General features: G+C 40.7%; 1 protein-coding gene and 1 long non-coding RNA gene across 2 annotated transcripts; both read right to left on the bottom strand.

Annotated features, from left to right (window-relative positions):
- Positions 1–5,006: 5,006 nt before the first annotated feature.
- On the bottom strand, positions 5,007–234,453 carry SPOCK1 (SPARC (osteonectin), cwcv and kazal like domains proteoglycan 1). The gene is made up of 11 exons (XM_027682817.1): positions 234,328–234,453; positions 195,139–195,147; positions 192,098–192,143; positions 122,750–122,864; positions 94,648–94,780; positions 62,966–63,080; positions 22,740–22,856; positions 16,096–16,317; positions 15,452–15,514; positions 10,276–10,413; positions 5,007–9,266 (listed from the first exon to the last, which is right to left on the bottom strand). The coding sequence occupies exons 1-11, from the start codon at positions 234,451–234,453 to the stop codon at positions 9,076–9,078; spliced, it is 1,275 nt and encodes a 424-aa protein (XP_027538618.1). The 3' UTR covers positions 5,007–9,075.
- On the bottom strand, positions 107,169–110,910 carry LOC113967147. The gene is made up of 3 exons (XR_003534104.1): positions 110,899–110,910; positions 107,975–107,977; positions 107,169–107,289 (listed from the first exon to the last, which is right to left on the bottom strand). It is a non-coding gene; the product is annotated as an uncharacterized LOC113967147 (long non-coding RNA).
- Positions 234,454–273,984: the final 39,531 nt, after the last annotated feature.

Raw genomic sequence — 273,984 nt, forward strand, 5'->3', positions numbered from 1 at the left:
AATAAGAAAAGAAATGACATTAAAATGCAAACTATTGTCAGTGGTTATTTCCATGGAAAGTCCATTTCCATTTAATAGCGCAGAATCCATCATGCTATGCCCTATTTCAGCTGTGTTGGCTCCCCAGAAAAGATGTAGGTCACACGGGGTCGAAGGCAGTGCCTTTGAGAAGAGCTCACGGTGCAGTTTTCAGGTGGTGGGAGGAGGGTTGCTTTGCCACTTTATTTTATAGCCATGCTGGCACTCACCCTTGGCCAAAAGAGGGAGAAAATGTCACTACCTAAATTTGGCTGTGGGGCTGTACCACTTGGTGCAGGTGGAGTAAAGCAAGAGAGTGGCAGCCCTGGAAAGAGCTGCTGTGAGGGTGGTAGAAGGGAAAAATGGGGGGAAGTTTTGAAGTGCTGGGGTACAGGTGAAGCAAGGTTCACCCAGTAATCCTGCATCTCTCCAGCAGCCCAGGAGCCCTGTTACATTGATGCTGTGCTGTGAGCTGCACCAGAGCCTGGAGGAGATGAAGCAGCCAAAATGTCCTGATTTTAATATAACCCTACAAGCAATGGTTTGGGACACAGCCTTGCTCCACTTTAACAAAGGATTTCATGAGACTCAATTAGCAAGGTTATTAATTAATCAATTATGTAAAACAGATGAGCAATCCGATATCCTGCTCTACAGTGATAGAGCTCTTTGTTAAAACTTAATTAACACACAGGCTTGGGGACAAAATAAAAAAAAAAGATAAATAAAAAAAAATAAAAATCCTACAGAAGAATCAGTTGGAGAGAGTCACTCCAACAGAGGATGGAAACTGGGCTGGAGACCAGACAGGATGACAGCCCTGCTCTGAGAGGATAGCAGAGTTATTTTGGGTAGTTTAACAACCAGCCTCATGTTTGTCTCCACCACTACAGCCAGCTGAGCCAAATTGGGCTCTCCTGCCTGCCAAAATAAATCTGTGGTAATTCCTTCTGTGCAACTGCTCAGTGCCCACCTTTCCAAGCTGGCTGGTGCTGTACATGACGAGGGAGGCGTTTAGCAGATGTGTTTATGTGCATCCCATCTCCTCCTGCCACGCCAGCAGCTCTTGCAGGAGGGGTGCAGGGCTGAGCTGCAGCTTTAGTGCCTCTGACAGCCACCAAAGCTCACTGCAGGTGTTGGGTTCTTTACGTGACTTGTACCAAAAGCAATGGGAATATTGATCTTGTGTAACAGCCCCTTGTAACCCAAAGTATTTCAATGGCCTGCATTAATCTGTGAAAACCCACATCTCGTCATAGTCTCAGTTTTATTTAATTTTACTTTAGGCTACTAGTTATTTAGGTCAATTCTTTGCTGGTTGTGATAAATTGATACATCATCTGTGATGGAGCAAAGCTGTGGCTGTGCTCCTACTTGTACAGACTCTTACCTGAATATATTTGCATTAACCCGGGTTTGAGGTATTCAACACGCAAAAATCAGTGTCAAACCTGCAAGGCTCTCGAAGCCTGCAAATAATTTTAGAGGTAATATGTTTCCAAAGCTTAAACCAATGTGCTTAAGGACCTTTCCTTTAGCAATATGCTCTGGGGTCGATTTTCCCGTGTTTAAGGGCCAGATGGCAAATGTATTGGCTGGGAATGGAAGTAGAGTCATGCTCCAGCAATGATTTTTATTGAGTAACTATAGATGAGAAAAGGCAGTTACTACCTGGCAAAGACCCTGCATTTTAAGTTTTCTTCACAAACTCTCCCTCTGCCCAAGCCTTTAGTGTGGAATTGCAGGAGTTTATAGCAATATGTGAAAGAAGCTGACACTCAAGACCAGTGGCTGTATTTCTTTCCAAGTCTGCTGTCAGAGAGGGGGGTTCTTGCACAGCTGCAGCTGGGAAGGTGGCTGCAGAGCCATTGGATGCTCACCTGAGAGCTTTTACACACCTCTGCCTCGTTGCTGGGCTGATGGACTGCTGGCAACATCAGAACTTGCTTCTGGCCTTGCTTTTCCCTCCCTCCCGCTGTGCCACTGTGTGGTTTGTGTGGTTTTAAGCCTTGTTTTCAGGGATTCATTTCAAGCAGTTACTGGATATTGCACACAGGGGACAGGACCAGCTCAGCCTGTAGCAGAAACCTGCCTCTTCAGTTTGTGGGTTGCCATGGGCTGATCCTGAGCTCCTCGAGTCTCTGGGAAGGGGTGGGTAGGACTGCTCTGCCCATGCTTGAGGGGTCTGTCCCTCTCATTCCCAGCTTACCTAAATCTATTTGTTTCACCATTATTTTTTTCCCAAGACTGCTCCTCACTCTGCCTTCCCCATCCCCTCCAAAAGAGCTGGTCTGGTTCCAAAAATGGGAGTGCTCAGAAAGTCAAAAGCTTATTAATAGCACTCTGCCTCTTTTTAATCTATTCAAAAAGCTGTACAGTGAGCAAAGCTGTTGTGACATGATTTTTCTTTTTTAACATCTCACCCTTTGACTGTCAGTATATTTAGGGGAAAATGAAACTAATCATCAGTGAAGGCTGTAATGCTACTGCTTTACAGCTGGTGGGGAGCTCGACAGACAATTTTGTAAGAGAGGAAATAAAGAGAAAGAGAGAGTGGGGTGTGTGTGTAAGTGTATACATGTATCTTACATCAGAGGTTTCACAGAACATGCTAAGAAGAGAATATTCATTTGCAAAATATTATCAGTAAGATAGGGAAAATATTTATATATTAGAAAATGAAGGAAAAAAGGCCATTTTTTTTAAACTTTGTCCTGTGTGTCCCTTTCCACGCAGAGGTATCACCCCCCAGTGTGGAACTGCCTGGTCTGGCAGATTTTACTGAGGATGCAAAGCACAACATTTGGGTGTGGATGGACCCCACTGTCCTCCAGGTAAGAGCCACCCCTGCTATCATTTTAGCTTAAGCCCAAACTGATCTTTTACTACTGCTGGAGCAACATTTCAGCCACAGACACTCTTCAGTATCAGCACAGAAGCAAAGCCTGTATCCCCTGGCAGGGAGGTCATGGAAACCAGTCCCAAGATTCTCGTTGGAAATGGCAGGACAGAATCATGGAAAAGCTAAATATAAATCAGTGCAGCTTATCAGGACATGACAGGTGGGATGTAATGATCCACTACGGGTATTTTAATGTATTAAACCAAAGTACCAATTCACAGCATTAAGCCCAGTACGAACTGTTCCAGGAGAGAATAGCAAAGTACAGGTCTTAAAACACCAGGTGAGGCATGGAAAGAATTCCCAAAGGTGGATATCCTGAAACCAGGGGAGTCTAAAGAGCAAGGACTAAGGCAGGAAAGTGGTAATGGGGGGACCAGTTTCGGGCACAGCAGCTCCTTGGAGCTGTTGGGATGTGGCTCAGTGGGGATCCAGTCCCTTGAGCCCTCCCTCACTCCCCCAAAACTGAGATCCCCAGTTAAGTATTTTCAGTCTTTTTTTTTTTCTGAGGCAGAGCATATTCTGCTACTAAAAAGGTGAGTGGCAGAAGCAAATTTATGGGTGATTTTTGAGATGTTTAGGAACTGCATATGCTTACAGGGAGAACCTATTTAATAACAGGGTCAGTTATGTCAACCCACCTCATGCAACTTTTTGAAGAGTAAGCATCTAAAAGTGAGGAAGAAATTCAACCTCGCTGATATTTACGGGAAGAAGAGTAACAAAATAACTTTAAGAGGAAAAAATCCACTGGCCAAAAGGTGTGAGAACCATTAGAATTGATGGTTGCTTTTTGACCGTGACCAACACTTCTAAGGGCAGGTGATCACACCAGAGTGTGTCTATATAAACATAAATACTGTATATATATATATATATATATATATATATATATATATGTATATATGCACACACATATATTTTATATATCTATAAATACATATATTAGGTATACACATGCATTTGTAAATAGAAGGGAGGCGTGTGTGTAATACCAAACAAAGTTTTCAAGACGTCTCCAATTGAAAACTAGGAGGGATATTAAAAAAAAAAAAAAATCTGCAATCATCAACCCTTTCTGACAACTAAAATCTCATTTGCAGCTCACACACCTTCAAGCTTTGGGTTTGGTTTGCTCTCCTCCCAGTCCTCAGTGCCACACACGGCACCCGATGTCTGGAACCCTTCAGCGTGGAAGATCAAACACTTCAAAGAGTCTCAGAGTGGTTTTGGAAAGGGAAAAACCCGTTTGTTTGCAGAGTCAGGTAAGGAAAGACACTGGAAGTGGTGTGTGGTACCCACAGTAAAAATAAAGTAATGAATGCAGGCAGTGGAACAGAAATTCCAGGCAGGTTCTGACCTTTGATGTCACAACTCACCAATGGTGTATGGACAGATAGGTTATAAATGTATTACCTGATGAGATGATAATTGCACAAATGTCTGAAAATAGGTCATGCTTTCATGTGGTACTTTTAATGTTCCCCATACACATCACAAAAGGGGATGAAATAACATTTTAAGCTCTGTAATTAGCGCTGCAATAATGTTAGTTGTTTAAATTGCTTAATAATATAATAGAGGAGCTCTAATTTAGTAATAGAGACACAAACCCAGGTATTTCTAAATGAGGATGGCTTTCCACCAATTGTATTTAAAACAATTTTGCCTTCATTTGTTGTGTAGATAATGGCCACTGTAGAGTGTGGCTGTGTTAATGGAATTGCCCCGGATACCATCAGAAGAGACAGAAAAACATGAAAATTTGCAAACTTGGGAGGAAATAAAAATGAAAGCTTCCCTCTCTGCCCTTGCTAGTTCCTTAAAAATCAATCTTAATATAATTTGTAAAGTTCTGATTTTGGTACAGTTATTCTATCCAGTTTGATTTAATTTCTGCTTCTAAAATAGAGGTTTCTGGAGACCTTACATTAACTTCACAGATTACAGCTGACATTGAACACAGGTATAAGTTATAAAGCAAACACAAGGGACCATCCATTTCAATGTGTGATTAAATGCTGAGTCAAGGTAGTGTGGTATTTTTGATCCCCAAAGTTTAATAAAATTCAGGACTGACAATGAGGAATCGCAGACAAATTAAAATTTATTGAGACAGACAAAAATGCAACTATTTCAGACTACAGTTAAGCATTTACAGTTAACCAAAGGTAGCAAAATGCTCACATTCCATTAAACTCCTTATGGAAAAAGCATTCAGAATTTACTATGCAGTTCTACTTACTATGATAGTTCTACATCCATCTACAGTAGGGACATCGAACTGAAACACGGAATATTTGGATCTCTCCTTACAGATCTACACATTGAACAGTAACAGACATCAACAGCATTGAGAAAAGTATAAAAAGACCAAAACCCACCTACTGTAGAAAGGGCTTTTTGATGTATAGTAACTGTACAAAGCAGTCTGTGGATGAAAGGAACCCGAATGACACACAGGAGGGACCGCAGGAAAAGCCAACAAATGTGGGAAGCTAAGCTTGAGAGATCTGCTGGTCTGGATCAAGTAGTGACCTTAGATCTGTGTCAGTTGCTGCTTGAGGGGAAAAAAGGCTACAAAACTTCTAATATCAAAATATTCCCATGCCAGAAATGTACACTGAGACTAACAGACTAGGCTGGAGAGGCAAAGAGAAGCATTCACTAACAAACAGTGTTGTTTTAAATATAAACTTTACATTTTCGATATAAACTGTAGAATAAATATTAAATAAACACTTTGAATGGTTTAAAATAATAGCACAGAATAGCTTAAGAAAAAAAAAGGCAAAGAAAAGGAAAAGGATTCTTTGTGTTCACAGCAAAGGCCAGTAATGACCCCAAAAAATCCAACTGTGCTGAAATCTGAACTCAACATTTTGGTTTAACCACAGTAGTTAAAAGAAACACAGAGCAACACCTAACAGTATCTCATAGTCTCTAATATGGAAAGAAAATGAGATTAAGAAATTGGTTTGTGTCTCTAAAAGAATGGGAGAACTCTGATTCCATTTTTCACAATGAGAAAATGTTTGAAAGATCGATGACTTGATTCAGATGGGAAGTCCTGCTTTGCAAAAAAAAAAAAAAAAAGAAAAAAGAAAAAGAAAAGAGAAAAAAAAGGCATTAAATTAAGTTGGAAGCAAATTAAATCCCTTACAAAGCATGAAGAATGGAAGGGGCTCGATCTGGAAGAGCACTGGTTCTTGGTAGAGTCGCTGGTTTCTTTTAAAGAAATAGAAGATTTTTCTCACTGCATCTTCCCAAACTGGACACACACACATACATATGCACACACATACATGTGCATAAATGTATATACACAGACACACAGAGATATACATATGTATATATAGAGGCTGCAGATCCCCCACCACTGGAGGATGCCAGTGGATCTCAAAAGGGCTTTGCTAAACACCTTTGCAATAACTGGGAACTTGCTCTCAAAGCAATCCATGGTCTGAGCTGCCCTTCCAAGCACAACAGCCTGTCCTGCCGAGGCTGGAACATCTGGGATTGGACACCACTCCCTTGTAGCTGTACCCAGCTGGAGACAGTAATTGGTTTATAGTTAAAGGTATAAACCCTGCCAGCTCTGACTTGGAAGTGTTGCGTGTGAAAGATCACAGGTAGGAGACTATCAGTGGTTCTGAAAAATGGGTGGTGGGGCCATGTCTGCTCATGGAAGCTGAAAGGTGGCCATATTAACTTTTAAAGACTTATTTAACAACTTTAGTTTAGCCATCTTGCACGTTTATATGTGATACAAAGGGCTGCAGCCTTGGCCTCTGGTACTGCCTGCAAGGACTTGGTTTGACCCTGCTGGGCAGGAGAAGGGATTTGCTCTGTGACCTTGATGTAAGGCATAGTCCAGGATCAGCTGTTGCAAAGGGGCACCAGGACTGCCCAAAACCCCCACAGTTTGTGTGGAAAATGAGGCCAGGCAGGAGGATGAGCATAACCCTGCTGATTGTGGAGCTCAGGTTTGTGTCAGGGTGAAGTGGCAGCTCTGTGCCTCAGGCAGGTCCTGCACAGCACAGCAGAGCCAGACCTAAGCAGTGAGGGGTTAAGTAAGAAAATAGCAAAAGAAAATGAAACAGGACATTTGGGAAGAAACCTTCTGACAATGTTCAATTGCTTCTCACAAAAATCATACTGTTTAGGGAAACAGAAATGCTGGTTTATCTGTTCCTCTTGCAAGTCAGCAGGATTTCCTATGAAAGGCAAGTAGAAAAGTGTATATATGTGTGTGTATGTGCTGTGCAGTTCGTGGACAATGATTTTTAAATATATTATCCTACAGCTACAGAAAAGCCAAAGGGATTTGAGGCAGGGCAGATTGCAGGCCTTCTGCAAATGACTGTGATGGCAGATTTTTGGGAGGATGCAGGGGCGTGAAACAACAGATTCCTCCTTGTTTTACACATCCTTCTGCATTAATAATGATTATGCACGTTTTTATTTTGTTCTCAGGCCATTGATCTAGATAAATGGGAAATGAGAGAGGGGAAAACAACTGAGCCCCTGCAGCACATAGTGCCTGAAAGGAGTTCCTCTTTTGATCATGACTGAAAGCAGAGGTCCTACCCAGAGCCCTGCCAGGTGGGCACTGACTTTGGGAGGGCTGAGGACCAAAGGCCTTGGGCCAATGTACCTAAAAAACTGACTTCTGCCAACCAGCATGGTATTTTCCTGCTTCCAAGTGACTATGTAACCAACCATGTCTCCATCTCTATGTTCACCGTTAACTCAGAATTAAAAAGAAACAACAACTACCTAATTAGTTTTTGGTGTAATAAGCACACTTTTCATTCTGCAAAATAATTCACTGGCAAACCACAGGCACTGCTAAAATACTTACACCTGCATTCTAATGCAAGCGTGGGGTTAAGGTCCCTCTTACTGCTTCTGAAAACAGCAAAAATAATAAAAGGTCACCACAGCATCAGAGAACTGCCGTGGGAAAGGGCACTGCAAAAAATTTCATGTCAATATGCTGTGATACAAGACCTTTTAATACACGGGAGATGTCGAGGGAATCACAGATTGGATTTTAACACTATTCTTTTTTAGGAGTGTGTATTACAAGCGTGCAGTGCAAAGGGGTTATGCTTTTGAAATATGAGCCCCCTAAAGTTGCTTTTTTAAACAGGCCAAATAAATATTAACTCCTTAAATTAAAGAAACGACAGCTTATTACTTCTGATGGCTAGTGTGCCTGACAGTGTTACAACTTTGGGATGAGGGGTTGCTAAATGAGGAACAGGCAGCTCCACATGAGCTGCAAGCAGAGGCTGCCTGTGTGACACTGGGGAAACTCTGAGTGCAAATGAGTTCAGGCAGAAGCTGAGGGGCAGCTGTGGAGGTGCTCATGATGCTACAAACAAACAAAACTCTCCTTAAGCACTCTGAAAGGCAGGTGGACTCTGTTCCCTGCCTGTAGGGCTTGGTCCATGATAGCTGCAGGTTCTCAGCATCTCTTTAACATCCAGACCACGTTTCTTTGTCAAATAAACAGTGTCAGTGATCTGTGCTCAGGGGGGGAGCTTTGCCTTCAGCGTGAGCTGGACTAAGCCTGTTGGACTCAGAGTATGTAAGAAAGAGAAAATCCTGCCAGGGGGTTTCTCTCTGGATGAAACCCTTGGTACCAGGCAGCCACTGTCTGAAGAGACTTTACTGGAACATCACAAATATGGACTAGAAAATGAGGCACCTACTTTTCCTTCTTCATGAAAGAAAAAGCTGTTTCTGATACGATCCAGGTGACAATTTATGACACAAATTCTCTCACATGAGAAGGGCTTCTAAGCCTTGTATTGGTTTGTTGAGCCCCTTCTGGGATTCTCCTTTCACAGGATGTATTTCGTAAGTGGTGCAAGTGAGGATTAAGACACAAAATGGTTTTGAAACAAAACTCATTGCCCCTGTGAATAGAACAAAAATCCCCCAAACCAACCGAACAAAAGCTGTATTCCAAACAGTCCTTGCTGGGGAAAAAACTAAAAAAAATTGTCATCCAAATTAAATAGACTATACAAAAATTAAACTCAGTAGAGAGGGAATATTTGTGCCAGGTACTCTCAGATACAATTGCAGAGATATGATGTGACTTGCAATATTGTGCAAAATGTGAGTCCTCATCATGGTGGGCACTACCATATATAACCAATCTCATCATCCTTGTCATCATCTTCATCTTCATCATCTTCATTAGCTGCTCTTACATGAATCTTCAGTTTCCCTTCTTTGTCTTTTTTTGTCGCTTCAGGTTCCTCATCCAAATCATCCAACAACACAACAGATCCACCACTGCCGAAATCCCCTGAGGTTTCTTGCTCTTCCTCTGAAACAGGAGAGCAGGAAAGGTCATTCCCTCCCAGGACACCAAATCCCTCGTTCACCACTACCCTTGTCATGCAAGCCAGCGTCATTTGCAATGTTACTTTTTAAATTAATTGGTTCAGCTCTTCATGCTACACCCTTTAAATTTCAATTTTCATTCTGAACTGGGATAAATATGTGTCAATTCACTCTGAAAAATTTACTTGCATAAGCAACCTCTCTGCCTCCTCCTTCTCCTGAAAACATGACTGGAGACTTCCAGCTCATGTGCATGCAGGCCAGGAAATCATTACTCTTTTGTAAATACTTCAATTCCACCATGGCTCTGTAAACCAGGCTAAAAATATTCCACAAATTGATTTTATTTGAGTGCATAAACCTCACTCTGCAAATGAAGCTGTTGAATGTAACATCTGTGATGTGATTCTGGGCATCTTGGACCTTCTGGGTCTCTGTTCCTTCTCAAAAGAGAAAGCTGCACTCAACCACCACTGAAGCCCTCTGAAGGAATGCAGGTGAAATCTTGCATGTTTAGGTACAACAGCTAACTGGGGATTTCACTTATCTACATAATATTGTCCTGTCAGCAATTTTTTTGGATGTAGTTGCTGATGTACACAATTTTACACATTTAGGCTTTCCTTTGCCTGGAAAGCCATTATTCATGGAGTCCCAGTAAATGTGAATTCCAGAGCACACAGAACAATATATTTAATAACCACGCAGAGCAAGCCCAGACCCTGAATTTTAATATCAATGACTACATTTTCCAGGCTGGCAGCAAAAATATCTGAACAGTGGTTATTATTGCCTGCTAACTTCTGCTGTGCCCCTGCAGTCCAGAGGACCAATAAGGGCCCCATTTGTAGTGTGGATGGGAAAAAACAGAAGCAGTTTAAACTCTGGTGCTCATGTTTCACTTTTGTTATCCCACCTGGTCCTACAGCAATGGCAGGGCTTACAACAGTGGTAATTCCTGTGTTGTCTGAGGAAAGCACATCATTACTCACCACAGCTGACTGTCCCTTGCTTCCTGGAGCCAGCTATCTCATTCCCATACTTATCAACACACCAGCACTGCCCTGTGCTGCCGTGGCACTGAGTGGCTTTGTAATAACCTTCTTCATTGCACCGGGGGATGAAAGTACCTGAATAAAATATAAGGTGTGCTCAGTAAGGCAAGTCCCTGCTGGAACAAACAGCTATAGAGAGTATCATGAACTTATCACTTATTTACAGGGAGATCTTTGCAATGTTGACAAGAAAATACATGTGATTATCCGCTGCCTAAAAGGGGGAAGAAATTACATGTGGTTAACTCTTCTCAGACACCCCGGTCACGGCACAGGGTGTAAATGTTTGTGCACGTACAGCACACGGAGGGGGGTGGCAACACAGCACTAGAGACGGGTTCAGTCTGTCCCTGAATGATTAATATTCCCACAGAGCCTTTTCAGATTTAACTCCTGGTTTTAAACTTTTCTTCCCAACTGGATTATTACCCCAACTTCATTAATTCTGCATTTCCCTTCCATTTGCACTCCTTCAGTGTTTATCATATAAGTCCTTCCACAACACTGTAATTATCCCTGGAAGGTATCTGCCATCTGCTTGCTATTCATACTAATCTCAGGCACATCCTCTGACTTACTGAGAGTTCCCATGTATAAAAGGAGAAAAAATACATGAGCTTTACAGAGAGGGACAACAGGATTTGAGTCAGTAAGTCTTTGGATTTGAAGCCCAAGATTTGTTTCACAATAAAACCAATATAGTTCAGCCTTGTATGGTTTGTTCTGGCTTCTGCAGGCAGGAAAACTCTCAGGAGAAACCTGTGTTATTGTTCCCACCATTTTTGGCAGATACAGCAAATGTACTTCAATATGAAGAGCCCTCTTGTCCTTCAAGATGAATTAGCTTTATTCCCACGGGAGGTCACCACATTCATTTTTCCCTTCTTTGTCAATTGCTTCAATTTGAAACATGGCATAAACACACCCTTGCCCCCAAATTTCTTGTTGCAAGTGATTTTTGAGAAAGGATTTTTCTTCTTTGTCAGAGATACCAGTGATTTAGTGGTGATGCAGTAAGTTTTTTAACTACTTCCAAGGGTACAGCATCTATTCAGTCAGTTCAGGTGTTAGAGGAGCCACTTCCACTACATTTCTCAGAGAAAAAAATGAATGAGGAGATGCTGCCCAAATGTCATGAGATTTCCTATGTAAAAGACACAAAAGTGGAGATCAGTCAGTCTCATACACACAGAGTGTGTATATGAAGTGAATCTTGGAATTTCCAGACTCATTGCTCTGTAATGTTTGAGTGCTGCTAATGTGGGTCTGGAAGGTGAGAACAGAAACCTTTGAACACCTGCAGAAATCTCTGCATATCAGATCAGTTTTGGAGAGCACTTCACATCCATTAGTGAGAGTATTTTAAATAACTTCAGAGCATGATCTTATAGAAGGTTTACTTATAGGTACCACAATTAAGTTCATGTACAAATGAAAGCACACTAAAGGCTATCAAAGACTCATTTTCACTATTTATAAGAGAATAGTTCTAACAATCAGATACATGTATTTGCCTTTGCAGGTTTTTGTAAGATAACGCTCAGTGTTCAAACCTTTATTTCAATATTGATTAGGAAAGGTATTTTTTTCATCCTTATGCTCATGTCCCCTCTCCCATAAGCATTCCAGGTGTTTATCAGACTGTACACAACCTTGGGAAAAGTGCTGTGCCCATGTCACTAGAGCTCCCCTGTTATATCTGATGAACATCTGGCTCCAGGGAAGGATCAGAGGGGGAACCTCAGTGGCATTCTGGGGTGAGCAGAGAACAGCCTCTGCATTTCAAACTGTCTCACGCTTTCTCTTTTCCTCGGGCAACACAACCTTTCCCTTCCCCGAAACAGCCCTCCTTGCATAGTTTCAGTGTTTCTTGTAAGGTATGAAAATGTTCCACGCTGCCTATAAAAGCTGCAGATTCAAAAATAAATTATGGCCCAGGCTCAGTGCCAGCATAACTGTGTGTGGAATAGATTCACACTTTGGGTCACAGCGAGGAGTAGAAGGTACTTTTCCTTCTGCGTGGGAAGTTGGTGCCAACTCGTATGTAACACCAGAGCTTTAAATATTTAGCTGTGCATACCAATGTCACAGTATTTGCCAACCATCACAGGGGAGATACAGCCTGTCCTCTCCAACCTGTCGGGTGCAGGTGATAATTTGGAGAGGACAGAGAGCCACTGGGAGCAAGTGATGATTCGTCCTGTAAACTGGGCACAAATCACCCCGTGTTCACTGGAAATAAGCTCTGCTATCCTGGAGCAGGGCACCCAGACAGCCCATTTTCTGGGAATATTTCACCCTGTAATCTGGTTTGGCGTCAGAGAACATCTGCAGACTCTGGAAGGAGAAAGGAGTTTTCCTCTCCAGAGGTTCTTACACAGGCAGTGCTTCCACACCAGCGTGGGGAGGGCTGGTGGACCAGCTGAACTAAGTACTCCCCACCAAACTCCTCAGGCTGGTGAATCCTCCCTCCCCATCTCTCTTTGTCCTGTAAAGTATTTAATTATATTCCATACAAACTCAAACAGCACTATTGCATCTGTAGCCTCTTTATGGACCCAGAAATATATATTTTTTTTTTTTTGCATCATTTCCTTATCTATATAATACTCCCCTCCCTCAGAGAACATGGAGAGAATAATTATATGCTAAAGATAGTGAAGCACACAGGTAAAAGCCTGACAGAAATAAGTGCTACCCAGCACACAGCTCCTTGTATTAGCTCTTATATTTGCTGGATCCACAGGGCTAATACAGGAGAAAATAGTGACAGGAGCAGAAATTTATTACTTTAGTGATGTGGGAGAAGCATTATCAGGCTGCACAGTTGTATGCTCTAAAAGTACAGTCTCTGCAGTTAATTGTACTCTAGATAAATCGGGTAGGAAAAGATGAATAGTGCTGTTTACTTTTTAATTCAGTCTCCTGGGATGCTAGACTCTATTTGAAAGCCTCCAAATTCAACACATCTAATGGCAATGGCTTTGAAGTTCTTTGTTGCAAGTGTCATGTGTTTTGAAAAATATATAGAGAGAACACAATATCAAAAGTCATCATTTTTATCAATGGATACAAGTTAACAGAAACCTTCTCCGTGCTCCTGCCCAGACTGTAAGTGCTGTGCTCTCTGTGTCAGGGTCAGAGGAGGAAAGAGAATAATTAAAGATTAGTTTCTCTGAAAATATTCATCTCTCTTTTCCATCTTTACTGCTGCTACATTTGGTTTCCATTTGCATGATTTTCCAGTCTGTGAAAAGACAATGTTTTCTGCTGTATAAATAGCTCTGATATCAGATTAAAAGCTCCCAGACAGGTGTCATTATGCAGGCAGACTTTCAAGGTAGGTGAAGCAAAGAGTTCCTCTCTATATTATAATTTTCTAGCTTGTGGAACAACCTGTGCCTGACACCTTGATTTGTTGAGCTTAGCCACTTTCATCCTTCTTTTTCTTTTTTTTTTTATTTAATACAGTTGACTAGAAGTTATTTGTGCTGAGGGACCATTCTTACTGCTTTTACTTTGTCATTTTGCTCCTGCCATTGTGATCAGATCCCAGTGACATGTGCTACAACTACCTGCATGTTCCACTACCTGCAACACGGGCATCATTCTTCCCACACACCACAACAAACCACTTATGTTTCAACTCAGATGACATTTACTGCACACAGTAAATAACAGCAAAGCATAAAATAAATATGGGATAGTCAAAGCTATCTATTAAGAACTGGGCTTCTTGTTCTTTTAGGTGGCTTTGGAAATCATGACACCCATGAGACACAGAACACCATGACTTCCTCTGACACAACATCCACTTGAACACAAATGCAAAATATTTACTGAGTGGAGCACACAGACCCTGAGTTATCAATCCTCTCAGCTACAAACAGCAGGAGCTGCAACTCTGAAACATCTTAATTTTTTAAACTTGCTAGGAAAGGATGATGGATCTAAACCACAGCCCCTGTAGCCTTTGAGAATGTTTATTCTTCATTTAAACCAATGAATCCAGGTTGGGGTTGCTCATAAGGTACCTGAACCTTGAGTCCAAATGGCAGTGGCACCTGGGAATGGCAGGATTTGGAAAAGATGAGCTTTGCAGCAGCTCTGTTTGCAGGGTATCTGGAAACATCAGGCTGGACTCTGAGAGCCACCTGAGCAGCAGAGCTGATGAGCACGTTCTGTGCTGCAGCTGGGGATGCTCTGAGAACCTGACACATATCCTTGAGGAAGGGCCTGACAGCCTAGTCTGAGGTCAGCCAGGCTCCTCAGGGTGAAATGCAGGGCTTGCTGTAAACGTGATCTGTCCTGTACACCTCAGGGATTTGGCTCTGTGCACACAAACACACAGAGGTTTCAATAAGATACCAGCACATAAACATCAGCCTGCCCACCTCTGGGTGATTTTAGGGTAGGGAATTAGTCACCTTAAATTTACTTGGTTCAACAACCTGATTTTTCAGCAATTAAATGGGAGAATGCCAGATGGGGATTTATTTAACCTAATTTCAGGTATCCATCAGAGCAGTGTAAGTTATGAATCGAGTCAGGCTTGCAATAGTCACTAGAGAGAGGGACAGGCACAATCCCATCTTACAGCACAGAGCATCCAGCACAGGGCTGCCTACAATGAGATGACATGAATTCCTGTTTTCATTTACACAGAATCTACTGAAATATTTTAGAGAGTAATTAGGCAAAACTGAACCCCAAGGAGTGCCTGCACTGCACCACGACTGGAAGGAGACAAGAACCCATTGGATGTGCACCTTCAGTCACCCTTCAAAAATGGGAGGCTTGAGTGTCCAGCAGCCTCTGTGCTTACCCTGCCCTGTGAGGTGATGAAGGCAGCATTAAGCTCTGTGCAGACAGGGCTTTGCATTTCTGGAGAGCTGTAAATTAGTTCTGACCCCGTTGCCACGCTGACACCTGTTCTGTGTGTTGCTATCTCATTATTTGTTTAATTTCATAGTGTCAGGCCTACACTCAGTGCTGCATATTCCCGACTCAAAACATTAGTCTCTAATTGAAAAACCATTACTGCATATAAAGTTACAATAATCACAGAAGCTTTAATTAGTTGAGTAAATGAATAGCAAGTAATCGAACTTACCCAACAGACTCTTCCCTCTACTTAGCTTTTGAATTCTATTCATTTCATTCTGGCAAGGAAGACCTAAAATATAACGTATAAGAATCAGTTTCCAGATGGTACAGGACAGACTCTGTAATGACTGGCTTCACTGCTGACATGAAATGTAGACTGCTGTACACCTGGGAATGAGAGCAGCCCATATGCTGGTACTGTACCACAAAACAGATTTATGTCATTAGCTCCACTAATTAAAAAAAAAAAATAAAACCAACACACTGTAGTTGAGAGCAGTGTTTGGGGGCCATTTTAATTGTTAAACCATTCTACCTCTCTTTTCACCAAACTGACATCATGCCAGCTCTCTGATTGATGACTTGCTAATTGACTAATTTCTCCATTAATAAAAGGGCAAGTTCTTGAGCTCTCTATCAGCCACAGAGCTTATTTCTAGATTGTGTGCACTGGCACTTACTGCTTTGTTTTCATGGTGAAGGGATGTTCATACAGTTCATCTGTGACATTAAACATGGCCCCTCAATGCCCTTTCACACCAGTGATGGGGAAAAGAGCTTTTTCCCACACCTGCCTGGCAGTGACCAGTCTCTGTGAAACACAGGGAGACCCAAACACCTCCTCTCTGTGCTGTACACTGCACAACTCACCTCCTGGCTTCTGGAAGCAGTAGCACCACTCGTTGTTGGAAAGCTTTCCGTCCTTGAAGGAGTCGCAGGAGTTGAAGAGCGGTTTGACACAGGGCTCGTACTTGTCCAGGTAAATGGCACTGATCTCCGAGGGATCCAGCAGCAGGTCATAGTTCATGTCAAGCTTGTTGAACATCCAGCCTAAGGAATCCTTACAGATTGGCAGTATGCTGGTGTCAAACCCTGTAAGAAGACAGGCAGACATTCTCCTGCTGAACCCCAGCACATCCCCGGCACAGGAGCCCCTGCTGAGGTGAAGCCTTGCTGATTTTGTTTGGCTGGACTCTGGACATTAGACTGACTTGCCCAAAGCAGAACAAAATTCTAAGACTGATCTGTATAAAGCTTAAAACCCAAGCACAGCTACAAACTAGAGCACTACTCACACTCTGTAGGAACTGTGGGGTGGGGAGGGCTGAGATTCAGAGCTGATTTCTGTAATTCAAAGTTATTTCTACTCACAAAATTCTTGCTTATTTTTTTTTCCATCCTCAGTCCAACTGGGCTGGCTTGGGTCCAGGAAACTGAAATGTTATGAGAAGAGGCTGCATCCACCACATTTTCATACTAGTCTGAGTTTGAATGCAATTTAAATCCTGTTTCCCATACTCGTTTCTAGTTGCCTGATCAAATTCTTTCCTGCTGTGCTCTCACCTTCTACCTCTCATCCTTCCTTTCCACTCTTCAAAGCCCTGTCTGTGTGGCAGACAACAAAATGCTTTGATCTGGACTGTGAGCTGCCTGGGGGAGGCAGGGGGAGAGAAGGGGCGAAGTGTCTCTGTTTCTTCCACCTCTCTGAGGAAGGGCTCTGCTTCAGCTGGGAGCTCCACAGGGCTGCCTGTGCTCTCCCACCCTGTACCAGCCCCACTCCTTCCTCCAGCCTCCAGGATTCTGCAGCAATACAGGAGTCTGCTCCTCCAGTGCTTTGGAAACCATCATCATAATTCATTTTAATAGCCCAGATTCTTCAAAGGCTGCAGCAGCAGCAGTGGTCATCACAGAGAGCCCAAATTGTGCACACAGATACCCACAGTGTCCATGAGACACATATTCCAGTGTTCTGCAGGCTCCACAAAAACAGTGGCAATGCCTCTTTCACAAACAAGACAGGGCATCCATTATAAATCTACACTGTCGTGATATTTTTTTCAATGCTTGGAACTAAATTCCAAGTTATCTACAAGTATATTTATAACACAGAGATAACAAATCTGACAATATTGGTTTGAACCAGGAACATGAATACATTGGCTGGAGATGTGCAGGGACAGAGGGTTCCTGACCCCCCCGGGCACCTCATGCTCCCACTGCCCCAGCTGTGAGTGATAACCTGCCTGTGCTCTGCTCAGTCTTTGGGCCACGTGGAGAAATAAGCCTGATGAGCTTTTTCCTTTGGCTGCACCTTTCACTGAAGGAGGTCAAGCTTAGCTTTATGTGCTGTGTGTGTCCCTTTCAGGGCATTGCTTTGTTAAAGTGAAGCCTGAGCTGTTGCTGGAATCACGCTGTCAGTTTGTCCAAGCTCTGCAGCCTACCTGCTATTTTAAGCATTAATCCAAAGGAGAGCAGGGCTTTTTGCTGGAAGCTGTGCTTTTTTTTTCCAGTGCAACTGTGGCTGAAGGTTGTCAGTGCCACAGAGGGACAATCAGAAGGGTTAACTAATGGGAAGGTTTGTGTCATTCATAATACATGTTTCTCTGAGGGAGGAAGAAGGTAACGCCATTTCCTCGGGGCTCGAGGCAGCTCAGGCAGGGAAGAGAGAAATCATGCTGAACATTTCATCACATTTTTGTGCTGTTATCTCCTATAGCATTATCTAATCACATTTGAGCACAGTGAAAAAGAAAAAGGCTGTGTGAATAGATGTAGGGGGAAGCCTGCTTGCCTTGCTGAAGCAATTAGGAATATTGACTTCAATTATTTTAGTCATCTGAAGAAGGCAAGGAGGATTTGATCACTGTGCAATCTCTCGTTGAGTGAAAGGATTTAAGATTCCTTGACTTTGCCTTTATAAAGCAAGAGAAGCAGGACATGCAGTCCTGCCTCGTGTGGGTGTATGCTGTGCCAAATTTCCCACCATGGGGCAGGTTAAAACTAGTCACACAGGCAGGGGTGGGTCATTCAGCTGCAGGGTGGAGTACAGGTGGGATCAGTACACGCTTCAGCCATCCCAGTTTTAACAGTTTTCAGGGGAAAAAGAGCTGGGCTCTGTTGTCTGCTCTTTTTCTGCACAGATACCCTCCCTGGTAATGGCCTTTGCACCCTGTTGTGGCACTTGCTGCTGCAAAGAGGAGTAACTACAAGGTCTGTTGTATAATCAGTGGTGTGTGTGTTGCTCAGCCCTGGTGGCTCTCTAAAGGTCATCTCTTAACTGCCAAGGAACAACACAGGGAGGAGGAGATCTTGCCATGAACTTGCTCCTGACAGTGTCTGGTGATTATTTCTGAGTCTTGTTTTCCTCCCTGCTGGGAAGTCTCTACCTCTGTGTCCAACAGGGATACAACCCCAGCACTGACCTGTCTGAGCACATCACGAGACAGTGACTGCTGGGAGTGCAGAGATCTCTGTGACATCCCAGCAGGGCTTGGATGTGAGATACAATCATGGAAGATCACTCATGAACACAGTTAATTACAGAGGTTTTGATTGTAATTTCTTATAAACAAGGGAGCTTCCACTGTTGTGACAAGAGTTCCAGATCAGGTTTATTAAAAGGCTGGATTATCAAACAGCACTGGATTATTAGACAATGTGGCCTGGAAGTCTTTAACTACTGAGATGGTAGGTGTGATGGAAAGTTTAATTGTCCCTCAACATGTAGTTGAAGGTAAATAGTAGCATCTCCCTCCACTCCACACTGTCTGCTGGTAAAAAATACTGCCCACCTTTTGCAACATTGCATCAGCAGCCCAAATCCAACAATCCTGAATGCTCCCAGCACCCAGCAACAGGAATGAAAGCCAAGTGTGTCCTGAATGTCCAGCACAGGCTCTGGCTCCCTGCATAACCAGGGCAGGTGATGGAAAATGGCTTTTGGATCTCACTTACTTACCTTCACTGGGAGGTCACTGTGCTCCCATCAGCTTGGTGAGGCCAAGTGATGTTGAATGAATTAGCTCCTTAGTAGAGTCTTTTGATATACTTACTTAAAATAATGGTGCTATTTACTGGATGAGATAAACCATATACTGTAATTCTGTAACGAATTCAGTGCTTGGTTAAGAGGCACAACAGACCCAGAACAAGAGTAACCTCAATGAGAACTTTTCTGCATCTTTCTGTCCATCAGCTTAGTGCTGCAGTGCCTTTGGTGAGAAGCAGGAGAACGGTGCAGACTCCACATCCCTCTTGCTCTTGGCTCCTTGGCAGAGGCTGCCAACACAGATGCCAATTAATGTCAGTTGAGGTGGTGGCTGGTCTCATTTGGACACCTGCTCACAAGGACCTGGATTGAGAGCATCGTGTTTCTTCTCCCGACTGACAGCTGTTCAGCATCCTAACAACTCTCACTCACTACAGAGCTGGAAGGAAATCAAACTGGTGACCTACATGTAAAAGTCTCACATCCCACTGACACATAAAAATGCTCCACCTCCTCTGAATTAAAATGGAATTAAATTTAAAAAAAGTCTGTGAGTGAAAATCCTAATTAAAAATAAACACACCTTCTGGCATGAAAAAATTATTTTTCCCCTTCAAGAGTTGACTCACATGAGCCAGTTTTATTTTATTAAAGTATACTACAATTAAATTAACGGGGGAATAATTAACCTAATTTCCCCTATCACTTAAAATAAAGGAAGGAGGAGAAGAAATGTTCCCCAGAAAAAAATCCTATTGGATAGATCTCTAGTAAAAGGAAAATAACTCCCACTCCAGCCAGGGAGACCATCTAGATACAATAAGGGGATGTTATGAGGGGATGTTATGAATTATCATTAGGCTCAGGAGCAATTTGAATCTGATCTTGCTACCTAATTAGTTTTATTATTTCCTTATGCCAAAGCATGTCCCTGAGTTTCTTATATCATTTCTTGAGGAGATTTTAATTGTACAAAACCTGCAAAGACAAGGTTGTCATGGTAGAGATAGATATAGAGTTAAGATTGTTTGTAATGTATTATAGTATTTATTTATGTGTATAGTCTTTGTAATATATTCCTTCCCCCATATTGAGTCTCGTGTTTTTGTCTGGAAAACCCATCTCACATGGGGTTGAGATGTGGGTGGGGGGCTAGGAATCAGAATTGGATTTTGGGCCTTGCTAAAACCATGACACTGCCCCATAGTGCCTTGCTGGGATCAGAGAGCTCACTGGATGAAGGCTTGAGATTTAAACACAACGAGCGCCCTCATCCCTTTTTTATCTTTTTAGAGAGTTAAAAAGAAAACAAAAAGGAGTGTACATCTTTCCTTCACCTGGGGGTGAACTTAATACACTCAAAATGCTTATTTACACTCACACTAACATCTTAAAAAATTAATGTAGCACAGAGAAATCTCTGCTGGAACACCTTCTGTAGACAGCCCATGTGTCCGAGGCATCGCAGGCATCGCATCCCACCATCTGTTCCTTTTGCTGCCACAGGGGCACATCCAGAATGGATTACTTTGAGGATGTTCATGCCTTTTAAGACTCTACAGGCATAACCAAACCAGGTTAATGAAGTGATCTGTCTGGTGAGGAGGGCAACACATGCAGAGCAGTAAAAAAAGGGCAACACGAACATCAGAGCGTGTTTCCAGAGCTGTGCGTGTCCTGTTTGCCAGGATTCACATAAATCCTTTTCTACAGCTTGGGTATGTGAACTTTGCTTTGAATTCTGAGCCCTGTTTAAGATGTCTTTCATTTTTACAAATGTCTGAAGTTAGAGGGAGCTGCTGTCCTCACTCTGTGAGTATTTTCAGTGCTACCAGAGAGAACTGGAGCTGCAGAATTTGGCACATGCAGATTAATTCATGAATGCTGCTGCAAACCCTCAAAAAGAAAAATAAGACCAAGTTTTGTGGCATTCAAAAATGATTTAGGCATCTAAACTCATAAAGTTTCTTTCTTTTTTTTTTTAACTGATATATAAGAAAATAAGAAAATGTGCCAAACTAAGTCAACAGTCTAAAAATGAACATTGTTGAGATCAAGTGTTTAAGATCATCAAGGCAGCCTTTCAAATAAAAGCTGCCAGAAATCAAACTAAACTAAAAAGAGATAACAGCTCCTCTGTGAATCAGAGCAAACACTGCAGAATTACCAGGGATGTTTTTCTCACTGAAATGTCTTCAGAAAGAAAAAAAAAAAAAAGACTCAACACCTTTAGGATTGTATTGAGACTTTGGCCTCTGGCAAGGTCCTCATGAGGATCTCACAGGTTTTGCATGAAAAACATCCTTTTGGGGAATCTGATAAAATGAGATTTCATGTGACTCTGGGCCTACAGGACTTCAAACGAAGTTTAAAGTCTCTGAAGCTTTCTGTCATGGGGTCTGAAACGAATTCACATCTGGAAGCCATTATTAGCTGTACACCCAGTTGCTTTTTGCACTATGTTTCAGCTTCCTCTGCATGAGAATATCCTTTTTTGGAGCACTGTTTGAGAAATAAGTAGGACATATGGTGTTAAAAATACTGACTTTGTTGTAAATACTATGGAAAATCAGTGAAGGTGAGTTACAAACCCAGATAAAACTTGTGCATCCTACTTTGCAACACATAACGTGTTTTGGGACACACTGTTTAAAAGAATTAATGAGTCCTTACAGAAAATAAAGTTGCATCTGCTCTCTGATGAACATGACCTCTTTTGAGGCTGTTATGTGAATCTTTACCTTCCCTGGTGGGTAAATGACATCAAAATCAGTCATGTTGGCTTAACCCACAGAGAGTAAATGTCCTCTTAACTGTTCACTTTCTTCCTTTCTTGGAAAAAGAAAAAAAGCATCAAAGGAAGTAACGATGGTGTTATTAAATACCTAGGACACAACAGATTTATGGCTTTCCAGACCATTTAACTCTTCCAGCTCCATGGTTCGGGTGTGGATGTTTTAATTATTTTTTTTCTCTTATATATAAGCTGTTAGCAGGAAATTGCAAAGTAAAACCTGAGTTTTTCCCAACATTGAAATAATTTTTTACACTTGTATGCCACACTTTTGGCTTATCCCACTGAGCTAGGGACAGAAAATGCTTGGCCACAAACCTGGTGGGTAAGGAAACACCACAGTCCAACCCCAAAGGGTGATTCCATGGAGGGTCATGGAATTTAATTGTACAGACACAAACTCTGCCATGTTAGTTCACCTAAGAAAAGTCCCTGAGCAGTTTCCTTTACTGGTATAGAGGTCACCTCCATGGCCTTCAAAGGGATTTGCCTGATTAACTTGTGGAGGCCATTCTGTCTCTAACTGCCTGTTTTTAGAGCAGTTTGGGCCAGAGGGGGGAACAGAGGGACTGCAGCTCCTTCAGAAAATGGAATTTATTTGCAGGATCAGGTCTCCTGTGTGCCTGCTGGCTCCCTGGCACCTGCCTGACACGACACTGCAGCACTGAGAGCTGAGCAGATTGGGAAGTGCCCCCAGCACTCAAAGTTCACCAAGGAAAGGGGTTTTCTTACTGCCTTGCGCTGTCTCCGAGCTCGTGGGTTTGATGACACGATTGGCATCCTCGTGGAGAGCACCAAACCAGTCCTTTAGCCTCGAAGCCAGGCTCCTCAGCTCCTTGTCTGTGCAAGCTGGAAAAAGAACAAAGCACCAGACTGAGTCAGGAGCACCAGGGATAAAAAAACCTTCCCCCAGAGAGTCCATTAGAAAAGTCGTGTTGGTGGTGGTGAAGTTCTCCTCATTAAGAGCTCTGAAGGAAAAGAAAAGGATGCAAGTTAAAGAGAAAATGTAAGTCATCATGAATTATAAGTTGGGCTGAAGTATTTCCTACAAAGGTGACATGATTTGTGATGGAAGAAGTGCCACGCAGAGCTACCCACCGGTTTGAAATTGGAGCTGTGTGACTGTTTAACTTAAATGTTTTCACCTTTTAGGGTTTCAGAGAAAAATATCAGTCAAACAGATGGGGAGGAGGGACATACTTGCCTAGACATGCTACTCGAACAAGATGCTGGGAATAATTTATAGCCACATTTGGCTTAGTGTAAGGCTATTATCACAGTAATAGGAAATATATATACTTATTTATATACAGAAAAAATTGTCATGTTGCTCTAGTTCTACTGCAAGTAAGGCTCTGCCACCTCTGAAGGCTGTCAATTCCATTTTGTTAGCGAGGTAAAACATTTATTTTCTTATAAATTTTTACTGAGAAATATCTAATTTTCTTTTTTTTCTTTTTCAGAAATTTCTGCCAAGAGATTAACATCCAGCTGAAGCAAATATTTTTAAGGAAGAAAGCTGCATTAGTCACCAGTTTCTGTCAGAAAAAATATTCTTGTTTCTGTATCATGTTTAGTGCTTAAAATTCACACGCTCAGGCAATTTTATTATTCCTGCTGTGCGCTCATTCTACATTTTAAATGACATTTCTTGGAATACAGAGGAGGATTTTATGCTGTAGAGGCAGGCATCCTTCACAGGCACAATATGGCTTCTCCATCTCACTGCACATTATAATGCTCCTCCTTCCACCTTATGGAAGAACAATTGAGCCCCACAGCTCTCCCAAGTTAAACTCACTGCTCCAGTGACTGCAAGGAACTTGCAGAGATCTCATGGCTGTGCTGAGTCTTTGTTTGTTCTCCCACTTTATTCTGGGACAGGAATAACTCTTAAGTTAAAAATAGAAATTATAGCCTTTTTTAAGTGGGAACTATTTTGGCATTTGAGAGGGGAGAAGAAGAAAGATTTCCCCGTTTTTTTTCCCTGTAATGCTGGAAGAATTTGATGAATTTTCCTACTGAAGATAAAAATATGAAGATCACTGTGCCTCCTTACTGAGTACAGGTATGGAAATATCAGGTCTTGGAGAAAAAAACCCCAACAATTAATGTAAAATAAATGAAAGACAATGCAATGCTAACTCTAAAGTAGCTTACCTTAATGAAAAACCTTACCACTTATTTTCTCACTTAAATTAACATTATATTTTACTCATAGTAAACGATCTTATCTTTGAAAGTTAAAACCAAAGCCAAGATAGGATTTTTGAGCCCACCATGCCATCTCTTCTCTAAGGAACACCTCACGTTTCTCTTTCTTCCTTGGCTATTACTCACAAAGTCTTTTGTCAGAGAAAAATCACAACAGAAGCAATAGCAGAACAAATTCCATCATCCTGCCTGTAATGAGGCCCCATCAGGAGTGTCTGAAGGGGGGAAGGTAGGAAGAAAACTGATGTTATCATTAACAATTATTCAGCTATGAACTAGGTCTAGACAGGCACAAATGATTTCTTATTTTATGAGTTTAGATCCAAAAAGATAGAGAAATTTCCACCATGCAACTGGTAATTTCAACAGGAGTTGGGCACTTAAATACATGTTAGTAGTGATGCAGATGCTTCTTTTATGAGGCTGTTCCTGCATTCCCTAATGAACTGCCAGCAACTGGTTCTCATCAGACATAATTTTTGTCAAAATATTATGAGGCCACTATGGCACCACGAGAGACCCTAAAAACCTTCTTTCCAATAACCTGTCTCACAAATGTTTCCTGAGGAAGGTACTGATAATAATTCATCTTTCCCAATTAAAAGAAGGCAGTGTCTTTTCTTTCCTTCTGCCTTGTCCTTCAAAAATCAGTTTTGCAAAGGAAAAAATAAAGAGAAATACAGTGCACAAGTGTTGTTTAGCCAATACCTCCTGCACATGACAGGTTATCCATATGTTCAGAGTATTTCACAAGTGTATCCCCAGTCAAACTGCTCACACAAACACAGCTTTGACTCCTGATTATGTCAGGTGGGTGAAAAAAAAAAAAAAGAGGATTCATTTGTCCAAGAAATGAGTAATGTAATTTTATTGTGCAGGTCTGATGCTTTTATTGTGGCACGTGTCACCTTTAGGAAGACAAAGCTGGGACTCTGGACCACAAAGATCCATTCCTGTGCCTTCCTGACCCCTTATCATGCCTTGGGGACAGGTACACTGAGCTTCACAGGCAACCAAGGCCCAGAAAAAAAGAAAATAACAAATAAAACACCCTCTAGAGCAATTTTCCTTATTCAGATCTGTGTACTTCCAAATACAAAGCCAACCGTAGAGACCACAGCAACCCACAGCTTCGAGGGATCCGGCGTTTGCTCCTGAACTCAGAGTGTGGGAGAAGCTCCTGCTCCACCTCTCCCAGCCTCAGCACCCTGCAGGATTCCCAGGCATTCCCAGGGCCAGACTGAGGGCTCTAAAACAAATCCCACAAAGTGGGCATTTGCTGTAAACTGCATTGACTGAGGTAATTGGAATCCGTGCTTTTAAATTGCAGCTGAGGCCAGGACTGAACGCACAGTGTAGGTGGGACAGAAGCAATTAATTAATGGTAAACAGAAGTAATTAATTAGTGGCAAATCAGACTTGAAACAACTCCTCTGTACAGTCGAAGCACACAAACACAACAGGATCTGTAAAATGCCATTTGTAATGAATTGTTACATGTTTTTCCACGTCTGTAACTCTAACCATGTCGAGATTTTCCATGCCCATGGACATTCCTACTTACACCAGTCCTGTGCCTTTACCCAACAGCTGCAATCCCTGAGCTACATCAGCTGGGTTATACCTACAGCTGCTCAGACAGAGGACCTTATATCCTCCTGTCCTGACATTCCCTTGATTCTGATGGAGCCAGAACAGGCTTGGATCCTCCTCTGTGCTGCATCTTTCTCCAGGACTGCCCCCCTCACTCCCTCCGAGGACAGTCTTTGAGGGTGGACCCTGGATGATTTATTTCTCTTGTTTTCACTGACCCCAAACCCTGCAGATTTCCCTTGGAATTCAGTCTGAGGCACAACTTGACAAGAAGCCCAGAACTGGAGTTTTCTGCATTCTGGATAGTTCTTTTGTGAATAACTGAGATACTCCTTAAGTATGCTGCTTAAAGATGATTCCACAGTGGATAAGATGTTGAGGTTCTCTCTTAGGACTGCAGTCTTTCTTCACAAGGATAAATGCTGTTTCATGAGTCAAACAGGAACCAACTTTGCTGTTAATATGGAGTGAATAATAAATTCCTGGACGAGACTTCAAAAATTTTATGCAAAGTTCAGCTAAATTTCTATTCAAGTATTTAACGCCCTCAATCTTACTTTCCCCTGCACATTAAAATGGAGGAAGCATTATTTTACATTTTCTTGTGTTAAATTTTATCTTAACGCCACTGTGCCTGGTTAAAAATATCCTGCCTCTCTACCTGATGGAACTGCATTCTATTTCATTTATTTAAACATTATCAGCAGTCTATAATCATTCTGAATTTGTTTGTTTTGGGACACTTCAAAGTGGATTGACGTTCAGAGGGCACAAATTTCATACAAAGTCAGGCCCAGCCTCCAGCTGGGTTCCAGGAACCAGAGCACTTCATGTTTTACTTCTGGTGGTAGGACCCATTACGTTACATATCAAACAATTAGAAAGCATAGCTCTGAGGACCCTCAGATCTAAGATCCTCATATATAAATTTCCATTAGTATAAGTTTTAAAGCATTTTTAAGAACCCTCTTCATAAAAAATGCGCTGCAAATGTACCTCTTTGCTATTAATAGAAGTTTCAAGTCCCATTCCTCAGACGACAAGAACAGGGCTGTAGGAGGAGTGGATGTGATAATGGGTCTCTTGCTATTTGGAGATTTATAAAGAGAGAACACTGGGGCTGCAAACAATATGGATGTTGACATGGCTTGAAGCACTGATTAAAAAAATCCGGGATGAAGAGAATCACCAAGGGAGGAATCTCTCCATAGTCCCTCTCTAACAACCCAAATCTGTCCTGTCAACTGTCAGCAGCCATTTAAAGCTGTGACACAGCCCAAGTCTCAACACGTGCAAAGAGGCATTTTCACTTTGGTGTGTGTCTTCTTCAAGATCAGAGACTCTGCCTTCAGGTCATTTCCTACACCTTTTAAAAAGAGAACAACCCACAGGGCTTTGTACTTGCTATTTTATCCACGTCACCAAAAGTTCTGCCTCAGAGCCACATGACATCAGATCCTTGTGGAACATTAATTCCTGGACCCCTCACTGCTGATGCTCTTCCGTGACACCTACGACTTCCCGGCGTGTCTGCTGCTCCAGCTGGGGATGGAGAGGCAGGATTTAAACATCCAGCTCTCCTACCTGATCCCAGAGCCAGTGCCCTGCACCTGCCATGGCAGTGGGACCAGGAACAGTGGCAGAACCTGTCCCTTCTCTGAGTCATGGAAGATCTATGTGCTGCTGGACCCAACCCGCACCCTCAGATCTGAATCTGCAGATGTGAGGAATTATCCTGCAGAACTGATTTATTAGCAAGCACTGAAAGTGCAGATTTATTCCCAAGGGTGAGGGAATTGGTCCAGCAGTTATTTATTCCTAACAAACTGAAAGCACTTTTGCTAAATACCTATTTTCACTAAGCAGAAAACATTAATCTGACCTAATGGAAAGCCATTAGCATGCTCTAAAGGCTCAGGTTTTTATAGGCCTTGGACCTTTTCAGCTCTACAGACACTATTTACATAGGTGGTGAAAATTAGCAGGATAATATTTAATTTCACTCTTTCAGATAGGGACTTTCAGTAGTACTTGGTGATAGAAGTCAACATTAAAACTGAACTTACCTGTAGATGTATAAGATTAAATCAATACTGGGTCACATCCCATTTTTATTCCAGCCTAGCAAAGCAATATTGTAAAATCTTCATCCACTAACAAAATAACAAAACAAGCCTTGTAACTCCTACTGCAGTGAACTCTAAACAAAACCTAGAAAGTACATTGATGCAGCACTGTATTAGTGTCTCACTTGCTGCCAGAATGTTCTGGCACTATGTGGCAAGCAAGAAGTCCATGTTGTCCAGAAAAAAGTTACAGTGATACATTACATTATTTCCCAATAAGCAAACCATGCAAACAGATTCACAGTATGTGTGTAACAGCTTTTGTATCATTTGACTTCCCTGTCATCTCTCTGTCATCTGTCTCTTGCCTTCTTGCTACTATTGTCATTATTCTAATAACAATTTTTACAAATAGTGCTAAATTACTGCCAATTACATTACCAGAGACTGGTTTTTTGGATTGACATTATTGTTATATAAATAGGCTAAATAGTCTCTTAGGTAGAGGCTGAGGAACAGATTCCCTATTCCCTGAATGCCAAAATGGAGCATGTGAACATTCCCTGAGAGCTGGGATAGCTTCAACTTTTCTATACTGTAGAGGAAAGGAAACTGCAAATGCATATATAAGAATGCAAATAATAATAATAATTAAAAAAAAAAGTAAAAAGTAGAAGCTTTAAAAAAATACATATTTAGTTACTCAGATTTGTGTCCTTTCCACCCAAACTAAATCTGCCATGACAGAATTCAGCTTAGGAACATGCCACTAGTTTTTGAATCACCTGCTTAAAGATGCAAATGTCCTGCCACGGAGCAGAACCAAGGGGTTGTGGTTGAGGTGACCAGCCACATAGTGAAAATAAGAAATGGAAAACTTTGCAAGAGAGCCCATCTCAACCCAGGGGCTGAAATTTCAGCCTTGGTATTCCCTGAGCAACAAGATTCTGGCCCTGTTTGCTGCTTGGCTCACAAGCAGAAACCAGCTGTTGGTATTATTATGTTACCAGCTCTTATTATTATGATGTTACCGTGTATTGGTAACACGTGTCAGTGGTAACAAACGGGCCAAGCATTTGTCCTGTGAGTCTGGAGGACAAGTCCATTTAGTTTTGATTTAAATGTGATATAGCACGAACTTACATGACATTGCCCAATTCCTCCAGCTAGAAATAGGACAGAAATTATTTCAGCTGTTCAAAAAGGAAAAAGAAAACCTCTCATTTTTGTATTTTTGAAGACTAACACAACAAAATTATATGGTAAAACACATACTTAAGAACAATGTAATAACACTTTAAAAAGTTTGACAGAAATGTCTGATAGCATGGAGGTTGACAGGAGATAACACTTATCCTTTGTACTATATTTTATATTGCTCTTCACATTTTATATTATTCTTTACATTCTATATACTTTATAAAAAGAAAATGCAGCAATTTCAACCACTCTCTGGCAAACATCACCACCTTCATTTTCTCTCTTGTAGGTAAGTCAACAACTCCTTTCACCCTGCTATAATTGTGTCCACATGTGTGTTGATTATCTAAACAGGCTTTAAGGATAAAGTTAAAAAAATTGTAGCATCTTTCAGGCTAAGGGGGGGTGTGAGTCTGCTTCCAGTCATGGAAAATAATGTTCAAAACACCTCTGGAGCTGATTTGAAACTAAGCACTGAGATGAACTCAGTGCTGTGCTAACCCTCCACTTCCAATTCCACCCCACGCAGATGCAGCTAAACATACACACCTCTGTGTGACTTGTGTATGACTCCCTGGTGTTTTATAGGTGACATTTTGGTGATGCAACTCTGGGGATAATTACCTTCACAATTATTGCACCGCTCGTGGCTGGAAGGAGTGATGCCCTCATTTGCTCTTCTCATTGAGGCCTCAGGCAACTTCTTCTAACAATAAGAAGTGAGGTATTATGCCAATAATTTCACGAAGTAGAAAGGAATGGATTGTTTACTATTACTAGAAGGAAAGGTTCTGTGTTCCAAACACACCTTGCTGGTTCGGTCACCGCACGACTTCCATCTCAAATCCCTCCTGCAGTCACCAACATTCCATGACAAAATTCTGCATGGATATATCTGTCTTGCTGCATTTTTGGCATTCCCTGGCTATTCTTCCCCAGGGTTGACACCTATGCCTATAACCACCTCTGATCCTTCTGTCACTTGTTTTTGCCTTGTCTTATAAATACAGCAGCAGATGCCAAGATCCTGTAGTTCTGACTTTCAGATGATTGCAGGAGCAGCCAAGCTACTGGGAAGACGAAATAGGCTTTGATCTGAAGCTTCTTTAAAATGGGACATATAAAACACAAAGCTCAGCCAGACCTGTGCAAACAGAGATTGAGAGCTGCAAAGCTCCCTGTTAATGCTGCAGGCAAAGTGTACATCTGCTTTCACGGTGCTTAACTGCTGGTTCCTTTTGTGCTCACAGTAATTGGGAAAACCCTGCAAAGTTCGTCTTTGCCAGGTGATTAAGAAGCCTGGAGTTTTATTTTAAATACATCCCAACTATAAGATGGTGGGGGACTGTCAAACTGAGGAAAATTGTGGGAGCAATGTCCCTTGTGGCATTCTGGCCGTGTCAGGTACTAATTAAAATGTTATCTCCTGCATGATTCTAAGCCTCCCAAAATTCACTTGCCAGCTGATGTTTTCATTCAAATTCTGTCATATCACCTGAAGGGCGGAATAGAGAGAGTTACATCAACTGAAAACTAAAGCAGAGCAAATAAAAACGTCTGACTGAATGGACTTTTCCAGCAGTTCATGCAGTTCTCTGGATGAAAAAAGGCTTTATGGAGTCATCATGTCCCTCTTGCCTTCCTTCCTTCCTTTCTCCCTCCCTCTTCCTTCCTCTCCGTTTTTACACTCTGAACAGATGTCCTTGACTTGGCATCCAGTGTCTTCTGCACCAGCCTCAGAGAAGACATTCCAGTTGGCTTTAGCCTTGGCTTGTTGAGCATTGGCTGGTCTTTGCAAGAGGGATGATTTCTTAGAAAAAAATGAACCCTGGTTTGAGTTTAAAGCAGTGCTAAAAAAGCAGCTCACAGCCCATGGGAGGTTTTCACAGATACCTGACTTTGCTGCCAACAGCTCAGCAGATATTGCACTCTGAGGCATTGGGGATAATAAATAAGAAAAGCTGGAAGAATAATTATGAGCACAAACAAAACTCACTGGGGTTAAAATGAGGGAACTGAGGGACAGTTATTTTTAGACAAGCAGTATCATAGTGTGTATATTTGAGTATTAAATGGAATTGTTTCCTACAGACCTTCCAAAGCCATAACTGAAAACGTTAAGACAACCTGCTGAACTTCTCCACATCCAAGAGGTTGTTTTGCTCCACTTGCTGAACAGAGAGAAATTTTAAATTCTGATATTCAGTAAAAATGTTCTGAGTTACAGTAGTTGGAAATAACTTGAGCTGCTGATGCTAAGGGCAGCTGCTGCCTTCCATAATGGAAATGGCCCTGAGCTGGAAAGAGCAAAATTCAGGAAGTAAAATTAGTAATTTGACAGCATTTGAGAAGAAATGGGCAGATCTATTTATGTTCAATTGGAGTAGGAAAGCAACAGCCAAGAGTATAAATGAAAAGATTATATGCAGGGAAAAATAAAAGCACAAGATGATTTCACAGAATGCCTATGGAGAAGCATAAGCACATGCAACACTTCTCCAAAAGAAGTTGAAAATATGGTTATATATGAAATGAGCTGTAAGAGGTCTCTAGTTTTTACAGTTCTTTGTGCAATCACAGATGGATCCAAAGTGAATTAAGAAAAAAAATGCACTGGCAGTAGATAATTTTTGTAAAGTGTCATAGTAAACAGAGATATTTGTTATTATTTGATAACATTCTTTTAAAATACATGAAGTTTTGGTGGTTCATAGGATAAACCTGCTACTTTTACACAATTCTGTTCTTCTGACACTACTCCATCTCGTTAAGTTTGTTCAAATCTAAAATTAATGAGCTCCCAGTTGGTTATTGGGGTTTTTTTTGGTCTGTTTTAATGAGAAAAGGTATTATTTTTATGGGTAGCAAGATCCAAATGGCAGTGTGTGCTGGAGATGCCTATTCTGGAGGTAAGGTCTGGGCTGTCCACTCTCATGATAGATGATCACAGCTGCTACCTGGGGAAAATCAGCACAGAACATTGTACAGGAGTGAAAAACAGGACTCTCACTGTGCAGCCTGTGTGGGTCTAGCACAGGGCATCCCAGAGGGACACTCAACACTAGGACTGAGCTGCTCTCCCACAGAAAAAAAATCACCCCACATTCTTCTCACAGTCCCTGCTGGGATTTCAGACACTGCCTAAAAGCAGCAAGAGGCACCCAGGAATTTATTAGAAAGGCTCCTTCTTCCAGGAACTGGTACTCCATGAAACAGAAAAAAGAGGGAAACAATTGAGTAGATTCACTTAATTTTTAGCAGAGCCCACCATCTTTATTCTCCTCCTCAGGGACCCTTGAAAAGTGACAGATAAATCCAATTTGCCCACGCTTGAGCAGGATGGAGAGGGAGATACTCGTGAGTCAGCATATGCCAGCAGAAACTGTTTTTCCCCCTCATTAACTTTTTTGCACATCAGTTGATTTTTATTTTATACTGTGTATATCCCTGTGCTTATTTTCTGTGTTCCCTACTGAATGTCATCACAACTGATACCACCAGGGCTTCATTAATGTAAAATGTTGTCATGTGGTGAATTATTCTTAAATGAGAAAACACAGGCGACCCTGGAAGAGAAAATGAGGAGCTGTCGGACAGCATGGGGCTGGGAGCATTTGAAGAAGTCCCACGGGAATTCCTCCAGCAAATTGTTGGGAAAACTGATTGAAATTCAATAAGAAAGTGCAAATGAGACAACATAGCTCCCCTGTGGATTGCAAAGATCCCCTGACAAGAAATCAGGACTATTTCTGCACTACTGCACCTTCCAAACCCAGAAATGCACAAATACCAGGAGGAAATACAGCACAGCAACACAGCAATCAGGGCAACAGGGAACAGCCAAGGGATGGAGTAATCTTGGTAAGGGAATACAATGCTCTCAAATATTGAGAACCAAATTTGAGTGGATTTATGGCTGGAATAGGATTTGACTGGAGCCATTTGTACACCAGAGCAGTGCCATCACCTTCACAGGAGTGAGCAGTGATTGCTTCCCGAGCCAAAACACTTGTCTGGGATGGCTCATCAGTGCTCAAATGCATCCCATTAACAAAGACATTAGAAAATACTTCTCTCTGTAGGTGAAGGAGGTGCATCACAAGCAGGGGTTTGGCTTCTTGGGAGATAACACCCTCCTGGGGTGTGGGAATGATGGCTCCCCAAATGATGGGAGCCCAGCTGGGGGTGAAATGAAGAAGAGCCTCCTCCCTCACAGAACTGATGCTCAGGACTTTGCCTGGGTGTTCCCTGGCAAAGTGAGGGGGTGGCTCAATTTTTAACAAATTTTGGTGCTTTTGACTGAGGGGGCCAATGATGCTCCAGCTGTTCTGGTCTCTCTGTTTCTGGACTGAGGGGCTGGGGTGCTGCTAAAGCACAAAACAAACTTCTCCGGGATTAAAAAGAGGATAAGCTGAGCTGAACTGAGTATCAGAGAAGGCTGTAGATAAAAAAAAGCTCAAAATACACACTGCCTGTTATTTTCCTAGTATAATGTACCTCCTATACCTACAAAACTTCATTTAAGAGTACAAAGAAAAATATGAGATGGCCATACTCAGATGCTGTGGGAATTGGTAACTTCAAAAAAATATGGAATGTAGCTGCAAAAAAATCTCTGGCTAGTGCATGTTTCGAAGAATCATTTAAAGAACTGTCAATTCTTTTCTCAACCCTTCATGTGCATTTGTGTATTTTTAAAGTCTTTCAGATGGAGGACTGAGTTTTGTGTATTCAGGGATATGGTTTATTAAAATGTCCCTATTTTTTAAAATGTTTGCACTATTAAAATATTTAACATCTGAAATAAAAAAAAAAGAAGCAGCAAGTGAGATGAAAACTATCCTATGGCATTGTGAAAAGAGATAAAAATGGCTCATATGAAAGGAATTTGTTTGGTAAAAAAAAAAAAAAGACAGATTTGGAACTGTGGCTGAGGAAGCTTTAAAAGAGGCCAGGCTGACAGGGCCAGATTTTAGTACATGTAGACCATACCATTAATTTTAGACTGTGGACCTGATTCTGGCTTTTCCAAGGGTCTGAATTGACTTGGATAACTAAAAGTTGAGCCTGATTCCTTCAGGTGTCATATACTGAAACGCTTTTGGAATATATTACTCAGTCTCCCTCCAAAAGTTGCCTTGTGCCTTTTATATTTCTTTATTCCTTTGATGCTCCTTAAGGAGGCAGGGATACCATTTCACACTCTGGCCCTTTTAATGTTTTGATTTTTAATTCACTATAGAGTTGGAATGTACTTTTCCCATTCTGACACAAGTTCCTGGATATTAAACTATTTGTAGGTTACAGGCCTTTAGTACAATATTTACCATCCCTGTCACTGTCAGGAAAAGCAGTTCCCATTAAAGGAACAAAGTCCCATTATTTTATTGTGAGCTAATAACCACAGGATTAAAAATAATTTCCTACTACATTTGCTATGACTGATAACAGAAATGCACTTCTAATGTTGAGAAAATCTTGGAGAAGAAGTCACTTGGAATTTTTTTCTTTTCCTCTGCCCAAAACCTTCACTGACAGCAAAAGGAGACTGGATTTAAGTATCTCTGTAACAACAGGTGAAGGGCACACACATTCACTCTCTTGCATAGCAGGGAGACTCACAGGGTCTTTTACTTTATCCCCATAAAGCAATAATGCAAGAGGAGCCTCCTTTGGTTGTCATAAAGGCAGCCAGTAAAGAGAAAAAATCGCCCTTGGATTCATACCCACCTGTCTGTACAAAGCACTGCTGAAAGCCCAATTATTTTGATGGATACTGAGGAGAGCCAAAAAAATAAGGACTTATGTAAATTACAATGAAAGAACTCAATGTGTTTTGAAAACTATCTCAGGAATTTACAGTAAATAATGCTTTCAAAGGAAATGGTAATCTTTCTGCATTGAAAGCTTCTGATCTTGCCATCTTTACTTCAGATCATATTAGTACCGTGCATCATTACAAGAATGTGTTCTGTGAAGCATGTGTACTCTATCTTGCTTCTATTCATCATAAATACTCTCCCTGTGAAAGCACACTTTGCCACTGTGCACACATTTTTCTTTCTAAGATTTAATTCATTTCCTGAAGAAACGTCATGCAAAAATCAATCTTGGCAGTACAAGTTCACAAGGCCTGATTCATTTAGCAGATGATTTATTGACAGCAGCGAGATAGAAAATAAAGAGAATGTTCTTACTAAGAGCAACATCACACATTCCCAGCGGTGTATATAGAGATGGTATGTACAGGGGATGGAAATGTTCCTTTGTGGATAAGTGATACATTGTAAGAAGCAAAAAGAGCTTGCCCTGCTTCATGGTTGGCTTCCAGCTTCTATTCCAGCTCCCTCTTTGTACTCCCAGTTCATGTTATTGCACAAATCCTGACCTTTGCTGTTGTTGTTTTCGTTGAAAAACAATAGCTTGTAGAAAGAGAGATAAGGAAACAAGTGTCCTGTTACAGAATGTGTAATTTTGATTGGTGTCCAAACATAAATCAGCTCTTCAGAGAAAATGTGAAAGTTCAACCAAACTGCATATGTAGGAGCAGACCACAACTGAGTGTAGTAGTTAATGGTCTGACAGCTAATCTGGGAAGTATTTATCTAAGTAGTGTCACACAGGAGGATTAAACACTTCTCTTCTCTCTCTCTTTCCTTCCTGTCCTTTTTTCACACAGTGACAAAGAAAGGGGTTTTGCAGCTCTCCAGGCTGAATACACCTTGGATTTCTTCATATCCTTAATTTTGTTTCCTACTAAACAACACATGGAGAAAAGAACCATCTCCCTGCACCACCCATTTACCCATATATTCCACAAGAATGGTGGGATCCTGGAGTGTCTCATAAAAATAAAGATTTCCCCCGAGCTGCCTCATCCTCTCATATTCATCATGACCAGAGTGATCAAGTGTGACCTTCAGTGTGATAACTACTTTGGTGTCCCCAAGTCGGGTGTTAAATCATCCAAATTTTAGTTCAGTGGCTCTTGGAAAAGAGTCCAAGCCCTGATGTCAGGTGCTCACGCTGCTGAGCTGAAGCACCCGCACACACCCCGGGCAGAGAGCTCCGGGTGCCAGGCACAGAAATGGGCTTGAAATCCTGCTTGTTCCTGAGGAATGAGGAGCTGAGGCTGAGCTGGCAGGGAAAAGCCCTCTGTGCCCCAGATCTGATGTCCAGAAACCTCACGGGGAGCTCAGCAAAGAGACCATTGAACTCCCAGAAAGCAGCAGCGAAACATCGCTGGGCTGAATCCGACAGCAAACAGTTCTGAGCACAGCCTGTCCCACCAGTCTGCTCCCCTGGAGATCTGAGACTTTGCCAAACTTCTACATCCCAGCACTGCATAGCTGAGAAGCTGGTATCTCCAACTAACCCATCATGCTAAATGCTAGACAAACACAGGAAAAAAATTGCTCGTGTATGAGAGATTGCACGCTCAGGTTTTCTTTTGGAAAAAGTAAAACAAATCCTTCATCCTTCCCACTGACAAATAGCAGGAAAGGAAATGATTTCTACAGATTTCTAAAGTGCAAAAAGTGAGGAACATTTGACATGCCTCATTAAACAGGCAAAAATAGAAAACATTTTGAAAACAGAGTTGAATAAGATATAATATATCCACGGGACTCCATAGAAAAAAGAAGGAAAGATTAAAATCTGCTCCCAGCAAGATAATTTAAACCCAGAGTGATACATTCCCTCCCTAGCAATCAGTCTGCAAATAGGATGATTTAACTGAGACCCTCAAAATCCCTGTAACAGAAACACAGAAAAACCTGATTAATTCAATTGTACTATATTGCACTGTCAGAATTATAAAGTGAAAATGTTAACTGAACCTACAAGGCCTTTTCACTGTGTAACAGAATTCAGAAGTAATTAAAAAGAATCCCAAGCACCAACATATCACGAAAACAAGTCTATATATTTTCCTGTGTCAGAGGAGCTGTGAGTGTGAAATCCAGCAGACAGGAGCTCTGCATGGGTGTATTTACAGCCAGCAGTCACAAGGTAGCAGCACAAAGCATCGGTCTAAAGGATTTCTTAAGGATCCTCCAGAGGTGGAGGTGATGTGTCATCAGGACACTGCTCCAAGTGTGGAGGCAGCACAACTCCCTGCAATTAAGTGCTTAGTGGGGAGTAAGTTCAGTGCTGGGGTGGCCTGTGCCAAGCTCTGGGAGCCAGCCAGGAAAAGCCCAGTAAAAGAACAGCCCTTTTTTGGATTTGCTGTAGATGTGAGAGATGTGTTACGTGACCTGACACCAGGGCACAACGAGACCAGGGAGGGCAGAAGGTCTGGCGGGGTCACAGAGGGAAACCTTACATCTGGTGGTGTCTCACAGCTCACAAATTGGTTGCTCAGCTCCTGAGCCGAACTGCTTTCGAACAAGAAATGATTATTTTCTCCCTTCAGTACCCTCTATGTGCACTTTTTAAAAGGAAAAAGTATATGTGTCCATTCTCTACGTGTTACATTGTGTATATACTATGGTGGGACATTGTATGCATGCACAGTAGCTTGGAATTTTCAAAAGTAAATCTATATTCTAGGACATAAACGTAAAGGTCAATAGGTCAATAAAGATGAATAAATTCACTCTTTAGCTTCTGTAAGGGGTAGAAGCACTCACAGAGAGGAACTGCCATCTGCAGCAGAGTTGTAACTGAATATTCACAGATTTCTCAAGAGCTGGATTTTTTGGGCTATTGATCTGCCAATCACTTCTTCTGTCGGAGGAAATTCAGTTATCCACGTCTCACTGGGCCTCTCTCACCTAGTTGCTTTTGTGGGAGGTGTGTTTGTTGTACATCCGCATCTTTTATGGGATCTCAGGATGAAAAATTCAATAGCTGCTGCGCTGAATTCTAAAGATCATTATTCTACTTGTTTAGAAAATGAAAATGACACCAGCTTTTCTCTCCTCTCGCTCCCACTATCAGTTCACTTTCAAACAGTTTGGTATATTTTACTAAATGAAAAAGAAAAGTATCTTTTGTTAACTGGTGTTGCCTGGGCAAATGCTACAGATGTTCCCAATTATGGCATTGTCCCTGCTATCAGAATGCATTTGTAAAACTCTGTGGAATAAAAGCTCTCTAGCACAGTAATAACTATGGCTTCTTGCTTTAAGAATGTGGAATAATTCCTCATTACTTACTACAGTTCCACCATAAATCCCAGTGACCTCCCCATTGTCTGGAAACTCCCTCAGCTCCTTGTTTTGTGCCTTGGGTCCCAAAGCATCAAACAGGATTTCTCTTCCAGCTCAGCATCCACTTTCTGCACATCAGTAAAGGCAGATTCATTCATTTCAAATGGACCCTGTCCAGCTAACACTGATGCCAACTTGACTTCTTCAGCTCCCAGCTACTTTCAATGCAGTTTTCTCAAGAATCCTGTACTCTCATGTTTTTCTGCCTGTCTTCTACGTGTCCCATTCGTGCTCTCTGCAGCAATCTGGGAGGGGTGCTCTGTCCTCACCCTCTTTTTGCCCTCCATGAACACAAACCCAGTTCAGTTTCCAAGACACGTGTGTGAAGGACTGATGGATTGACTTCTGCCCGTCACATTGAAATTTTTGTCTATATTTCAGACACCTCACAAATGCCAGCTTGTCATCTGAAGATCCCCACAGGCAGAACTGATCTCATTTTTCCTCTCTAGCTTTCAAACCCCTTCACTGGACATCTTCTGTCACCTTCCAGTGGGGCTGTAACCTTCCCTGAGACTATCTCAAAATTAGTTCTGCTTAAATTTTGTGCAAAGGCAGTAAATGATGCTTTAAAACACAGCATTTCCAACCCATTCTCCCACGTAGGCACCTTTTATCAGTTCTCCTCCTGCGTATTCTCATGCCCTTTCCTCTGGCCTTAACTGAGTCTCACCATTACCAGGCAACTCTCACCAAGACAAGAGGGCAGGGTCTCAAGTTGTGCTGGGGGAGGTTTAGGTTGGATATTAGAAAGAATTTCTTTACGTAGAGGGTGATCAGACATTGGAATGGGCTGCCCAGGGAAGTGGTGGATTCTCTGTCCCTGGAGATATTTAAAAAGAGACTGGATGTGGCATCAGTGCCATGATCTGGGAACCACGGCGGGTTTGGATCAAGGGTTGGACTTGATGATCTCAGAGGTCCCTTCCAACCCAGCTGATTCTGTGATTCTATCATCTCTTCGTATCCTCCCAAAAAGCTTCTGCAAAGACAATTTTGCAAAGATAACACAGCCCAGCTCCTGGGGTTGACCATTCCATCCTCTGCTGCCTGCATTTTCCCACTGGCCTCCCAGTCCCCACTGCAGAGCACATCAGCTGCAAGACTCTGTTTGAGACCCTTTCCAGGTTCTGTTTCCCTTCCAGTCACCCCTGTACTGAGCCATCAGCGACTCCTCTGTGTTAACCATGACAGCCTTTATTACCCAGTTGCTAAACTTTAAAACAAGTACCTTCAGCTTTTCTTGTCACACCTGTCAGAGACTCTCTGTAAACACTTGCAGAGTCGTGTTCAGACACTTCTAAAACTCAGCTCTAACATGATGCCTACACAAAGCCAGACAAATGCACGATAATTCATCTCTGAGGCACTGACTGTAAGACTGCACATGCTGCTGACCTGTGCTGTCACATTTGTAACTGGCAATACCAGTGTTGTTTCTTCCCTTTACTTTATTTAGCTTGTAAACTTTTTGCTTAGAAACCATCTTTTTTTCCCCCCCATTTACACGAAATGGGCATAACAAATATCTGACTCCCTTATTAGCTAAGCAAGTAAATTGTTAAAAGAAAGGTGTCTTAAAAAAGGAGAACTGTATAACCTCTTCCAGGTGTACAAAATGTATTTTGCAAAGGATAAGAAGATGAATGTAACAATTTGGTACCGTGTCAGAAAGAAGACCCACTAATTGGGATGGATGATGATAAAGAGAAAATCAAAAATTCACAGCCTGATTTAGTTCAATGTAAATCTGAAAAAAAAAAAAAACCAACCCAGCAGTGCCAGGGAAATTATTCTATATTTGTTTAAGCGAGAGGCTGTACAGGATGCAATACAGCCATCTGTGCTTGGCCCATCTGTACTTTGAAAATACTGTAGGACTGTATTGCACCACTTCTGCTGTCAGACTTTGGAGATGTTACAAGATATGCCAAGGAGCAGGAACGGGAGATGACAGCACATGGATTAAGATCTCTGCCTCAAATTGTCTTCTCTCTAGTCACTTACAGATGCACTTCAAATCCAAATCACTAAGTCTTCCCAAGAACTCCTTGGAATTAGTTTCTCTTTCCTATATTTTACAGCTATTTCTACTCTTCCAATGGAAAGACAAACTACCACCATCAGTTAATGGTTATAAATATAAATAAAATAAACAGTGCACTAAGCAGCAGAACTAACAAAGCCTGCTTTGCTTCAGATTTGTTTCCTGTGTCCCAACAGTTTTAAGCCCATAGAACTCTCCAAAGCCACATGTGCCAAAGCTATCCCCAAACTCCTATTAAATATTTCCCTTCCCACAAAACTCAATCTCCAAGGAGCAGCTGTGGGGATTTCCCTGGTGTCTGCACGACTGGTGTCAGACTGTGCAGCCCAGGGAACTGCTGAGCCTCCCCCTTGGGACTCTCTTTCCAGCCCATCTCTCAGTTTTGTCCCAGACCAGAGAGGAATTGTGACCTCTACTCCTCTGCTCGAGCTCATTTACAGGTTCAACAGGTATGAAGGGGAATTCAGCAAACAGCCTTTGTTAAAAACACCTCACACATATTTCAAGGCTATAAAGGGAAATAGTTCTCGACACGGATCATTCCTGTCTGAGGGTTTATTTTAAAATTGGGAAAAATCACGTTGAAGTCATTAAAGAATCAGTGTTGTAGCCTTTTCCCTGCTCAGTGACTGCTGTGAGGAAGCAGCACTGCTGTACCTGACAGGGACACAGGGACAGCACGTGCAGAAGCACTCGCAGGTCTCTGCCATTGGATGTGATCTCCTTTCCCTCTGTAGTTTCCTTGCCTCTTAAATACAACAAAGGCAGCTGCAATGAATTCATATCTGTGTAGTCAGAAAACACTGCAGTTAAGTGTGAGTGGGCTGACACAAAGCCTTACTAGCAGAGAACTATAACTGTGCTGCAAAGAAAGCAGTAAAACCTACTTAGCCGTGAATTAATACATAATGAACAACTGACAATAATTATTTCAGTAGAGTGCTCCTGACCTGCTTTAACACTTCCTTCCTTTTCCTCTAATCATATTTTTTAGATAGTTTTGCACTTAACCACAGAGGCACTCAGTAGTTTGTATTTTCCATTAATTCTCTATATAATAGTAAGTATTGCTTCCCCCTGAGAGAGAAGTGTAAATGACTGGCTCTTTTATTTTTTTATTTAATGATGAGAATGCAAAGCTTGTGACTTCGGGCTCAGCAGAGCTCAACACATCTCATGGACCTTTACTCTGATAAGGCTTTGCTACAGAATGAGAGAATTCAGTGAAGTGTGGTAGGTGTAATTAAAATTGTGTTATGCTGCTGATCCACAGGCAGATAAATTCTATAAGCATTAAATTGCATTGGTTTGTTAAAAAAAAATTGGCTGTTCCTTTCCTTGTAAAAAACAACATCAATTTAAAGATGGTGAAACTATAAATCTGAAATGAATTACAGCAGTTCACAAGTTTCTCAGAATAAACAGAGGTCTGTGTACTCCCCTACCAAGAGACTTGATGCTTTATGGAGAGTGCAGTGAACCAGTTTAATAACAATTACAAGCCAAAGGGATCTACATGCACAGATTGCTGACTGGTGGCATATTAATCTACTTTCTCCATCCACAGTATAAACTTCTTAATGGAAAATACAGGGATTTTTCTGGGAACAAAGGTCACAGGTTTAAATCAAAGTGTTCTGTTTGTAATGTTTTTATGTGCCATTCATTGACACAAATCTGATTAGGTGAAAATCAGCCTGGCATCAAATGTCACAATGTGGGCAGATCTCCTGTTTGCTCTGAGTTGAAATAAAATTTCTGGCTATTTTCCTTGTGTATTAATAGCAATATTTCATCATTGTTAAGAGTCTAATCACAGTATGTTCTATGTGGAATATCATAAATCAGGAGCCCTGTTTACTCGTTACATGGACCTGCAAGTTCAAAGAGATTGGCCTTTTTGGAAAAGTTATTCTTTTTCACGTTTATCAGCCCGCAAAAATCAGAGTAAAAAGTCACCTGTTACAATCTTGTCTAAGAAAATATTAATGTGTACTCTCTCTGAGGCAGCAGCAGTTACTCACAGGGCTGTAGAGATAATGGGAAGAAACTAATGGAAATGACTTCACACACACAAGCAAATTCTTGAATTAAAATCAGGTGAAAGGCAAATAAAATTGCAGCAGGTTTGAAGCTGAAGCCATGCAATAGGTTTTTAGTTAAGGGGCATGCCTTTGTTCTGAAAAGAACATTAGCTCATACTGGAGAGTATCCTTTGCAGGTTTACCTGGGAATATTTATAATAAAGTGAATAATATTTATTATCTGCTCTTTTGCTCAAGTTATTTATGTAGTTAAGATGAAGACAATGTACAATGAAGATCATACAAACAGGATGAAAGATCAGGGTTGAAGAGCTGGAGTAGCTCACATGTAGAAGAGAAGCAGATGGACATTTTCTGTAGAGAATCCTTTTCAAAATTCTTGCGCTTATGAGAAGAGAGGATCAAACAAATGAATTTTTGCCAGGTGGCTCTGGAGCTGGGATAGCAGCCTATGAGCTGGGAAAGAGGACAGAGCAGGATGCTGACACACAGAGCATCTCTGAGCCAGCCAAGGAGTGAGAGAGAGGGAAAAGAAAGAGACTGAGATGTGTTGGAAGGCAGGAACACAGCTTGGGAAGGCGGATGGAATAAGAGGGATGAGGGGACACAGACCTTCCTTCTGTTGCTGTCTCATTGCCATGCCACACATTGCCTCAAATCTTCCCATTTTCTCATTGATTTTCCACCTAAATTAATCAGTGACATCTTTATGTATAATGTCAATAGTTCTTGACAGAGTTAACTGAAGTCCTCTATTTCCTCTTTAATTTAGACTCCCAAAGTTTCAGTAGCTTACAGAGGAAAAAAAAGAAAAATCAAAGATGAGACACTTGATTTGGTTATATCAAGGGATTACATTTTTCACTTCCAAAAGTGACTCTGGCAATGTTTTCTTCCTTTCACCCCTAAATAGGTACTTACTGCTGAAATCTGAATGCCTACTTTGTCCTTTTTTCATACTGTGAGTTTTTCATACAGGCAGCAAATCTCAGAGGAAGCTTCTATTCACTGTTAGCTGTTGCCATTTATTTGTCCTGTAGCAGATATCTGTCAGTTCCTTAAGTGTGTCATTTGTTACTGGGCTTTTAGAAATCTTGTCTGCAAATCTGTGTTTTGATTTTACTACATATTCTCAGAATACTTGTAGAGTGTCAGGAAGGCTTATTTATGTATGAGGTTATTTATGGACAGGAAACAACACATCTGCTTCCTTCAAGAATGATTCCATGGGCAGATAAACCCACTACTGTTTTCTCAAGGAATTCACAGAAAGTTAGCAGAATGAGTGGTTAGAAAGTGCTTTAGGGAAAAGCATCTTGATATCTTGTTTAGAATTAGGCTACACTGATATTAATCTTTTCCTTCTTATCAAAGTACCTATTAGACATCTGAAACACTGGTGAGCCATTTCTGGAAAAGATGTTTCAATACTAATTTGAGAAGGATATAGAAGGGATAAAATCCAGATCATTAGCAGTTTTAAATCAGGAATTAGTTGCTTTGAACTCCACCCTACTCTACTAATCTGTGTTTCAAAACTGTTGACCACTAAAGTATCACTCAGATACCATAAGGCCACTTGTGAAAGTGATCTTGTGCTTATTCTGCTGAAATTAATACCTTCTAGAAGTGAAAACACAGCTCTATCACTGTACCTGCCTGACTTGTCCACCTGAAACTCATCCAATTCTCCTGGGTCAGTGAGGTCCTTTCAGCTCATGCCCATTCTATTCTCATCCCCACAATAATGGAAGGAGAAGGCCAGCACTCAGTCCCCCCTTCTCCCAGAAGTGAACAGAGTACAGAATAAGCAAAGCAGGTAATAAAAGCACACAAATAATGCAGGCCTGCACCCAAACTGCACACATCCACATTTTATTCTAAAGCATGGCCTAAGCTAAACTCAAAGTTGTGTTTTCTCCAACTGTAAGACTGGATGGACACCAAGATAGAGAGCTCATCAACAGAGGAAACGGAAACGAACATTGAAGTCACCCAGGGAGCCCAATTTGGGCTTGATTTGCTTGTTTTTCACCTCTAAGTCCAACTAGGAGGAGCTGTGCTGGCGATGCTGATCAGGCTCCCAGTGTTCCTACTGGCTTGGCTTCCTTAAACTTACACATTCAGGAGGCTCTTTGTTCCTCCCTGTAACTGCAGGTGTGCCAAGCACAAGGTGAGCTGAGTGCCAGCTCCTACATGGGGAGGGTCCAGTCCTCAGCCTGAGCCTGAACATGCCATGAATGCTGAACACACAGAGCAGCACAACACTGCAGAGCTGCAGCTGCAGGTTTAGTGGAAAAAGTTGTATTTGAATAATTTCTCCTCCTTGCTACAATCATTAACATAAAACCAATTTATGTTGTGACATTTTCAGTTGTCGTTATGATCTCTGTCACAAGAGGGAGGTTTTTAATTCCCCCATCAAGTCTTTAAGAGACAGCAGAATAATATGCACTAAGTGCATTATACAGTTTCTAATATGACCTTTTCACGGTTCTGCAGTTTGACTGCCTGGTCACTCCTGTTCCTGGGCAGCCTTGGAAATCTGAGAGGAACAGGTGGAATGGGAAATAATCAAAATACTAAATCTTTAAGAGGTTAACTTCATACTGCAAGTGACTTACAGGTTATATATACTTTGTGCTCCTATTGTGCAACCCAGAAAAAAATCTAGGAAGGAAAGGAAATGGCAGACAATGACTGTTCTCATGACAGTAGCAAAAAGTATTTAGGGCAAGAGTAAGATTGGTGTGTGATAGCTACAGATTTTATTCTGCCAATAGTTCACATGTGTTCATGCTGTGTGAAATAATCTACTCTTCATGGAGATATAGGAGCTCTAATCACCCTTCACCCTTAAAAGGTCTGAGACTCTCAAATGGTTTCTATGACCCAATGCTAACCCTCTTCCTGCTATTGTGGGTTTGGGTTTTGCTTGCTTGCTTTTTGTATGAAACTTAAAGAGTAATCAAAAGTGAACCTAGCACTGAGTAAAATAAGTTGCTGTTTTAAGTTGTGGCATTTACTGCAAAGGGACCCAAGGTCATGCAAGAAATGAGGGGATTGCAAGTGCTAAAAGAAAGTGGGGAGAAGCCAATATATCCACCCAAATGTGGATGATGTGACCCATCATCTGAGTGTATTGCATTAAACTAGAGCATCTCCTTTTGAGTCCTTGATCCTGCCCTGAGTTACCTTCCCACAGCAAAGCACAAGAATTCACCCAGGAAAAGGGAATGAGGAGACAGGCTGAGATAGTAGGTCAGTTCCTGGAATAATTCTGTGTCAGTAGTAAAAAAAAAATAAAAATTAAGGGCTGGACAAAGGGTGCAAAACATCACATGGAGTGATAATGTATCCCCACAATACACTCATGGGTGCACAGGAGGAAGGGAATGACAGCGTAGCTGTCAAATGAATTTATAAAAAATATGAAGGCCACTATATCACAAAGATATAAAACTTTATATAGTGTGCTTTCCTTACAGGAAAATGCTTAGAAATGAATGATAACAACAACAACAACAACAAACTAAAAGGGAGAAAACTCTTCTTTAATGGGATTTTAGAAAGAATCCTATTATACAGAAGAAGAGAAAAGTACAGCTCTGGCTGGAAGGGGTCTTTGTGAGGGCAGGGGAGAGGTCACCTCATGAGGCACTGCTGAGTTTGGCTTCAAAGCTTCTATGAAGCTCTAACTCTATGTCCTAGTTATCCTAAGAAAGGAGGGACAGGGTTTTTGAAGCATTTGAAACTCATAAGCGAGTTAACTCTCTGCTCATGTGTCTGGGAAGACTTTCAGAAGGGGGAAAAAGCCACAACCAACACTCAGAGAAGCTCCTCTCTATTCCCTACTAAAGTGGCAATAATCTCTATTGCTTTGTAGCCTACAGAGCAATAAAGAGCTGCTAGGATTAATTAAAGTCTGAAGGGAGGCTGAAGTGTTTAATCAATCACCAGTGCTGTTGGCTGCCACCATACCATTCACAGAGATTATTATATAGCAATTTGAATTACAAAGCAAAGCCAGTTGTAATATAAGAAGGGTATTGCCCATCAATGTTTGGATCTCTCATTCCAGATATTAAGGACTTGCTTTTTCACAGTGTATGAAAACTGCTAACAAGTTCACAGTGACCATTCCCTTCAGCTGTGGGTGCAAATCAGCCCTCAGAGTTTCAAACCAGGAACCTGGACAATGAGAAGGCACAGCCTGTGGCCCTTGGTGAAAAATCTGCTTTAGCAAGATGGGCAGCATTGCAGAGGAAATCAGTGCCAGGAGCTGCACCAGAATTAATTTCTCCAGGAGAGCACACATCAACTGCTCTGCCTGTGTGACTTTGTTTTTTTCCCCCCTCTGTTCTTCACCCTTTTTTTGCTGCCTCTTGTGCTCTGCAGCTCTGGAGAAATGTGATGGAACTGTTGTCTCCTCTACTCTGCAGCCTGACATATGCCAAAGCAGGAACACTCTGTACTGAGTGAGGAAATGATGCCATGGACTAAGTGGTAGACAAACATGTAATAAAAACCATATCGTGTTGCACACAGAAAAAGAGTTGAATTAATCCTACCTAATAGGTGGCTTTGGCAACCTTTCCCAATTTCAGGTGTACTTTGAAAACTAAACAATTATTTGACAACGAATTTGAAAAGGTATTTTAGAACACATTCAGGAAGCTTCGAAGACACTTCTCTCAAAAGAAAGTGCAAACGTGATCTTGCATAATTCCCAGGCTGGTGACATTCAGGGGTGAGATAAGAAGAGAAACACACTAATAGACCTTTGAATTCATGCACAAATCCTGCATTTGTTAATAGCACTTTTGCTCTTACTTTCCATTCTAACAATGGTTAACATCTTCAGGGCAGCTACAGGAACATACCACCAAATTATACATAACTCTAATTTTCTAAGGAGACTATTCAGAGTAGCCTGAATATATAGGAATAGCAATGCAAAGGGTCACACTCCCCATGAATTGGTATGAACTGAACTGCTCTAACACTTGCTCTTTCAGAGCTGGCTTTATTTCTGTTGAAAGGAGGAGGACATTAAAGCTCCAGGATGGGTCCTCCACTGACACAAATCAGCCCTGACTTTAATGGAACCATGTGGATTTGCAGCGGGCAGAGATCTCGACTGGCTGATTGTCCAAATGACAACTCTACCACATGGAGACTCCACTGAAAGACCTGTGTGTAAAAGTGGTACAGGTCACTAATACTGAGAGATTTAAAGTCTAGTTGAAGTAAGAAAATTATGAAAAGACAGGGGAAAAAAAAGAGTTTTCTGTAACAATTACACCACTTACTGTGTGCTATATATGTTAAGTACTCAAACCACTTTAGTGAAAAAATGCATTCATTTCCTTTCATAATGTGGTCAAGTGTAATTTCTGGCACACAGAAGTGAGAATCATCACTGCAGCTTTGTGGAAGTGATTACCAAGTAATTCAACAGAGAGCAGCAAGTGCTATTTCAGGAGCCATTTGAATCACTGTAGTGATGATGCAGGAGCTGGTTATGTCTCCTTGATGTGGAAGGATAAGCTGCCACAACACTGACAATGCACAGATCAACTATAAACCACCCTGAGATTACTCCAGTGCAGAAGAGAAAAGGAAGTTTGTTTTCGTGTCCTTTTTGGCCGAGGGACATGAACCTCTGAACACCATCTGAGCACATTCACACTGAGCAGAACCAGAGAGGATTAGTGGGCATCTTCTGAGACCCAGGGAGACAAACAAATGCCTGAGGCACAGGATTTGAAAGATTAAAAGAATATGGGATGGTCACACCAGGTTCATTTAGCCCCATGCTCTGTGATGGTGGCCAATGCCCAGGGCCCTCTAGGAGAGTGTTCTGTTGTAACTCTCCAGAAAGTTCTTTCAAATTCCTGTGATTTTTTTCACTATCTATAACAAAGATAGATCAAAAAGGTAAACAGGAGGCTAAAATATCAATGCAAAGACAAAGTGTCTTTGAAGGATGCCAGGAACTCAAAAGTTTACAGAAGCAAGTGGAGTTACAAGCAAAATCATCACTAAAAGAAAATAACTAATATCATGGGAAGTTACTGCACTCCTGGAGAGAAAAGGATGTCTATTATTATTATTATTATCATGAATACAGTTTCTGTGTTGCAGAAAATGGAGTTTCGAGACAATCAAAATAATTTACAAATTGGGATTGACAAGCTGAATCATTGAAATGTTGAAATTTAGCTCATTCATTTCAAAGTGATGTTTCTGCTTCCAAAACTGTCAGATTTCATTTTTTAAAGAGTTTTTTAAAAGGCTTTTTACTTTACCATGAACAATTACCCCCTCAAATCCTGACTCGCCAGTCCAGTCAGTAAACTGAAAAATCAATTATTTGCACAGTTCTGGTTTTGGGGAAGAAGGCAAGCACATACAAAATTCAGTGAGGAATCAAATGGAGAGTGAGAGAGAATAAACATGGAATTTATCCATAGGGCTGACAGAGCCTTACAAAAAAACTGTTTGCTATTCCTAATTTATATTTAGAAATGTATGGGGAAAGACAGGAGAAGAAACTTTGCTGTAAGTGGAAAAGTTGGCAAGAGTCACAACCACATACAGAACCCAAGTACTCCAACTTGGCAAGGGGGCAGATGGTCTCTGCAAACTATTTTAACACCTCTCAGCAGAAGACAGCCATTAAAAAAAAAAATTTCAAAATCTAAAAAGAAACCAAAAGCATGTGCATGACACAACAGTCCCTGGAGCAAGGTAAGTGTCTACTAAAAAAAAATTGCAAAAGAGCCCTCTGGCAATCCAACTGAAACTCTTTCTGTGGAGGAGAGTAAATCTTGTTTTGGAAGGAAGATGAGTCCAGTAATTAAAGCAGCAGCTTTAAACCTCTGCTAGAGGTTTCCTGATGTGTGTTGTGTGGGTCATAGAAACTGTGTGTGCATTGTTTACCTGGGCAGAAAAGTGAATCCTCAAGGCAATGAGAGGTTGATCCACGAACATTAAGAAAGTACCCAAAGAACTCAAATAAAGGGTTTCAATGGCACAAAGTTTTAAAATGCCCTCAACAGGAATGCTGGCATTTAACAGTAGCAAGAACTGAATTCAGAACCTATCCAAACACCTAGACTGTGTTTACTTATATTAAGATTATACAGGTTATCTGAGGAGAGTAAAGTGAAGGAGCAAGCACAGCACAATAAATGCAATTTGTTTAGGACTTTCTGTAGCTAGGCCACGTGGCATCTTTCCAATCCAGTTCCTTTATGCAAAACAAATAATTTTGCATAGATTTGCATGTTACTAACATGAGAAGGGACTTATTAACAATCAATTACATCTCACTTCCATTTAATTAATTTTCCTGAATTAGCTGGTGAGTGACTGTCCTCGTGCCTCCTCTCTCAGTGCTGGCATTTGACATCAGTGCCACTCTCCAGCCTGAATACAATGCCTGGGATAAGTACTCAAAACAGTCATCTGTGAAATAAAGCAAGTTAAGTTTAGCTTTGCATCTGGGTATTCTGAAGGAGGCTGATAAGTCATTTGCAGAAGCCCAGGGCATTCTGTTCTATTAAAATAAATTTCCTGAAAGCATCCAATACTGTAACTGCTTTGCCCCAGAGCATTAATACAAGTATTTCCAATAGAGTGTGTGCACCCAGCTGCTTTGTAAGCACCAGCCTAAATCTGAAACCAGTCCTTTACAGCCAGGCTAAGAATCTACCCATGAAACCAGGCTGGCTGGATCTCTTCTGGCTACTTTCTTCTCCTCTTATTCATTGTGACCTCCAGCTAAGGATGTTTTTCACACTGCAGACCCATGGAAAAGATTCTCATAATCTTGTTAAGGGCTGGCATACTTGACTTGCTGTACAGAACCCTGCATTTGTCTCCCCAGGGAAATAAACACTTTTAAGGAGTCTTTGGACTTCAAAAATGACTTAAACACAATGGCCACACTAGTAATAAGTGAATCAGTTTTCTGCTTCTCACAAAAATGTCTACATTTGGAATGGAATTTGGATTTTATGTGCCCTTATACAAACTCATCTAAAAAGTTGGGGTTTTTTTATTTTATTGCTCACATATTCTCAAGGGAAACCAATTTCTCTTTCAAGCAGCAGTGACTTTCCTAAAGTCAAAGCATCCAATTGCTAGAGGAGGGTTTACTTTACCTCTCATCACTGAAACCCTGCTGTGGAATACAATCTGCTTTCAGAAGAGCAAAGAGGTGAAGGACAAAAACAAATGGCAATTACTCAAAGCCTGTGAAGAGCTTGGAGACTGGTATTCTCTTGCATCTGAATTAGGGCAAGAAAATACACTGGTCAAAATGCTGCCAAGGAAAATGCTCTGCCCCTGAGCAAGCTGGGATTTGTCTTGCTGTCATTGAGAATATTAAGGTGTAATAGAATAGTATATGTAACATTTGCATTTATGACTGCTTTTTAAGAAATATTGCACCAATCTGTTAACTCTCCTTCAGGACAGACATAGGGCAAGGACATGATAATATATTCAGTTTGCACTGATAACATTCCATTATTTCACAACTAAAAACTTTCTTGCTACTCTCAGTCCCTTGCCATAGCAGTGAAATAAGCTTCTGAACTTCCCCCTTGACCATCTACTTGAAAAATAACCACTTTTCAGTCTAAGTTCATGTAACACCTTTCTTAGGGATTCCACCAGTGGAAAATACAACACATTAAATCCATATTCATGTATTTGAAGCACCAGGAAAAATAAACCTCAGTATTTTTCACTACCAAAGTTGCCAGAGAAGCACTGTCTTTAGAATTAGCAAAAGAGTTGGCCTTATAATACTTTTACATACACACTTTACCACAAAGGACCTCAAACTTATGCATTTCTGCAAAATTTCCATTTATGGAAATTGGAACACCACCAACAACTGAAATATTATTGGGAATTACTTACAAACTTAAGGTGGAAGCATTTGCAAATATAACCACTCCCTGTGATATAATCTGATAAAAGTTATCTCCAAGCAAACAGAAACGTGTTTGAAACCTGGTGGCTTTTTGCCCTAAACTAAGAAAATAATCTCTATGTTTATTAATTTATTAATTCTTCACTAATTCTTAGAGTGTGACACTCAAGTCCAGGTTTGTTTAGAACACAAGCTGCATTCATGTAATTCAGTTCCCCAAGGTCAGAAAGGAGGAGTTTATTTCCAAACCCTTGTTCTTAACGGTGCTGTCACACAACATGAAATAACAACCACCACATATCAGCTGGTCCTGAATTCCTTTTGAGATGCAAGGACCTGCCAATGAATCTGCTTCTCAAAAGCTTAATATATAGTTTTCACTTGCATCTTCTTTATTGTAGCTCCTTTATACCTGTACTTCAGCTGCACGCAGCATCTTTCCTTTGTTGAGGGCTGCAGTTAATCAGCTGCTCCCATAAAGCACCACATAAATTCTGGTTTATGAATTCCTTGTCACAGGAATGCGGCCACATGCCTCGTGTCCCCAAGACTCAGCAGTAACACATCACCTTTGCACAGTCTTGCAAAAAAAACGTGTGGAAATCACAGCAGCCCAAGAACAGGAACCCCTCAATCACCTTTACTGTGGTAGGGCTGGGAAAGAGAAACTAGAATCTAGTGAAGTTTAACAGACATGTCTTGAAAAAAAGACAGAAATAGAGAGCAAACCAGCCTGGGTGCCTTTGCCACAGAGGAACCTCATCAGTGTGAAGTGTTGTCATGAGCTCTGATTTTCCAAAATCCCTTACAAGTAGCAGGTGTCTGTCCCCCCTCCTCGAATTCCTCATTCATTTTGCACCCTAAACTATGTGATTAAACAATCCCTCCAAAAGCTATAAAATTATGTGCAAAAAAATACTTTCTTTTTTTAATAAATGCATACTGAAAGAATTGCTTCAAAGCTGTATTTATACTATCATTTAAATACCTATACCAGGCTTCTCTTCTCCCTTCAGCTTCTCCAAAGTAGCCATTACATATTTTTTCAATAGTGCTGTAGTGGGAACTTTTAGGAGATGGAACTTTTTACTTGTTTTTTGTACCAAGCACAAAGAAATCCATGACAGGAATGGCTCAGCTCTAGACTAAAGCAGTGAAAAACTCTCTCTCTCCTATTTCATCTTGGAATTATCTCTGATGAAAATTGCTGATCCAGATACACAAAAGACTCCAAACAAGGTCTTACCAATGCCCTGTAAAGTATTACCAATATTTCTGGAAATGCCTTTCCTGCCATCCCTGAGGATTATAAAAGTCTTTTTCACAGCTCATAGGGGCTCCCAGTTATTCTGTGACCAGCCAGCACACTGAGGTCTTTCCTCCTTCAGACATTTCTAACCAAAGAGCACTTAGATTAAAGCAGATGTTCATATTATTAGACCCCAAGTGTATAATTATGCACTTCGTGCTAATGAGCTTCTTCCCGTTTCTGTTGCTCCAGCTCTCAAGGACATCCAATTGAAAACACAAAAAGGAGCTTTTATAAAGAAACTTGAAATATTGTCCAGTGTTTTTGCAACCAACTCAACTTCCTGACACACCAAAATGTAAACTGAAGAGAGAACAATTCCTTCCACTCGCTTGTTTATTGAAAAATCTATTTTAATCATTCATTGCCTTCAGGGTAACAGCATTTTCAAATGCACTTACTGAATGCACTATATAGCAGTCATCATATGTCTTTCCTTCTCATACAATCAAAAAAAAAAATCAAAGCACAACTTTTGCTGATAAAACTACAATAACCTGTTTGCTAATAAAAACTATCCATGCTTTAAAATTTTTGATCCTTCTTTTTTTTTTGGTTCAGAATTTTTTATTTGCTCATGGGATTTTACTAAAGTGAGGAAAGGAATTAGTATACAAGCTTCATTTAACAATCTTAAATGTACAACATGTACATTTGCACATGATGATGTACAATAATCATCACAACAATGTGATGATTGCTACGAAGGATTTTTTGTTTAAAGTGTCCAGACTGCTACTGTTAATATTGAAAATGAAAGGGAAGCAGGATATATAGTTCATAACACTGCCTAATTTTGTGCTTTTGGCAACTTCCCTCAAACTAAGTCTCTGCTGCCCACCAACAATTTAATTTAGAGATAAGATGCTTCATCTATGAGGTGCTTCCATTGCCCCTCCAGCTCATCAGGCCCAGAGGGAAGGACTGCAAAGGAAGGAAGGCTTTGCAATGTTCTCCCTGCACTTTGGAACAGCAGGATCTCACTTTCCCTGTGGATGGGATCAGCTACAAACAAACACTGGGTTTCCTGCCTGGAAAACTCAAGGTCTGCAAACCTTCCCTGTGACTTCAGGATTTTTCACACCCTTAAGCTCTTCCCAGGGGATGTGCTGTGCTGCTCCCTCTGCACTGAGCTGCACACAGAGGGGTTGCTGGTGTTTTCCTGGGTTTCATTTCAACCAAAAGCAGCTCAAGCAGGACGTAATTAATCCCTTCATGAACACAACAGAACGAGGCAGCTTCTAGATATAAACATTTTCTTAACCACACCTGAATGTTGTATTATAATATTAACAGAGGAGGCAACACTCTTGAGAAATACTTGGGCATTCCTCTCTCACAGCAAGTTATTACAGAGATAAACAACCATCTACTAGAATTGGAAAATCATGATAAAAACAGAGATAGGTAGTTTTGTTGTCACTTTACAGTCCCAAATGAAGCCTAATTGTGGTGGTCTCAACCCAAATGCTCAGGGAACTAAATTTTTCAAAAGATCATATCCCTTTTTCTTTTTTTTTTCTATTTCTTTTTTTTTTCTTTTTCTTTTTTTTTTTCTTTTTCTTTTTTTTTTTTTTCCACATCTTAGACTCTCCAAGAACATTTGCAACCTTTTCAGGAGCCTAAATCTGAATTTCAGCCGTGAATGATCAATGAGGTGTTTGTAACACGCATCTTGCTGTCTGAAATGACAGGGACATGATTTTATTTTACCCAGTTTTCATTTTTCCTGTTGACAGGGGTTGCCTGATAAGTGAGTCCTCGCTGTTACACACCACACTTACAATTTGGGCAATAAGAGAACCTGCCTGTTGTCTGTGCCTGATAACTCCTGGGCCCCAACTATCTTTGTAAACAAATTGAAAAATAGGACATGATGATAGGAAAATCACCTTCAGACAAGCAAGAGGGAGCCAAGGCCATAAACTATTAAATCCAAAAATACAGTGATATCATTGTATATTCTCATAAGGGAAATGGAACAATTATCCCATAAACCCTTCTAAACAATTAGTAATGAAATTCCCTCTCACTTAATGGAACAGAATATTAGAAAATGGTAGTTAAGACTTATTTAGAAAATCATCACAGAGTAAACAGATTGCTTGGACATAAGCTTAGCCACTCTCTATGTTACTATTAATTTGAAATATTATAAAGGCACGTCTGAATGTTTGTAGGGTTTAAGGCTTTGTAATTCAGATCCAAATAAAGATCTGAATGTCCAAGTTAGTCCCAAGGAGATCTCCAGAGAGCCTGGACAGCTGCAGGGAAGGACAAACTGCAATTTGGAGTGACCAACCCAGCCTGTATCTGAAAAAATTACTGAACAGATACATGGATGTTTTAACATTTGGGACATAAAGATCTCATGCTGCTTGCCTTGAAGCTTCTCTAATATTAACATTTACTTTTTGTGTTGCAGGATATTTTAGTGGTTTTGTGTGGATGATGGGATGGGATCTCATCTGACAGAGATGGAACTGAGCCAAATCATTCAGGTTTTAGTAATTTACAAATGCAGATCCTGATTCTCATTGTAGTCCATCTCTAAGACAGCTGCTTTACAGAAAGCAGATAACATTATTTTTTTTTTATTTACATGCAGTCCATTAAACTGAATTACAAAAAAAAAAAAGGCAATCTTTCAGAGGAAAATTAATGTAGAGATGTCCCTGTTGGGTCAGTGAAAGTTGTAAAATAGGCAAGCATATATATTTGGAATGAGGTGGTTATAGTGCAAATAACATCTCCCTTCTTCTACACTTACAAGGAAATGGAAACTGAGAAAAAAAATCAGAACTTATTTGACACAATGCTGCATAAAAAGTTACAAATGATCAATTAGTCTCTAGACTACTCATTTATACTGCTACAGACTCAGAGTAACTTTACACTGCTGATGGAACTATTCCAGATTTGTACTGGAGTAACTAAAGATGGAACTTAGTCCTTAAGATACCAAAGGAAAAAAACAACCAATCAACCAAGAAAAATATGCATTTGAAACTTCAAAAGTCTTACTTTCTCTTATATTTTACTGAAAATATTTGGAGTTTTTTTCCCCCCCTCACACTGGGATATTTCAGCTTAACACCACAGTGACATGTACTATAATTTATTTCCCTGTCAGGTGTCCGGAGACTTTACAAACTTCTTCTTGTATTAAATGTCAGGGAAATATTCCCAAAAATGCAGAAATCAATACCTACGAGAAAAAAAAAGACTATATGTAACCAGTCTTATTTATTTGATTTTGTTTATGATGAGAGAGATTTTAGTGCTCTAATTACCATTATCAGCACACAAACACCTGCTGTTGCTCGCCGGTGTTTCTATTAACACAGTGTGCCACTCCAGTAGTTTTCTGTTGGCAATCCAAAAATCAAATTACTTCTTGTCTGAAAATTATTGTTACTTGCTGACACAAAGTGTTTACTATGTGTATCATTTTCTACCCTTTTCTTTATGGTAAAAAAAAAATAAAATAAATCAATAGTCATTTGAACATTTTGTTTAATTTGTTTATGAAACCAATGACCATTGTGTTGTCTCAGTGATTGTTTTGGGGGGTTTGTGCACCCTGGGGGGATCCTGTGTCCTTTGTGTGCCCAGGTGGGAAGTTGCCTGCAGGGTCAGTGATCCAGGTGATGCCCACACTGCCCATGGGATCTGTGCCACGTTCAGATTTGGGTTCTGTGTTGAATTTAACATGGATAGTCAGCAATCCACAGCTACTGCTTATATGGGTAGAGACCCACCAAATCAATTTTGAGATTATTTATACAAATTAATACACATATCTCCTATATTTAATAATTAATATAACTATATACATTTATATAATATTATACTATTTTATATTATATGTATTGCAACTCCTGGGCAAGGGGTGAAACCTGTATCCACTACTCAGCCTGGGGTGAATCTCCAGCTATAAATGCTTCTGACAACACAAGGACTTGCCTCAGCCACAAAGAGCTGCCAGGGATGTAACACAGCCTTAAAAAGTTCTCTTTAATAAGATTTCAAAAGGATTAAAAAAAAATACCCCACTGTTTTTAATATAATTACACCACGACACAGTTATTTTTATGCAGTTCCTGTCTCCCGCTGCTGTCTGGGATTAGTTTTTACTTAGCAGTGATGAAGAATTGTCTCATGTCCTGGTTCAACCTCAAAAATTACGACAGGAATTGGGGCTGGATGTTATTCTGTCGGCATGTTACCTTGTTAAAGAGCTGCATTTACCAAAAGTGCAGGTGCTGTGTTGGTCCCACAGTCAGCATCCTTTCAGCCAGCACCAAAGTGAACAGCACGCTGCTCCCAGGGCTGCCTCGCCCTCCCTCCTGTCAATTCTGCCTCTAAAGCAGGAGTTGTCTGCTATATTTTGGATCCTGCTGTAATTTGATCAAACCCAAGGAAAATCATGCCAAAAAAGTGACAGCTAGTCAATGGATGGTGTGGGCCCTAACTGGTTATCTGTCTGGGGTCTGCTGTAATCAACGCTGCCCTGCCCAGCTCCAAAACCTCAGAGCCAGATCAAAACACAAAACTTCTGCAGGGGACAGTTCTGCTCCTTTACAAGTTCATGTCAAAGCAGGTTTCATGTACAGCCCTGAGTGCTTTCTGTGTATAATTACTCAAAGTTAAAAAAAAATATTTTAATTCATACTCTGGTAGAAAAGCCTTGAGCCATCACAGGTCCAAACTTGAATTTACTCTCAAGCCTGGCCAAGCTTTTGGGGCAGGAGATTCTCCTGTACAACACAGCTATGATGGAAAATACAGCAGCCTGAAAACATGCATTTCATCTCTATTGTTTAAATACTTTGCACATATACTTCAAAATCTCAGTATGTGCAGGTTGAATGGTTCTGAAGAATCCTGCAGAATTTGCTCAAATTGCAAACATCAAAAATCACTTTTAAATCTCTTTATATTCTTTCTTTGCAAAGGTTTGAGCCTTTCAACTGTGCCATTATAGCTGTTCACACCTAAATCCTCCATCACATACTGGTGAAAGAGAAATTTAAACTTGTTTATTCAATTATAAAGTTTACAATTTCCATTATATGTTGGCTAATTATACTCAGCCAGCTGTATTTGGGGAGAGGAAAAACACCACATGAATTCTATAACCAGCCTTTCCCTCATAAGCTCCTGCTTTTGTCTGGTGCACAAAGGTGCATGTGAGGTCAAGCAGCAGAACAAAACACCCCCCAGCCACCACTGCTTTGCTCTTTCTTCTGACCCTGACAAGAACTTGATTTTGCTGCCTCAGTCCTGAAGCTTTTGTTTGCTTTTGCTTCCAAGAGGATTGGGTGACAGCAACAGCCATCCATGGAGGGGGAAATGTTCTTTCCTGCTTTCTCCTTTTCTTTAAATAAATATTAACTGAAACGGTGTCTTGCAGAAATGCAAAAAAATTAATCCTTCGTGTTTTCAGGAAAGGAATAAAGTCTGATTTGCTTGTGTGAAAGCTTGCAGGCAAAATAATAGTATTGGTAATAGCAACAATTATTATTTAGAGAAACTACATAACTGAGGTTTGCTTAAGTAAGGTCATTTCAGCATGTAACAAATTCAAAAAACTGAATCACAGTATTCATACAGAAAGTTTTGGAGCAAAAATATCAGATCCTGCATAACTAATAAACCTACTATTTACTGATGAAATCCAGAAGAAAAACTCCCTCCTGGTTTTCACGAGATTTACTAAAGCTTTGAAACTCTTGGTAACCTTAATTTTAGAATGCTTTTGTCTTATCATTCCCAGAGTTTGAGATTCAAGTAAGTAATTTAAAAACCTATGTGGAAATTCAGTGTGAGGAAGAGTCTTTTTTTTCAAAGCTAAAGCCACAAAAGGGAAAATTTCCTGGCAAATCTGAACCAATTTCAACTCAACCATGTTCATGACTCACCCTTCATCTTCATAAACTTTAAAATGATGCACTCTGCAGTCATGAAAACCCGTGAACAGCAATTTGAAACAGAAATATTTGCTGAAAGTGGATTTCAGGACTTTAAATTCTTTTAGTTGTCAGTCATTCAGACACGAGAAGCGATACAACTCATTTGGGAAATAAGACCGTGATTTCTTCGAATGAACTTCATGCACTGAGTGCTCTTTTTATAAAGGAATGGAACATTAGACCTTCTCATCCATCACACCCAGTAGAGCTGGTACTTAAATGCTAGAATTTATACCCTAAACAAGGTAAATTCTTGGTCAAGCTTGCCAAGACCTATCCCTGTAACTTAAAAACGTGTCCCTTGGTTCCCTTTCGAAATTCAAACAACGCCCGGTGTATTTGAATACATTTGCTTCTGCCTATTGACCTTACATTCCCCCTATCAAGATAATAGAATTTCCTTAGAAGTTGCCTTGGGCATTTCTGCAAGGTCAGAAGCACACAATGCACAGACAGGGATAAACCTACTTTGAATTACTGCATCCATTCATGCTCCAGTGGCTCTGCAACCCTGATGGCAACAAACGGAGTCTGTGCTGGGAGCACAGCACTTAACTCAGAAAACACAGGAGGGTATGGTCAGAAGGAGCCCTGAGATGCTGTTAAACATTTACCATCCTGCCTGAGCACCTGCACCACTAACACACAACAGACAGGAGTCACAGAGCTGTGGGGGAAGTTGGCAGAATCACATTACTGCAACCACAAATTCACATTTGCCACGAGGACCCAGCCAGTGCACAGTGCTGGCTTTTTGATAGAGTGAACAGCACACTCAGGGGAAAAAAATCTCTCCCTTTGCCAGTAGGTTCTGAAGAACTGAAACTGGGTGTTTCTCATCTGAAGTCCTTTATTAATGGTGGAGTTTTAGAAGATTTGTCTGGTCTCAAAATAAGTCATGCTTAATATTGCAGAGGTACCTGAAGACACCAGCAGACAAGATTCTGTGTCTTAAATGATTTCTGTCACTTACATTCCACACAGACTCAGTTTCTAGTCCTTTTTTTTTGTTGTTGAAACTACAGCCTTATTAATTTTTTAGTATTAAATAATAGGTCACAAACACTCTGGAAGGGCAGGTAACCTCAGGGCAGATTGCAGCTTAACCTTTGAGCAGCAGACTTGAAAACCTGCAGCTCTCATGGAAGCATACTGTAGAGCTGGGGTACTGCTGTGAGTTATGGAGCATATCAAATGTTTTGATAAATCAAAGGAATCTAAATGGTCTAAAAAAGCAAAGAGTAAAAGTATTAGGGCTCCTCTTCTTTTCCAAAATCGTCCATTAGTACCCTCACAGAGACCTGTTTTCTACCTCTGAGACTCCATTTCAAAATTCCATTTAAGAAAATGAAGAACATGATCCTGCCATCTCCTCGAAGATTTAACTTTATGGTAGAAAGATTTTACTGTTGTTATTTGCCATTAAAGGTAATAATTCTGGTGTAGTTTTCTTTTGCTAGCATTTGCGTTATTCTATTAATGTCTCCATAGTTGCAGTTGGCACTATAAAAGGAATTCCAATTTTTGACATGATTTTCATCCTCAAACCAGGGATGTTTTCTAGGGAGCCCAGGGAGGAGGAAGGAATACGACTCAGACACTGCAGTCAGTTGTTACCCCTGAGCACATACACTGGGGTTGCTTCTCTTTGATGCTGCCGCCAATTTTATTCACAAGCGTATTAAAAAAAAAAAGGTCATGACATTTAGAATTGCAGCACTCTGGGAATTAAACGTTCCTTTAAATTTTTAATTTCTGGAAGGAATTTATCAGGGAATAATATTTGAATATGATTGAAGGAATGTGTAAAGATTAATGCAAACTGTCTTCGAATTGGACGTTCACAACCACATATGTTTAACCTTGTTGTATAATAGGCATAAAAAAAGTTGATGTGTGAGCTCTAAGGTTTCCATTTTGCTGGAAGCATTTACACTTTCTCTTTAGTATTTTTCCACTGACATGTCTGTATAAGGCATGAGGTTTAGCTCTCTATCTTTTTTTACTTAACATTACACTTCACAAACCTGGCAGCTAAATAAGGAGCAGAAACCAAGTCCAAGAGTGTGCAGAGTTCTTTCATATGAATTTTTATATAAGAAATCAAACTACTGATTTTTAGGCTAAGTCAGCCATATAAATGGCACTATTGTACTAGATAAGGAAAACAAAGTGATTTTGTGTGAAGACTAGAGATAACACTGAGGTAACAAGTAACAAACTGAATAATTCAGTTTGAGACTCCATTTACACTCAGTGAGTCAACTGAAGAGACAATGCCTGAAGAAAGGAAACTGAGGAAGTTAAAGGAAGTCCTTAACTAGAACATCATTGGCACATTCAAAGAACAAGAAGAAAAGCAAGTTATAAAGCCCCTTTGCTATTGATTATTTGATTTCTCAAGACCAAATCCTTTCGTGGACACTTCAGCACCTAAAAATAATAATAATAATATCCTTGTCACCAGGGCAATGTCAGGAGCACTGCTGGCTCAAGTTTGGCCTCTTGAAAAAGCCTTCAGGAAAGTTGCTCTGCAGATCACTCAATTCATTAAATTGTTGGCTGGAGTTAAAGTTTTGAGTCAAGCAAAACAAAAGCCTGGGTTTCAGAATACATATACCCTGTCAAATTGCATTTATCAAGATAAGGGTTATTAGAATCTTTTTTCTCTTGTGTGAATGAAATTGTAAGCTTAAAATGTCACTGAAGATTTATTAATCTGATACTCTTTGTGATAAGGGCAAAGGAATAGAAAGGGCAAAGAAAAAGAAATATTTCTTGTAGCCTGATAAAGGCTACAAGAAATAGAAAATATGAATAAGGCAATTTATCAGTGGGCACACTGTAACCAGAAGATTCAAGCCACATAAAGCAATACTCCAGTTCTATATTGATTTCAGAACATTGCCATCTACAATACCTCGTTGAAGTTTGAAAGCTGGGCAGAAAAACGTCTACAATTTTCAAAAAATGAAATAAACCTGGATTTTCAAAATACAGGCTGGAGAAACACTTTGTCCTAGAAAGCAGATGGAGGCCTAATGTGAAAACTGGTGCTGTGGAGGGAGAACCACCAGCAGGAGCATCAGTGTTTTCAGCTGAAGTGACAGGGCCTGAACCAACCAGCAGAAATGTTGTCTAAATTTTCCCCCTGTTTCTGTGCCTGCTGCTGTCAGAACGTGTCCACAGTGGGCAGGAGAAAAAGTGAAGAGAGGATCCTGGATATTTGGTGTCAAACAGACCGTTGTTAAAGCTTCGTGTGTTTTATACTCCCTGTGATGTACAAGACAAACACATTTCACTGCTTAACATGACAGAGCAAACCTTGTGTAAGTCACCACTTTGGCTTTGTGAGCTGCTGATACAGGAGCCCAGCAGCTGCCAGGGAGTTAACCCTCTCAGCACTCCTGAGAGAGTGGAGACAACACTGGACTTAAAAGCAGGCTTAAAACAGGCTGATCCTCACTTTGCCACAGATGCTCTCACCAGAACATCTGCACTCACACCAGAAAACCACAGCTACAGGTAACAACTTTTTCCTGCTTATTGGCTTTTCCTCACAGCAGGGAGGAAACTCCCAGACAGAACCTGGCCATGACACTTCCCCTCCTGCTGCTGGACTTCTGCTTTTAGTCAGTCTCTTCTCATCCCTTTGGATGAGATCACCCCGAGACAGCCTGTGCTTGCTTCCTTGGAAAAGACCCTGGGGGAGTGAATTATCTCCCCAGGCTTTCAGCCCTGCACAGGGGACTCAGCAGAGAAAATGGCCATTTGTGCTGAGGCTCCAACCTTCACCTTTATAGAGCATCATTTAAAACGACTTTGTTACTGAAACAATCTCACACATAAGCACAGACACAGATATCTCTAATATACATTTGCCTTCTAATCATAACATTAATAAAATAAAGGTTAAAATGATAATTCAGATCCCATGTAATACATATTTTAAATGTGTGACTTCAAATGACTTGTTGGTTAACACGGAGGCTACTGATTTTCTTTTACCTCACAAAATAATGAACCATCAAGTAGTATTATTTTCTATCTTATTTTATGATTCTTCAATATTTTCCTTCAAAAGTATTTTCACTAAAAAATGAGACTCATTAGCCAGAACTCAGTTTTCCTATGAGACTCTATCAAGTGGGTGTTAGTTTTGCAGCAGTTAATGTGTTTGAAAGCACTGTTTAGAAAATGATTATTTGTACCTTACCTTTTTCTCAGAAAGTGTTACACGTGTAAAAAAAAAAAACCAGTTAAAAAAAAGTCTTTCTCACATTTTTCTAAGAACATAGCAGGAACGAATTAATCTGCCATAATTTCATTAACAGCTCAACTTACCAGTTTTCTCCACCTTGTGTTTTGAGCTTTCAGGTCCTGGAAGGCAGGGGCAGGGCCCTTCACATCGAGCTGTGATGGTTTTGCCAGAAGTACAGGCATGAAACTCCAACTTGCACTAAAATTGTTAAGAAAAAAAAAAAAGAAAGAATACTTTTTAATTAGGACAAGATATAAAAGCAGCAGTTGTGGATTAAATGACAAATTGCATTATCAGTAATGGCACCAGATTGATTGCAAAACTTCATTGTTTTTATTATTACAGATAACAACAACAGCCACTTCCTATGCAGGGTTTTGCACAGCACTTCTACATGTGCCTCACAAGGGGTTGTTATCATTCCCTGGCATCTGCAGCATAGAAAGTTGAAACAATTTCTTCCAGATCCCCTAAGAGATGGGTGGCAAAGCTGGGGAGAAAACACAAACCTCCAGAATCCCAAATGTTTCCTATGCTGCGTCGTGGTGTGAAATCACGCCCTCTGTCACCACCACTGATTTATTCCTTTGGTCTTTTGAGGGGCTGGGAGCTCTCAACTTCCACTGCAAGCAAAGGACTTGGTCTGAATAACACCCACAAAGAGATCCGAGCTCTCAAAATAGAGAGAACTGAACCAAAGCAGCTCATCGGGTGATGAGACTGGTCCTTCAGCTTCTCAGAACAAGGAGGAAATTTTAAATGACTGCTACCAATGGCTACAAATTACTTAAAGAGTTACCAGTACCCTTCCTAAAAAATGCCATCCATCGTGCAACCAACCCCAGAAATACACCAAAATTGTAGAACTGAGAGTGAAGATTAAACCATGAGTAGTACAGTATAATTCCTTGTATCTGCATATTGTTACTTAGAATCATACACTACTTTTTCTCCTGAATTTGGTTCCATTTTTCACCTTCTTTAAGCACTGCTTTTACCAGGTCAGAATCTGAGGGCTTTTAATGCCCAGTGTTCCTGTGGCTCCCAGGCTGGTGTTCCTCCCCACAGGGATTGGCTCCCATCAGGGAAAATGGGAATGCTGGGCTGTAAAATCCCTTTGATGAATCTGAGTTCTATTATGGATTAATTCTATGATTCATCTAAAAGCAGGTCAACGCACCCACACAGTGTGACACGATGAGTTTTGACTCATGCAGCTCTTCTGGAGGCTGAAGGACACACATCCTGAGACCATGGTAGGATGCAGGGGGCAACCGGAGCTCACTGAGCAGCAGCCACTGCTGAAAACCACAGCATCACTCTCTGTTATTTCAGTAAAGTGGAGGCCAAGAGAACAGAGCAGGACATTGTTACAAGACAAACACCTCCTGCTTTGAAAGCACTGCAAATATCTCGGCTTTGCCTCTGTTTGTTTTTTGTTAGAAGGGCTCATCTTTGCCCGAGCTTTAATCTGGCAGCAGGAGACCATTATCCTGTGCCTGCATCCCATCCTGTTGACATTATCTCCCAGCCATTCCCAACTTCAATGCACTGAGGTGATTTTCTGTGCCCTCTCTGATGTTCTGCCCTTCTGATTTAGGAAATGCACGGCCACACACAGACATGTGCAAGCTTAACCTGAATTTTACACTAAGTTCTTGCAAGGCTGAAGGGAACATATTTACTTATTTGTCATCTGTTTGCTCCACAAATACACTTTGCACAGAGCACAAAGGCAAGAGAAAGCACATCAGAAGGAAAGGGGAACACTCCCTGAGTACAGTCCTGAAGGCAACAACTTTGCAGCATATTCTGATAGTCAATAAGAGCACGGGCATAAATCTTCTTCCTGCAGCTGGAGTTGATCATTTAATCCCTCACAGAACATCAATTACTTACATATTTTATTATGCATAATAAATGTAAATTATGTATCTAAGCATTGGAAATTATACTTCAAATACCACCTTTAAGATGGCACAGCCTATTTCAAGCCCGTTATTATGTGTGGTTAAGAAAGAAAAAGAGTTTTATACTTAGAAACAGCAAGGCAAGTTTTTCCTCAGCTTTCCACATGATTGATAAAAATGACAACCAAAAAGGTAAAAATAAACCAAAAAAGGAACTGCTTAAAAGGGCTCTATTAACTGAGGGCAAGGAGGAGAGCTAAATTTGAATGCAATGGTACAGTCACATGTGAGTAAGTGCACAGGTTATTAAATCCATTCCATTCCCACCACACTTGTTTGAGATGTTTGATGTTGGGGGTTGAAGATTAATTTTAAATACAAAGATAATTTTAAATATTAAATTAGGATAACACTGATTATTTTTCAACACCCAATGACTGTATATAACTGTTTATTCCTTCCCTTATGAAAAACATGGAGATACCACTTCCAATGGGATGGTGTGCTTATTCACTGTAATAACCTACATGAGTAGCTCAATTTTGGATTTAATGACATTGCCTAAGTGATGTTCAGAGGCAGAGAGGCCACAGAGATGTCTTGTGGAGCAATAATGACATTTTTTGGAGCATTCTGCCACTGGATCTACACTCTACACAGAGCCTGCTGGCTTTCTTCAGATCACAGACAATAAAGTGATACACAGTACATGGACAAAGACTAAATGAAGGAACAATCCAAACTATCAATCTTTCACACCAAAGGGACATTACATATTTCACAGACACGAGTCACAAAGCCTCTTGCAGTGATTGTACACAGGACTCACTGGGAGCTGCCACCAGTTTGGGGCTGGTCCCTCTGATTTCAGGGATTGCTGGTAGGGTTGGATGTGCCCTGACTCTGCTGAGCTGCTCTAATAGAGCTCCCTGGGTCCTGCAAGCTTCGTATTTGTCTGCTGCCTCCCCAGTGTGGGAACTGCATTTGTTTACTCTGAACCCCAAGGCCCACATAAACATCTCCAAACTATTTTTACTGCAAATGGAAAAGCAGCTCTTGTTATTTGTTGCTAAATGTATATGGAGATCAATAAAATATATGAGGGGAGAAATGGTTGAACATATTCATGGAAAATTCATAAATTAATTTATTCAACTAAGATGGGGGAAATTACTGCAGAGTGTGTTTTGGTTAAAGTGTTCCCCTGAGAATCCACCACTCGTATAATGATTCCCTCTTTATTGTCAGTGAATCTACAGCAATGTGTTTTGCATAAGCATTCACATTTGAGGGAGAAAGGAAATAGCTACATAAAATTTATTCCCAGTTATTTTATTCTTGTCTGTTAGTCTCCAGCCTGCAGTCCCTGCTAGAGGAGAATCTAGATATTTTTTTAATGATGTAATAAAACAGTGAATCTCTGCCTTTATGCTGGCTTTCAACATTTGGCAGCCAGGTTTAGATCTAACCTGCAGGTAATATTGTTGAATAAGGTACTGTGATCTTTCATGTAAGGGTGTCTATTTGGCTGCTGAATGTTTTTGTGGACAGGTTCAGTTCAGTTCAGCCCAGTACATTAATGCCTTGAAGAGCTTTGCATCCTGACACAAGGAACTCATGTATCTGCCTAAAATGCAGCCAAGTACAGCAGCATGTCCTGGCCCTGACAGCACCTTTCACTGACAGTAGGAAACCCTGAGTTGGAAGTGACTCACCAGGATCATTAAAGATCAGCTCCTGATTGATTCAGGATTCAAAAATCTACAATTGAAAATTTCTTGTAGTCACACCAATAGAGGAGAAAGCATCAGGTTCCAAACTTCCAGTGCTTCTGTCATTAACTGAACGTGAATTAAACAGGAGAGGACGTGGGAATTAGCAGACAATACACTTGGCAAAGATAAACATGAAGCCTCTTTTGAGAAAGAATGAAATTTTAAATGGGAGGTTAAATTTTATGGTATACTAATTAAAATGTATGTTAAAGCCCTGAAATATTATATCATATTAATAGCAGTGGCTCTAAACCTCTGCTGTTGAACAGTGCTCTTGCCTGGAGGACACTGCATTTTTAGCACCCTACAGCTTTTTATGTTTTCACCAAGAAAGATTTCAGGGCAGTGTTTGTTTTATGGTGTATCTTTTGTTCACTCACAATATGTCTCTCCCAAACTACACATACAAATAACAAAAGCTCATTATTTTCCACCTTATCTTTTACCCAGTACCTGCCACAGGCAGAAGCTAAAACTTCCTGAAATTACAGCATGTATATATTTTTAGTCCAGAGTTTTTTGATATCAGTAGCTTTTTTGTACCTATCTGTCCTAGCAGATAATTAGAATCCATTGGAATTCAGACACCCCTTTGAGAGGGGTTGTTTGTTTACAAGCTTTAGAGCAGTGCTTGCCACTGCTTCCATAGCAAGGATTCTTATCACTGTTTTCTTTATAAGCTGCTTCTTCCAGTTTTCATCAGATGGAAAAAAAAAAAACAACAAACAGCAACAACCATATTTGGAACACACTCAGACCAAGTGTGTTTTTTTTTTTAAATTGTCACAATAAAAGGAAAAGTTCAGTATCTTTTCTCCAAATCCCAAAAGAAATGTCATATGGTGCACTCCCATTGCACCCTGCTGGACACACACACAAAGCTTTCATGGGGATTCTCCAAACTTTTCAGGCTCTTAAAACCTGAAATCCTGAAAACAGTTTATTCTACCACTGGTGTGCAGGCAAAAAAAAAATAATTAAAAAATATCATTTGTTTTCTATTAGAACAGCTACAAGGGGAGCACACAGCACTTAATCTTTGCAATAAAAGCTGTACATAGATAACTTAAAATCCTTGAGCTCTAATTAGGAGCTCTGTTTTCCTTCTGAGAATACAGAGCTGCTGCTGATATTAATAGGAGTTATGCATGCATACCAGTGGTGGAATAAACTCTAATTAACACAACCAATCTATTGTGTAAATACAGATTGAGGCCTTTTTAAAACGTGTGCTAGCTCTAGCTTTGAAGCAGATGTTATAGCTGATGGGCTCAGAAATTCCCCTTTCTGCAAGGAATGACATGAAGGACCTTGTCATACCTCAGGTAAACAACTAATATTTGAGAAGGTCTCATTGCGAACCGAGCTGACAGGCTGGTGGTTCATAATCTAGAAAAAAAGAACAGCTTCCAGGTGGAGGGGCAGGAAGAGAGAGAGAGCCAGGTTGCAAGGCACTGATATTAAATAGGTTGAACAGATTTATGCAGCCAAATGCAGCAACACCGAAAGGTCTCACACAGCAAAGCTCCGAGGACCAGAAACTGCTCCCCACTCCCCAGCTCTGCCCTCTGCATCCTGCAGCTCCAATGGGGGAGAGCTGGAAGATCTTTGCCCTCGGGGTAAAATCACCAGGGAACAGAAGGGAAGTGTGAGACCCAGGAAATCTTTAAATATCAGAGTAAGTCAGTAATGTTGCCAACTGCAGGTGCTCCAAGCATATGGCTTGGGTGCTTAAAATGAGGATTGACAATTTTAAGACTTTAAAACTTAACACAACTTTTTTTAAATGTAATTTAAAAAATTTCAGCTGCATTTTTTGTTAGATCCCAGCCGTATCCAATCAGTCATTTAAATGTTTTTGACTATTACAGCATAAGTTTAAACAACCAACTACCATCTCCAGAGCAACTGGAAAACCAGGAGGTTCGTCTTCCAAGAAGAAATAATCGATTCCTGGGCTTCAGAAAACAACAGGCTGAGTTGCAAGAGGCAGCAACCATGCAATTTAGGATGACATTAACTGTATATTTAGTGGTTCTGCATTATAATTAGGGAGGTGTGCACACCTCCCTAAAATTGGGCTGCAACTTCTCAGCAGAAGAGAAGGGGCTTCTTCTTTTCATCAGGCAAAGACAAAGAGTTGTTTTAGAAAACAGAGAGCCTGATTGCTCAGTAGAGGGTCAGCTCTGCTCCAAAGCACAGTCCGTGAGTTTATAAACAAATAAATACTTCATAAGGCAAATATTTAAGACTTCATAAATAAATAAATAAGAACAATTTCCCAAACTAGCCGACAGTTGCAGAGTCAGTAGGGTGACTGCTTGTAGGCACGTTGAGCCATCTCAGGGTTTGACTGGCAGGGCTGCAAACCAAACAAATTATCCTGTATGCCCTCACAGACAGAGCAGAATCAGCTCATTTGGGGACTTCTGGACAGACCCACCGAAGGACAAAATTCTGTTTTCATACAAACCTTTTTAACATCTTTATCGATGATTTAGATGAGGGGATTGAGTCCATCATCAGCAAATTTGCAGATGACACCAAGTTGGGAGGGAGTGTCGACCTGCCGGAAGGCAGGAGGGCTCTGCAGAGGGATCTGGATAGACTGGAGAGATGGGCAAACTCCAATGAAATGAAGTTCAACAAGGCCAAGTGCCGGGTCCTGCACTTTGGCCACAACAACCCCCTGCAGCGCTACAGGCTGGGGACAGAGTGGCTGGAGAGCAGCCAGGCAGAAAGGGACTTGGGGGTGCTGATCGACAGGAGGCTGAACATGAGCCAGCAGTGTGCTCAGGTAGCCAAGAAGGCCAATGGCATCCTGGCCTGCATCAGGAACAGTGTGGCCAGCAGGAGCAGGGAAGTGATCCTTCCCCTGTACTCTGCATTGGTGAGGCCACACCTTGAGTATTGTGTTCAGCTCTGGGCCCCTCAGTTCAGGAAGGACATTGAGGTGCTGGAGCGGGTCCAGAAAAGAGCAACGAGGCTGGTGAAGGGACTTGAGCACAAGTCCTATGAGGAGAGGCTGAGGGAGCTGGGGTTGTTTAGTCTGGAGAAGAGAAGGCTTAGAGGCGACCTCATCACTCTCTTCAACTACCTGAAGGGAGGTTATAGCCAGGCGGGGGTTGGTCTCTTCTCCCGGGCAACCAACAATAGGACAAGGGGACATGGGCTCAAGCTCTGCCAGGGGAGGTTTAGGTTAGATGTTAGGAAAAAATTCTTTACAGAGAGGGTTATCAGACATTGGAACGGCCTACCCAGAGAGGTGGTGGATTCACCATCCCTGGAGGTTTTTAAAAAGAGATTGGACGTGGCCCTTAGTGCCATGATATAGTAATTGGAGTTGGATCAGGGGTTGGACTTGATGATCTTGGAGGTCTCTTCCAACCCTACCTATTCTATGATTCTATGATTCTATGAAACCAAACTGCCCCGAGAAACAAGTGGCAACCAGCTCAATGTGAAGCAGGAAATTTAAAAAAAAAAAAAGCATTTAATTGCATGAGCTGGATGATATGGTATATAAGGACACTACACTGGGTATGGAGGTGGAGAATATCCAAGGGACCATTTACTAATGCAATGTGACAATGAAAACAAATGGTTCCCATTCTATGAGCAAACAAGAGAAGAGTTTCGGGCACCAAAATCTAGTGTGTCATACAGTAATTGAATTTGTGTTTACAAGGAATTTCGATGCCAGTTCTGGAAACACCCAGGCCCAGGTGTGTGTGGGGCCATAGCTCAGCTGGTTTATCATCTTGTAAGAAATTCAGGTCCTCACTGAACCTGACAGGTCTGGACCTTGACACAGAAGAGCCAATTCATAAGTTGAAACATTTGTGCAATGCTGATTTCAACTTTTCTTTCACTGGCTGATGAGACCAAGAGGAGTTAAACGGGAAATTAAAACAAGTTTTAGTTGAGAATATTTGCAGGATCAGAATCCAAATGCAAGTGTAGGCAAGCAATGCTGGCTTACTAAAAAAATATATATAGTGCCTTATAACCCATATTCTATATTCATGCACAAAAGCTTTTCCTATTGCTAAATGTTTACTCCTTTGCCTTCCTGGAGGATTTGCATGACAGCTCACTCGTGATGACCATTTTCTACCTGCACATGGGAGTTTTTGCTTTCCAGTACACTAGTCTGCCACACCTCAAGACATGGACTTTAAAAATCACTTTGTTTTCTTTCACTTCTAGATTCATACTGTATTGCTTTTGTCTCTATGAAATCATTCCCTATCCTAAATCTTCATAATTATGAGCTGAGAGTTCATTGCTAATAGCACTATTCAAAGTGGAACAAAGCTACTGTTTTGTTTTTGTTTTTTTTTCCTTTTTAATAGACCAAAGCCATCTTAGTTGAGAAGTAAAGAAAATCCCAGAAAAACAATTGGAGACTTGGAACGATCGATGCCGCTTAAAATGTATTTACCACGTAATTGAGATGCATTCTCATTCTGCAGCCATTTACTACTGATCACATGAGAATGATGATTTGTCACTTTTATTTGCTTCAAATTACTAAAGGCAATTTAATTTCTCTCTTGGAGACAACGCATCAGATAACATGAACATAATCAAGAGGTAACGATCTGAGGCTCTGTGCACACACAGACACTCCCTTTACCAGCTGAGCAGAGGGAAGACAACCCAAGACATTCAGATCCCCAAGCACAGGGTTTCCACCCAGTCAATAACATTTTAAACAGAGCATGTGACTATCCCAGTCTGGATTTCAGATGAGGCAATGCTCCATCTACCCATACATTCCCACATCCATCTGCCCATACCTGGACAAAAAGCACCAGCTGGTGACCACTATAAAGGGCAGGCATGTAACCCTGCAGGTTTTTAGGGCAATTGGTATGATGCCAATATCCTGGTAGCCCAAAAATCTCTCAACCAGCTCTCCCCATCAGTCAGTAACTGCAAAGTGCTTACTATTGTATTTCCAGTTACTTTAAGGTGTCTGATGCCTCTGACAGTTTACCAGGGATGGGATTGTGACCTCTATGGCTGCATGGGCTGAGAACAGCTCAACCCTCTCTCTGAGGTTTGTATGTTTACAAATCAAAGAGAAGTTGCTACTATACCCCTTTCACTCCTTGTTGAATTTGTTCTATGCTGTCTATTCCTCCTCTAGCAACCCTGGCACAAATAAAAAGCAACAATAAAACTGGAGTGTCACGTTGCCCAGAGAAGCTGTGGCTGCCCCATCCTTGTTCAAGATCAGGCTGGATGGGGCTCTGAGCAACCTGGTCCAGTGAAAGGTGTCCCTGCCCACGGAGGAGGGGTTGGAATGAGATGTTCTGTAAATTCCCTTCCAACCTAAACCATTTCATGATTTTATGTTCTTAAAACTTGCTGCATTTTTATTTCTAGAGTCAATAAAATATGGTGCTGGGGAAAAGGACAGAGATACTGTAAAAGAACACCCTGTTTTGTTTGACAACTTGCTGGTATAGCAAGCAGCAATCTCATTAGTTCACTTGTGCTACCAGTCATAGGCCAAACACACCATCAAGTGCTGGAGTCCCTCTAGAAAATTGGAAACATGAGTTTTTCCAGCATATGTGCTTGGTTTTCAAATGTATCATCATTTTCTAACCAAATTTGGTCTTTGCATGTGAGAGGTGAAGGTCAGTCTGACTTTTTCTGTTCCCAAATAACAACTTATTCCCTGATAATAAACATCAGGAGGCCAATCCTCTTCTCTAGAATACTTCTCCCATCCTTTCTCATCATACCTGTTAACTAGTTCACAATAGGTTTGCCCAGATTTTACTGTCCACGTTGTGGTCCCAGCAGTGTTCATTCCTCGTTACTCATGTATGAAATGTACAGTATCAAGCAAACTTTCAGATCTCAGGGAGAGTTTTTTCCTCTGTTGTTTACAGACAGAGCAACTCTGAAGTGGAAGTACAATTATAAAACACACAGCATCCTGCAGTGCCACAGCTCTGGCTGCTTTCAGAACAGTAACAAGACTGAAGTGCTAAGAATGCCAGCTTATTTTTTTTTTTAATTGAGTTCTCAGAATTTCTATTTTGTGAAGACTAAATCAAAACAAAAGCCAAGCTGAAGCCTCAATGCTAAGAAGCCTGAAACAAAACATTTGACAGTTAGCAGCAAAGAAGCTTTAGGAATGTCTTTTGGAGCATAGCAACCCAGGGAGGGTAAGCAGCCTAAAGCTTTGAAGTCTCTGATTTCTAAAGAAGACAATAGAAGCAACAAGAAACTAAAAAAAAAAAAAAAAATAGGAAAAACCCAAACCCCAGGCCTGGTTCAATGCTCACTGAATGGACTGGCTGTGAAAGACATCCATACAAAGAAAGCAGAATTAGTCTGTTTGCTCAGAAATCAAGTAAGCACAGCTAATCCTTTTGCAGTGTTATCCTGTTTTGGCCTTTAATAAATCTGCTTCAAATTAAAGATGTACCCAGGCCAAGAAACACCTCCTTTGATGTTTTAAATGGCTCAAACGAGCTGTTTGTTAGAAAAAGCTCAAAATATGAATTCTGAAAAAAAAAAAGAAAAAACAAATTCTTCTTCTGTGCTGAGGGGCTGGCACCTCACGGGAAGGTCAGAGCATTTAAGGTCAAGCACCTCAAGAACTGGTGCATCTTGTGCCCATGCATTAAGGGAAAAGATCCTGAAATACTGAAATACAAGTCTCTTACAAAGTTAGTTGCCCAAAAGCAGCTGATTCCCTTGTTTTACAACCATTACATCACATCGTTAAGATACTGGAATAAGGAATTTTACATTTTAACTGAATGCAGGCGTGCAGCTTGGAACAAGGTAACTAAATTACTGCAAATGATATTTGTATCAAGGCTTGTATAATTAGCTGTGAGTTGGCATAATAAACTCTACAATTTTCTTGTTTCCTCTTCCCATCAAGAACACAACTTCCAACGTTTGAATTGTATCAGACAATTCACGATGTAAATAACTGAGGTTTCTCCTGTTTTAACCTTGGCTGCAGAAGGAAGGACTTTAAAAATAATACTGGCTTTACATACAAAATGTACAACAGGCCAGCTGAACTCCCAACAAGAGTAATCAGGTTGTCCTCAGGGCAGGAGTGGATATAATTGATGGGTTTTTAAGTTCCGACAGTCACATGCCAATTTGTTTGATTTGGCAGCCACAACTGTGATTCTAATCAAGTTAGAAAGGCAGCCCTGTGATTACCATCATCAAGATTGGTAGCTTTCCCAAAAGGAACCAATACTGTGTTTGCAATCCTGACTGATTGCTGACTTCCCTTCAAAGGGTGTGTTCCTGCTCAGAAGCATCCGCAGCACAGGGCAGATCTCCAGTCACAGCTCAAGGACAGAAAACTACTCAAACTTTGTTGCTTTGTGCTTTGATCATCCCCTTCCATGGAAATTGTTGCAGCTTTAGAGGGAGGCATGGGAACTTCCTGGAATTTTCCATAAGCCATATAAACATGCAGATCCTGCAGGTGTCAGGGTTAAGTGCAAGGAAGACAAATGTTCCTGTGCCCCTTTCTCAGTCCTCTGAGGAACTGGACTGGCTAAACAGGGGCAGTGATGGGAGACAGTCACAGCCATAAACCATCCACTCTCCTCAGGATGTGACCACAGTATTTGCCTTCATTTCCACTGTTCCCTCTGTCACTCTCAGCCACGTGACCTTGATCCCACAGAACCTCAACCAGGCAGATGCACGATTTTCCCTTCAAGGAAAGATCTGCCTCAAACACTTTTTGGCAAAATAATTCAGCCCAGTGGGCTGAACCCACCTTGTAGATGTTACTGCAGTGTGAACTGACTACTGAATACTCACTGTTTCATTCCCTGCAGAACAACCAAATCCCTCTGTTTAAGACAAGCCAAATTACAAAGTACTCTGGGGTTCCTTGTTTTCATCTCCGCATTATTTCCCTTCTTGATGCCTTCTGAATTCTCATTAACCTTTCTGTCAAGATTGCATTAAACATGCCCTGTTAATTCACCATGTTCTTTGAGAAGTCTGACATGGAGATGACAAATGCTTATCTAAAAAAAAACCAAAAAAAAACTCTCTAGTTTAATGAAGTGCATAACAAGAAACACAAAATTCTAGTTTGCAACACAGGTTTTGTTTCAGCTTTGCTACTTCAGTGAGTTCAGAATGTCTGAACAGCTTCAGCATCTGTCCTTAAGGGAGCAGAAGAAAAGGTCAGGGACTTTGAAGAAATCTTCAAGAACCTCCTCCAAAGTCAAAGCATTTTTGTTATTCCAATATGATATTCTATGGCATACACAACTCCTGAATAAAAACCCTTTACAATTAACATACTCTACTCTTACCATAGGCCAGGGCACTAAATTTCTCCAAACAAGTTTATAACTTTGTGGGTATTTCTAATGAGAAGTTGATGCAATCTTGGTGCAACACAAGGTAAGGAATAAACATTTGTATTCCAGTAGGTTTTCTGAGAGGAATATTGTATGTTCTGTAAACACATATTAATCCTTAAAAAAAAAAATCCCAAAGCAGTTTAATTGACTAGTATGATTAACTGCCTGATGTACCACATCTACCCTATTAAATATTTTTTGAAAAATATTCAGTAAGACAATTATGCAATGAAATTACCATTTATGTGGCTCCTTTCATCCACAAAGGAGTCAAAATCCTACGTATTTATAAAGGTATAAATACAAACCACTGCTCAAGAGCAGCCAGTTCTGCAGCAGGAAATATCAAATGCTCTGCACCAGCACACAATATAATGGGTTGTATGAAGCAATGTTATTTAAATCCAGAGAGATGACAACACCCAATTAACCAGATAACAGTACAAAACCTGCACTCAAATACAGGGTTTTCTTTCAGACTTTTGTTTCCCAGCTCCTAAAAATTCAGTCCTCTATAGCGTGACTTCAAGTCTCCTTAAAAACAGCTTTGCTTTTCTCACATACTTTCCTTGACCAGGAAAAACAGTTCACAGACCCTCTGTCAGATGCCCACAGACTCCTGTCAGAATCCACTGCTTGCTTAAAAATATAAATCAACAAACATGGCAACATTTACCCAGAAACTCATTGGTTCAAACCACCGAACTGGTTCTTGGCAAGTCTCACGCTTGGGCCTGGATTGACTGACCATGGCATCGAGTGGCACCAGGACTGGTAACAAAACTCTTGTCTCTTAGCAAAAGGAAACAAATTATTTCAAGCTGGAAAAGCCCACGAGCCATAAATTCTGTGAAAATGCCCCCTTAACCCTTATAGCTGAATTGCTACAGGGTTTTCAGAACAGTAAAAGAATTTTTTCCCTCCTTTCTGCCAACAGTTGCACATATTGAGGCCCATCAACTGGTCAAAATTCCTCAGGTTTTCTCCATTTAACACACTGACTTAAAATCCAACAAGTTTACAATAAGAAAACATAAAGCAGAACTGCAGAATGTGTCATATAGTCTGGACATCAGCAAAATTACTGAATAGTGAGGCTAATATATTCCCAGTCTCCAGCTGCTCACCGAGCAGATGAAGTTTGTGGCATAAATCTTATTTGTCAGTATAAACTCATCAAGAATGAGTGAAGCTCATTAACAAAACTTAGATGTTATCTCCCAAAGAACTCTTAGGCTCCAGAAGATTAAAAAATCTTTTCCTGCCATGACATGCACAATGACCTCATAAATATCAGTAGACCCTCTGTCACTGGAAAATGCCCTCTATTCCTGCTTCTGTGTAATATTACACAGTAAAACAGAGCAAAACAGAATACAAGGACATTCCTGCTGGTTTACCACAGAAGGCTAAATAAAACTGCAGTTTGAAGTCATGTTTCCATGTTTCAGAAGTCCATGAAAAATGTTTGGAGAAAGCATTTCTACTTTTGAAGGGGAGTCAGCCCATTAGGCCAAGATTTTTTTCCAAAAATATAAATAGCTCAAGAATCAAAAGATTTAGCTAGATAATAAATCGGTATTTTTCACATTGTATCAATCAGTCAGTTATATACCATTGAGATTTGAACCACTTTAATCAGCAGTTTATCAGAGATTTATTTAAACTCCCTTTGAAAAAGCTATTTCCTAGAATAACAAACAGCAAAGCTCTCATGTCTAGTGCTGTACATTTTGTTGACCAGTTCTTTTATTCATCAGTACATGCACTTATCCCCCATCCCCAGGAATGTTCCATTTGTTACAAATGCCTGAGCTCAAAGCTGGTCACAGCTGGTTGTGATGCTCCAGACAAAACCTCCCTGTCCCCCCTCACAGGTCTGGGACACTCCTGCATGTCCTTAAAAGAACTCAGAAATGACATTTCTAAATGGCAATCCATCCCCCATCCTGCAGACTGTAAATTCCTACTGAAGCTTCACTAAATTTGAAAACAGACAACTGTTTTTTTGGTACCAGTTTCTCGAATGCTTCCATATTGAGCCTTGAAACCACTTCTTGCAATAAAAGAAAGGTTGTGTGTGCCTTCTGCCTCAGCTGTCCAGAGGATGCCACCTCTGAAATGTGAGGACCTGAGGCAGCTTTGCCCAAGTGCTGCTTTTACAACTGAAAGTCCCAGCTCAGAATCAGCCCCTGCTCAGAGGAGAGGCTGGAAAATTGGGCCCTAGAGGCAGCACTGGCTGAGTATTGACTGCCAATGCCTCGGACAGACACTACAGCCTTGCCTTTCTCATCCCTTTGGGAAGGGGTCTAATTCCCTGAAGAACCACTGAAAGCGAGGTCAATCCAACTGATGACTACTGCAGTTCATTTGCCACAATTGATGCCCACAGTGACTGATAACAAGTGCACAAATGAGGTTTGATCTGCTCAACCTGCAGGCATTTAATGCCTTAAACAGACACTGAGCTGTCAGGCTGGGTATCTACACGATTGCCAAACTTCAGACTCATCCTCTTGCTCTTGTAGCCCTCCCTGTCTCTCTTTTGAGCTGGTGCTTGAAGGGCCAACTTCAGCATTTGAAGTGATATTTTTCTCTTGAACATTATGGAGACTGAGTATTTTGATAGATGAACATGGCTGAAGATAGAAGCACAAATTGATCTATTTTAGCTGTTCACAATCAATGGGGTGCATATATACACACACAATAAAAAATTAACTATATTAAAATGTCAAATATAATGTAAACCCTTTAATTGCCAGTATTTGGTACACTGGCTGAAGGGGGTATAAGAAGACTAAGAGTTAATATGTTGTTTAAAAGCAATATATAATTAATGACTGCAGAGTTCATCTTTGTAGCACCCACTCCTTTGCCCTGGAGAGCCTGGTAGGGGTCTGAGCCCTCACCTCTATGGGAAGGCATTTAAAAATTAGTGAGTACTGTCCTCCATCCCTCAGGAAAGGCATCAATCCCTTTTCATTCCCATCACAGCTTGAACAGCCAGATGGATAAAGCCTCATTGCCCTGACACATTCTCCTGGTGTCTCGGTTGTCTCAGCTCAGCAGGGAAGGTTCCCCTCATCAAGGTGCTGAGAAGGAGACACGATCAGGATCATTTGGTTTAAAAATGAGATGAGAGTGGGTGAACTGTGCTGTCAGAGTGATGCTGAGGGATGACAGCAGTGTGCAGAAGGCAACCACAGCCCTCTGCATGGGATGGCCAAGGAAATCCACCCCCTGAGCAATGCACAGGCTGATGGCTGCAAGCTGAGGGACTGATTTGCACAACTCTCCAGGTGGAAAAACATTTAATTTAAGAAAGTTTAGATTGTCACAATTGCCCGCGACAAGAGTGCCTGTCTAGCAAGGCCTTGAGCCTGTATTTTGGGCTAGAACTGTGCTCTAGTCAAGACCTTAAAAATATTCCCAGTACAGGCTGTCACCAGCACTACATTTCCTTGTCACTCTCTACGTGTGACTGATTTGCCAAGATCAAGACTAAATTCACGATCAGCAGCAAGGGCACCCAACATGAATTATAAAACTGCCTTTCCTTCCTGGCCTCTTAGAAAATGCTTTCCCTGCATTCATTGTTGCTTTTTATATCCTGTTTGTAATGGCCCATGACTGCTGGGCTCAGCCCACCATCTCCTCCCCGCTCCCAAAACTAAGATGATGCTCAGCAAGGAGGAGGCATTTGGCTATTAAATATAAAACCTGTATTAGAAAGTGTATTGACATCACAGCAAAGTGCCTTGTGCCCTGAGATGAAATGGAAATGGAGGTGGGGGTAGAAGTGGAGATGATTTTTTGAAGTTGATTTAGCACTGAGGAAGGTGGCTGGTTGCTTGGTGCAGCTCTGAGGAGGCTGGGGCAGTGCCTGGGCAGAGACTTCATCTGCAGAGACAGAAGAGCTCCCCATTGAAAATAAGGAGGGGAAAGAAAGCCCAAAAATCAAGGGGGCCAGATGATTAGAGGAAAGGAGGAATAGGAAAAGATCTTTCCTTTCTCATCATCTTCCCAAAATCACAGATGCAGAGATGAAACTAAAGCCACTGAACAGACAAACCATGAATCCAGATGCACCTGCAAAGTCAGAGGATCAGCTTTTAAAATTTCTTACCGTGGAGCTGAGCAGCAGCAGGGAAATGACTGTTGATACAGAGCAAACACAGGGCTTGGAGCATCAGGTATTGGGAAGTGGCCAAAGATTCTCTCCCAAACCCAGGATACAGCCCAAAGCCAGAGTTGCAAAATGAGGGAGCCAGAGAAGAACAATGAAGAGGAAAACCCAGACAGTGCTCCCAGCTCTCACAGTGACAGATGATGTCTCGAGCCTATTAACAAAGCAATAAATCCCACAGAGGGATCTGCCACCCTTAAAGCACAGTGTGTGCTTAGGCTTGAGAATTTTTGCCCAAGGGAAAAAAATCCTGGAGTTTCAGTGTCAGCTTACACCCCAGAATCTCTTCCAAAGGTATCTGTGAGTGGGTCACTCAATTTGCTGGTGAACTGCAAGATATAATACTCAAGTTGCACAGTGTCTTCTCTGAAGAAGAATTAGATGGTAACATTTTAGATACTGCTGAGCTGGGTGTCACTCACCACATCACTCTGGACATGACCACTGGTAATGAAGAGAGCTTTTGCCTAAGTCCTTTCACAGAAGTTTACAAGCTTCAGTGCAGTTATTTGAAAGTCACCAAGCTTACCCCAAACTTTCACATCCTGTGCTGTGTGTGGGCTCGCTCTCCCACAGATGACATTGAAAAGTTTATGATATTACATCAAAAGAAAAACACTAATTAAAAAGGCTTCCCATTAAAGAAAATGGAAATCATGACAAAAACTAGATTTAAAGTCAATTTTAGTGATAAGGAGAAGAAAAAACCCCCAATTTCACAGTAACTGTCTACTTGCAGAAAAGAAATGCTGTAAGTTAAACTACTAAAAAACCAGAATGAATAGAAGATTTAAGCTTGAAACACCAGGAAACTGTTGCTGACCATCATTCAAATATTGTGTTGCATCAGCCCGTGTGGTTGTTTCACAAGGGGATACTTGAAGAATTCTTCTCACATGATTTTTCCAACCAACACAATCACAATTCTTTAGTCACAGCTTAGCTTGGGTGTTGCTCAAAATGACCTCCTGCTGCTTTGCAGTTATGATTTAGGTCTGAAAACTGTTCTAATGTATGGAATCAACAAAGAGAAGAAAAGGAGCTGAAATTTAGATAATAATGCCAAATTTATCACCACAGAAGAAATATGATTCACACTCACCTGTAAATCTACAATAGCTGTAATTCAGGAAGGAAGGGTGAAAAACTATCACCTTATCCAAAATCATGTATTATTCATACTTTATTATTGTAGCAATCAAACAAAGCTGACTAAAAGAATCTAACAAACTTCTTATCAAGCCATATTTCACCATTTATGAGCAAAGCTGTGGCAAATTCCCTTGGGATCACAGCACTACCCCCACTGCAGTGCATTGGGTACTTTTGGAGTCTCAGTTTTGGGCCCCAACCAGTGGCCTTTGTGCCCCTAAAATCCTGACCATCTTTCCTGCTAATTGCACAGAGCTAATTGAACAACAGCAAGAGAACAACTGTGGTTATTATGTTTTTTAGATGTTGTGAGCCTCTAGCACAGATGGGATCTGTTTGCTGCAGATTATATTCAGATATGTCTTCTACCTAATCCTAAACTCCAGTTACAGCCATCAATTTATATATTATTCATTTTATTAATCTAATACTTATCTAATATCACTGCATTTGACAGCAAAAGCTATCTGTGTATGGTCACATGAGGCTCATAACATTCTTGCTTCACAAATGCATTCGGAATTAATCTTTACCTGCCTTATTTCCTGTTTTCATTTCCCAAGGAACAGCTCCTTTTTCTTTTTATAGACTCTATATGGTCCTAAGAAATAGCAAAGTGAACACATAACAGTTAACTGCCCTCAACCTGCAGCTCATATCCTTTGGCAGCAGTAGGAACACTTAGAGCTGCAAGACTGGACTCAATACCCCCTGTAAGTAAAATTACAGCTGAAAAGAAGGTACACAAACAGCTCTGAAGACTGAAGTGTCCCCACCTGACCCCTGTGTTGCACACCAGCATCTACACAATAGCTTCAGCAAAAGCACTGATATCCTCTCAAAACTGAACAAAACTTGCATGTGAAGACCCAAAATGTTGGTTGTGCCTCCCCCTGGGGATGGGTGCAGAGCCCCACCCCACCTCTGATGTGAAGATGAAATGGGAATTCCAGGTGAGCTGCCTTAGGTAAGCAAAATGTATCTCAAAATGCACGTCAGAGGGGCTGCAGGTGATTATTCTCAGTCTGGAATTACAGGATCAGGCACATCACGTAAGTGTTCAAACTAAATACAACAAGATTTAGAACATGCTTTTCAGTTTAAGGAAAAGTGCAGTCTTTAAATTAGTGCTCCAGGATTTACTGGCTTAAAAGGAAAGACCTTAAGGCCTCCCATCAAGGAGTTATATAACTCAAAAGGGTTTTCCTTGCTCAGTGTTGCTTGTGCAAGATAATTTAAGTAATAAAACATGCTTCTGGCATTAACCCTCCCATACAGGCTCTGTGATGGCAGAGCTCAGATTTGAAAATAGAGGTCTCCATACAGGCTGGCACTCCTCTTCCATCTCCCTACAGGGGCTTTGGATGGTTATTTCTACTGTCTATTCATTTTTTTTTTTTCAACTGAAAGGTTTTTGTTACCACCCTCAGCAGAATTTGGTCACGATGTGCATCCAATGGTCCCAGGTTCAGGGTCCAGCTCAAACCAGACTAAACTCCAGCCTAGCACAGCACATCAACTGAGCCAGCCTTTCATTTCAGCCTCCCTGAAATTTAAATTGGCTACATCTGATCTGTAAATGGCCTCAGTCTTCAAGCTTCACACTGTATGTTCCAGCATTTAGCTCCCTGGGTGGGACGTGCCCCCCTGACAAATCTCTCCTGAGAATGTTAAACACAGACTTTAAAACTGGAATTTCTTGCAAGTAGCTTTTCCTTCGTGTGAAAGGCAAGGGCAGCCTGAAATTACTTGAAATTCTGAAGTTGAGAGGAAAAAAAGCCCATTAACAAGTGGAAGCCTTTATCTATAGGAGGCTTTTAGAATTTTATCTAATCTAATTGGTGTTTAATAAGACAGGTTTTTTCAAACAGTGCATCCACAATCCTCGGTAAGAACCCCTGTGAATGAAGTTAATTATTTTGTACTTTCTGCAGATTTCAATTTTATATCTTTAGATATTCTGCTTGAAATGTGTAGATACTCCTGGTGTTGCTTTTGCCTGGTAATGATGTCACTTCCACAGATAATTAATCCCATTGATTAATTCGATTCGTTGCTCTTAGAGAGGCAGCTAAAAGAAGTAATAACAATTTATGCCGTTTTTATTTGTGATCTTCCATTTACAACTCTAATAGAGTCAGGTCAAAATCAAAAAAAGTTGTCCACAAAAGCCAAGAACTTGCTGTTGATTATGACCTGGGTCAAGAAGTCTTACAAGTTGCTGTTTATGCACTGAATCTTGCCCAAAGGGTAGAAGTACAGTATACCTAATGTCACATCAAAACACGACTAAAGGTTGGAGGACTCCATTGGTTTGACAGGCAAAATAAGTGATTATACACTTACTTGAGGTTTAAAACAGTCAGGGACACAGACAGTTTTAACATTTTCTTTCAATATTCTATTTATTTCACTGGAGGTTCATCTCGCTCCCATTGGCTATAAATATGTAAAGATCACCTCCATCCTCAGCTTTACCCTCACACCAAAGCACTTGGCACCTGCACCCACTCCAATTCAACAGAAACAGGTTTTTACAGACATTGTGCTGTGTCATCCTAAGCCAGGGAGGTGTGAGAAAGCTGTGAGAAAGAGGTGCTTTATCATATGTGGGAGAAGGACAGCTAAAAAAAGCCAGATTAGTCCCAGCTAACTGGAGGGATGGAATCTAACACTGCACTTAGCCCAAGCAGAGCACAGAAAATAAAAAAAACAAAAGGTTCACTGGAAGCCAAACAGTACATGGCAGCAGGCAAAATGCATTACATGAAGTGATTACATGTCTGCACAAAGAGAAATTCTGTGTCTCTACACGAAAATATTAAGACTGCAGGCCAATTTCCAATTTCCATGTGGTGCACAGCTGCAGACAGACATGCCAGAATAGGATGAGAATATTCCCCTGCTGACTGAGCCCCATCAGCAGCTTCAGTTCACCCCCAAGAGCTCGAGGGGTGGATATAATCAACAGGAGACACAACCCAACAGGGAGGATTTGTGCTGTGCCATGTTCTGCCCCAGGACATCAGAACTATTTGCAGAGGTCCTGCAGGGTGAACTCTGCCAGGCTGGGCAGAACCCCACATTAGAGCTGCATCCTACAACATTTGCCTGTCTTTTTTTTTTTTATTCTACACAGGAATTGGAAGAGGGAGCTTGAATAGCAGTGCCATCTCCCCTCTGAGAGCCACTGCCTTGCTATTAATAATTTCTTACATTTTTGAGCTCTTTCTCATCACGCAAGCAAATGAACAGTGCTGTGTCTACACCACTGGCTGAAGAAAGTCACCACCATCCCCATTCAACCACTGAAGTTTCTAAAGGCTCTTTACCCTGCCTGTGTTACCTGAAGAAACTTTTCTTTAAAAGACATTTTGGTCCTCACTCCCCCTCATATCACTCATTTTTAAAAACTCGGATTTTTTTTTTTTACCTGACAATGCAGGTTACCAAGAGTCTTTTGATATCTCAGCTCTATCAATCTGCAGAAATTTATACAGAGACCTCACAACCAGCACTGCTGAAATCTAAACTAGGAAACTTCCCTTTCTCCTTTATTTCCCTATCTTTTCATCAAGATCTGCTGCAAGAAGTGAGTACAGCCAGCTAGACCCAAAGTGACCCACTTCACATTCTTGTCTCAATTTGAAAAGGTGACAACGACGAAGGCAAAACTTGCATTAACAAGAAAATATCCATCACTGTCACATACATTGAACAAAACATACACCTTTTTCTCCTAGGGGAAAAAGGTAAACGTATACTTGCTTTTATTAGGATTACATTGCAGCAAACTAGAAGGATCACAGTCAAAACTACATGATTCTTTCTCCTTACATACTTATTTCTATACCTAACATATTCAAATGGGTAAAATAAGAGTATGCATCATTGGAAAACAGTCCAAAGTATATGGAAACAAAATTAACAGGTATAACTACAGGTATTTTAAACTTCTTTGCTCTCCTCTATTTGTGGTGAAAACTGAAGGGAGTGCAACTAGCTGAGCTCTCTGTTTCTGTTTTCTGTAGCATTATCTCTGTCAAGAAAACCCTCAGTGAATCAAAAAACTCCACTTGTATCACCTAATTGCCAGTGATTGGGCATAGGCCCAGTTTGTTTGAGGTTTTCTGCAAACAGTGAAACAAAGTCCAATTTCTCTACGAGTTCATGTTCCCCACATCTTCCCATCCCACTGTAATATTCTCAGCATTCTTCTTCCTCCTTCCCAGAGATTCTCCCCTAAGGCCACCAGTTTCAAACCACCTCCTGCCCCCTCTGCAATGCTCCCAGGACCTCTCCACAACCCAAACTCCCTCCTGCCATTCCCTTTGCTTGGAGGAAGATTTTAAAGCACAGGACCTGGAGGTATAGGGAGGGGGAAATGGAGAAGAGGACATGAAGAGGCCTTGAAAGGAAAAAAGACAAAGTCACCTAGAAATGGTCCAATCCTTATAAAAGGTGACCTGGATGACTCCATGTTCTGAAGATTTGGAGCACTCTGTCCCACCTCCACCACTTCACATTACCAAAAAAACCTCCAAAACAAAACAAAAAGCCACACACAAACACAAAAACCCAAACCCCACACCACTATTTATCTCCTCAGGAAGAACTATCAACATGCAAGTTATCACTGAGCAGGCTCTCAGCTGACTTCCAGCCCAGGGTACAGATATTTTGAGGACCCAAACACATTCCTCTCTCTGAATTTTGCCTCACGTTCAGTGAAAGTTCAGAACACTGATTTTGATGGAAACTCCCCAAGCTCAGACTGACATTATTGTATAAAATGCTTTCACTGGAAAATATGCACATGGTTCCACCTGCAACAACTACCACAATATCTCTTCAATATTATGTGTGTAATATCAACGTGATTTCTTTCTAACACCAAATAAACACATTAATGTGACAGAATCACTTTGTGACTACTTAAAACCCACTTCAGTTATGCATCTAAGCTGCACAGATTTCCTCAAATGTGAGAAATGTGTTCACCTGAGCACTCCATGCCACACTGACAACTCCCTGAGTAATGGCAACCCCAAGATGTGTTTTCCAGTCCCATTAATACTATAGGGGCACATTTGAGCACGAGGCAGAATGTGAAGAAGATAATAATGGGATTTATGTGTGTAATGGAAGCTATGTGCATTGCACCTCCCACACACTGTTTAAAAATCATGCCCCACAAAATCATTTAAAATAACTCATATTTTACACGCTATGAACCTCTTATCTAAGAGCTACTCCTCTGCCTGCTCTATTATCCAGGGACAAGAGAGTTTACAAAGAACAAGCCTTACAACTTCAGCCCCTTTGAGCTTCTAGTCTTTTCTTTTGAACACTAAAAATGTAAAGCAGCCTGTATCATTCAAATAATCTCATTTTCCAATCCACCTACATTAACATTGCTGGCTGAAGCCAATTACCAATGCCTTAAGGCTTATAGCCTCAGAAGCATAACGTGGCAGGTCAAATTTTATTGTTTGCCCCATCCATCACTACTGACACAGTAATTCAAAGTACACAAGTCACAGTCACACTGCTGCTTCTTTCTCCCCATGCTCCTGCTGTAATTTTAATGCAGAAGCTTATTAATAAGAACATTGGCTTCTGTCACTCAGTGCTGCCTCCTTCCACACAGGTGAAAAAGAAAAAGCCTCAAGTTATGCTTTTATTTTAGCAGCATCTTATGTTCTGTCCCTTGGGGGTAACGTGCCCAGCAAGTAATTGCTGGTGACGTGTTTCGTCAACAAATAATTTTTATAAATCTAATACAGTGGGTAATGAGAATTAAAAATACAAGAGAACAGAAAAGGGAAAAAATAATTCAGCCACAGCACAACCAACACCAGGAAAAAACAAACTTCTGGACGATCTGGAGAACTGATGTTCTAAACAAGATGTTCATTTACTGTGTAAAACAGGGCTGACAGGCTGCATCTTCCAGCCTAGAGATGTGCACAGAACTTCATTTTTCAAGACACTAATAAGATGCAGTCTCATTTAATTCAGTAAGACTTCAGCACATATATTTAAACACATCCCCTAGAAAAAACATTGTTTTTCTGAGTTTTTGGAATACTGAGCACCAGCAGCAGGGTTTATTACATATTCAGACTTCTAATTATTGGCAGTACTTACCTGGGTGCCCCTATGAAAACACTGCCTGAAACACTGGAGGAGTTTGTAACTGGGAAGGAGAAAAATCAGTGACATTCTAAACATTATTTTCTCTCTCTGGAAAAAAAGCATGTGTGGGCAAATCAGAAAAGCAATAAGGACCAAAGATTCCCTGCACTGAGTTGCACTTTCTCAGCATTAACCCTTGATGTATAAAGAAAGTCAGTGTGTTGCTTCTCCCCTTTTGAAGAAACAAAAACCCCACAAAACACCAAAACCAGATTGAAACATGAATCTATATTAAAATTATTTTAGTGTGCTAGAAATCTGCCATGACAAAACCCCAAAAATATTGTTTGTTGATACTTTTTCTAAGGTATTTTAGTCGTGCACGACTCACCCCCCCACACACCACCCTCCCACTCCCTTCGTGGGGTATTCTGGTAACAACTGACATGTAATAATGAGGAGCTTCATTATCATAAAGCAGGTCTAATTAGGTTCTAGAGACTCTTAGTGGGTAAACATGAATATATCTAATTTAAGGAAGATACATTTAAGTGAATCCTATCAATGAAGTCCAGTCAATTTAAATGACTGCAATAGAAAAAAAAGCATAAAACCCCAATGAGAGTAGATTTATTTTGGACTTATTTAGGGTTTCGTATCCCATGAAACTCAAGACAACTACCCCAAAATGCTGCACTTCTGCAGCACCAGAAGATGAGCACTTTCAGTTGCTTTACAGAGCTCTTAGTATTATCACAGCCATTTGGGAAAATGTGAAGAATTTAAGGGAGAAGCAGCCTTGTGCTGCCTGAAACTTCACCTCTCCCTGTCACTCAGCGACGGGGCAAATCTGATGGAAAACTGAAGGTTATTTTATTCTGCACAGGTTCTTATACTGCATTCTCCAGCATGGTATTTACACATCGCAACTGCAGCCTGAGTATATATTGAGAAGGATTTTTTAGGGAGTTTAGAGCAGTGTTTTCTCCATAGTCAAGTTACCAAAATAATATGAAGAATCAATTGCCACTTGCACCAACCCACCCATTAGAGACATTTCATTGTGATCTCCCCCAGATTCTGTAGGCTTGACTTGGTAATTAAAACATTCAACTCTGACAGGCCCTAATATGGTAAAATAAGGGATTCAGGAATTAAAGAGAAAATACAGATTTAGAAAGTGACACAATATGTTAATCACAAAGAACCCGGTCTGTGCAAGGCCAATTTGTTCTGGACTGAGAAATGCTAGAATATGGAAAAAAAACAAACTAAAAATATCCTTTCCCTGCTAGGCAAGGTTAGAGAACGGAGATAAACATCACCATATCCCAATTAGACCAGCTTGCTTGACTCTGGTTGCTAAAAAACTTGGAGGCCCAACTTGGGATAAATTTTGCTTTCTGTCAGGGCCTTTTTGCTCGCTGGCCTCAGCAGAAATCAGAGCAGTAGAAGTTTTAACTAATCTCTCTTAAATGAGTTTATACATGGGAAAAACAAATCCAGGTTGTGGTCCACCTAAATCTGTCCCCAGAACACCTCCAGTGTTTCAGTGTCCTGCTTTTATGCAGGATCTGAGAGATCACCAACCTCCAGCAGAACCAAAGCAATTCCCTTCTCCTTCCAACAGTGACCAGTGACTTTGGCAGGGTTTTAAGTAGCCCGTTTCCAACAAAACCAGGCTCTTCTTTGTAAGAGGTTTATTAATGGGATTAAATAGCCCCTAGTTATTTGTGGGTTTTCTTTTTTTTTTTTTGTTAATCTTTCTGTTGTTGTTTCCCCCTCCCCATCTGTGTTTGCAGAACTGTGTTATTGAAGAGTCTTCCTCCAAAGACTAAGGGGACAGCAACAAGCAGATGCTGAAAGAACACAATGTCCTGGGCCACAGCAATTTCTCATTAATTCATAGGATCTCAAACCTGGCAATATGACAAAGCAGCCCTTACTCTGTAAAAATTGCCCAGAGCTCTTAGTTTTTTCCCCCCCCTCTATCTGTTGAGTCACTGCAGAAGCCTCTGTCTTGGCTGTTCTCACAATTCATAGTGTGTCAGGTAAGAATCCTTGCAAACATGCATATATTCATGGGGTTTAGCTGGGAAGCTGTCACACAGGCAGCCACAATGCACAGATGAGTGGTTATGCAGGGCTATTCCCCCCCCCTCCCCTCCCCAGTTAGGATATAAAAATCAGTAGAGCATTGTTTGGGATTTTTGAATTTACTATCTGACACCACTGAAAAGCAAAAGCTTCTTCGCTTGAACATAAAACTAAATGGGATTTGAAAGGAAGCTCAGGAATTTGCAGAATTGCATGGTTATGTGAGCAGAGTTCAGAAGTTGTGCTGCCCAGCTCCCCCAGAGTTTGACAAAGGTTACCCCTGCCAGGGGAAAGCAGAGATCTTTATCCTGGATTGTTAATTTGTGGCCAAGACACCCCTATGAGGCAGCACTGGGAAGAATATAGGAGGCAGAAAGCCATTTTCTTTTTGTTTAGCATATTAATTGACCAAAAGAGAAATGCCATTTTTCAAACATATGCAAAAATGCCCTTTACAATTAACTATCTGAAGCCACTGGTGTGGATTACAAAGTACACAGGAATACAGATCTGCCTCATTCCCAATTCTCTGCTCATTCCTTGAGACCACGCAGAGAAAACCACCACATAAACAACAGGATGTCTTTAGGATAACACAGCACTTGATCAAATAACATTGCTCACCTCATGCTTCAAGCCAAATAAACTGTGCAGCTGTGGTTGCACAGCACAGAGCTCCACGTGTTCCTCCTTCTGAGAGACAAAATTTATTATTTAGGGCTTGATTATGCAATAACAGCTTCACAGGGCTTTTGGATTGTACAACTGGAGTCTCACTGGCCCAGAGCACAGGCTGAGGGAACATCTTCCTTGTGGGAATGCAGAAGTGAGATGTGCCGAAATCCAAAGGGTGATGTACAAAGCTACTCAACATTAGGCAGACTCTAATTCTCCCAATCCTCCAGAGCTTCCCTGTGGTTATTTGGGAGAATAAAGTCAGCAGTGCTGAAAGCCTGGTGCCAGATGTATTGCTGCAATTAGGAAACCCCCTGCAACACATGGAATCAAACAATGAAATAGGAATGGATGCTGAAAATCTGCTACTGGAACAAGGACAGAGTAATGATGATGTAAAATAGTCTTCTTATAGAAAACTTCATCAGGACAGTCACATCCCATGAAATCTATGGATTTCCACAAAAAGGTATTTGAATATTGCATTAAAAACCCTGATCAGCTGGATCAGAAAACTCCAGGAAACTTAGCAATGGTGCTGTCATGTTGTACACAGACACATTTAATGTAACACAAGCAACAGCATCCCACTGCCACAACCCTAAATTACACAAGCTTTGTCACCAAAACTTCAAAGTAGCTCTCCCAGTATTTTACTGAGTCCAGATCTTTCCAAACTGAGAATGAGGATAACATGAACTGCCCACCATCACAACACAGGTCAGTGGAAGAACTGGGTAATGTACCAGATCTACCATGTACAGGTTCAAGCCACAACAAACTATGTCAGGCCTAGACCCTGATCTTGAAAGATTCAAGTTCACTGATTTAAAAGAAGAACATGAAGAAAATTAGGAGAGGGAGAGGAAAGAATAATTTATTCTTGTACCTCCCACCAGCAATCCTTAAAATTTGTACAGGGAGCACAAGGATGACTTAAATTTTCCTCTGCATGGATTTCTTAAACCATATCCTACCTTGTCTTATTCTTCCTGTCTTTCCTCCACCCTTCTCCTAGTTCCTTAATTTTCCCTAACAAAACCAAACCCAAGCTTAAAGTTGATACAGAGTTTAATTCAACTCTTCATCTAACTGGGGACACAACAGGTCTTAAAGCTTGCTAAGCATCTTGATTTCCACCCTTAGACAAACCACAGAGAGGAAGAGCTGGGCAAAAGCACAGCTGAATAAGAGCACCCCACAACAGCTGGATTAGGGAAAAATCAAACCATGAGGCACTAAATACTCAACACTTGGACACTTTAACAAGTATTTGCTAATTGTGCTTCTGAATACAGACCTCTTAATTAAACTTAGCAGCCCTCACATTACACACCTCCAAATAACATTGTCTCATTATTTCAGTCGCTGTTTTTTTTTCTAGTGTTTCAAGATTGGTGGAAAATTTCCTCTCTTGCACATCCCTTAATATCAAGTGTGTTACTTAATGTTATGGCAACAGGAGGTGATTTTTCCATTTTCAGACAAAAAGAGACATGATCATGGACTTAATTAGTGCACAATGATTTAATGAAACTTTGCAGAACAACAATGTACCTAATTAGAAACATAACAATTATACCAATGTACCTTTCCTTGTTTGAAGGGACCATTAGTCATTGAGGTGGTATGTTTTGTAATTTAAGATCATCTTAATTTTCGTTTTCTGACTAGTTAAGTGCAGTCTTCGTCATGTTCAGGTAATTGCTTTACTAACAAGCTTAATTAAACATTCTGTAAAACTGACAGCTACGAAGTTATTCTTCTTAATGTGTTGCTCACAAAAACATTAACTAATTACATCAAGCTCTTTACAGGGCTTACGTACCTCATAAGCTTAATTCATTAGTACTTTAAAGAGCTTTGAAAACTCTGACTGTAATAACCTATGGAAGTGCTTTGTATTGTCACAGTATTAAATAGAGCTGTTACACCCAAGAAATGGCAATTCCTTTGTACAAAGTTATTATGGGAGAGACAGTCTGCATTTTAAAACACCTGCATTTCAAGCAGTAACTAGAGACTCAATGAAGTTTTTGATAAACCTAAAGCCCATAGAGTTCATAATTCACAGGAAAGGATGACAGAGTTTGTAAAGTTTTCAGAAATATAGCAAAATCATGAAGTCCAAAAAACAGCTCATATTTCAATTGCTGGAAACAGGGTACAAGGACTGAGTAGGCCATGTTTGAATTTTGGCATGCACAAGCACTGAATTATTGGTGTAACTAGAGAATCCCATTGCTTGGAAGAATAAGTTTGTCTCTGGAAAACAAGACAAGAACAAAAAAAAACCACACCACAGCCACACATCTTCATCCCTTCCCACTTCAGCACTTGAGTGTAGCAAATGAAATAATCCAGATCAACAGTGAAGGCAAGTTTTGAAGATTTCAGAAAAAGAACCAGAAAGGCCAAATGCCTAAAGGGTAAAGAGATTTTTTCAATCAGTACAACTCCCACCCATGGAGCTAAATTAACTCAAGAGCCATGAAAGTACCTTGTGTCTCCTATTGAGATATTTAGGTGACACTTGAATCCATTGTAGCACAGGATCTGGGCATGGATTTCTCACAATGTTCAACATTTCCCCATTTAGCTGTGTGTTGGAAATCAACACCATTGAATATTTTCCAACAGAAGATGAGGGAGATTCCTTTGACTAGCCCTCAATAAATTAGTCAAGGGGTTGAAGGCTTCAGTGTCTTTGGTGAGACTGAGTTAAATAACCTGAGCCTTTATCTACAACCAGGAAGCTTAAAAGGTAAACTAAACCACTGTGTTTATTATTTTGTTTTCCCCTAGGACCTTTGTATTATTGAGTGCTCTGGTTTGGATAACTTTCCCCAATTTTATCAAGAAATTCCTGCCTCTAGGATGACTTCTAGTTCTGAAGACATCTACAATGTCTTCAGAAAAACAGCCAGAATTATTCTGGGATCAAGTGGCTAAATGAGAGCCTGTGATGGGTATATTTGGGATGTGTGTATTTCCTTAATGTGAATTACTGCACATTTATTGACACCCAAGTTTCACCTACCCTTGATCAGCCAGTCACACCTCCCTTGTGTTCTTTCCTTTACATCCATTTTTTCACCCCCTCAGGTAACAGTTCAAAGCACAGAAAGAGCAACCCCTGGTGCAAACATCACTGTTGATGTTGAATGGCAGCCCCAGGTTGTTAGTGAAGCACTTTGATGCTGCTCAGGCCAGGAACCACCAGCCCAAGCCCCATGTCCCACCCAAGCCCCTGCTGTGCTCGTGGCAGAGGCCAAACCCACCCTGAGCCAGGAGGGCTCAGCCCCTGCCGTGTCTGTGTGTGCTGCTGACGTGACCAGGAGGCCAATATACAATTTCTGAAGGTTTTTTTCCCCCCCTAAAACACAGTGGCTGCTCTCCATTTTTTGTTTACAACCTCAGCAAGACTCTGTTCGTGTGCCCAGGATATCACTGCATGTTCACAGAGCAGTGGATGCAGAGCCAGGTGCCAAAATGTACCTATATAAAGCAGTGCCCACACTCCTGTGTCCACCTTTCTGCATTTTCACAGTCAGCACTGCAGGGCCAGGAATTATACTTGACAACAGCACTGGCATGAGAAGGAAAATGACCAAAGAAAGCTTTGATTTGAGTCACTTAAAGTCAATAAAGAGGGATTGCATTATCTGCTGAAAACTAACACTGAGCTTGAGGGAAGCAGTATATTCTGTTTTTAAAAGATACCAGAAACCCATGATCACTCCTGACCATAAAACATTTGTTAGAACACTAACATTTACTATTTCATTTTAATGCTCTGCCTAAAGTATTTTCATCTCGTTTACCAAAATTTGTCTTCTGAGGAAAACCCCCAAAAAACCTGAGTTTTGCTAGGACAAAAACAACTGATAGTTAAACATACAATAAATTAAAGATGAGACAAAGTTGTTTCAGAATAAATATTTTAAAATCTCATTTAAAAAAAAAAGAAAAAACAAAAAACCCAAAAAACCAAACAGATCAGCTGCTGGGGGGTGTATCTTTGACAGTCAAGCATGTCAGCAATGGGAATTGTTTCATGTCTTCGTGAGAGCTGTCAGGCTTACAGTCACAATAGTTTGGCAAATTTGTAACATTGGCAGAACTTCTGATGAAAACCATTTGGATTTCATGGGAGAAATAAGAGCAAGCCAAAAAAACCCACTCAGAGCTAACTGAGATGCAGGTAAAATGCACAGAAATGAGTTAATAGGGTGACAGAATATGCAATGAAATCTATTTACTACAGAATATCTTACACACTCTCGAGAGCTCAGACAGAAAAAGCTGTTTTCAAAATGAGCTCAATTTTAATCCTAAAACCAGATGTTAAATTACTGCAATACAAACTCCTGGAGAGTATTAAAGAGTAACTTGTTTAACAGGCAACGTGTAGCCATTTTTGTGCAGTTTGTGGGCGCACAGACAAGTTTTCTGATTTGCTCCTTCAGCCAGAACAGGAGAGAGGCTTAAAAGGCTGAGCCATGGCAGCATTTTAATATTTGTGGCCTTTAATGGTGAAGGATTCAAGCTGGGAAGATAACAGAGCTGCATCATCCCTGTTACATCAGAGCAGGGAATTTCCCCCCACAGTTGCTTTATTTTCCTGGATTTTTTCTTTTTTTTTTTTTTTTTTTTTTTGGGTGAAGGCTGTTTTTTGATTTTAAAGGATAGCTTTACTAACTGTCAAAACTTCCCTTGCATGCACAAAGCTAAGAGAACCTTAAGGATATTCCCTAAACACACCTTCTAGTGCCTGAAGTGCTGTTTGTGGAAGATGTACCTGAGACGTGGAAGGCTTTATTTGCTAATGGGAGATCTGGAATGCTGAATGGCTGTGAAGCCAGTTTCTTTTATTGACTCAAGCCCTAAGGTGATCATATTTTTCAGTGTAACAATGAGCCAATTTATCCCCACTGGGTTATGGGAATTTTTTTATGGTACCATATATGCTGCATCTGGCACACCAGCCTATTAAAACCATGGGTTAAATGAATTGTTAACCATGCAGTCTGGAAAAAAACTAATTTAAAAAATAAATCTATCGCTGAAGAATGATACTGCTAAGTTATTTTACCACTTGGAGACCAAATCTTAAGGACAAGAACTATCCCAAAATCTTCTTGTCTGAACAAGCCCATCTGATCAAATGATTTTTTTTTTCTGTTGCATCATCAACATTAAGAGTTCTACTTCATTAGGAGAACGAGCTGTTTAGGGAAACATGAATCATGAAAGTCATAAGAGCCTGATTTGCTGTTTGTCAAATACGGAAAAAAAATCTACATTTATCAGCACTTTTACACAAAAACCCCAACTTTCCTAAACTAAAGAGGACTGTAATTTAACACTGCCTGTTAAGGAAAGATGTTTCATCTTCCCACCACAGCCTGGATGAGCACAACTGACAGGGATCTCAGAACTTACCTTGGTAGTGTAGGTGTGTCCATCAGATCCACAGACAGGGCTGGAATGTGTCATGGGACAGGGTTTGCATTTTACTATGTTGGCTGGTCCAGTCCAGTGCTTCTGGGCCAAGTTGCCTTTCTTTTGTCGAAGGCTGTAAAAGAAGACACACCACACTTTTTGAACACCTTTGTCCAAAACAGAAGGATTAGACTTCTCTGAATAAGGCAAAGCTGGATTTGCAACACAGTATTAATTTAGAATCATTTTGATTGGAAAAGACCTTTAAGATCATCGAGGCCAACCATTAACCCAGCACTGCCAAGTCCACTAAACCACAATTTAAAGCGAGTAAATTAAATACAGCTCCTAACAATGCTTCTATAATATGGCACATTACAGCAGGCAATCTAAGAAGCCATAAATTGGTAGGCAGCCTTAGATTTACTGTACTTGGCAGTTTCATTTTGATTTATGACTACAAATGATTTCACTCCAGAATACAGCATTTTGCTGAACTGCACAGTGTTTCTTGTCACACGGGCAAATAATGTTACATCAGGCTGTGTTTAGGGATGTTTTCACCAGGCTCCTCAGAGTTGCCTTTGAAAAACATTGTAATATATATTATGCTTATAAAAAGGTATAAAATCACCAAACCCCTTTGTCCCTGTACGTGCAGAACTCCCCTCTACACACCAGCTGCTGAAGGATCAGCCAAGATTCCCAGCTCAACCACAGTCCCTTAAGGAACATTACAAAGTGACAGAGCATCTCCAAACCCATCAATGTTTATCCTGTGGGAGTGACTCCAGTTGTCCTGAAGTTATGGAATACTCACTTATTGCATTAAGAATGCCCATGAAAAACACATCAGCTCCAAACCCTCACTGCCAAACACGCCCATTGGTCCTGACTAAGGTTCATTTTCCTGTCATAAGGAACTACCTGACTGGTACAACATTAAGTGATTATCACCAGCCCAATGCTGCAAGCTGGTTAAAAGTTTGCTTTAGAAACCACAAGCCAGTGTGTTACAATGCAGAATCATTTTGGTCATGTGTGCTTGTCTTTCACTTGAAAGCATTTACAAGGCAAGGCAAGGCAAGGCAAGGCATTGCAGCAGCTTTGCTGGAGACTGGTAAGAAAAATAAACTGCCATCTGTTCTGGTACCACAGGAAAAAAAAGATATAACAGTTCAGCTAGAAACACATTTCAATGTGCTGCTGAATGACTTTATCACAGTTTTAGAAAAATATATACAGATATTTTTTTAAAGCAATTTCACTACAGCTTGCAATTTGCTACACAATACCAACTCTGATGTAATGACACATTCAGCTGCTAAATAATAAAAATTCTATTCTTTCATCTCAGTTCTAGTTTTCTTCAAGTCCAACCTTTGTCAGAGCTGAATACTACTATTAAGAAGATTGTGCCCACAGAAGGAATCCAATCATGATATAATAAAACTATGAAAATAGAAGCCAAGTATTTAAGACTAAATTCTCTTGTTATTTTGAAGAAGTCTTCTTAACTCAGAGAGCAGCACTCCCTCTTTCAGACACATTCTGCCTCACAGAGGTACCATCATAGCAGATGTTAAATGCTGTGGGTGGGGGGTTGCTTGGCTCTGAACCCCCAAATCCAGCTGTGGATATGATCTCTGAGGCTGTACAAAATGTCAGTTTTTCACAATAACTGACTTCTCCACAGCCCTCAACAATGCTTTGCTATCAAAATATAATGATTGTCTTATTTTCTCGAGCTCTTTTGACTACTGGCATGTCTTTTGCCTTTTTTTCAGCCTGACACGAAAATTTCCTCATTGACTTTACTTACAGCCCTGCATTTCTGCAAATGCACAAACTCAGAGGCAAAAATATGTTTGAATGTCCTACTGTAGATAGTGATGAGCAGAGTCTGGAGACAAAGGTGAAAGGAGCTGTGCTGGTCCTCTGGACACTGCAGAAGGAGGGGTCACAGCACAAAACAGACTTTTTACCTTTTCGTTGACTTTAATTTCCATAATCTCAAAAGACAGATCCTGGTGTGTATGTAAAATTGTTAAGAACACTTTAGGATTAGCTAGAGAAAAATCAGTGAAGAAATGCTAGAGCTGAGGTGTGTGATTTAGTGTCATCAAAGGCATCAGCCACGAATCGTGCAGGGGGGGGATGAGTGACTGAACTAACAAGCACCTCAGCTAAATTAGATGTTTACTGCAGTTCTGAGCTAGACTGATGCCTCACAAATCACAGGATCTGAGTGGCAAGTATAAAATACCCTGTACAGCATCAGTGGACCAAACTACCTCAGGCATTTTACATCATAAGGTTAAAAGAAAAGTCCACTGAGGACAGAGCTGCACAGCCTTACACCTCCCTGCTCTTAATTCAACGTTCACATGGCAAAGCCAGTTCCTATTGGAAAATTCTTCTTATGATTGAGCTTATGATGTTTTTCGCTCTCCTATCATCACTTAAAAAAAAAAAGTAATTAAATGTGTTTGTTTCAAGCCATTCCAGCAGCTCATTGAGCCCTTTCTATCACTTCACTGAGTCTAAAGAACACGCACGGCCTCAGGCCCAAGCTCAGTTCTCACTGCAGCTGCCTCCAAGACAACAAACAAACCAGATGTGTCCCCTTAGCTGGGGACTAGAACAGTTTCACCTGAACATATTTGCAGTTTTGCCTGCAGACAATGAAGGAAACATCATTCTCTTCCTACCAACCCCACCTTTCATCTTCAGGATCTTCTTTTGATGGGAAGAGGAAACTTACTCTCTCAAAGAGAGTGAGATTTAATAACAAGAAGAATTCAAGGTGGAATAGACATCAAGGCATTCCATTAATTTAAAGCAACACCTCAACAATTTCAGTAGTACTTCATATAAGGTGTGTAATGAAGGAGGGAATGCTGCAAGAAATCTGCAGCATCCTCACTCCTACAGGTGCATGGAGTTGGTGGCACAGCAGCCATTCTGGTTGCAAGAAACAGTCTGGCTTTCAAAAATTAATATATTCTTTACAAGATACGTTTTTGTCAGAAACAATAGTGCAAAGTGTCACTCTATTTGAAGCAAGTCAAAAGTAATTTCTGTCAGCTTGGCCAAGTGAGCAACAGCTGAAGGTTTGAACTGGATACCCAGATTCCACAACACCCCCACCCAAAACTACAGGAAAGCACCTATTTTGTAAAAAGAACATCTATTTTCAGAAAACAAACATGCATTTCTCTGGAGTGGTATTTTGAGAGGCTGGATGAGACTTTTGGAAGCTTTTCAATCCTATAACTCCTAACAACACATCAAACATCCAAACAAACAAATTAAAACCTAGACAAGAGCATTGGCTGCCATAAGCAGCCAGCCAGCAAATCCCTTCTCAGTGGCAGTGCACATTCACATACTCTGGGAACATGCTCTGCTATGCTATGCTAATCATGTTGGTTTAGAATAAATATGTCAGGAGCAAGCCAGGCCAAAGCAAATTACCCCTTTTTCTCTGTTCTTTTTTTTTTTTTTTTTCCCCCTGACAACCAACTTTAATCCTGCTTCAATTCCCAGAGTTGAAAGGATCCATTACTATTTTCAACATTCCAAAAGCAAATGTTTTGGTCAAGTATTAAGACTTGTAGGCAAACCCTGGCTGCTTTTGCTTTTCAGGCTGATAAACTGATGCACCAAAAGGCAGAAGTTTTAAGGAGTTTTTAAGTCTTGCAGAATTGAGCCTCTTAACCTTTGAACACGCAAAGAAGTTTTAGTGATTTAAAAAGCTCACACTTCACACAGGGAGAATGTACAGTGACTCAGCCTCATTACTCATTACACAGACACATCACTTACCACATATTGTGAGGATACAGGGAGGTGACATCTGTTTGGCTGGCACAGGAGCAGGGATGATGCTCCAGGGTTTCCAGATGCTGCCAGCCAGAGGCCAAGACTGTACATGGAATCTCTGACCAGAGCTCCAAAGCCACAGACATCCACATCATAACCCAGGGCTGCCAAGCACGAGGCTTTATGCAAAAAGGGGGCTCAGAAGCTCCAGAAAACTTGGCTCCACCCAAGATTTTACGGCTTCCAGGTGTGCCCTGGGCAGCCAGAAGATCAGCCCCAAGTGGGTACAGCTGGGAACACCAGGGATGGGAATCACCCAGCCTGGCTGGGAGCATCAGTTCTGGGCACTGAGACAACCTGCTGGGGAGTTTGAACCGGCAGCAAAAAGTTTATCAACCCGATGCCTCAAACAAAACATCTCTCATTGAGTCATATTAAAAAAAAAACCTCACAAACCCAAAACCAAACCCAAAGCCTTAATTCCTGACCAACCCTTTGACTGGATGACATGGGCTGAGCTGTTTAGGGAATCTCTGTATTAGTTCTTATAAAAATTATCTCAGGGACAGCACAGAGGAGCAGATATGGAAATAACCTCTGGCAAAGCCAGAGGCCAAAATAAAGTTACTTGCACAAAAAACGATGTTTGTTTCTTAACATTTACGATTTGATTAATTTGCATTTAATTTTAAATGTTACACGTCCTAGAATTATGAATAATTTCATTTTTATTTGTCTTACAAGACTCCAGGAAAAGCTGAAATTTTAAAATATTTTAAAGCAGCGTTTTTGAAAGGGAATAACTCATCTTTTTGGGTGAAACCTGGAGAGTATCAGTGTTTATTTTTGAGAATATGACCTATCAGAAAATAGGGGCACATTATATTTTAATAAGCCTTATTATATTTCAATAAGCTGTATTATATTTCTGTATAAGATAATGACAAACTCAGAAAAACATTTGAGAAATTATAATTTAAAAAGGCAAACTACATCAACTTTTTTCTCCCAATTAATATTTTCCTTATCTCTGCCAGCTAGAAACAACCAAAATATCAACAGCTTTTACAAGCAAGACTGTCTGTGCTTTTATGTGGTTATATTTGATCATCCTAGTGCAAATTCAATTGAAGCTGTAAATGAACTTTAGTAAAGAGACAAAATGCACTAGGACTCATTCATTTCAAAGAAAATTTACAGCTTTAAGAGTATGTTACTCTGCTTCAAGACCAGTTATTCCCAAATGCACATACAATAAATTGTCAGATTAAGCCTTGAGGGGTTTAGTGCAATCACAAATCAGGTTTCTTTGAGTACAAGTTGGCAGGCTGTTGCTTTGAAAGTCCTGCCAAAGTTTTGGGAGGAAGGAGACAGTAAGTAGAAGTTCCTCCTTAGGCTTTAGAACTTATTCAGTAATTTTATTGCACAAGAAAACCCAAAGGAGGTTTTGTAAGTTGAGTTTCCAAAGGTCTGGCACAAATAACAGCAGAAAGTTTCTCAAAACCCCCAGCAAATAAGTTACACGATTTCTGCTGACAGAAGGTATCAGGTAAACAAAGAGTGAGATTGGTACTGTCTCTTCTTGTTCTTTAACTCACTGGTTCAGTGATGTTACACAAACCTAGAATTCTGTTCAATTCACGTTGCAAATTGCAGCGCTCCCCTCTTGGTTTTTCTGTGCCTAAAATCATACAATTGTTTGCTTCAGCTCCTGTCGGAACAGCGTTGAGCTGGTCAGGAATTTTTTGATAAAACAGGCCTTCAAAACAAAAGACTGACTTGATGAAACCAAATTATTTCACGGAGATAAACTGGTGTTGCTAAACTTTTACACTCTGAATGGTGGTGTGCCAGTTTGTCTCAGGCTGCAGGTGGTCTTGAGGACCCAAGGTTGGGGCTTGGCACATTCCTTGACACATCAAGTGCTACAGAGACAGAAACTCTTGATCCTATTTCCTCTACTTTCAACACAGAAGCCTGAAAGCCCTCAGAGCTCTGGTCCTCGCTGGGCTGGTTGCATGCAAGACCATCTTTTCCCAAAGGTCTCTTCCAGAGATCACTTCCATGAAGCAAAAGCCATCTCACCATCCCAAGGGTTGGCAGTTCCCTGGAAGGCAGGTCTGAGTTAGGCACCCATGGGTGAGCCCACCTACTGCAAGGGCTCCTCAGGTAAACTTGTCTTCAGGTGTCTGTTGTGTACATTAGTTTTCAATTACAGCCCACAGGGAGACATTCCTCAGGATTGGGATTAACTTCATCCATCTTTCTTTCTTTCTAGACATTATATCAACCCAAAATTCCCAAGTCATGTACAACTATTTCAAGCCTTATTAAATAAAATTGAGAACTTCAGTGCACCAGAGTATTTGTGCTTCCTGAGAAGCTGGAAGGATCTCTAACAGAGCAAACTCTGGAACAATTCAGTGTGGGAAGAGTTTAAAATGTACTGCCTGTGCCTTCTCCATGCCTTATGCACAGGTTGTTCTTGTCTCTCTGGAGGAGGCTTATCACACTGCAGATAAACCCAGCAGTACCTGCCTGTTTCTATCTTTCCTTTGCATAAGTTGTTTCTCTTGTTCTTAAGGAAAAGAATGACAGAGCTGAAACATGTCAGAAGAAATGGCAATGCTCTCTTCTCTCTTCGTATCATTTTGTTATTCTGTTTATTAGAATTAAGAGCACGGCCTTGTTTCTATAACCTTTCATAGTTTTCACAGGAGTTGGATATACCTTGAGCCTCTGGCAGTCAAGCTATGTGAGGAAAACAGTCTACACTTGTTACCTTGAAAAAAAAAAGGTACTATGCTATTGAATCAGATACAGACTCCTTATTTAATACAAACACTGTAAAATGAGAACAGACACATGATTACAGCAATTTCTCTACCTGGATTTTACATCTTCACATACAAAGAATAATAACATGCAGAGCTGCCTTGCACTGCAGCATCATCCCACTGCACTTACATACTGCCACTTCCTTTGATTTCAACATTCAAAGAAATAATTTCAACTATCTGATTGTACTAAGGCTATTGATTACTTCCTCTTGCTGCCTTCATATCTGTTCCTCAACAGATCTGGCTTAAAAGAGCCATAAAAAATAAAAGGGCCAGTCCTCACTGCACCTGGGGAGATCTGCAAAGGTTCTTAATGGGGCTGACTGGGGACCCTTCTGGCAGAATGAGGCTCTTTCAAGACTTTGTTACTTGAATACTCCACTTGCTGTTCTTTCAAACAATGACACCAATGAGATTATATTGGGAATTAAATCTGCCCATTGAGGAGAGCACCAACAGCCACAGGAGCATTCCCAGAAAGCAGGTTGTACTCAGAGGATAAGAGCTGGAGATGACAAATTTAGGGGAGAGTTAAAGCAAAAATCTCAACTGTTGGGGTGAAAGTGTATCAGGTGTCATTCCAGTGAAATGAAAAACTGGTATTTCCAAGGAAAAAGGAAGAGTCAAGCCTTTATTTGTTACCAACAGTAAGAAGGCAATGTAAAATAAGCATGGGGGATACAACACACCAGAAGGAATTTCTCAGCTAGATATAGGGAAGGCTGAAAGTTTTGGTATAGCAGCATGTTTTGCAAGAAAAACCCTGACCCATCCTGCAGGGAAAATGCCCTGAAGATTCTTGCATGGATCCCACTAGGCCCAGCTAGAAACCAGTTCTTGAAAGAGAATAAAGAGTCTTGGGGCACAGGATGCTGAGGGTTGTTGGTTCTGCAAGGAAAAGGACTCTTTTATTTTATATTTTCTTGTGTGCTTTAAAGGAACAGAGGACTTGGAAAAGCTGACAGAGATTCTGAGGACCCAAAAGGCCAGAAGTGCAGTGTGTTAGGCTGAGATGATTTCTGATATCCAGCAACACCAAGTCAGAGAACCCCTGAGTGCAACTACTTGAGCAAGGCTGCTCAGCAAACAGCAAGGTCTGTGTCTAAACAGATATAAATGTCATTATAAATACTCTTAAACTGCCAAGACAACTCTTGCACAGTATCAGGGTCTCTCAGTACAATTATCTTTCTGAGATGTTAGTTCCTGGCTTTACTTATTCCTGGACTAAAAATGCTAAGATTGTTTATTAAGGCCATTAAAGAAGCACATGGATTTCTGCCTTTGAGCACTTCAACACATAAAAATAGAGTTTGAAAGTTCCCCTTACAGTCTTAACTAACAGATTATGGTGCTTACAGGCAATTTATTTTTTAAGTTCTAGATGATTTTTAACTTTCAGACCTAATACATATGCTCAACAGCTGCAGAGTTGTGTGTAAACAGGCAAGGTGCACAAAGGAAAGGAGCCAAACCAAAAAATCCATACAAACATAAAATCCCAGTGTTCTTAAAAGTCATTGTGCTCTCCTGAATAAATAACACAGCTTCTAAACTCTGCCTGTTCTCATGAATTTTCATAAGAGAATTATTTTGCTTTTCATCATTATTTTTCTACCAACATAAAAAGGAATCTCAGACACTAAACTATGTAAAAATAAAGTGAAGTGCCTTGAATTTCAAAGGAGGAGGGAAGATAGCAGGAAGTTCATAATTAAAGCTGAAATCTTCCTCCCCACTCCTTGGTTTGTAGGAATCTTCAGCAGCCACTTCTGAGCCCTGGATTTCTCATGCTGAGATGCAGGAACTTGGCATTGAGCACTTAAAGGTGAGCTGTGCAGCAAATGTAATATTTTTTTTGGGGTACTGGCCTTTCTTCCCTTCTCTGACAGCCTATGGGTTTTTTCCCTGTTCCCAAAAAAAGAATACATTCTAACAGGATAAAGGTACCTTTTCTCTGCCCAGGATCTCTTTATTTTGATATTAAGATAATGTATTGATCAGGTCTGCCTCCTCCTGCTGGCAGAGCTTGCCAAGATCTCCAAGGAAGCTGAATTGCTGATGGTGTGTGAGATTAATCTGAGCTGTCAGGTTTGTTTGGGGAGGAAAGCTGATCCTCCCTCACCATGCCCTGTTCCATGCAATTAGACAGCTTCAAAATTGTTTTCCCTGAATGTGGCAGAGCGGTCGTGTCCCACCACTTCCCTGCTCCAGCTCATATTTCTAGTTCCAGGGTTGAACCCTGGGTGGCCTGAGCTGTGCAGACACAAAGGTGCAGGTTACTTGGTGAGGCTACAGATCGAGGCAGATTTCTTGGCAGCATTTAATAACTCTGTAAAGTTCCAACACGACTCTCCCAGAAGCTGAGGACAGAGAAGCTTTCAAACCATCCTCGTTCTTGGCCAAGTGCAGAGGTCTGTGAGGTTTAACACCATCCAAACTCCACTGCCTCATGTCTCTGCAGACATTCAGCTGTCTGGCAGGATGAAACCATTGGGACAAATCAAGGGGCTGAAACAGGTGGCAAACCCACCCTGGGATCTTCACCAGCTCTGTGTCCTTCAGCACAGTCCATGACTCAGCCTTATTTATTCTTGCAATGGCCCAGTTCAGTCACAGGCAACACAATCCTTAATTTCATACTCCAAAATGCCCTACTGCCCAAAAAAGTGAGAGTTTGGTTGGGTTTTTTTTTCTGTTGTTTTCTTTTCTGAAGCAAAAAGGTTCAGAAAATCTTGTTGTCACTTTGCAACCGCAGGGGAAAAAATCAACACCCTCCCCCCAAAGCATCCTTAGACAGCTCAGCTGAGTTCTGCTTCATTATGTTGCTTTTGCTTTTTCTTGAGGCGAATAACATGCAATCCACACCAAAAAAAATTGACATATTGCTGGTAGGGATGAGAAAGTAAATGAATTTTTAAAAATATTGTAAAAATTCTTGCCCTTAAGGCACTAAACCAAATGTTTCTTTTTAAAAATGACTGCACAGTACTTCTGCTGTGTGAATACTTGCTGCCATGGTACAAACAATCAGTTACAAGCTGTGCTAGCAAAATATTTGCCCCTTCTGACACATTTTATTATGAGAGAGGCTTATTAAATTCTCAAGAAATCTACAGCAGATTAAGCTGTTGAGGATTTTTACAATTAGCATTGATTACCTAAGAACTCATGTGTGATTTCTGCATAGAATTGGCTTGTCAAACAAAAGACAATTTAAAAAAAAAAAAAAATCAATCCCAAAGCCACCTCCAGAGTGTAGTCAAAATCCACTATACAAGGTTGGTTTGGGGAAATAATCAGAATGCAGTTTCCTGTGTCAGAATAAAATGAATGTTAGTAAAAGGCATGCAAACCAAATCAGTTATAAATACTATAAGGAGCCGGGTAATTTTAAAATCCCAACCTTTTTAGCATCTAAATAGGCTAATGCCCCTGTTGCTTATTCAGCACTGCTGATTTAAGAGAGCTCAGGACTGTGAATGTCTAAACATTCTGCTGCATTTCTCAGCACATTCAGTGCTGCCTGTCTGCTTATTTGATGCTGGAGATGGAGCTCATAATATCTACACCCTTCCCAGCTCTCAAATGAGGCCATCAGGAGCATTACCCATCTTCCATCAGGCTGGGTCTTAATGAAAGGTGACTGCAGCTTCAGGAAGGTCCCAGCTGAGAGACAGAATTTACATAATCACATTAATTTATGATGCACATGATCCAGTGTGGAGACAGCACGTGGTGCAACACACCTCGAGGAGAAATTTGAAGCTGAATGCAACGGACACAGTTGTGGAAACCGCAGGACGCGCGTTTCGGGAGGTGCTTTCACTGAGTTATTAAGATTTCACTTTGCTGTGCCCTTGAATCACGAAGCCTGGCAACCACACGTTTCAAACCCCCCTCTCTTCCCATATTCTTTGAGCATGCAGCTCCATAGGTTTCCCTACCATGGAGGCTCCAGCTGCCATCAAAAATGCGACTTAGCTGCGCGTTTATACTTTTGGAAGTGTCAGCGTTTTATAGCAGCTTCCCCAAAAGTTGATTTTACCATGTTAAAAAGTAAGAGTGACCAGTGGCATGTTTAGATAGGAAGCATAACATTACCTGGGACTTTAACAGGTTTTATAAAAAAAAAAAAAAAAAAAAAAGAAAGAATTTAAATACTTTGCTGCCGAGTTATTCAATAGGAATCAGTTTTGTGCAGATGGTGTTGTTGGCTTAGGATGTGCCACCTTACTTTCAATCACTCAAATTCCACTTCAGCACACATTTCCCTTTGTTTATTGTGCAGTGGTCACCTACACATCTGTGTTCTCACCACTGTGATATTGTTCCATTTCATCCTTTGTAGTTTAGCTTATGAGAGACTGATGGACTGAACAAGGGTCAATGTTTCTTCCTCTTTATCAACTCATTGGACTAATCCTGAATCAACCATCTCACTCTCAAGAAATGGCCACTCTTTGGACCATGTTTTTCTGGTGTACTGAGCTCTATTGCTGTGAGCTCTCAGATGGCTTTCTCAACAGTTTGTCTTTCCATCCCCTTCCCTCCACTGTTCTTCAGCTACTCACTTTTGAGTTCTTGGACTTTATTCTTATTCCTTCTACCACTTCTCGGCTGCTGTGGTGGAAATTTAGGGATTGCACTAATTTTTTCACTGCAAATTAATCCCATTCTTTTTCCCCCAATGTTGTTGCATTTCTTCATAAAATACCCTTCCTCTCTCCAATCCCACTGTCTGTGCTCTGCCTCCTGCCTGACTGGCATCTCTGACTCTCTCCTCCACCCCTATTTTCTCAAGATCTGATCAGCTTGTTAAAGGAAAATTTTATAAAATTGTGAAAAAATTGCAATGCCCTTTCCTACTCACTGTTGTATTTAACCATTTTGATCCCAGTCTTTCAGCCCGACCACTCTGCTCTGACCTCCTTCCCACCAATCTCCTTTTCCTTGCACTTTTCCCCTCCTACCTCTGAAACTTCCTTCTGCTTCATTCAACCTCAAAAATGAGGCCTCTTGGAGCAGCAGTTATTTCTTCATTTATTTCTTCATCTCCTCTTGACTATTCTTTCCCTCTCTGCTAGGATGTATCATATTAAGTATTACATTCTCTCTAAGTGGTATCTCAATATCATTTTGGTGCTTTACCTGTAATAGTCTAGTCTTGCCTTTCCACACTTCAATCCTTGGAAGTCTGAGAAACTTTACAGGTGTTGGCTCTGGGTTATCCTTCTGTCTCTTTGTCCAATTATTGTGATTTCCTCTCAGGAACACCTTGTCCACATTGGAAGCTCACTATGCCAAAACCAAACACACCATATTTCTTCTCACATCAGCTCCTCTGTTTTCCAGCTGCTGTTTCCCTCTCATCACATTTGTTATCTGGGCTTATTTTTTAATTCTAGTGATCCTAACTTTTTCCCTACCTTTTGGAATTTAGCAGAGAGCCCTCTAAACAGGTAATCAGACCACTGAATATGAGTTTTCAACAGTTTAGTTATCACAAGAGGTAACTCTTGACAAGATGTGTACCTCATCCTCCAAATGCTGTACGTACATCTGTTTGTTCCTAGTGACATTTCCACCCTGTCAAGAACAAGGGGCACCTCATGTTGAGCCCAGTCATTTCTTGTAGCAGAACCACATCAACAGCACAGAGCAGGGATCATGCATCAATCTGCAAAGGCAGACAGGGAACTAGGCTGAACAATATGCACACGTTTCCAAACAGAACTTTGGTGCAGACAGTGGCATTTAACTGAAACTCAGCTTTTACCAAAATATTATAGCATAATACAAAAATCTGAAAGCAAAAAAGGGTAAAAAGAAGCTGCTGACTTCCACACACCAGTAAAAGAAAAAACCCTTCTTGCATAAATGGAGCAGCAGCACAGAACAAGCACCAACCTGGCTACACCAACACATCTTCTGTAGGAATTTGCAAGAATTATCCACCCAACGTCATACTATCATACTTCAGCATCATACCAAAACATAGTCATTAAGCCATCATGCAGGCTAATGGGAATTTCTACTGAATATGAGTAACACTGAATCTTCAGCTTGTATTTCCTGACCAAGTGTCTACAGATGATTTATCTCCTCTTGATTGTGATCCTGAGGTGTCAGTGCCAGCGCTGTTCTCTCCCCAGCTGTGAGGAGGGCAGGGCTCCCATTTCAGCACTCAGCACTCTGCTGGTGTGCTGGAAAGGGCTGCAAATGAGCAGCTCCCATCGTGTTCATCAAAAACTACACGAGTTTCTGAAAGGAATATGAACCCCAGTTACACAGGCAGCTGGTCCAAAACCAAGCACAAAATCCTGAACTAATGAAGGAACTAAGCAACAAAACCCTCAGCCTTCTGAGCTCTCCTTTTGCTAAGCTGAAGTATTGTTGCAAATGAAAAATTTATACACACATAAAACATAGAGGCTCCAGAAATTAGGTATGGATGAGGTGCTAAGCAGGACTGACCGCGGTGTAATTCAATTTGGCAGTGCTGGGCTTCAGGTAAACTGGATTAACTAAGACTGAAAAAATCTGTCAAAGGACTTGAAAGAGATTTAAAGCTGGATGAATGACCGGAATAATGGCACACACATTACAACGTGTGGCAATGAGGAATGGACAGAATAATTTAGAGAACAAAACTATAAAACGTCCTTTTTGTTCAACACGAGCCATCAACTTAAATGCCAATAAGGTACAAAGACTGAATTTATAAAAAAGAGGAAAGAAAAAGCAGAGGATATATAAGTTTCCTGTATTTCTGTCTGCTCAGTTGCCTTCTGGGCAAGGCAAGAGACCAGATGTGAGTTTAGAGGAGCAGGTTTGAGTCTTCGTTAGTGTTTTCATCTCTTTTTAACTAACTCTGTTCTCTTGACTTCTTAACTCATTAAACAAAAACCAAAAAATACTTACATTATGTTTTACTACCAAGGTTAATTAGTCTTCCACAGCTGATGATCACTGATGGTAACAACCAACTAATTAGAATGGTTTGTTTTGTTTCATAAAAGAAGATGGATTGTGTGGTGATCAAAGCTAAAGGCTGGATAAATCAGTGGAGCCAAATTCCCAACTGTCACTCCCCATCCATATTAAAGAACATTTTCCTAGATATTATCATAATAAAGCTGTGACAGAGCTACAAGAACAAAACTAACATGAGTAGACCATATTGGTTCTTACAAATTACCAGTAAGCAAGAAAAAGTTGTAAGGCTCAAAATTTTCATCAGGGAAAGGAGAAAGAAAAAAGGGGAAGCAGAAGAAAAATTGAAAAGATTGCAAGAGAATTTGAAGTCATAAGGTTGCATTCTCCACCAGTGGCAGCTTAAATGTTACTTCACAACAAAATAGGTTAAATTTGAGTGTGGACAAGTGAAATAATTTAAGTAGTTCAAATATCTTCCACAAGACCTTCACAAAACTATTCCTTTCTAGCTACGTGAAAAATTTACAGATTATTGATTCAGTCCAATTGGGGCAAAATTGTGACTACAGTAGAAAACTCCTCTAACCCAAATCTTAACTGTTGTGAAAGTCCTTCCTCAAATCCCTCAAAAAAATTGGCTTCACAATAGTTTAGGCCAGAGGACAAATGAAAATACCTAAAAATAAACAGGAGAGAAAAATCTATCAATGAACATAACTGGGATTTCAATGAAGTGCACAGCATGCTTTAGCCCTTGGTTGTATCTTCTTTCTTTTGAAAAGTGACATCATTTTGAAATTTAACACAGTTGTAAAAGAGCCTTAAGGAACAAAAATTTTTTATTTTAAAACTGCATTTTGTTTCTAGGAATATGTTTCTTCAGATGTGTGAAAAAACATAAGCCCTCATTAAGGGACAAAATAATTTCTTTTCAGAGTGCAGATCTAGACAGGGGAAAAGTACAAAGACTGCCAGGGAATATTTATTTCATGCCAAGTTTCGCTGCTAGAGTTCAAATGTAATACAAGTGAAATACTGCAGTAGTTAAGAGTGATCACATCACTAATGTTCACAAGATTTGTGAGCTTTTTCCCCTCCCTGAATCCTGCAGGTGTAGCAGCAAGTCCTCAGAACATTCTGAAGCAATTGCTCTCCCTGGAAAAGCATGAAGAGAGATAATGATAGAAATTGCCTGTTCTTCAGTATGCAAAGAGAATTCTAAGAAAAAAAAAGTTAAGTTGAGGGATATTGGAAAAATCTACTTTGCGATATCCACTTATTAAAGATACTGTGCCAGAAAATGGAAAAGAATGGAGACTGAGAAAGTTTTTTAGCAGTTGGCATTAATCAGAAAGCAGTGAAGACCCAGGCAAAGGATTTCATCTTTCAGAAATTCTAATACAAGATGTTTAATTTCTACCGCTGTAGGATTAAAACACGAAAGCAGCAATGCTGGATCACTTCCAAACAACAAAAAGAGGAGAGAAAATATCTCTGGACACTTTTCCAGGAGCAAAGCCATGCTCTGTCTCTAGAGATAATAATGAAAAAAAATGTCTTATTTTCTCTAGGTGCAAATGATAATTGAATACTTGAGTCAGTTGGGGATAAATATATGGTATAGGTTCTCTTCACAACCTTCACATAAAATAAATGCATCATACCACCAAGACAGGAGGTGGTGACTCCCCCAGTCTGATTTGACTGACATCTCAAAGGTGGGACACTGAAAAGTCATGGAGTGGATTTTATTTGCAGCAGCAGCACAGACACAGTCGAGCCTGAATCCCAGCTGAGTGCCACAACCATCAGGCTACTCAGTGAATTCTGCATAATTAATGAAAGGACCAAGTCCCTCCTCCAATTAACATCAAGGGAGGGGGGAATAAAAACTCCAGACGTTCAGGGCAAGCCATGAAGAGAACTCAATAACCACTCGCCAGCAGACCCAGCAGACTCTTCTGCCTGAGAACCTCTTGTTTCACATGATAGATTCAAGGTCCCTTCACCCTCCTACTCACATGTCTGAGGTGAGAGACTTTCTTGTCAAAAACTATTCTTTACATTCCTAGAAAATGTTTTGCTGAATTGACAGGAAAACCCTTCTGTTGGATGGCTCCAGAACACGTCTCCTCAGTGCTTAGAGCTGAAAGCCTGTTCTCATTCAAAGCTCATTTCTGTTTCCACTTTCTCAAAATGTTCCAGTGTTAAAAAAAATCACAGCAGGGAACTGAGTAGAAACTGGGACTGCCAAAGCTACACAGACAATTCTACAAAGTTAAGAGCTAATCCAAGAACATTAAACCCCCCACAGTTTGAAGTACTTTATCTAATTGCCATATTTGATTTCATAGAGGTGGCAATTTTACACTGACTGCAATGCAAGCTTTCTTATTTTTTTTTTTAAATATACTAATTGGAGTAGGAAATAACTCCCTGGAATCTGTCAGAAATTTTGACTTTTTAAATTGCAGTTACTGAATATTCTGTATTTACTTGCAATGAATCTTTCAGGGTTTCATTGTGAAAGCAGAGAACATAAATGCAATAATTGAAAACAAGCTGAAGGCTTGATACTTCTCTCGTAACTAATTTGAAAACTTGTTAATCTTCCTGCCCTTGCTATTCCACAAAGATTTAATAGCACGGATCTGTAGAAATGTTTCCTGATAATTATGCTCCATTAATGTAACAGAATCTATCAGGATATATCTGCTATTAATTTATTTATTTATTTTAGACAGCCAGTTAAGTGGTTAGAATGAATATACAGATCAAAGATATCACAGCATCAGAGAATAATTTCACTTGGAAGGGACTTTTTAAATGTCATCTAGTCCAACCCCCCTGCAGTGAGAAGGGACATCTTCCACCTCCCCTTCATCTAAACAAACATCACAAACAAGAAAGGTGACTGTGGATCTTCCAAACATTAAATGACTCTGTAAAATTCCAAATCTCAGGCTTGTAAGCAGGAGATGGGCTTTAACAAACCCCTATTTTCCTGATAAGCACAGTGAATGTGGCAGCTCAACATCATTTCATGGCAATGCCTCCTCACCAGCTCCAGAGCACCAAACCCACCAGGCCAAACCCTGAGGCTGAGGGATTTTGAAATGATAACTCTTTTTAGTTTTAAGGAGCTGTGAAGGGGATTGTTATGAGATAAAATTTGATCTTCTGATTACTGGCCCTGAGAATTTAACAGAGACTTTCACAACAGATTCGAGGGGGTCAGAATGACAGGAAGAACTCAAAGCAGAGAAGAGATTTTCCTTCTTATCATTTTCTGGAGTTCCAATATCTGATCACCTCTTCCAATAATTAGAGCACAGAGGAACTTGGTATTGATGATAGAGACTGTAAATACAATACACATTGACATTTGGGGGTTTCCTTCCTTGACTCCTCTAAAAAAACTGGCTGCACAACAAGAAATGCAAAATATTGCACAGAAATATAATGACTTTTTTCTGCCTCACTTTTTAAAATACTGCAGATGCTCATGGGAATTCAATTATTATATATTATAGGACTGGTTTAAATCCAGAGACAGAAGCAATATGTCTTTCAAAAGCATGCTAAGGTATTACTCTTTCTGCCTAAAAGGTGGATGGCTCAGCATTGCCTTCCTATAGGTAATTTGGAAGTGGAACAGTGATACCTGAGCAGACACACTGAAAGGAGCAAAAGTATTTTGGGTTGATTTCTAAGTATCATTAGTACTGCCTACACACAGAGCTTTAAACAGACTGTACTTTGGTGGCTCATGTCCATAAATAATGTCACTCGTGGTTCACTGGTTGAATTAATCTGATACAAAAGGCCTAAATTGAAAATCTGTAGGTTCAACTCCTGATGAGCTCTGGCAAAGCACTAAGCAGGCAATCATAAGCTTACTAATGAAAAGAGAATGATATAAATTGAAATATTAAAGAAGCGGGAAGTAATAGCTTAAAAGTTAATTTTGATAACATAACTTGCACCAAATAAGAAAATGATTGATGTAAGAAGCTCCATTTTCATGTGCTATTTCTTTCCAAAGAGTGCAATTAGATGGAACTGCATAGATATGAGAGGGATCAAACACCTCAGACTACCTTCCTCAATTCCATATTTTAGCTGACATTCATGTCCTTGTTGCTAATCTGGTTTGGAACTGGCAAACCTCTGTGGGAATGTCTTCCCACTGTACCTTTTTGGCAAGCTTTAACTCCAGAATGAAAGCCACTTGCTGATGAATTCCTCAGGGTGGTCTTGGATGTGGTTTCATCAGTTTTCCTGGTGAAGTTTAGTGCCTGAAATGCTGAGGGATGCTGAAGGAGACAAAAGAAATTCAGCAGAACTCTGCTGAAAACCATCTCAGCTTTGGAGGAGCCAAAGCTTCCCACCCAACAGAGCCACACACAGGGGGAAGAGCTGGGACCACACAGGGCAAGAGGTGGGAAAGAAGAGTCTGGCCCAAGTGACTGGAAGTTCAGCCTGTTGTTATTGATGCCTTTCACTGCCAGGGAAAGGCTTTAGAAGCAACAAATGGCAAGTCCCAGCAGTGTAATGTTGAAATACAGAACTGTTTTGTGAACAAGAAAGATCAGTCTTTGATCAGTTTAAAACTTGTGTACGTTGAGTCTGCACCACACTGAAAACACAGAGTTGTACAGAGCAGCAAACTGGCCAGTAGCAAATGAAAGACAATATTTTTAAGGCCTAATTTCCAAATTTCACACAAAATGTACTGTTTGCAATATTGACTCCAGTTTGAACGTAAAATGCCATTTGTCAAAATGCAGGTCCTAAAATGCTGCACATTTAATACTGGATGTTGGAAATTGAAGAAAAGCTTTAATAAAATTCCTTTGCTGTAAACATCAGTCCCCATCTTACAAAAGCAGGGCTTTTATTAGCACTAAAAAGACTTCCAGTGAACACATTCATGTCCTGGGGCTTGGACAGCAAAAACCAGCAATAAATTTAGAATCTCCAGTAAACAGATCATTGTATAAATACAGAATAATTTTCAGAGCATTGGAGGTCATTTGTAAACATTAAAGAATAATTTCTGACTGGCTGGATTACTCAGATTTGAGATAGGGATAAACAGCAAAAATACAGGGGCATATTAAATATTATTATAATTTTGCTTCCAGCAATTCTACAGTTAAGTTTTTTAATATATAGGAAATACAAAGAGGGTGAATTGGGAAATACTTCCTTAATCTACTGGGCTGTGGTAAACACAAAAATATTGCAGATTCCAGGTCAGGTGAGGATTAACACAGAGAAAGTCAGCCAACAAGTCAAGAAGAAATACACCCATGTGTCCTAAAAGCTCAGTGGTCACATGGAATGTTCCTGACAGGAACACAGAGAGCCTGTGGAACTGTCTCCTTGGGCCCCACAGCCTCAAAGTCCTACCTGCATGTATTTTAATGAGTGATGATGATGTATGAAGATTTTTTTGGAAAAATATTGAAAATCTACGAATTATGAAGCTAATCCATGTGAAAAGCCTAAAACCTTCTTCCAGGATGAGGACACAAAGGCAGCGAGTCCTTTCCAACTCGATTCATTTGTTCATTATTCATTCGTGGGCAAATCTCGTGACATTTGCCAAGCAGATGACATTTATACCAATTACTGTTTTCATTTCTTGCTCCCTTTAAAATGAGCAAGAGGAGCTTTACAAACAACAAAAAAAAGCCAACATCCCTTCTGCTATCAACAGCTCCCAATCCAAGCCAGGAACAGACAAATGTCATGGAGGAGGTGACTGAACTTTTAACTCAGCCTTCTCCCAGATATCTCAAGGGAAACAGGAGCTTTTGGATGCTCACTCAGCTTTTGGATGCTGACTCTTGACAAGCTGATAAGAGCTGCATCAAGAGATTTATATTTGCCCAATTCTGAAGTCTACAAAAGGACCCACTGAGATAGTAAAACCATTGAAGAACAAACATTATGTTGCCCTTATTTCATCTTTCACATATTCAAGTTTTCCTGCTGGCTTGTGTTCCCTATGTTCCCTGCACAAACTCACATTCACACTTAACTTTCAGACATGCATTTTCCATCATTATACATTTAACTTTCATATTACTCAGATCTCAGAGCTCTGAACACTGAATTTTATATATAGTTTATATGTAATACTGAACTAGGTGTAGCTTGCATTTATTTCAAACTCCCTCCTCCCTCTCCTTTTGCTATCATGTTAATAAAAAAACCTTTTGTGTTACAGAGAAAAGTAATTTTGGCTATTGTGTGTTTTTACTGAGGATGAAACAAATGTGGAAATGCTTGAAACAGCAAATTGCACATATATCTACCATAGATATCAACCCACAAAACATTAAAGCCAGAACTGTTCTCCAGAAATCCCAGTTGAAAGCCCACCTGGAATAAGGACTTCCAGATTGCAGACATTCTGCCCTGGAAGAATAACCAGAGGTTTAAAGCAGGCATGGATAGAAGAGGCACTTAAAAGAGGGGTTTAATTTCAGAAATAAAGATGGAAATTTTAACAAGTAATGACTCAGAGTCATTGCAATGACTAAAGATGTGCAAAGAGTTTAAATAGCAGGAAGACAAAGTGATAATTTTGGGTTTCATTTCTTTACTGATCTCAGCAGCCAAACCCGATGAGCTCTGCTACAAAGGAAAACTGAGACAGGCAAGAGGAAGGTCTTTTTAAGAGAGTTTTTCTATAAGAAAAGCCTAAGAACATTTGCCAAGTCTAGCAAAACCATAAAGGGTCATTATTTCAAAATAAATATGCTGAGGAACCATTTAAGAAAAGTCCAGAAGTTTTAGCTGGGTTTGAATAAATTTAGGTTAGATATTAGCAGGTTTCTAACCAGAAAGGTTCTGATACTCAGGATTCATCCAAATGGAGTAGAGAGAGCAATAAACCTTATTATCATTAAGACAGAACTTGGTAGGCTAATGAAAAAGTTTATTTGATACTGTTGCAGAGGGATTGGACTTAATGATCCAAGAAGTCACTCCTGGTCCATTTTCACATACTGCTAACAGCACACAACTAGAAATATTAAGAGCAGGAATATTACAAAGCAGTATTCAACCCATCCAATAATAGTGTCCTTAAATGCACAAACTATTTATAAATGTCAATTAAAGTGCAGAAGATAAGAAGTCATTTTCTTATTCTATTCACTACAAAAACTTCCTGATGATAGCAAGGGGATCCAGAGGGATTGAGATGGGTTTCAGTGAGTGCTTTGAAACTGGGCTAAAGGAAGGATGCAGCAGGAGAATGTCTCAATAACCACTGGATTTCCTTTGTGCTTGCAGCATCCTCAGAGTAAAGCAGAGCACAGTGAGACAGGAGCTGCAGAGTAAAAGAAAATGCCCTCAGCAGCAAGATGCTCCCCCCTGCAGCCCCATGCTGGGTGTCTGTGAATAGAACACAGTAAATCCCCTGTGGAGAGCAAGAACAAGTTCATCTCCTGCTCTGGCCAATGTAGACAGAGATGAGGACTCCACGCTCTAAAATCCATTCTAAAAGAGCTGTGCACCATCAGATATTTCAGGAATTACTCATGTCCAGTGAGAGCCAGTCCCTTGCACTGCTCTAACGAGCTGAGGAATCGTGACCAGCCACGAGGCACCAGTGCTGGGGAGAGAAGTGCAGGGTGGTTAATTGGCCTTGGGATGCAGAAAGTCCAGGCTATCAGGGACAATCTTGGGCAATTTCCATGGCAGATACCTGTGCTCTGCCTGACCATGGTTTCACAGGTGTGCATTTTGCTGGGGCAGTTTGGAAATTCATGGAAATACCAAACTTCCTGGTGCAAAATTTGGGCACTTTTTGCTTTGAGTCAGTAACCATATTTGAATTCAGCTTCAGTACTTAAGGTAAGGAAAGTGGATCTTTCCTAAGTTTGCTAATTCTTCAGGGTCTTTTACCTCTGAGTTTTGAAACACAGTGAAGTCAACAGCATATCTAGAGCTTGAGAAAGCCAGAAAACAGCCTGAAAAGAACATGAAGCCTTGTCTATTGAGAGGACATACCACAGCCAGCTTCCTCCAGGAAATAATCAACTGGAGGATTTTTTGTGCAGAAACTCCTGGCAGCAAGTAGGTCACTCCTGACCCAGAACTGAAGGAGCTCATTTCACTGTGAGTGATGAAAGCCAGGCCTTCCACGGATTCTCCCTGTGGTCTCTTTAGTTAAAAGCAATTTAATGCAGGCAGAGCTGAAGCTGAGAAATGGACCACTTGGAGAATGAGACCTACAGTTTACAGATGATCCTGTTCAGCAGAGTAATATCTGCTTTTAAAACCAGTGAGAGCTGTTCCAATATTCAAGCACCTTTGGACTGAATCCCGGGCAGCTACTGATGGAGACTGTCTTGGTGGAAAAGCCATTAACCTTTGGGAGTTCATGCTTAGATCATAATTTTCATGTTCAAAATTTTAAAAATAACTGTAATGGGGAATAAAGGATCGTGCCAGACTCTTATGCTGCTGTCTCTTAACAGTCAGTGGTCCCCCTGAGCACTTAAGGATTGATGGCACATCACACCATGTGCTTTCTGTCTTATTAAAAGGCAACTTAGCCCACATAAGAAAACAAAAATTCCTGATTTCCACATGTCTGTTACTTGTCTGCTGCAAATTCCCAAGCTTTCATGTTGCAGGCATCCTTTGTTGTTCAGGCAATGTGGAGATGAGATACTTTTAAAAGCTTTCAGGTTTTCTCTAAGGACTTGCACACACCCCTTGCACATCACATTATGTGCTGCATTTGTCTCTGACCTCAGAGGCCCCTCTCTCTTTGATTTTCCTGGCTTCTCATTTAATTTGCTGGACAAACAGCATGAGCCACACATAAACTGTGCAATGTACCGTGAGGGATTAGATATTAGTAAGAATAATAGTCTTTACAGAGTAATGCACTATAGTTTACAAATTACAGAAAAATACCCAAACAACAAACATTTACTCAATCCTGTTCATGTCTAGAACTTTCATTCTTAGAGGATTAAAGCAGCTCTCCAAGATCCTGTCAGAGCTACCCTTGGGAATAATAAGCCTAAATTTTGGCAATTTCCCCAGTACAGTGTATTTGTTTGAAAAAAACTTAATGCAATCTGCTGGGTTCTGTGAGTGTGTGTTTAATCAAATACTTCAATGCTCTTTCTTCTGAAGCAAAAATCCATGCCAGTACATTAATCAATACTCATCATGATAGATAAAAGGTTTTGCATAAAAACATGCCTTTTTTTTCTTTTTTTTAGGGAAAGTCAGATTTAGCGAGTTCAAACCAGATGTAAATACTGTTGTATTGTTACTTAGGAAAAAAATCCAATAAATTTGAAATGGTTTTATTTTAATAAAACAACAGTCAAAAGCTTTTCCTTTGGCTGTGAACTGGGCAGTTTTCTTCCCTTAATTCTGAAAATGTCAGTCAACAAAAGAATTCACCCGGTGCCCATAAAGAAATCTGCAGTAAAAATTAACTCATGAATTCATCCTAGAACTTACAAAAAACTCTAGGGATGCAAAAAATAATTTTAATATTTATGTTTTCTGCATCCATGCATACGATTTAATCTTCATAACAATTTTATTATAGAGCTGTATTATCCTAAATTATTGAGTGTAGTCTCACATTTCACCACTAAAGTTAGGGAGGGCTGTTACTCTAGGAAGGCCTGAGTGTCCCAGAACACAGTTTTTGGCTTCCTGCCTACCCAAGATGGATGAGCAAACTGTGTTCTACACCACTGAAAATATCCTTTCCTCTTTTTTTTTCTCAGCTACAAATAAATAATACTTGAAAGAACCATATTCTTACAGCAGATTTTCCAAATATTCTTCCTGTCCTGCATCTGCCAGCTTGTAAAAAAATATCAAGGGTTTGATGAAATGGGGAAAATTCACCCTGTTAGGGAGTGACATCCCTTCCCTCTTTGTTCTAGCACAAACTGAAAGAAAAGGAGGGATTTGCAGAAAAGTTAGTAATACCTGCAGAGGAGTTAGAAATACCTACACTTTGCCTGGAGAAAGACAAAAAATGAACCAACTACACTCTGGTCTTGGCCTGTTATTGTTGGGGTTCTCCCATCCTGGTAGCCCTTTCAAGAAACCACATACAAGTAAAACACATATAATTAAAATGGAGAAATAGTCACCAACAGGAAGCTGAACGATGCCATCCTGTAAAGTTCCCCTCTGGCACAGGCTCTTTTCCCTGAATTGTACTTAATACATAAATGAACAACAATTATTTTCTGAATCAGCATGAAAATGAACAAGAGAAAGAAGCTCTGAGCACACCAAGGTTAATTGGGGAACCAAATGAGGGTATTAATAGATCCAAAGATAATTAATCATCACCCAGGTCTGGTTCTCCTATAGATTGCTCACCTGATAAACATTACCCCGTAAATCAGGCAGAACTGAACATGATGAGCTCAGGACCAAGCCCTCCCTCACACTGGTCAGGCCCCTGGGAATGTGGGAGTCAGGTTTGCAGCTCAAGGTGTCACCCCACAGGAGCCCTTGGTGTTGTGCCATCCCTCATCAGCACTCAGCAGCAAAGCAAGCAAGAGAAAACACAGGCAGGCACAGGGCAGAGAGAGAAAACCAACAGGGTTAGGGGTTTATAGCCCTGCATTTAGCATATTTTAAGAGGTGACTGCTGATGCAATCACAGCCATCGAGGAGCAGCACTGTTTCAAATCCTTGCTTGTGTGCAAAACTTCCCAGCAAATCCCTAAAAGTGTGTTTGCTGCGGTCAGAGATTTTTGCTGTAATGCTCCCAGCAGTTCTCCAGAGCAGGTGTGGCACTGATGTTCTGGCAGTTATTGCTTTGCTTCCCCCTCTTGGAAACAATTTGAAGCTCTCAACTGGCACACGGACAGCAATGGTATGAGAATGCTCCATTTCACATATGGGGTTGTTTTACTTCACTTGTTTTGAACAGGGTCCTTCCTAACCAGAAATGGTGTATCAGCTGCAGGATTTGTGAAGAAAGAGAGGGAGATTTGTCTGCTCCTTGTGGATAAGTGCAGCTGCCAGCACTGCCATGCTGGTCAGAGCAAGGTTTAGACGTGTAATTTAGAAGAACAGATGTTTTATCTGGGAATTTGTCCAGATCTTAAAAACAAAAGATGGTGAGGAATGCAGCAGTGGCCTCTTTTGTCAGCACATTATCCTGAAAAGTCCTGAAGAAGTTGTGAGTTAACAGCTGGATTTCTAAGGCCCAGCAGAGAAGTAGAGACAATGTGTGATTACCTTTGTGAGTGACACACACTGCAGTGATGAGCTAATTGGTGATCACCAGTTAAATGGACTGAGCAAAGCTGTAAACCCTGCACATGTTAATATGCCCATTATTTTCCCATCAATCCTCTCTTCTCACCCTGTTCTTTTGAAAAGAGCCCAGGAGTGACATCTTTCCTTCCCATCCTCTGCACCAGCAGAGACAAATGGCACAAAGTATTACAAGGACTGGATGTGTCTGAGAAATCTTTGAGAGACATTAACTCCTGCATTTCACGCAAAACTGAACTAATAAAGACTCTTCCTCATAGATGTCCAAATTGAAAGGGGTTTTAATCCACACAAAAAGGATTTCATAAGACCCTATCATTAGTACAAGGACTATTAAGCATAGAAGAAGGTACCTTCAAATTTATCTTTTACACACTCTTCAATCACTGCTCAGTCTTGCCTTTTCTCTAAATGCACTGTTCAATTTGTGCCGTAAATGCCTTGGAGGATGTGCTGACAAAATGCTATTATCTGTCTGAAATACCTCTCAGACATCTTCTGCCTTAACTTTTGAAGTACTGAAAGCTTACTAGAAAAATTAGTTGGACAGTGTCCATGGAGAAAGACAAAAAATGAACAAACTACACTCTGCTCTTGGCCTATTATTTGGGTTTTCTCATCTTGCTGCTTGTGGTAGCCCCTTCAAGAAAACACATACTAGGAAAACAAATACAATTAACATGGATAAATATACCAACAGGAAGTGAAATGATGCTATTTTGCAAAGTTCCCTTTGAGCTGTGCCCTTTTTCCTGTATCTCACAGAATACAAAAATAAACAGTTATTTTCTTAATCAGCATGAGAAGGAACAAGAGAAGAGAAAAAAGCTATGAACACAGCAAGGTTAATTGGGTAATCAGCTGCTGGTAAAAGGGCAGGGTGGTTGGAACTAGATGATTTTCAAGGTCCCTTCCAACCCAAACCATTCCATGATTGGAGATCAGGGGCTGCTCACCAGGTGATTGTGAAGGGGAGGAGAAGCAGAGCAGGAGGAGGTTGCAGATGCTGGAAAGGAGAGGCCCGACTGGGGCAGGGTCTGAGTAAATGTTGAATAACACATTTACATGTAACTCAGTTTTCTGCACTGCTACTGCACTCTGCAGTGGTTTAAAAAGTGGGCATTCCAGCACAAAGGAAATGATGTGGGAATGGCATTGCTCTGGCACTGGTGATTTCAGGGTTAGCTACACACTGTGCCTGGGAAACCACAGCTCCCTTGTGCTGCAGCTCTTCAGTGGGTCACAGGGGGTGACACAAATCAGAGCAGTTCTGTCTGGGAGACTCAGCAAGAACAAAGGTGCTGCTCCCTCCACTGCTTTTTGCTGAGCCTACACACTGTGTAAAGCCACTAAAGCAAGTTGATAATGATGCATGAAGTGGAAAACCCTCCTGGAGGACACCCACCAAAAGCACCATGGGTGTGCAAAACAACCACAACAATGCTGTGTTATTTGGTGGTTCTTACTCCACGTGCCCACACGAATATATTCAGGTTTTCACTGGTTTTAAATAGGTGCAACTCCACTTCTTGCAATGTGTTTACTCCTGGTTAACACAGCCTTAAATATGACTGGAGTCAGATACAGCAGCGCTGAGCTCAGGCACAGGAAGAGCAGAATGTCGTGGGACTAAAGATGAAAACCTTTAGAGGTGCCACTCCACTGATTCAAACCAGCAGAGAATTTGCCCTGGTTACTCCCCTCCTTGGCCTGTCTCCCTTCTGAGGCAAAGGGAGCTGGGTACCTGGAGAATAAAACCACTTTGGGGTTCTATGTGCCACTATCACACATCAGCAGTAGCTCTTTTCAGCATCACAAAACTTGCTGGAAACTGTTTGGTGAATTTTCAGTGTAAGTTTTCAATACTTTTCGATTCATCCCCATAGTCACAGTGCTGCTCAAAGGTTATCTGAAATGGCTGCAGGCAGTGAGGAATCATAGAGAGATCACATGAAAAGCAGCCTGGTTTCTGCAAAGAAACGATATTCAGCTCCTCTGTACCATTACTCTGAACCATTTTGACTACTTTGGGGACATTAAATGCTGGAAATAGCTCAGAAAGCATTTGGCTCCACATCTATGTCTATATATCACAAGGACTACTATATAATGCAAGTGGTTCAAATCCATCCTAACTACAAAATGTAAGCTACATAATGCCAAAAATGTCATTAGGATGTAAGCACTGCCCATAGGCAGACTCCTTCCATCCTTCCAGGGATCATTCCAGACTGAAAACCAAAGATTAAACACACTGCCTCACGCACATTACACCATTAACTTTGTATTATCGATCAAAGACAAATTATTCTTACAGGATCAGCTTCCTCAGCCAGGTATCACTGAGATAAGATGAAATATAGTCCTAGTACTTGGGAATCAGATCATCCTGAAGGGCTTAAGCCCTTGGCTCAAACAGCTGTTGAACTCAGATCTCAGCTGATGACAACATTTAGGAACTGAGTTGTTACAGGCAAATTTTGCTTCCATACTAAACAGGGAGACTAATTGAGACCAGTCCCCAAATTTATCACTCAAATATAATGAAAGCTAGACAATGTATTTTCCTTAAAATGCAGACCCAGCATTCAGAGTACACGATTTATTCCACACTTGTTGGCAAGTGGAGGGGTTTATTCTTTAGTTTTATTCTGGCTCTTGGCTCAGAGAGGCTCTGGAGATATTCAAACCCAGTTGCCTTACTGGTTCTACTAGTTCTGCTTCCCAAACAGGGCAATGTTAGTTTGTTTGAGCCACATTTGTTTTTAAATTTCTTAATTCTTGGGTGTTTGCAGCATATTTCAACTCATGAGCAGTAGGCATTTCTTCATTTATTCATAGCTTCTCTTGGTAAAATTCTGTGGTCTAATTTGAACATCTTGGCCAAAGCTTGTAACATATCTACTCCATTTGCTCTTAATTCAGTTCTTTAACAATCAGATCTGAAGCTTTCTGCAATTATGTGACTCCCCATGGAGATGCTCTACAAAGTTCCACCAACATTTTCCATTTTTTTTGCAAATTTAAGCAGAGGTTTGATATAGTTTTAAAAAAATTAATATCTCTTAATTACTTCCAATTAAGTTGCTGGAACTGTAGATGTCTCTGACACGTATTTCAGGTTTTCAGGTTTTAAAACGTGCATGTTTGCTGCTGTGAGAGGCACAAACCCCTCAAAGCACACGAGGTTCCCTCACCTGTGCACCAGCTGCTTGCGGCTCACGCAAATCGCGGTCTCGTAGTCGTGGGTGACACACACCTTGTGTGGGCTGCACTTCACCTTCAGGCAGGGATCCTTGGAGGGATCCAGGGCTGTAAAACACCAAACACACCAAAAAAGAAAGTGAGATATGCACAAAAAAGTCTCTCCTGGCTGAGGGATGACAGCTGGTGAGAATGGACACTCCCCTGTCTGAGCAAATAAAGACTTTGCCATTTTATAGCATGTGCTGCTGCTTTCAGACTGCACGTGAAATAGGGATGTTTTCTACTGTAGAAACATGTAGAAAGACATGGAGAGCTTAAAGACTGACTACTGAACAATAATCTGAGTCTAACTTGCATTCCCATTAATATTAGACATGAGATTTTGGGATGAAGTTCTGGTTTAATCGTCTATATCATGCTGTTCATCTCATAGAAAAGTTATGATGGGATAAAATAACAAATAACAAAATGAGTGGTATTTTAGAAGCTAACTAATAACTGACATATTGCAGAGCGCTAATAAATTTAATTTCACAGATGCTGCATAACAGGCATGTTATTTTGCAGAAATTATTTTTCATTTTTACAGAGAAGCATCTCCTGTATTTAAAATGCTTGAGTAGAAGAGCAGTAATAGCAATAAAATAATCCTGGGCTTTCATACAGCAACTTGCATCACCAGCACTGCTGTTGGAGGTTGAATTGGAGAGCATGACGTGTCTCAGGGCAAATATGCCCAAGCTGTTGTCCCATTTGAAAGGTACCTCTCTAAATCCATTCTCTTACAAAAGGATGTTCTGAAGATCAGCAGTAAGACACTACGTGCCATGATGAATTACAAATATTCAAAGCATGGTTTATGTGAATACTTTCAGAAGAAGGGAAGTCTCAGCCACACTGAGAAATTTCAAGAAGCGATTTTTAGAGAAGCTCTTTTTGGACATTCTTTTGCCACGGATTTGACTTTCTGTTCCTCTTCAGCATGTCTTCAAATCCCATTTTACCTCTCCCATTGTTCCCCATATCACTCTTGGTTTCATTCTGGGGACTGTATAAAGCTCCTACTGCACATTATGACAACTGTGCCTCCCTCTTCTCCTGAACGCCCAGAGAAACTTTTCAAAGGAGGTTGTTTGAGGTATAAGAATTGTCAGTTTGCTACGTGCCAAATTTCTTGGAGAGCAAACGCATTTCCAACAGGCAGAGGATTCTTCTGTGTGTTCCTGCAGGTCTTAAGAGCTGCAGCTGTTCTGTGCTGGGTTAAACAGCCACAGCTACAAGCTCCTGCCACATTAACACCCATTACACATTTGGGACGGGCAATTGAGCTTCACGAGTGCATATGTATTTACTGGAATGCCTTTGGTGAGAGACGGGGGGTGGAAATCATAAAAACAAAGCAAAAGCGTTAAAAGCTTTTCCTCTTAAAGCCATTAAAAGTGATCGAAGAGGTGAAATGAGCAGGGAAGGAGAAAAGACCATCTGTTTCCTGCACCATAAACAACAAGGCATCAACATTTAATGCGTTAGGAAAACACACAGGCAGGTTAGAGGGGACAGGGTCTGTCCCAGTGGAACCACCAAAGGCTGACATGGCTCTTCAGGGGGGTTTTGCTGTTGCCTTTTGGTGTCTTTTTTAAGTCAGGCAGATGAGAAGTATCCCATTCGCTGCCCTTTGCATTCCCAGAACACTAAGAGTGAGATACACCCTCTTAATCCTCTTTACTCTCCCTGGAGACCGAGTTAGAGACTGAGGCAAATCTTTGACAGGGATTGAGATATCGAGGCACAGTTTCCTTAGTTATCTGCCTACCTAGATATTCCTTAACTGCAAAAGAGAGTGAAACACCCTCCTTCTGCAAAGCCTTTGGAGAGTGAGCACCACTTGGAGTGTGCAGGGTCAGCAGATTGTAGCTTTAAGGGACAAGTGCCGGGTCCTGCACTTGGGCCACAACAACCCCCGGCAGCTCCAGGCTGGGACAGAATGGCTGGAGAGCAGCCAGGCAGGAAGGGACCTGGGAGTTTGGATGGACAGGAAGCTGAACATGAGCCAGAGTGTGCCCAGGTGGCCAAGAAGGCCAATGGATCCTGGCCTGGATCAGGAACAGTGTGGCCAACAAGTCCAAGGATGTGATTCTTCCCCTGGACTCAGCGCTGGTGAGGCCACCCCTGGAGTGCTGTATCCAGTTCTGGGCCCCTCAGTTCAGGAAGGATATTGAGGTCCTGGAGCAGGTCCAGAGGAGAGCAACGAGGCTGGGGAAGGGACTGGAGCACAAGTCCTATGAGGAGAGGCTGAGGGAGCTGGGGCTGTTCAGCCTGGAGAAGAGGAGGCTCAGGGGAGACCTCCTCACTCTCTGCAACTCCCTGACAGGAGGGGGGAGCCAGGTGGGGGTTGGTCTCTTTTCCCAGGCAACTCTCAGCAAGACAAGAGGGCTCGGTCTTAAGCTGTGCCAGGGGAGGTTTAGGTTGGATATTAGAAAGAATTTCTTTCCAGAGAGGGTGCTCAGCCATTGGAATGGGCTGCCCAGGGAAGTGGTGGATTCTCCGTCCCTGGAGGTTTTTAAGAAGAGACTGGATGTGGCATCAGTGCCATGGGCTGGGAACCACAGCGGTCGTGGATCAAGGGTTGGACTTGATGATCTTGGAGGTCCCTTCCAACCCAGCTGATTTCTATGATTCTATGAATTCAAAGGTCATTCCCACACCCACAAACTTAACGAGCAGAACTTCTGCTCGCCTGCACCTGGCCTTGCTCTGCTGCTGGAGCACAGACACGTTGTCTGCTTTTGCTGGTGGCACATCCTCGATGCAGAATGCTGCCTCAACAAAAATCACTGTGCAAACTGGCTCAGAGCCCGGGGCTGAGAGCTGCCAACAGCACTGGGCTGCTGGAGAGCACACTCTGGCCTTGTGCTCCTGGTTTTCCAGCAGCCAAACCTGCCTAAGTGGGAACGTGGGTTTAGCCTTCAGAGTCAACCCTGGTTTGGCAGGAATAAGAGAAGCAAAATTTTGGCCCACATGGTCCATGTGGCATCATGCACAGTTACAATATTTAGCATTTTTTCCTAGTAAAATTTACTCTAATTGGAGAATTTTATCCACTTCAGGAACTATTTAGGTTTTCTAAGGTAGTGAAAATGCACACAGGTCTGAAATAGTATCACACTCTACATTACTAGTAAAAGAAACACAGCTTTCAAATATTTTGCTATTTGAAATTTGTCTATCAAAAAAGAAAAATACATATGAATATAGTTGAATAGTTTGAAGAAAAGCAATAGGAAAAAATATGGCTGGAAATCCCAGTCATAATTCCCTTACAAATCAGGCCCCAACCTCAGTGTCTTGCTTCCAAAAACTGAAAATAATAATAATGTTGACTATAATAAATAAAGCTTTTCCACACCTCTGTGCTGGATCAATTATTTCATTTATGGTGGAAAAGCTCATGAAAATCCTTACATGGAACACACAATAGAAGTATCATTTATTATTCATTACGAACAGCCCTTACATAGAGTTCAAACCAGTAGCAAGAAGTTTATTAAATACCAGCAAAACTTCTTTTTAGAAGACAGCAGAAAAACTCATGATGTGCATTACTATTTCCTGAGATTTTTGTCCACTTATGCAGAATGTATGATCCACAGGAACAGAAAAGTTCCAAATGGGTCTTTATATGTCTGCAAAGTTCCTCAACATGTCCAATACGTTTGGAAGGTTGTTCCACTGCTGAGCAACACAAGCCCTAAGGAGGGCTCATAATAAGAAACAATTTCTGAAATATGCTAATCAAAGACCACGCTTTGTTAATCAGATTTCTCCATGACTGGGAGCAGATGCTCATCATTGGCAGGAGAACACCCCCTTGGGAATAAGATGAAACATAACAACCGTATTTGTCATTACAGTTCCTTTTTGTCCTAAAGCAACGAGGAGGAAATCTTTTGCAAATGAAGAGCTAAAAGTAAAAATAAATAAAGAAAGTGGGAGGATGATGTTATATTATCAGCTTGAAAGGAAAGCTACAGCCACCCCTTTCTGTGTCAGGGAGTCTGCACTCAGGTCTGTCTGCACACAAAAATACCTTAAGCCTGGCTTTGAGATGTGAACATTTTCCCACTTTTTCTTTAGGTTGAGTCTGAAGGTAAAACTGATGGTCAGTTAATCTCACCTGACAGCGGCTGAGGATTCATCCAAAATTTTTGTAAGGGGATACGTGTCCAGTCAGTATTGGAATTCAAGGTTTCACATGAACATAAATTCTTTGATAAAAACCCATTTCAGTCACTCTGCCTATCATTTTGGGAGCCCAGGCTTCATAGTTTCCTGTTCTGAGCATTTCCCATGTTCAGATCCCTGCACACTTGGTCTCCAAGGGAAGTATCCATCCCAGGAGGCAGCTGGCTGAAATACAGCACTGCCCATCTTTCAGTGCAATCATTTTCAGAAGCTTTTTATCCTGGGAAAATTTAGGATGTCTGGCTTTTCATCTTGCCTCAAAAATCTCCCTCTTCCTCCCTTCACACCCAGAGGTTTCTGCTGCTGATATTTACTTTCTGCCCAGCTGTCCTGGTACTCAGAGCTGTGAAGTCTCTTCCTGTCTGACAAGGGAAGAAGTGTTTAGATGGGTTAAAGTTTCTGCTTCATTGGTCACAACATTTCTGGAAGAAAATTGTACTCTGCAGGTCAGCTGATTGCACTGCAAAGGGAAAGGCTCTCCTACATACACAGTGACCCAAAACCTGTGCTCCACTCATTTATATAAAATAGAGGTGCAGCATCAGAATTCCTGTTGTTAAGAGACAAAAGACTTGCATTCCTTCTTTTCTTTTTTTCCCCTCTAGCTTTTATTATGCAGAGCAACCTAAATTCTCCCTTAAAACTATAAATCTTCTATGGTTATCTCAGAGAGAGAGCAGAATAATTGGTAGATATAAACACCAGGGATTGCACCAGCCTGCTAACAACCTCCTAATGGCATGTTGACATTGCTTTCCAGTACCAAAAGGACTACAGACACCAACTGCATCCCAAATCCCTTTCCCTCCCAGCTCCACCCAGCAGACCAGAGAACTTTCCCTTATGAACTAAGCACATTTTCCTCTCCCCTCCTTGCACCATTCACCAGAGGCCGTGGGTTTGCAATATAAATCAGTGTGGCACAAAGACCTACCAGCAGTGTTTGAGATACTTTTCTATTAAATTTCATGTTTTTATTTATTACCATGCTATAAAAGAAGACTTATGACTTGCAGGAAAATCTTAGTTCAGTCAGTGGCAGCACAGGGAGGAGCTGCTCTCTAAGCCTGTGGCTCCACGTGCTGTGGCAGAGGGTCACTGTGTTAATCACAACACAGGGAATTTACTTTTCACACATTTGACTTTAAAAGGGTGATAACAAATAAATACTTTCAGTGTCTCACAGCAATGGATGTGTAATCCTGCAGAAACCGTGCAACTAGTTCACGACAAGATTTATGAGCTTGATTCTGTTTTTATGACCACTCCTTAGGGGAAGGGGAGTAATTTCAAAGTGTGGCTGTTTAGTGGAGCTGAAATGAACTGCACAATCAAAAAGAGATGGCATTATGTAAATATTGGGTTTTCTGTTCCCAAAATTGCCTGCCAATAAGCACTATGATCACTCAATGACAAAAATACTCGGGCGTAATGCAATGTCAAGAGCACTTGCTATTCTGCAATCCCCTTGGATCTGTTCTGACTATATGAGAAAAGAAGAGCATCTGTTGGGAAAGGTATGAAAAACTGGAAAATGAGACCTGCTGTCTTCAATGCAAAGGTCCCAGGGTATATTTTAATACAAAAGAGATCAATAATAAAACTCAGTCTCTCAATTAAACGATGCATTACATTATAGGTGTGCATTTCAATATGATTACATGTTACTTGATTCCAGCTGTACTCCACGAGCAGGCACGAGAAGGAAAGCACAATTCCTGGCTGGAGAGGCCAGGAAATGGGCAGGAATGGGAAAGCTGCAGACATGAGCAGGTCTGGACAGAAGGCTCTGCCTTTCACCTGGCTTCCCCCCCACCCAGCATGAAGTTCAGATGGCATCTTATGTCAAACTTCAGACCCAAGAGGGAAGGTCTCAAATCAGCATCTTGTCTCCACTTGCAGCACAGTGACAACCAAAAAGAAAGTGTGACTGAGGCAACTGAGTAGTGACTTGGTAGAGTTCTACTACACACTTCCACGAGAACCCTGGTATGGCAAAAGTCTAAGAAGCCATTAAGCAGCTTAAACATGTGTCAGGAAAAACCCCTACAAGATTTGCTCTTGATTTTTGCTGGGGAAAGGGCATGTTCTCAATGCATGATGGCTAAAACCAGCTTTGCCTTTAACATTTTGGTTGTTCCAAGCACCCCACAGCCTTCCCACCAGAGTCAAAGCTTCTACAACCCTAAAGTACGTGAGGAATTGATGCTGTTTTTCCCAGGGTGAACATGGTCATACATATTCAGCTAAAGAGCACTCAGGTGAGCATTGCTCTGCTTCTCTGGGAACACATGGGAAGTTCACAATGCTCCAGTGGAAAACTTCAACCAATCCATGTGCTGAGGTTAGACTGTCACAGACTCAAGTGCACTGGGTCTACTCCATCCCCTTGTATGAAAAAGACACCCCAGGAAGCCCAGGATGGATTTCCAGGCTTTTACAGCCATTGGGAAGACCATGTTCTTTGTTGGAGCTGAACGTTAACATTTATTCTCGGAGCTGATATTGTCAATAACTCTGGTTTTACAAACAGTTATTTAATAACAGGTTACAAGGCCCACCCCCCATATAAACGTAAATAATCACCACTGTTTTTCATCCTGCTTCTGCAAATCTTGGCATAAGTCATTCTGCTTCATTAGGGAGAAAATTGGTGTTAGCCCTTCCCCAAGTCCAGGGGAGAGCATGTCTTCCATCAGTCAGCTCAGATATTTCAGTCTGTCTCTCCTCAGAGCAGTTTGCATACAGAAATCAATTCAGCTGAAAATTAATTACTGTGAGCCTGACCGTTTCGAACATGTATGTGAATTGTTTTCAATAAATGGAATTTCTCAAGGCAGTTAAGCAGTGACATCTCAAACTGTCAGCATTTGTTCCATCACTGCACAGTATTTTTGTATAGCTTTTTTGTACAGCTTTTCTTTGGAGCACTCTGACATCTGAGTGGCTGAAGATGCTGATATAGTGCACAGAAACATCTATTTTAATTTTTACAGGCACTTTCAAAAATCACTTCTTATAACTGACATATAATTGCTTTTGACATTGCTGAGGGCCATCCAAGGCAGAAGATGCTTCAAAGGACTCTACAGATTTCCTTTCTGAAGCAAAGGATAAGAACCCGAGTATTTAAATTAATGTCCTTGACGAATCTACAGAAATCCAATGCAGTGAAAAAAAACAGGGAAAGAAAAGAAAAATAAGATAAGACTGTAAGTTGGGAAATGTGCTTCCACTGGTGGATGTGATAATCAGTCACAACCCTCAGTGCAGGTGCCCTTTTCACAAACAACTCTCCTGCCTGCAAGGCAGAGGTTCATCCAACATGCCAGTGTGGCTCACTTGCACAGTTCAGTGGAGTGTGATCTGGCACCAGTGCCACGATGCTCCTCTCAATTCCAAGCACTTCCACTCTGGGATAATTTGTGCTTGCACATGTCATACCCTCGGGGTGCTTTTCTGCATATCCCGGGGCAGCTGAAAGCAAAACAGACTTAAAAAAACCCAGCAGAAGGACATTGCTCAGATGTTCCCTTCAATTATTAATTCCAGGAAGCAGTGGGGTATAAAAATTACCCCATTCTCTGGGACTCAGAGTGCTTTGGCATGTGTTTAATGACAGCAGCTCTACAGTCCCCAAAACCCCTGGGGTGATCCAGCTTCGAGTTCCTGGGATGCAAGTGAGAGCTTGAAAAACTCCTCTAATTTTGAGTTGGTGGAATGTGAGGAAATGCTGAAACCTCTCCTGCCTCTCAGGGAGGACCCAGGTCTGCAGGATCTCTCCTGACAGATCCTCAGCACGGGAGCAGAGCTAAACCAGGCTCAGCCCTCTGCCTGCTTCCCAAAGGGCCCTTCACACCCCAATCTCTCACCCAAATACCAACATCCCTCCAGCCTTTCTCTGCTCTGCCCAGGCAGGCTGGCAGAGCCACTGCTGCCCCCATCCCCTGCCCCTGGGGTGCCTCCAAGCCCTGCCATCCCTCTTCTGGAATGAAACACGCTCCCTCAAACTTCCAGGTTCAATTTTCCAGAGGAAAAGAGAGAGAAAGACTCGGGTCTCTGCACTGGTTGGCTGATAAGAGCTCGTGAGATGATATTAAGTCAGATTTTAGCTGAGGCTGCATTTTGCATATCTGTGGTTGAACATGGGTCCTGTGACACCACCTGATCTCCTTAAACCTCCAGATCCCAGTGCCAGAACAGAACTTTGCATTTCTCTCCCAATCCCAGAAAGATTTTAATCTGTCTGCTGCTGGGAAAATACCGAAAATATAAACTATAAAGATTTTAAAATATCCAGGCCGTGCAAAACACTCCAAATCATCATAAATTTTAAAAAAAAAAAAAAAGAGAAAGTATATTTAAGATGACTTTGAGATTTTTTTATGCTTGCACTTGACAATCCTATGGTGAGTTTGAAATGCTGGATATAATTTTTCCTGTGAACTGACCTAGACTAGGCTTTCTGTTACAGAATTATCATTTATTTAGTGGGATTTCATTTAATACAAATTACTTTACTCTGAGGCCAATGAAAACAAACAACGTTATGCCTTCTTCTGAAAATAATATTTTAAATTATTCATGCATAATTAAAGATATACCTTTCCCATTTCAGATTAATACAAACATATATTTTGATTTGCTTGGAGAGAAGTCACATGGTATGTGGTGAAACCCTTTTGGAATGGTTCTGAAGCTGTTATAATTTATAATTTAACTGAAGCAGCAATGTAATGGGAAAAAAATTACTGTGATTTAATTCAGAGAGCCAGCTCATATGATACTGAACCCTTTTCCAACTTTGATTAAAAGCTATAATGAAGTGTAACACTGTGAACTAAGAGTAGAAAAAATAAAATTGAAACAATATGGAACTCCTCTGTATTTTTCACAGAGAAAAATCTCTTACCAATCAAATTTTATTATTCTTCAGTAGATATTTTTAGCCATTAAATCTCATTGCAAAACATGAACAGCACACATATCTCTTAATGCTTATTTTTAGAGGTAATGCAGAAGAAAAACTGCATCACTCTTAGCACTGATTCCATCAGCAAATAGTGAAAAACAAGGACCAAAGGCCTGGTTTTACAAATCAGTGTTTCAGTATTTCGGTTTGCATAATTACAACTCCCTTCTAACACAGCACTGGAGAGAGCTAAGCAAGCAATAAAAATCCTGGGTGTGAGTTCTCTGAAAGGCTGACAGGGTTGCTCTGTTTGTCCACAGCCTGAATGTCAATGTTGTTCCAGTCACAGCAGCTCCAGGCACCTCCTGGATTTAAATGTTACACCAGAAAAGACACTCAGCTCTGCAAATGAGAAAAACTCCACTTCTTCCTTTAAGTTCCTGTGCTTGTTTGCAAGGATAAATGAAGCAGATTTTGGATCCAAACATTATCAGCTACTGCACATAAAATACATAAGCTTGGCCCTGGAAGTGCTCAAGGCCAGGCTGGTCTAGTGGAAAGTGTCCCTGCCTGTGGCAAGGGGTCAGAACTGGATGATCTTTAAGGTCCCTTCCAACCTAAACCATTCTGTGTTTCTATGATTTTATACTTAATGAATAAGGTGGAACACTGATAACATTCTCTGGACCGATATGTTGGGGATGAATTCCCAACTTTACACTTTTTCTTGGAGTTCTTGGCATCTCAGTGCATGGGCAGTCGCTGTCCAAGTCAATGGGTCAGGAAGGAAAAGACACTCTTACATTGGCTTCTTGTTCTATCCTTGCCTTTTTCATCCCTTGGGATCAGTGAGTTAGTCACTCTATGCCTCCCTATCTTTCCCAGCATTTAAAACAGGGATAGCAACACTCACTGCCTGGAAATCACCCTGGGACTCCTGGGAGGCAGAACAGAACACGAGCAAAGGACCCCGGGAGTGACTTGTAATGAAATGACTCCAACACAGCTAAATTCTGCAGAACTAAGAGCCATTTCATGTTCATTTATGGCAGCCTGATTGTCTCCATGGAAACGTGGGCAAAACACTTCATTTTCCACATCAACAGAGGAAGATTTGTTTCCATATTACATTAGTTTTAGTGCGTAGTGAGCAAAACAAACACAGAAATAAAAGGCTCTTCAAAGAGTGATTTCATTAGGGAAGGAGCAGTTGCAGTCCCATCACATGGGAGCAGCTCCTGTCAACCTGATACCACTGTGGAAAACCTTCAAGATGGGCAGGAACACCTCTGGATTAGGGATGAAAGGGGAAAATCACGGATTTGTATTTTTACAGGTAAAGAACTTATTGTTAGAAGAAACCATTAGAATTATAAAGTTATGGGGATTTTAGCCATGAGACATGATCAAAAATAGCCCAACAGAATGAGATGCTGCAGCACAGGCCTTGTACTTAATCTAGAAACAGGAACACATCAGAAGTGTAAATTAGCTGGGGGCTGACTGGTGTAATAGATTGTTGCCTAATGGAATTTTCATTGCTTGTGAGAGGAATTACCTAAGCAGGAAAAGATGAAGCTCCTCTATGGATAATCAATTAGTCATATAATTGATATCTGGAAGAGGCTTAAATGGGAAATAAATGAAAGGACAAACGCCCGGCCTGCCTGGTTCTAAAGTGTAGTAAATATAAATACAGCAAAGAGAATTCCTTCTTCTAGCTGGAGCTTAACAGTGCTGGGAAAATCAGGGAGGACCTAATACCATTCCTCACTCCACAGTGCAAGAGGGAAGGTCTAGTGTGAAACAAATAAGGATGAAAATTCATAAATTACAAAATCATTTTGTAAAAATTAACTCCACTCCGCTGGAATCGACCAGTAATTGCTGGAATTGGGTCAAAGGCAGAAATTTTGAGGTTGGGAGTTTCTGAACAGTAGGAAATCAGTGACTTCTCTGCACAGAACGAGATGAAAGGGTAAAATTAGCAGCTCACCTTGGGAGTGGAGAGCAGATTGTCAAATGGGCTGGAAGACAGAAAGTGGTCACAAGGAAGGGCATTAGCACTGCAGTTCCAAAGTGTCTGGTGGTTTGACTGCACCGAAAATATGAAGTTATAGGACTTGTACCACACTGCAGAACACACATACAGAAGGAAAAAACCAACACTGAGCTCTTCCTACAGGTTTTTTTTTTTTTCTTGCTACGCTTCAGTTGCTGGAATCTCACGATCTGATTTTTAATTCACGCAGCCTTCAGTTCCTCTCTTGGTTTCGAGACCTCAAAATTAATTTTGAACAACAAAAGATCACCTCTACAGAGCTGCTGTTAATCAAAGTTGTCTTTGTGTAGTTCTCTGGCAAATGCCACAATTCTGTTCTCATTAATGCACTGCAGGGCATCTCGATATGTCTTTTGATAAGTGATTGGTAATAATTTTTAAACACACAAACCCAATGTTAGGCTCTAAATAGATTCATAGTTTAATTAAAATGCTTTATGTTTCTCAAAAAATAGACATGGATGAAGATATCATCTGACATCTCTTGCCAACATTTAGCCAAAGGAATTCTGAAAGAAGATCCTTTATGAAGAATTAAAGTTTGAACAGTTCCTTATGGATACTTGAGTAACTGTGTGGAATAACTAAAATGTTGTTTTGTCCTTTTTCCCACAGAGAAGGAGCTGAAGCTGCCTCAGGCAATACAACAGCAAACTCTGTCACCTTGCACTCAGCAGGGGAGCCAAAATCGACTCCTACAACAGAGGAAACAACTGTTCATGAGAGAATTGCTTGATTCCTGGAACACCCGGGCAAGAAAGGCCTTGAAAAGGAGTGAGATCCCTGAGTTATGAAGTCAGACTGAATTATTCAGGGTTCCTGATGTACATGTTACTTTTTTATTAGAACAAAGATGAAACGTGGAGTGCTAATAAAAAGGAGCCATGTGCATCTGTAAAGCTGAATAATTCAAACACAAAGTAACAATGGAACTGGAAACTGCGTTTTACTCTCTTTCAGGGGATATATATTATATTTCCAGAGTCAGCTTGTCTGATCTATCTCTAGACATATCTGGAGGCACTGCCCCAAATACTTTTCCGATTTCAAACAAGATCCCTGGTAAAAAATGACAGTCAGAAATAGAACCAGTGCAAGGGTGACCTTAGTATTAAGGAGGAAAAAACATTTCCATTTATATAAATGTGCTGTGACGTCGAGAAAACGGAAACTTCATTGCAGCACGATTCATCCATTCCACTCCTGCTTCTGCAGAATGGATTTCTATTGGCTTTTAATCAGTAAATTGTCATTTTAATAAGGGTGCATCATCACAAAGAGGTCTTCTGTACTTCCAGAAGAGGTTGAAGCAGGGTGGGCAGTGGGATGGACTTTAGTGAGGGGGTACCTGCTCCTTTCTGATTCCTCCTCCCTCCCCTGTAGGGTTTCCACCACCCCCCTGTGATACTTGGGCTGACACTGAACTGGGAAAACGAGTTTGGCTTGATTTTGCCACGGTCGAACATTAAAATCTGCTCAGACAAAATGTGTTTGTCTGACAGGAATACCGAATTTCCATTTATAATTTGGGCAAGATAATTTTCCAGCTGATTTCACAGCGCTTTGCAGGATAGAGATGCTGCCAGAAAGCCTAACTGGAAATTTTCACCCGCCCTAAGTCACGCCAGAGCAAAGACTGCAGACAATCTGAACATGTCAGGTGTGCAGGAGAGAAAAAAAACTTAACCAAGAGCTTCATGTTCTGTGCTCTGACCCTTTTTCAACACTTGGGATGTTAAAGTAACTTCCTTTACTGAGATTCAGAGGTGGGGAGCAGCTGTAAGAACTTGTGAGCCTGAGCAGCAGTTAAGTTCTATCCAATCAACTACATCACAAGCTTTAGAAAGAAACAGTCACAGCAGCTTCTCCTGCTGCCACAGAGGCAACCTCAGTGTTCAGTACCACGAAGTTCATCAACAACAGAGTAAAAATGTAATTCTGCCCCATAACTCCTGAGAGCCTTTATGTTACGTGTCACAATTTGGAAGCAGAGTTCGTGTTTCAGTTCAAGGTGTTTAATTCAGCTACTCGTTTTAACCATCCTTTGCTTTTCCACAGACAGTACGTATGAAGAAAAAAAAAGGTGAAGCCATTAGAAAAATATAATTAAAGAAATATCGGTATCTTAGTGTATTTTTCCATGTGTTTGGTATAAATGAGCTATGAGGAAATATCACAAGAACTCACATTAAACTACAGTAACAGCCTTTGTACTAATGTGCAAGACCTAATGAGGGAATTCCTTTCCCTCTTCCTCACACAGTATCAATTTCATGCCCTATAGGTTTTTAAATGGCCCACAAATCTCGGTGATTTGTTTTTTTTCCTCTAAAGGAAGACGACCATAGGAGGGTTCTTAATGTGAGTTGAACAGTCAATAACAGCCAGGATATTTATTAGGCATAATCAGCTCCCTGAACGGGGCAGGTTCTATTTGGGACATGGCCATTAGTGCATGTGCAGCCTTTACCACTGGCTCTCAGTGTCTGCTGGAGGTGGATGGTGGCACACTGACGTTAAAATATAAAGACAGATTGTTTTTAAAGGCTTGGCAAACACTTCAGAGCAGCGGGTGTCAAAGTGCCAATGTCACCATTTCAGGAGAAACGTCCTCCTTCCCTCCTTCCCGTGGATTCTCTCAGTAACTCCTCCCTAAAGTTTCCTATCCAGCTAATTAATTGAGCAGCCTCCCGGGCTGCAGGATGATTTGAAACTCAGCATGTTCCCCTACTGGTAATTTGTTACTGTGTCTAAATTTCACATCACTTAACTATGTTTTCAGGTCGATTTCTGGATCATTTGGTTGTAGAACAAAACAGGGCAAAGCCAAAAGGCCACGGCTAAAAGGCTTTCTGAGCCTTCTTATTGACTTGAAGCCTGAGAAAGCAAACAAATGAAGAAGAAATTCAGCAGGCTCATGATATCAATACAGAGAAGTGAAGTGTATTTTTATAGGCAGTGGACTGTCATGATTTTGTAGTGAAATAAAATGAACATATAGTTGCTCTTTCCTGTGAGTAACCTGAAATAAATTACTCATTGCACTTGAAATCCCCGAGTGGTACAGCTGGAGTGCTGATCCTTTAAAATGCTGTTTACCCACAACTTCCTCTGCTGGCATTCACTCGCAATTAAAAATTGCTATAGAAATGTCAGTGTCCACAAAGAGCCATTATGGGCATGGGAAGTATGAAGTGACTCTGTCAGAGATGTGCAAGTTTACAAATGGCCTTATTTGTGCATCTTTTAATGATGAAACACCAGCTATTATCATAGACCACTGGAAACTTCACTTTCTTTGGGATCAGGAGTTCACTTTCTCCCTTTAAATGGGCTTTGTTAAATGACTCACAAGATAGAACCAACAGGAAAGGTGGAAAATGCAAGGCTTATCTACACAGCCTTGGTCAGTGGGAGGATTAAAACACTTTACTGCTGACACATATGAGAAGAAAACGCACAAACAAAGAGTAACAAATGGAAATACAACAACAGTAGACACAGACATTCTTGGCACCACGGAAAAGCTGATAGCTGGGCCATACATATTACTGCTCCTACTGTGTTTTAAAAGAGAAAAGGGAAACCAAACAGTAGGGACAGATTGGGTCGATGACCCCATCTCTGTTTGCTGTTATGGTGCCAATATCATTGTCTCTCATGCTTGATAGAGCTGTCAGAGAAGGAGACTGGAACAGCTACAATCTTTCATTCTCATGTAATGAATAATTCACATCTCCGTTATTTGCTTGAACTGCTGAATGCTGGGCCTCACAACCAGATAATTAGCTAATAAAGAACAGGGGATTTGGTGCAAGCTTCACTTACCAGTTTCTCCAAATTAATGTAAAGATGACAATGTGCATTCATACACACAAGCAATGTAGGAAGGAGAAATCCTGAAAGCATCCCATGATTACTAACATCTTGATAATGCACACAGCTTCAAAATGATGTTAAAATTTGTCCAACACTACATTTGTGGTACATATATTTGCCATAGAGCACACACCATTGTACTGTCTGATCTGAAATGATCCCACATGCTTCTGCAGCTGAAATTGGAGTTGGAGAAATCCCCAGCTGATAATGCCTTCTGCCAGAATGGAAGCTTTGGGCCCTCCCCAAGAAGATGATCAACTGGAAGCCACTTTATTACATTAGATTACACATTTAATCAGAGTGACATTATCCATCAACACTTACAAGTTCTAGACTCCTCTTACTATTTCTTTGGGATTTAGTGTGCCCATTTATCCACTGTCCTGGGTCAGACCACAAGAACATGCAAATGCACAGCACAGGCTCAGATTTAGTGGGAAAAGATAGAAAGTCCCTAAGGGAGTGTTGCTGCCCTTTAGTGACATCCCAAGCTGTGTCCACACTCCTGTGTCAAGTTTCTTCCTCTCCAGCACCATGAATTTTCCAAATCTAGTATAAAACCAAATTGTAACACTTGTAATTTTGTTAGAAAGGCAAGTGTGCTGTCAGTATTTTGGTAACATTTGAACTAAGTATTCAAGACATAATTTGTCCACCACAGAGAGAGGGAACAGGGTGTGAGCCCATCTGTCTTCTGCCTGAAACTGGTCCAGGCTTTACTGGGGGTACACTGGGGATCTGGCTTAAATGGGCTGGCAAGAGAAGGAAACAAATGAGGAACAGTTAATGAAGCAGAATGTGAGTGAGCATCAGCCAGTGTGATAGCCTGTGATGACTCTGAAATAAAGATATGTGCTCTTCTTGGAGGAATTACAGACTCCTGAGGCAAATCTCGAGCAGAGAACGCCTACGTGAGGAGCCCCCAGGGAGCACTTAATGTTATGTGAACAACAGAAGGCTCCATGTACTGGTAGCTGTGCATCTTTCAGTGGGGAAAAAAACAGACCTAAAAAATACCAATCAACTAAAGCCCTTGGAAATGCATGAGAGAGAGAGAGTAGAAGTACTGAGAGACAGAAGTACCAAAGATTCTTTTTGACTGTTGCATTTTCTGTGGGCCCCAGGTCCAATCACCAAGGATGGTATTTTAAGTGATGATGAACACAAGCTGAGTTTAGCACAAGGCAGGGACCAGCTGACTGTGTGTTCAACTCAAGCTCTTATCCAAAGTGTCTGTCTGAATGCCTGCTTTGAGAAATCTGTGGTATGGAGAGGTATGACCCACAGCTTCTCTGTGCAGGGGCTGCTAATGGTGGTGGGAACTGCCATCTCAGCAACACACCTTCAGACTAAAGGATTTTTCTAATAGCTGAGGCAATCTGAAGCACTTGGTGTTTATTTCATGTGTGCAATCCCTTAATACATTCTGTTCCACGTTTCCTTACAGCCCGTGTGATTCAAAGGGACAAAACACAGAAGTGTAAGTTGCTCCATTTGAGAAACCAAAACAGGAAATAAAAACATATCACTTAAATCTGACTCACTCACACTTCCATTTAAGTCTAAAAAAAATCGAAAATTCTCCAGTGTTTGACAACTACCAGTTGGGAAATTATATTGATGTGGAAATGTCAAGACATAAACATACCAGGTTGGAAACCATCTCATTTAGCATTAGATTCCCACACTGCAGGCATCTAAAACCCAACAATTCCTCTGACTTGGTTTTTGACAGCTATCTGAATATGAGATGAATTACACCCCAGAGTATCTATTTGTCTGTATCCATGAGGAGCAGAATCCAGACAATCAGATCCATAGTAACAGACACCCAAATGCAGACAGATGAATCCCTGCTGCTGTGATGATACACCCTAATGAGATTGCAATAATCCACAGAGGAAAAAAATGAGACAGCTTTGGCAAGCTCCTACATTACTGAGGTGCTGCTATTAAAAATATTTAATTACTAACAACACTACTATGAAAAAGAAGGCAACTAGAGGGATTCTCACACAATTTACTTGTGAAGAACTCACAAAATCTGTCTTTCGTATGTTTGATCTGGGCAATTTTTGAAGTGTTTTCTTTAGATAAGGATAAAGAGAGGGGTATCTTATCTTCTGTTATTCATCAAAAAAGTTCAAAAAGCACTCATGATTTGAATTCAGTCAGCAAATATATCAACAGGTACCATAAGTACTTATGAAAGAGGCCGTGTGCTCAGCCCTGTACCTCAAATCAAGGACCTGTCCTCGCATATCTTTGGAGTGTTGAGGTTTAAAAGCCTGGTAAGCAGGATTAGGGATTCCCTGTTTAGACTATATTAGTTACAGTGACTTTGTTAACCTGAGCTTTTATGCTTCAGTTATCTCTCAGAACTGGGAGCTCGTTCTGGTAGATACAGCCTAACACTATTAGCACCTTAGGAAGATTTTAAATTTCTTTAGTAATCCTTCAAGAACCTTATAAAATTGCAGTAGCTGCACTTTAGCCCGTGGGGGAAATGAAAGCAAGAGATTTATCAGTCTTAGGCAAGGAAATATGGAAGAAAATTAAAAAGGCAGAGCTAGACAGAGAATTCAAGTATCTCTGGCTGCTAGTTCTGTGCCAGTTCACTGAAATGTGTTTCTCTGTCGTCATGAATTAGCCAAATTGTATTCTGCCCTCTGCATTTGCAAAAGTTGGAAGCTTCTGGATGCAACTGCAGGTGAGAAAGACCTCAGTTACCAGGAGTGGCCTCTACTGCCTGGCTGAAGGGCTGGTCCTGGCAGGATTAAAGAGGGGATTATTTTATTTGTGCTGTAGACAAGAAAAATCCCTGTATATTCACAGAAATGTGAAAAGAGCCTTGAATATGACATGGTAAATCCTCGAGGAGGAGCAGAATGCACTCCTCATCTCAGAGCTCCTGCTGATCCCTGGCAGAGATGGACTGGGAGGCAATTCCAGAGCACACGAGGTCTCGCTCCACCAGCTGAGCGAGGAACAGGGAGGTGCTGCCAGAGCCAGGCTGCTCTGGGGCTGGGCAGCCACAACAACCTCCTGCAGCTGCAAAGTTTGGGGGATTTGGGGAGAATTTCCCACCTATGCACAGAACTCATAAAAATAACTGAGATCACTTCCATCCCCAGCACAGTCCCTACAAAACCAAGCGAAAGAACGAGGACCGACGGGTGAGAGAATTAGAATTAACGGGCAAACTAGAATTCACATGGCACTAATAAATCATAGCCAGACTGGAATACAATTAACTTGATGGACATCAGCCACAGGAAGAAATAAAAAGTGCACTGTGTTGCTGATGCCATGAAGAAACCCAATTTGTGCTATTGGAAGTACTGGGATTGGACATGGATTTCATATCTGGGGTGAATGACACACTTCAAAAATGTCTGTTGCATACTGGAGAAAAAATATTTTCCAGATCTCCAGCTAAAATCAAATTTCAAACTTTCTTCTCTGTCTGTCAAGAAATGCTGAGCCTTTTAAGCAATGATCCCTTCAAAGTGTGGTAGACACAGAAATATGCCTTCCAACTACTCACGAGGCCAGAAATGGATCAGAAGATGTTAAGACTGAGAGAGGCATCCCCATATCCCCCCCTGCCTAGTGGGAGGCTTTACCCCCAGGAACACCTTCTCAATAAGAAAGTTCATTATTTGCTAGTTATTTCAATTTAAGAGAGAAAATAATAAATAAAGATTCATTAATGCTCTGAGTGCTGACTGTATAAATATTCATTCTTTCTCTCTCCTGTTGTCTTTTTATTTATGCACTTGCTTCATGCACTAAGAGCTTTTAAGGGCATGAACGGTCCCCTTTGGGAAAACAAATGGTATAAAGCAAAAGGATTTTTAGTTTGTTATACTAATAGCAACAAAAAAATAGGATTACTGCTGAAGGAGATTTGTGGCCCTTCAAGCCCTCCTGGTATTTATGCAAACACTCAGAAGGGCTGTGTTTTTTTCCCCTCTGTGGAGGAAATCTTTCACAGCACAGTGAGTTATTCCCACTGAGGAGGAGAAAGAGCTCCTCAAGTCTGGTGGCAAAGCAGGGGCACCTCGAGGAACAGAGAGTACACAGAAGGCAGATGGAAACAATTTCAAGTCCACTTGAAAATTTCCAAAGCACCACGGGGCACATGTGTTTTTATTTCCCTAGGGAACTGCACCAGGGCTGCCTGATGTGCCCATGGAAAATATCAATCAGCACGAGGAAAACCAGGATTTTCCTGTGGATGGACTGGTGGCCACCCCAAGTGACATTGATTTTGGGAGGTGCTCAGTCCTTGTGGATCTCTCACTGCCTCAACTCCTCTGCCAACCCTTCCTGCAGATTTATGGAGAATTAAGCAACATGGCATGAAGGAGTTTCACACTCTGTGTAAAGTTCTCTGCTGCTTTATTTGGATTCTGCTCTCCTGCCTCATCCCTGCACTGCTGCACAGTTCCATTCCATCTCCACTGCAATCTGTAACAATTGAGGCTGAAGGGAGGCCATTAGGAAAAGACAAAAGCATCTTGCTTCAGGACTCCCTATAAATGAGAAACATATTCCTAATTTCATATTGGTATTTCATTTATTTTAGGCTTATGAAGGGCCCATATTCTCTAATCATGCAAATGAATGGTGTATTTCCCTTTCCATTAAGCTTGGGATGTCACATTTTTCTTCAGTGTTGGGGTAATGGAATTTCTTATTAATTTTTTATACGTTCCACTGCGGATATTTGGCCTTTATTTGTAAATAAATAGACCAATAATTGAGGAGATAATTATAGCTTGTACAGAAAAAAGGCTGCTTAACTACGGGGTTCTGTCTCTAAATATGCTGGATTCTACCAAAGAAAACCTTGAAATGTTGTAATTGAAAGCCACTGCACCCCTGACAGGCTTTACACTGATAAAAAGGGCACAATAATTAATCACTTGCCTTATTAGAAAGAAATGATTCTTCAAAATGATTAAAAATGACTACAAGAGCTGATAACCTGTTCCCTCCTCAGGAAGGCAGCTTTGTGAATGTAAGAGACAATAACTGCAAATTCTGTCAGCAGTAGAACACAGATGAACTACAAGGGACATGGTAAAGGGCAGTGCTAACACCAGGGAAGAGATTATTAAAACACAATATATTCTAAAACCATCTCCTGCTGAATTAAAGGAATGCACTAATAGCATGTGTGATTAGCTGGAAGGAAAAGCTCAAAAGAAAGCCCTTTCCTAATTTTGTCTTTCCAATATCATCATGAATTTTGTTCCTTAAACAATGAACCCACAGACCCTAATTATGGACTATTATCTGCCTAATTAATGGTTTATTTGGTTTCAGGATATACTCCAGTATCCTCCTCATCACCTTGTGCTTTATCTCCATGAACCAGGTTATGCAGAGAACCCAAATAAAATTCAAGACATTTGAAAATGGCCAGCTGCCTTGAAATTCTATAGAAAGCAAGAATATCTTCAGCAATACTAAAAAAAAAAACAACCCCAAAACCCCACAACCAAACAAACTCCAAAACCAAACCCCAAACCAAATTTTACTACCTCAAATGAAAACAGCAGAATTTTGCTGTGACCTGGTGATCCCTTTCTGGTTGGTCATGACTGGAATGGAAGTTAAACACTAAATAGTTTCTTCTCAGTGATTCTTATCTTCTCTTGATGAAACAATAGATAAGAGGAAATAGGCTGAATGGGTGCAGGGTGTGTTTGTGGGCCATGGAGGTGGTACAAATGTTTAAATTTATGAGGAAGCTTAAAACCCTCCCCCAGCACAATCACAAAGTGTGCCAGAAGTCTGAAAAGAGGCTCAGCACTGCAGTGAAGCTGCCCTTAAAACAAAAAACTCTTTTGAATATTTCAGACTAAGAAGAAAAGAAACCATTTAAACTGTGGCTTATTTTGGACTCAATCTGATTAGGGTTGTGACCTCAGATTTTCAGAAGCCAGGGCACTGTGATTCAGCACTGACACTGCTGTGACTGTCTGACAGACCACACAGGCAGACTGGAATCAACCTCTGGCTCTGAAAATGCATCTCCTCAGTGTCTTCTTCTCATGCCTGGGGAAGAAAAGCAACAGGAATATACTTGGGATATTAATGACAGCAAACTACTGCAGTTCCCACTTTTTGCTGACTGTGACTCATTAGCCTTGTCTGCCCACCCATTCTTTATCTCCTCATAATTCCTTACTAATTATCTTCTACATCAAAGCTTTTGGGTGGTTCTAATACTGTAAAATCATCTAATGAAGCACCATACTTCAAATTACATTTTATGTAACAGCAGGTTGTCAGATGGATAAAATATGGCAGGAAAAGTGCCCCAAGTGTTCAGGCACTGGAGCTCGCTGTGTGCTCCCAACCCTGGAGATAACAACTGGAATATTCAGGCACCCAACTTTTCCTATCACAACCAAGCATTTCCAAGGGGGGAGTGGGAAGCATGCAAGTGTGAGGGTGGTGGATGGTGCCACAGGTCAGAGTGTTAAGCCTTGATTCAGGGCAGCATGAGAAGGGGCATCCCAAGTGGAAAGGTGTCTCTTAGATCCTCTTTTTGATTCAGCACCCGAAAGCTTTGGTATCTTTGTCGAGACAGCGTCATGACAAATGTGAAGAAATCACAAAAGTGACGGTTCATCAAAGCTGCTCATTCTCTGTAGCCTTTAATATCAAGCTTAGTAACCTCAAATGGACCTCAAACAGGTGGGAAAGCTGCCACCCCTCCTGCCAGTGAAGCTGTGCCACTGTCAGCAGGGTTCCACCTGCCCGAACACAGATCCCGCTGTCTGACAGCACCGGAGGGCCAGTCAGGCACAGGAGAGACAGGGATGACATTAAAGCAGCATCTCTGCTGCCACGGAAAACAAAGGCCCCATTTGCTGTTTCCTCTGTGAGGAAGGTGGTAAACAAACACTGCAGAGAGCTCTCTCAGCACGACAGGGCACCGGCAGCGCAGCACAGTTTGCATCACCCTCTGCATTGGCTTTCCTGAGGAAGGTTCAGGATTAAGGCTGCCATCAACATCTTAAGGCAAAAACACAGGCAAGGCTTATTGGTACAGCAAGGAATTTTCTCCTGGGATGTTCAAACAAGCTTTTCAGGAGTGGAGAAACACCAGTTCACTTATGGTTCCACGAGTACGAGATGCCCCTCTTCAAACACGACATTCGTGCACATAAACACAAGCTCAAACACCAGGAAAAGAGCAATTCTTTCCTCAGTTGCCCACAATTCAAAACTTTGGCTAATGTAGGCAAAACCACAGATAAAGTGCTCTTTTTTTCATGCTGACCCATCCTGACTAGAACTGCAGCATCACTGCCACGGCAAAGGGATGAAGCCAATAACTTAACGAGGTCCCCGAAGGATTGAACATTTATGCAGACAGAAAAAAATACCTGGAACTGTCATAATTAATCACACAAAGGATTTTAAAGCTTAACTATTTCAAGGCTTCAGCCTGTATTTGTGAAAGATCAGGAAAAGAGTTGATGGGGGGATCTGTGCATCCCACACCACTTACTGGCACATTAAGGATCCATGTCTGCTCTGGCTATGGAAGGTCCTGTTTCCCTGCTTGTCCTGCTGCCTGCAGCTGTAGGGAATTTCTCTGGTTCTGAAGGTGGCTTTGAGGTGGCTTTCAAAGGGCAATTGCTGCGTTTGTAGCAAATTCCTGCCTATTTGCTTATTGTCCAATTTTAACATATTTTTTTTCTGATGTGTCTGCCTCAAACCACTGTGAGAAAGGGGACCCTGGACTCTTTTGTGGCACCTAGAAAAGGCATTCCCATTTTCCTGTGTTGGTTTTTTCCAGCCAGGTATGTGACAGACCTTTGCTGACTTAAAACCCACACAAGCTGTGCAGTTGGCTGACTTACTCAAAGGGTGAAACTGAACCTTGCAGAGACAGTGAAATAATACAACAATTTCAAGTTACAAGTTTCACTGGGCCTATAATTATTTATAAGAACAACTGGAGAGGTAGGTAAGGGGTCAAGAGTATACACATGTGTCAAACATAAATGAAATGGGAAAAGAAGCCCTATCTCTGCAACGTTCAGCCAAGGCCAGCAACCACTGCCTCCCATCTGGGCCGAAAATTGAACTGTTATTAGAGATGTGCCAGTGCACTGGCACCTCTCTGTGTTCCTGTGTCACAACTGTGAGCCATTCCATTCCCATCAGCCAGGAATCCAACAAGTGAAGCCCAGGACATGTGTACTGGTTATTTGCAGCCATATGTGTGCTGCAGTCAATCCATCTGGAGCCTGCTCTGCATGCCAGATATTTTTTTGGGAGATTGGACTGGAAGTGGGGCCCATTAGATATCCAGAGTTAATTAGTAACATTCTCTTTGCCTTTTATCTTCCCTGCCTTTCATCTGTGGATGTTATGCTACAAGAGATGCCGAGGTACCTTTAGACACAAGCAGTGTTACAGTGGCTTAAATATAATCCCCAAGTAGTTTTAAAACATACTGACGTCTGTGGGGGGGGGGGTCACCTATTCAGCGAAGTTAATAGTGGTAGACAGAGTATTAAAACAAAATAGCTTCTTTTGATGTGCAGATTGGCAGATCAAGGAGATGTAATCACTGAACTAAATCTCTCTGAAAGCTCTGCAGCATCCACATGCTCATTAGAGCACAATATTGCTCCTTATCAAGCCTCTGAGTAATATTTATAAAAGGAATAAATACAGTTAATGTGAACAGGTGCATGACTTGAATGCCTGGGCAATGCATATGATGGATTTTAAAGATGAATAAGATATTCCTTAACTTTATCTGAACATTACTGAAGCTTGACAACCCGAGCAACTATTACAGATCATTGTCAGGAACTGTTTATTGTATTACTTGTTTGCTCTTAGTGGTTTACAAGATATATCTAATATTTCTCAAGTAAAACAAAAAAAAGTAATGGGATCTCAGTGTGAAGCCTTAATCTGATAAAAATCAGAGACAAAGTTATAAGACAGATGCTTTAGTTAGTGTAGTATTTTAGATAAACTAGAGCTCAATAACATGAATTAGCATGGAATTTACTATCATTAAATCATGCCAAAAACCAAATCTCAAAATAAATCACTCCCTTCCCTTAGACTGCCAGGATCTTTAATACAGGACACTGCTATTACTGCTGTAATACAACTTCTGTTCTTTTACATTGCTGCTTCTGGGTTATCTTGTTGGTGACATGAGAAAAAAAATTCCTTCCCAGTGATTTGCCCGTCTTATTCCAAAATCCTTGAAGAGTGTCTAATTTTTACATACATATAAAAGTGTAGATAGATAGACAGATAGATAGATAGATAAAAATAGCAAAGAAAAAATGATTGTAACCTCTGGAAGAAAGGCTGGTACCTGGTGTAAAACTGAGTATAAAAGAGAAAAAAACTTACTATTAAAATCTTGAAATGTAGTAATGGCTTCCTGGCCCTAAACTATTTCATGTCTGTCATCCCCCACTTGACCTCTTGCTCCCCAGTACTGCAGGTTCACAGTGATGACTCTTCATCCACCTCAGTGCAAGGACCATCAATTTATTGCACACATGAATAACTCTCTTCCCAAATTGGTTTCTTGCTAAGGGAGGCAATGACAGTAATTCTGCAGTTTTAAAGCATTCTAAGGGCCCAGAGCTGCCAACAACCATTTAGATATGAAGCAGGGTTAAATTTCTTGACACACAGCTAGCACAGCTTCATCACATACCAGTGGGAAATTCAGTGATAATTGCTGCCCAAGATGACATTTCTTTGTTCACTTGTGAAACTTAAGAAGTGTAAAGATTCAAAGCACCGAGAACTTTTAAATAAAAATACCTGCAAACTCATATTTCTATATGCTAAAATATGCACATGTACAGCACAAGATAAGCTCTTCTTTTGGTGACTTAAATCCTGGTTGGTGTGAGCCTTACCCGTGGCTTTCTCAGGTAGAATGAATTAAGCACTTGTTCCACTCCTAAACCTTTTTAAATGTTCTTTGCTCCATTTGCTGGAGAACATTTTCTTTGTTGTGTGATGTGACAAACCAGCTCTAGGATGATGTAATGTTTGACAGCACCGTGTTACCCAAGGACCTACAGCAAAGGACACAGGCTTTGCCCTATTCAAAGATGATGAAATGATGGTCTCAATTACTCAATTACTTTAATTGATTGAGTCTCTCTTTTTAATTCATTAAATTGGAGCAAGTGGATTAATGCCATCTCAGGAACAGGAGGAAAAGATACCTACAACAAAGGAATGCTGTGGTAATTGGCACTTGCAAAAAGGGAAGCAGTGCTTGAAACCTGTTCTGTGACACCGGCAGAGACCTGATCACACTGGGGAATATAAAAAGCCTCAACTCTCTGCTTTGACTGAGAGTAGCAACAAAAGAGCTCTGAGGGCTCTTGTGAAGGGAGCAGAGAGGGCTAAACAAGCCTCAACCCTTAGGAGTGTCAGTGGACATTTAAGGGCACTTTGCATCCCCAAGGAGACACTCAGTGCTCTGCAGAATCAAAGTCTATAAAAATGTATTAATTATTGTAACATCCAACATTGGCCTGGCTGGTGCTACTGGAGCTGCAGCCCCTTAGCCCTTGCACACTCCTGCAAATGATGATGTTTAAAGGCCTTGAAATGACACATATATCCTTGACTTCTAGCAAAGAGGAGTTCAAGGACGTGTCCCAACCTGTCACCCCAGGCTCCTCTGCCTCCATATCCACTGGAGCTCTGTGCTGTGTCACTGGAATGACTGTCCTGTCAAACTGGCTTAGCTACAAAGGAATTCACAACTCACCAAGGCTTGTGGCTCGTTGTGTTTGTTGTAATTTTTAAAATAGCTCTCTGAATTTCGTTGCATGCCTTAGTAGAGGCTATTTCTGAGTGTGGCTGTGAAAACAGACGTCTGCAGAGGGGAGTGTTGCAAACCTCGAGTGAAGTGACAAATCAATCTTTTTACAGAGATTCCTGGGGATGTAGAAAACATGACTCTGAGCCAGCATGGCAATGGCAGCTGCCCAATCAGGACAGGAAAAGGATACAGCAAATCACTCACTTGACACCCAGCCAGAGTCCCCCCTGCCCTTGCCCTGCCCTGGAGACTTGGTGTGGCTCTGCAAGGGCAGGAGGATGCTGGAGTGTTCTGCCTGGAGCTGCACTGCCTGCAGCGGGCTCAGATCAGCTCCACAAAGGGGCACCTTTTCCTGCACATGCAAAATCTGCCTCTAGGCAAGGTGGGAGCCACTGAATTAACAGAACATGTGAAGAGGAGGATCCTAAAACTGTTTTCCAACCCCCTCGTTGATGCTGAAACACGGTGATAACGTTCCATTACCCAGGAGCTGTTGGTGTTCAGTGCCCTACAAGAACTACTCAGATGGAAAGGAGAGAAGGAGGGAGGCAAAGAGAAAAGAAAAAGGGACCAAGAGAGGTAGAATAAGATCAAAGACTTAAGGAAAGGTTTTACTTAGAGAAGTTCTCATAACTAACAGCGCAGTAATGAAATTGCTTTTTGGCTCATGGAATCCCATTCCCTCCCAAATGCTTACACAATGCCACGGGACTGGAGCCTCCAGAGGTTACCCACATGTACAACAGCTATTTGTGGTATATTCCTAATTAACATAACACTGTTTAAAGCAGATTGAGGGGTTTTTTTCCAATTCAAACACAGACTTCAGCCCTGCCAAGAGGTTCTGGCTTAATATATGTAAACTGCCCCAACCGGAACTATAACGATATTTAAACCAGAGCAGAGGTTTTGTTTAAAAAATATAATCTGAAATATGTCTGGTCCTGCAGATATAGGATTCCTCCAAACTCCAAATGTCATGTAAAGGCTCTCTGCAAATTATACACTTACACCAGGGATGTGTGTGGTCTGGAGACCACAATCACAAATATACCACAAAATTGGCCCCAAAAGGGTCTTGCCAACACAGCTGCTTAAGCAGCAAATGCAAATTCTGCTCATGTTCAGCAGAGAATGAAAGAAAATACAAATGGTAACCAGGAAACAAAACCACTTGAATAGGAGGAGGTACAATAGGTAAAACCACAGTGTCCTTCACCCAGCTCCCAAACTTAGGCATGTTTTCTGAGTTGTTTATTGGCAACACACATAGGATAGAATACTGATATAACTCAAGTGGCACTAACAGGAGGAAATTTCAATGCAGAGTAGCTTAAAAACTCTTTACAAATAGAAAGAATACTCAATAAAAAAATAACGCACCTTCAGCTTCTTTTCTACAAGTGGTGTTTTGTTTTGTTTTGCTTTTCTTCTTGGAAAAAAAACCCAATAACCTGTTGTGGAAAAGCTGGTAAGAGAAGGAAGGGGGATCCTGTATTTCAGGCACTGGACTGTGTCCCCTGAAATTGGGTTCTACCCTGAGGAAGCTTCAGATCTATAGATCTGAACCCACTTCTGCACAGGTCATATCAACCATTCTTGTCTGCTTCAAAAATACTCAATGACAAATGTGAGGCTGTGGAGGATACAGTGACAGACACTGCAGAAGCATCATACTTTAGGAAGCTGAAAGAGCTAACAGCCAAAATTTGAGTTGGTGAACTCCTTGACTAAAATTGTTGAACTCTTTTCTCAGCCAGCACTACTCTAAAAGCTCTCTGTTACTTCTCCAGGTCACAGCATCACTGTTTCTAGGCTGGTTTATTCTATAATGTGCTTTTTATATAATAATAAAAAGAAATGAAGAGCTAGAAAACAATTATGTTTTTCTAAGTACATGCGTTTTATGGGAGTTTTGACTTTTTTTCCTATTGATCCATGTTGGTTTTTTAGAAACGCCACAAATTTCCACAGTAACTGAGTTCTCTGTCCTGCGAAATTCCCCTTATACTTCAAGTTATGATTGCATAGAAGAATCCCCAAAAAGTCTGTAACAGACAGGCACTGATTGGTGTTTGATAGGACAAATTAATTCTATTCCACAGGAATAAAGGAACCATTACATAAGTCCTGAGCAGGCTGACGCCTTACAAATGATCACACATTTTCCTCTCCATCAGCATCCTAATTCCCTGAAGATAACTTGGTTTTATCCCTAACACACTGGGAGTCCACAAATGAAACCTGCCTCTGAGGTGTGGGCTTTGTTTTCAGCTGTCTTTATTGTTGGGTTTTTTTCATGCTAATTAATTGTTAGATGAATCAGGATCTGGACGAACTGTCATCTCTGAAATCACCAGCACTGATGTGCTGTCAGCACTGGGCCTATGGGCTGTGCTAAAATCCTGCATAGATTCATCTCCATTTCTCCTCTAGTGAGGGGATTCTGCTTTGCAAATGCTTTAGTGAAGCAAGCAAATTCCCTTGTAGGATTGAATGGCTTGTTCTGGACCAAACAGAATAGCCTGCAACACATTTAAAACTGAAAATTGATTTATATGAGCTGCTTGAGGAGTTATATTGTTCTCCAGTCATGCCCGGACAACACTGAATGGGTGGATAAATATGTAAACTGAAACTATACAAGGTCATCACCAAATGCACATATTTTTAAAATGTATATTCACTTGCCTGAGCACCTCGACATCATCTGAGCACACCTCTGGAACAAGCCCAAACACTGCTTTTTACTTTCCGTGACCGCAGAACAACATCACAGAACTGAAGCGTGGCACAAGCCCTGGGGGATTCAGATCCACCTCATGGGGCTCTTCCTTTCTTCCAGACAGTTTTCCAGCTCCTGCAACACCTGCTCCCCTCCCACTGGGCTCTGCTCTATGGGCCAGCCTGGTTTGATTTGCCATTCCTGGAGAGCTGCTCCCTCTGCGCTCCCCAGCTCCGCTCGGAATCAAACCTCCTCTTTGCATCAGATGCGAAGAGAACTTAAAATACCAGAAGAGGATAAACAGGAGGCAGCAGAATGCCAGTCCTGAGGAAGGAATTATCCATAATTCAAAGATTTCAGGCAGCTGAATACCATGAGGTCCATAACATTTTCTGTTCTGAGCTCCCTTGCTTTGTAGCTCTTTCTGCCCAAGTGGCCCCGCTCGGTGATAAGGGTCTGAGCTGCTCATCTTTATGGATTTTGCAGCTGAAACAAATGCCACAAATCACAGTTACCTGACAGAGCACTGTGGGGAGAGAAGGGTTCAATTCATTCCCTGTGACTTTTGGAAGAAGTATTTATCATCTAAACATTATTTCCTGAAATACCGAATTTGAAATTGTTGAGATAAGCGAAGTTGACATTTTTTAATGTTTGTTCTCCTAGGTGCACCAAAATTTGCTAAGAACCCTTTTTTTTTCTCAAAGCAAGCAAAAATCCCACAGTCGACTTCTTTCCTCAGGAATACTTTCAAATTCATTAATTTTAATAGTCACTCAGGATTCTCAGACACTGGAGCTGCCCAGTCAAGAGAAGAAAAACTCTGACTCCACATTAGTCTAACACAGTTAAACAAAACCAACCAAACATTCCCCCTGAATTTATTTAATCTTTTCTCTTATCTCAATGCTTTCATTATGCAGGGCACTTTCACAGCAAATTCAAATTTCACTCTAATTCCCTTTTAATTGTTGTTGTTCCAATGCCCTGTTTGCTCCTCTCTCCCACATGTGCCAAACTTAAACTCCCCAGAGAATCTTTCTCCCTGTGGCTGCTCTAATGATTTACTTCTTTCTGTAGCACAGTTGACATTCCCTCTGGCAGAAAGAAAATAATAATAAAAAAAAAAAAGACAAAAATGTTTTCCCAGGTTCAGTTTTTCTTGCTGTACATTCCAGAAAAAAACCATTTTAGCAAAACAAACCGGGCACAAACTGTCTGTGAGATCTTGCACTGCAGTCGCTGCCTAATCTACAATAAAACAGGTAATGGATAGAAATTCTCCTTCTCTTTATATATTGCATGAACTTGGTGTTTTTCCAACCTCAAAATAAAAACCAACTCAGAAAAAAATTGAGTCTACTATGAAGTAAAGCAAATAACAGGGGAGCTGTCACATCTTCATCAGTTCAGGGATGGGTGCCTGGTTTTTTTGGTGCTTTAGAGGTTTGTGGACACAGAGTCTACAGCAACTCATCAAAGCTCTCCTCAAAGCAAGAAGAAAAATCTGAAGGCCTGTGACAAACACCATTTCCTTATCAAACAAGAAAGGGGACAGAGATCTGTGACTCAAGTTGGAAAATTATATTTTTTTCCCAAGCACACCGAGATGCACAGGACTGTGGGGTGGTACTGCCTCCATGAATCTTGCTGAAAATAACTTGTTCATCTTTATTTCAGTAAACCAAGAGGTTTTAATCAAAGCTGTGACTGTAATGAGTCACGTAGACCATAATATAGTTCTTTTTCAAAAGCAGCAAATGAATGCACTAATCCTGTGAGGAGCTATCTCTAACTTAATTCTTTCAGGATAAATTAAAACCTACAACATAAGCAGAGATTTGTTCCTCCCCTGGGCTTCCAGGTTTCAGTTCTCATTAGATTTTTTGTTTATTATTTAACTATTTTTAGTTAAATGTATATTTAGTTTACATATATATTATGATTATTATTGCATAAAAAGGTTGGTACATAAAGAAAAATATTTCAAATAAGCAAACGGATCACTTAGTTTTAAAAATGATGAAACAAAACATTCTGACTTTGCTCATTTTGTCCTCTATTTAAGATGGCAAAACCCAACAGTCTCAAAACATGACTGGCAATTTGTTTCTGTCACTTTTTCAGTGAAAAACCAATTCCCTCCTCGACAGATCTTGCTGCCAAAGGAGGCTCTTGTGAAACTGGCTTCTTTGGCAAATCCCAAAATCTTTGGAGTGTCACTGGGCTGGGATCTATTACAATTGCTGCCATGGGATTGCTTTTCCCCCTCCTCTGGGGTCTTCTTGCATTGCAGTCAGGCCTTAAATCATCATGTAACTCTTTTGTCAGCTTGTCACTTTGGTGTACAAAGGGCAGCTCTGCCTGACAAGTGTGTTATAAGTGTTCAGAATTTAATGAACAAGACAACAAAATAGGAACCAATAGAATACTAACAATTTCGGGGAAGCTAATCGTGATAATGAATATTTGCCACTAAAATTTGAAATATCTCTAACATTCTCCTAAACACACCCGAAAGAAAAGATGTTTGCTGTGAAGTCAGACATACTTATCTGCTTTATATAACATTAATGAGGTTTCCTGCTGTTTCTGAATTAACTTCAAGTACTCTCGCTGTAATATTTGCTTACAAGAAATGTAATGTTATAGTATTTCAATTTCCTTTTAGGAGGATTTTAATATTTCTCTTGTAAATAATTTAGCTCTGTTGAAGAGAAGTCCCAGACAGCTGGATCAGGATCTTATCCAAAACCTGCTGCCAATTTCAGATTTGATCATTTGAAATGAATAGGTGCTAAAATTTGATGTAGACAGCTATGTAATGTTGATTGTGGTAGTATAAAGCTCCAGGTAGATTAGATGACTGAAAGAAGGACCAGGAGGTTTAATTCATTGAGACACAGGTAAAATCTCTGTGACTGAAGCAAAAGAAAGGACATATCATGACACAGTAACAGAGCTTGCACTGAGGGAGCAATTTATGTTTTTTGAAGTGCAGTAGAACACATTAAACCCCTTCTAACTCGGCTGTATGGGAGATATAATTAATCTCATTTTGGAGATGAAGGAAGTGCACCACAAATAAGAGCCTTGGTAAGTACCAGGCAGCTCTTTCAACACGAGACAAATCGTCCTCAAGGCCGAGGTTTTCAAAAGCCTCCTCAGAGCTCGGGCTGGATTGCAACACTTTTCCTGCTGTCTGGAGACTTCAGAGTTGGCTGCCTTTGTTGTGAGAGGGAAGATTTTGGGTGAGAGGAGCGGGGAAGATGAGAAGGGAAGGGAAGGGAAAAGGATGGGCCACGTGTTTTCCATGTGCTGCAGATGTGCAGCCCTTCCCTGCCAGCCTGGGCACAGCAGGGCTGAGTGGGGTTAGACCCGAGTACCCAAATGCTCCAGGTGTCTGTACCCCAAAAAGCAGGGCTGGGGAGACAATCTTCCCTTAATCTACATGTTCAGGAGAAGTTCTGAAACCCCAAACTGGCAATAAACTACACAAATCACCCAGAGGGCATCAAGTATGACAGAAACTTCTGCAGTGCCTATGTCCAGGACTCCTTTGATTTTGAAGAAGAACACAAGTACCTATGAAAACACCATCCTGGATAACATGCAAGGCCTTTGCCTAAATGAATTCCTATTTAGATACAGCTCTAGTGAAAAAAGGGATTGTAGAAATGTCACAGATCCAAATGATTGTGTTGTAATATGTTGGAAACAAGAAAGGAAAACATAAAATAGAATAAATCCCACACTGACTGCCTGGTCCTCAACAGCCACCTGCTGCTCAAGGGTCAAGGAGCAGAACTAGAGATTTCAGTTATAAATGCATGGATGAATGAATATTCATGAACTCTAAACCATTCAAACTTGCTGGACAAGTGATTTGAAAAAAATCATCTACCGATCTGAGGATGTTGGTTTAGGAATCTCATAAACATTCAGTATCCAAATGTTTCTCATTCAATTAATCAAAACAGCTGACTAATTAAATGGTGATTTCTTTCTGCAGTGGGGTGAAAGTCAGCTCTCTCTGCCCTGGTGGGTGTTACTCCAACAACTGGTTATATTTGTATTTGTTCAAAGAACTGATCAGAGCTACTTTATAGCTGATTTATTCCTAACAGCTGCATTATCTGTAAGAAAAATTCATTCCCTTCTACTTCGAACCCGTGTTTGAAGAGAAGTTGAGTGTTGCCATCAGATTTCTTTCTAGTTATTTTATCAAAGTTTGATAAACTTCACACACCTCCACATCCATTTAAAAGTCACCGGCCAGATTTCTATTTGGGCTCCAGCTAGAAGGTTTTGCTGAAAGCCTTGATGGATCACCAGGTGAAATCAAAGCTTTGGGACCTGATAATACAATCTATTTTCAGGAAAAATTGCTACTGATGTCAGGCTGAGCTTTCTGTTTTAAGAATATGTTTTAAGAATAAGAAACCAAGAGGAGAACCAGGTCCTGTTCTGTGTCATGCTCTTGAAAGAAGAGGGGTTTCTTTAACTCTACAACTTCGTTGCTTTTCTGAGCATTGCTTTGAATTTTATTGTTTTCATGTTGTAGCAGAAATACTTTTTAAACAGAGTTTGAAAAGTAAATGAAAAAAGTGCTGTGTTTGGGTTTTTTTTTTCATTTTAACACATAAGATTTCTGAAAACACTTGAATTAACATAAAGGTTTTTGATAAAACTTTTATGCCAACAGTGAGATTCAATGGAAGACCCCAATTGCAGCACATACATGGGAAAAAGAACCATTTCACAGGGTTCTGAGGAATCATCTTTATTGTTACGTGCTTCCTAAATTATTTAATCAAAGTGACAGGTTGGGGGAAGAGTACTGCAGAGAAATATCTAAAGATGCCTAAAGATACGGACTAATGATAGGCTTAAAAATTCAAATAAAGTTATTTAAATCTTCTGCAGATAATGCTGAAAATAAGGGGCAAAATGGGAGGTTGTTACCTGTTGCTTTTCAATTCTGTTCTCTCAGGACTGTCACTGTCAGATCCCAAAAAAGAACTAAAGGCTCCTGTCACTTGGCAGCAAATGAGATTCCCTGTGGAACTTTGCTTTTGGTGTTTCAGCTAAATTTAAGGAGCATAAAGATGATAAACTGGCCTCACAACCTTGGAAACTGAGCTTCTTTGTGGATCCAGGCAAGTGAACTCACAAATTTAAAGCAAACAACCTGAATGTTTCTTGCCATTATAACACTCCCTAACTTTAAGTATCTACATCCATTTATACACAAGACCAGAGACTTCCAAAAGTCATGAGCAAAGAAAAAAAAAGAATGCAGACAGGAATATTTATTCACTGCAAGCAGCATGTTTATATTCTTTGGTGTATAATTTAATTTTCAAAAGGGGCACACGAGAAGAAAAGAAGATTAATCATTGTACCAGAAGGTTTATGCTTGCTCAAGTCAAGCATTGAAATCTTCTGTCTACAAAGTCTTGGGAGAAGACTGTTCCCCTATAGGGAATGTAGGCAATGATTTTAACAGAAATGCAACCTTTCAAAGTTTCAGAATTAAAACAAGCCAACAATTATTTATTTTATAAAAGCAGGGCACTTGCCTGTTACGTGTTTCTATGCAGAACTAGTGCATCTTGTAATCACTCTGGTACAGCAATAAATATACTAAATAGAAAAATTCTGAGTTTACAAGAAATCAGCCTGAAGGAAAAAAGGAAAAATATTAATTCCTGCAATAAGATGCTTAAAATCTGGAGGGAACTTTCTGAGCAAGACCTTTCCACTGTGAGGATCTGCTCACATGCTCCTAATCTGTGGCTACACCTGCAGCCCTGGCAGCAGAATTTCCTGCTACCCTGGGATCGTAGTTTTATTATAACATAAAATTTCAAGGACAGCTTTTTTATTTTTCCTTTACTTTTCCTGTAAGAGCCAGAACTCTTTCTCCTTTTCAGTCATTTCAGTGTAAATTGAAAGCAAAGCCTTGAAACTCTGTAGCATTACTGTGGATTTACAGTTTTATAACTGAGAGCAGAAAAGTGCCCCTAAATATTCAAGGTTATTGTGCAATGGTTTTATAGGAGAGAACGACATTACTTTAAGGATAAAATAGGGAAATTAATCAAAAAGGATTAAAGTCAGAAGAATCTGGCACTCCCAATCACTTAAACAGCACAAGAATGAAATCAGCTTGTCTTACCATGGCTATATTACACTAATCCTTATTCCTTTTTTTCCCCAGAAGGAAGAGGTGTAAAGTAATTGCAGAACCACCTGGATCCCAAGAAAGAAAAATAATCCACTGAGGATTTTACCAAAGCTTTTTAGAACAAACCAACCTCACTGCTGGACAGAAAACTGTTCCTTTGTAACACACTGATGTGTTCACGGGTGGGATGTGGGCTGAGGATATTCTGGTGAGTTTGTTCCTCAGCCCTTGTGCAAACACAGTCAACAGCAACATCAACAGCTTTGTGTGATGATGGGAAGGAGCAAAAAGCAAAGAGAAGAACATTGTGGGACCTCAGAGACCACAAAGACCAGAGGAGGAGCAGCCTGAGTAGGATACAGGGGGTTAACTTGCTCCCATCACTGTATGCAGTTGGAGAAGGCAGTGAAAAGTCATAAAGATTCCCAAATTCTCCTCTCTCCTGTTCCCATCAAACCTGCAGTGCCACAGCAGAACCAAACACTGAGATTGAAGCAAGCTTCCCAAATTTTTCAAACATTTTTATCATGCCAGCAAAAGCCAAGAAGGCAGCCTGTCAGAAACCACTCCTGCATCTCACAGTGATTTATGTAACATTCACACCAACCAACACTTGAACCACTGACCTCAGTATTTATGGTTCTTAGGTCTGGAAGGGGAAAAAAAAAGGCTGAAAGAACCTGGTTTTTAAAAAGAGAGCAAGAACAGAAATGTTCAGTATTTCAGAATCGCTCTGCATGTGTTGCCGGGTCAAAGCTCTTCATCACTGACAGCCATGGCCCCTAAAAGTGTTCTGTTATTCTCTTAACCTTAGGAAAGTGTGACTAAAAACTCATTATTATCAGAGTTTATTTAAAAAAGAAAACATGCTTCAGCAATATGAAGTATTTCTTTTTGTATGCTTCGTTTTTTTTTAAGCTGATGCTCCCAAAGACCTCAAAGGTTTTGGTAAAAAAACCCACAACTAAGCAGAATAAACTGAGATTGGTTGCTTTGAAATGTAAGAAAATGTCTTCTCTTTTGGATTTCCTCAAATTGATGGAGGCATTCTCAATTTACTTAACAGAAGTAGCAAGTGAAGAATGTTACCCCAGACAGGGGATATTTTCATAACAATTTGTTCAGGTATCAAGAGACTCTTTATTCCCACCTGGAGAAGAAGATTACAAAATGCTACGTTTGACTGAACCTGACTAAACCTGTGTTACTTTATATAAAATGCCTTTAAGGAAATTAATGCTGAAGTCAGTTAAAGGAGATGCAAAAATAAGTATAGAGAGATCAGCATAATCATGGAAGTGAGAAAATATAAACAGACCTTGAACTTCCATTAATCCATGTGTTTGTCAGTTTGTCTCTGCTACTAGAGAACAGAATAACTGTAATACCATCAATTTTCATATGACTTTGATTTTCAGACCAACGAGAAGGAGGAAAGCAAATTTAACTCTTTTAGCTGCAGGTTTCCTATCTCTGGTTCCCTTCTCCTGGTTCCCTTCAAGCAGCACATAAAGTCCTGAGGGGGTTTGTGGACTATTTAGCTGAAAGCCACCACTACAGAAATACATCCTGGAGGCAGATGAGGATAGAAAAGGACTAAAACCACAAAAACACGAATTGCAGATCACAAACCTAAATCTCATACCCTTGATTTAGAGCTTACACATTATGATTTCTGATTGCTCATTACTGAAATGATTGACTTTCACCTGTTTCTCCCTGCAATTTGACTGCAACATTTCCATGGAAAATAGATTTGATCCATATTTTTCATTTGAGAACTTCTATCTGTGGTATCATCAGACTAAAGGGATTATTACCTACAGCGACACAGTCCTCAGGTTTCATTTTCCCCCATCATGATGTATTTAAAGGAAAAACTAATTTATGGGCACTCAGCAGGTCAAGGAGAAAGGTTTCCTTTTCCTTTTTCTCTGCAGTTGGACAAGACATGAACTGTTGAACCACACAAATATTTTACACGTGAATTTTTACCAGTAGACCCCCTCAGGTCAATAACAAATACATCCAAGGAAATGTTGAAGCTGCTAAAATTCTTTGAAGTTTGGTTTTCTGATGGTGCTCACGTACAGAAAAATGTGCAATTTTGGCCTCTTTCTATTCTCTGCCCAAAAAACCCTTTCCTGCAGTTGGCATTTTCCATCTTCCTATGTTTTACCTGCTGCATAAGGATCCCAGCAGATTATATAAGACATTACTGGGAAGTTACCACAAAACAACTGTCATTTTATCTAAAAAATGACAGCATTAAGCATGAATATCATAACCACCTTATTTATTCAGCATTTTGTTTTACAGTTACTGCCATAAATCAGGTAAAAATGTACTGATTATGATAAAGGTCCCCCCAGATTAAGTTCCTCACTTATTTCAGAGTGAAGCCTTTTACCATTAGATTTTCTTTTGGGGACCTACTTTCAAGTCTTCACATTAGACAAAGTCTCATGTATAACCTATAAGCAATTTAATGCAATAATCTAGGAAAATATTCCTTCTGATGCTGAGAGAATGTGTTATAGTTGCCACATTGGTGGTGGTGGTTGGAGAGTCTGAGATATTTGCCATGAATTCCTTTTGTGTCCTGCTAATTAAACCTCACAAGTGCCTGCTTCAGTAGGTAATTTTGGTTTCTGCTTGTAGTCACTGAATGCATTAGTGTTCTTATGAAAAATATGGCCACTGGTTGACAGGTTATATGGAAAAGGATCTTGACCATAAATGCTGGCACTGGATAACAACTGGGGCCATCTCTGGAACTCCTGCACACCAGGAGATATCTCTGTTTCTTACAGTTCTAATCAGTTCTCAATGATCAAATTCTCATTTGGCCTCCTCATGTGCCTGGCCACTATAATGCTTAAACTCTCTAAGAAATTTGGAATCCGCTCTTGCACTCTATTATCATTATTCTTTGCTTGTGCCACTATGTTTGTTCACCTGCTGGACTGATCTCAAATGACATTCTCCAGCAGCTTTTGTATCTGTTGGCTGATGTCCACTGTGTGGCAAATTAAATTGCTAACATGTATTGTCCCATCAGTTTTCCCATCTGCAAGTTTGTTTTCTTTTCCTACCACTACAGCAAGAGTCCCTACGCAGGTTATTTTTCATTATAATCTTATTTTCTGCACTACCCACAGGTATTCTATTGTATTTTCTCTACTAATTGTATGTTTCTATTTTTGCATTAATTTTATCTCCATTCTCCTGTTTTCATTAATTCCCTAACTTAATGAATTATCTCTGTCTGCTCCTTTTATTCTTCATTCAGCACGAGCCTGCTGACTGGAATTTTTTAAATGCCTAGAGATCTTGATAGACTCAGGACAGATCCTCCGAATGCTCATTTGATCTCCTTTGTTCCTATCGCTAATCTATCAGGAATTAACTCATCTTTTAAGCTTTGATAATTGCACGAGTCAATCATTTGGCACAGCTTAGCTAAATAGTTCTTTAGTGTTTATTCAGGCCCTCGATTGCACAGGCTGAGTATCTCATGACATCTCTGGGCTTTGCAAATACCCCCGGAGTGTTCCCAGAGCTCTGCGTGGATCCCTTTGTTTGCTGCTGGCTAATTGCTGCTGGTCTGTGGGACAGGCACTTCTGCTCATGTTTTGTTTGCCTTTTCTACAGCACCCACTGTGATCTGAAGAACATTCAACAGTAAATACCTCCTGGTTCGTGTCCACCCGCTCAAAGGCTGCACTTCGGTGTTTTTCCACTGTTTGATCTTCCCGGTGTGTTTGCTCACACGGACCTGGAGGATTCACATTTTGTTCTCTCCTCAGCACGAGGAGGATCAAACCCTCCTGAGGTTTTGGGGAGGCTTTGTCTTTTCTCCCCACAGAGAAATTTTCTTCTCAGCTTTGGCACATCATCCTCCTCCCTGCTGATCACCACCTCACGTCATGTTCCCTCTCGAAAGAAGTGAATTGCAGCGACACAAAACCCTTTCCCAAACTCCAGTGAGTTTCCTCAGATCTGGGCCACGGATCCCAGATATTGTGCCATGTTTTTAACCACCATCTGCAGGTTCTTTTTCCTGTTAATTAACTGTTTATTCCTTGCAGCTCTCCTGTAATGCTTTGGATGAATGTTTCTCCAAACATGGGGTTTGCACATACACACAGAACGTGCAACGGGGCCAAAAAAAGTCCCTCCATTTCATCTGTCACTGTCACAAAAGCAGCCAATTACAAATCATCTGGCAAAGCAACTTTAATCTACCCTATTTATATTTTCCTGTCATCAATTTGCTAGATCAAAAACATTCAGTTATAGAAATTAGTTAGTTCACTTCCCAAGTAAAACCAGGAAAGAGAAGGAGCTCACAAAATCACTCAAAAATCTGTGGAAGCTGATAGTGCATATTTATACCTTCGTCTCTGAAAGTGTTGCAGCCTAACATGAGCCTTTCAGGTCTCCCTGGATGTGCTGATTGCTCATCTCTCAGTGTATCACAAACGAAAATCTCGATTCTGGGACATAAAGGCTGCCAGGAAAGTTGATTGCATTAACTGCAGATCAATGCCAGAAATATGGAAATTACTACAAAGGCATAAGGAACCTTCCAGAGAGAATCAGAGCAACCTGTTCCCAGTCCAAAGTTCAGAAATATTCAAGGTGGGTTAAAATGTTATTTGCATTGGATTAGGATTTGGTGTCATTTGTACCAAGCACTACCAGGCACTGTTAACTGCACTTACATGAGGTGAGTGGATCATTAGAAGTGCTCACAGGGTTTCAGATTTTACCAAAACAGTGGTTGAACTGTCCAGTTAAAAGAGAAAACTGCAGCTAACCCTGAGGTTAAAATTTTGGTTGGTTTAAAATTACAAACTTCAGGAAGGTTTTTTACTTCCCCTTTGCTCCTCCTCTCTCCTCGGGCTCCTGGGCTGTTCCCCTGCACGTGGGGCTCTGTAGGATTGTCCAAGGTCCCCCCACAAAACCCCTGTCAGGCTTTTGCTGCTGGAGGGGATTTCAGTTCACCCAAGGGGTGACCTGCAGGACCCCAACCGAAATCCTACATGCTCAGCTGTATCTGAGCTGGTTGTCACAGCCTGGCTGCAAATGCTTTATGTTAATTGTCCACTATGCTTTGTCTTTCCCCCTTTGAATTCAATGCAGTTTCCTTCAAATGGATTCCCTGATTGAAAATTGAATTTTGCAGTGACAATAACTTAGCCCTGACAAAATAAAGGAGACAAACCTGACTAATCATCATAATTATTTTAATAAAACTGGACTATGGGAATACTTCCAAAAGCATGCTTAATTCATTTCCAAAACTCACCTTCAGGACCCTGAAAGTCAGAAGACAGAGTTTTAAAGTTAGATATGTGTTAAGATCCATATGCAGCACCTGCAACAATCATCATAATAATCTAAACACATATTTAAACCAGACTTGTTTTCCAGAGCAATTCAAGAGGTGATCTCACTAGAGATGATATCTTCTAGATACGATTTGTCCTAGAGATGACACACCACTAAATCTTTCTTTAGAAGCATAAGTTTCAAAACTATCGAGTGGCAGATTGCATTTGGAGATTGGAGACTGCATCCCAGTGCTTTAACAAAGTTTTAGATGCAAATCTTTCAGCTTGGGTCATTCCTTGTCTGGAGTGAAGATCCCACAACCTGCTCTCTGCTCCTGGGAACCCAGAGCTGGGGCTGATGGAAATCTCACTGCCTTACCAACCCCCTAAAAATTTAAGGTAAGCCACAAACATGCCTACAGGAAAAACTTTCAGCATCTGAATAACTTGTCCAACAAGCTGCTTACATAAAATAATTTTTTTTTTAATAGGAACAAGGCTAGTAATGTTCAAGCTGGAAAATCATCCATTCCAGATGATGAGCACAGTGGTGGGTATTAAGACCTTTTGCATACAATACAATACAAATCTGAGCAGTATCTTCCATGAATATTAACAAGAAGCTGTAAGAGCAGATTTGATGATGAAAAAGATGTTGGAATGGAAAATGTGTCCAAAATCTCACTGAGAGTTGCAAGAGGGGACTGGGGCTGGTACCACCAGTCCAGGTGATTCCACAGGTGTGCAATTAGTTCAAAAGCTACATTTTAAAATATGTTTCCTTTTCAATGGCAGGTTTTGCATGGTAAAGATACCATTACTTGGATAGAGTAGCTACGTGATGCTCATCACTCGATCCCTCAACAAGTTCTACCTTTACCCAAAGAATATCAATAAAAATATTTGTATATTATGAAAACTGGGTATGAATCAGTAGGAGCCTTTCTTTAAAAACATGCAAAGTTATCTGCACTCGAGGAGAGTCACAGTAAAGTGGGTTCCTAGAAAAGTCCAACTTCCTCTGTCTGTTTTGCACAGATAGAGGGAAGAGCCATTTCCCAGGAAGTGGAAATAAGGCCCAGTTTTTGTTGGTTTATCCCCACCACAGTGATAGGAAGAGCTATCCATAAAATCTCCATCATCCTAAGTCAAGCTTGATATGGGAGTGCAAAGAGCAGCTCCCACAGAGTATTGCATCTCTTCCTATTCCTGGTGATTTCAGAGAGAGTGAAATTATCATCCAAGACTCCAGATCACAGCATCCATCAAAATCAGGCATTGGAGCAACAATTTCCCCCCCTGAAGAGGTTTGTGCTTTCAGGGCTCTACTGATGAAGCTCAAAGAATGAAAGCTCCATCCTTTTTAGCTCAGCTAATATGACTGCACGTGTGTCTGCTGAATCCTTTCATTGCATATCAAAGACATTTACTACTTGGTGTAAGACTTGAAAGAACAGATTGAGGATTTGCCAGCAACAGCTTTTAAAGAAATGTTTACAAGGAAAACGAAAGAAATTACAGGTTTTTAGAACTATTAAGTACATGAGCCTAAAAAATTTGAACCTCTGCACTACCTGAGAACCAACTTGCATGAAAAACTTAAGAAATCATAGGAGAAAAATGTTGTTGCTTTCCATATAATCTAAAAGTAATATAATGTAGCCTTAATTTGGGTGAAATTCGGGGAAAACAAGAACCTCTCCTGAAAACAAGTAGGGTCATATCTGCACCTAAACTTGGCTAATGAGCAAGGTAAAGGAAAATGTGAACAGCATTTCCAAGAGCTGATCTCTCACCTGTGCAAAGGCTGACTGCAGGATTCTCTGAGCACAGCCCCAAATCAGGAAATAGCAATTTATGGAGTGTCCCGGGCCATGTGGGAAGGCTGTTTACACTGCAGAGCAGTGATGGGCAAATCAGTTAAACAAAATCATTTCTCCCCTACTCATCCCAGTGCCTCCGGGGCCATTTTAAATTAACTAACTGCAAATGAGGAAAATGGAATAAATCACTTTTCAGGTTGGCGAAATATTGCATCTTTTCCTGAAATGACATTTTGTACCTCTGCCCGTTCGTGATTTTACAGCTCATTAACAACTATTTTAATGCTGCTCAAGCTCCTACAACTTTTTTTCTACTGCCAAAAAACAACCACTAGAATAGAGTTTTGTTCCATGAAACGTGGAACAGCCAAAACACAGGTACCAGAATACTAATTTCATTTTTTTTCCCCCAAGTTATTATCGTGGCTCCACAATTTTACTGCCTCCCTGTCGAAATATTTGGTTCTGCACATTTTCACCCTTCGTGCACCTGAACAAACAGTTCCAGCAACGCAGAAGATGAACAAAATGTTGAACAGATTGAAATGGCTTTTATCTTATTCCTATTCTGATCACTTGCTTATGCACCACCTTAGGTCAGTCCTTATCTATTTACAACCTGAACTCGTCCACAATGCTGTTTTTCCCTCTCAACATGGATTATATTTATGTTTCCTTTATTTTTCATTAATTTAATCAGATCTATGGAGCCCCAGCTGATCAGCAGCTTGATTAACTTCGTCACTCCAGCAATGGATTTATGGTTTGGAGATGATCTTCCATCATGCAATATGTATTATGTGCATTAGAGCTTCAGTCCAGCAAAAGCCTGCTGCCAGAGCTCACATACAAATAAAACTTTTAAAAATCAAGGGCTTCACTGGCTGTTCTCCAGGCCAACAGCCATTATTTATGAATAATAAAAAATTCCTTTCACTGTATCTTACAGTTTTAATGAAGAGAGTTCTTAATGCTTATGCAATAGGCAACAAAGGAAACAACCCTCTTTCATTTCAGTGCAAAGGTTTGGACTTCTGGAGAATTATAAAATAATGATGTGCCTGTCTTGAAGTGAATTTCATTAGAACATCAGCAGCTCTTTTCCATGTGACGCCCAAGAAAAAATTCCAGAGTAAATCAGTGGCAACAGAGCATTTTCCTGCTGTGAGGATGTAATCCATCTATCATTGCCACAGAAAATTGGGAACTATTTTCTTTCCAGTCCTCGACACTGGGCTTATCAGATCTTCAAATCACAAATTAATATCCCCCTGTTCTTGAAATCACTGAAATTTTGACATATATCTAAAAAATGCAAAATGCACCAGAGGAACAAGTGTCGGGAACATTTTACACTCAATCCAAAGATGCATTTCCAGTAAATTCAGCACAGGATAAAAAGGGAAAACAAAAAGAGTGTGTTTTCCAGGCTTAGTCCAAACATATCATCACACCTCCATGGGTTTTTTTTTACTGAATGCTTATCCAAGAAATTTTCCTCCCATTTTGTCCCGAGTTGTACTGCCCTGCACAGTATATGCACAGTAAAACACACAGTATAGGATCTGAACTGGATAATTGGGCCCCAAGTTAGGAGAAATGCAAATACGGTTTCCCTCAGTGCCTTTTATTTATTTATTTTATTTTATTTTACCTGAAATTCTAAGAGCCACGGAAAAAAAAAATTGCAAGCTCGGAATTTTCCCCCCATTCTGGCTGCCCTTGTTATACAGCAGGAAAGAAAATCATCTGACCCTAAAGAATTAAAAGCTTATCTTCCTCCAGCCCATTCCTGAAGCTTTGGTCGCTGGAGGACACCAGGAAATACCCTTGGAGATGGTAATTTTCCTTGCACAGACCTATTTAGGATGATGTATTTACATATTTATCACTTGGTGAGCTATATCTTGGTAATATATTTAACAGAGGCAAGTGAAGCAGCCTGCTTGACCTCAACTAGGAATAAAATCCCTACTCCCCAAGCTTCTATTATTTAAAAAAAAATAAAAATAAAGAAAAAAAAAGAAATCACAGCTTTACTTATAAGACCCAGAAATGTAAACATTAAGCCCTAGTCCCTTCCAGCAAGGCAGCACCACTTGGGCTATGCAGGAATTATATGGCATTTGAGGTGACAGTTATATTTGGGGTGTTTTAAAGATATTTGCATTCTCAAGGAATGTTTTCTGCAATTCAAATCCATATCTTATCCCAGGAGTGATTTATCCCAAGCAAAATTCACAGTGTCTCCAGATTTTAGAAAAAAGGGTTTTTATTGAAATTAAAAGAATATCCTTTAAGTAGAGAAAGGACAGAAAGAACACAATTTATATAGAGGAATGTGAAGAATTTGCCTGGAAAATTAAAGCTACATGACTAAAAATTACTTCTTTTAATGTGATATCCTTAATAAATGAGTCAAATACCTCATACAAGTGCCTTGTTAGATCTTTCCACATCACTCACTGCACAACCTCAAATGTTACAATGCCCAAGAAGCTCCTCAGTTTGAGCTGGAGAAAGTTCTAAACAGTTGTTCCTACAAAATCCTGCATAAAATATCTCTGGCTCAATACTGCACCTATTTAATCTCTTTGCCATACAATCACTACTTCTAATGAAATCTTCCCCTCTAACTTTTTTTCCCATTCCTTGTTGTTGGTTGAATCCAATTTTAGGCTCATGCTCAAGAAATATTTGAGAAGAGATCAGAGTTTTCTACTTTTACTTATCACACTCGGTTGTAGCTTCTCTGAGGAACCACCACTGGGCTTTTGGGTGGAAAAACAACTAGAGAGAAATTGTAGATTCACTTGAAAGTGAAGAAAAAAAAATGAATCAAGGTGTGCTGGACAAAGCCCAAGTGATCTGAAGGAATTCACAGCCAGGGCTGGGAGAGAGAACAGGGTTACACATATCAGGAATCAGAAAGGCTTGAGCTGCTGTAGATCCAAAGTCTGAGTTATGGCAACCTGAGTTAGAATGAACTGAGTTGACAGAAACCAAAAAAAATTGCTTTTGGCCTTTATCAGGCCCAGAACAAAACAATGATGGATTAAGAAAGCCATAATGAGGATTTGGAGAGAAAACATTGAGGCACACAATGAGTGATGAGGGTAGAAGCACTTAAAAATATCAGTGCACTGAAACAAGAAAAGCAAACCCAGGCTTTAGTGTCTCTAATAAAAATGCAAAACTTCATTCTGCATCTTGAATAAAATGAAAGAAAAAGAAGGATGTCTCTTTAACAATGCAGGGAATTCTCCTGTGAGGGAGCTGAGATTCCAGATATCTAAATTGTTATTTGTGCCCACCATCAAGCTGAAGCATTTCACAGAAGCAATTAGCAACCTCTTCACTCCATTCTCTGATGGGGGAACTCAGAGGACTGAGGTGGTCGTGGGGCCTGAACCCACCAGTGAAGAACTCTGCCAGGTGCCACCCAAAGCTGATGGGCTGAACTGATGTGACACAAAACTGAGGGTTACTCATGCCATGGGTATCTGGCCTCTTCAACCAAAGAACTGCAAGAAAAATACACCCTGGATTTAATAATCAGGAGTTTCACGTGCCACCTCTCTAATGATCTGACTGCAAAGAATTAATGCACTTTTATCTATTTTTCTCCTTTTATAGCTCAGCTGCTTATAAAGAAATCAACTGCAAGTTACTGTGTTGAGTTTAAGTGTTGTTAGGACACTTCCCAACCAAAGGAAGTTTCTTCTGCACAGGATGCAGTTGCAGCAAGTCACAGCTGGGTGGTTGGTAGCAATATATAAAGGTTAACAGCTCCTTCATTCTGTAGTTAAAGATGCTTTCTCAGTGGAACAAAGAGACTTCTATAGATAGAGGATGCTCATTTTGTTGGGACTATATCAAGGACTGGATAGGCTTTTTAAGTAAATTAAGAATGTTAATCTCACTAAAAAGTCTGTCACAAAATCATTGATCTACTCAAGCAACTGAAAACCTCATTGTGAAGTCAATGCTGTGGATTGCAGCTGAAGAGTTACAGGCCCTGCAGAACCTGAGAGAGGTTGGAATGAGCTAAAAATTGGATGATTAGCAGAGTTTATCAACATTTGGTAATGTCCAAAATTTGGCCACAGGTACAATTGGTACAAACATTTTGATTCCTAAATGGAGAACCCAGAGGAAACCTTGTAAAACAATATCTTAGAAGCAACAGGAAAACACTTAATTCACTCTTACTTCATATCAGTTGTAATTAATGACTGAAAAGTCACCAAGCTTGAGTAATACATTCTAAGTAATAAAAGCTGAGCAGGTCATTTCTTGCTCGTTCTCTTTTTTAAGGCTGATCCTACTGTCTCTCCATGCAGGAAACTCCCATTGCACTCAACAGGAAACTGCATGGAAAGGAAGGGTGACAATGATGCATGAGCCATTCCTGCATCTAACTAATGAGCAAACATAGAGCTTTAAAAGTTAAGCAAGTGGGGGAAGATAAGTCAATTTTTTAGAACTTGAATGTATCACAACACGACTTTTATGATCACACACACGTAGGACCTGAACCCGAGACCTCTGAAATCAATGGGAATCTCTTTTATTTCCATGCTTTTCTGATTAGACTCTCAGCAGTTCATTTAATACAAGATATGAAACCATTTACAAGGCTAATTTATGTCCATTTTTTCCTGAAGTGTACATGCTGTGCACTATATAATGCTATAAAACCGAATGTGTTCATAATAGCCTGGCCAATTTGCAACAGATTCTCAGAATCTTTTTGCAGAGGCAATATCAATTCCAGTGATACTCTTCAGGTCCAAGATGCTGGATATTTCAGCTCCCAGTAATGCTTCTAAAATTGGAATGAACTTTTAAAGTGCGTCTACTGTAACATTTATCTTCTGCTATCAAATAAGATGCTGTGAACTATTTTGCTGGATAGGGCTAATAACAGCCAGCTGAACTAGAAGTGACTTTGCAGCACAGAGGTGATAGAATGAACCTTCCTGGGTGCACTTCATCTGATTTTAGGTCAGTCAGTCGCTTTTGATGAGTAAGAAACACAGGTTTTTCTGCAAAGCACCTCAAAATAAATTATTTACTATTATCCACAGGCTGAGGAGTGATAACAAAGAATAAAAAAAATGCAGCTAGAATTAAAACTGTGCTCAAAAAGAATGAAAACCAGCAGTGCTCAGGATTTCTCAAGACAAGCCTATCAGTTGCTGCACACATTTCTGTCCAATTATACTGCCCTTACTTCAGAGTTAATAAAATTCTACTATATAATGCTTCTTTATGGAGATTGATGGACATGTTTCATGCTAATTCCTTCTTTAGTTAGTAAGCCTTTATTTGCCATGTCAAGGCAGAAATGATGGCAGCCAGCCCAGCAGAAATGCCAGTGCATACTTTAAAATGTCATTAGGTTGCAGACCAAATTAAAGTATTGACCAAAATCAAGTGTTTACCCCACATGCCATCGAGGCCTCGCTATCCTTAAAGGCTGAAGTGACACCACAGGGGGATTAAAAGTGGGTTTTACACAACTGACACTGAGTTCTTACAGCAGAGACCACATGGCAACGTGAGGAGCAGGGATGTGTTTTCCCCGTGCACAGAACTCACAAAAAGAAACCTGGCAAATGCAAAGAAAAGCATCAAATATGATTCAGTTCAGGATATTTGATTTCATTTATCATACTATTCTGATTTGGAAGTTTGCTGACGTGGAGAAGCTCCAAACCTGGAAGGATTGGCCACAAAGGATGTTCTGGTCCCTGGTGGTACAGAAACAGCAGAATCCAGTGGTTCAGGTGCCAAGCACAGCACAGCCACAGGCTGGTTCTGGCTCCAAGGGTCACACACAGTCTGCCCACAGCTCCAGGGGCAGTGGAAAACAGCAACACTCTCAAATTTCTTTTATGTACCAAGATACAACTTGCATTCCTTGTTCTGTGCCTTTGCAGCTCCCAGCCTCAGCCAGCTGATTTTCCTTGCAGGAAACATCTCTCTTCTCGGTAAGAAGTTTTCAACAGCTCAGTTTCTGACTAGGAAAAAAGAACCTGACAAAAACCTCCTTGGCCTCTCGTTGTCCCTTTGCCAGTCCTCAGCTCCTGATGGCTTTGATGTGGGGTCAGGCAGTGCCAGCAGGAAGGATGCTCAGTCCCCAGCAGGGACAACAAGGCTCCTGGGTTTTGACCCGTTTGATAATCACCTTGCCAAGCAGAACAAACATCACCAAACTGTTCCCAGGGATGTGTGAAGCTGGGACATCTGTTCCTTCCCTATGGATTACTGGGCAGGCTCAGGGCCTCCAGAGGCTCAATCCTCAGGGAATGTGGATAATGCAGGATAACTCAGAGGAACTGCTAAACACACAACATCCCTCCTCAACCCCCCCAGACACCACCAAGCAAAACTGCTCAGCCAGCATAAAGTCTGCTAAAATGAATGCAGGGATCTGAGGAGATTTATTTAGTTTTTTTCACAACTGTCTGTCTCCACACAAGGGACATTTTGCTAATTGGCATCGTTCAGTTAAATGAGGAGGCATTTTGAGATAAAAAAACATAGACCAACTGTTTGGATAATGGAATGGGGAGCAGTCTTATAAAGCAGAGAAATGAGGAAAGGAGCTGTCGTGCTCTGGAGGTTACAGTGAAAAATGATCTTGGGAAATGGGAGGAATGAATAAAGCAGCAGTCAGTAGGCACAAACACAAAGCAGCAGCATCACAAAGCAGAAATCAAAGGAATAAACACAAAATGGGGATTGACTAGGTAGAAATAATACAAAACAGGATCCCAGAGTGTCAACAAACTGCAGGTTGAATAGGAATCAAAACTGCCAAGCTGCTGCAAAAAAAGTAAACTCCTTTTACTGGAGTGTATTAACAGCAAAGTCTTAACTAAAACATAGGAGATGATTATTCTGCTCTATTAAGCATTGCTGATGTCCTCAGTTGGCATATGGTTCTGTCTGGGTAAAAGTATAAACAAGACACACAGGATAAGAGGGTAAGATGAGGATAAGAGTTCAGGGGGGAACAGTAAAACTGATAAAAATTTGAATATGACTTCTAAGGAAGTGACAAAAGGAAATACATTGAGCCACTTGAGGAAGGGAAGACTCCACAAGGGAGCCATGAGATGTCTTAAAATGAGCAAATACTTGTCATAAAGCAAGCTCTTATCCTGGAAGATTGTTCTCCATATCTGTGAGGACAGAGCAAGGAACAACAGATAAATTACAGCGCGGGGGGTTTGGTGAAGTGTTGGAGGAATCTTTCTGAGGAATCAGATTGACTCCTTCAGGAGTTTATGATCAGCCTGGGCACACAATTGCTGGAGCTCTGTGAGCTCTCTCAGACCTCTGTTGGGATTTGGTCCAGCAGAAGGATGGGAAGAGAAGAAGGAAACATTCCTTGTCTGCCTCCCTGGCCATGCAGGATCAGAGGTTCTGCTGCTCAGTTGCTCTCCTTGGGGAAGCAGCAGGAAAACCACCCCCCACCTCCCTGGGAGAGAACACAGAAAGCAGGAAAGCCAAGGCCATGGCCTTGTTTCTGGTGAGTTGGGTTCCTGTGGGAGAAGTTTTTATGATCAGAAACAAATAATGAATTTCTGAATTCTTAAGAGACAACTGGGTTACAGATCTTCAGTATAAAAGCACAATGAGGAATGTGCTGATTTATCCTCAAGGAATCAGAACCTCTGCAGTTTGAGTGTGAACATGATGCATCCTCATTTTCCTGCTCATCTTTAGACAGTTTAAAGGCGAGATATAGAGGTTCTGGAGAATGCATGAGGGATATTTATGTGTATTTACATGCTATCAGTGCATGACAGTCATATTATAAATATTTATTCCTGTGATTAACTCTGGCTGCAAAAAGTTACTCAAAACTTTCAAGCAGCACCTTACTTCTTTTAATTATCTGTTTTTGTCAAAATTGGTTATAATCCCATTTCAGGGGTACATTAAAGGAAAAAACACTAACACATCCTAACATGACAAAATAATGAGAGTAAGCCAAATGTCACTATATCCTTCCACAGAAAACAGCACGGTTAAATCTAGTAACAACCTGATAAAGATATATATTTCCCATTTAAGATTATGTTTGGAGTGACAATTAAGGTGTAGAAGAAGAAAAAAAAAACAGAGAAACTGTTAAAGCCATATTTTGCAACCAAAGGAATAAAATAACATATTCTTATGGGCATTTTTCTATTTCTCTATCGGCAAATAAGGCAGATTGGAAAAATGATCATTCCCATCAGGAGGTTCTGAAAAGACATAAAATAGATTAAACTGCTCTTGTCTTTGTGTTTGAATACAGAAGCAACAAAAAGTAATTTCGGTTCAGAGAGGCTGAAGGCAAACAACAGTAATCTTGGGTTTCATTTTCATTCTGGCAGCTCTCCTTGCTGATGCTTTGCCCTTAATTGCTTTTCTAGTTACCTAGTTGAGCACAACTGTGTGAGATCATATTTATACAAACTCCCTCTGTTTTCTTAACTCCTCCAGAACCAACATATTTTTTGGCCCTGGACTGTGCAGTTCTGACTTAAAAGGTCAAGCTTTTAGTTGGGTTTTTCTTTTTTTAAACTTAATATTCTCAGTATTGCTATTTTCTGACCCCATACAGACATGCAATGTTTGACAGCAAGTCTCTCATTCATGATCTTGCTGCTCCCTGGTCTTCTCTTTCCTTCTTTCTCTGATTCATTTTAATGTTAGAAAAAACACCAGATGTGATGCCCACAACGTGGGGTCTGATCTGACCTGCCTGATCACACACCTGCTCCTGCAAAAAGATCCTGGGAAAACATTTTAATTGGAGAAATCCACCCTGCTGCTGGGGAATGGAGCACTTCTCATGAGTGAGAGGGATCCACACTGCAGCAGTGAGGAAACAGGTAATAACAGCTGGGATGAAGAGAGCAAATAGCAGTAGAATGAAAGAAAAGACATAAAAGGCAGAGAGAACAGCAAAGTTCACAGAAGCCAGAAGACAAAGCATTGGAAAATGCAATAGAAATTCTGAAAAAAATGAAGCCAAAACCTGGACCCAATTCAAAAAATCAATGGGCTTGAGAAAGTCTTATTCTGAGATTCAACAGGGGCTTTTTGTCTCTGAAGTAGTTCAGACAAGCCGACCACTCTCCTTCATTGCATCCTGTCTTTTATCCCAGAAAACATCTTTTCTCCCCTAAATAAACTCTATAATCTATATAGGTTATTCTGCACCAAAGAGACTCAAGAAGAAAGCAAAGCATCTGGGCTGAAATTTTGCCTTCACTAAGATAAATGACAGAATTCCCACGGACTACAAGGAGGGCTGGTGTTCCATCCTTAGAACATATTGGGAATGTGAACTTTAAATCCTGCAGGATTACATAGAACAAACAACGCCAAAGAAATTTCATCACTTTTTTCCTTATCAGTTTACAGAAATTAGTAGCTGCAGGGCAGCCAGAAATGGAAGAGTTTTTCATTGGAATGGAACATTGGATAGAATTTGCATGATCAGACTCAAAGCTCTTATAAAAGTTCACTTGGCCCTTCTGTTAGTTCACAACTGTCTCGTTATTGAACACTGAATCTTAAATCCTGATCTGATACTTGGCACCATCAAGGTGGCAGAACATTGGAAGGACGAGGGACTACGTGGGGAGAGGAGGGATCAGAACAATTTTTGCAACTGTTTGTGTTTTGTTGTTGTACTAAAGGAGGAGAGCAATGCCAGCAAAGATCTACAGAGCCCACAATTCTTGAAGGTCACACACACACATTAAAACTAAGCAGGAAAGGAGAGGGAAAAGAAAATTTCATTATTCCAATTGCATGAGCATGGAACCAAAACTGAGTTTATATGATCTCATCCCAGGTTCCCAAGAAGCTGACATTAGAGCTAGAAAACAAACCTTTATTTCATGATTCTCAATCTAACTTCTAATGGAGTTAGGGAACAGATTCATTCACAGATGTGAAGGCTGAATTAACTATTAGACCATCTTATGGTCTCATGCATTGTTATGAGAAAGTCCAGGAATGGGGATTTAAATAATCTTCTATAACTTTCCCTGGTTGTTTTCCATTATAGCAAAGGTGCATATTTTAGTTGCTCTCTCTAAAAGTGTGAGAGCAATTTCCAATTTGCATTAGTCTGGGTTTACTTCTGGCAGTTGTTTTTATAACTCTCCTCTGAGACTGGAGTTGCTTTAGCAGTCAGCACTAACTCTGCCCATCAGCAGCTGAATCGGGCTCTTCAGAGCCTTGGCAGAGACCTTCCAACCACAGCACTGCTGCTCTGAGTCAGGTTTAAGTAGCAGCTATTCTGTGTCATACTCATGATTCACTTGTTTGTAATGCAGAAATAACCGGGAGATCTCCACAGAGCAAAGAATTTTTGCCTCCCTTTCTTTTCTTTCATTTGGTCCAGGAGACAAAACGAACTCACACTGCACAAATCAAAGCACATGAACTTAAATCACTGTGAACATCCAGTGATTCAGGGGGAGAGGTGTGCACCCTGAGCACACATAAATCATAGGGGAGTGATAGCCAGCAGGCAAAAGGAATTATTTGGGGCAGGCACATTATTTTAAAGTTCAAAATGTAATTTAAAGATACTAAACTCTTCCTGGTAATCCTCATGCTCTATTTTTTTGTCTTATCTATATCTACAGTTATAGTCTAAGGGAATCCTTCTCTAATAAAATCCCATAATTTAATGCACTGATGGCAATGCTGATTCAATTTTCTGCTTGCATAAATATATTCTAAATCTATATTATAAAAAATATCACTGGCCTTAGGTGTAAAAATCTGTACTTCTAATCATCTATGTAGCCAGAATTAATGGGCCAGTAATAACTGCCATTTGATAAACTGATCAATCATACTTTATTTGCACTACCACAGCATAATAATGGCATCCACTAGGAAAAACATTTGAAACTAAAAGATCAGTTGGTTCTGAGCATGGATTAAAGGATTATTTAACCAGATGAAAGCAATGAGGGTGAAATTATTTCAAACAATGTGGAAACACCATTTGTTTCAGACTGAAAATTGGAGGTTCTGGTGAAGAGCACAAGGAATACAAACACTGGGACGTGTCATTTATGGAAGATAAAATCCCAGCAAGAATCCAAAGGGCAAGAAAGAAACACCCAAGTTCTCTTTCATTTCACATGTAAAGAAGTTTGTACTGAAGAGAGATCAAACATATTTTGTTCAAGTGCAAGTACTGGGAAAAGCTCATGGATGTAAATGCCTAAAGCAGTCAAGTAAAACATGAACAGTCATAACCCACAAGAAAAATGTACCACTGGCCTGTTCATGACATTAAACTGATATTCTTTATGTGTCTCGGTGACAAATAGTTGAGTTTGGGAAAACCTTCCCAGATTCCTGCCTGAAGCTGTACAGGAGGATGCCCACATGAAGTTCTGTCTCAGTTCTCTGCACATTCAGAGCACTCAAAGCTGGTACAAGGAAAGGGGAATGGCAAGGGAACAGAACATGCCCCTGCCTGCAGTCGGTTGGGTCTGGCACCACAGACTTTTGGAGAGGTTCTAAAGAATCTCAGGTTCATGGCAAACTCTTGATTCTGGCAGTTCTGCCAACTCCATAACGCCAGCAGTCAGCAACTCCAAGGGGATGGAACAGATTACAACCCTCTCCAGACCCACAACACACTGAATAATAAGACATAGGGTGAAGAAGGTGGGGGAGAGGAACGTTATAAATGTAGTTTATCTGCCCTGATAATGTTCTAAGCTTGTTACAGTCCCAAGTGCACGTGCAAGTTTTATCACCAGACTGCATAATTAAGACCTTAACACACACATTCTCCAATATCCAGATGCCTTAGCACTAAGGAGCTGGGAGCCATGTGGTCCCTGGAAAACAGATCAGCAACTCTTCATGACAGGAACTGTGTTAGTGCTGTTACAGCTCGGAAGGATGTGACAAGAATCTCTTTCAAACTAGTACACTTAACTGGAGAGAACTGAATGTAAAAGTGCTGCTTCAAATCATAATGTACAACATTCTGGCAACTGTGATCCTGCCTGTTTGTAAAAGCAGCACCAAATACCTTCACCTCTGTGCCCATGGATACACAGATTGTTCCACATGTACAGGGAAACTCACAGGTACCTTGTCCTGGTTTAACCCACAGGTTGTTCCAGAAGCTGAACACCACACAGACCCTCACCCACTCCCCCCTGCAGTGGAACGGGGAGAGAATTGGGAAGAAGGGAAAAATTCATGAGTTGCAATAAAGACAGTTTAACAGGATAGAGAAAGAAGGGAAAGTATCAATAATAATAATAATAATAATAATATATGAAACAAGTGCTGCACAATGCTCCTGCTCACCTCCCACTGACCAATGCCAGCAGCTACCCCTGACCAGCCTTCCCCACTAGTTTATACCCTAAGCATCATCTCAGGTGGTCTGGAATATCCCTGGGGTCAGGAATCCTGGCTGTGTCCCCTCCCAGCCTCCTTGCTGGTGGGGTGGGGTGAGAAGTTGAAAAGTCCTTGATTTACAGTAATCCCTGCTCAGCAACAGCTAAAACAGCTCCATCACTGTGTTATCAACATTATTCTCATCCGAAATCCAAAACACAGCAAGGTACCACCTACCAGGAAGAACATTAATTCTATCCCAGCTGAAACCAGGACACAGTGTCCTGTCAGGCACAGAAGATGACCCCCTACTTCCCAAACACTTGGTTTCTCGGTGTCTGCTGCCTTGCTTTTGAAATACCTCATTTTGATCAGTTTGATGGAGACTAATAAGGCAAATAAACGATCTGTGAGGAAGAACTCACAGAGCTGTGGTTGAGATGACAGCGCTGGAGGGAAACATAACAACGAGCCTTCATATAAAGGAAAAGCCACTAAATTTAAGGTGACACCCGGTTGTTTGTCACATCAATGGCACACAACACACAAGTTTTCAGTTCAAAGGTCTGAAGTGCAAAAAGGAAAGTTCAGGTGACGAATTCCTGATGGTTTAGAGGATCAGAATAAATTGCTGGGGACACTGTGGTCGGTGAATAAGTGTCAGCAGAGATGCACAGGGCTGATGCTGCCCTGGGGGAAGGGGGGATGAGTGAACTCCTTGAGATAACGACACCTCCCCCCACTTCCAAAGCTTTGCAAGTTTAGAGGACTGAGGAAGCGATGAACTAATTATTTATGTGAAAAGGTTCCGAGAGGATGATATATCTACTAAAGCAAGATCCAGCTGGATTTACAGTTTGTTCCCTGCCATTTCCATCCCCAGCAGATGAGGTGTGAAATTGCCTCAGCAGAAGGACGCAGCACAGAACAGCAGCAGGCAGCACTTGGAACAGCAGCACCAAGACTGTCAAACTTCAGGATCGTGCTGAGCTCATCACTACCCTCTGGATCTGCAGATTCCTTCTTCACAGCAGATTTCCAGGGAAACTGGAAGTCAGAGCTGGTCACATGCTCATTTTTTAATGCCTGGACTACTGACACTTCTTCGGTCTCTGCTATGAAGTTGTCCCCTAGAGAAGAGCCCTGAATGGCAAAGTTACAAAATGGGACACACACAATCCTTCTGCTTCATCTGCTCTGTTCACTTTGAGTTTGCTTTCAAAACCATGGCCTTATAACTCATAAGCACTGGAAGAATGAGGCCAGATAACTCAGACACCATCTTATTATCCACAGCTTAGTCCAATTCTGCTAAAACCAACCTGCCCACACTCATAGGAGAGAGACAAGAAGTCCATTAGGGTGCTGGTCACTCCCCAAAAATACCCCTCAGCAGAACTGATGGAGAGATCTGAGCCCTGGTGAGACTGTTGTGTTAAGGGAAGGCAAGAGGTGAGAAGGTGACTTCCTGATCCCTCAAAAATGTTAGCTATCAACGTTGATTTTGCACTTTTTTTCTTTTATCTGCCAGAGGAGAAATGGGCTAAATCCACAGCTAAGATGAACAACTCATTTAAGTTTAAGAAGCAGCTAATTTGGACCAAATTTGCTCAACAATTCTCATGGTGTATTGATGTCTCTGTGGATAGGAAAATGCACACGATACAAATACCCAGGTTTGTATCAGGATGAAAAAGAGAAATACCCAAAGAGCAGCATTTTCCATCCAAGTAATGCAAGTCTGAGGCAAATTCAAACCCCTGTAACTTCACTGAGGGGCCTGCACGTAACTGAGGGCAGGATGTGACACCGATGTAATTCTGCCTTTGTCTTCTACCCCTCAGTAATCCCTTTTAAATCTATTTGTCATACATGTCTTCCAGTTTTATAGGCTTAAAGGAATTTTTAGTCCTTCCTCTGCTCTCCCAAAGAAAAAAAAGGATGCAAAGGAATTAATGAATTTAGATTTAATGCCCAACTTTAATTGCCAAGACAGGGCAATTATACTATAATTCATTAAAATAAAATCCATTCACCACACACATCCAACCCTGGGCTCTTTATGTTTCAGACATGTCACTTAAATTTACACCAGTCAGTGGAAAATAAATGCTACTACTAATTTTTATTAAAATGCTAGTTAATTCACATCTACCATAATTGAAATATAAGACAAAACATTGTAATTAGCTCCCTCCTGCAGACCATACAAAGATTTTAATGAACTTTTTTATTTAGTCAGCATGCTGAAAATGAGTTTTTCAAACTAAGTGTTCTTATCATAGAGGAAATTGCCTACATGTAAGAATGGCCTCTTGTAATTATTCAGTGCCTCGAAAAAAGCAAGCTTGTGAATATTTCAGGCTTTAAGTTTTAATAGTTTCCTTTTGAAACCTCTTTATTGTGCCAATGTACTGGACGTGGAGGAAGATACTGAAGTAGAATTCAACGTAGATATCCCCAAAATTAATAAATTTGTTCACATAAGAATCACCTTTGCTCCAGATATAGCTTTAATTTTTCCCTTCTTGGCTTCTCCATTGCTAAAAAAGCTTTATTTCCACCTTGTACTACCTTGCTCCAGCAACCTCCTGAAACCCCATCCCCTTTTCCCCGGAATACTAACTAGAAGCAAGACAAAAAACTTCATTATCTTAAGCTCTGCAGAGTCTGGATTCGATATTTTAATTAAAAACAATAATAATTTTTAATTTAAAACCTGTATAGAGATCACAGGATTCCTGTTATTTCAGAAAAGCAAGCAGAAGACCCTTTCCTCTCTACCAGATTGACAAAAAAGACAGCATACTAATGGACAGGCAAAAATCAGCTCTGCCAAGGGACTGTCACACAGAAAATCCATTATTAAACTACCTGATTCTTTTCCCAAGTGTTCAACATCACCTACTGCATACTTGATTTTTGCTTCTCTCAGCTCTCTCTTTCTTCCCCCTCCCTTCCCATCTCAAAGCAAAGCAGAAGTGACATTATCACACGTTTCCAGCTCCTGCAGCTTCAGCCCAACACACCCTTTTCCGGGGGCTTTGCCACATTCCTGGGTAATGATTTTCAAATATTCTGGCCTACAGGAAGGTGCTGCAAAGGCTGAGGGGTGTGTTCCAGGAGGATCCTTCTGGTTAAGGGACCCCTGGCATGGTTATTTAATGGCACACATTTCCTCAGGGTTCTTTCCTGGCAGAATTTCCTGGCAGAAGTACTTTAATGTTTCAGAAAACAAGGGCAAAACGATTTCCAAATCTCTCGTGTCAGTGCACAACTACGAGGAGTTCTGTCCCTGTTGAGATCACAAGCACAGATCATAAGAACCTTGCTTTCCTGGACAGGATCTGTGCAATGCCTGATTCCATCTACCTTTACCTTTCTGAAGGTTAATTCATCTTAGCTGAACCTCAAAGTGGTTTTCTAATCTGCACCACAGACAAAATGGACAACTACCTCAGGTGAGGCCCCTGGCTTTTGGATAACTGTGCAGATGAGAAAAGTTAAGTAATTATGATTTTTTTTTTTTAAATTGCAGCCTGTGAAAAGGAATCAATTTGTTGTGTTGATATAAAACAACAGATACAGCTCTCGAGTGCATTCCTCCTTTTGGACTCTCCCTCCTCTTTCATCTCAAACCTTTATTTTTTTCCCCCATCTTGAAAAACGAGGTACCTGACTGACTGATAAACAGCCCTATTTCCAAATCATATCAGCAGCTCCATCTGCCAAAAAAAAAAAAGTTCATCTCCACTGCAATTTGCAAAGCAGAGCTCCCTGCACTGGGGGACTCGTGATAGTTCCATAGATCAAGCACAGTGCTCACAAATGCACCACATGACAATAACAGGGGACACAACTTCCTCTACAAAATCAAGGGAGAGCAAAGCAATAGAAACTGAAAGAAGATAAAATGTTCTGTAGGTAGCAGAACACCAGCTGATAGCAATTTCTCTTTCAAGCCACAGTATACTTAATTTATTTATAGGCGTTGGGAAAATGTTACAGCCACAGCCCTGGGTAGGAAAATACACTACAAGTGCAGCTTTATAAAAAAAGCAGCTCAGAAGCAGAAACATAAAGAAAATGAATAATGTTTCCCTAAATATCAAGTCACATTTCTTGCAACAGAATAATGATGAAGCCAGGAGCCAAGTCAGGCAATTAGGAGTGAGAACAACCGAGTACAGCCCATAGCCAGCACACAGCAATGGCTTATTTTAGGAGATCTACTGAGGAAGGATCTAAAGATGAAGAGTAATAACTCGTGATCTTTTATGTCTAAACTATGAAGACCAACACATTTATGTTTCTGATGCTGGGATATATCACCCACATTAGGGTCCTGCTGGTATTTTTCAAATAGACTTGTGCTTTTTGTGGCTTTTCCTTGAACTCTTCTTGGTTTTACTTGGATGCTTCCAGTGGTCTGACCTGTGTAAAACTTGGCAGCTCAAGGGGATGTACAGACAGAGACAATGTTTTCTTACCATGCTGGTAAGGGGAAAAAAAAAGAAGAAAAAAGAAGAATAAAAAGAAACAAAGAAAGGTGTGATTGCTGGAGTTTACAGGCTCTATCAGGAATGTCTCATTTTAGCTGACACTCACACAAATGTGAAACCTGAAGGGTTAGAAAAGGCAGCTTTTCCCTTGATCTGCATGCAGGAGGACCAGACAGGCTCAGTACTGCTGGAGATACACCCTTTTTTAACCTTGCATTTTTATTTCAGGAAGCTGAGACCGTTCCGAGATTTAAGAACATACATAATTAAGCTCAGGTTTTTAAACACTCAAATTATTGAAGGCACCTGAGCTTGCTGAGGTAAGCAAGTGTGGAAGACAGACAGTCAACAATGACAATTTGTGGGATGAGTAAGAGCACTTGGATTTTGGCTGGATGGGCACTGTGACTGTTCACCACAGTGAAGGGCTGCTGAGAAGCTTAAATCTAAAAAGAGCACTGCACCTTGAAAAACTAAATAAAAATATAATGCCTTTCTGAGGGCAGACAGTGACCCTTGTACCACTGCTCTGTCAGGCAAAGGGTAGAAAAGCCAGGAAGGAGGGAGGGAAACACAACATTGGCACCTGCAGGAGAATGGGCATTTTGCAGCTCTGCCATTGGTGCCAAGGATGCAAAGTGGTGATGACTGATCATACCAAAGATGGAAAGGTTGCTTACAGAAGAAATACCCAATTATGGCACCATGAGACAGATGAACATAGTCTGGATTTTGAGGATAAATATGTCCTCTGGGTTAGAGTGAATTTACTAACACCCACAGTGCTGGAGTTGAGGGCAGGATTTACAAATCATGGCTACTGGTTTTCTTTTAGCCAACACTGACTCTTCAGGAGATTTATGAGTGAGAAGCAGACCCATTTTTTGTTGGAGGCCTGTATTTAACACCATGAAACACAAGGGTTCTTCCCTTTCTGTTTTGCAGACTGCAGCCTGTGGCAGCAACTTTTCATTGGTTTTAAATATGAAAGGTCATTACAAAGGTCCCCACTGAGCAGAGTAACAGGCTGGAGCCTTCACAGCAAAGACACATTTGCTCTAAGAGACTACATGCACCTTCTAATGCATTGTAACCCCCAGCTATTAAAATAAAGGATAAACTCCATGATCACACTGATATATCACATTAAAATAATTACAATAAAGCTTACTTACCCTGCATTAAGGATTGCTGTAATGTGCAATGATCCCTAGGATTGCTGATCTGTACATCCATTTATCACAGAGTTCTGTTTATCTGTTGTTACAGATAAGATGGGGAGGGAGAGACTGACTCAATTGCTCAGCTTCTAAATTAAAGTTAATCCAGGAGCAGAACCTACTTATTTAGCAATTTTATTCTACTGCTTTGCCTTGTGGGTCAAGTGAACACGATACCTCCAGAATTTGGGTCAGCACTTCATGTATCTGCATCCTTCTGCTGCAGCTGAAAAGGCACTGCAAGGATGCACCAACACAAGACAAAAATGCTGCCACTAACCCTCCTGAGACAAAACAGAGCAAACCCTCAAACAGAGGCTGCAAGAAGTAAAATTCTGATCTTCAGATACTGCTTTTCTGTCCCTGCACTTTAAGGAAATGTAGGTAAAGTCACCAAGCCCTTGAAAACAAACTGTTGGGCAACAACTGCCAGGTGCCAATGGCCAGGCCCATGGATATGGTGCAGCCAGGGAATGGATATATTGCAAGCAAAGAATGAGATTAAATCACTAAACAACTCTTACCAAACTAATTTTCAACTGACTGTGCTCAGAGAACTTCCTAGTGCAGAATGCCATCAGAATATATTTGAAAACTTCTTTTATTCATCTTGCTGGGGGCTGCTTGGCACCATTTTGGAGTTTAAGGTAACTTTCCAAATGACCAAGGGCTGCAAAGCCAGAATGCAAATAATCAGATTTGAGCAGAAATAATATTATTTTATGCGAGTACGTTTAATCTGAAGGAAAAGGAAGAAAAATAGCTGTGGTTCACTCAGGGTTTTGATGACCTGGGCACTCAGGTTCGTGGCAGAAGGAGATTTAATTCCTAAATACACATGCATTGTCACATCTTACCTAATTAATTGAAAAAGAACAGTTAACTGATTTTCATCCAAATCTTTAACTTTAGAATTAGATCAAGACCTTTATTCCTGTCTGGAGAAAAAAAAAAAAACCAAACCAACCACCACTAACATCAAGTACAGAATCATCCCTGGGAATTCCTCCTGACTCTGTGTGAGAAAGCAAAGGAGAGAGGGAAAAGCAGCCAGAGAAAATGGGCTTCCCTTTGCCAGTCCCTGATTAAACTCAGAGGTTTGTGAGCCCTTGACAACCATGTTTAGTGCCCATCTTGCAGTTCATGGGCATTACTCCCATCAAAAAAGTACCTGTGTTATTCCAGGTGGTGCCAAAATGTCTGTCAAGGGTACTGATTCATTTATTTCCCATTCCTTGCTTTGACTGGAAATTTATTTGAAGAAATGCCTTCTTAAGCATTTCACCTGTGCTTTCAATGGAATTAAGCTGGTTTCCATGAATCAAAAAACAATCACAGTGCTAGAATGGCAGTCCTGGGGAAGATGCTGATTCTACTCCCCTTCTCCATCACTGGATCAGCTGCTCACGTGCCATTATCTGCAGGACATTTGTCTAACATGTTTCAGAACTCCTTCAAACACAGAGTCTCTACATCCTCTTAAAAATATCTTTCCCAACTGCTGCCACTACAAGGAGTAAAATTAATCTTTTCTGTAGTGTAAAAATATTGCTCCTTGTTGTATCCACAACCGACAGAGAACAACTCATCCGCCCTACAGTCGATTTTATTTATTTGAAAACAGGATTTGGGGGTTGCTTTGGTTTGGTGTTGCTGTTTTGTTTTGCTCCTCTCCTTCAGTCTTTCTTCCCAGGGGCCATTTGCTGCAACTCCAGTCACACCTGTTACTTTTCTCTGGGCACTTTCCAGTACCTGGGACTCAAATCTGGACAATGTGTTCCCGCCAAGGTCTCACTGGTGCTGCCTAGAGCTGAGGGATTACTCACAGTTACATTTGCCAGTGTGACATTTGCCTTTTCTTTTGCAACAGAATGACATTGTTGACTCATGTTCTATTTGTAATCCATTATAATCCCCCAGCCTTTTGCTCCAAATTTATTGCTGATGGGTTTTCATCCTGTTTTGTGCAGATGATTGTTCCTACCTAAGGACTTTGCGTGTGCCCAGATTAAATTTATCTTTTGTTTTCAGACCGTTTCTAAAATTTCTTGAGGTGACTGAGAATTTTATTGCTGTGCTACATTTAAGAAGAAGACTAATTTCAATATCTATGGTTTAATTAAAATGGTAAATAATGGTAAATAATATTGGACCCAAAACAAATGATATACAACCACTGCTCAATTTATCTTTCCAGCCTGACATTGACCCATTGATAGCTACTACCAGAGCGTAGTTTTCCAACTGATTTTGTACCCACCTCATAATTATTTCTTTTAGACAATATTTTTTAACTTATTTATAAGGCAGTAATGGAAATCAATGTCAAAAATCAAGATATGTGATATTGCAGGCTTATCCCTGACTCTCAACACCTGGAAATGTCACAGGAGAAAATTAGTTTAGTTTGACATCCACACCAGCTTTATTCATCCCCTTATCTTCTTGATAGTAACAAATATTTGCTTTAATATTTATCCTAGCATGTTTTTTCCCCCCTAAGATTTTCAGGTTCAACTCACAGGATATGTTTTTCTATTTCCTTCCTTTCCTTAATGCTAAAAGACAGGCACAACTGCTCCTCCTTTCCCAGTCTTCTCCAACCTCATAAATTTTCAAAGATACTAAAAGTTACCTTTAAAATTATTTCAACCAACTCACTTAAACCATAGACCATTCCAGCTGATTTGCAAATATCTAATTTGCTCAAGCCTGTTCTTTTCTGAAGATGTTAACTCTCCCTGCCACCTTGGCTCAGCAGAGCTTTTATGCAAGAGCCAAAGCAAAGCCACATGACAAAGCTTTGGCCTCCTCAGCAGTGCCTTTACCTCAGTGTCTCTCTCTCCACTGACCAACATTTCTCTTGATTTTTTTTTTTCCTTTCTTCTAAACACTTGTTAAAAATTGCTATTCCTATGTTCTTGCCCACACACTTTGTCTTATACTTGGTTTTCTGAGCTGGGGCTGCCATTTGTGTTCCACTTAATTGCACCTTCTGTAAGTCACTGAAAGCCTTGTCATTAGCCAAGCTCTTGCCTTTGGATAATTCAGGCTTGTGCCCTCTACGCTGAGGAAATGACAATTATCCTCATTTTTCTGCCTCTAATTTCTATCTTACCCATTCTCAGTTTACTGAAATCTGGTTTTGAAGTAACCTGTCTTTATTTTGATGTTGTTCTCTCCCTAAAAATTCTCCATTATGCATTTTTATGGCCATTGCCACTCTGCCTTCTAGTTTTATTCTCTACAGGAGTTCCTTTTTTCCAGCTAGAGTCAAATGACAGTTAATAATCCCCCATTAACTGACAAGCACATAAACATGTTTAAATGCTGTTCAAACCACTCTTCTGACTGGTTAGTGATCTAAAGGTCACTGACATGCAGGTGCTATACCATCCAATATTTAAGTCAAATAATACCTCCAAGCTGGAGACTTTGCCCCTGATTGGCCTGCCCTTCTTAAATCAGAATACAAACTGGAGCAGCTACTTTGGATAATACACTGGGGTCTCTCTTGCAGCAAATCACAGGAAATCAGGAAGGAAGCTTTGCAGGTCCACACACAAATAACTTTCAAAGGTTTAGGTGGGTTACCAAAAATGAACTCCTCCGTACTAAACTGAGGCAAAGAGAAGGAACCTCTGCTCCCTAAGTGATGCCAAAGAGAGCAGGGTTGGGTTCTGTGATATTCCCCAAAAACAAACCTAATTTATTACTGTGTGTGTGCTACTCCTATTCTTTCTATAATAAGGCCTTTGGTCCAGTGAGCAGAACAGAACATGAGATTAACCAGTGCTCCTAAAATGTTCTTCTACCAAAACAGGTATTGAGGTTTCTTAGCAGGCCAAGACATCTCAGTTAACTCTTTCAGGCCTGGCTCCTGTTTCAAACACACTTATTTCAGTGGAAGCTGGATGAGCACGGGGGGAAGCAAGAATTTCCCTTGGAAAAAAATCACGTCTGCTTCGCAGTCAATGAAGTAAGAGATATTAAAAGAAAGCCAAGCACCATTATTGACAAAACTAACAAGTGCTCCCCAAGTGCTAATAAAATTCCAGACAAGCCGCCCATCGATCAGCGGCTGCGCCCGGAGCACATCAGCCAGAATGCAATCACAGCCCATCCCTGTCACTCCTCCTGCCATATTTAATGACAAAATTGGTTGCTTACAAGCTTCTAAGGAATTCAAGATTACACTCCTGGCATACAAAGGGGACCACGTGCACCTGCTGGGAGGATGGGAGCAGCCACGTGTGCTCCGAGCGCGTTCGGTGGGAGATATTTCCTGTGCAGCATCTCAGCCATTGTTTTTGGGGTTGATTCAGTTAATGTGTTCTAAAATTGGACTGATTTACTGAAGATTTGCAAAGCATAATTCATGTGCACTTGTGCCTCTAAAACTAATTCAGGCACAGTCAAAAAATAAATTGCGAAATAAGTTATTCAATTGAAATCTGCCATCTGAGGCACGGTAATAGAAAACATTTATTATGAACTAACATATATTTGTGGCTAGAGATGTGTACAGTACTAAACATCTCTCTGCAAGGAATTTATTCAGGTTTTTCTGAAAGAACATCTTAACTGGGCTAACAGAAAATTACATGTTCAAAAATAATTGCAGGTTCTATGATTTTCATCCTGCTTCACAGGCTTCCCGTTATCATTCCTTTTGCTTTGGGAGGCTTATGAATTTGAGGCAAAATTTTTTTCTGCACAGCTGCAGAAGGGCATTTCTGGAGTCTGGATTTAAACACTGGAAAGACACAGGTACAGTTGGATGCAGAAGGAGAGGAAGCATGGATACCAACACATTCATCTCGAGATACAACGCTCTAAATTTGACAAATTCACTTCCACGGGGCTGCTGGACTGTGAAAGTCACAGGCTATGCTGTGCTGGAGGCTGCAATCCACTCAAAAGCAGTGTTTCCCCTTCAAAAGTGAGGGTGTTTTGCCATTTCAGACTTCTAGTGCTCAAGGGGAATTCTTTGAAATGAGAGTTCATGTCTAATTAATGATGATAGTGGAGTCTCCATGAGTGTGTCTGACATTAGAGCCAGTCACTGACAGGTCCAATTCAGGCAGATAAAGATTTTCACACAGAACAGCAGAATAAGGATTTTGGATATTTTGAACTTTTTGCATTCCCTCTTCCCTCAGCACAGATAACGAAAGCCCTGAGAAGGAATATCCCTGTGCAGATTTCTCAGTGACCAGGGAAGAGGATTTGGAAGAGAGATTGAAAAGAAAGACAAAGGCTGGAAGACAAGAAGGAAAGTTCAGACTATTTCTAACCAGGAGCTGCTTCTCCTGAGAAGTCCAGAAGCTTGGAACATTTGGGATTGCTACCAAAAAAAAAAAATCACAGTCCAAATGGAAAGGGTGAAACACCTCCTCAAACAGAGCATTCCACAGTTCAGTGGATGGTTTTAGGTACAGATTTGGGGAAAAGCTCAACACAATCAAGTTTCCCCTCTCTTACTGCATCATTTACACCCATGTTGTTAATAATAATGGCAGCTTGATGGTTTAAACATTTTTGGATCCAGAGCTAATGCATCTCCAATGCAAAGTGCATCCTGGTACTTCCACAGTTCCTATGTCCTGGGTATCCAATGCTTAAAAAAAAGCCCCAAGGCAAGGAAATGGGACAGCATTTTAAACTGTTCCCAGCAGCCTTAAAGCTGACAAAATGTACTCTTATTTGTGTATCCTATCAGACAAAAAAATAATAACACCTACTTGTCTCTAGAAAAATTTACTACAGCTACTGAGGGGTGGCTTTTAAGCAGAAATTTTCAATAGCTTAAACTTCTTTTTTTATTTAACAGTTTTCACTTCAAATAATCCACAAAGGCTGAACGAGTTAATTTTTCTGGCAACTCTGAATAGGTGCAGAATATCACACACATCCCAAAATCCCTGACTGCAGAACTCTATGCTAAACTTTTTCCCCCGATTCCCTCTTTTCTTTCTTCGGTGAGGATGAAGAAGACTAGGAAAGTATGCCAAGAACTCTCAAATGACCTTGTAAGAAAAAAAAAAACCCAACCCTTTGATTCATATTTTAAAATCCTGAGTAACCTGCCCCTTCTACTCTTCTGCTTTCTTGCCTCTGCAGCTCTGGCAGGATGGAGTTCAATATTAATGACCCGCAATCCTTTCCAGGCTCGTGCTCTCCTGCCTTTGCTGCCCAAATGCCTCATTAGCTGGGCCCTGTTGGTAAGATGCTCACCTTTGTATTGTTTTTTTCTTGGGTTAAAGATGAATAAAAAGCTGGGCTGGTAGCTAAGCTCAAAATAAATTCTGATCACTCAAGTGCCCTCAGAGCTGCAGCTGAACCATTTCAAGACGACTTTCCTTGGAAAGGTCTGTTTTGCAAAGATACCTGTGTGACTCCCTAGAGGTGGTTTCAGTGAAAGCCATGGATGCTTTCTTACAAAACAAGGTATTTCTGTGCTTGAGACACAGGCATTTCCCTGCCCATTGCAAGCAGAAAGCAGACAGCTTCATTCCACTGTTGTTTTTCAAGGTGTAATTAAATCATTCAACCTGCTGAATCAAGCTGGCTTTTTGTTAGAAAAGAACACAGAGCTGGTTGGACCCAGCAGACTTCTTTAAAAGATGCAAATTAAGTTCAAGCCTAGAAGCAGAGCTCTGTTGACTTTCAAAACCTCTGACTACTGTTGGTTTTTAAATCTGTTATTAAACATTGAATCCTCAGCTGCCTTGGCACGATCCCTTCTGGCAGGTCCCAGCCTCCTTCAGCTGCTTCTCACCCCTGTCCTCCCTGCTCCTTCAGTGTGGTTCTGCAGCCTGCCCCCATGTAAACACTTCATAGATAGAATATTCGAACAGGATTATTTTAAATTCAGAATTGAGAAGCAGATTTCAAACATTTAAACCTGTCCCAAAGAGGGGGTGTTCACACAGGTTGCCTTTACCTTGGTGAAACCAGACTCGGATTTCTTATAAACCCCAAAATCTGCTGTCAGTCACTCACTGGAGAAGTTTTTTTCTCTTCAGTCACTAAGAAGAACCTTGGTGTTGTGATGTTAAAATTTGCCTTTGAGGGTATCTCTCAACATAACACCTGTGTGGTGAGAACACAGAGCTGCTGCTGAGTTCACAGGAGCACGTTGGGGCTCCTCACCACAGGATCTGCACAGGCTCCCTGCATCTCAGAAACCCAAAGGATACAAAATAAAAGCTTTTCTATCTTCAAAAACAGAGAAGACCATAAGGGGCATTGAAACATCCCAAAGCCAAAAGGACCAAGGTGGGAAAAATATCAGGGCAGGAAGAATGGAAAAGTAAAAACAGATAAAACAATTGTCTTGCAGCTTGTGCTACATAAAACATCTGGGACAAATTCTTTGGACTATTCTTTTTCTCTGTGTGGAAAATTACAGAAATTAAACCTCTGGTGGCAAAATTCTGGAAAAGAGAAAGCTTCCCTTCCTTCCTTTGCCTCAGCATTGTCCATTTAAATGCCACTCTCTCTATATATATGCTCCTATATAATATATATACATTTACACACATATACATACCTACATGTTTATATAAACTGAGGATTAGTCTTGTCAGCATATGATGCATAAGGCCCAAAGCAGCAACATGTGGTTTCTCTTTATTTTTTGGCTGAAAACACAGGGATCAGTGGCTAAAGGCTCACATGCTTTTTGTATATAAACTATTATATATAAACTAATCAACAGTTCTGTAAGGATTTTTTTTTAAAAAGGTTTGAGTGGCAACTTTTAATGTTTTAATGGGGGTGAATTTTACCACAGCCAAAAGGGGAGACCTCTTTGTCAAAAAGAACGATCCATTGGACAGATAAAACCCATTTGCAAGGTTTAAGGGAGGCAAGAGCAGTGCACAGATCCCAGTGCAAGGCTCAGTCTGCATCCTGCAGACCACAAACTATCCACAGTGTCAGAGAAATCCTACACTGAGAGAGAAATGATCCTTTTCTTTCCAGAGTGACAGGAATCCTCAGCAGACACATGACTGTTTGTATCCCTTCAAGGTATCCATGAGTGGCTTTAGATTCTCTGCAACGATTTGTGGTTTAGCCCAGAGTCAGACACCTCAACAACACAACGAACAAGACAGTTTTAAAACATGTCAGTTCAAAATCTTCCTGCAACACTTTGCCAGGATTTACCTTTTTTTGTTTTCCCCCTTGGGAAGACAGAGGGTCACGAGGCCTCTGAAAGCAGTAGGAGCATAAGTTCCATTTGAAGTCAATGGGATTTGTAACCCTAAATCCTTCAAATGCCTTTGAAAATCTCTGTGGATCTGTGTCTTGACAAAAGCAGCAACTTCCCCTTGCCTTTGACACTGAAGTTCCATTTCCATAAAGACAGAGAATCTACACTCTTCAGCTCTAACATGTCTAAGCCCCCAGTGATATTTCTGTGAGCACAGACAATACAAGGAATGTTTTTGGTTATGAAATGTAGAAATAAAGTGAAATTTTTAAAAGCACCTTCAGAGTCTTCCAATGACTATTTTCTTCCTTGACACTTCAATGATTTTGATTTTTTTTTCCTGGTATGGCTGTTGTTTCCAGTGCTTTACTGGACACAACAATTAGAGTATTATTTAATTGCTTTTTTTCCCCTGTTGTTTGGTGGCTGCCCTGGAAATTGTTGAAGCTGCTGCCATAACTTAAAAACTCACCAAAACAAAGTGCAAAATGTCATTTACAGAACCCACATCTGACACAGCAGCATATACACAACACCAATTTTCTGTTGAAAAATTCATACATTACAACTGGCTTCAAAGAATTGGCCCCTTGAGTGTTAGGAAATGCAGCAGTTACATTTATGACATTAATTTAGCAAAGCCTTAAACAAGAAAGAAAATGGCTGTGAAGATACTTGGTTTAAATTGCCTGTTAAACCGAGGTTCATGGTTACAGAGGATATTTCTGGGCACACATATCACCAGTAAATATAAACTGGAATGGGTAGGGATTAAAAAACATGGTGGAAAAACACAGAGATGAGTCAAACCCTTCTACATAAACCACCTCAAACTGTGACTAAGATGTATGAATATAACTCTTCACTAAGGCACAGGACAGACAGGGGAAGAGAGGCATAAACCACATGGGGATATGACAAAACAGCTGAAGACAACCACACAACATGTACTATCTTTACCTTGATCAAATGGCTTGTTTGGATTCCAGTTTCTGAAATAATCATCCTAAATGGGGATTTAAAAGAGAAAAAAAAAGAAAACTCAGATGAAATATAATCTTTTTTTTTTTCAGTACAATTTTACACAACTAAACCACAAATGATTCAGCTCATCTTTTGATCCCAACATATTCAGCTCAAATCAGGTAAGTTGTGCTGTGTACTTGGCAAATATTTATCTGAAGGCAAAGTTTCCCCTCCTTCAGTCCAACCTAGTCCTGAAGAACTGGGATTCAAGCCCAGTTTTTATCTCAGTTTCAGCACATTCTGTGTATCTCACTCGTGTCCTCTCTGAGAGGACGTGATAACAGAATAATAGATTTGAGGGGAGGAAGCACAGAAAATCTCTATAACCCTGTGATATTTTTCTGCATATTAATCTTTGTTTCCTTTTTAATATAGCCAGTATTCTATATTCATTTCCTGAGGGATGCCACTGAAGAGATGGATTCATCAAGCTGTCCAGAACAGCACCAAGATTTCTTTCTGCTGCCAGGAGGGTAACTAAAAACCCATCAGTGGCAATAAGACACTTAAATTATTTCTTCCATCGGGCTTTGTTTGCCATTTATCTCCAGCCCACTGAATTTCACGAGCTCTGCTGTCCAGTCAACTCAACCTGGGAGATTTTGGAGACTTGGAAGTCAAACTTTATGAGTTTATCCTGTTAAGGAAGGATTGAGGCCTCTCTAAGCCCTCAGTGAACATCAGGAGATGGAGCCTATGGACAAGCACTACTTGGAAAAAAAGTAGAGGGAAAAAAAGCCTGAAAAGTCAAATAGAGAAAACCTTTGAGATTTTCAATATATAAACCCCATTATTATTTATAGGAGTAAATAACTTTGTGAACACCATGGACAGCCTGGAAACCCATGGATTGCTCTCCTGCTCTTTGCCTGCTGGGTTGAATTATTCTGCAGGACAAGCAGGAGGAAATGTGCTTTTTTTCCCCAATTGGTACCTATACTGACTTCATGGACAGTGATAACGTCCCACAGTAACACCAAAGACTATTATTCACCATTTATTTCAGATACATCAAAATTATCTATATTTTTTCTTCCCACCAGAATAGAATCACAGACTTGCCTTTGAATTCCACAGTTTTGTTAATACACAAATCCCTCATGGTTATGCAATGCTTTGTAATTGATGATGATGTACTGCTAAATTCACCAAGCATTAATCACTTCTCAGAATGTGCTTTCAGCTTTTTTAGCAGAATAATTTTTTTCCAGCAACAAAATATTCTTTTTTTTTTTTTTGCCTGCTTACATTTTTTCCCCCAAGTTGTTGCTTTGCTGCTGGGTTTTCAGCATCAGAAACTGTTAAATAATTCAACTCCCAAGAAAGATTTCTTATGCTGGTGGCATATGGAGCCAGTTTTGAAATAAGGGTTGGAAAGGGGGTTTATCTCAATTTCAGTGTCAAAGGAATATTTTACAAAAAATGCACCTTCCTCACAAAAATACCTACAAAACAGCCATCTCATCTGTAAACCCATTATTCCTCCTCCTTCATGCAGACCTGTTTAGTATTCTTTTTTGAAAATCAAAACTATGTTTATTTTAGAATGTGCCTGAAACCACAGTGAGATAACGTGGAAAACACACAAGGAAAAATAGAGGGGGAAAAAAAAAAAGCCTGAAAAGTCGAATAGAGAAAACCTTTGAGATTTTCAATATATAAAACCCATTATTATTTATAGGAGTAAATAATGACTATACACACATTAGAGCAACACACTTCAAAATAACTGATGCCAGTTGAACAACTTTCCTGGTTTCAGCTGGGATGGAACTAAATTTTCCTCTCAGCCAGGATTTAGGATGAGAATCATGGGGAGAACACACTGATGTTTGAGTTGCTGCTGAGTAGTGATTTCTCCAAGCCAAGGACTTCTCAGTTTCCCATGTTTCTTGAGGGAGGAGCTGCACAAGGAGCTGGGAGGGAGCATGGCCAGGACAAGTGATCCAAACTGCCCAAGGGATGTTCCACACTGGAGAGCTTCATTCCCAGTGTGGAAACGGGTGGGTTGGCCAAGGAGGGGCTGATCAGAGCTGGGGATAATTGTAGGGTCTTTCTTGGGGTTTATTCCTCCTTTTTTGTCATATTCCTTTTAGTTACCATTATTATTATTATTATATTTTAATTATTAAAATGTTCGTATCTCGACTGATGGGTTTTACCTTTTTTTTTGTCCCCACCCAGGTGAGCAGGGAGGGTTGGGGGGTGTGGGTGAGCAGCTGGGTGGTATTTAGGGTATTTAGGGCTGGGATTAAACCAAAACAACCCAAAATCCAGCACTGGAGTTTCACTTCAGCACCAACACCAGCAGGACCTGAAGCCAAGTGGTTCTGGCACCAGAAAGGTGCAATTCACCCTGGAGATGGGGCTGAGCAGAAAACCTCTGTCACATTTAAATCCACACCTGAAGCTCTGCCTTAGAAGCAGGCAGGGCTCTGTGCCAGCACTCTGGAAGGTGCCCAGATTTATAACATTATCCTGAGATGACTTTTGTTAGAAGGAGGAACTCTGAGCATCTCTGAAGGGACACCATCATTTCACTTATTCCAACACCAAAGCAGCACGTGGTACAGCAACACACACACAACACTGACTCCAGGGGGGTGTAATTCAAAATCTATACATATTGATAGATATAAAAATACTTATTTTTATATCTAAAAATACATTCAGCTTGATTAAAAGAGATTTAACGTTCCCATTCAATAAAACACCCTCCTGACAGAAAGAAATCTGTGCATTTCTGAGCTTTCTACTGGGACAGATACAAAGGTGCTTCAAATCCCTCATGCCTTCTGTTCATATTGACATGCTAATTAATGTTAACACATTAATAATTAACATATATCAACACATTTCATTTATAGCAACATAAACAATTGATCATAAGGGTTTAAAGTGTAATATGAATTATATGTTGTTAATACTTTTATTCACTCTATGGATAGTTACAAGTTAAAACATGAAAAACCTACCTCAACTTCCTGACCACGGAAGCATTACAAATGAGAAAAGAAAAAGAAGAATGAAATAAAGCAATATAAAATTATGTTAACATTCATCAATTTTCTCCTTGGTGGTCTTTTAAACATGAAATCACTTATTCCAGATGACCTTCACCCACAAATGAAATAATTTCCTCTCTTTCTTTTCTGCCCTTTCCACCTGTGCTGCCATGACCCAGTTTTTATCTGTGCACTATTAGCCAAATGCCATTCTACGAGCACATTTCTTTCTCTTACAGCACAAAAAAAAATGGCACTTTTGTTTCCTTTTGGCTGACAAAACCAACAGAAAGTGGTTTTCCACACACTCATCTCTACATACCTGATACAAGAGAGATGTAATTTAATTTTTTTCCTAGCTGACTTTAAAACCTATTTATTTGATGGACTTTGAAGGGAAGGCAAAACCAGGCACGGATCCACTTCAATACAACAGGTGACAGCGACTGAGAAATATTTCTGATGAGCAAATATTTAAAAATATCTTTTCTCCCCGCATGGAATTCACACTTTGAAGGTTTTGCCCACGGTTCAGTGACTGCATATGACTGAGTCAATCTTTTAATTAACTGAAGGGACTCTGCACACCTAAAATCATGCATGAAAAGAGAAGAATTGATACAGCAAGCCAAGCCTGGGTCTGACTCCCTCAGCTCAACTCAGTCCCACATCACAGGTTCAATATCCAAATTCCCCTCTCAGGAACAGAAATCTGACTCCTGCAAACTGTTCCCAACCCCATTTTTGAGGAAATCCAGAGTTCTGTTCTCATCAGCAGGTGTAGGGTGAGGAAAGATTCTTTCCTGCCCCCTCAGAAAGTCTCCTGCTCACCTGGGGTAGGCAACGCTTGGGCTGGGAAGGGAGAACCTGAAAGGCTCCTCCTCCAGGGAACAGCTCACCTGTGACATCCACCCCACTAATTCAATCCCAAAATCTGGGACAGGAGCTCTATTTTTCAGCTCTGTCTCTGTTCATGACTTTGCATCATGGAACCCTACTTCTAGATTTTACCCTCGGGAAATTTGGCTGAGAAATCAGCTGTGATCATAACAAATGAAAAAAAACCTATACAAAAGCAAATATAAATTGCTCGACTTGGGCCTCAGTTCTTTGTTGCATTTTTATTATTTTGATCTAAGCAATCAAGAGATTCGAGGAAATGCATTTTGAAGTGATATAAATCCATTTATCCATGTCATGCATAATGAATGGTTGCTTCTTAACAAGAACAAAATATTCTTTTGTCATTCAATACACAGGTGTCAAATCCAGCAAACTTAGATTGATGTGCCATCAACAAAGTCAATCAAGAGAATAATCATATCTTAAACTCAGTATGCAAAGGGCATACTGAAAAGAGCCAGTTTAAAAGCTCAGAAAAAGTTTGTAACAGTCAGAACTCTCAAAAAACCTCATTGATCAGAACCCACAGATGCATCAGAACTCACAGATTGAGTTCTGAGCTGCAAAAATCACACCTTGAAATAGACCTGGGTCTGACACAATTTCCTGAATTTCCACAATTTTCTAAGAAAAATCAGCAAATAGAAATTGCTTGAAAACCAAGACATCGATATGAGGCTTCTCTCCCATTACCTCTCACATCACCGCAATAAAAATACAGCTAAAAAAAATGAAACTCGTGGTAAAACCAAACATTTATCCTCTTTTATTTTACCAGTTAAGAAGGTAAACAACAGCTTCGTGTCCTTCTGAAATATAACTATTAAAGTTACTCCCACTAATCCTTCTCTATTGTCACTTTTTGATTTAGTTATTACTGAGGACTTGATATTTTGGAAGAGTTAACAAAGCATGATTAATTTAACACACAAACACTCTCTATACTTACTTTATTTACTTGTCAAGAAGAAGCTCTTGCGAGATGCTCTTGTTTATAAATACAGCCAAACATTAACTACGTGGGTTCATAAATATTTATATTTGTCGCATTAATTGAGCTTATAACTTATTTGTATGAGTCAAGCAGAAACGAGCTGCTGACTGAAAACATTCCCCAGAAATTCCCCCTTCTTTTATACCTTTCAGAAGGAGCTCAGCCCGGTTTCTTTCCCCGGGGTCTGGGAGGATCCCCCGGGATTTGAGGAGCCCGGAGGGAGCAGAGCCATCAGGAACATCTCATCACAGATCCCTCCTGAGGAAACTCCAACACAAAAGGAGTAACTCCAGGGCTGGCAGAGAACCCTGAGGGGCTCATCTTCAATCCCACCAACAAGAGCTTAAATTCCTAAGTATCTCCAGCTGGGATATTTATCAACCCCTCTTTGCAGCCTGCTTAGTGTTTTCCTCTTTCACCCTCCCCTAATGAATAAACCTTTTACCCTCATAAGGACCAGCTGGAAAAAGTGCTAATTACCAGCTCATTGCTTCTTTTAAAATTAGCTCCACAAAGATGCAGCTGCATTTTCTGCCTCTCTACCTTGCAGTAGAGAAGATCATTCCAATACCAAGCAGTGTTAAAGCACCAGCTGCTGCTTGCTAAAGTCAACCCAGCCTACATCATAAATATCTCCCCAAGGCCTAGTGCCTGTTTAAAAGCAAATAGTTTGTGTCAGCAAATTACACGTAATTTATTTATTTATTTGCTTAAGAGGAAGAGAAAATATTTTATCCACTGAATACTTCAGTGAATAAAGATTTCCCAAGGTGCCCAGACTCTGTGTTAGTGTCAAGAACTGTCTCCAGGCTCACTAAGACCTCGAGTTAAGGCATCTCTAGTTAAGACATCTCTAGTTAAGGCATCTCTAACCACCTCTCTCCCCCAAGAATCAGAGAATGTGCATCCAAACAGGATGCTTTGGCTCGGTGAATTAGCAGTGCTTGTGCTGTGGATATTTAGTTTATTAATAACTATACAAAACACACAAATACGTGTCCTAATAAGTCCTCAGATGTGCATCAAAAAGATCCTTGACCATGTGTTGCAATCTCAGATGTCCCATAAGACTTAAATTCTCAGCACATGGACTTTTATTCAGCTACCACTGACGTGGCAAAAATAACTTCTTCTCCTTAGTATGGCCCAGAATGTTACTGTTTTTCTTATTTTCGGAAATTAAAAGGGGTTTTTGGTTGGCTGGGGGTTGGTTTTTTGTGCTGTGTCAGGAAAGAAGGTTTGCCACTCCTGTTTTACTCAAAGACTTTTCCAGAAGTTTCCACAAGCGATGCCGAGAAAGTGATAGGCAAAACTAACTTTACCCACGGTCACAGTGATTGAGGTGGCAAAAATTTTAAAAATGAAATTAAAAAATGTGTGGGGGGGGGGGGAAGAAAAATATATATTACCCCCGAACCCACATCAGGCAGAATAAGAATTGTCATTCTTTACAACTCAATCATAAGGGCTTTTACATGGAAATCTTCCAGCTGCTCTATTTTGTGGTTGGTTGTTTCTGTTGGATTTCTCTCTCTTTTTTTTTTTTATTTGTAGAAAGACAAATATAGCAAGAATTAAAAATATTTCTTAAAAAAAAACCCCAAACCGCTCTTTGTTTATCCATGAGAACGAAGCCAGAGGGTTTGTCTACAGTGTCGAGGGCAAACAGATGCTCGTTTTCTCTGCTTGTGCTCCAAGCGGGATGAATGAGGGCCAGCTGTGAGCCAGGAGCTGCTGCAGCACAGCCCTGTGCCAGCACACGTGGCTCATATATTTGGGTGGCTGGAACAATCACAAAACTGTGTTATCTGGGCTGGCTTGGGCTGAAATACCTAAAAAAAACCCCATAAAAATGCCTCGCTTTCAGTGTTCTTTGCTCTCTCTTTTGCCAGAACGACTTTAGACCTACAATTCCCTCCTGCCTGAACTCTTCCCCTCATTAGCATGTGCTAAAGAGACTTTTAGCCCAGCTGGAGTTCAATAATTCTCTCTAACTCCACTTTCACAAGGCTTTTCACACCTCAGTGTGTCCCTCTGGTCACACCGGGTTGTGCTGCAAAGCTCCCGCAAGCCCAGGAAGGTAAAACTCTGGAGCCTCCCAAGGGAAGGACTCACTGATGCTCCAACTCCAAGAGCAGATGAAAAACTAGAACGGGAATCGTTAATTCCTGCTTTCCCAACCTGAGCAGCACCTATATAAAACAAATATATATATATATATATATATAGCACCTAATGGGACAGGAAGGAAGAAGCAGAGTTAGAGAAAACCCAAATCTATTCTCTCTCCTTCCAGGTGGAATTCCTTAAAGCAGGATTATTTCTGCTCTCTGGACTAACACCACACAAGGATTCCCAACTCCCTGCCCCTCCTGATCCTTAGAAAGTTCCAACCAATGCACAAAAATAAGTTTTATTGCCTGACACGGGAAAATGAAGATTCTCAGGTGAGAACCTGGGCTAGGGTTGTTTTTTTTTTTCACACGATCATTTGCTTGGTTTTCACTTATCAAAACCACTGTGCCTTTATCTTGGTTTATTATTGCAAATATTGGTGGGGAACGGCCCCCTGCAGGGTCTTTGTAGAGAGAATAGTGTGGTTAATAAATCACGTTCTCAACGGGGGTAATAATGAAAACAAACCTTGAAAGGAGAACGGCTAAACTCTTTCCACGTCTTAATTTTCATTCAAAAACTCACATTACACACTCAGAAAGCAATTGTTTTCAGGCAGCTCGAAAGCCAAACACATTAAGCTTGAAGGTTATAAAGCCATTGGCAATGTGACTTCACTCTCAGTGCCCTTGTTGCTTTGACAGTGCAGCTGCAGGAGCTGTTTTTGACATAATCACTGTTCTTTTTAGCTGATCATTTGGGGGTTGTGTCTGGAGAACAACATTCATATAAAAAAAATGCAATGCTACCACTGCTTTCACATATGAGAACTGTTTTACAGTGAAAACCAATTTGCATGGTGATTAAATACAGTTATTTCTTGGTTTATTTTACTAGAAGTCTTCAGAAATTTGTTCTGAGTCATGTGATTTTTTTTTTAATTTACCATTATGGGAATAATCTCATTATGAAATAAAGTGATAACTCTCCTAATATCAAAGTTATAAAATAAAAGTTATTAATAAAATCATATTGATGTTCCACTTAGACATGAAAATCCCAGTGGCCAAAATGCGCGAGGGAACAAACAGCAGTCGAATAAAATCAATTTATCTAACTTTGATTTTTAATGACACCGTTTTCTGAGATCTATAGAGACAGTTAAACTAGTTACTATGTCCTAAGTCTTTCAAATACTTATTTAAATGCATAACTAATGACTGGAAAGAGACTGCATGAACCATATTGGATCATGAGCAATGCACTGGCCCTGGGAGCATCCAGGCATTTCTTTGTATTCCATTTGCAGCTTCAAGGAAAACCCAGCTCCAAGTACTGCTGAGAAAAACCTTTGCAATAGTTGAAATCAAACCAGCTGTGCTGCTGTTGAAAAGGACAATTTTGCAGCCCTTTTGGCAGTTTTAACTAATATTTGAAATTTTCTAAAGTGCATCAGGAAGAAGCAGTTCATGGTCAACCAGTCCAGGACAAAAGCAGCTGCTGAGGGTGTGAGACAGTTGTACCCATTTCACATCAGAACCCCTGTGAGCCATTACAAATGTGCAGTTTCCATTCCAGTTTATAATCTCATTTTTTAAATTGTCTCTGGCATTTTGTCCATTCTAAAAAAAAAAAAAAAAAAAAACAAAAAAAACCCCTAACCCAAAAACCAAATCCAATCAACAAACAAAAAAACCCCCAAAAACAAACAAACAAAAAAAACCAAAAAACACCAAAAAACCAAACCAAACAAAAAAAACACTCCCAAACCCCACAACACAACATCAAAAATCATTATGTAAAACTGAGGGCAGGTTTGATGGCAACAAACCAGTGAAAAACGTGCATCTCCCTCAAAGCTCCTCCCTTGGTTTATCACCAAGAACTTGAACACCCAGTAGGTTGTTTGAAATACCTCGATCAGAGTATAAAAGCTATCATGGGATGAAGTTTTCCATAATATTTGGGGCTGTTTGATTCAATTATCACAGAGCCACGGGATGGTTTGGGTCAGAAGGGACCTTAAAGGTCATCTCCTCCCAGGTCAGGTTGCTCAGGGCCCCCCCCAGCCTGGCCTTGAACACTTCCAGGGATGGGGCAGCCACAAGTGAAGTCCTTCATGACTCTGTTTTGTTACCAATTTTGTTGCCCATTTCCTGAAAAATCCTTGGAGATGCACAAACACAACTTTTTTTTTTTTTTACTGAGAGTTCCTCATTAATTATAATGATTAAATAAGACTATTCTGAATATTAAGCAACTGATTTTCTGAGTCAGCTGTAAAGTAACAACAGTAAGTTACCTCTCATCAGTGATTCCTACTTGCCATCTGGCTGAAGTAATAGTATTTTAATAGGGAAAGAGTTTTTGCTGGAATGATATTTCAAAGGATTTAGCTCAATCAATAAAAAAAGTAAGACAAAAAGGCCAAAGAAACAAAATATTCTGGTTCAGGCATGAGATAACTAAAGTGTAGTAATGGCTCCAGTGGGGTTTAAAGGCCAAGGCTGTGGCCACAGCACAAAGATTCCCATATGCTTTGACCCTATTTTATTCTAGCAGAGGACAGCACTTGACTACTCAATTTGTGCAGAATTTGTTTTTAGGAAGTGCACAGGACACTGTCCAAAGGCAACTTCAGACCCATGCTGGACATTTTCAGCCCCAAAAGTCTCGCATTTGCAATGAAAAAGCTGCTCTAATTTACATACTTCCCTAGGGTAGCCAAGTCCCAGTGAGCAAAGGCCACATCAGCAACACTGCAGGAAGATTTTACTCCATCTTAGTTTAGAATCATAGAATCAGCTGGGTTGGAAGGGACCTCTGAGATCATCAAGTCCAACCCTTGATCCAACACCGCTGCAGTTACTAGACCATGGCACTGATGCCACATCCAGTCTCTTCTTAAATATCTCCAGGGATGGAGAATCCACCACTTCCCTGAGCAGCCCATTCCAATGGCTGAGCACCCTCTCTGGAAAGAAATTCTTTCTAATATCCAACCTAAACCTCCCCTGGCACAACTTGAGACCGAGCCCTCTTGTCTTGCTGAGAGTTGCCTGGGAAAAGAGACCAACCCTCAAGGAGGGGGACAGTGACCCCTCACACCCTACACACCAATCCCAGAACTCCCCACCCCAAAAGCACTGCTGCAAACAAACTCCACATCACTCTATCAGCTACAGGTTGATCCCCTAAGGAACTATGTCAGCTTTACTTGAACTATTTGTTTCAGAATCATGTCAACCCAGTGAGCAGAAAGATTCAACTGTGATACCCTGCTGTTACACGAGTTCAGAAACCTTGAGCTTTTTATTTATGCTTCCACTGGCCCTTCATTCATCATTTAAAACTCCTGCTTGTGCACAGAGAGAATTTCACCCAGTACACACTCCAAAAACAACATTACTGGTGCATGTTCAGAGCTGCTTAGAAAAGGGTAAACTAAAAATAGGAAATATATATATTGTATTAAGCTTCTCTAGCTGTGATCATGATGGCAAAGCAACGTTCCAGCTAAGTTCTGATGGAACTGAGAAAACTAAGTGACCTTTCATTTCTTAAAGTAGCATGCACTGGGATCAAGGACAGAACATCTGAAGGAGTCTCCTGTAGGGAGATATAATGCACTGTTGAAGTTGCCAGAACATGTGCCTCTGCATCAGGGATAAAAGGTCATTGTTTGGTTTGGCACACCATGGAGTGAACAATGACATGAGAAAGGAAGATGTAGCAAAACTTTATTTTACAGTCTCAGGAACCTTCTAAGCAAGTGCCCGCAGTTCTGGAGAATACAGAGCTTCCAGAGCTCAAAAAAAAGGCCTTTTGGAACTGTGCTGCTGTAAATAGAATTCTCTTCCTGATCTCCAGACATTATAGGTGCTCACTGTTAAAGGGATTAAATCACTAAATGGGGCTAAAGAAAAATCAAAACAGCATTTTAACAAAGAATAGAACCTGAAAGAGCCAGTATTGACAGACAACTGAGGAGTACAGGAGGCCATAAAGAATTTGTTAGGAAAAAGAGAACATTTGCATTTTGATCAGCTGTAATTTTACACCTGAGGTCTGGTACAACCAGCAATTTAATTCTAACAACTGGGAAAATAGTTCAAACTTGCAGCGTAACTAATCCCCAAACCTGAGAGATATAAAATCAGAGGAAGGGTTGTACCTTAGAGAGCAGCTGCAGCTGCAGAATATAGAATTAAAGAAATGTGCTGAGGATCTCCAAAAACATGCTCTACTTGAGCTCTCCCTCCAATGCAGACACAGACACACATTTACCAAAATGTCACATATCTATTAAGGTTACAATGAGCAAACACAAAGGTCGTTCCCACGGCTCACACTGTTATTTAAGGAACAGTCTGAAATGTGATAAATTTGTTATAAGGTAACCATGAAATGTGAATTCTAATCTCGTGTTAACAGGGAAACACAAAACAAACTTCTGCAAAGAAACAAACAACTGAGGCCTTGCCTGGTTCTGACTGAATTACAGAAAGTCAGGAGTGTGACTGCTCAGCTGCAGCAACATTCATTTAGATTATTACCTTGCATGGCATTGTCATTCCTGACATTGTATTTTGGCAGATTCCAAGAATGCTGTCAAGCCATTTGTCAGCTCAGTCAAACATAATATGAGCTGCAGGAATATTTCAGCAGAGGTGAACTCATTTTCACCCAGGTATTTTGAGCAATGCTTGGGAGGGAAACTGCAGCCTGAAATCAGGAGACAAAAAATCCATCTGAATGAAAAATATCCCAGAGAATTTTAATATTAGCTAGAGGACTGGAAAAATCTGCTCTGTGTGACACTCTTCTAAATGTCCCAGTTTGTTTGGTCCTCAGAACACCCTGGTTACCCCCACTGAGACACTGAGGCTGCCACAGCTTTACAGCGGGTGCTTAAAAGGAAACAGCATGCACTTGTCTTCGTGTTAGAATCCTGCAATCAGCTAATAAAATGCAAATTATTGTTTAATGCATCATTTCTTAACAGGGGGTTGAGAACCTCTGATGGCTGAAAAGCACTTGCGTGACAGAGGAAGGACCAGACACTTCATCAGCTGCAACTTGCCCAAGCAGGTTTGCAGGAGGGGAAGAAGGATACAGTTGGAAGGAAATTTTGAAGGGAAGAAGATACACAATAAGGCTCCTGCAGTGCAGATTCTGACACCTCCACCACCAGCAGTGGAGGAATATTGCAGAGGGAATAATTCCTGCTGAGGATCCAGCATTTGCTCTGCACGTTAAGTCCGCTCTTTGCTTCAGAGCAGCTCCAGCCCCATCCCCTGCACTGATCTCTTGGTTATTGGGTTCACATATCTCCAAACACATCTGTTTTCTCCTTCATCAATAAAGAGCCCATTTCACATGCTCTGCAATGGGAATAGTGCAAACTGGAAACAACTGGGAGGCTCCTTCCAGGGCAGACTTGGATGCAAACTAAAACTCTAATGAAGAAATGTCCTTTGCTCACTGCACGCTGCTTCTGAGACCTTCAAGGACCAAAATAGATCCTGATTAAGTACAGGATGATTAAGAGATCTAGATCATGTGAGCTGAATTGTTGTGGGATGAGCAATATTGATGAAGGGAAAGGGAAGGGAAAGTCTGAGCTGAACCCAGAAAGTGAAGTACAACACAAAAGCAAAAAGGCCAAGAAGGGACCTCGAGAACCATCAGCCAATATTCTGCACTTCTGAATCATTCTTTTTCTTCTAGCAGACCCTCCTCTGAGATTACATCTATAGTTCACCTCTGAGGCAGACTGGCAGATCCCGAAATTTGCTGGAAGGCACCATTATACATCTGTAACTATCCTTTCAAAAATCAAGTGTCATTAATCATGACAAGAGCCAGGAAGAGCTTGAAGATAATGGCCACAATGAGTCTCACATCTGCTCCGAAGGATGAATAAACACACACCCCACCCCAACATCCCTGCAGGACACAGCACTGCTGTACCCTGGCTGTGCCACACTCTGCACAATCCCCTCTTCTCTATAAACAGGCTACAAAAAATGGAGCCTTTATTACTTTAAAACCCACACTAAGTCACCTAAGACACCTCAAATGACCATATTCAATGCTGTGTGTGATTCTTTGTCACTGTAAGGTGTGACCCTGTGGATTGCTTTCCTGGCTACCACATCTGTGCAATTATTCTGTCAACTGGAGCCTTTTGCCTTCTTTCAGAACTGCCTCCACTTTCTGGTTTAGAGCTCCTTGTGTCTAGTTCTGTCTGCTTAATCTCACATCCCTGCCTCAAAAAAATCATCAATATTTTAAAATGAGGCAGGGAAGCAAAAAGTCAATAATCAAAAATCTTTATAATTCTGATTTTAAGACCTTCAGCATCTTCTGAGTGCCCCTCGAGTTTTACAGCTTTTCTCCTCAAGGTTTGCATTGGCATTAAAGAGAACTGCACAATCACCTGTGTATCTTTGATTTCTTTCTGCAAGGTTCAGCGGTTCTCAGGTTTACAAACACTGTAAACATTCCTCTACAACTCCAGCAACAAAAGGAGTGTTTACAGAAGATTGTTAGCAGTGTGTTTTGTTCTGTGCCTCCTGCTTCAACTTCAGTATGCAAGCACCTCAAAGATTTCTCATTACCTGCATTTCTTCACCTTGGCTAAGATTTTATTCTTAGTTTTTGCATTCAATCAGGCTAAAAACCCCTTTGCTCTCACTGATCTGTTAAATTTCTCTCATCTTCCTGCTGGCTTTCAGCCACCCACCTTACATTTTTTAGAAAAACACAGTTTACAGTTAACTCTCTTCTGTCTCCCTTTTTCATCCCAATATCTGTAACTTGATCTTCACCCAATTTTTTTATTTCCTCCTATTACAAACTTAGCCTGACTGTTTGGCTTTCTGCAATTGGCATCTCCAATGTATTCTCACTCACTATCTTTCACTCTGGCAATTCTTCAATATGTTTTAGAAAAACAACTCCTATTCTGCTCTCTATTTCACTTCTGGCTGTCACGGACACACCATGATTTTTCACCGCCTGGCCCGACACATTTGATGGATTCTCACTGGAGTTTCTCTCTCCTATATGTCCTTGATATCTTTAATTACCTATTTCTCCCTGTTTACTTTGCACTCACTGTGATAGATTGTATAAATCAGGAGAACGTGAACTGCAATGAGCAGATTCGTGCAGATGTAAAAGTGACAGAAATGAGAGCAGAATATGGACTAAAGAATTAACAGCTAATTTCTTTCTATATAAATAACAGAAAGTCATGGCTGAGAATTTGCAAGGCTTCTTCCTAAGCTTAAGTATACAAAGATTCCTCTCTGTCATCAGCAACAGCAGTGGCAAAACCAGATTCATGATTTGCCAGTGCTGTAGAGAAAAAACAAAGAATGTTACATATCTATTACTTATCTGTCTTTATAATAGAAGAAAAGTTTGAAGGAAATTCCTGATAATTTATTATTTAGGGAGTGCTCACAGAACCTTGTCTTTATTCACCATCCTGCCATTTGCAGATTCTTCACATATTTTTCGATAATCTGATGAACACTGATCATTGATACTCATCAGCTGGACAATGGATTGCCTCCTACTTTATATTTCAAAACCAGACAGTTGTTTTTAGAGAAATCTGAACCAGAATGTAGTTTGAGGTTTTAATCACCCAGCGCTTCTGTGAAAATTGAGCCAAAGGATTTACCTCTAAAAAGCTGGACATTTGCTACAACACCTCCCCTGGACACACCTCAACAGGTTACTGTCAATAAGCTCAGAACACAACAACCTTCTCAGTCTGTGGCAATTCCAGCATTTCCACACTGCTTATACCTGAATCTAGTTTCAGTTCACTCTAGCCAGGCAATAACATTATATATTTTTTTAATTTAATGGCTTAAAGTTTTCAGTTCATTAGGAAGAAACCCTCCTAGTGCTTTTAATCCACGATTACTTCCCATGTATTATTTAAACAGTCAGGTTTTTACTTTTAAGTTGAAGGTTGACAAACACTTTTTGCTCAGTTGCTGCTTTGCAGAAAGCAGTTCAGATGAACCCTCACACAAACCCAATCTGGCCCCAGGGCAGCTCTCCAGCTCTCCTGGTCCCAGGGGTAAGTGAAACACAGGAGCCCCATGGATGCGATGAAGGAGAAAGGTCTCCGCTCCCTTATCCAAAATTTTTGGCCACACAGTTTTCCTGGCTGGTCACACAGCTGTCATCTCGAAGCTTGTTTTCCATGGATGGCATGGGAAACCTCAAAGGCAGCTCTGCCAAAGTTAAAATGGACCATTTTCCCCCAAAAGGCAGCAGCTGGCCTTTTTTCAGGAACTCATCCACACGCCCTGGGCTTGCTCTGCTCCTGCTCTGCCTGTTCCTCTCCTCTGTTCTCCTGCTCTGTTCTCCAGACCATTCTCCTCTTTCCCAGATGAACAGTTCTCTTGCTTCCAACAGTCACTTTCCCAGCTCTCTCTGCAAGTATTTAAAAATACCTCCCCCTTTCCCAGGCTTGCACCTGGGAAACAGTCCTTCAGGAGCAGCTCATCCCCCCAAAAGTGACTTAGCCAAGTTTGAGCAGCTAAGATTATCAAATCAAAATGCTGATTTATCATAAAATCCCAAAATGCTCTTTGGATCCCAGAGATGACCCTTTTTTTTTTCCTTGCTATATCTCTTATAATGCCAAAACTTGCCTGGGTCTTTGGAGTGCAGTGCTCTGAGCCTCCTCTGAGCGCTGAGCTACTCCAGGTATCTCTGCAGCTCAAAAGATTGATAGCTAAAATATTGGGTTTATTCACATCATATATATTCACCTGGCTGTCATAGAGTATGCTTAGCTTTTCTGGGATGCATAGCAAAAAAAAAGCCTGAGATGGAAGAGGGATTGGACAGGGCTGGATGTACATCCTGCTCAAATATGCTGCCAAAGCAAGAATCACACTTGGCTGCCTTATAGATCAACGTTATTTATTTCAGCTCATCAGTCAAAAAAAGGTAATTTCAGATTGAATTTGAGGGATGGTCTGGGGTCCTCTCCTCTGTGCCAAATTCAGAATTAATATAAAAAATACCCTGTTCTACTTAAAACCATTTCCTTCCATTTGGAGTGTGATGATGTACACTCCTGTGTGCTAAGCCAGCTCCTGACATCGCTTATTTACTGCAGTATTCTCTTCAGCAGCTAAAGCTGTGCACCCACCACGCTGGAGTGGCCTGATGATTGATTCTGTGCTTGGAAGTGGAGATGAAAAAAATATATTCTTGTTTGTTCAGTTGCTGTGGTGTAAGGAAAGTTTGATTACACAAGGCAGAGTTGGCAAATTTTTTACCGCTCGCTTAATTGTTGCCATGAGAAATTTTTGCCACGAGCAATTTTTGCCTCTAAAATACACGAGAGCAACCCAAAACTAGGAAAGTAAATTTACTTTCATTACAAAACCTCCAAGGGTTTTAATGAGTGTGTTTGCTGGGGGTGGTTACTGCCATAACACGCCTCTCCCTGCTCCAGTTCCAAACATCCTTCTCGTTCCAGTGCCTTCCCAAGCCTCCACAAACACCCGGTCCAGCCTCTCCATCCTGCCCCAGCATTCCACTGGGATGGGGCTGATCAGCTGTTCCCCTGCTGCTGCAGGAAAATGCTGCAGAGTGGCTGATGGATATATCCAGGGTGGGAATGGAGGCAGCTTCTGCAGCCATCCATAAACTCAACTCATTTCAATTGCTGGCTGGCTGCAACCTCAGAGGAGCAGAAAAAAGGGAAAGAAAAAGGCCTTTTCTTTTCTTTTTTTTTTTTCTTTTTTTAAGGATATTAATTTGGGTTTATCATCTGCTATGGCAAAGTGAATGACTGGATCCTAACACAACCCCCAGGATCACATGTGATAAAAACTAAGACATATGTTTCCCAACAAAAATAATGTGTCAGCATCAGGTTCTCTTCCCTCTGGAGCATCCACTCTTGATCAACAAACAGCAGAGATCATTTCTGATGATGACTAACCTATCAGAAGCGTGAAAACGGAATTTGTTTAAAATAAATAAACCAGGACAGAACAGTGAATATATTGCACTGCAGTGCTCAAGAAGCAGCTAAATATTCCTGCAGAACAGATTTGCTGAAATTCTGACAGCCAGATGAGGAGAGGTGACCAAACCTTGAAAGCATGTGAATTGAGCTTGTTTCTGTGTCCTGACTCTGAGCTGTCTGGGTTCACCACGAAGTGGTGCAAAAATGTTTTTTAGGGACACATCTTTTCCTTTAATACAGAGGCAAAAAAAGAAAGAAACAAAAAGATAGGCTGGCAGATCACACCTCCCACACATCTGCCTTCGATATACTCTGAGTTTGGCTTAACTTCATTATTTGAAACATTATATTTAATTTTTTGAGTCAAACTAGACACGTAAAATGGGTTGGGTGTGGAGAGTAGGATCTCTGCTAATAGAGGGAAGATCATGTTCCAGGGGCAGTGACTGGTGCAATTTAAGCCATTCCAACAAACCTGCTCAAGTAACAACCACCTGGGTAATGTCACATATCTTGGCTTGAGAAACAAAACTTTGGTATTTTGAGAAAAGACCAGTTCTTGTTTCTTTTAATATTTGCAAAAGCACATTTCAGTTGCAGCTGTCTGGCAAGTGAAGTCCTGTCTGCACACAACACAACTAATTCCTCAGGAAAATCCATCCAGCTGTTCTTATCAGAATAAGAGGCTTTGTGAGCACAAAGAGTTTATATTCCCAGCATAAGGGGGGAATATGCTCTTTATGTGGGGGATATTCCCACTCAGCCTTGTAGTACATCAACCTCCCCTCGAGACAACCACTTTGCAGAAGAAAGAAAAGCCCCAAGAGGACCAGAAGTGCCAGGTGGCTGTAGAAGCACTGCCACAGGTGTGAGAACACTTCCAGTTGGCCCAGGACAGGACATGTCCCAGGTACATCCTGAAGTGAAGCACGTGAGTCTAGAAGTGAAAAGCTGGTTCTGCTTCAAGATCTGGGCTATCTAAGCAACTTCTCATGGACAATATTGCCACAACACAGGTGAGACAGCAGGAGAGAGATGGTGGATTCGAGTGTGGAGAAAGCAGTCTCTTCATCCCAATCACTAGCCATTTAACTTGCAGAATTTTCACTTGCTCAGTAACATTATGTTCTGTACACCCAAAAAAACAAGTCCCACTCGTGCTGCCTGGCTAACACTGCAGGATAGTAATGACATCACCAAAAGCACAACTGGATCCATTTTCCTTAGATAATAGTTGTTTTTAGATCAAATACAAATTGCAGGGGTTTAGCCTTTCCATTATGTAATTTAATTGTCATTCCTCTCCCTCCTTTACACAGAAAAAAAGATAAATGCCCTTTTGGCTTCTAAATTCGTCTCCTTGAGCCAGACAAAGCGTGGATGAACATATTAAACACTGGAGCTGTTGTGTCCTGGTGAGAACCAGTGCATCATTTTCTTTGCATCTTCTGACCTGCTATAGAAATCTATAGCACATTAATCATCTCTAAACTCAATCCCAGTGTGAGGTGGGAGCAGAGTAATTTACTGTGTCTGCGTCAGATTTTTCTTTCATCAGACTTTTATACAGCTCAGTGGAAGAAATTAATACTGATAAGCTTAACAGGAATGTATTTCTGGTGAGGCCATGTTACTCTTACCCAAATGTAGAAATGAATAACTAAGTCTCTCTAAAGTAAGCATCCCTTGTATAATAAATCTTAAACTCAGTCATGCCATAAATCGAACTAATTAAATTAGAGATGTTTCTTCCCCAATATACAACAGTTGTGTAAGCACTGAGACAGCAGAGGGATGTTCATAATCTCAATACCTACATAGATTAGCTAAAACTGACTCATTCCTGGATAAAATCAGTGATCAAATGGATTAACAATGTGCTGGAACTTCTGGAATAAATCCTCCATCTTCTTTATTCACGATGAATTGTACTTCTAAAAGCTATATGTTACAGCCTGGATGCTTTATTTCATTTACTTCCTGCAGAGTTGGTGGTACCATCTAATACACAAGGGACAGAATGTTTTACCCAACCTGTAGGGCTGTGTGGTGCACAGAAAATTTACAGGGATGTGTCATTCCTTGAATCCCTGCCACTTTCTATATTCACCATTTTTATTTTGCCTGGTGGTTTCAGTTCTTGCTGAGAGAGAGTATCTAATGATACCATAAGGGTCAAGTCCTCATTTGGCTCTTCTAAAATTACTGAAGAGTCCAGCCAGGAACACTGGAAAGGGATGTCACAAGTGCCTGTCCTTACCTTCTCTTCCCTCAAGCCATAAGAACAATTTTGATGCCAAGATTCAAAGCTAGCAATGTTCCTGTTTAAAATAAATTAATAATAAATGCTTAAAGTATTTCCACACGAGGTTCTGTGCATATTTCACCTTCTCCTACAAATCAAACCCAGATATCTGGGGGTGGGGGAAGGTTGGGCAGAGACCAAGCAGAAAAGTGTGATTTAAGTGTGTCAGGAAGCTCTGAAGGCAGAGGGTTGGGCTGAACTGCAGAGATTGCAGCTTCAGCTCCAGGTACCCTCTGTGATATATTCAATCCATTTATTCCTCATCATTCAGGCTTTCCATAAACAGGCAGCACAACCAGCTCTGTGCTTATATTGATGTTGCCATTGATACCCTTCCAACCCAGGAGGCAGCAGTGAGTGTCAGCATTAGCACATCAATATTCCACCACTGGCACTGGTGCAAATCCAGAAAAGGAACAGCACTCAAATTCCAAAGTCCCATGGGAATAACTGGGCTTTCTCACAGTGTCCATATTTACTTCACACACCTTGGAGTGTAACAGACTCATGTGACTTAATCACCAGCTCTAAACCCATTTTTTTTACTGCTACTTCCCTATTTCAGCAATTTTCAGTTATTTAAAGTGCTGAATGCAAGTGAAACAAATACATGCATGAGCAAAAAAAAACCCCAATGCCTCTTCCAGCCATCAATACACGCTGGCAAACACACAACTGTAATAATGGGCACATTATATATTCCTAATGTTTCTCATTAATCAAATCTTGTTTGTATTAGAAGAAGGAAATAACTGTATCCAAATTAACTTGCCAATATGATAGCCATTAATAACACCATAGAGTGAAGACTCATGGAATGCAATTATGGTACCAAAATAATAGTGGTACAAACACAAAACATGATATTGTTGATACAAAGAGTGAAACAATATCATTGTCAGCTGCATAGATAAAGGTATTTTTGCACGTGCTTAATCCTCTAATTATTATAATTCCTTAGAATCAAAGATATCCATAGTCCACCCCACAGCTCAGATAGAGGGTCAGATGTGATTTGCAGAGAGAGGCTGTTCCTGGAGGTTGTTCCTCAGGATCCTAAGAGTTGAGGGGTGGGTCAGTGTCGTAGTTTGACTCCCAAAAATCCAAGAAATGCTAGAAAGTATCTTGAGTGGTGGAGGGATTTCATTGCCATAAGCCAACAAAGAAGGAAACAAAACTTGTAAGTAAGGATCATTATTTCAGGGGGAACGCTGGGAGGGACTTGAGAACCTCTGCTTTACTTAGACAGTTTGTTGCACCTCTTCAGTCCAGTTATCACAGTTGAACATTCCATAATCTGAGCTCCCGAGGCCGCTTGCTGAGACTCCAGATCTCCCATTCTCCAACATTTCAACACAGAGCAGAATCACAGAATCAAAGCCCCCTAAAATCAGAGTCCACCCCTTAACCCAGCACTGCCAAGCCCACCACCAAGCCATGTCCCCATGTGCCACATCTACAAGTCTTTGGACTAAAAGAAGAAATAGATCCCATTAGTATAAAAGAAATAGTAATTTTCCACAGTTACACTAAATTTTTTAGTATAGTTTCCTAAGGATACAGTGTTTATACATTCTGTGTTAGGGTTTGTGCACAAGTCTATAAAGCCTCTTCTCCAGCAGTTTCTGAACACACTGACTGATTCTAAATCAGTGTGATGGAAGGGTAGGGGGTCTCAGATATAACTATATCCCAACATGAGAGAGGGATGAGAAGAGAGCTTTCCTAACTGCCCCTAATAGAATACTAAGGGAGAGGCTGTGGTGTGAACACATCCATTATTCATGTGCCTGATGCTCTACGAAAGCTGGAAAAGCTTTCACACGGCACAACTCTGCAGGAAACCAAGCCTTGTTACTTTGCTGCTCAGAGGATATTTGCTTATTCCAACCTTGTTATCAGTGGAAACACTGCAGACTTATCTACTTTTTCCAAATCCACGTGTGTGACTGGAAGGTTTTGGCATTTGGCCACAGCTGGCAGGGGATGGAAGCAACAGGAACGAGCCTGAAACAACAGCAGGGCTGTTCCCCACTCTGTGACCACTCAGTTCACTTGCCATGGTTAAAACCAAAACCAAATAAGACTAAAAAGTGGCAAGCTTCTAGGAAGCTTAATTATCTTAAAAATACTTACAGTTTTACCAACTATTTTAGGACTTAATTCAAACTACTCACGTGGCTCTCACTGGAGGCAGTGCAGATTTTTCTGAACGCTTTAGGAACAAGATAATTTACTCTGGAGATATTGTCTGAAGAAAATATGATTATCCCAGCTGGGAAAAGACAACATAAGTCTCCTGTGCTACTCTGACATGATAATCAGTGTCTCACACCCAAACAAAGGGCTCTACCAGGGGTCAATACTCAAAACTTTTGGTCAGGGAAGAATCTTGACCAACTGATGCTAAGATTTCACCGAGGGCACAGGTATCAATTGATAGGCCTGTTATTGCTCCTCTGTTTTTCACTCCTGCTGCCATAGTGGTAAGGGAGGAATGGCTGGGATGGCCTGGAAATACTGTGTCAGTTGTAGACACTTATCTGACAGTAGCAGAGAAAAGCAGTGCCAAAACTGGTCTGAAAAATTATTCCATGATAAGAATTGAAGATGTGATTTAAAAATTGTCTTACTTTGGGTATATGAGCTGACTTCTTGCTATAGATCAATCAGAAGCCATGTTTTTAGGAATTCCTGAAGGCAGAAGAAACTACAAACATGACATTTTGTGGTGTGTTGGGGCTTTTTTTTTTTTAAGAATATAAAATTTAAAAAGGAGACATTTCAAAGCAGCCACTAAGAGATGGATTTTGCCACCTTTCCATATCCCAGAACCACTCAAAAAGTAAAATGCAGTTACTTCTGAGCAAAATTCCAGTTAAAAAAAACCAACATAAAAATCAAACAAACTCCAAAATTACATCATGATATTTATGCCAATAAATAAGACATCACAAGTCTCCAGCTTTTCTTGGCTTGGAAGCTGAAGCTCAGGGTCAGCAAACAATAGCAGGTGGATTCCCACTTGTGGTTAAATGCACTCTCTGACAGGCTGCAGATCCCTGCTTTCCCTCGGAATTAAATGTTTATTTGCCTGTTGAAAACGTTCCAGTTTGCATAAGATACTTAAATATTGATTCATCCAAAAAGGCCAGACAGATAATTTTTCTATTGCCAGCCAAATAGATAAGTTGGAAGGCAGCCCAAAAGCAGTGTAAGAGAGGCTTTCATTAATACTTGCACATTTTTGTTGGAAGTTTAACAATGTTAACCGAGGAGTCAAAGAGCACACGGCATAAAATGCATCACAAGACATCTCCTCTCTGTCTGGGGATATGAAGGTCAAACCTCTATAACCAGGTGAAAGATTTTAGCAGGGCACAGCAGATCTTTGCTTAAGTGCATTCTCTGCTTTGAAACACCAGCCCTGAAAGTGTTTTATTTCTCATGAAATAAAGTGTTTTCATTTCTTCACTGGGAGAAATGAAAACGCTGCTGCATAAAACATTTGTCCAAAACCTGCAGAAACATGCAGGTCTGTGATTCCCAGAGCTGAGAAATGTCAGTTTGCTGTTTATCTGTGTGCAGCTCACAGAGAATGGGAGTGAAAATGGGATGGAACAGAAGAACAGTACTTTAAACACAGTATCAGGCAATAGTCAGGCTACCTGTATTAAAGTAAAGGTTATTTCTGTCTTCAAAATGCATTTCCTTCACCATATCTGCACGTACAGACCCCCATGGATGACATCTACTCAAAATTAACAGGGTCACCCAGAGCTTTAGGTAATAAGGAATATAAAGAAGCGCTGCAAGTTATTGTTATCCTGGTTAATGCACGTTAATATAGCAATGTACTAAAAGCATTAATGATACATTTAATACATCACTGATGTACTAATGTATGTGCTGAAGTTAATATTTTATTGTGTTTGACCATCTGCATTTATAAAAGAGTCTTCATGTCTCAGTCTGTGAGCAGAGCCCACACTGTGGGAACTCACGAGCACAACACATGGAAATGACTCTTCTGCAGCTTTTAAGTTACAAGTTGAAATGTTAAATCAAAGGGTCAAACGCTGTTGAAAACCCCAATAAAACCTTTTTTTCAGTAATGATTATATTCCTCCCAAGACACTGTAACAAAGGACTGGTCTTGCAAGTTAAAATGAGGTGAGTTTTATTTGTTTCGGCCACTACATCCTTATTTTCTATTTATGAGTAGCTACTGGTTGGTTTTCTCTCAAGAGAACCCATCTATCTTGCTCAGCTCCTGCTGTGCTGGGACAAAATAGGAGACTAGAGCAGAGAAAAATTTTTCCTCACATTTTTAAACAAACAAATAAATAAATAAATAAAAACTGCTTCAAAATCTCAGTTTTGATATATAGAATAGAAACATTTAGATATTCACGTCACATACTAAATTTCAAGTTGCACATCTTGTTATTTTATTGTGGAGAATATTCTGGTCAAAAAAAATCAGTGCATACTCTTGAATCTTAGATACAATATAAAAATAGACATAATATGAAAAAGTTAATACCAATGTTGTCTGAAATACCCCCAATGAAGGTTTAATATAAATTTCACTCTGTGCTGTGCTCTTATACAAAATACACAGAAGCTGCTCTAATTCAGGTAAGGATGTTCCCCACTGCACTAGAACATCCCAATGTCCTTGTTTGGTTCAGGGACACAAAGTCCTGGTGGACTGAAAGATCTTTGGAATTATATTTGCTTCAGGGTGTGAAAATGTACCTATTCCACTCTAAATCATAATCTTTTCCCCCAGCACTGAGCACAGGGACAGGGACACATCAGCTCATGTCCCATCTGTGTCACCCCCGAGCCAAAAGGGCTCATTTCTCACCCCACACCCTGCCCTGGGCAGCAGTTCTGGGCACACCCTCTGCATTCCCTTGGTTCTTTCTTCAAACTATGGCCACCTTCTCCTACAGAGGGTGAGATTTATGGCTTTTCCTGTCTACTGTTTTTACTTCGATCAATTTTGAATTATACAGCAAGAAAACTCCAAGAGAAGAACAACTTACAACAAGAAAGTCAGACAGTAACTGCAGTGATGGGCTTGATCCCCTTCTTTAGGTAAGGAATGTTTCACCCTCTTCCTGGGTGTCTCCAGAATTCAAACACTGATATAGGGCATCTTATCCAGCTCTGGTGCCACAATTCCTTTTGAAGAGCTTTAAAATTAAATGTAAATTTAACTTACATTTAAATAACGACCTTTAATCCTGGGAAATGGGATTAAAGAGTAGAACAGATTTTCCCCATCGGGAATTACACATGGGGACCCATGGCCCTCTCTGCTGCTCTGATTGCAGTGGATTTGCCTCTTGTCCTTCCCAAATGCCTGACTTTTAGCAATCTCTCAGGAGCTGTAAACTGAGGTTAAGTCACAGTGCATTTGTTTCCTACTTTAGATCTCCTCTTGGAAAAAATTTGAAGATCAGCTCCAACACAGCACCATTCCAAGGGCCCAGCCTTTTACATTCCTATGTAAAGGGGGTCTGACACATTATCTGGAATGCCACAAGACAAAACTCTAATGCATTTTATTTTAATAATAATAATAATAATAATAATAATAATAATAATAATAAAGATATTTCTGACAGGAAGAATGCAGAATGAAAAGTCTCACCACCTTGAACTGCTTTCCAAAAGTTCCCTCTGTTATGTGTTTGCTACATTCCCTGAGGATACAACTGTCCTGCAGAGGATACATTTAATAGAGAGAGGAAAGGAACCTGAGCCTCCCGCAGAATTCCATCCTGTATTTTTAATTCTCTAAGGTTTTTTACTTTGAACAATTATTTCACAGCCCAAAGACCGACCCTTCCGCCTCGAAATCCACTTTTGAAAATAAAACTCAATCCCATCCCCGATGAGCTGAGCTGAGATTTCACCTGCATGATTTATCAGCCTTCCCCAGAAGGCAACCCCGATGTTCTCAGCCCCGCTTTGGGTGCGGGGAGTTCAATGAGAACAGTTTGTAGCAGGGTGTCTGATCGGAGCCAGGTGACCCAGGGTCAGCACTGATTGTTTATTTATTGATGTGGATCTTTCCCGGGCGGCTGTTTGGAGACACACACACAAAAATACAAAGCGCAGCCTCAGAGACCGTGCTGCAAAATGAGCAATTATTTATCACATCTCAGCCCCTCTCGGAAATGATCTTGTTTTTGGGGCTTAGAATCTCTCCCACAAACATGTGTCTGATGATCAAGTTGTACATTTATGCCAGCAAAGGTTTAGGGAATGCACTTCCTTTGTTGTCTTAAAGCTTCAAAAGTATTAAAAGTTACAAATGTCAGCCAGCAGATTCCAACCCTGGAGAGATTGCTTTAAAATTTTGCTGCTTTAATATTAAAAATTAATCATTAAATTAATCTTAAGAAAGTTAATGGAGTGGTTTTCTTGATTCTAACTCATGTGTTTCTCACACATAAGGGATAAAAATACGCTTACAGCTGTTGTGAATTTTAAGATCACTGATCTATTCAGAAGCAACACATTAGCAATGCCCTGTGCTTCCAAAGCAATTCCAGAGCTGAGGAAAAACTCACAGTCTCATTCACACACAAACAAACAAACAAAAGTCCTATCAAGAGGAAATGTTTATTTTATGGTCTAAGAAATCACTTTATAAAAAAAGAAATATTTTTACCCAGGCATCTCTTGAAAAACATGGAACAATCTGTCCAGTGGAAGGTGTCCCTGCCCATGGTGGGGGTGGGAGGGAACAAGATGGGCTTTAATGTCCCTTCCAACCCAAACCATTCTGGGATTCTGGGATTCAGAGCAAAGCTACGGATTTATAAGACATCCATTTGGAAAATTTGGTTTTATATTTGACTTATAGGAAGGCAAGAATCCAGTGCAAATAACTATGCAAGAAAACCCTCACTACATATTCGACATGGAGGCCTATCCACTGCAAGCCCAGCAGCAGGGAGATGTCTAATAACCACATGGATATGTGGTTATATGGATATGTAACTGCTTTATGGATATAACAAGGTATTCTGGTAATTGGCAGATACACCCTGCTCCAGTTTGCATATTCAAAGATCACATTCCCAGCTAAAATGATCACACTTAAATAAAACCACATTCACAACCCTTAACCCCAGAGTTTTTCTGGTGGGTTTTTTTCTATTTGTGGGGCTTTTTTCTGGTTTGGGGTTTTTTTAATGGATGCTTGGAAACTAAAACATCTTCAGCTTAAATGATTTGGATGAACAACTAATTGTCTGTTGCTCCCATAATGTGAGAATGCATCAGCATAGACTGTCGGTGTTTTGTGAAGGACAATAGAGCAGATAATGTTTAAATCTTTCTTAAAAGCAAATAACTCTGACTTGCCTAATTGATAAGCTCGGTGATTTCAATATAATTGAATGGAAATAAAGCAGTTAAGCGTCCAGGACCTCAATAACCTTCCTAAAAATCAATCTTCCTTTTAAACCAGCCTCCCAGCCATGCCTTAGATTTCACAGCTTTTAAGAACAAAAAAATGCCTGTAAAATGCCTGTGCGGTGAAAAATTGTTTAAAAAGATCAGACTCGGAAAACTTCATATAAACAAAGCTTAAAAAATCACCCAAACCCCCAAATCAATGTTTCACTGGGGAACTGGACCCCCAATCTGATCCCTGCTGCATGGACACGTGGGAGTGTCAAAGGATGACTGATTGCCCAGATGTCTGATGGTAAAGATCAATAGTTGCTTTAAAAGGAGGCAGATTCATGGAAGCTCTTGGATCCAAATAGTTTATTGCTCTGTGCTCATCCTTTTGTTTAATGGCAGCTCTCAGAGTCACCCAGGCAATTACTCTTTAAGTTGACTTTCAAGTAACTTACTTGCCCATCACATGGCCTTTTAAAGATCCTGTTCAAAGCACTATCTGCCTCTCCAAAAGGGTTTAAAATATGGGTGATGTCACACCCTTCAGCCTGGGATGGGGGCACCTTGGAGGAGTTATGCACTTAGGAAACATCACAATTTACTTGCAGCCTCTGGAGCAATCCTGGGATTAACTACTTGTTGGAAATCTCTTAGATTTGTGCTGCTAATTTTGAAGGTCAAGAGTTAGTAATATATTGCATTTCAGATAAAGAAACAAACACCTGTGGCCTCATCTCGAGGTACCTGACCTACCCAAACCTGAGTTTGCTGCAGTGGTCTGGAAATGCACTTGCTTCTGTTATTATTTGATCATAATCCAAATATTCATCAGGTGCAGTAGGTAGGTTTCATTCCTCTATAGTTTCTGCAGTATCAAAATACAGATTTTCTTATTTCATAATTAAGGCATAGCTGCCTTTTCCAGCTTCTGGCTAATTCAGTTATTCTCTCTACACCACCCTAAGTCTGTCTGTCCCTCCCCTTCCTCCAGTTTTGTGGGGAAAACAATAATTTTTGAACAGAACATTAAATTAGGAGAAACTTAAAGGACCAAAACCCCAACCTTTCATCCAAAAACCTAAAAATAACCTGGTATGAAAGCCAGCTTGCTTTTTTTCCCCTCAGCACCTGATGCTGTAAGAGGATGACAGCCCATGCCTGTGTCAGCTGTTTTTGCTGGAGCAGCCTGGCCTGAACTCCAGGCTCTGTTGGTGGGTGTCACATCAGGGTGCAGAGGGCACCTCCTGTGCCTGTCACACTCACACAGGCACCAGGGGAGCTGCCAGCTCAGATCTGAGGGTCCCCTGCAGCAACCCCAGTGATGCACACACACACACACACACACACACACACAGAGCAGCCCGTGCTCTGCTCCACAAAGGTGTTTCTCGTGTCTGTTATTTGCCAAAACCTGTAAAGCCTTGAAGTGGCTTCTTCCCAAGCTTTCCTCATGTTTATAATCACGTCTCAGCAGTACAGAATCGTGGTTAAAACAAAGCTGGGATTAAACACAGCATCAGACTCTTGGCAAGGAGTCTTAGCTGGGGTGATTCAGCTATCATGACTTGAAACCATGGTGACTGCACGATGGACAAGCTTGGTGGCACAGAAATGGGTAGATCTAAGGAACACAGTACCCCACTCCATTCACTAGTTGTGGAAACAGTAGCAAGAAAAGCAGAAAATGGCTTGCAACTCAAAAAAAAAAAAATTAAATTAAAAAGCAGCAGTAAATCTCAGGCAGCCTTTCTTTCTCCTTATCTGCTCAGGAGCCAGGCACACCTCCTGTTGGTGCCACGTTACACTCTCTGCATCAATCATTGCCCTGAAACTGTCACTTTTTCCACCCAGCCACTTCCTTCACACACCACTAAGAGTTCTCTCTAAGGTAAGGCCACACCACTGGGTCAGGAAAGTGGAAATGCCACTGATCTGATCACTGTTTGACGAGACAAGAAGCAAAACAGGCCGGTGGGAGCTGCAGGGAGCAGACAGGCTTGGTGCACTGCTCCGAGGGAGGAAGGCACACAGGAGATCTCATATCACAGCAAATTTGGTATCAGATATTCAAACACTGCTTGTCTGTGCAGCAGTACAGAGTGCACACACCACAGAGTTGAGAAGTTGCTGTCAAAGCTCCAGCTTTCAGCAAAAATCCTCTCTTACCCCACATATCCCAAGGGGCTCCATCCCCAGCTTGTCCTCCTCTCACTGAACTATTCCAGTCCCGTTCCCTTCCACATTCAACCTCCCATCATAGAATCATAGAATCATAGAATCAGCTGGATTGGAAGGGACCTCCAAGATCATCAAGTCCAACCCTTGATCCAACCCCGCTGTGGTTCCCAGCCCATGGCACTGATGCCACATCCAGTCTCTTCTTAAAAACCTACAGGGATGGAGAATCCACCACTTCCCTGGGCAGCCCATTCCAATGGCTGATCACCCTCTCTGGAAAGAAATTCTTTCTAATATCCAACCTAAACCTCCCCTGGCACAGCTGAAGACCCTGAGCCCTCTTGTCTTGCTGAGAGTTGCCTGGGAAAAGAGACCAACCCCCACCTGGCTCCCCCCTCCTGTCAGGGAGTTGCAGAGAGTGAGGAGGTCTCCCCTGAGCTTCCTCTTCTCCAGGCTGAACAGCCCCAGCTCCCTCAGCCTCTCCTCACAGCACTTGTGCTCCAGTCCCTTCCCCAGCCTCGTTGCTCTCCTCTGGACCTGCTCCAGCACCTCAATATCCTTCCTGAACTGAGGGGCCCAGAACTGGACACAGCACTCCAGGGGTGGCCTCACCAGTGCTGAGTCCAGGGCAAGAATCACTTCCTTGGACTTGTTGGCCACACTGTTCCTGATCCAGGCCAGGATCCATTGGCCTTCTTGGTCACCTGGGCACACTCTGGTTCATGTTCAGCTTCCTGTCCATCCACACTCCCAGCTCCCTTCCTGCCTGGCTGCTCTCCAGCCACTCTGTCCCAGCCTGTGGGGCTGCAGGGGGGTGTTGTGGCCAAAGTGCAGGACCCGCCACTTGGCCTTGTAGAACCTCATCCCGTTGGAATCAGCCCAACTCTCCAACCTCTCCAGGTCCCTCTGCAGAGCCCTCCTGCCTTCCAGCTGATCAACACTCTCCCCCAGCTTAGTGTCATCACCTCATTCCTTCTCCTCAGCCGTGGATCTCTGTGTTCTCTAGAACAACTTCAGCTCTGTGGGCGTCAGAGAAAACATCGTGTCTGTTTGCACTTCTTTAGAAGACTTAGAATCTCATTCTGCCCTAAATCCCAAGTAAAGCCATCCCATCTAATGATATGTGTTCTTACACGGGTCAAACTGAGCTCAGAAGTCTGGCTCTGCCCTGCTTATGTTATCAGGCTGTCAGCTATTCCCTCATTCCAAGTAAATACCACAGATTAGGCTAAATTCCCTGCTCAACCTATGTTTACTTGGTCACTTTAATTCAATGTGAATTTCCGTTGCCACAGAAATAGCAAACAGGGAGTGTTTTATCTGCATCAGGCTGGAAACTCCTCCCTTGTTTCAGTCCTGCACAGAGGCCACAGAAACATGTGGGTTTATACACATTAATTAGGGTTCACAGTAAGCATAACACACAAAATAAAGGACATGCCACTTCCAGAGATTAGATTTCAAGATGAAAACCTGATAACGTGATTTCAATGATTAAAAATCCTCTTGGCAAGGAAGCCATACCAATTTTCACAGTTTTTTTTCTTTTGTCTTTTTTTTTTTTTGAAATCCTACGAGAAATCTGACAAAAAATCAGTGTACTAATTTCTCCACTTTTTCTTTTTTTTTCATCTGCATTTTGTTTATACCTCATCAACACAAATAAGCAGCCAGTCCTTGGAGAAATAAGTGCTTTGGCTTCTTCAAAGTGAGCCAGAGTAGCTCAGCAGTCCATCACTGTGTTACTCTAAGTGGCACATTGGCACCAGTGTCAGGTGCCCTTCCTGTGCCTCTGGAACAAGCACCTCTCCCATCAGATAAAAGTAGTTCCACTTCAATGCAGGGGAAATCTGCAGTGTTTATTAAAATAGTGTCAAGTATTCTCCATCAAGTGCCAGGGAACAGCTTTATCATCTGAGTGACAAATATTGCAAAGAGCTGCAAGCAAAAACCAGTCAGATATTCTCCAAGGGATGCACCTTCTATCAATCTGCCCATTCTCGTTATAAAAACTGCTTCAGATATTTATATACAGGACATGGCTTTTTTTTTTTTGAAACAGAAAGGCAAAAGAAAGGGGTAGGCAAATAATGGGAAGGAAGACAATGGGCTCTGGAATCTATTTCCTTGACATTTATTCAATAAAATATTTCCGAAGAAATGTGCTAAAAAATATATTTTTATATAATTTCTTTTTTGTTCCTTTTTATGGCTTCAGAGTGCTTTGTTTTCAGTTCTGTCCCCTCAATTTCTTTCCCCTAATTCCCTTCCCACTTTTCCCCTTCTTCTCCAAAGGGCAAGTGTGGGTGGGAGAAATGGAAGGTGTCTTTTCTCCTGGTCTATTTACTCTGGAGTTGGATTTGGTGAAAATCATACCCTCAGTGAATTGCTGCCATGAGAATAACCAAGAACAGAGCACGAGATCACAGCTGTTGAGGGTATATCAAAAGAGAACATTTCCTGAACACTCAACTTAGTCCCTCTCCCTTGGGCACAAGGTCTAGAGATGTCCATTACTGGCACAAGAATAAGCCCCTGCTGTGAGTGAGACACAGAATTTGGTTCTAGGGAAAGAGTAAAAGTAAGATTAAAAACTATTCTGCTAACTCCTATTCCAGAGCCTTTAACATGTGAAGAACAAATCATGAAAACAGCAGGAGTTTCTAGACAAGACCAAAAGCTGTGGCAAGAGGGAGAAGAAATCCTCCCCCAGGGCACAGAAATAACTGGGAAGTTGCTTTGGGTGTCCCTAAGGAGGCCAAAGTTTTCTGCTGCTGCTCTGCACCTGGATTTTTGTTTTATCCAGACATCCAGGTGTGGGTCTGGGACAGCCCTTCATCCTTCTGTTTGGTCTTAAGTCAAAAAAAGTTAAAATCTCTCAGAACTGCAGGTAGGAGCAGATCCACCTAATCCCAACAGGCTTTTTTTTTTTAGAAAAACTGATGGAATGACTTTGAATAAGAATAAGACATAAAAACCTTCCCCCCAGTAATAAAGATTGATGAGTTCTAAAATGGATAAAGAGCTAAGTAATCTGGTATCATAACATCAGTTCTAACTCCTTTCACTTTCATCTCACTTCAGTGCAGTGATGGGTAAAAGCTGAAATCAGTGCAGGCAATTAATGATCATTTCATGTCTGTCTAACATCCTGTTCCAGCAAAACATCTTCCTGTTCCACATTTAATTGAAGCAGGAATGTTGGCTGATTGTTTTGATTGTCAGATGTTTGTTTTCAAACACCTAAAACACTTGGATATACAGAACTATTGCATCAGAAATCTGTTTGGGGCCAGATTTCTAAAATTAATTTTAGGTGCTAAGTAATGCATACATTTAATTCAGTACAATTCAAAAAGAGAGCATCACTGCCAAACTTCCATCAGTGTCTTAAATAAAACTGAATTCATGAACTGGAGTTAATAAATGGGCAGGGAACTAGAAGCAGATAGAGAAAGCTTCTGGGATCACTTTGAAATACAAGGTGAGTTTTGAAATCCTGAGAGGAGTTTGTCTGTGTATTTTGGCACTTAAGTGTCAGATCTAGACCTTTACTAAAAATAAGCAGTGACTGTTCTCCAGCCAATTTGCAAACTGGGACACATCAAGCATCTTTTCTCTTAAAAAAATAAGTATCTGCTTTCCAGATACCTTTTTCCTCACCAACAACTGTTGGGCAAAGAAAATGCCAGCAGGAGACAGCAGGTCAAGGACCCAGGAGCACTCAGCTGACTGGAGCTGCAGCAGGACTGGGTGTTCCAGCCCTATTTAGGAACTGGAGGGCAAAAAAAGGGGGCTGGAGCTGAACAGATAAGGAAACCAAAGGACAAATGTGTTGGGAATGTATTTCACAAGGTCACCCAGCTGAGAAAGCAACCCACATATCCCAGTGCTGTCCTCCCATCAGGCTGGGTACCAGAATATTCATCTCACATGGAAACGTTCTCCCACACCCTCTTCCTCCCATAATTTTGTTTAACAACCTGCAGAAGTTACAGTGTATGTAATTCTCTGTAATATTTACAGCCTCTGGTTAAAACAATTGCAACCTATTAAAGTGTGCTACAACCTCGCAAAAAATAACCTTGCACAAAAATCCTCCACAGCTTGGTATCCCTAAATCTTAACCAGGAAAGGTAATTGTTAGCAGCAGATTTCCATCTCTTCAAAGCATAAAAGAGTCAAACATCAGACATATTTCAGAGTGGAGACACACCAAGATAGAATGAGACTCCTGTAACCACTGCAGCGTGAGGAAGATGAGGGTCAGGGACCCCAGACACAGTTCTGTGGTTGAACACAGAGAAGGGAAACCACCACAAAACAAACAGAACCCAGGGAGATGCATCAGCCCAGCAAACATCCCACCTGTTGGGAGAAAAAAAGAGTTCCTCTTGTATTCACCGAGTCATGTGCTTCCCACCCCAGCAATATCTGCTTTTTCACTCCTTCAGAAACTTGCCATCATCAGTTTCTAGTCAGGAGGATTTGATTCTCATCACTTTGAAAATCCTGAAGGACAATGCACTGCGTGGTTCAGTGCACACCATTCGAGGAAGGACCATACAATATGCCCCCAGGTGTGGAAATGTTTAAGTAGCAGAATTTAATTCACTATGGAAGATGGGTAAACCAGAAACCATCTCAGAGCAGCCTCATCTACACTGCAATTATGGAGTTATATCTAACCTTGAAATTCTAACTCTGTTACTCTGCATTTCTTCTGCTTCACTTGCTTCCCACTGCCACCACTGTGACTCACTTCATAACCTGACTGTGTTTCTGGAATTGTATTTTCCACACATATTGGCTGGATGTTTATAGAAGGCTCTGCACTTGTTATTTTCTATATGCTGTTTACTTTCTCAGTTCCTATTCCCTATTGACAGCTTTAGTTGGATATGCACTTTCTCCTGCTCAGCCTTGTCTGTACACTTCATTAATATGCTCTTTACCTATTTGTTGGTCTTTTACTAATGTGGGTTTAGATTTGTCACCTTTAGATTAGTCACCTTCTGCATTCCATCCTCGAGAAACCTGCCTTGCCCACCTTAAATGAACGGGTTTTTCTAATGAGAGATGGCAAAATCCTAAATAAAACACTTCAATGGAATGTCTCTGTCTGCCAAAAGATGAATTCCTACGGGTTCATCCCATGACAAGGACGAGAAGCAACTTTAGTGCCAGTTTAGGGTTCTGTCCTCTGTCCTGGTAAGAGGCTGCAGGTACACAAGCTTTGTCTCAGAGATTTGATTACACCAGGGAAGAAAGTTTGCTTTGCTGTTTTATAACCTCCCTTCTTGCAGGAAGGTCAGAGTATGAAGATGAGCCTCCCACTGTGCTCTCAGCTTAATTACAGGGAGGGAAGAACGAGCTGATGGACGACCTTCTCACGAAATCACTCATGCCTTGGCCTCCATGAGCTTCAGAAAGGAGCTGCAAAACTGTAGCAAGAGATAAGAGGAGGGTATTAAGAATTTTCTGAAAAGCAAAAGTGGCTGCAAAACCTTGTGACAGCACTTGAGGACTTTCAAACCTGGTTTAATCCTTAAAGGTCCAAAGCTGACTCTGTTTTTTTCAACACTTGGTGATTTTCTTCCTTTGATATTTCTAGTGAATAACTTAATTGTTATTACCCCCAATGGCCCACATATAAATAGGATTTTTGACAAAAAGAAAAGAAAAAAATCCCCAAACCAGAGAACTGACTAGATTAGAGGCACTGAGTGTCTTCCACTGAGAATATCCTGGTGGAACAGCCCCAAATCCTTTACCCTAAGAAGTCAGGGGAAGGATGTCAGGTAGACTGGCTGTATTTAAGGTGACACCTTAATCACTGTCCTGCTCCCATCTGTCTTCCTCAATCCAGTTTGGGTACAAAACCACACCCTGCTCTGATAACAGCTCTGTGGGAACAGATCCCTCCCCACCAGAAGGGGTTTGTTTGGATGAACTTGTGGTTTTCAAGCAGGAAATGTACAACACTAAGATAAAGTTTGGAAAGGCAGTTACACATAAGAGGAGTTAAAACCTGATTTTTGTGCTCATTTTCTGAAGCCCCTGGCTCATTCCACTGTTAGAAAAAGGCAAGACAATTTGTCATTTAATCACTTGGATTCACTCTTCCATATAAGCCTTTTCTATTCATATATGCAGCAAATTTTGATGGCAGAATTTTTACAGAAGACATTTGAGCTGTTAGCAAAAGCAGAAATAATTCTGTGTGTTGACCCAAATGAATAGTCCTATTTCTTACCCAACAGTTAAAATCCATAATAAGGTATGTTTCATTTAATACACTCCCTACATGCCACACAGATAAGAGAAATGAAATGTAATGAAATGTGCAACCTAATGGTTGAAACCTTCACAAAACTGTCTTTTCTTTGTGCTCTTTAGATTAGAATGATTTTTTTTTCCCCAGTAGATCTTTCAACTTCTCAACATACATTCTCTCTTTCCCCCCCCCGAGTATATTTTGATGTTGTAGCTAAATTTATCTGCAACTGATGAAAAGGGTTTCCTTCCATTTGCTTTCTCCAGACACCCACCAACGAGAATGTGATGAGAATGTGAGATGCTTTTGCAGATCTTTTGCAAGACAATTTGCCAGGGTAGATTAAGCACTTAAAACAGATTTTTCCTGTATCTCCTGCCTCATATCTACCCTGAACTTCCAATTTAATAGGCACTCAACGACATCACAGAAATAAGTAAATGACCTCAAAGCCCAAAGAACAGAAAAATACAGGAATTTTTCTTTTTTTTTCAGGTTTTGATTCTGGAACTGAAGTCTGAAAAAATTCAGCTGGTCTCAAAGGAAGGTTACCAAAACTTAGCTCAGTCTAAGAGATATATAAGAAATACTTATTGGGGAAATGGTTTTAAATGAACACTTCCATTACTAGGTGAGCACATAACTCTGTAGGAAACTGGTCCATTTTAGAAAGATGCTTTGTGCATCCTCTTTCTCTCAGCCACATCAGGACCTGAGTTGCAAAGGAATAAACACAGACCCTGTAACTCTTCCAAAATGTTGGGGGAGCAGGAGAGAAGCAGGAAGAAATAGAACAGACCAAATGAAGTGCACGTAGGTGGTTTACATTAACACTTTTTGACATATCAATAGCTTCTATTTTTGGTAGTGGTGGGCTCTTCTTCTTATTCTATAGGAGCAATGAATAGTATGACTCCCTTGTGGGTCTAAAAATTTAAAACAGCTGGAACTGAGCTGTTGCTGGAAAAACAAATTGGGTTTTTACAAGGGCTGGGGGGGAAATATTTTGTTGGAAATGCCGGGCTTCTTATTTCTATCTCATACAGTTTTCATTCTGAGGACACATTTCCACGACAAATTTGCTAAAAAGCAACATCACACCCAAACTTGCATTGAAATGTTGATGGGAATTTAAAAAAACCAACAAACAAATAGCTGCCTGCTATTTAGCAAATGCAACTCATATGTAACAGTAGGACCACGGCATAGCTCAAGATGCACCTGATCTTCAGAACCCCTTGTGAGCTGTCTGCAATCCTTTATGATGTTTGTTCCTTTGAAAATGCAACTCCCCCACCCTAACCCCGAGAAGAAAAAAAAAAAAAGGCAAAGAAAATAGCATCTGCCTTCTTGCCATTGATTCCCTGGAAGAAACCCTGGACTTTATTCATCTCTGTCAAGCATTTGGAAGCAGACATTCATACATCCCAACAATTGAATCCAACTCCACAGGCACTGCCAATTCTTCTCCAAGGCAGGGGTGACATGCTACACTGCTCATAGGTCATCTAATCAGCGGTGAAATAAAGAACTGCCAGACCTCATAACATCGAAGCTCTCCCCCAGGATGGAGTGAGCTGCACACACCGCCGGGAATTGGGGCACCAAACGTTTAAAACCTGACTCGAAACTCACTCCAGCTTAAAGGTTTCCATTTTAATTAACTTGTCTCTGTTTACAGGGGAGCGTTTTGCTTTGCCATCACGCCACGGCACGGCAAAATCCAGCAAGCTAAGCAAAGCTTTGTGGTCGTGCAATTTAGGAAAAGAAGAAGGAAAATAGAGAAATACAAAGCTATATTTGCCCTTAGTGTACAATTGCCAGTTTGTAATAAGGTGGTTTTTATTTCTTGGTTTTATTGTTTTTTTTCTTAGGCCGATGTATATTTTTAACCCAGCAAAGAGCAGAAAGTGGGTCAGAGTCATAACGGGGGAAATGCAAAAAATTAACTCAGAACTCCTCGTTCTTTCCAGGGCTTGCAGGGAAGAGCCAGTGCTGCTGACAGAGGGCAGAGGGGACCTTTAGCAAGAGAAGCAGCACCTGAAGAACTGCCAACACCATCTGTGACCTAAACCTGAGGAGCCCAGGAGCCACCCAAGTGGCTCTGAGAAACCTGTTGGCAGCTCTGGCCAGCTCTGAGGTGGGAACAGGCCTCCAAATGAAGGCAAACTCATTCTAACCTGCACTTTCCTTCACAGCCCTCCTGCCTCAGCACAGCCAAAGGTCAGTGCCTCCAGAAGGACATGATTAAAAGCAGAGGCCTTTGTCTTTTCAGTGGCCTTGGAGGGGATGATTTTATTTGGAGCAATCTACGATGCAAGGAAAGGACTGAACTGCAGCCGCGCTCACAGTTACAGATTCTCTCTTTAACCTGATTCTTTTTTTTATTAGTTCTTCTTCATCTGTTTATTGGCCCAGGGAGTACAAGGGTGGAATTGAATGAGGAACCCAAGGGAGTTTCAGTCTCAGTCAATGCAATTTTCCTCTCTTTAGAGCCTAAGCACAAAGCCAATTGCTCTCCAGAGTTCCTTAAGCTCTCAGCTGTCTATGAAACCACATTCATCATCTTCATCTCTACGTTCTTCTCACCCAACACACTGGTCCTTCAAGTCCTACAGACTTTTCCCCCCAAAACTTAATGAGTCTCAAAAACTTCAGTACTGTCTTTTTGTTTGGTTTTGGTTTTTTGGTGTTTTTTAATGCAGCAAAACACACAGAAACAATGTTTCCGTGCATAGATTTCACATTCATTGTGCACATCAGAAGGACAGGGGGAACACAATTAACAGGCAATTAAACAGTAGTAAGTGGAAAGAAATTTAAGTGAACCAGAAACCATATTAACTTGTTCATGGGCACTGAGTTCTTCAATGGTCCTTTGGAATTGCTCCAGGAGTGTCATGGAAACAGTCAGTAAATAAACAGCAGTGAGGGGAGTATCTGTTCTTTATATTCTTGTAAATAGGACAAGAAACAATCACCTCAAACTCCAGCAGAAATATTCTGACCCAAGACTAGAAAATCTTATTTAAGTCAAGAAGAACAAAGCTGTTCTTTGAACAACAGGCAGTAGGAATATTCAGTGTGTTAACAGACTTGATAAATATTTCTCAGGAAAAGCAAAAGGATGGGCCAAATAACACCAAGGTCTTGCCAGCCTTCTTCTATTATGATTTAAAATCTTTTCATAAAATGGTTTATCCAAGCACCACCTACCCTTCAGTTGCACAAACCCCATCCATCCCAGGCTGTGTCATCAGCTCAGGTCAGAATTGGGTTCTACGACCTCTGCAACTGCCTTTTCTTCAGCAATCCATTATTCTCTCCTCACGCTCTTCAAATGACTGCTTAATCACAACACTTAGTCCAAATATATGAGATTTTAAGTTTATTAATGCAAAAATGTCTCTAGAGCTCAATTTGTATCCCATCACAATTTGCTGCACTTTAAGCATATGCACCAACTATTATTCATGCAATCAGAAATGTTTTCCTGATTGCAGTTATGCAGTTTTCAAACATGTATTCTAACTGACCTTATTAAATATGCTGAAGCACCACTTACACAAAATCACACAAAAGGCACAGTTCCTCGGCTGAACCCTCAAGTAGCACTTACAAGCATGAATCAGTGCTAATTGCTTCACACTTCTCATCCCTGAAATTACAGCATGGGCAAAAGTTCTCAAACAAACAGCTGTGCAGGTCACAGCTTGGCAACAACTCGCTGGGCAAGTTATTTGCTCCCCATCCACCCCCAGACTCTTTTTTTCTTTTTAACCCCATCTTCAGCCAAATATTCTGAGGTTGCAGAGAACATGTTCTTTCTCATCACCTGTATGTCTACTCTGAATTTATGAGTATTCCATCACAATACTGTAAAATAAAATCACGGCTTTACCATCCGGAACACTGAAGTTCAGGTTCTAAACAGTGCCACGTGCTTCATGAGCAGAAATTCTGAGGCTGAGTGCATTCTTGGTAATTTATTTTATGCCACATAGTCTGTTGTCAAGTTTTTATGTGTGTCTGTTCCAAAATCAAATGATTCCTTTAAAGTTTGTGTGTTAAATAAAAATCAAAACGACGAGAAGTCGACAACTTCTCTGGAAACATGTGCCCTTTTTCTTCAGGAGGCAGAAACAAATTACAGAACTTGATTGCCCACAACTTTCATCCTTGTACAGTCAATGACCCTTTCAAAAGAGTTGCCACAAACATCCTTCAAATTCAACTGGAGAATGTTTTAAAATTGCCTTTACAAAAGTGTCTGGTGGGTTCACATAATTGTGTCTCCCAACCTTTAGCTATTAAGTTCACCCCATATTGACTCCCAGCAGGAACAGTCTGAAATATATTATATTATAACAGTCTGACTGGCATCAGTTTGCATCAGGAAAGGATCTAATTCACAGTTGTGGCTTTGGTGTCTGGTTTTTGTTTTTTTTTTTTATAAATTTTATTAGAATTCATAGAGCACTTGGATATTACTTATGAAGTGAATGTTGGAGAACTACACCTGGGGACATTTACTTGAACACATGATCCACACTTAGGCTTTGGAATCAAGATGTGCAGAAACACTGTGGTGTTAACAGCTGGAAAGAAAACAGAAATAAATAATAACCGCTCTAGACATAACCTTTCAGAGCAGAGAGGGCCACAGAGACGTGCTGGTTTTGCCTGGAGGCTGCACCCAAGTCTGAGGGAAGCAATATGTGGATGTCAGTGTGATGTGCAAAGACCTTATGGCACATGTTTGCTGTCAAAAAGGACAGGATGAGAGAAGATGACAATGATTGTGGTGTGAGTCCATGAGAAGATGACTGCCTTAATAAAGACACCTTTAAATAAAGATCTATAATCACAATTATGGTCTAATGGCACTGAGGATGAAGCTGAATAGGGCTCAGAAAGCTAATTTTACTTTTGCTTCAGTTTTTCCTGATCTTAAAAATGTGAATAATAGAGGGAAAGGTACTTTGGAATGCAATAGTATTTTAAAACTGGAGATTACTATTCTGCTTTAAGATTAGAGGTAAAACGTGGCTTTAGATGAAACATTAAGTTGATTGACAGAGTTATGAATATTCTCACACTTCTCTGACTTACATAATGTGATATGTAGCCTTTTTGCAAACGAAGAGAATGATGCACATCTGATTTCTCTCCATAAATCATTTCAGCTTTAGCTATAACAGCACAGTAAACTCCCAAAGAGTAACAGAACAAGGCCTGAACGGTGCTGAATTTCCACTCCTGAGACAATTCAATAATCAGATGCAAGTCTGAACTTTTCCCAGAGTTGCTCAAAAGGCAATGAGCATTGCTTAACTAATGCCAACAAGGCTATAAAAGGAACAGGAAAGCAAAAGGTGAGGGCTAAGAATGACAAACCCAAAGCAAGAGGCGGCTGAGGAGGAATGAACCAAGCGGCAAGAAGATGTTAAAAAGGAAAAAAAAAATTGAGACAGAGGAATTCTCCTCTGAAATGTTGGCTCTGCTCAGTGGCACTTACTCAACTAAGAATATGCCAGGATACTGTGCTGCAGTAATGAAGACACCAGGGTTCAGATCATGCATCTTTGTTGGCATTTTGCTGAAATGGTGAAGTCACCAGTGCATTAAGAGAGGCTTCAAATGAGTGATGCCATCCTTCCCCTTCATACACAAACCCATTAGGTTCTTTCCAGCAATAATGAAATTCCTCTTATAATGATTTTTCCTCACTCTTGAGAACATAATTTCTGTCTATGAAATGTTTCCCTGAAGAAACAAAGCCAAATAAGGAGTTTTGCCTTAGTTACCTTTGTCAGTGCATTTATCCTGGTGATTTCCTAGGAAAGTTAATTTTGGATTAAATGAGTAATGATAAACAGTTGTCAAATGTATTCATTCCTCAGGAAACATAGAGAGAATGTAATAAGCTGTTTCCTCTCAAATTCAAACTGCAGTCAGTGAAATGATTAGAAGTGATGCACAGTTAGACTGGTTGAAAATATTCTATAAAAACACACTTTGATTGAAAACAGCATTTTTTATAAAATGCTGTTTCCTAAAGATGGCATCTGCTGTCCTGAAAAAAAAGGTGAATGTTTTGGTTTGCCAGAACTTTGTGCTCACAGTCAGAGAAGACTCAATTAAGAAAATAGTTAGTTTTTCCACACAAAAAAAAGAATAATATATTCCACTTGGTTCTAAAAATTAACAAAGAAAAGATTTAATGGCTGGAAAGATCAGGAGTAGGGTGAAATTCTCTTAAGACTTTACTGAAACAAGAGGTCCTTATGATATAAGGAAAACATTTCCAAGTATATCACTGACCACAGCTCAAAGAGATTTCATAGCTGGGACTGGATGACCTTTAAGGTCCTTTCCATCCCTTAACATTCTAGGATTCTGTGGTAACATGTCTGTAATTTAAATTATATTCAGAGATCAAATACAAAACTCTTTGGGTAACTCTACAGGAGAGGGAGAAAGGAAAAAGCAAACTCCAGCAGATGAAAATAAATAAACAACTAAAGATGTGGGTGGCACAGGACCGACCTCGACCTCACAGCTTTATCATTTCTATCACAGAGTCAGATTTTGAGTCCCTGTGTAGCAAAAGGAAATAAATAAATAACAATGATTTCTAAGTAAACCCCATCTCTCTAAAAAAAACCCCACAGCAAACAAAGCAAAAAATTAACAAAAATTGCTGTAAGCCAACAGGACAAGGACGAAACTTCTCACCACAGTGTTAGTCCAGAAACGTGTCTCTGAGCTCTGTTCAATTCAGGAGCTCTGGTTTTGCAGACCTCAGCAGGAAGCTGATACCAGCCTTTCATGACAACAAAGATGCACTGTGCATTTGAAATGGTTCTCATTATCCTGAATATATGTTAATCTCCTTAAACATAAAATAGATCAAACAGGCACAGATTCATCCTTACCTCAAAGACAGAGAATTCCCAGACTAGAAGGGAAAGTGATTCTGAGGTTTTAATGTATAAGAAGAGAAACTTAATGTTCAAAAGATGCTGCTCAAATGGCAATGTCTTTTTATGCTCACTTTTCATGAAGCTGTTCCCAGGGCAAAAAGCTTTATTTGAAACGGTTTCTAAGAGCTGTAGGATGCCTCAGAAATTTTTAACCCTGTAATAACACAAGGGAGGGAAATTATTTTGTGATTCTCTTTTCAGCTCCTCATTTGCCTCGTTCTATTAATCATCTCTTATGTAAGAGATGCTGCAGAAACTCCATTTCGGAAAGTCAAATGAAGCCAAATAATTTTGGCAGACAGAGACATCAGTCATTTGTGCTTGACACGTTTCAAATGGCTTGGTTTCTTTCAAGTTTTGTCCCCAGCAAATGAGCATGTTTTCAAAACCTATTCAGATCCTATTAATGGTACTTGAATAAGCAGAAAAAAATACTGTTACTAAAGAGGACAATTCCTTTCTGTAAAATGAGCCAAACCAAACACTGTCACCTCACCACTAAATGTCGTTTATCACTTCGGTTTGTTCTTTCGTAATTTTTATACACCCAGGTTTCAAGTCGTGTTAAACCACTTTTAACAACCATTAATCATTATTGCTTAAAAAAAAGTATATTATCTATCACATGGTGGAGTCACTTGTGCCTCCAAAACTCCTCCACAAGTCCAGGAAGACTTTGCCACAATCAAGGCACCGATGTTTATATTGAATTTGCTCTTGTTTGTGCCAAAAGGGAGTCAGAAGGTTTCACTGCTGAGGGGAGAGAGAACCAGGCAGTGCCCAGCTGCTCCACGGAAAGCCAGCAGGAGGTTATGGCTCAGGGAAACAAAGTTTTCCAGGTATAAAAGGCTAAATGCCAAACTGGCTTCAGTAGGAAAAAATTACAACTGAGCCAGGGAGATGATTTCCTTCTTGAAAGTCAATGAAACCACGGATCAAAGGTACATCTTTATAGAATGTAGGTAGGAGGTTCAGGCAGGAAAATTTCTTAACTCCATTGAGAGCTGAAGTCGTAAATTTAACACTGAGGCACCTTGAAATTGCACATGGACATAAGATATATAGAGATATGTGTGTATATGCATATTTATGTGTGTATATCCTTATATATATATTTATGATAAAAGACATGGAGCCTGCTTTCCTTTGTTGATCAATTTATATATGTGCACACAAAGAAGAAATCAATTTTCTTGGTGGCATTTTCTTGAGTGAAAGGACATGCAGCAAAGATAACCTTTAACCACTGCAGGAGAGAGGGAAATATGAAAGGCCCTTAGAAGCACTGGAGTAGAAACACTGCCACTGGACACAGCAAGTTCTGATGACCAGAGGCTGTTGCCTGCTCTGTATTTCTGCAGCATCCTTGGATTTACTCTTCAGCCCTGTTATGGGAATAGTCTCCACCCCATGGAGCTTGCAGCAATATGTTCATCCTCAACCAGCAGTTTTCTAAATTGCCCCTTGAACAGCACCCACCAAGGTTGTTTTATAGTTTCCACGTAGCACAGGCTGCAATTGCATCAACATTTCAAGTTTAATTACAAGCCCAAGATAAATACACTCTTAGAAATAACTGCTTAGAAGTTATGTGACACATTCCACTGGAAAAACATGCAAATTATTTCAGCTTTCTTGATGGGCTCTAACAAGATTCCACTTTTTAAAAGCCACTTTATATACACATACACCCCTCTTAGGTATTTTTACAAGGAGTTCTTAATTATTCAGCTGCAGCTTCTCAGTTCCATCAGAGGAAGATGTAAGAGGGGCTGTGAGGATGATCTGTAGGAATGAGACTGAGCTGTTAAGTCACTTTTCAAGAGCTGCCACTGGATTCTGGAGATGAGCTGAGAACAGATCTCTGAATTGCCTCTGGCCCCATAGAAACACACACAGTGAGACTGAACAGCTTGTCCACGTTACTGCATCAGCTAAATTCTGCACTTAACATATTAATTAATCACAGAAAAACCCCAAACAAATTTGACTTACAAATGGCTACAAGCCACTTACAAACACAGCAAAAAATACAGTTAATTATATTAGTCTATAATTCTATGTTAATAACGTTCACTGCTATCAAAGATGTTTATTTGGTCATAAATGATCTAACTTTGTTTTTCCAGGAACTATTGTTACAGATCCATTCCTCTTCAGTCAGCAGTCAGAGAACAGATCAACCCCTTCTCATTTTCATCACACCCAAATCTGATCACTGATCTCTTCATTCTGTTCAGCTCCCTGGTAAATCTGAAGTTTCTACTTTGCAAGATTTAGGTTGGAGCTGTAATACCCTCAGAACTGGGAGGTTTCAAAAGCTTGTTCTGAAACTCTCCTTCTGAAGGCAGCAAATCATCATCATCATCATTATCATCATCATCATCATCCCCATCCTGCTGGTCCTGCTGCTCTCTGGGTATGACCGTGATAAGCACCGAGCTCAGAACTCTCTTTTAACTGAAGCATTTAAACTATTGATCCTCCTTCCCACAATCCAACTTTATTTAAACTGAGAGAGAAAGAGAGAGAGCAACAAATAACCCTGTCTGGTGACCACACAAACAAAGATTTGCATCTGTTAGGCTGGAAAAAAGTTGGGTTGTGGTGGACACCCCTCAGTCACTGTTATAATTCACTTGTCAGGACTCACAGCACTTTTTATACACTTTAAATTTACACAATAGTAGCAGGCAAGAAAATAGGAAACCACACACAGCTTTTGGAGACATTCAAAGGCTATTTGAGATGTTGAAGAGCTACACAGAAGCAATTTGAATGTTTTTTACAAGCACTTTCTGGGGTTTTTTTCACCCAATACATTCAGCAGTAAGTAATCAGCTGCCTGCTTTGTGAGGCTGTTGGCAGGGGTAGGGATGCTACTTCTGTGACTTAAAGAGTCTGTTGAGACACGTCTCTTGAATGTAGAGAGGAGGAAATAACCCAAAAGAATTCACTTCAGTGTGGCACGATGCAGGAAAAAAAAATAATCCAAAATGCAGAAGCATTAAATTAATGCTCTCTAACATACTGCTTCGAATAGTGCTTTAGAAAGAAATATTTCCATCCAAAAAAAATCGAAATTCTGAGATCAAATTTCACACGTACATATCGTGTTTGGTTTCCAATAACTATCAGATGTAGGGGACACACAGGGACCAGGCATTGCAGCTAAAGACAAAAGAGAGCAGGAAGCTTCCAACTGGGAAGCAGATGGCTCCCTAAGAAGGGAAACCTCCTCCTCAAATTTGCCTCCAATTTTTTCTGTCCGTTTAGAACGAGCTTTTCCCTGTCACAATAACAGAGTTTGGAAACCAGTGTTGTGAGATCAGTACAAAACTCTCGGAGATCCAACAAAACGTCCTTTGTCTCCAGGGAATTCCTTTCCCACCTGGTCTAACAGCCTGTTAATGCTCTAATTGAAACGGTTTTTTTACATCCTGTGACTCACGACTCTCCCTCTGAGCCTGTGGGCTGGGCTTTTAAATTTTTAACTGTAAGATGACATTACCCCACACCTGCTTCCCTCCACATTTAATATTAAAGACAGAGAAAATACAACAGACTTTTTCAAAGCTGCCTTGCCCCAAACCTGCTCTGATGACCAGCACAAAGACCACTCTTTAAGACTTTTGCAAAGGGCCTCCAAATTTTTAACTGCTTTGATTCCAGATATTCTATATAACAGATAAAGTAATCCCACCATCTCATGAAAAATATTGTGTGTATCAGCAGAGAGCACTTTAAGCATTATAAACATCCAAAGAATAAGAGAGAAGGGGCTACAAAAAAAGAAAGAATAGTGATTCACAAGGAATCACAAAAAAAAAGTAAATCACAGGTTACAGCATTAAGAAAAATAAAGGTGTGAGTTGGATCAGCTTCCAACTTGTGGCTTCCTAACTTATTCTATACAGTCTTGAAAAACATACAGGATGAGAGTCAGATGTAACCAAATAACTCAAGGAATAAGACATTAAAATGAAAACACCTTCTGCAAGTGTCTAATGCTCTTCCACACCACAGAGAGCCTTCAGGCACTCAAGCTGCCTCTGTGCAGCTAATTTCTCTCTAAAAATACTTTTAGATAGTTACACCACTTCTGAGCCATTGCACAAACCTCAAAGGCAATCCTGCACACCCACTGATTTGCTTAGATTGAACTTTGGAATCTCTCAGTGTCTTTGGTTGTGTGGTGGAACGTGGTCAGTTGGGCATTTTCATCCCAGCAAACTGCTCCACAATCATCCTTCTGGGGCCTTCCCCAGAAAAAGAACTTTTCAATGGCTGTTTCTGACTTATTTAATTTAATTTATTTAAATGTATTTATTTAATAAATAAATTTCTGACTTAATTTAATTTATGTTAGAAATCTAATTTAATTTACGTTAGAACACTAGTAAGTTATTTTTGCATTTATTTTTTGGTTATGAACACATAGCCAGACATTCAGACAACCTGAGTTTGGAATACACTAGAACAAGGTTTTTTTAGTTAAAAATATTCGAAGCTGTTACTGTTAAAACGTGTTGTTCCTTGCAGGTGGAATTTGAAAGAGTAAAATAATTTGTTAAAAAAAGCAAGTAATGTCCTGATGAGAAGTCAGCTATTTTTTTAATGTCATCTTGCATATTAGAAAAGCCACATCTCTGAAATTCTCAGCACCAACTGCATAGAGTGGATTGTGGAACTGTACTTATTAGACAAATGGTGAGACTCAGTCTGTCAAAACTTACTTTCAAGTTCATAATGTCAGAAAATTGCTCTTCCCGAAGCATTTAAAGCAAACTTCTGACACACTGATGAAAATTAGAAAAAAAAAATAAATTTTGCTTTGAATTTCTTACTCTCCAGATGGCGTAGAAATATGGGGACATAACCATAAAACTTCATGTTCACAAAGCACGTGAATAGAAAGATTATAACATTAATGAATTCTACTTTCCACCATCCTTTTTTTTTTTTTAAGAGTAAAGTGTATTTTTCCAACCCGGCTTCTACATTTCTAATCCATTCTTTTAATTCTTCAAAAATCCATGAACGAAGAAAGTAGAAGGAATTTATTCAATCTGTTGGGTTTTCGGGGAAAAAGACACCTTTGGTTTAAATTCCCTACATTTTATAGTTTCACCTAACCCCCACCCTTTTCAGATAAGTTTAATATATAATTATTTTTGCCTAAAAAGGTTTCTTTTCTCTGGAAAGGGGCTTTCCCTTTCTTTCAATTGGCTGCTGGGCATCCTCTGTCAAAAATGATGGATATTCCTTTGTTCTCAGCCCAGAGAGAGAAGAAACCCTCATGTACAAAAATTCTCACGTGGTCCTGAAAAATTCTAGTTTTTAGGAACTTTTATACTGCCCTCATCCAGCTGAAAAAGTCCCAGTCTGGGACTTGAATATCTTAAACTTTGCAATATGCCTATGAAAAATCATATTTTTTATTTCTCATATTCCTGCCCCAGTCTCCCCATGGGAGCAGTGGATCCAGCCCCTCTGGATAACACAAGTTCTCCCTGGCAACACTCACTGCAGCTCAGCAACAGGTGAACCCCACACCTGATAGAAACCACTGCCCTCTGTGCTGCAGAGTGGAAAATTAAACACATTTTTTACATGCCAAGTTCCTGTGTAGATTTTGTATCAGAAAACCCCGGGGTCACCAGGGCATGGCAGGGAGAAAATGCTTTAATTCTACCCCTCTTCCCGATATATTTCCTTCTGTGGGCTGCTTGTTAAGGATATCTTATAACTGGAGAGGGAAAGCCACATTCTCTCACATTTCCCACTGGAGATCTGCATTTCTTTGTCCCCTTTTGCGAAATAAGTAGGTTATTTATCTTCCAAACAGAAGATCACTATATCATATTAAATAGCAGGATTTATTAGGATTATAACCTGGCACCAGTCTCTTCCATGCTGCTGACTGCCTCAAGTACACCAGCTGCACTCATTTATATTCTGTAATATCTATATCTAGAGAAAAGTTAACAACTCTGCAACCCAAAGACACTGACTTTGTAAGATTTAGTGCCATTTAAATACGAAAACTCTTGTTCCACTCAGGACTATACGTTGATTGAGCTTAAAGATTGTGTATCAGAAGACATCTGAATATTGACCTGAGAGGTAGGATCCATCTCAGCTGGTTATCTGGCTTTCCTTTAGTCAATAAGCTGGAACAGGCACCATTCATCTCATTTTAACACCCAAACCAGGTCAGAATGAACCACATCCCAAAATTAATCGTTCTCTGCAAAACAAGCACAACCAGTTGGCTGAAGCACAACCGTGGTGTAACTGGCTCGGGTTAGATCAGATGAATCACATTTAAAGTGTATCTTTTGCTCTATTAAAGCCTGAAAGATCCCCAGCCTGGCAGAATCCTGGAATGAAACCCCAAGGCTGAACTATCACTGCACTGCTGACTGAGCACTTTGGGCGCTGCAGCCGCTGCCCTCGGAGAGGGATTTTCGTTGCCCCTTCAGACAAGTTGCTCCCTGAAAGTAGAGATCTGTCCTCCCCTTTGAAAAAAATGAAAATAGTTTATAGGTGACTTTGCCCTGCCGAGGCAACATATGGCACTTGAGTTAATCACAGCAGGTGTTCCTGCAGGAACCATGATTATTTCAGCTAACTGTGGAATGATAAACAGGGAACACCAGAGTAATGAGAAGCGAGTATGGAAAGGAAAGGTCAGGGGAAAGTCCCAGCACTTTTAGCACCTGATATTTTAGCTCATGGAAAAACTGACTTTTCCAGAGAGATGGAGTCAATGTTGGCCTGAAGAAACCATTTCCTAAAGTACATCTAAGCACTAAGTACACTCTAAGTCCATCTGAGGTACTTCTGGGGCCACAGCATGGTGATCATGGCAAGCCCCACAAATGCTGCTGGGTGACCTGTGCAGCCCCTACAGGAGTGGCACGTTCCACAGTTCCCACTCCAAAGGGGTTTGGACAGGACGCTGGAATATACAGCAGTTTAGTGGTGTTGGTCATCCAGGAAACCTGAAGGGATGTGAAATGAAAACGAGCTTTTTAATTCCCTGACTGGCACCATCGTGACGGAACTGCCCTTCCTCTGGGATCTGGTCCCAGCCAGAGTGTCACAATTTGTCTTCTTCAGGGAATAACCCCCATAACAGCTCCAAAATGGCCAAGACAGTGGGAAAAAGAAATATCCATGCAGATGTGATGGATGGCTTTAACACAGTGACACTTGAAACCTGCATTGGTCCTCTGGTCCTTAGATAAAAACCATAATAATACTCTTCAGCCCAGTCATGGGCAAGGATGGTAGATTTTAGCTACAACCTGGTTTCAGTTTTTTGGGGACAGGCTGATTAATCAGGCTGTACGTGGGAGAATCTGATTTCACTCCTATGGTAAACTCAGGAACACAGCAGCAGCTGTGTTGGACATCAAACAGCATGACTAGGCATGGACACAGAGAGCCAAAAAACACCCTTTAGCTTGCACTATATAAACCAAACCAAGTCAGCCAGAGAGATGACTAATATTATAATGAGCTATTCGTATTTGTTATTTTAAATGCTATATAATAAGGTGTTCTGAATTAAAAGCAGTGCACTGCAATGTGGGAGACAGAACAATGGAAAACCTAGAATTCCAATGAATTCAAGTTTTTCTTCATTTTAAATTAAAATATTTATTGTTTGGTTTTGTGGTATTTTACCTCATCAGACCTATTGCAACAGTGAGACAGAAACAACAGAAAGAGCCTTCCTGTTGAGATTCAAGCCCTGCACTGACTCAAATCCAAAAGCAGACAAGGCTGCATGTCTCTCTCTCTCTCCACAATTTTTTCCTCTGCTTATTCCTCTTGCTCTCTTATTGCTCTTACTTATTCCTTTTCTGGTCTCTCTGTCCTGCCTATCTGAAATTTTACAGCTGTGCACTTTTCCTGCTTTGCAAAAACATTTAGCAATTCTCACACTCCTAATTCTGGGATTTGAGAGAGACATCCTCACTTATTTATTTAACTGCAACCACACGGAACCTGTGCTCCTTTAAGGAGGGTTTGAAGTTTACTGTTATCTTCCTAAACAGCTGCATTTAGCACTGAACAGAACAAAACATTGCAGAACATTATTTCAGAGTAACATTATCTAATCTTATGCTTTTCTGCTACACAGCAAAGCAAAGGAACAATCTTAATTTATAGTGTTTTGGGACATTCAGTGCTGCTGAGACTGACTCCTGAGAACCCTGTCAGGGTTCACCCCATTACCTCTGCCCAAGGAACCGTGCTGGAAAGCATTCCTTCATTCCTTCTGCCTTCCTCTCCCTCGATCCCATCAGTCACTCAAACAGCCCCAGGAGAGCTCTCTGCCACCACAATGCTGCTCTTTGACAGCCCAACTCAGCAAAGCCACAGGACTTTTGATCAGGGGACCAGAGCACAGCCCTGACCAAGCCACCTCAGCATCCCAACACAGGAAACATTGGAATATGAGTGGCTCCAGAGCTGACCACTGCACACAATCCAGGGGAATATCCCTGCCTCTCTCCCCCCAGAGAAGTAACCAGAGAGAAAAACCTCAACCACCTTGAAAAGGTTACATAAAGATGATGCCCCATCAAGAATCAATCAGAAAGAACTGCACTACTATCACATAAAGACAAAAAAAAAATAAATCCAACACCCTAATATTTAAAAGCCACGTTTTAGATGTTTGTCAAGCTTGGAAAATGACAGCCACATCCACTGAGAGAGAACATCATGTCCCAACTCCCACAGAGCACAGCCCAGCAGGAGCCACAGGAATCACGACTCCTCCTGCAGCCTCTCAGGAACAACAACAAGTTTCAGCAATAAGGGACCATCAATAGTTCGTGAAGCCTCTTCTCTCCCCTCACCCATCTCACCAGAAACAACAGGAAAAACTGTCTGAGGGTCCTCTGGGGCTCGGGATTTTCCAGAGCCACCTCGAAACACAAGTTTTCTTCTGTCACAACTACCCTCATGTAAAGCACTGAAGTTCTCAGCACCACCTGATTTCAAATTGGCAGTTCTAAAAACCCAATAAGGAGAGAAAAAACAAACCAGCCCAAATCCTTTTGGCTGAACACATCTGTAATCAGGACACAAATCCCAGAATTCCCAGATCAGTCAGGCAGGAAGGTTCCAACAAATACACAACTACTTCCATATGCTCAGTACACACAGAAATGGACATCAGATATTTTTCAGATGACTCTGATGTGCAACAAATGTTTGGGGCTACCCTGATGGTCCATTACTTCCAAGGATATGCCTTGCAGCCACTTGTCTGGACATCTGGGCTCAACCACCTCGGCTCCTGTTCCTTCCAAGAGTCAGGAACTGCCACTTCCTCAGGAGATGTTTGCCCCAGTTACAAGGAACTGGATCTCTTCAGGCTTCCTAAATGCAAATGTATTATTGCTGAACTACATATAAACTAAATATCTCCTGGAACACGTAGTACAATGGCACTGACTGGTCAGGAGACAGTGTTTATACAGCACTAGTGGGAATTTCCATATCACAAACCTCTTTTCTATATAATCTGCTCCACGGAATTGATTTTCTAATATGGAAGACAGGATATCTGGGACAACTCCTCTATCAATGAGCCTTATAAATGAACAGCATTGCAAGCCTGTGCTGTGGCCAGGTGAAGCACAAGGTATTACTTCCCCCAAGAGAATAACATTTATTTCTAATGCTTTTATTGATCTTCACGTTTGTTATTTGCCTGAATGCTGCTAAAACCATTGTAGAAGCAAACCAGCCTAAAGCTTAGAACATGCCAAAAGTCTTAATATGCTACATTACATCATCCCTGCTGATCAATATTTTCCTTTTAGCCACTGCTGGAAAAACATGCAGTTTTACCTCTCAGATACTTCAGTAACAATTCATTAGGATTAAGAGATATAGGCTTAACTGTTATGGATGTTCTTTTCATGCCAGTGAACATCAGCTTTTTTCTCTGCATTCAAAGGCTTTTATATCATCACTTGAGTGATGCCACTTGCCAGGTGACATACATATGAATTTTGATGATGTTCTTTTTCTGTGCTAACAGAGAACCCATATTAATCCTGAAAAATCTATGTGATTCCAGAAAAAGCACATTAAAATTTCAGGAAAACACAGTCTCTGGTTTTTTTGAGCCCTTGAAAAGTTATCTGTTTTACTTCATTCTGGAGATGCAGGATTATTGGAGTTTTATCAGCAGATTTTTGGCTAATATCCAAACCTGATTCATCATAACAGCATTTCAGTTTATGCTTTGGGATTCTATTAATTTTGTTATTTCAGTGAAGTTACACTGGCTTAAAAACAATGATAGTGAATTAGGCTGAGAGTATTTTAATTCCTTCTATTGACTGGGTTTTATAGAAATGTGTGCAACAGAAAAACAGAGGGTGGAACTTGAGTTACTTCTACAAGGAATAAAACAAAAATACTAAAAAAACCCAAATCTATAAATCATTAAGTAAATTCAACATGAGGAAAGAAGGAAAATTAAACTTCTTAAGAACCAGCCCAGAACATAATAGTTTATTTCCAACAAAAGCTGCTGCTCAATGAATATGCAAACTCACTTCCCAATGATCCAACCTTTGTCAGCTCCATAAATCACAATAAAACATATGCAACGTATTTAAAATAAACCAAGAATTAAAGATCCCTTGAAAGAGAGATAATCCCTAGTTCAGAAGTGTTTTGGAAACTGATAACTTGTATATGCCTGATTCCCCTCAATTCCCAGTGGTAATAATAGATTAAAGCTAAATTCATTAATCAGTGGGAAAGACAGTGGTGTTAGAAAAGAACTGTGTTGGGACTGCTGAATGAATGTTCACCACGGGGGGAGATTAATGTGTGGCCTCCACAATAAGCACCAAGGCAGTGATATTGCATTTATAAAACTGTCTGAACCTTTTTATTCCACAGCCTGCCCTGGAAATCAAAGCTGGAGTGACAAAACTGCAGAGTCCAGCTCTAACTTTCCATTTTACAATCAGCATCTTGCCAAGGTACCAGTGTCTGACCAGCTTTGATCAGTCAGATCCTCACAAGAACTGACTTTCAAGTGCTTCAGTGGCAATTCTACAGAGTTTCTTAACTTGCCTGATTCCTCCTTTTGTACCTATTTAGCACTCTCCCCATGCTGCTTAATTTTCCATTACAGCAAGGAATTTGTAATGAACACTCAATAAATGCAACATTTCCCACAGGTGTCACTGCAAATCTTCCACTGCTTGACAGAACTGCCACGTAATGGGAAGATGCAAGTGCAGTGGCTTTCAAAAACGGGAAGAAAAATTAATTAACTGCATGAAGAACACACCCAAGTAAAGCACAATCTGTCTGTCCCCAGATTTGCCTGCAGCTGGGTCAGGCTGAAAGTGGCAGGCAGGGCAGCAAGAGCAGGATCACACTGCAGAGACCTGAATTCTATTCTTGCCTCTGCCCTTCACCCAGTAAAGTGTCAAAACCCAAAGTTACATCATGTTTCTGCTTCAGATTCCTGGAGTAGGAACACACTTTGTGACTGCAGAGAGAGCAGGAGGTGCAAGAGTGACGCTTCCCATCGCTCCAACCTCAGCAAGGGTGTCGAGGACATTTGCAGTTCTGTGGACGTGTTGAGGCACCTCAAGAACAGTGAGAAAGCTTTGTGGTCCTATCCAAGAACGGGATCAAAGTGCCTGATTTTCCAGTGACCCATTTTGTTAAGGACTGGGGGCACCACCTGAACCTCGGTGTCGGCGTAAAGGAAAATCTGCTCTCAGTTTTTAAATTTTGTGTAGTGGCTTCATTAAAAAGATCAGTTTTGAATTAAAATAATTCTTAGTCTCAAATGTCAGTGTTTGACCAATTAAACAACACAGTCAAGTGACACCTTCCACAGACATCTGTGTTTTAATCTTGCTATTTTCAATTATATGAATTTAAACTTCTTAAGCCAGGGAATCATAGAAATCCGGAGATCAAACTGTCACCTAAGGGACTTCAAAAAGATTTGTAGATTTTATGAGGCTCATTTGCCTTTTAGCTTTAAAACATTTACAGCACATCTTAATTACATTTCTCAACTATTTCCCAAAATTTTGAAGGTAGAAGGAATGTAGGTGTGCTGAGCTGCCTCCAAGAGCTGGTTTATAAAAAAGACTGAATATTTCCAGATATTTCCTAAAACACACAAGAATTATTCTAAGCTATATTTCTCTCTAATGCTCAGGTGCAAAGGGCAGCTAAGCTCTGCTTCATTCAGCATCCAAATTCCAACTTAGGGTGGTAACAGGACTCTCCACTCAACAAAACAACCACAAGGAACCACATCTGTAGGACACTCCCACCTTCCTTTCTGCCTTGTGTAACTTTAACAAATAACCTTATTATGCAGAACCTGGAAAACACAACAAACAGCCTGGTCTCTGTGGCATGGCACTGCTGGTCCCGGGGGCACTGGTGGCACTGGTGGCACTGGTGGCTGCTGGCCAGGGATGGGCACACACAGGGCACAGGGAACTGTGGTGGAGCAGTGACAGGAGGAAGCTGATAAAGCCAAACCCTCTGAGCAGGGTTAACCTACACCTGCAGCTCTGAGTTGATCTGAAAACAAGGCCAGGGGGACTTTATATCTTCCTGTCTCCCCAGAAAATACCATGGAAGCTTTGCACTGCTGTGCACCGGGGCTTGGATGGCTCAGGAGATGATCACATTTGTGAGAGATGATCACATTTGTGAGAGATGATCACATTTGTGAGACCCCCAGGGGATGATCACATCTGTGAGACCCCCAGGACATGATCACATTTGTGAGATCCCCAGGAGATGATCACATTTGTGAGACCCCCAGGGGATGATCACATTTGAACCTCTGCTCTAACGGTTTCACATAGAACTACTAAAAAACATTGAAAACTATGAAACCAACCCTTGAAGCAGTGACTGAAATGCAGGTATCACCTCCCAGGTATTGCCCAGGTTGCTGGTTGGATTTTCTTTATTTTTTTCTAATGGAAGAGAGGTCATCACCCAGCAACATGTATTTAGAAACTCGAGTCTTGGCACGAGCATTAAAGATGAATCCATCTCAGTTTACATCTGGGTCACAACAGACCTCTTTCTGTTTCTTCCTCTCCCAGATCACAGTTATTTCAGCTCCTTTGTTACAGGAGTAAATAAGACGGTTTACAGAAAACATAAAATTCAACTGAAAAGAAAAAGAGAATAAGCTACGTCAGGGAAAGATTTAAAAAACGTTAACCCACAGCAAAAAGTAATTCAAACTGAACCCAATTGCATAAAATTATTTACAAAGTTCTAATTGCTATAAATGAGGGAACAACTCATGACAGAAATTCCAATTACAAAAAGGAATTATCTGCTCCGCAGCAACGAGTTGTGTAACATTTATAATACACAGGAAATCATAAAGCTTAATTATTTGAATTTTCCGGTGCTACAGATGCTGCATGGAAATCTAATTAAATAGATCCAGTAAGACTTACAGATGGTAGCCCACAAGCAGGGAATTTGCTGATCCATGCATTGTTTTAAAAGGAATTCATAATGACCTCTAAATAAAATGGGAATCAATCTTTATTTTAATGTGCTACGTTGTGAAAACACGTTGCAGATCAAGAAAAGATTTTCACCTTGGTTTAACATCCTTAAATCTCTCAGGGTGAAAAATGGGATGTTTTCCTTGGTCTCACAATATCTCTGCCAGAACACCATCACTTCTGTGGTGCATTTTTTACAAACTTAACTACAAATGTATATCTCTTGCATTAAGATTTTTTCCCAGAAATAAGAAAGGGAAAGTTCTTTTTATAACAGACTTCCTTCTTCCCTTTTTTTTTCACCCACACCTCATATTCTTAAGTTTCTCAAATGATCCTTCACAAGTGGGGTCACAGCTTTTGGAAAAGTCCACAGATTCCTCAGTGACTTCTTTTACCTTTTGAACTTCCCAAATACATCATTATTCACTATCTACAACTGTAAATGAATTCATAGAAATTCACAGCAACTTTGCAAGACTCAGCAAGTCAAAGGTATGGAGGGGACATTCCTGTAAGATTTCAACAATTGTCATTGTTTGGTGAGAAGCATCACACAGGAAGAAAAACTTGCTGTATTTTCCAGAGTCACTTTATAAAGAGTTCACAGTCCACCTGAATTTTCTGAGGGGTTCTTCTAAGTGTGGCTGGATTGATGTACAAACAATACACTGTATTAACTCCTCGAACTAGATCTCCTCTAATCTTCCAAATGCTTGCTGTCTCTGTGCTCTCTCTGGCAGGAGCCAATGAACTTCCCATCTTCCACTGGACACATCCAGTGCATGTCACTTAGTAAGAAAAAACACACCTAGAACACGTGGTGGTGTTTTTGTTACTCCCTCAGCCCAATCGTGATTAAAAACAGGAAACAAAGAAACAAGAAACAAACCCCGAGAAACAAACAAATAAAAAAACCCCAAAGCAACACAACCCAAAGAAAACAAACAAAACCAAAAAGAAGAAAGGAAGAAAAACCAGATTGGTGGTGATGCCTTGCAGGTTCCAGCCCCTGAATTACAGGGGTCATTGCCTGAACAATTCCAAACACCATCAGAGCATTCAGGGTTGAATGCAAACTGAATATTCATCCTCTCCCTCCTGAATGTGTGTTTAAAATGCTGCAACTTGCCCAAACCCCTTGCAAAACGAAAAGCAACTTTGTGGGTCTTCGTAGTTTCCTTTATTGAGCCCTTGGGCTCAGACTTGTGTCTTGCTAATTTGTATCTGATTAAAAAAAATTGGTTACAGCTTTCCTGCTCTCCTCTTGGAGCTCCATAACCTTGCAAAACACTGGAGCAATCACAGTTACATTTCTCTTCAGCCATAGGTTTTTGTAAATGTTTTGAAATGTTGCTTATGATGCTTTGAATTCCCATTTCTGATACATTTGATTTTCTGCCATAATACCTGCTGTCACAAACAGTCTTTGGGGAGTGGTTTAGATCTCTCTAGTGATTCCCAGGTGTTATATTTATATTATATTAACTGATTTAATAGTTCCTTCATTTGGTGCTTCTAATATGAAAACACTCTATGTTTTGGGTATAGCAAGATTTTTATCTAAATGAAAGTTTGTTGCTCAGGACCAAATCTCTTGGATGAATTCTTTTGCCATCTCAGGTGCTTTAGGCACAGACATATTCCAAGGAAGGGATAAGTTGGGCAGACACCATCCACTCATCTCCAGACTGATGCTGGACTAGAACAGGTCATTACAAGGTGCAGAAACCACAACCTTGTCCATCTTCCTCAGAGCTGCCTCAGAATCAAGGACCTAGAAAGGACATTTTTGAGCCTTTATCCTGTAACTTGCACTAAGCAATACTTGGATCTTGCTTCTGCTCCATTTATTGCTGTTCCTTTCATTATCTTCATTAAAAGCTGGCTCTAATTAAGCTGCATGGCAATAAAGGCAAAACATGATCCCAGATCAATGGCTTGTGACGTGCTCTGCAAAACTAGAAAATATGTAACACGTTACCCAGCATTATCCTGAGATTCCTGAGCACTAGAAAACATTTGGCAGATGAGCCTGGAGGCTTTGACACCAAATATCTCTGGTGTTTACTGTTGAATCCAAGTTAAAATTCATTAGGCTGTGGACAGTAAGAGCTGAATTTTACCCCTTGTCCCGTTTGTAGTTGCAGGACACTCACAAGGACAGACCAGCAAGGGAATCTCTTCTGAGGGCTACAAAGCCTTGACAATGAACACAATCAACTACCCAGAGCAGCAACATCCATGCATGATGTGACAATCACAGCAGGCCCCAAAGCAGAAGCAAAATAAAGATGAAAAATCCCTCCCAGGGAAAAGATCTTCACTGAGAATCTCTGTAAGAGAAGAGAGGGAACGCTGCTGTTTCCTCTGAAGGTCAGTGGGTGCTCTGACTGTGGCAAACCTTCCAAAGAGCTCTCCCTGAAAGCAGCAGCTGCACATCCCATCTCCTGGGCTGCTGAGAAGCCTCTCTGTGCCAAGTCCAGCAGCACTGAGTCTCTCAGGTGTCCTGTCCCACAGTAAATCACTGTCAGACAGTGACTTCCACTCCAATTTCCTACTCATGCAGCAAAATCCTCCCTCCAGCAGCAACAGGAGAACTTGCTGGGAGAGTGACTGGCCCCTGGAATGCCCAGTAAACACTGATGACTTTGGACAATCGTGTCCTGTGGGAAAGAGAACCAGTTCCTTCTGTCTTAGGTCATCTGTGATTTCTCCTTGAAACCTTTGTGGCCTTTGAGAAGAACTTCCAAGTGGCAAAAATCTGATTTTAGTTTGCAATAATGAGGCATTTCCCTTCCACTACCTGTTTCTAGAGCTGCACTCTTTCCAAACCCCTGCCAGGATTCCCTTCAGGCCATCATCTCCAGCATTCACTACAATCCCAGCTGCCCTAAAGACAAGCTCTTTACTGTCTTGCTATGGAGAAGCTCTGCTAATTGTCACTAGCATTGTCAACAAATGCCACAAAATAGCCTCCACGACAAAAGAAAATTCACTGGAGGGTCCTTTCAGTGCAAGAAATGTTTCCTGGAGCTGTATAATGGGAAGTGTCATTCATGTCCTCTTATCTGATGTTTACCAGTTATCTATTTACACCAAGGACAAGTGTATAACAAATCAATAGCCACCTTAAATCAAAGAGTAATTACACGAAGGGGAAAGGAAAAAAGGGAAAAAAAATTAAAAAGTGAGGTGTTCCCAAACCCTGTAGCATCGTTCATTAATGCCAATGTTAAGATTTAATTGGAAAGTAAAATCTCCCTTTACAAATTATAAAGTAACAATACTAATTCAAAATAATCTAGAGCAAGTAGAAGATGGCCTGTGGAGGTAGATCAAGGTAAGATCAATAAATGAGGAACAGCCACTCTGCCCATTTTCTTGACATGATCCTTCTCCTCCCCCAGGGCTGCCAGTCCCTCAATAAAATCCAAGTGCTGTGACTTTGGAATCATCTCCCAGACAGTGTCACAGAGCCCAAAACCCGAGTCCATGGATCCCCAGGGGTGGTGACACTGCCATGGGAGGGAAGAAAACGCAGTTATTCCTTTTTTCCTCACCCTCCCTTGCTGCTGATGGCCAGTGAAGTACAACTGGGTGAATTAATGCTTTCTGACCATAAGCTTTTCACCACCACGTTATTTTGCTCCAAATTGAAATCAAATACAGCACCATCAGTCAAATGTAACCATTTCAGTCACACTGGCAAAATCCTGTCACTGCCAACCCCTTCCTCTGGGTAAGAACTCACACAGAGCAGAAGGAAACCTGAGCAAGGGATTTTAAGTTAAGCCCTCACAAATGAACCAAACACATGACAGGATTTTCCAAAAGGTACAAGGAGAATGAAAATGTGGGGTTTGTTCAGCTTTTTATTTTCTAGTTCTTCTTTATATTCCTTTCCAGCCATACCTCCACAAGATAAAAGCATAACAGGGTATTTGCACATTTCTCACAGTTCAAGTTCATGAGAATTATTATTTGTATCAGTCACTGACATTGTAAAACTATTTTTGAGGAATATACCCTACACACCTGAATGTATGTACCTTCATTTTTAAGAAGAGTAGAAAGAAAAACTCCTACTGGATATATCTGAGTGTAACACAAGTTAAGGAAAGCTGCAAATTTGCCACACCAACCTCTTCCAGGGAAAGTTTGGGAGCTCACCATGAAGAATTCAAATAATTCAGACTCTGGCTTTAATATTCTGATCCAGTTGGTGTGCAAACTGAAGCAGGAAAAACACTGTATTTGGGGCCCATTAGAGGGGTTATCAGATGAAATGGTATCAGGAAAAATTGCCATATCAAATGCAATATCCCAGGGAATAAAATCAATGTCTGAAATGACTGAACTCCAGCATCAGAACAGACACACAGATTGATGGAGGAGAAATACCAGAAATCCTTCAGATTAGAGCTGCAAATTTAAACAGATTAAAACCTCTAAATCCTAATCCTTCCATCCCCTTATACAGTTAGCACACATTAGAAACAAAGCAAGACTTTGGATAGCTCAGGGTTTGAGGGTTTTTTTCGCCCCTTGTATTTAGAAGCTGTTGCTATATCCATAATTTTTGAGTTCATACTGTAACATTATTGGACATGACATAAATGAGTTTATGCTTTGGGACTCTTCTATTACCTGAATTCTGTCAGTGAACAAGTTCTAAAGGCCACTAGAAATAGTTTTTCTGTGTTCTGACTTGAAATGATATTTTTTTGGCCTACATCTCTTTATTTTTTACTTGAGGTTACTGAGTTATAAAGTAGTAAAATACTTATATATAGTAAAAATACAGATATTTTTAAGAAAAATAGACTTCTCCTGATAGGATTATTTTCTTATAATTTGAAGGAAAGAAGCTTTAAATTAATGTGGAAAACATGACCCCACTAGAGGTAAATTTGACTGACTTTCGTAGGACCACAATTTCAACAATTTGAAAATTACAAATAACTAACACCCATAAGTGGGTTAAAATTGAAAAACACTGGGAGAGGTTCGAGCTCAGGGATAAGCATTTAATTTGATTTTGATCAGCAGGAGAGGAAGGAGAGCTGCACATCAGCTCTGGGAGTGTTCAACCACGAAATGAGAGCTGAGACAACCATTAAGGTCACTTTAGTTTTGTTTAAAGTGAAAGCTTCAGAGCACCAATATGTCACCAGACCGCTGGAAAATAATGGCAAATCTCTCCCAGTGCCTAATCTTTCAGCCCTGCCAGCCCTCAGAATTTAACAACAACTGAAATGGGGAAAGAAAATACCGTCACCTTGTCATTCTGAAAGGGCCCTATAATCAAAACCCTTCAAGTGGGTTCACAGAGAGGCAGCAACCCCACTAAAACAGGAGGCGAGCTCGGCTGGAAAAAAAACGAAATAAAATAAAATACATTTTGTCATCCGGCGAAGTAAAATACAAAATGGCACATTCCACATCTCCTGCAACACTTAGTCATTTCTTTGGGAATTGTCAGTAATTTATACTGCTTATTTCCAGCTCTGCCTGCAGCCTCACAGCCTCCCACTGGGATCCTGGCAGGTCCCAAGCCCAGCGGGGTCAGGCTGGGTTAAATCTGCTGTGTAAGACCAGCTGCTACATTTTTACCCTGCAGATAAAACTGCTTTTCAAAGGCAGGTAAAGCATTCCCCAGTTTTATGAAGTCTTAGGAATAAGTCAGTCACCAGAAGATTATCCTCAATGCTGTCTGTAGGATTCAAACACATCCATTCTTTTGTTAATGTATTTATGACTTTATGGAGTCAACACATGGCCACCACACAATCAGCATTTCTGTTTGCTTGTGACCAAAGTCTCCTTATCAGGACTGAATGACTAAATTACTTCTGCAGAATAAATAGGTTTCCAGTGAAAGCAAATAGATTTTGGAAGTTGCAACCACACAACTACATATTTGGGCTCAAAAGTCAACCATCAGCTAATGAAATCCACCACTAAACATAAATCCTGCAAAGGGCTGTGGAAGACCCCAACTTGGAGAAAGCCATTGAGTTCATCATTCCTCTTGCAAAGTTGAACACATACTTACACATTTGCAGATTTGGGAACTCTAAGAATTATGTCTACATATTTAACAGAATTGATAGTTCACATATTTGTTATGTGAAATTCATAATGAACTTATGAATAATCAGTTTTCTTTATTGTAAAGCCCTTTGAAAGGAAGGCATTTCCCTCACCTCCTTCCCAAAGCTGCTTTTTTAGTTTTTTTTAGTTTTCCTATTTATTCACATCAGAAAATCATGATGCAGGAGCAAATATGGATAAGCAGACACATTATTTGAAGAGACTACAGCAAGGAATGTGGTTATAAAACTTCAGCTGATGTCACAGATTGCTCTGCCTTACCACACACAGGAATCATCAGCAAAATTCTCAGAAGACAATTGAATAGAAAGATAATTTGTACTCAGTTGGCTGATCAAACCACCAGAAAAGAAAGGTTATGAGTTTCTTCTACTTTCAAGTTTGAGGAGCCTGATTGCTTGAACAGAACACTGGGTTCTACAGAAACTCTGCTGGTCACACAAATGTCAAAATAAGCACTCATTAAAATTATGGAGACAAACAGAACTCCCTTGGGGAGAATGGAAATATGAGGGACTTTTGTCCCTGTGGTTACACAAAGTGGAAGGGTGGCCCCACCTTCAGTAAATCTTCCAGAAAAACAGACTTAAAGAGGCAGTGATTTGCCTCACACTTAATTTTTCTCAAGCTCTCAGGGAAACTGCTCTGACACGTGAGTGATCAGATAAACAGAAACTATGGGTTTCCAGGAAGAAGATAAGAGAGCCCTGGTGGGGAGTTATTAAGAATTTCTGAAATATGCTGAAACAGTATCTTCAATCTGGACACGATAAAGCTTTATCAGGGTGAGCACTTCACAACTTCATTATAAACAACAATTTGTTTGAGGCTTCAGGCAAGGTATCAAACATCCCATACCCGGGCTGTCTGCTTAGCACTTCTGGCTACAGAAATTAGTTAACATCATATTGACTTAATCGAAATAATACAATTTAATTCCATGGTATTTTACATAATAATGGGCTGGCTACGGTTTTCCTGAGACAGAGTATGACATTTGCAAACTAAATTAATTTTTGTAGCACCTATAAACTGGTGAACACTTAGTATGAAACATTAACCTTGGGTTGCAAGCAGATCTTTTACATAATGCAACTTGCTCTATGCAATACCTTTATTCCCTGCATTAAATGAGTAGAGCTGCTTGATGTTGGTGTTTATCCTTTGTGCAGTGTTCCAAGAGACTCTGTTCAATTTATTTTCAGGGCAGACAAAATTACACTTGTTAATGATCTCTTATCTACCAGAAAAAATTAATGTCTTTAGCTTTAAACTTGCTGGAAAGATTGTAGTGCTCTGGTGGCTACACATCAAATTCCCAGGAATCCAAACTCTGACTAATCTGGTGTCTATAAATGACCTCCCCGGGAATCCAACGTGGTCCAAAACATGAGAAGTATTCAAACAAATACCAACAAACTTTGGAGAGAGACACATCTCAGAAAAGAACCTTGCCCTGTTGATTAGGGATAAATGAGTTAAAAAATATGATAGTGCAGCCTACAGTCCACTGTAGAGAAAGCTGTGCTTGGGCTTAGCCTCAGAACTTAAGTGACATAAATTCCATCTTCCAGAGTATAATGAAATGTTCCTGTAAGGCCATAGAAGCAGAAATGTCACTATTCCCTTCTTTGAATATTTTGAGATCAATTGTAATAGATTTTAAAATTACTACACTTAAAAGAGAGTATGGCAGGTAAGCCTTCCAGTTCATGTTAGAAGATTTGTATTATTAGATTCCTTAAATCAGAAAAGTATTCAAACCATTACTTGCTTCAGAGATATAATTATAATGGTCATTTCAATAATTAAAGTTTTATGGTAGAAACAAGCAATAAAGAGGAGCTGCATCTTCATCTCCTTTCTACTCTCTCGAACTGGGAGTAGGGATTTTCCTTGATGTTCCAAGCCAGACAGTTTTTCAAAACTCCCCCTTTTTTTTTTTTTTGGAAGCTGTGATTAGGGAGCTTAAACAAATGCTCACAATTATAAGTTGGACTGACTACTGGAGAAATTAGGACTCTAAAGCAGCCTCTGCATTTCTGCCCAGGTTGTAGAATTTTGCAGCACTGGCTCATTCTTCAAGTCCTGTTATCCCACAGTGCAGGAATTCCTGGGCAGGAATAAAGACCAGCTTTTAGTGTGCCAGGTTTAAGGTGAAAACCAGATTGGCCACATCATCATCAGTTTGGATAAAATAGCTCCATGCTGCTATGAGTTCTTGACTAGAAATATTTGGTAGCAAACTCCCAGGACTTGGCTAATGGAAGAGGATATAAAAGATATCCATTAAAAGAGGGGGAGAAAGGTTAACACTAGAAAAATGGAGAAAAGAAAGAGGATGGACCAGAGATGATAGAATGAAGAAGGAGTAAAGAAAATAAAAAGAGAGAGAAGTGCAAAATAAAAAAGGTGTTGCAGAGTTAATTACAAGAGACACAGAAAGATAAACCAAGAGAACAAGAAGAGATGGAGAAGGGCAAGGGAACCAAAAGCAAAACCACAACAGGAATCTGAGGATGAGCTGTTGGACATCAGGAGGAGAGTGTGGACCCTTTTCACAGTCCAGAGGCAAGAGTGAATCCCTTTAGGCAGCACAGCTGGGGAGGAGAAGGTGTTTGCCCAGGTCAGGGCATTTTGAAGGAAGGGCCACGTGGATGTGTCTGCCCAGGGCCCCACAGAGCCTGGGCACGAGTGCAAAAAACCCCAAACTGTCAGATGCTGACAGATGCTCTGGGGTGGAAGATTTCTGCAAAGCTTTTTCAGCAGCAGAGTTTGCAGCCATTGCAATGACACACAGCTCCACTGTGATTTTCCATCCGAAAGGAGGCAAAAGAAAATAAAAACAAAAAAAAAAAAGAAAGCTAAGGAAAACTCTCCCCTTCACTGGACAAGCGAGTCAAGTATAAAAATATTCCCAAGCAAATGACAGCTTTTTAGTTCATCTTTACATCAAACAATGACAGCTGTTTGCATGACTCAGACAGATGATTCAGCTGGTGTTGTCCTCTCAGCTCACTCTGGAAAGGAGGGAAGGAGAGAAGCAGTTTATTTTTAAGTATGCTTTACTAGCAACATTTTTATGAGAAATCCTTTACAAGGCTTTCTTTCCTTGAGAGCTGAGGTCTTACTTAAAATCAGCTGCAGAGATAAATAAGAGTAGATGGCTTCCAGGGAATCTGGAGACAAAGCAGGAAGCCTTCAAGAACAGGAAGAAGATATGAAAATCCAAGATGCTTTAATTCTACAAAAATCTCCTTATCGAGGACATGAACCAAAATATTTTATAACTAAATCTTTGAGGAAGCACATCACCTATCTTTCTGTTGTTGATGAATATTTCAAATACAGGATTTTAAATGTCAGTACTGAGTTTCCAAAGGGAGAGAGCACTGCCTGAAGGATAATCTATACAAGTAACAGCCCTTTCAGAAATACCAACATAACCTTCCATGAAGCAGGAATATATTCTACCTGGTTTACAGGGACACAGCTTAAGGCTAAAATGGTCATAAACCGGGTAAAAGTCAGAAAACTGGTCACCAGAAGGAAAAATAAAGGGCAATTAATTGTTTTGACTTTCTCTAGACACCTCAAATGGAGACAGGAAACATCCATTTTTCCATTTTCAAGGACTCCTTTCAGCTGTGGTATCACATTAAAATTCAGAACTCCAGAAATCACCAAAGTTTGGCCCCTGTTATCACAGTCTATTATTTCCATGGAAGAGTTCAACATGCTGTAAGGCATTCCCACAAATCCCAGCTCACTGCAAAGCACAGCAAAGGAACAGATGGAATATCACTTATTTCTGAATGGAAACTATAACAATATCACAGAATCATAGAACATGTCTACTCCAGCTGATAGCAAGGACAAAGGTAACAAAAGCTGCTTGCTCTGCTCCTGAAAACATCTTTGATGACAAAGAAACTCTTAGAGAACAAGGTAAATGTATTCTAGAGATGGCATCTTTACAAAATGTGCATGAAGGTTCCTGAAACATTTTTGTGGAAAATGCTACAGATTTTTCAATGAGAATAAACAGTAAAACTTATCCAAACAGGTTTATATTTAAGTACAAAGCTCTGCATCTTAGACAATAGTTTGAATAATTGTGAATAAGTGTGTGAATAATCTTCATGCAAACAATCTGCCAGAGACAGTTTTAATCTGGATTGGTTGGGATTTTAACCCCGGGGTTTTTTTACCCTCAGAACCTCAGCAATAGAGACATTAGTGCTTCATATATATATATATATATAGTGCTGAAATACTCAGAAAATGGTAATGGATCTTTTCCACTCACATCTCAAGCACATCAGGATTCCTCTTGCAGGGCAGTCATCCCACTCAGTGCAGAAATCCCGCTGCTCTCTTGGGATCAAATTGCCACAAGTGCCAGAGGATTTCGTGGCCTTTCCCACTCACCCTGGCCAGTTATCAATGCTCTCCCAGCACCAACCCAGGAGCCTTGCCAGGGGCACAGGGATAAAAGCAGTGTCAGCTGGATATTCTTTTAAACTCTGGCTGGTAGTTTGCCATTTCATTTGTTGGCCATACTTTTGGTCTGGCATTTCCTTGTTGCTTTTATTATCCAAATTACAGTGACAGCTCCTACTGCTTTACTTTTGGGAATTTATTCTGAAATTCTGAAGCATGATCTAAGGTCTATCTCTGCAAAACAGACTTATTTTTCTCCTACTCAGCAGGGTACAAACAAGACTGGAGAGATTAAAAACCCATATATTTTGCTTTGCTTTTCAGAAAGTCAGAGCTGAAAATAAAAATAAAACCAATTATGTAACACAAATGATGAGGCTGGAATGAAGGAGCAGCTATTCCCATAGCACTCCAGCTTTTCCTATTTCCATACTGTGTTCATGGGAAAGCAAAACATAAAAGAAGTGTCCTTAACTAAGCACAGAACTGAAATCAGTGCCAGATTTACAAGGAGTGAGGAACTGGAAGACATGGATGAAAGGCCAGGTAGTTGCTGTGTTCTATGCAGGAATATAAAGAAGGTCATTTACTGTCCCCTACCCATGTGGTCCCTGTGTACAAGCCCAGGAAAAGGGATTTGCAGTGCTCAGAAATGGTATGGAAAGGAGGTGGGAGGAGAAAGAGCTGTTTGACCACAGCAGGGTGCAAATCTTACACACTCTGAGTTAATGCACTGACCTTGTCAGAAAGCTCAGGAAGGCAGCAGTTCCCCCAAATCAGGAATTCACCCTATAAACAGTGGTTTGGAACAAAAATGGGCCACAACTTTCATTCTCCCATCCCCCAGAAAGAGACAGTCCCAAGGCAGCAAATGAAAATTGGCCGTGTGAAATTCCTTTTTATTTTCCCTCCTGTCGCTCCTCCAAATCATTAACAATAACTTTTTACTCTACAAATTTACAAATAATTGTTTAGTCCTTGTCACTGGTTTTCTACAGCCCCACACCAAGCATATTTTTTTCATGTTCTACTGTCGAGCAGAGCCACTTAATGATCTTTTTAAACACAAAAGCCAGATCTCCTGTTCTGTACCTTCCTGAGGTACATCCCCCACGCTTTCTCAAACTACCCCCAGCCAGTGATCACACAATCCCCGAGTACTTCTCTGCCAGCAGTGCTGGGAGAGTGGGTTAGGTGGCCTTCCTTTCTTCCTCAGCTTTTTGCACAGTCACAAGTTACAGTCTGAGCTGGAAGGAACAATTCCCAGCTCAGCAGGCAGTGGGAAGCCCTGTCATTACAGGGAACACTCTGTAATTCCTCAGCCTTTCAAGGCAGCTGAAATTTGAAGCAGCAGAGCTGCAGTAACCTCAGATCCTGGGTGACACGTCATTTTATCTGTTCCACACTTTCAGCAATTAAGAAACATCTTCTGAAGCCGTGAACACGCAACCAAGAGCCACTGATGTGGTTTTCAGCAACCACTACGAGAAAAGACATCTTAAAAATTCACTGACAGCTTCAGAGCTGAGGGAGAGAGTGGAATTCCAGTGGGCAAAGTTCCTATGACTCATGAAACAGGCTCAGGCAGTTGTAACAGCCAAATAATTTCTGGAAATTCTTGATGAAGGAAGTCTTTCTGACAAGCTTGAAACAGCCTGGGCTTAGTTCTGTTATGGGGCAACTGAAATTATGTTGCTTTTGTAGCTCTTGCAGCTGAATACTGAGATGGCTGGAATGGTGCTGCCCAAGAACATGGTGGTTGTGACTGTTTTGATCATCTCTAAACTGAAAATACCTCATTTGATACTAAATTGAAAATTTCTAAGCAAGTCAACTGGCTTAGAAAAGGCCATTTCTGAACCATTTATGAGGTCTGCAGAAGGAAAGGGACCCAGGAAAAGCCAAACCCTACAGTGACACAGTTGCTTTAATTTAATTCTACTACTGACAATATTAATTGGTGATAAAGATTAACTATTTGTACTGTAAGATTTGTATTGGTCAGCAGCCCTTGCACAATGACAGCCCTCACTGGACTGGCTTCTGCACGAGCAACACAGAGAAGTGTTTCCATCCCAACCTAAATACATTAAAGAATTAAAAAATTCCCCATCAACTGAACTGAGTAAAACACTAACAATTCATTTAATCTTGTCAATGCAGAAACTGGTGCAGTTGGAAAATTAATTTTTCCATACCGGAAAAATTTTGACTCAGTTTTAAATGAAAATTGAAGATGAAAAATTTAGAAATGTTTAGGCAAGCACAAACCTACAGGTTTATTCTGTGAATTCCTTACCGTGAGGAGATATAGGGAGTTCATGATGCAAAAAGAAAACATCGTTCACAATATATTTAAATTTATAGTTCAGCACCTGGAGAAAAATAGGAGCTATCAAAGACCATTTCATTGGCTATTACAGATATCCTCCAAAATATTACATACATAGAGGGAATGGCACCACTGTTTCCACAGAAATATTTTATGTCTGGATCCATAGAGTCTGCAGGGAGAAAGTGATACAGTTTCACAGAGAAAGAGAATATCCAATTCACTCTGACTTGAAGGTAAATACAGGTCATCTCCCAGAGCTAAACACCTCAACATGGGGTCATTTATCTTTTTTTAAGAAAAGATAAAAGAAAAAAAACAGAAAATGTGATCTTGACTAGATTGGATGGTTGCAATAATCCATTCAGCTCCTTTGGGACAGACAACACCATATTTCTACTTTATCGATGAAAAACATATTCAGCTTATTTTTCTCTTCAGCAGCCTTCTCCTTGCTCTTTGCTCCTTAAAATCAAATATTTGTAAGGTTTGAATTTGGAACATGGAACCACCAACTAATCAATCAGCCTTTCCATCCCAGATCTCATCACTCTGAACGTTACCCCACCCGAACCTCAGTGATTGTGCCCGTAGGGCTCCCACTGCCTTCTGAAAACATTACATGGAGCAGAAGAAACCACTCTTGTTTTGCCCTCTGGCTTTCCATGTGAAACAAGTGTCCTGGTGAAATGCTGACAAAATCCTCTCATGTTTTCCAGCTTTGAAAAATTGCAGCACAATGTTAATGTTGGAAGCACACAAGCAAAATACATAGAGAGGTTTTTCGGTTTAGTTTGTTGGTTTGTTCTTTTTTATTTTTTAAACTTACTGCAATTTGTGCAGAGAACTGAATTGTTCCCTCCTGTGCAGAAACAGGATGAGAGAACAGGGAAATCTTATGGACATTTTGCTATATTGCCCCTAGATATGAAGCCACACATAAGAGGTTTCAGCCGTGCAGGACAGTAAAGGTTGTGATTCCTCCTTGGGCAGCACAAGACATGAGCATCAAGGAGATGTTTCGTAAGTTTGGATGTTTTCCATGCTTTATGTATGTCCTACACACTAAATTACACCAACTGTTATAAATCCTTTTCCTACTTTACTGCTGCACCACTGTGTTAGAGCACGGAGCAAACTCCTTCCCAAATAAGCTCGCAGCAGCACACGAGCACTCCATGGATTCTCTGTTTTAAACCAAGCTTTAGCCATCTGTTCCTCTGCTAATTATGAATGCTACAGATATCCCCAACTACATTGCAGGGAAAAAAGTGATTAAAGTGCCTGTATTCTTTCCACAGAGCATCTCTGTGGTTTATCTCACATTAAAAGCAACACCACCCCCACCCAGCACACAACACACGAGTCCCACAGTGGGAAGACCACAGAAGTGCACATTTTTAGAGCTCCTCAGCTGGCAATAAGCCTTTGGTGGTTGCTCAGAGTCCAAAATGGGTTGTGTACACTCAGCAAGACAAGCTTTAGAGCTGTGCCCAGTCAGCCACACATCTGAAGTGGGGCTCACCAGAGCTTTGCTCACAAGAGCTGCTCCTGCCCAGGTCATGGTCACCCAGAACACAACTCATTTTCAGTTGTATCCTCACTAAATCCCTCCCTTTTCTCCTCTCCCCCTGATCTTAACACCATCATCAACCTGGAATTTTGGGACCCCTTTCTAATTGAGTGGAACACAGTTTTCCTTGTCTGCCTTCTCCCCATTCTGTGTTTATAGATTCCTTACCCAGATTCCTACACACACAGAGACACACATCACATTCTTCCTTTCCTCTTTCTGCCAGGCATTTTCCATGAGGAGAAACTGCTGGGCCTCAGGAAAGATTGTTTCAGCCATGATTTCTTACATAATGGAGCATGTCTCCATTTCAGCCACGACTCCTCTATCTGCATCCACTAAATAATCCAGCATTCATTTGCCTATGACACAGATTGGGGCTTTTAAGTGGATTTTAGTATCAAGTTTTTTGTTTTGTTTTTAATTTCCTTGTACCTATAGTTTCTCCTTTTAAAGAATAACTGAAGAAAACACATTTATTCTCTCATTGCTCTCTCAGTAACTCCTAATTTTGGGGAGCTTCAGCTTTAAGATCAGCCATGCCCTCAGGCTTGATCTTAGTATCTGATTTTATATCCACATATCTCCTTAGTGAGTTCAAATTTTATAGACAACCTTGCATCATTCTGGATGGAACACACCAACTGCACCATCCCTGATATATCAGGAATGGTTTTGCCATCCTGGGGCAGGTTTCAAAATTGCTTCCTGTTTGCAGCTTCTTTCTTTGCTAATGGAAACTGCAGCACAAGCCACATCTGCCTGTGCTTGTATTGCCCTCCTGTAATGGAATATTGCTTATTTTTGATTCCCTAGGGTCAGATTCTGCCATTGAGATGTGGATGGAAGTATCCCAACAGAAACTAATGCTAAGTTTGTGCAGTTACTTAAAAAAAATACTGATAGCAAAATATGGCCCATAAGAAGTTGTTTGGATTTTTTTTCCCCTTCATATACAGGGATAGGTCTATTTGTGATGCCATATGCTGCTTTACAAATGGAAGTTTCAATGTATTTTAATATGGCTCTAAAATTCTTTATATTAGCTTTTCATGGATGCTCAGAAATTGTTGCTCTATATCCATTAAAGTTTCTTGTACTTGTGTTCAGTCTCCTTTTCTCTTTTACAGGGCATTGCATTGCACCTGGATGGGAAATGCTTGCTCACGATCTCCAAGAGCACTATTTCCAGAGGAAAAGGATTACCTTTCATCTCAGGTTATAAGAAGTTCATTACAACTCCCCAAACCTTTGCTTTGCCAGGCATTTTAACATTTATTCAGATAAGACGGAAAGCACTTCTTCATGAGAAGAGCAAAGGCTTTATAAAAAGGAGACTAGATATAAAAATAGATATCTGTGTCATGGAAGGATCATCATTTCAGTCCATCCTGCCTCATATTCCAGTGAAAATAAACCCTTAAGTGTCCTGTTATATCCAACTTAACTTTGTTATATAAGCATGAAGAGACTAATAAATCCAGGCCACTGATCTGAATCACCCTACACTTCATTATGAGCAAATATATCTGGTTTACCAGTTTCCCTCATGCTGCACAACTGCAGTTCTGCACACAGCTGACAGAATGCAGTATTTTCCCAGTTTATATTTATTCTAATTAAATGTGGCAGGATTTCCTTCTGGATGCTGCTGTCCTGAGTGAACCATAATGTGGAGATTCATGGTTATGTTTAAGGAATAAGGCAGACAGTTCTGTGTTTAAACCACTAATTATCCCATGCTTACAGATATCCCTGCCGAATGCAGCACTCTGGCATTCTTTTATGTGAAACAATTTCTTTTTTAGACATATGAAACAAGTTTTAAAATGATCAGTGGATTCAAAAACCCTAAGAGTCACAAGTTTCACTAGATGTAGTTTGACTTAAAAATAAAGCAAATACAGAGAACCTGCTTTGCCTAATATCTCTGCTTTAACAGAAAATAGTCCCTAGTCCCCCTCCAATATGATATCAAACTAGGAAATGTTTACCTAGCATCAAATAAATAATAAATAGCACAGCCAGCATAAAGAGGATTGGTTACCCTGACTTCATTTAGGAAAAAAATGAATAAAATTTATCTCCTCTATACCTTGAGTGAAGTTAATGTTATCCCACAGGAAATGAATCCGAGCCAATAACACTGCTGTCAGACACAGGAACATACATCCATGGGAAGAACAGACCTGTTCAGCCCTGTCTGGATTCCAGCACAGAGGAGAACTGTCCTGGGACATATGATATCAATTTTGGTGTTAGATCTGCCATTGGCTTGATGGATAACTCTGAACTCGCTCTATCCTCTGCTCCCACATCTGTCTAATGTGGATACACATCCCTGAGCCCGTCGGGAAAGTGCTGTCAGATGTAGCACGGGGTGCTACAAAAAGCTTTGGTACTTTCAAGTGAGAGGGAAGATCCTCTCCAGCGCCTGCAGCCCGGACCTCCTTCAGCACTGGACAGCTCCGGGCAGGCACGGCTGGATCCCCGAGTGGATCAGGTCTGGACAGCTCCGGACTGGGAACGGCTGGATCCCTGAGCGGATCCAGGACTGGACAGCTCCGGGAAGGGCACGGCTGGATCCCCGAGCGGATCAGAACTGGACAGCTCCGGACAGGGAATGGATGGATCCCCGAGTGGATCAGGTCTGGACAGTTCCGGGCAGGACACGGCTGGATCCTTGAGCAGATCCAGGACTGGACAGCTCTGGACAGGGAATGGATGGATCCCCGAGTGGATCCAGGACTGGACAGCTCTGGACAGGGAGCGGATGGATCCCCGAATGGATCCAGGACTGGACAGCTCCTGGCAGGCACAGCCAGACCCCTCATCTCCATCCCTGGACAGCTCCGGGCAGGCAGGGCCGGACCTCTCATCTCCATCATAACATTTCTGGTTATCCATCAAGAAATCTCAGGATCAGAATCACATCTTCGGAGCTGGAAGGGACCCACGAGGATCATCGAGTCCAACTCTCAAGTGAACGGCTCACACAGGGATCAAACCCACGGCCCTGGTGTCAGCAGTTAGGCAGTTCTGAACTCTCTAAAACTGATTTTTATTAATATTTACCAATTGCAATCAGATTCTACCAAGGACCTCAACATCTTGAAATGAAACATCAATGTTTCTGTACGCACAGAAACATTATTCTAAAAACAACGTTTTCCACTCCCTTGAAGAAACAATTCAGCTTCATTTCTTCTTAACCCTGCAATTATAATTTTCAGCCTCTCTCCTCTACTATTCACTAAAATTTAAGCGTCCCCCCACTCAGTTCCAGTGATTGCAGCTGCCTCTACCTTTCTACCTCGATCTTCTGTTCAGGTTCAAGTTCTCTAACTGCTACAACTTGAAGAGAAAGTCAGAAAGGACAATATACAAACACTAGAAGACAGTGCTGAAATGAATCTCTGAACAGACAACAGAACACAGGGAAGGGAGGATGAAGACAGATCTCCAAGCTAAAAAACCACATAAAAATTATGCTGTGCAATTTGAAATGAAACTGTATACACAGCTGAATGTCCTGATTAGACAATTTCAAAGCATAGACAGACAAGTATCACTGCCTCTATCAATCCCAGTGTTAGCCAGAATTCAACTCTAAGCTGTGATATATTGAAACCTTTTTCAAAAACCAATCTGAAAATAGTTACTCTAAGTGTAATTTTTAATAAAGTATTTTTCTATCTACCCGGGAGAAAGCAATCAGTGAAGTGAATTTATGACACAAAGTTCATTAAGAGGACAGCGAAGATCACAGAATTAATTGATGCCCCCGTGTACCTATTTAATGAGAATGATTTTCTGTTACCCTGGATTACAAACCAAGCCATAGAAGTGACAGATAAAGACCAATCTACTCCCTGCCAAAGCCTCCATTCAGCAGCTTAGCAATTTATCTGTAAACTGAATTTTGAATCATATCTTAGCCTTGAAACTCATTAGACATTAGATGTTCAGTCCAAATGTGTAATTCAATTTTCAGCTGCCAACCTGCAGCAGCAAATCCCCCAGTGCCAAGTGCTGGAGTTATCCACCTCATCTCAGACTCCTCACTCAAGCTGAGACTTGGGAACTCAGCAGCAAAAAAGCCCCACTTAAAGCTGGAAGAGTGAAGTGTTGGAAGTACAGAAAATCACACTGGAGGCAGCAGCATCCCCTTAACTGTGCTCTGCTTCAACTCCACTTTCTTTTTTTTTTCTTTTTTTTGGTTTTGTAGACTGTGGATGTTTGATTTTCAGATAGTTTGATTCCTCCAGGGACTTCAAGGGAGCTTCTTCTATTTATGCTGGCCAGACACCTGATCTTTCAGTGTTTTCCAATTCCACTATGTCCTTCAAAAGCCAAAGAGAACTGTTTAATCCAACTGGTCTGGCATGAAAAGTTGTTCTTTGTCTAAGAGAACAGGAAGATGAGGAATACAAGAATCAAATTCAGGCCTCACTAAAGTCTGTGAGAATTTGGTCATGAGCTTCAACATAACCAAGGCTTCACCCCAGCTCCTTTGGGTAAAATCTCATTTTTGGTTACAGAAGGAAAGAAATAATCAAACAGTCCTTGAATAAACAGATGTTATCTTAAAGAAAAAAGTTTTCATATCCTAGATTTAAGCTTCATTTTCCTCTTGTAAAAGCAGCTCAGCTGCTCCACCCCAGACAATCATGGATTTTATCCTCAAAAAATTGATAAAGACACACTGACTGGAATTACACACCTCTAGCCCCGTGGTTAAAATCATTCATATAAAGCAAATAGTTAAAATACTTGAGACCAAAAAAACAAACAAAAAAAAGGCAATAATCTCCCTGATGAACAAAACAAGGTATCATAACTAGGTTTTAACTTAACCTTTTGGCCCTTGAGAATAATGAACCTGTTTTTCTCCACCCTAATCCTGGACAATTTACCTGAAATAAAACTGGTACCCTTTGCCCATGGATATCTGAGCCTGAGAACAGCTGTTACACCACCAGACATCAGAACTCAGCCTCCTAGGATGACTTTCAATCCCATTTTATATTACACTGACATGGTTTGATGTGATGTATGGCTCATTTGTGGGTTTTTTCCTTTTATGACAGCGAATTTCCCATGAATCTGACAAAATTACAATTTAAATTTGGATTAAAACAAACCCCTATGGAAAAAAAAGTCCTGCTGAGGGGGAACAGGAGAGGGACAAGCAGTAGAACACAAGAATGGTTACTCTAAAAATGCATAAAACATGTTAGTGAAAACTTTGAATCCACAGAATTTCATGGCAGGGATATGATTTGTGACTGCAGTCTACAGAACACTTCTGTAAGTGAGGAAACTATTAAAGTTATCATTTGAAACATATAATACAGAAACTAGTTTTGTACTGACCTACTTAACTTTAGAGTCTGAGGTAATTCCAAGGGAAGCTGGATAAGTGTCAGTTAATTACAAAAAGCTGGCTCTCTGTACCTTCCCAGTTAATTATTCTGACATAAATGCCATTATTTTCCCCCTTGTCCACTGCAGAAAGCAAGTGTCAAATTTGAGAAGGGTTTTTTAGTAAGCAACTCTCTCCTGCTTGTAAGAAGCTGATTATGCACCACATTTGCACAGATTCAGTCTCATGTGTTGCTGTTCGTTTAAATTTCATGCAAGTACCTCTCAGTTGTACTTTGTGATCACATTTATATTCCAGCCCTGTCCCTCTGTTGAGTAAGAATTGCTGGAAGAGAACCTATGTCTAAGATAGACTTATAAATCACATTTTGACTCTGTTGTACTTCAGATCCAGGGGAATAACACACACCCAGTGTTCACCTTCAATTAAAGCTCAAGGTGGGCTTGGAATGAAAATCTCCTGTGTCCTGTCACATAACCCAGACACTTCCCTCACTGGTACATCCATGATTTATCCAGCAGGTTTTCTCCAAGTGTTCTGTCACCTTCCTGAGGACTACAGATAATTAGCAGGGCCTGAATGGTTTCTCCAGGAACACATGGATTGGATGTACCAACAACTGCATCACAGGAAAAACCTGTCCTTGCATTTCAGGTGCAGAAAGTAGAAAAAGGGGCGTTCTGCTAATAAACTGTTGGCAGAAAAATGCTTCATTCTGCCTGTAGAGCTAAATAGAACAGAGAAAAAAAGAAAGTGCAATTTCAAAATAAGTAGCTTCCCCTTCTGGTGGATTGGGGATAAGTTGGAATTGGAGAAGTCCTTGGCAGTGAGATGCCACTGAAGGGTGGATCTGCCAGGGAAGGGGCAGCAGAAAAAACCCAGGCTGCAGAAATGACCTGGGAGCTCAAAAACCCCAAAGGGCCAGGGGATACTTGGGTGTCACAGATCAGGTTCCACCCCATGTATGGACAGGGAGCAAGACAACCTCCAGTGAGGGGCTTTAACCCTCATGACACCTGTGACATAAAAATCCAAGGCCTTTAGAACCCCCAAATCCAGGTTCTTTTATGACAGTTTACTACATCTGAATATTTTTTGTTCACATACAAGCTACACACTGAAAATAAAGTGCTCATTAAGATAACTTTTAAAACATACCTGTGGGTGGAGTAATAACTTCATCCCTAAATTCAGCAATAAGGTTATTTTTGTCACCAATTATCTACTTGTTTTTTTATCTCAACTTCCCTCAATGCAGTTTTTGCTGTCCTTTTTTCCATAAATACTCTGAAGCAGATCTACTCTTACACTATTACCTTTGTGTGGGGTAAACTGATAGACCATATTGTTTTAAAACAAGCTCTTTTTTCCTACGAAGGCTTTTGGATCACCAACCCCACAAAAATTTGTCTTTTTGAATTTAACTGATCAGAAGTGCTCACGATATTCATAATTAAATATTTGCTCCTACACATTGTACATTTTTATTTCATCAACAGAACCAGAAATCTTTCATTTTCTGCCTTCCTAGAATATATTTGCTCTCCTCAGAGTAGCATTACTTTTGTAACTTAGACTAACTCTGCAAATCAATGGCAGTACACAGGTTTTTCCCTCTCATCCATTTCAAGCTGAGCTGCCGGGACCCAGAATAAATTTGTGTTAGCTCTCAATTCCATGACCTTCCACTTTGTACTTTTAAATTTCATTTCATTTCTATTACTTGAGTTCCCAAGGTCTTCCAGTTCTGCCTGCTTGGTATTCCAGCCCTCCTCAGTGCTGGTCTCATGTTTTCCAACTCCCTGCTATCAACTTTCACTACCACACTTCTAATTTGGGGCTAAACAAATGAGAGAAAGGTAAGTGCCAACAAGGGGGAAGAAGTGTGAAGAGCCAACCCAAAGGACAAAAAACTCATCAGTGGCAAAGCTGGAACAAAATAAAACCCTCCAGTTCCTAATCCTGTGTTTGCTTTGTCACCTCTGATCAGGTGTGAGGAGGAATTTGCAGGCTCAGAAAGGTGATGTATATTAATAACTAACAAAATTCTAGAGGGTGGTAGTCTCTGACCAATCTGGGAAATCTAATATCTAATCTACTTATAACCATCATCAGCAGGAACAGTTATACATAAATATATGTAACTATTTAGCCAGCAAGTGTGAGCAACGTTTACACACAGATGCTGACATTTCATGCCTTGCTTCTTAGGCATGCACAGCCTCAAAGCATCTCCAGGCAGAGAAATGCAGGGGGTTTTAACATGATAGCCTGAACTGAAACTCTGTAAGCAATAAAATTTGGAGAAACAGCTTAGTTAATGCTCAGAACGTGGGCTGGCAGCCTGCCATGCATAAACAGGCACTGAAACCACAGTTCATGCCAAGCTTTCGACTCCATAGAAATTCCTTGTATGGTTTATACTGGATCCTCTTAGTTCATTTGACTTTTTTTCTCCCTTTTTGCAGTTTAATCCGTGGCTACTTGAACTTATTACCTTTTTATATATAAGCATTAATAATGTAATAGACATAAGTCCAAGTAGAAGTAATAGAATTAGGCTGTTCATATAATTTTGATTAAAGACAGATCTAACACTAAAAGGACACTTATTCTGTGCCTTCTGTGCCAAGACTTTATGAACATGAGATGCTGCAGTGTTACAATAACATGTGTGGCCATTTGCATAACAATAAATGTTTCTAAGACTTATAAAAATTCACTCCACATTCAGCTGCCAAATCTGCTCTGAAGGTTTTGCTCCTTTGGCTCCTCTCGAGCCGAAGGATCCCTCCCAACAGATTTGATCCAAAGATTGAGGCCTCCATATTTAAGTTCCTAATATCAAAAGGCCTAATTTGACTCTCATCTCTCTTATGTCTGTTTTTCCAAGCCTCAAATCTGCACAAGGGAAATAGCTGCAGGTCCTCCCTGGAGACTGTCCTTAGCTTAATTTTTTCTTTCTCTAGTAATAATTCCATTGATTTAATTTTTACTTTTAGGAACTTACTAGTCAGTAACTTAAATATGTATCAAGTCACATTCAATATATGGATTAGGTGTATAATAAATTTCATATTACCACAGATTCTGAGCTCTGGCCTTTCTTATTTACATCTTCAACACACAGTTGTGAAGAAGACAAATACTATTATCCCCAGCTATAAAATGGAACTTTAAACAGAGCTAAAATTTTGTCATTTGCCACACAGAAAGTCCATGGCAGACAAGGAAAAAGGGGTGGAAGACAGACTGGGATATCAGGTTCAGATTGCACTGAAAGCTTATTAATACAACAGACATTACGTCATTAATGATGCTGGGCAGATGTTCAATATACAAGATTTTCAACAGCAAGGGTTTCACAACAGATCAGTCACATGGGTCTTACTATTTATTATAAGCTCTGCTTCTTTTTAAAAATGGAGGACTTAAAAAAATCAGCAAATTGTGTTCAAACCATGTGAAAAGATTGTATTGTAAAGTATTGTTTTAAACAGATCCCTTGAGGGCTTTGGGAAATGATGACAGGTCTGCATTTCACACTATTAAATTCAGTCAGATTTAGAAATTTAGCCTGATTCTGTGGCTGTAATGCAGCCTGAGGGGGGATTTCTGTGCTCTCTTTTCACAGAGTATAATGACTTCTGGGCCAATAAATGCAACTACCACGCTGCCTTTGCCCAAAAGAAATATGGATCATAGTAAAAAAACCTCAATCAATAGCTGTCCTCTCAAATCAGGCCATATTGGCCCATAGCTCAATAAGGCTGACCTACCAATTGATTTTAACAAGAATAACTGAAAAAGTTGAGAGAAATTCAATTTAAAATTTTATATTCCATTATATATCACCTGTAAAAAAACCCCTACCCAGTCCTGCAACATTATGGCAGATTTATGGGCACATCTGTGTGTGCAGATGTTTAAAGTGGCCACACCCAAACCCATCAAATCTTCCACACCCAAACCCACCAAATCTTAGCCCCACACCTTCAGTTTTTGTCCCACTGTGCAGAAGGGCACAGTTATGTCAATGTTTGTGCAAATATATTTATGTAATGAGAGGAAATTCAGAAAGCAACTGAAGGTAATTATGGTAATTACTGCAACCTGAGTTACAAGGTATGAAGTTGGGCTTCTGCCCTGTAGTAGTTGTAGTGTCAGACCCAAGAAGGTTTGAAATGAAACACTTCCCTACTCCATCCTCCTGTGCAGAGCCCACATCAAGAACCTCATCTACTGATGATGTGTGTAAAGCTACAGTTTGGGAAGGAGGGCAAAAAGGGAAGATAATTTTCCTGCAAGTCAATAATTATGGTTGAAATGCTCCACACCCAGCAGTTAACAGTGTTATGATGCATCTCCCCAACATTTTAAGAGATGATTTGACAAATATTTTAACAACCTGTCACCAAGCAAGGACCAGATTTCTCCTAAAACAGCTCTGCATGCAAGAAGGGCTGTCTCTGCCATACCTGCTGTGTTGGCAGCAACTCTACCTATGGACACAGAACCTCTCACACAAGATCATGATCCTGTAAATCATTTTGGTTGAAGACACATTATTAAGAGCTTAACCACATATGCAAGTTTTTTATATTTTCTTTTTGGAAAAAGCTTAGTAGGAGATGATCAGCAGTCTCTGTTAATTTGCCCCATAAAAGGTTTCATGAATAATCATATGCATTTGTAACATTCTGGTTTTGAAGTAATTAAATTAAACCATTAAGACAGCTGGATAGAAAGATAGCTAAACTTTGCATGAACTTTATACTATTTCCTTTTCTTGGTAGGCCATTGGTTAAGCTTGGTTTTTCTTTTCCATAAAATGATTCTTCCTATAAAAGAGAGTTTTGAGGCTTTATGCAGGTTTTTAACATGTTCAGAAAGTCTAGAAAAGCATTCTCAGTTGTGACACCTTAAAACATGAGATATTCTTTGTAAACATCTTCCAAAGAAGAATAATTTCTCTGAAAGGGGATGAGAAGTTGCAAGGACTCCAGGTTTAAAAAAAAAGAAGAGGGAAGCGGAAAACATGAAAGTAACATAAAGAGGGAAGCAGAAAACGTAAAAATGACATAAAAATAGTTAAAAACTTTAAGCTGTGGGGTTACTACAAGGCCTCCATTTGGAAGGAGACTGTTGAAAGATGTCCCTTGCTATAAATTTGCCTCTAGTTAAAAGTGTTTCCAGATTAATTTTTCAGTCCTTCATTCCATTTATCACTTTCAAATGCTGCCGAATTCTCACATCAAGTTGGAGTCAGAAATTACCCAGTGAAATCCTTAACCTGAGTTCCCCAGGAGACTAAACCAGATATTAGCAAATATTCCCTTGGAGTATGGTAAAAATCCAGGCATACATATTAACTCTAGAATCCCCTTTTCCAGGCACCTCTTACAGGAGAACTCCACAGTCCCAGTAGGTGGATGTGTCATCACAGGGACTTCACAGGAATACACACCCTGAGAGAGCTGTTGGTACCATTGCTGAGGCCATACCTTGTTATATTGAGATTCAGAGCAGCATTTCTAAGACACAGAGATGACCACAACCACAGCAGAATGTAGAGAGCATAAGCAAGGCAGAGACCCATTGCATTTAACTCTAATACTTTTATGTCCTCCTCAAAAAGTCAGATACAGTATTAAGATCACAGAGACAGAAGCAGAGCATCAAAGCTTGACTTGTTAATATACCATAACTGGCCAGGTATTCCTAAACAAACAAATCCTTACATAGTACCATCAGAACTGCCAGCCAGCTCTACTCTTCCCTTCCCTGGAGTCACACTGAGCTCATAAACATTACCTTGCCCATAAACAATACATTTTCCTTTCTGCCATCATTGACATAACACACATGACTGTATTCAAACAAGAACTCAAGATTTAATTTTAATGTCATAACACATCTTGAAGTCACCCCTATTTTCCAGACTGAAAAAGAAAACCCCAAGCCAAAGCATTGCTTCCTCCAACCCTATACCAGCCTCAGAGATCTCTACAAGCAGAAATGACAATAAAAACTGCAGGCAAAAAAAGCTTCACTGTTTACCACCTTGTGGCTTGAACTGGTAAGTATTCCTTTCTTACACACACACACACACCCCATTCCATCCTTTTTCAGTTAACCAGCCTTTAAGCATCAAGCACAGAAACTTCACTCAAAGTTCCTCCCCAGAGGAAAA

The sequence above is a fragment of the Neopelma chrysocephalum genome, unplaced genomic scaffold (genome assembly GCF_003984885.1).
Source record: "Neopelma chrysocephalum unplaced genomic scaffold, ASM398488v2 Primary Assembly neopelma1_63, whole genome shotgun sequence".
In the NCBI taxonomy this organism is placed as follows: Eukaryota; Metazoa; Chordata; class Aves; order Passeriformes; family Pipridae; genus Neopelma; species Neopelma chrysocephalum.

Coding starts and splice junctions, on each gene's coding strand:
- SPOCK1 (XM_027682817.1), bottom strand. CDS start 234,453: ATGAAAAGTGAGCATAAAAAGACATTGCCATTTGAGCAGCATCTTTTG. Junction 15,515..16,095: donor CTGCTTCCAGAAGCCAGGAG/GTGAGTTGTGCA, acceptor GTTATATTTTAG/GTCTTCCTTGCCAGAATGAA. Junction 10,414..15,451: donor TAGAGGGAAGAGTCTGTTGG/GTAAGTTCGATT, acceptor TATTTTATTCAG/GTACTTTCATCCCCCGGTGC.